This window comes from Bufo bufo, chromosome 2 (genome assembly GCF_905171765.1).
Source record: "Bufo bufo chromosome 2, aBufBuf1.1, whole genome shotgun sequence".
In the NCBI taxonomy this organism is placed as follows: Eukaryota; Metazoa; Chordata; class Amphibia; order Anura; family Bufonidae; genus Bufo; species Bufo bufo.
The window spans coordinates 165,841,675-166,130,032 of NC_053390.1; the positions used below are offsets into that span (position 1 = coordinate 165,841,675).

The window sequence follows — 288,358 nt, forward strand, 5'->3', positions numbered from 1 at the left end:
TTTAGATCAGCAGGTAAGTTTATTCAGCAGGCTTTGGTCTATCAGTACTGGTTCCCTACCATCCATCTAGAAAGGCCTCTGTTTGTGGCTTCAGTAAGGCCTCTTTCACACAAACGATATGGATTAGGTCTGGATGCGTTCAGGAAAACTCGCACCATTTCGCAAGCAAGTTCAGTCAGTTTTGTTTGCGTTCAGTTTTTATTGCGCGGGTGAAATGCGCATTGATGCTTTTTTCACACACATGATAGAAAACTGAATGTTTATAAACATCTCTGAGCAACTATCAGTAAAAAACTCATTGCATCTGCACTTGCTTGCAGATGCGTTGCGTTTTTCACGCAGCCCCATTCACTTCTATGGGGCCAGCGTTGCGTGAAAAACGCAGAATATAGAACATGCTGCGATTTTCATGTAATCCACAAGTGATGCTCATGTACACAGACCTATTGAAATGAATGGGTTCGGATTCAGTGTGGGCGCAATGCGTTCGCATCACGCATTGCACCCGCGCAGAAAACTTGCTCGTCTGAAAGGGGCCTAAATAGGCTGCCACTTCCCAAACCTGTGCTCTTTGTCACTATGCCACTTAAGTTGTAAATATGGGTTCTGCATTCAGAGATGATCTCCTTCTATGTACTGTCAGCTTCTTTGAATCCTGTTATCCTCTCTCTTCCCTGGCTACGTCAGCACTCTCTATTCCTGGACTGGCACTCTGGTCAGGACCTACGTTGGGGATCCTTCTGTCACTCCACCTGCTTATGGGAAGTTCAACCTGCTTCCTCACCTTCAGTATCCGAAGACGTGCCTGGGCTTCCTCTGCAGTATGCCAGTTTTGTGGACATCTTCAGCAAGAAAGAGGCTCAGGCCCTGCCTCCTCATCGTTCTTATGATTGTCCGAATGACCTTCTGCCTGGTGTAACTCGTAGTCAAGTCTACCCTGAGACCCAAGCAATATCTGAATATATCAATGTGCCAAGGTTGAAAAGTGCATCATTGAGAAATTTTCTCTACCATTCCTGGGGTACATCATCTCTGATAGTGGTTTGCAGATACAGAGAAGTTGAATGGAGTATTGAACTGGCCCCCCCTCAGGGTCTTCGAGCCATACAGCAGTTTCTGGGTTTTTCTAATTTGTATTGCTAGTTCATTCCAAATTTTTCATCCCTCACATCCCCAATCTCTGCTCTTACCAAGAAAGGGATGAATGCCTGAACCTGGACTCCTGAGGCCAAAGCTGCCTTCATCCAATTAAAAGAATCCTTCGCCTCTGCCCCTATTCTTCACCACCCTGCTGTATCCAGACAGTTCTTTATGGAGGTGGACGCTTCCTCCACAGAAAAATTCTGTAGGGGTGGTGGTGAATGGAGAAGGGTTTGATCAGGGGATACAATAGGCTAACCTAAAAAGATGTGTTTTTAGGGAGTGCCTAAAACTGTAGATGTTGTGAATTAAGCGAATTGCTTAGGGTAGGGCATTCCAAAGAACTGGTGCAGCTCAAGAGAAGTCTTGGAAACGGGAGCGAGAGGTTCAGATTATGGTAGTTGTTAGTTGAAAGTCATTAAGTGAACAAAGAGCAAAGGATGGTAGAAATGAGGGAGGAGATGCAAGGGCGGTGTGCAGCACTGTGGTGACCTTTGTGGGTTAGAATGAGCAGTGTAAATTGAATCCTGTATTGGGCAACCAGTGCAATGACTGGCACAGGATGGAGGCATCAGAGTAGAGAGATAAATGAGCTTGGCTGCTGTGTTCAGGAAAGATTGGAGAGTCTAGTGAAGGGGAGACCAATTAGTAATGAGTTACAATAGTCGAGACAGCAATGGATCAAGTCAACAATGAGAGTTTTTGTTGTTTCCACAGTAAGAAAGGGGTAGATTTTAGAAATGTGTTTGAGGTGCAAGGTGGCATGGGCAGACAAGAGATCGAATAAAGGGGGTAAAGTAAAGATCAGTGTCAAACAAAACACAGAGACAGTGGGCATGCTGCCTAGACGTGATGATAGTGTAACAAACTGAGATGGAAATATCAGGTTTAGGTAGGTTAGTAAATGAAGAAGACAGTTCCGTTTTTGAAAGACTGAGTTTCAGATAGTTATGTCATATTATTTTACTCTACTTTGCATTTGATACTCTTTATAGCACCGGAATTAGCATTTAAGGGGATTGTCTGGCTCCGAACACTGATTATCAATCCTTAATATCAACATCAATATCAGATCAGTGGGGGTCCGACACCCAGCACCCCCACTGATCAGTTCTACTTAGCAGCCACAGGCGCTAGAAATAACACAGTGGGAGCTAAAGCAGAAAGCTATGTCCACTGCGTAGTGGCTATATGGGTTACTGTAATTCAATTCCCATTGATGTGTTTTTTGTGGCCGATTATCTTTCCTTGATGGGCACATGAAATTACATATATATATGCAGATGTATGTGCTTGCAATATTATGATTGCAAACAATATGTCACTTAAAATCACTGTAGGTGAAAAAACCAAAATCCCCCAATCCAACCATTAGCAGCACAATGCCACTCCAATCCCAAACAGAGGTCGCTCTACATTTTTTCTGGAAGAGTAAAAATACTCCTCTTACTATTTTTGAGGAGTATTTTTAGCCGATGAGGAGTACGAAAGTTACAGTAATTCAAATAGTTAATACGAAGGCCTGTATAACATTAAGGGGTTGCTATTTATGCAGGGAAAGCATTACTAGTGCTTTAGAACTGTTTTCCATGCATAAATAGCAAATTTAGACAATTTTAAATTTAGCTGAGGTCACTGTTGCTCTGAGGGGGTCGTACCACTGAGGTCACTGTTGTACTGAGGAGTCGGTACCACTGAGGTCACTCTTGCTCTGAGGGGGCCGGTACCACTGAGGTCACTGTTGCTCTGAGGGGGTCGGTACCACTGAGGTCACTGTTGCTCTGAGGGGGTCGGTACCACTGAGGTCACTGTTGCTCTGAGGGGGTCGGTACCACTGAAGTCACTGTTGCTCTGAGGGGGTCGGTACCACTGAGGTCACTGTTGCGCTGAAGGGGTTGGTACCACTGAGGTCACTGTTGCACTGAGGGGTCGGTACCACTGAGGTCACTGTTGCTCTGAGGGGGTCGGTACCACTGAGGTCACTGTTGCTCTGAGGGGGTCGGTATCACTGAGGTCACTGTTGCGCTGAAGGGGTTGGTACCACTGAGGTCACTGTTGCGCTGAGGGGTCGGTACCACTGAGGTCACTGTTGCTCTGAGGGGGTCGGTACCACTGAGGTCACTGTTGCTCTGAGGGGGTCGGTACCACTGAGGTCACTGTTGCAGTGATTTTATGAGGTTAAAAGGGTTTGTCCTAAGATCTATATTTATCACCTGTCGTTAAAGAGGACCCCTCACCTCTCCTGATTTGTCTGTTTTGGTAACTACTTGCACCCCCCATGTAATAACAATCATATAACTTCTATTCTTATGACCTTATGTTGAACCATTCCTCTGTTATTCCTGCTATTAGTTATGAATGACTTGCTAGCAGTTTGTAGAAAAGGTCCAGATGGGGGTGTCCCTGCACAGCCTGACATTATTCAATCAGTGCTGTCAACTGATAACACCGAACTGGACCTTTATTGCAGACTACTAGCAATTTGTTCATAAGTTCTAGTAGGAATAATAGAGGAATTGTACAATATAGAGTCACAAGAATTAATTCCCCAGAACTGTTATTGCATGGGAAATGCAAGTCATTACTAAAATATGTTATTACTTAGCGGTAATTTTATTTTATGGAGCCCATGACAGCACCACCAGAGAGAGGAGGATCCGCCCCCACGAGACAGGAAACCTGCAGAACAAAAAGGGCGGACACTCTCCTCCCCTTCAGTGAGTTTTCCAAGTATCGGAGGAAGGCCGCCAACATATATTAGACATGTAAAAACTTATTTTTTTTTTATTTATTTTTTTACAACACCCGTGCAGAAGGAAGGACACATAGGGAGGGAAAGCCGTGGTGCTGTCATGGGCTCCGTAAAATAAAATTACCGGTAAGTAATAACATTTTTTCTTGTCGCCCATGACAGCACCACCAGAGACTTACTAGAGGAAACTCTAAGGGTGGGAAGTAGAAAGAAGGACCCTTTCACCAAAGGAAGAAACCCCCGAAAGGTTTAGGTCCAACCTATAATGTTTAAAAAAGGTAGAGGGTGAAGACCCAGTGGCTGCCTTGCAAATTTTCTCGATTGGAACCGAGGACCTCTCTGCCCAAGATGCTGCAACCGCTCTGGTCGAGTGAGCCCTTAACCCAACAGGAGGGGACAGACCAGAGGACAGATAGGATAAGGAAATAGCAGCAATGATCCATCGGGCGATGGAACCCTTAGAGGCAGCCGAACCCTTATTCACTCCCTGAACTGAAGGAACAGTGAAGAAGACTTCCGCCAGGCAGATGTAGAGGATAGATAAGCTCTTCCGACATCTAGACAATGGAGAGTGCTGACTGCTAGGCCTAGCTCTAGCCCCTTCTGGAGAAATTCCAGGATAGTATGTAAGGGGGGCTACTGCAGGGATGTCCCCTAAATGGATCTGGGCGAAGTCTAGAAATTTATGCCAGATTCTGCTATACTTTCCTACAGTGACCTCATTCTTGCTCTTTAGCAGGGTAGAGACTAGGGCATCAAAAAACCCTTCCTTTTTTAGTAACCACCCCTCAAATTCCAGGCCGTTAAGTGTAGATTTTCCACGGCTGGATGTATCACTGGTCCCTGGCTTAGAAGCCCCCGGACCGAAGGAAGAACCCAAGGATCGGAGACCGACATGGTCCTGAGCCCCGTCGGATTTTTCTATTAATTTTAACACCTCTTTTTCCATGATGGATCTTCCCCGCACGGAACCAGGATCTACGGTGGGTAAGAATCTGGCAGGAGGAGACTGAAAGAATTCCAGCTTTAGGCCTCTGGATATGGTATCGAGCACCCAAGGGCTTAATGAAATTTTTCTCCATTCTAATGCGAAATCCTTCAGTCTGCCTCCTACCGGAGTGCTGGCGTCATTGTTGGTCTGACTTCCTTTTATCTGAGGAGGGCTGACTAATGAAAAAATTCCTGTTCTTTCTTTGACCTCTAAAACGGTCTTCTCTAGGTTTTCTATCTTGTTCCTGGTTTCCTTTAAAGGGACGAAAGGGGCGACTAAATCTGCTTTTACTGGGGAAAGAGCTCTGAAAACCAGGAGACTTTCTCTCTTGTCAGCCGCCTTATCCAGGAGGTCATCTAAACTAGGACCAAAGAGGTACTCCCCCTCACACGGCACTCCGCAGAGCTTCGTCTTGGAGGCAGTATCACCGCTCCAATTTTTTATCCAAAGCGCTCTCTGATCTGAATTGGATAAGGCTGCTGATTTAGTGGCCAGTCTGACCGAGTCAGCAGAAGCATCTGCCAAAAAGTCGGCTGCTTTTTTAATCGGAGGGAGGCCAGTATCTCCTCACGGGGACTCCTGTTTTTTAGCTGAGATTCTAGCTCAGACAGCCAAACAATTAAGGATCGGGCAGTACAGGTGGAGGCTAAACTGGGCCTAAAGGATGAAGTTGATGCCTCCCAAGCTCCTTTAAGAAAAGCGTCTGCCTTTTTATCCAGAGGATCTTTCAATATGCCGGTATCCTCAAATGGCAGGGCCGTTTTCCTAGAGAATTTGGAAATGGCCACATCAATACGGGGAGCCTTATCCCAGGTGGTAGAGTCCTCGTCTTTAAAGGGATATGTGCGTTTGAGATTCTTGGATATAAACACTTTTATATAAGGCTTAATCAAAGCTGCCACATTCTTGTGTACTGGAAAGGTACCATGTTGTCTGGCCTCTAACCCCCCGAACATGATGTCCTGAAAAGAACGGGGCTCCCGGGTCTCCTCTATGCCCATAGTTGAGCGAACGGCCTTTAAAAGCTTCTCAGTATCTTCCACAGGGAAACACGGTCTCCCCCCCCCCACCTTCTTCCTCATCAGAAGGAGATTGGGACGAGACATCAGAAAGCTCAACTACTGAAGAGGGAATATCTTCCTCTCCTTTTCGCAAGGATTCTTTACGAATAGGCTTCTGCTCCCTCTTGGCAGTCATGGAGGAGTTAACCTCTGACCAAACCAACGCCTGTAGACATTTGTAAAAAGAAGGAGACTCTTCTGCTACCGTTCTGTCTATACAGGGCTGGCACATCTTTTTATCCCAGTCAGAAGGTAAACCCACTCTACACAATACACATTCTTTATTCTTCTTTTTGGCCACAACTTTTTTAGGCTTAACCTGCAATTAAACAGTAATGCCTGTCAGTAAAAAGGTATCCAGGTCATAAGAGACCCACACTCACCCCTTCAGAGGTACCGAAGCCGGAGGGACAGCAGGCTCCTCAGAAAGCTTGTCTTCCTCCATGATTGCAGACAGGATCAGCCAGGTCGCAAACAGACGCCGGCTAAAGAAATTCGCGCTCCTCTCATAGGGCGCCTGAAGAGGACGTCATTGCCGACGTTCACGCCGGTCACATGACTGCAGGAGCGCTACCCGGCTTCTCACTGCCAAAGCCTCTCCTCTTCCTCCCCCTGGTGGCCGGCGTTCAATCTTCGCGGCACCTCCATGAAATGTGCGGCTTTCCACTGCTCCAGCACACTGAATACCCCCTCCGGAGCTCAGCTGTGCCTCTGCTCAGCCCTTAGCGCACCTCGATGCCGCCGCCTTACCAGGGACCACAGGTCAGTAGCGGAGCGCCACCAGAGAGGGAACTGTTGATTCCATGCTGCAGGCTTCCCGCCAGAGACAGGAAACCACACTGAAGGGGAGGAGAGTGTCCGCCCTTTTTGTTCTGCAGGTTTCCTGTCTCGTGGGGGCGGATCCTCCTCTCTCTGGTGGTGCTGTCATGGGACATGCCCCCTTCAAGAACATGATCGCTGGGGGTCCCACCTTGGTTACCAGGTTCTAGTGTTCTCTGGGCCAAGTATGGATAGGTAAATAGTGTTGATCTTGGGAAAATCCCTTTAATTTTTGCTGCTGTTTCTGTGCCGCTGGTCACTGGGGTTTGCCATCCATCACGTGGCCATTGCTGCCCACCAAAGTTACATCCTTGTAGATTAGCTCTCAGGTGGGTATGTCGTGCCACTGGGGTTGTTGGTGGACTCTGAAGATACCTGAAGCACTGGCAGAGCAGGACACAGGCACAATGGATGGTGGTGAATGCTTGTGTCAAGGGCACAAGCGAAAGACCCGGGCACATACCTCTGGTGCCAGGTGCTGACACCGCCACAGTCACTTGTTGTGGATCTGGATGATGACATCACGCAGTGATAACCACCAGACTCGCCTGTAGATCTAGGGAGCAGCAACCTTTGGCACTCCAGGTGCTGTGAAACTACAACACCCAGCATGCACACTTGCTCAGTTGTCCTTGTAACTCCCAAAGAAGTGAAAGGAGGATACTGGGAGTTGTAGTTTCAGAACAGCCGCCGGAGGTTGCTGATCCCTGATCTGGAGGCTGTCATTTTGTGTTATACTTGATCTTGCTATAAAGGGGAGCTCGTCTTCCATGACCCATTGCCCTATCTCATGCCACCAGATAATGCCACAAAATTGCCACCACCGCTGTGGTTATTGGATTATACAGTTTTATACCGAAGACTTCATGCTTTTGGCAGAGGGACTGTATGTCCTGGAGGCTGTAAATGGCCACATGCAGTCCTTGTAGCACCACGTGGCGCCGCATTACAGAAGAAATCCTTATAGCAAACAATATCTCTAGTTCAGCGTCTGATGGAACATGCTGCAATGAATCCTTGATGGATTCATAGGAAAGCTGACAGGTGACCTAGGTAGAGGTCTACGGGTGACAGGTCTGTCGTTATGGAGGTCTCTTGTTGGCGTGTCCAGCGCTGAGACCCCCGCTGACTTCTATAAGCAGGAGTCTGAAGCGCTCAGCCACTTTTCCTCACTGCTGAGCGCGGTAGTGAAGACGTCCCCTAGACCTTCTATTGAGGCCGTCTTCAGTACCGCACTCAGCAGCTGAACGCTTCAGACTCATCATTATAGAGAAAAACAAGGTGCTCAGATCCGGGACCCCCACTACAGTGCTCCAGACTAAAAAAAATACCTAGTAGATATTGGCTCCTGAACTGAAAAATTTAGGAGCCAAATTACATTTTTAGTCGCCAAATCGAAACCGAATCAAAATTTTGGTATTGTGACAACGCTACGCGTGCATTTTGCATTTTATGAAACGGTCGGCCCATAATAGAACAGTCCTATCCTATTTTTTAGGATGACAAGGTGACAAAAAAATGGCGAATTGCATGTTTTTTTATTTATTTATTTCTGTTACGGCTCTCACCGCATAGGAGATATTTTTTAATAATTTGATAGTTTGGACTTTTCGGACGCAGCGCTATGTAATATGTTTATTTATTTATTGTTTATATATTTTATATTTAAAATTGGGAAAGGGGGGATTTAAATGTAATATTTTAGGGTACTTTCACACTAGCGTTTTTCTTTTCAGGCATAGAGTTCCGTCACAGGGGCTCTATACTGGAAAAGAACTGATCAGTTTCATCCCCATGCATTCTGAATGGAGAGTAATCCGTTCAGGATGCATCAGGATGTCTTCAGTTCAGTCATTTTGACTGATCAGGCAAAAGAGAAAACCGTAGCATGCTACGGTTTTATCTCCGGCAAAAAAAACTGAAGACTTGCCTGAATGCCGGTTCCGACATTTTTCCCCATAGGAATTTGTTAGTGCCGGATCCGTCCTTCCGGTCTGCGCATTCGCAGACCGGTAAAAATGTGTAAAAAGATACAAGACGGATCCGTCTGTCCGCATGACAAGCGGAGAGACGGATTCGTTCTTGCAATGCATTTGTGAGACGGATCCGCATCCGAATGCGTCTCACAAATGCTTTCAGTCACATCCAGTTCCGATGACGGAACTGCTTGCCGGATTACATTGCCGCAAGTGTGAAAGTAGCCTTAGTGTTTTTTTTTTTTTTTTTTTACTTACTATTAGCCCTTAGGGGCTGGAACCCTTGTCCTATTCACCCTAAGGCTCCAGATGCCGCTGATCTCAGCTCCCTTTCATAGAGGTCGGGTGCCGGCTATTTGATTCCGGCACCCGCCTCCTGTATTTGTATTAACAGGTCAGTTATCTTCATTGGTGACGCAGTGGCCACAGCCCCTCCCCTCCTCCTCTCCTTATTGGCGGCGGTGGCAGCACGGGGGAGAGGGAGAGACTCCTCCACTGCGCTGCTGATAAAAACATCGGCGGCGGGGCAGAGAACTATCAGCTCCTGTGCCCCGCCGCTGTATTCAACGGCAGAGCTGCAGCGGCGGGTCTAGTCGCAAATGGCGACAAGACTAAAAAGTCTTGTCGCCGTTTGTAAATTCTAAGTCGCATTGGCGACCATTTTGGTCGCCATCTGGAGCCCTGCACTATATTTCACAGCAAGGCCACTTTTCCTGCCAGTGAGGATCGTGCGCCTCCTTCCTCACTTCAGAAGCGGTGTGCCATAAGCTCCAGCAGCCTGCTCAAACTGACCAATAACAAAGCTCCTTACTGTAAGGAGCCTTGTTATTGGTTGTTTCAGGCAGCAGCAGAATCGCTGCGCTGCCCATGCCGTTCACAGCGCTCACTGCACTGATGAATGGCAGGGAAAAGTCTAAGGCGTATCGGTACGCCTTAGACTTTTTCCAGGGAGTAAAATGGCCTGAACAGTAGTCTATGATGCTTGTACAGGCTTATTGCGACCTCTGATCCCAAGGATGCCACTCACCCCCTCATGTAACACATTAACCCCCAATAACACTAATCACCCCCTCATGTAACACATTAACCCCCAATAACACTAATCACCCCCTCATGTAACACATTAACCCCCAATAACACTAATCAGCCCTCATGTAACACATTAACCCCCAATAACACTAATCACCCCCTCATGTAACACATTAACCCCCAATAACACTAATCAGCCCTCATGTAACACATTAACCCCCAATAACACCAGCCACCCCTTATATAAAGGCTCATTCACACGTCAGTGTTTGGTCTGTGATTTCCATCAGTGATTGTGAGTAGTGTTGAGCGAACTTGTGTTTTCAAGTTCGGCGTACAAGGTTCAGGTTATCTATGAATCCCGTTATGGATTCTGCTACCACGGACCATAACGGAATTCTATGACAGCATGCACCACGGAAGCCTAGAAAAGGCATCTGTCATAATAGAAGTCTATGGCCAGCATAGACTTCTATTATGACGGAATGCAATATGGAATGCCTAATATAGGCTTCCGTGGAGCATGCTGTCATAAAATTCCGTTATGATCCGTGGTAGCAGAATCCATAACGTAATTCTTAGATAACCCGAACTTGTACGCTGAACTTAAAAACACAAGTTCGCTCAACACTAAGGCTCCATTCACACGTCCACAACGTGTTTTGCGGATCCACGGAGCGCAAAACACGGAAAGCGGCAATGTGCGTTCCGCAATTCCGTTCCGCAAAATGCGGAACGAAATTGCGGACGTGTGAATGGAGCCTAATTGTGAGCCAAAATCAGGATTGGAGGCTCCACACACATAAGGTATAAGGGAAAGATCTGCTCCTGTTCTGTGTTTAGACCTGCACCTGGTTTTGCTTCACAGTCACTGATTTATTATACTCACTTATATAGCGCTTTACAGACATTAGCATCACTTTGTCCCCAATGGGGTTCACAATCTAAACTCCATATAGATATTGTCCTTGGTCAGAATCAAACCCAGGACCCCAGCGCTGCAAGACAACAGTGCTAACCAGTGAAACACTGAGCTGCCCATTGATGGGCTAAAATCTGAGAAAATAAAACACTTGGCATCTGCGCATTGTTTTACTAACTGTGGTATGTGAAGTATGTAAATATCTAGCTGTAAGCGCCAATCTTGTAATGGAGTCTTCACTAACAGCAAAAAAGCATATATGACGTAGCATGGAGGCGTGTTCTGTTTGGTAGCATGGAACCTTCATGCTCCGGAGAAGATAAGGTGTCTGAGAGCCGGAGTATGGGGGAGCTTAGCTGAATCAAAGAATGATGTCCACATCCCTATCAAGATCACTGACCAAAGCATTGACGTGTGAATGAGGCATAACTCATTAACCCCCAATAACACCAGTCACCTCCTCATGTAACATATTAACCCCCAATAACACTATCACCTCCTCATGTAACATATTAACCCCCAATAACACTAATCAGCCCCTCATGTAACATATTAACCCCCAATAACACTAATCACCCCTCATGTAACACATTAACCCCCCAATAATACTAATCACCCCTCATGTAAGATATTAACCCCCAATAACACTAATCAGCCCTCATGTAACACATTAACCCCCCAATAATACTAATCAGCCCCTCATGTAAGATATTAACCCCCAATAACACTAATCAGCCCCTCATGTAACATATTAACCCCCAATAACACTAATCACCCCTCATGTAACACATAAACCCCCCCAATAATACTAATCACCCCTCATGTAAGATATTAACCCCAATAACACTAATCAGCCCTCATGTAACACATAAACCCCCCCAATAACACTAATCACCCCTCATGTAACACATAAACCCCCCAATAACACTAATCACCCCTCATGTAACACATAAACCCCCCAATAACACTAATCACCCCTCACATTAACCCCCCAATAACACTAATCACCCCTCATGTAACACATAAACCCCCCCAATAATACTAATCACCCCTCATGTAAGATATTAACCCCAATAACACTATCACCCCTCATGTAACACATAAACCCCCCCAATAACACTAATCAGCCCTCATGTAACACATAAACCCCCCAATAACACTAATCAGCCCTCACATTAACCCCCCAATAACACTAATCACCCCTCACATTAACACCCCAATAACACTAATCAGCCCTCATGTAACATATTAACCCCTAATAACACTAATCAGCCCTCATGTAACACATAAACAGTAAACTCCTCAATAATAGTAATCACCCAATTTGAGACATTACACAAATACCGCTGGCTTATTGCTATACACCATATTCCCACTATAAATCTTTAAAAAACACAACACACCAACTCTTTCCCAGCGCCTTGTCCCCGATACGAAACATTAACCCTCTCCTCCCCCGCCGTGCAGCAGCTCCTCAGAACGTAAGCTCGCTTGGCATGCCGTAGCACGTGACCGTGCGTGTCACGTGATCTCCCGACGTCAGCAGGTCCTTACTGAGAAAAGAAACTAGCTGCTGCCTAAGGTGAGCGCCGGGTGGGCTCTGTCTGGTACAATTTATGCCATCCACACACTGGTATGGGGGTCACAGGCTCTGAGAGGGGCTAGTGCTCTATGAAGGGGGAACGGAAGCAGGAGCTGTATTACACTTCTGTCGGTATTTATGACAGGAGTTTGTGGCAAGGGACATACCAATATGGTGCCTATTTAGACAGGCGCACTCTGCCATAGATGTATATGTGACAGGCACACTCTGCCATAGATGTATATGTGACAGGCACACTCTGCCATAGATGTATATGTGACAGGCACACTCTGCCATAGATGTATATGTAACAGGCACACTCTGCTATGGATGTATATGTAACAGGCGCACTCTGCCATAGATGTATATGTGACAGGCGCACTCTGCTATGGATGTATATGTGACAGGCACACTCTGCTATGGATGTATATGTGACAGGCACACTCTGCTATGGATGTATATGTGACAGGCACACTCTGCTATGGATGTATATGTGACAGGCACACTCTGCTATGGATGTATATGTGACAGTTACACACTCTGCTATGGATGTATATGTGACAGGCGCACTCTGCTATGGATGTATATGTGACAGGCACACTCTGCCATAGATGTATATGTGACAGGCGCACTCTGCTATGGATGTATATGTGACAGTGGCACACTCTGCTATGGATGTATATGTGACAGGCGCACTCTGCTATGGATGTATATGTGACAGTGGCACACTCTGCTATGGATGTATATGTGACAGGCACACTCTGCCATAGATGTATATGTGACAGGCACACTCTGCTATGGATGTATATGTGACAGGCGCACTCTGCTATGGATGTATATGTGACAGGCACACTCTGCTATGGATGTATATGTGACAGTTACACACTCTGCTATGGATGTATATGTGACAGGCGCACTCTGCTATGGATGTATATGTGACAGTGGCACACTCTGCTATGGATGTATATGTGACAGGCGCACTCTGCTATGGATGTATATGTGACAGTGGCACACTCTGCTATGGATGTATATGTGACAGGCACACTCTGCCATAGATGTATATGTGACAGGCACACTCTGCTATGGATGTATATGTGACAGGCGCACTCTGCTATGGATGTATATGTGACAGGCACACTCTGCTATGGATGTATATGTGACAGTTACACACTCTGCTATGGATGTATATGTGACAGGCGCACTCTGCTATGGATGTATATGTGACAGGCACACTCTGCCATAGATGTATATGTGACAGGCACACTCTGCTATGGATGTATATGTGACAGGCACACTCTGCTATGGATGTATATGTGACAGGCGCACTCTGCCATGGATGTATATGTGACAGGCACACTCTGCTATGGATGTATATGTGACAGTTACACACTCTGCTATGGATGTATATGTGACAGGCGCACTCTGCTATGGATGTATATGTGACAGGCACACTCTGCCATAGATGTATATGTGACAGGCACACTCTGCCATAGATGTATATGTGACAGGCACACTCTGCCATAGATGTATATGTGACAGGCACACTCTGCCATAGATGTATATGTGACAGTTACACACTCTGCTATGGATGTATATGTGACAGGCACACACTGCTATGGATGTATATGTGACAGTGGCACACTCTGCTATGGATGTATATGTGACAGTTACACACTCTGCTATGGATGTATATGTGACAGGCGCACTCTGCTATGGATGTATATGTGACAGGCACACTCTGCTATGGATGTATATGTGACAGGCACACTGCTATGGATGTATATGTGACAGTGGCACACTCTGCTATGGATGTATATGTGACAGGTACACACACTGCTATGGATGTATATGTGACAGGCACACTCTGCTATGGATGTATATGTGACAGTTACACACTCTGCTATGGATGTATATGTGACAGTGGCACACTCTGCTATGGATGTATATGTGACAGTTACACACTCTGCTATGGATGTATATGTGACAGGCACACTCTGCCATAGATGTATATGTGACAGGCACACTCTGCCATAGATGTATATGTAACAGGCACACTCTGCTATGGATGTATATGTAACAGGCGCACTCTGCCATAGATGTATATGTGACAGGCACACTCTGCCATAGATGTATATGTGACAGGCACACTCTGCCATAGATGTATATGTGACAGGCACACTCTGCCATAAATGTATATGTGACAGGCGCACTCTGCTATGGATGTATATGTGACAGGCACACTCTGCTATGGATGTATATGTGACAGGCACACTCTGCTATGGATGTATATGTGACAGGCACACTCTGCTATGGATGTATATGTGACAGGCACACTCTGCTATGGATGTATATGTGACAGTTACACACTCTGCTATGGATGTATATGTGACAGTGGCACACTCTGCTATGGATGTATATGTGACAGTTACACACTCTGCTATGGATGTATATGTGACAGGCACACTCTGCCATAGATGTATATGTGACAGGCACACTCTGCCATAGATGTATATGTAACAGGCACACTCTGCTATGGATGTATATGTAACAGGCGCACTCTGCCATAGATGTATATGTGACAGGCACACTCTGCCATAGATGTATATGTGACAGGCACACTCTGCCATAAATGTATATGTGACAGGCGCACTCTGCTATGGATGTATATGTGACAGGCACACTCTGCTATGGATGTATATGTGACAGGCACACTCTGCTATGGATGTATATGTGACAGGCACACTCTGCTATGGATGTATATGTGACAGGCACACTCTGCTATGGATGTATATGTGACAGGCGCACTCTGCTATGGATGTATATGTGACAGGCACACTCTGCCATAGATGTATATGTGACAGGCACACTCTGCTATGGATGTATATGTGACAGTTACACACTCTGCTATGGATGTATATGTGACAGGCGCACTCTGCTATGGATGTATATGTGACAGGCACACTCTGCCATAGATGTATATGTGACAGGCGCACTCTGCTATGGATGTATATGTGACAGGCGCACTCTGCTATGGATGTATATGTGACAGGCGCACTCTGCTATGGATGTATATGTGACAGGCGCACTCTGCTATGGATGTATATGTGACAGGCACACTCTGCTATGGATGTATATGTGACAGTTACACACTCTGCTATGGATGTATATGTGACAGGCGCACTCTGCTATGGATGTATATGTGACAGGCACACTCTGCCATAGATGTATATGTGACAGGCACACTCTGCTATGGATGTATATGTGACAGGCACACTCTGCTATGGATGTATATGTGACAGGCGCACTCTGCCATGGATGTATATGTGACAGGCACACTCTGCTATGGATGTATATGTGACAGTTACACACTCTGCTATGGATGTATATGTGACAGGCGCACTCTGCTATGGATGTATATGTGACAGGCACACTCTGCCATAGATGTATATGTGACAGGCACACTCTGCCATAGATGTATATGTGACAGGCACACTCTGCCATAGATGTATATGTGACAGGCACACTCTGCCATAGATGTATATGTGACAGTTACACACTCTGCTATAGATGTATATGTGACAGTGGCACACTCTGCTATGGATGTATATGTGACAGTGGCACACTCTGCTATGGATGTATATGTGACAGGCACACACTGCTATGGATGTATATGTGACAGTGGCACACTCTGCTATGGATGTATATGTGACAGTTACACACTCTGCTATGGATGTATATGTGACAGGCGCACTCTGCTATGGATGTATATGTGACAGGCACACTCTGCTATGGATGTATATGTGACAGGCACACTGCTATGGATGTATATGTGACAGTGGCACACTCTGCTATGGATGTATATGTGACAGGTACACACACTGCTATGGATGTATATGTGACAGGCACACTCTGCTATGGATGTATATGTGACAGTTACACACTCTGCTATGGATGTATATGTGACAGTGGCACACTCTGCTATGGATGTATATGTGACAGTTACACACTCTGCTATGGATGTATATGTGACAGGCGCACTCTGCTATGGATGTATATGTGACAGGCGCACTCTGCTGTGGATGTATATGTGACAGGCGCACTCTGCTATGGATGTATATGTGACAGGCGCACTCTGCTATGGATGTATATGTGACAGTTGCACACTCTGCTATGGATGTATATGTGACAGTTGCACACTCTGCTATGGATGTATATGTGACAGGCGCACTCTGCTATGGATGTATATGTGACAGGCACACTCTGCTATGGATGTATATGTGACAGTGGCACACTCTGCTATGGATGTATATGTGACAGTTGCACACTCTGCTATGGATGTATATGTGACAGGCGCACTCTGCTATGGATGTATATGTGACAGGCGCACTCTGCTATGGATGTATATGTGACAGGCGCACTCTGCTATGGATGTATATGTGACAGGCACACTCTGCTATGGATGTATATGTGACAGTGGCACACTCTGCTATGGATGTATATGTGACAGGCACACACTGCTATGGATGTATATGTGACAGTGGCACACTCTGCTATGGATGTATATGTGACAGTGGCACACTCTGCTATGGATGTATATGTGACAGTGGCACACTCTGCTATGGATGTATATGTGACAGGCACACACTGCTATGGATGTATATGTGACAGGCACACACTGCTATGGATGTATATGTGACAGTGGCACACTCTGCTATGGATGTATATGTGACAGGCACACTCTGCTATGGATGTATATGTGACAGGCACACTCTGCTATGGATGTATATGTGACAGGCACACTCTGCTATGGATGTATATGTGACAGTTACACACACTGCTATGGATGTATATGTGACAGGCACACACACTGCTATGGATGTATATGTGATAGGTACACTTTATTATTTATGAATATGTGACAGACACATACATGTTGTGGTAGACAGTCACACACTATTATCAAGCTATTTATGGCAGGCACACATACGGTAATCATCAGGGTATTTGTGGCAAGCACACACTTTGCTCCTCTGTTTTACTACAAATCAGAAGTGCCCTTGTATTTTTTTTTTCATGGCCCAGTGAAAATCCAAATCCATGTGCTTGTGTCTCAGTGAGCAGGACAGAGAAATTAGAAAAAGAGTAAACAGCAGGTGGCGCTATAAAGATAAATTTCAGTAAATAACTCAGTAGCTATAATAAATTTTTAATTACATGCAGTTGTAAAATAATTCAGATCCAGGTGCTGGGTTTGAAAACTAGAATATTTTTCTTGGGACAACCCCTTTCTTTAACCCGTAGAGGACCAGCGCTGTACAGCTATGACGGGCTGATCTGGCGGGTGCTGGAGCTGCGCAGGCCCGATCAGCGGCACGGAGCCGGCAGTCACTGACAGCCGAGTCCCTGCTGCATACGCCAGCATAGATGAATACACTGATGCCACCGTTCACCCTTTGTATTGTCGCGGTCAAAACTGACTGCAGCATGCAGGAGGTTTGCAGACGGTATGGGTTCCTTCCTTGTCCCCGCACTGCAGTGACGGGGACCCGATGGCTGAGAAGGCAGCCTGATGCCTTCCATAGGCATCGGGGTTTGCCTTCTACGGAAGCCTGTGAGATCCAACCCCTGTCAGTATAAAGGCTGACAGGCAATGCATTACAATGCAGATGTATTGTAATGCATTGCAGAGGGGATCAGACCCCCAGAAGTTGAAGTCACAGAGTGGGACAAAAAAAGTTTTTTATAATAAAAAAAATAATATATAGTTTCAAGTCAAAAAAAGCCCCGTTGCCGTATTGCGGACCGCATTTGCGGATCCACAATACACGGGCGCCGTTCCGTGGGCATTCCCCATCATGGATGCGGACCCATTCACTTCAATGATTCCGCAAATCCGGAGATGCGGAACGGAACCACGGAACGGAACCCTACGTAAGCACTACGGAGTGCTTCTGTGGGGTTTCGTCCCGTACTTCCGTTCCGCAAAAAGATGGAACATGTCCTAACGTTTTGCGAAACGGCCGCCTGCCCCACGGACTGTGCTCGTGCATTGGGGCCGCAGCACGACCACGGGGCACACATGCCCGTGCAAAAGAGGCCTAAAACGCATATCAAGTTGTAAAAAAAAAAAAAAGATAAAATAAATAAAAAATACATATTTGGTATTGCCTCATCTTTAACGACCGGCTTTATAAAAATATCACATGATCCACCCCCTCACCTGAACGCCTTAAAAGAAAATAAAAAACTAACAAAAACTGCGCTAAAACAACCATTTTTTGTCAACTTGCATCACAAAAAGTGTAATACTAAGTGATCAAATAGTTATATGTACCCCAAAATAATACCAATCAAACCGTCACCTCAACCCGCAAAAAAAGGATGAATAAAGTTTGTAAAATTGGTTTTTAATACCTTGGGGGGTGTCGTTTCTAAAATTGGGTCATTTGTGGATGGTTTCTACTATTTAAGCCCAACAGTGACTTCATAACTGAAATGAATACTGTGTTATATAGAGCAGCACAACAGTACCTAATGTGGAATTTCAGGAACGTATCAGCCAATCCAAAGCCCCAGATCCATGGGGGGTCAATACGATAATAACCAAAAAGAAAGCGATGGCAGCATCTCCAATCCAACAAGGTTTATTCACACATGGTGCATGAGACAGTACAAATGGTCCAGGTACAGCTTCAAAAAGGCTACTATGTAGCTGAATCGTTGCTGTACCTGGACCGTTTGTACTGTCTCATGCACCATGTGTGAATAAACCTTGTTGGATTGGAGATGCTGCCATCGCTTTCTTTTTGGTTATTTTCATAACTGAACTGGTTCTTAACCACTTCCAGACCGGCCATTTACCCCCTTCCTGACCAGGCCTAATTTTGCAAATCTGACACGTGTCACTTTATCCCTTTTACTTATCCAAGTCGTTCTGAGATTGTTTTCTCGTGACACGTTGTACTTCGTGTTAATGGTAAATTTGAGTCAATATGTTTTACCTTTTATTTATAAAAAAAAATAAATCTAAACGTTATCGAAATTTGAATCTCTCTGCTTTTAAGACAGATAGTGATGGCTGATAAAATATTCATTAATTAACATTCCCCATATGTCTACTTTATGTTGGCATCATTTTGGTAATGTTATTTTATTTATTTAGGACGTTAGAAGGTTTAGAATTTTAGAAGCAATTTATAGAAATTTTTAAGAAAATTTCCAAAGTCAACTTTTTAAGGACCAGTTCAGTTTTGAAATCACTTTGTGAGGCTTACATAATAGAACCAACCCATAAATGACCCCATTTTAGAAATGACACCCCTCAAACTATTCAAAACTGGTTTTAGAAATGTTTTTAACACTTTAGGTATTCCATAGGAATTAAAACAAAATAGAGGTAAAATTTCCCTTTTTTTTTTTTTTTTTTCTGCAGATTTTCCATTTTAATCATTTTTTTTCCCCTGGACTACATCAAGTGTTAACAACAAAACAAACCTCAATATTTATTACCTTGATTCTGCAGTTTACAGAAACACCCCATATGTGGTCGTATACCGCTGTATGTGCACATGTCAGGGCACAAAAGACAAAGAGCGCCATATGGTATTTGGAGGGCAGATTTTGCTAGAATAGTCTACAGCAGGGGTGCACAACCTGCGGCCCGGGGGCCACATGCGGCCCTTGATACCATTCTGTGCGGCCCCCAACCATCTGGTAACAGACATGTATGCCTATGTCTTGTTGCTGCTTACATGTAATTTTCATGTATTTCTCCCATTAGATGGGAGTCCTGGAAGTGTAACTAGACATTAATGGTATATAATGTGTGTTCAATATGCCATAAGTACAAAATTTCAGTTGTTGATACACCTTTAAATTTTAATTTCGGCCCTCGTCATTGGTTCTGTCTGGCAATGTGGCCCCCAACCAGGAAACGTTGTGCACCCCTGGTCTACAGCATAATACAGTGCTGTACAGCCTCATCTATGGAAGACCCGACAACTCCTGCACTCTCCTGGCCCCGGCGATCACATGACCATTGGGCCGGGACAGGAAGCGGCAGATCGCTTCCTCAGCTGTATACACAGTGCTCTAGAAGGCAGGTACACCCTGCTTCTCCCTGGGGTGCCCTGCTGTCACTGACATCGGGTCCCCTGCTCGGCAGCTGCACGATTAGCCTGCAGCTGCCATCTCTGAAAGGACATTCAGAAACGTCCGATCAGAGATAAACCCGACGGTCCGGACGTTTATAGTCAATGGGCGATCGGGAAGTGGTTAAAAAAGTGGGTTTTGGAAATTTTCTCAAAAATGTTAAGATTTGCTTCTAAAATTCTAAGGGCTCTTTCACACGAGCGGATGCCGTGCGGGTAATCTGCTGCGTGAAAGAGTGCCAAGCCCCCTTCCGGACAGCAGAGACACGGAGCATTAACATGATTGATAATTCTCTTTGCCTCTCTGTGATCTTTTTACTACAAAATCACAGTGAGATAAAATTGTCATTGTGATTTTGTAGTAAAAAGGTCACAGAGAGGCAAACAGCATGATCAATCATGGTAATGCTCCGTGTCTCTGCTGTCTGGAACGGGGCTTGGCTCTCTTTCACACAGCAGATTCCACGCACGGGATCGTGTGAAAGAGCCCTTAGCCTTCTAACTAGGGATCGACCGATTATTGATTTTTTTTAGAGCCGATACCGATAATCGGTGAACTTTCAGGCCGATAATTTATACCGATATATTTATATATTATATTAGTTTGTAGTCACTGAGGTGGTGGAAATTAGCATTTGGCACTAGTATATTTATAAATGTACAGTAAATTATAAATTAATAAAGCCCTTAGTTGGTAGTCAATTTATAATTTACATTTATAATATACTAGTACCAAATGCCAATTTCCACACCATCCCCCTCCCTTCTCACTGACTTTATTAACCCCTATCAGACCTCAGATCAGGCTTTAATTAACCAGCCAAAACTAGGTGCAGATTTTTCCATTATACCTGATCTCTGAAGGCTTCGCTACTGGTTTTAGCTCGCGATAAGGCTCCATTCACACATCCGCAATTCCATTCCGCATTATGCGGAACGGAACTGCGGACCCATACATTTCTATGGGGCCGCACGACGTGCGGCCCCGATCCGGAATTGCGCACCCGCACTTCCAGGTCCGCAATTCCGATCCTGAAAAAAATAGAACATGTCCTATTCTTGTCCGCAATATCAGACAAGTATAGGCATATTCTCTTAGTGCCGGCAATGTGCGGTCCGCAAAATGCGGAAAGCACATTGCTGCTGTCCGTGTTTTGCAGATCTGTGGATCCGCAAAACACACACGGATGTGTGAATGGACCCTAACTGATGGAAATAACTGACCAGATCACTGAAGTGTGAACGCAGCCTAATTAATATGTTTTGTTCATATTTATTTACTGTGCCTTTACAAAAATGTGCTTAAATACACTGACAGGACTCCTGAGCTTGCGCTTATAATAGAGAGGACAGTGTATTCTGGTACTTCTTTTTGACATTGCGATGGAATATTAACATATTACCTACAGATCTGAAGTCAGTGCCAGCAATGCTGCAATACTATAGTACTGCAGGTAACGTGTGCCATTTGTCAATTATTGTACCATATTATACATGTTATTATCTGCCGCATTTCCAGGTGACACGTGATCAAATTTGGCTCCTCCCTCTGGGATAACCGGGGAAGTCCCGGCTCTCGCCCTTGTGCAGTTGGAGACAGAAGGCATCAGAAAGTGAGCGGTGAGCTAGAAGCATTCATTAGGTAGTTTTCACTAGCAATGAGTGTGCATGGTAATGTATCCGGGCATGTGCCCAGTACTGCTGACTTCAGGTATGGCCTGAAACCATCAGCTTCCTGTCAAAAAATCTATTAATGTGTTCTGCAATGGGACCTGGGGCTGTTGCCAGTCTGGTGGGGGAGAGAAGCATTTTGATGGGAGGTAGGTCATGATCTGTGTGTAGAGCACTGCTATACTAGCAGGCATTAGATCACCATTCTATGTGTTGGTGACATACATTTATGTTATACCAGCCTCCTCCAGACATGGAAAAAAGTAAAAAATAAAATAAAATGACATAAAATAGGATGCTGCGAGAAGGCCGTGGTGCTACTGCGAGCAGCGCGGTCTTCTCAAGCAGCTGATTGGCGGGGGGTCCCTGGTGTCGGACTCCCGCCAATCAGATTCTGATGACCTATCCAGAGGATAGATCATGAGTAAGAAAACAGTATATGTTGATTGACATGGCCAAACAGTGTTCACATCATCCTGCCTGGCCCTGTCAATCACCATGATGAGGGTGTGGCTAGAGGAGGGACAATGGAGCCTCTAGGGGTAGGGGCAACTCCCCCATTGCTACTAGAGGCTCATTTGCGTAAAAAATTTTCATTTTGTCACAAAAACGGGGGCACATAGAAAGAAGGGACAAGGACTATTAGCTTCAGCTGACATTAGCACATGTCTAAAGACAGCTAGTTTACTAACGATGTTCTTGATGACAGAAGCCCTTTAAGCTTATTGATTGTTTGTTCAAGTTCGAAAATTTTCTAATATAATTCGGGAACCCATGAGCACTGAGTTCAGGCTCTTTTAGAGACATGGAGCTGATTACTGCAATAGTCCGATCCTGCTGATGGCACCCCGTGCCATGGCTTCAAACACAGCATGTAAGTCTACTTTCACACTGCCGTTTTGGCTTTCCGTTTGTGAGATCCGTTCAGGGCTCTCACAAGCGGTCCAAAACGGATCAGTTTGGATTCTAATGCATTCTAAATGGAAAAGGATCCGCTCAGAATGCATCAGTTTGCATCAGTTCAGTCTCCATTCTGCTTTGGAGACTGACACCAAAACGCTGCCTGCAGCTTTTTTGTGTCCGTCTGATGAAACTGAGCCAAACGTATCCGTCCTGGTACACATTGTAAGTCAATGGGGACAGATCCGTTTTAACACTGACACAATCTGGCACAATAGAAAACGGATCCGTCTCCCATTGACTTACAGTGGAGTTCAAGACTGATCCGTCTTGGCTATGGTACAGATAATACAAACGGATCCGTTCTGAACAGATGCAGACGGTTGTATTATCTAAAAGGATCCGTCCATGACGGATCCACACAAAACGCAAGTGTAAAAGTAGCCTTAGAACGTGCCATTGGCCAGGAGCTTTTATAAACTTAACAAACTCTGCACGTATATGGAGGAGTTTTAAGTATTTCTATGTCAAAAACAAGGAGATAAAATGGTGAGGAAATGATCGTCCTGTTTTATCTGGACATTTATAAGAATGCCCCTTCTGACTTGGAGAAAACACATACTGTGGTATTAATACTGTAGAAACGTGTTAACATGGCTGAACAATTGTGGACTATAAATGCAATTGCTTTGTCTGATTTTATAGTACACCGGGTTTTTGCATTTGTGTAGTAAAAATGTCGCATCCAAGCAGTATGTCACCAAGTCCTAGCACGACTATGAAACCAGGCACTCCCAAATCTAGAAAAGCGAAGGGGCTGAAGGACATTCGTATAGATGAGGAGGTGAAGATTGCCGTTAATATTGCACTGGACAGATTTCGGTATAGTGACCAAAAAGGTATATTTTCAGGTCTGCTATTTTTGATAAACAAAATATCTGATGCATTTCACTGTGTGATCTCTATATGTCTATAGCCGTGATGGCTAACCTCCGCCACTCCAGCTGTGGTGAAACTATGACTCCCAGCATGCTCCATTCATTTCTATGCAGTTCTGATAACAGCCAATGAAGTGTGCATCTTGGGAGTTGTAGTTTTACCACAGCTGGAGTGCCGGAGGTTTGCCATCACAGACCTGTAGTTTAGGGTACTTTCACACTAGCGTTGTGAGGATCCGGCAGGCAGTTCCAGTGCCGGAACTGCCTGCGGGATCCAGAAATCCGTATGCAAACGAATATCTTTTTTTTCTGGATACTGATCCGTTAGACAGATCCGGTATTTCAATGAATAAGTCTATCTGGTATCATCCGGAATAATGGATCCGGTATTTAATTTTTTCAATGCTAGAAAGAACTGCGCATTCGCAGACCGGAAAACCGGAATACATTGCAATGGAAATTAATGCTGGATCCGGCAAGTGCGGTAGTGTTCCAGGATTTTGTCCGGAAAAAATACCGCTGCAAGCTATGGTATTTTGTCTGGTCAAATACCATAAAAGGAAAGGAACAGAAGACATCCTGATGCATACTGAACGGATTGCTTTCCATTCAGAATGCATTGGGACAAAACTGATGCGTTTTTTTCCCGGTATTGAGACCCTTTACCGGATTTCAATACCGGAAAAGAATAACTCTAGTGTGAAAGTACCCTTACATTAGTAATTCCTCTGTTTATTTGTTTGCCCTCATTTTGATTGCTGTAGATGCTTTGCTCATAAAGTGAGGGATTCCGGTAATACATACATACTTTAAAGATAATGTACAGTACCAGTGTACATTAACCGGAATGGACCTTGGTAATGGTGGGCTTGGTACATTGGCTGCATGGTTGAGTGTTTGAGAACTGATGACCAGTAACATACCTTGGTTTTCTTAGCAACTGTTAGTATATATGAATGTACATAAATTGAATTATAAATAAATATTCCAAAAATACCGTAGTTTTAATTTAACACAATGCATTGTCCTTTTTTCATGTTTAAGAGATGGAATTTCCTTCATCTCTGACCAGCACTGAGAGAGCCTTTATCCATCGTCTTGCCCAGTCACTTGGACTAATATCGAAGAGCAAAGGGTAAATTACTGGATTTACTCTACATATACATTTTATACATTAGTCCCATTACAAGCACTTATCCCCTAACCATAGGATAAGGGAAAAGTGTCTGATCTTCAGGGTACAACTTTAGAGGCCCCTGCCAATCACGAGAACGGTTGGTTCCCTGTGTTCCCTGTTAAAGTGTGCGATGAGTGGCGGTTACGTATGTGCGCTGTTACACCATTCAACTCTATAGGACTGCCAGAGATAGGCGAATACATATACTGGGCTATCTCCTACAGACCCACAGAGTTGAATGGAGGAACACAGGGTCCCTGTTATGATCGGCAGGGGTCCCATTGATTGAACTCTCAGCCATCAGATATTTATCACCTATCCTGTGGATAGGTGATAATAAATTTTCATGGGATAACTCATTTAACTTGTATGTTCTTCATCAGCTCTATAGATAGTTATCCACGAGGTCCCCATTGCCCAAACAGTTATCACCTCTTCTGGGGACAAATTATAAATCTAGATTCCAAAGGTTGGAGTTCTCAGGCTACTTTCACATATGTGATTTTCTTTCTGGTTTTGAGATCCGGCAGAGGATCTTAAAACCAGAGCAAAACGCTTCAGTTTTGTCCCCATTTATTGTCAATGTGGACAAAAATAAGTAAAGCGAAACGGAGTGCACCAGAATGTTGCATTCCTTGTCTGGACACAAAACCACGGTAAACTATGGTTTTGTGTCCGGTTTGCGAAACTGAACAAGCCGGATCCGGAACTAAAAACAATGTAAGTCAAAGGTGCCGGATCCGTTTTTTTCAGATAGGAAAAAAACAGATCCAGCGCCCATTGACTTTTTAATAGTGTTAGTGCCAGATCCGGTTTGTTAATTTTCGATTTTAATACAACCTCATCCGAACGGAAACGATGCAGCCAGTTGTGTTACATCAAACGGAAGCATTTTCCTCTGGTTTTGAGATCCTCTGCCGGATCTCGAAACCAGAAAGAAAATCGCATATGTGAAAGTAGCCTCAGTCCTAATATAATACAGAGATATATGTTTAGGTTCCTTTTAAACTTTGTCTAATAAAGTCAAGTTGGGTCCGATTATTATTTTATGGTGTTTATTGTAGTAAGTACGCTCATCTGTAAAAATCAAAGTGATGAAATATGCTATTGATGCAGATCTACTTTTATGGTTTATTTTTAGAAAAGGCATTAGTAGATATTTAACAATAAGGAAGAAGGATGGCTCTGAGGCCTGCAGCGTTCGTATGTCCTGCTGCCTGATACAGAACACAAGGCATGCCATGAGGAGCCTCATTCAGCGCTTCCCTTTGACCAATAAGGAAAGAACTGAACTGCTTCCAAAAACAGAGCGAGGAAATGTGTCTGCAATGGAAGCTGGTAAGTAGATCAACCCTCCTCTGGAAGTTGCACTGAGAGGCTTACAATTTTTGTGTTTTAATGTTTGGTGATATACACTGCCCCCTGTTTTAAATTAAGTGTATTTGTTTTTTAAAGAAGTTGTCGTTTTTAACCCTTAGAGGACTGATTGATTTTCCGTTTTTGTTTTTCACTCCCTGCGTGTCATAACTTTTTTATTTTTCCGTTCACATAGCCTTATGAGGGCTTAGTTTTTGCAGAACAAGTTGTACTTTCTATTGGCACCATTTACAGTTGCATACAACGTAGTGGGAAAAAAATTCCAATTGGGGTGATATTGTAAAGAAAATGCAATTCTACTACAGTTTGGGATTACGTATATGGGATTAATATTGTTATATTTTGATTGTATGGGCGTTTTCGCACCTGGCGATGGCCATGATGTTTATTTTTTATTAGTTAAGTATTTTTATTTTTATTTTTGGGAAAGCATCATTTTGTTGTACTTGTACTCTGTCTCATGTATGCTCTCTTCTTTAATCCAAACAGCTGACCATAATACATATTTCTTCTAGAGTTATCCAATGTCAGTGCAGTTATTTTATTTTCGCTTACCTTTTTAAAGTACGGCTTTTTTTTCCAACTATACCAGTAGGTCTGCATCTTTTTAAATTTTTTATTTAGCTGCAGATGCTGCTTGCATTTGGCATGTTTTAAAAAAACTGAAGTTCGGGACTTGTAAGGTGTCAGCTTCTTGACATTTAAAGAGGACCTATCACCACAAAATGCAGCGCAATAGAGCAGGAGAAGCTGAGCAGATTGATATATAGTTTTATTGGAAAAGATTCAGTAAAACTTGTGACTTCTACATTTACAGAGCTTCTATCACCTTTAGGAATGAGCGAATCGACTTTAGATGAAACATCCGAAGTCGATTCGCATAAAACTTGGAACCGAACCCTAGTTCGGGAAATGTTTTTTTACATTTATGAAGTTATTACGCGAAGTTTTGCGAGACTTCGCAAAGTAATAACGTTGGCTCATAAGAGCCAATAGATTCTAATACTGTACGGAGCTTTATGAGAAGTTTTATGCGAAACGACTTCGGATGTTTCATCCGATGTAGATTCGCTTATCCCTAGTCACCATGATCAACCCTATTACACCAGACATACTGCCTGGTAGGGTTGATCATGGTGACTCAAATAGTCCTTTTTCTCTGTAGTCAGTATTACCAATACAGAGATTTTATTATCTTTAGCTATACGCAAATTAGGTGCTCGGTGCAGTGAAGGGCTGGCCTAGAGTCTTGGAGCATCGTTTCACCTACACCTCTCCCTGAACTCCAATGCATGCGCTTTCAGCCGCAGTGTCATTGACTGCTCTGAGATTCTTACTGCATCGGCACGTGTGAGATTTCAGGGCGATGCATCAGAGCAGTGAGGATGCCTGACCCTGTCAATCTCACAGGGAAGCAGAGTGACAACAGGGAGAGGTGGAGGTTAAGTAGTGCTCCAGGTGGCTACATCAGTGGTACTCAGAGCAGCTTTTTTTACATATACCGTATTTTTAGCCCTACAAGACGCACACTTTTCTCGCTCGTATCATTGGGGGACACAGGACCGTGGGTGTAGCTGCAGCTGCCACTAGGAGGCGACACTAGGCTGAAAAGTGTTAGCTCCTCGTCTGACGGCTATATCCCCTCCAGCCAAGAGAGAGCATATCAGTTTTTAGCTTAGTGTCGTAGGAGGCAGACCTCCCTGCTTGCAGGGCGGCTTCCTTTTTGTTATTTTTTTCTTTTTTCTTTTAACTGAAGCAGCGAGGTTTCCCGGACAGGGTCATCCACACCATGATTAAAGCCAGGAAACCAGCGTCGTCCGAGATTTGTTGCAGAACTTGGAGGTCTTTTTTGCATTTCTGTGCGGAACGTAACTTCCCCCGCTACGCTTCTCCCTTCCCACCATCCTTTCATTTCTGCAGTCGGGTCTGGATTTGGGTCTTGCCCTTAGTTCCTTGAAGGGGCAGGTGTCTGTGCTGTCAATTTTTTTCCAGCGTCCTCTGGCACTACAGGCTCCGGTTAAGACCTTACTATCGTCCCCTCTTGCCTTCTTGGGACTTGAACCTGGTTCTGGGTTCCCTCCAATTGTCTCCATTTGAGCCTTTAAACACAGTTCCCCTCCATATTCTCTCCTGGAAGGTTGCATTCCTGGTGGCTATCACTTCCATCAGGCGCATTTCGGAGTTGGCAGCACTTTCCTGTAAGGAACCCTTCCTTATTCTGCACCAAGATAAGGCGGTGCTCCGACCTATACCTTCTTTTAAGCCGAAGGTAGTCTCTGCCTTCCTTGTCAACAAAGACTAGGGAGCTGGCTCTCCATCAGCTGGATGTGGTTAGGGCTCTCAGGATTTACTTATCCATCTCGAGCACTTTCCGCTGTACGGACTCTTTGTTAGGGATGTCCCGATACCAGTATCAGTGTCTGGGCCGATACCGGACATTTACTCGTGCAAATGTCGCCGATACCTCATGGCCCAGATCAGCGGTGGCATATGCCCATTCCCCTCCTTATATGCCAGTGTTTCCCAACCAGTTTGCCTCCAGCTGTTGCAAAACTACATAAAACTGTTATAATTGGTGTCGGTAATTGGTGTCGGTGAGTACTTAAATAAAAGTATGGGTACTCGTACTCTACCTTAAAAAAAATGGTATCGGGACATCCCTACTCTTTGTTCGTTACTCCTGAATGTCCTCACAAAGGTTTGGAGGCCTCCAAGGTGACAATTGCTAGGTGGATTCGTTTGGCAATAGCTAAGGCATACCGCTCCCGGGGCAAGGCGCTGCCCCTCGGTATCACAGATCACTCGACCAGGGCGGTGGGCGCATCTTGGGCTCGCTTCCACCAGGCTTCAGCTTCACAGCTGTGCAAGGCAGCGAATTGGTCGTCCTGGCACACGTTCACTAAGTTTTACTAGGAGCATACTTTTCTTTTGCATCAGCAGACGCTGCGCTGGGCCACAAGGTCTTGCAGGCAGCAGTGTCTTAAGCTTCCGTGAGGCAGTTCTCCATGAGGGTGTGTTCTTCCTGCCCGTGGAATGCTTGGGAAAGTCCCACGGTCCTGTGTCCCCCAATGATACGAGTGAGAAAACAAGATTTTTGTGGACTCACCTGTAAAATCTCTTTCTCGCTTAGTTTATTGGTGGACACAGCTCCCACCCATTATTTTCCATTATTGCTGCAGGTGCTAGCGGTTTGTTTGCCGGTGGGGTCTGGCTCGGCCCTTCCGGCATTAGTTGTGTTCTGGTTTATTTCATGTATGTTTTTTTTTTTTCTCCTACTCCTACTGCTTGGGCACAAACTGATATGCAATCTCATGGCTGGAGGGGGTATAGCCAGCAGAGGAGGAGCTAACAATTTTCAGCCTAGTGTCGCCTCCTAGTGGCAGCAGCAGCTATACCCACGGTCCTGTGTCCGCCAATGAACTAAGCGAGAGAGAGATTTTTACAGGCGAGTCCACAAAAATCTCGTCCCCCCCCCCTCCCAAAAGTGAGGGAAAAAAGTCAGTGTGTCTTATGGGGTGAATACTACTGAGCCTTTCCATTATGGAAGCACTCATTAGTACAATAGGATGGGGAATAGTGAATGCAGCGCTCCCTGTGCTTGCTCAGTAGTCCTGCTCTCTGGTCTTCATTTACAAATACACTGCACCTGCATCTGCGCTTGTCCTGTTAGGAGTTTAGTGCAGGTACAGTGGTCAAATGACCCTCCATCAGCAGCCATTTTATGGACAGGACCTTTGCGTGGACAACACAAAATACTTTGTATATAAGAGAGAATACGTAAGGAAATATAGAAAATGGTGCAGAATTTTAACAAAGACTATATTAGTAAGTGCCATATAATCATCTCACAAACCCATTGGTCAACAGTTGCCAGAAAGTGGCCAACCCCTTTAAACTGATGTACTAATCCTACTGCACAGTTCTGCTTTAGTTTGTCATATTCTCTCAATAGACCTTTGTATGAAATCTTTCATTTTCTTGTATGCTACATACACAATGATATTCTGCAATTTTTCTTGATAAAGCATCCAATCATTGAACCAAAAATTGACCATTAGAATTGCCACTGTACTGCAGATGTTGAGCTTGCAGTCATATGTCTGAAATTAGTAATGTCAGAATGTAATATTTGGTTGGGACCTACTCCTTTTTCTAGTGGTGATCTGTTCTTCCTACTACAGGAGAATCCTTAGTACGTGACAGCCCTCTATGACGTCCATATGGCTAATTTGGAGATAATTGGCTTTGGACCACGTGTGTTGAGAAATGTATAAATAAAAGACTCCTGCACTCCAGCGGATTGCTTAACCCTTTAAGGACCCATGACGTAGCTGTACGTCATGGGTCCGATCCCTAAACATGGTGTCCGTTCGCACGTGCAGCTGGCGCCTTAGCCGCTGGGTTTCTGCTATTTTAAATAGCAGAGACCTGCAGCACATCATAAGGCTGATTGCATACATCTTACCCTTGAGATGCGGTGGTCAAATCTGCGCAGACCGGAACAGGAAGTCGCGCGCTTCCGATCCAGTAACAGCTTTCCCCGGCTGAGATCGGGGAACCTGTTCCCTTGCGCTAATTGACCGAAGCCTCAAGCAGGTTCAGAGTCAATTAGATGTACCGTATATATCAATACAGGCCACTAGGTGGCAGCCTTGTATTGATATAGTGCAAATGAAGTCTTCAATGATGGCTATTTAGCCATCACTGAATACTATGGGCAATCGAACGATTGCCAGTTATTGTCACCCAAGGTGAATAAAAAAAAAAGTAAAAAATAAAGTTTTTACAAATATAAAAAAAAAATGTAAACAAAAGTTCAAATCGCCCACCTTTCCTTAAAATAAAAATAGGTAACCAATAAAAAAAAAAATAAACATCATGGGCATGGCCCATACTATTAAAATATAACAATATTAATGGCATACGGCAAATGCCGCAGCGGGAAAAAAATAAAAACAGCCAATTTGCCATTTTTTGTCACTTAAACTACCCAATTTTTTTTCTACCCAATTTTTTTTTATAAAAAGTGATCAAAAAGTCTCACACACTTAAAATGAGCCCTCACACAGCCATGTACACATAGCTACAAAAAAGTTATAGGGGTCAGAATATGGTTATGAAAAAAAAACACCATTTTTTTCTCAAAGGTTTTTCATTTTTTTCAGTATTAAAACGCAAGAAGTGTGTTATCGTTGGAACCGTACTGACCTGGAGAATGAAGATAACAGGTCAATTTTACCGCATAATGTACAGCGTAAAAAAATAAAATAAAAACCTTTATCAGAATTGCGTTTTTTCTCAATTCTACCCCATTTGGATTTTTTTTCCCCGCTCCCTACTACATGGTATGCAACCGTAAATGGTGCCATTAGAAAGTACAACATGTCCCGCAAAAAATAAGCTATAAGGCTATGTGAATGGAAAAATAAAAAAGTTAGAGCTATGGGAAGGCGGGGAGTGAAAAACAAAAACGCAAAAATTTAAAATCCCAGGTTCCTTAAGGGGTTAAAGTGCCGTATTCATTTATTAGGTGGACATCCAATCATTTATCCAGTCATCAGTGTGTTAAAATACATACAAAGAGCAATCAAGGTTATGGGTTTCAAAGTAAGACATAGTGATCATATAAAACTGTTACTCACTTAAAGTAGTATTGACATATGCTTGACAAGGAACTCATGTGGAACAGAAGGATCAAGCCCCAGAAGTGAGGGATCAAGCTCCTTCTTTTCCATAGCCCCTGTTCTGGCGCTACATAGACATCAACTGCCCGGCACTCCACAGCGCCTTTCATATAGGGCATCAGATTCTCCAGCGCTATGCTTCCACCTATTCCTTGCTGTCTTTATCCCCTCTAGTGCGGCTAATCTAGGTATGCAGGATTATGCATTGTATACACTGTATGTTATTTATTAACATACATTGTATGTTTAGCTCGATTAGGGGATGTTCTGCAATATTCACATTAATGCACTGTTCCGCTATCTACTGGAGATACAATGAAAAAATATAGCTTTGAATAGTCATCTCGGCATAGTTTACTCTTCTACCACTCCAGAGAACAATACCAGGATAAGCAGTATACTTTATAGTATTTTTTTTTTTCCTCCATGTATAATGCAAATGTCTCCTGGAGACTGGATATCAATATCAATTATGATAATAAACGTGTAATTGTTTGTTATGATCACTATGTCTTACTTTGAAAACCATAGCCTTGATTGCTCTTTGGGGCACATTTATTAAGACTGGCGTATTAGACACCGCTCTTTATAACCCCTATACCTGGTGGTGGATCCGCCAGAGTTATGTAGAGGCACTGGCAATCTGACTTTAGACCATTTTCCATGCCTAAAACGGGAGTAGAAAATGGTAAATGAGACCGACCCACCGGCCCGGCCCCCTCCCCGCCCATGCCACGCTCACTTTTTTAGACCTGGCGTGAACAGGGAGAAGTTGCAGATTGCGGTGTAAAGAACCTTTTGGGCCGCAATCCTTGTCAGAAATACACCTAAGGTGTATTTGTGATTTAATAAATACCCCCTTTGTTTGTATTTTAGTACTCTGATGACTAAGTGCCTGGCTATCCACCTAATAACTGAATGCAGCACTGTAAGCAATCCAGTGGACTGCAGGAGTCTTTTATTTACGTTAGTTTGGGAACCGTCTCGTGTCAACCACACTCCTGAATTGGAGTGCCATCAAATCTATCACTGTTGAAAAATTATGACATTTGCCAGATTTAGGTTTATTTATGTTAAAATTTCCTTTGTAGAGAGCCGTGAGATGAACAAAACCAGTGGCCGACTAAACAATGGCATCTCCCAAGTTCCAGTGAAGAGAGGGGAATCGGAGTTTGACTCTTTTCGTCAGTCGTTACCTGTATTTGAAAAGCGAGAGGAAATTGTTCAGGTTATTAAAGATAATAAAGTTGTTCTGATTGTTGGAGAAACAGGCTCAGGAAAAACCACCCAGGTAAGTCCACCTGACATAGTTTTTTGCTGTAATCTGAATGAACTTGATAATCATCTTGTATGTGCACCCCCCGAAATAACACCCAGAAAGTTACACTAAGGGTGCGGCGCTTATAGAGGATTTTTCACTGCTGATTTTGCTGCAGACTTGCCATGGATTTCACCCTGTGCTTGCAAAAAGTATAATCCACAATGGATATCCTCTGCATAAATTCACATGCTGTGGATATCAATTTCCTTTTTTTTTTTTGCAGTGTGGTGTTAAAATTTGTGGCTGCATGGGAGATCCATCACTCAATCCAGTTCCAGGCATTCTTGATGGGGGAGAGATCTAGCAATAAAGCTGGCCAGGGGAGCTGCTGGATACCCTGAAGAGCATATTATGTAGTGTGTGCAGTGTGTGAGCAGTAGGGCTGCAGCTATCGATTATTTTAGTAACCAAGTATTATACTGATTTAGGGCTGCAGCTATCGATTATTTAAGTAATCGAGTATTTTATCGATTATTTTTTACGATTAATCGAGTAATCTAATAACCCTCTCCCCCCCCCCAATAACGTTATACATGCCAAATCACAGGTGCCCCCATTCGCCCATGCCAAATCACAGGTGCCCCCATTCCCCTTCCCCCCCCGCAACTGCTGCCTCTTAACTTTATACTTACTTTTCAGTGCAGAGTGCGCCGACACATGGAGTCCGCAGGAGACGCGTCTTCATCCCAGCTGCACTGGGGACCTGACATCACACACAGCGTTAGCCAGCGCGCTGACTATGTGTGAAAGCAAGGTCCTGCAGCGCGGTGCCGATGGGAGGCCATGGAGCAGTGAGTGAGAAGCTTCATTTCACTCACGCTTCATGTGATTTAAATGAATCCTCGATGCTGAAAGACTGCATCGAGGATTTTTTTGCCTCAATTACATCGATTAAATAGATGAATCGTTTCAGCCCTGTACTGATTATTCAAGTACTCTAATAAGAAAAAAATGATTAAAAGAACATTTTCCTTTATAAAAACTCACCAGCCCCCCATGTCGTCCTCAGTGCCATCAGCCCCCTCCATGACATCAGTCCGCCACCGTGCCATCAGTTCCTCTCCCGTGCCGTCAGCTCTCCCCAATGCCGTCAGCTCCCCCTAGTGCTATCAGTCCCCAGTGCCAGTGAAATCAAATACTTACCTTTCCAGCTAGAAGCGCTGCCTACACTCCACAGCTCTCTTTTCTTCACATGACTCAATGGGACTTGATGTCACACAGCGTCAAGTCATAGTGCACGCGGGAGACCATGGAGCAGTGAGTAATAGCAAGTGCTTCACTCACGCTCCGTGGTCACCTGGTACAAACGAATCTTCGATGCAAAAAATTTGCATCAAGGATTTTTTTTGTGTTGAGTTACTCGATTTGATTTGAGTAATCGTTACAGCCCTAGTGAGCAGGTATTATCTTGTTGGAACACCATGTCTCTTAAAAGGGCAGTAGGATTGGTTCCACAATGTCCTGGACATATCGAAGTGCTACACAATGTGCCCTTCACGGTATTCAGTAGCTCCTCCACCAATCTTGATTGACAGATTTTACCCCCATCAATAATGTCTGGGACTGGATGGGTTGACAGCTCTCTCATGAACAGCAGCCAACAACCACCTTGGTTGAACTATGGGTCCTAGTTGAAAGAATTTGGAATGACCTACTACGGGAAGATATCCAGCATCTGTATGACAGATGCCTCCCACTATTAATGTGACCCTGACTAAACATATACCCTGCTGCAAAACAAAGGGTGCACTAACCTGGTTGTGTGATCATTGACCAATCACCATTAGGAGTTTATACATGAACATACATTATATTTATAGCAAATCTATATTTTGTCTGTAAGATTCCCCAGTTTCTTCTTGATGACTGCTACAAAAATGGAATGGCTTGTCGAATCTTCTGCACTCAGCCGAGGCGATTGGCTGCAATTGCTGTTGCTGAAAGGGTTGCTTCTGAAAGGGGAGAGAAAATTGGTCAAACGGTCGGTTACCAGATTCGCCTAGAGAGCCGGTATGTGCTTTACTTAGTTACTTACGAAGTTATGTCTCAGCCAAAACGCTGTAATCTAGATTATAAATTTTAGTCTTGTAAAACTAATTAATGTCAAAACTTTGTCAACAATTGCAATGTCTACGTAAAGAACTGCAAGTTTCACAGGTGTCTAGGAAGTTGGGATCTGTGGTGTTTTAGGACCCTGCCAAACAATAATTTATCTGTGGTTCTTGGACTCCTGTAGGTTTGAAATGGGTGGCATAAGGTTTTGTGCTTGTGCCAATCCTTTGACTCTTAGATTACCTTTTCAATCACCCCTGTTTTAAACATACTTTTTCTATATATGAAAAAATAAAATCTGCAAGAAATTAAAAGGGTTTTCCAGGACTTTAATACTGATGACCTATCCTAAGGCTAGGTCATCAGTATCTGATCAGTGGGGGTCTGACACAACCTGGATGCACGCCGATCAGCTGTTTGAGAAGGCATCAGCGCTCCTGTGAGCGCCGCGGCCTTCTCGCAGCTTACCAAGCACAGCGCCATACATTTTATAGCGGCTGTGCTTGGTATCGCAGCTCAGACCCATTCACTCAAATCGGGCTGAGCTGCGCCTAGGCCAAGTGACCGATGAACGTGTTGTCACTGACCTAGGAAAAGCTGAGAGAAGGCCATGGCGTTACTACGAGCGCTAGTTTCTTTCTCAAACAGCTGATCGGCAGGGGTCCTGGGTGTTGGACGCCCACCGATCAGATACTGATCCACAGGATAGGTCATCAGTATAAAGGTCTTAGAAAACCCCTTTAATGAGGTCCTGTCACCGCAAAATGGAATGCAATCTGAAAGCACCATGTTATACAGCAGGATAAGTCGAGCAGATAATAATATATACTTATGTAGGAAAAGATTCAGTAAAACTTGTACTTTTATATACATTTATCTTTTGCTTTTTCCACTTCCTGTGAATCAGTAAAGGAGGGAGGGGTTATCAATGACTGACAGCTATCTTTTATGCACACATAGACACAATGCTGTCAGTCACTGATAACTCCTCCTTGTACTGATAGGTATTCACAGGATGTGAAACAAGCAGAGATACTTCATAGATTAATTTTTACTGTAAAAAAAAACATTTCAAGAACTCTGGTTCGGAACCAGAGTTCGGGAAATGTTTTTTTTTTTACAATAAAAATTCATCTATGAAGTTATTACGCAAAGTCACACGAGACTTCACAAAGTAATAACTTCGGCTCATCTGAGCCAATACATTCTAATACTGTACGGAGTATTGGACCGAAGTTTTATGCAAATCCGAAGTCGATTCGCTCATACCTAAACATTCCGCTCTGCTTCTCCCACTCTACAGCAAGCTGCTTTCCGATTGCATTGCATTTTTTGGGGACAAGTCCTCTTTTTAAAGGGGTTCTCCGGGAAATAAGAAAATGAAAATGCGTAAATATTTATCATAAATATATTCCCAAATATATTTCATTAGTTATAATGGCTCGTTACTCATCCGTCTCATTGGGGGACACAGGCTTTGACCATGGGTATAGCTGTTGCCACTAGGAGGCGGACACTAAGCACACAAAGTGTAAGCTCCTCCCTCTTCAGCTATACCCTTCCTACAGGGACTATGCTAAATCAGTTTTAGCTTAGTGTCTGTAGGAGGCAGACCTTCTCTGCGTTGCAGGTCTGCTAGTTTACTAATGTTGTCTCTTTTTTTCCTTCTAGCGGGAAGCTTTAGGCAATCTTTTAAACTGCCTGGACTCCCAACCAGGAGAGCACCTGGGGGCGTTCGCCTTCCAAGGCCAGCATGCAGGGCTGCTCCTGCTGTGTGGCTGCACACCGCAGCGCGTCCTCCTGCGGCTTCCTTGGTCCGGCGGTGTCTTCCTGAATGCCGGGGAGAGGAGGGGGCGGAGTTATCCTCCTCTGTGTTGAGGACATCGCCGCTTCCACTAGGCCGCCGGGGCCATTGTTAATTGAGGCCCCGGCTTCGTTTGGGTCTTCTACTGGGGGCGTCCGTTCCAACGGCGGCGTACTCCTGAACGCACCTGGGAGAGGAGGGGGGCGGAGTTTCCTCCTGAGCGCCACTTCCTGGTTGACACATCGGTTATGGGGCACCCGGGGCCATTGTTAATGGAGGCCCTGGCTTCTGTGTGGCCTGCTCCTGCAGGGCCCCCATGGCTTATTTTTTCCCTGGCCAGTGTCTGAGACGGCCGGGGATGCCGGCCTGGTTCTGGCGAGCATGGGGGTGGGGCCAGAGATGATGGGTGGGCACTGAGAGCCGTAGTCATTTTGGGGGTGGGTTTTGCGTTCGCCCCGCCCCCACGCCTGCAACAGAGCAGAGGGAGAGTGGGCTCCACCCACTTCTGGGATTTAAAGCACCTGGCGGGACGCTGACGGACTGGCTTGCTGCTTGGAGGGACACAGGCTGGGTAAGTGCGGTTTGTCCTTTCTTACAGGGCCTAACCTTCCCTTTTTCCTCATTGGGGTGCCAGGGGTGTCATTATGTCTGAACCCAGGCCCCAGGTCCAGAAGCAGGCGGTCCGTTGGTGCGTCATTTTGCCTGTGCGTCTTGTCGCGCAAAATTTCCATCCCCTCAGTCAGACTCCCTCTGCTTTGCGTGTGCTGCGTCGCCATCAAGTGGCTCGGCTCCGGACCCTCTGCCCAAGCTACGGAAGAACCGGAATGGGTGCTTTCCCTGTCTAGGGTGGTGCAGGATGTCTCCTATACCAACAAAGCTATTGTGGCTATATAGGGGCGTTTGTCGGCAAGGCAGTCCTCTGACCAGTCCGACTCTGGGGATTAGGGGGCGCGTGCCCATTGCAGCCGTCCCACAAAACAGGCCAGAACATATCCCCCCAAAAGGGTGTCTGTGTCTCCCATTTCCTCGGCCTCTCATCTTCCTACTAGAGAGTCTCACTCCAATGTGTCCTCAGCTGAAGAGGCATGTTCTGAGGAGAGAGGGTCAGATGAGGATGTTGTCTCACTGGATAGTCATTCGCTCAAACTATCCTCCATGGTGGACAGTTTAAAGGGGTTCTGCACTTTGTTTAAATTGATGATCTATCCTCTGGATAGATCATCAGCATCTGATCGGCGGGGGTCCGACACCCGGGACCCCCGTCGATCAGCTGTTTGAGATGGCAGTTTACCGCTGGCCGAGTGACGTCACGACTTGTATCAACTGGCCTGAGCTGGGCTAAGCTCCATTCAAGGGAACGGAGCTTAGCCACGCCGAGGCCAGTGATACTAGTCGTGACGTCACTGGGCCTGCGGTAAACAGTGAGAAGGCCTCGACGCTGCTGGAGCGCCGCTTCCTTCTCAAACAGCTGATCGGCGGGGGTCCCAGGTGTCGAACCCCCGCCGATCAGATGCTGATGATCTATCCAGAGGATAGATCATCAGTTTAAACAAAGTGCAGAACCCCTTTAATTACGGCAGTTATTGAGACGTTGCAGGTTGAGGATCCAGCTCCATCATCTGCCAGTGCAGGTGTTTCCTTTATGAAGTCCTGTCATTTGCACAAGTGTTTCCCCAGCCACCAGGAGTTTGATTCCTCTCTCCCCAAGGAGTGGAATTTCCCTGATAAACATTTCATGTTGCCAAAACGCTTGGACGTCCTTTATCCTTTTCCGGAGGATTTGACTAAGAAATGGTCGGCTCCACCTATAGTGGACCCGCCAGTTTCCCGCTTAACTAAACATACTACCTTGCTAGTTGTGGATGGGGCTTCTTTTTCTGATATCAAAGATAAGAAGCTGAAAGCGTTTGCAAAATCTGCCTTTGAAGCAGTGGGCACAGCGCTGCAGCCGGTGTTTGCCTCTACATGGATGAGCAAGGCTACGGGAGAGGGGGCAAGTAATTTTACGTCAGGGTCTTGACCCGGGAGTCCCCTCGAGGGAACTTGCAGATGTGGCCCTGCACCTCTCGCATGCCAGCGCATATATTTGTGAAGCATCTTTGGACGCGGCCAGGTTTATGGCTTGCTCGTCAGCCCTGTTGGTGGCTTTTGGCCTTTACCCTATGGCTCTCCTGCTGGGCGGCAGATAATGCTTCAAAGCGGACGCTAACGGCCCTCCCCTTTACCGGCGGCAGACTTTTTGGTAAGCGCCTGGATGAGATTATTTCGGACATTACAGGTGGTAAGAGCACCCATTTACCACAGAACAGGCGGTCTACTGATCGGAAGCGCAAACCTTCCTTCAAGCCTTCCTGGCATTTCCGTCAACAGGGCTCCATTCCTTTAACCCTAAGAACTCCGCTGCATGACGGGCGGCTCCCGATGCCCTCCGTTCAGGTGGGCGGCCGGCTTCATGTGTTTCAACATGTTTGGCTGGCTCATATCTCAGATGTGTGGGTGAGAGAGGTCATTGCAGAGGGCTGGATTTAAAGTCCTCCCCTCCGTCCCGTTTTTTTCGTTCGTCTCCTCCGGCCTCTCCCCCAGCCACAGATTCTTTTTTTTTTCTGGCAATTCACACGCTGCTGCAGCAAGGTGTGATTGTTCTGGTTCCTGCACAAGACCGTTTTCAGGGGTTTTACTATAATCTCTTTGTGGTTCCCAAAAAAGAGGGAACGGTCCGTCCTGTTCTGGACCTCAAGGCGCGCAACCATTTTCTTTGTGTCCTTTGTAAAGTTCGGGTTATCGAAGAATCGCGTTATGGATTCTAAATTCCGTTATGGTCTGTGGTAGCAGAATCCATAACGCGATTCTTCGTTAACCCTAACCCAAACTTTAGACGCCGAGCTTAGAACAGAAGTTCGCTCAACACTACTCGATAGACATCAGGGACGCTTATCTTCACGTGCCCATATGCGTCGGTCATCAGAGGTTTCTCCGGTTCGATTTTACTACCAGTTTGTGGCCCTCCCGTTCGGCCTGGCCATGGCTCCCAGGGTCTTTTAGGAAGGTTTTGGCAGCAGTCATGGCCCTGCTCCATCATCATGCCAGGGGGATCGTGGCGATTCCTTACTTAGACGATATCCTGGTGAAGGGGACGGCGGACAGCTTGAACATTGTTCTAGACACCCTGGAGCGCTTCGGATGGATCCTGAACAGGCAGAAGTCTTGTATTTATCCATCGCAGCAGTTGACTTATCTGGGTATGGTACTGGACACTTGTCAGGCCAAGGTGTTCTTGCCTCCAGAAAAACGATTTGCTCTTCGTCTGCAGATACTTCCCTATGCTCAATTCCATACCAGAACGCTTTAGCAAGCCATTCTGTCCAGCTGTAATCGCTCCCAGCCTCCTTGGATTGGCCAATGTGTCATTTTGCCCCAGTGAGCCGGGCCCTCAGATGGTGGATGGTCTCTCCGATGTTGACGTCAGGTCACTCGTTCCTCCCTCTCGGTTGGAAGGTGTTAACGACGGACGCAAACCTCAAGGGTTGGGGGGGAGTGTTGGAAAATCTCTCTGTTCAAGGAGCCCCACGCTTCAACAATAAGGTTGAGGACTCCGTCATGTGGTCCAGGGACCCCATGGCCCTGACATGCGACTCGCTGATGAACCCCCGGCGTTAGTTCACGTTTCCTTACGTGTTCCCGCCTCTTCCTCTCATTCCGCGTCTCCTCTTGAAGATCTTGGCCCCGCGCAGGGTGTGGCACGTGTCCCTAGTCGCCCAAGCCGCTGTACTGAAAGCTCGTGGGTTTTCGGATGCGGTGGTCCAGACCATGATTCGGGCCAGGAAGCCGTCGTCTTCCAGAATCTACCACCGGACCTGGAAGTCCTACTTTAGTTGTTGCGATCGGCGACAGCTGTCTCCCGCTTTTCCTTGCCGCGACTTTTAGCTGTCCTGCAGTCGGGCATGTACCTGGGGCTAGCTCTCGGCTTTCTTAAAGGGCAAGTGTCGGCTCTCTCCATTCTTTTTCAGCGAAATTTAGCTTTGCTTTCGGCGGTTCCGAATTTTCTGCAGGGGGTGCCGCATGCAGCAGGTGTCACTGCGCTTCCTATCTTTATGAGGTGGCTTTTTTTGGTTGCAATTACTTCTATCTGTAGAGTGTCGGAACTCGCGGCTCTGTCATGTCGGATAAGGTGGTCCTTCGCCCTGTGCAGTCCTTCCTGCCGAAGGTGGTGTCTGCATTCCATCTAAATGAGGAGATTATTCTCATCCTTGGGATTTTGTACGAGCCGTGCGGGTTTGTCTGTCCCAGATGGCAACTTTCAGGCGGACGGATTCCCTGTTCGTGATTCCAGAGGGGCTGAGACGAGGGCTGGCAGCGTCAAAGACTTCCATTTCCTGAAGGATTTGTTTGGCTATTGTGGAAGTGTACCGTGTTAAGGACCGGGCTCTGCCCTTCCGGATGACTGCTCATTGGGCGGTGCATCACGGGGCTTCGGCCATCCGGGTGTGCAAGGTGGCTACTTGGTCGTCCTTGCATACTTTTTCCAAGTTTTACAGAGTGCACAGCTTTGCATCTTCTGACGCTTCTTTGGGGCGTAGAGTTTTGCAGACAGCGGTTCTCTGATTGGCAGGGGGGTTGAAGTTAAGCCCACCCTCAGGGACTGCTCTGTAACGTCCCATGGTCAAAGCCTGTGTCCCCCAATGAGACGGATGAGAAAACTAGATTTTTGTACTTGCCGTAAAATCTGTTTCTCTTCTGTTCATTGGGGACACAGCTCCCACCTATTCTTTTGTTTATGGGCCTTTTCGGGCCTGTGTGGTTCTGGGTTTGTACATAATGTAATTTCTCGCCCATATTCATTGGGGGACACAGGAACCGTGGGTATAGCTATGTCCTCTAGGAGGCGTTGACACTAGTAAAAGCTGTTAGCTCCTCCCCCGGCAGCTATACCCCCTCCAGCCTGGAGAGAGAGCTTCAGTTTTTTCTAGTGTCAATAGGAGGCAAGACCTCCCTGCTCTGAAGATTTTTTTAGTTTTATTTTTATTTTTTTCCTTTTTCAGATGGGACAACAGTGGACGCCTTGCCTCCCTGTTCTCCCGGGGTCGAGTTGCGCCAGTGCCGGTCACCCGCACTGCTGCCTCCCCCTCAGAAGACAAGGTGGACCAGGGCAGCCTCGCTCCCCTGCATCCCGCCAGCCAAGGGGTCACCCATCCAAGCCCCCCTTTTCCAGCGTCCTGCCACTACGGTGCCAGTAGCTGAAGGGGTGACGCTGCTGGACCAGAGGAGGGGTGAAGATGGCGGTGGACGCTTCTTGGGCTCTGAGGCATCGCGCCTCGGCTGCGCAGTTGTGTAACGCGGCTTCCGGTCCTCCTTACACTCTTTTAAGAAAATTTTCCAGGTGCATTCTTATGCATCTGCCGCCGCTGCTTAGCCCGCAAGGTCTTGCAGGCGGCATTTTCTTAGCTACCAGCAGGTCCGCTTGCTTCCATGGGTCTGTGGTTTTTCCCTCCCCGTGGACTGCTCTTGAACGTCCCACGGTTCCTGTGTCCCCCAATGAATATGGGCGAGAAAAGGAGATTTTTGTATAACTTACCAGTAAAATCTCTTTCTCGCTCTTCATTGGGGGACACAGCACCCACCCAGTATTGTTGTTTGGCCACAGTGTGGCAGTTGCTGGTTAGACCCCTGTTGGGTCTTTTGGCATGGTTGGTGTTCCATGTTTTTCTCTTTGGTTGGCTTGCTTCTCCTACTGCGTATTCACAAACTGAAGCTCTCTCTCCAGGAGGGGATATAGCTGCCAGGAAATGAGCTAACAGCTTTTACTAGTGTCAACGCCTCCTAGAGGACATAGTTATACCCACGGTTCCTGTGTCCCCTAATGAAGAGCGAGAAAGAGAATTTACTGGTAAGTTATACAAAAATCTCCTTTTTCTGGTGTCTGGTTTCTCCTACTGCTTTTGCACTAAACTGATTTAGCTTAGTCCCTGTAGGAAGGGTATAGATGAAGAGGGAGGAGCTTGTACTTTGTGTGCTTAGTGTCCGCCTCTTAGCGGCAACAGCTATACCCATGGTCAAAGCCTGTGTCCCCCAATAAACGGAAAGAAATAGATTTTACGGTAAGTACAAAAATCAAGTTTTTGTCTCGGGAGCAATCATTAGGAGAAATAAAATTTCCAGCATTGAACAATTAAACCCCTAAAAGTTACTTTATTGGTATGCGTTAAAAGGATCCCATAAGGGTCCACTAGATCCAAACTATTTAGTATACAAACAAATAATTAATTAAGTGACCGATAACCACATCCAGGGTAGCAGTATAGGTACGCGGACAGGGGGCCTCCACCATCAGGAGCCCTCCCTGGGCTGAGGTTTTAGGATAGGGGTAGACTTAGGGACATATTTTCCCATACCTCAGGTTAATTTTCATTCTGGATGTGGTTATCGGTCACTTAATTAATTATTTGTTTGTATACTAAATAGTTTGGATCTAGTGGACCCTTATGGGATCCTTTTAACGCATACCAATAAAGTAACTTTTAGGGGTTTAATTGTTCAATGCTGGAAATTTTGTGATATACTTACCCCCATTATATCAATGTTTATTGACTCTGCTGGAAATACATTAGGAGAAATAGCCTGTTGCTTGGCCTGCCCTGTAAGCCTCTTACGTCATCCAGTGTACTGGCCGATATTCCGCCGGCGCATGCGCACTGTGATGACCATTGTGGGCAGCAGCATCATTCCATGCAGTGTGTATGCGCGGGCGGGATATCGGCCAGTACACTGGATGACGTAAGAGGCTTACAGGGCGGGCCAAGCAACAGGCTGGGGAGGGGTTATGTGAGAAGAAGGCAGAGCGACTTGGGCACTTACAGCCCGAACGCCGCCCCTGGGCACTTGCGAGCACTCATTTACATATGAATAAAACTCAGTTTTTTCCCCTAGTGAACATCCAAACAAAAAGACAAAGGTACAGTTTGACTGATCTATAGTTATGCTACAGTGCTATGTAAGTGGTCTATAAGGGCAAATTGTGTTGACAGACTCCCTTTAAGTATTTTCATGTTCTTAATTTCTGGAGAACCCCATTTAAGTAACTTTTTAGAGCTAAAAAAATTAACATGTTTGTATCAGGTTGAGTGGTGTATCCTGAAATCTTTACTACTAGTTAGGGTGGTAATTGCTGGTCCTTAGAATACTACCGTATAATAAAATTCATTAAAAATTGTGCTGTGTTATGCATTTAAATTAAATGCATTCTCTGTGTTTAATAGGGTTTCTCCAAAGACACTCCTCACCTTTTGCACTAATGGAGTCCTCTTGCGGACTCTAATGGCTGGAGATGCTGCACTTTCAACTGTAACTCACGTCATTGTGGTAAGAAATACTATGTATAAAATGCTAAGAAGTATGGAGCAGGTGAAGAATTAAGGTGTATTTGATGGTTGGGATCTCTGTTCTGTGACCCCCAACAGTAGCTAGAAAAAGGGGCTTATCTCCTTTCCCTTTCTTTTTCTTATCTGGCTTATTCAAGAACTGTTGGATGCATTTCCCTAATGTTCCCCACTGTATAATCCATGTATATAATGGTTAAAAGTACATGCAAATATAGCCATGGACAAGGTAGATGGGAGCAGGGAAAGGGAGAGAAAGGTGCCACCCTGGGAGAACACACAGGTCACAACATCAGAAGTACATATTATATTGTATTACATATAGAATAAAGATCATGGGAAAAAAACTTGGTACAATGACCAGCCTATACACCAAAAGTATCGAAAAAATATATATATATAAAAAATGAGAGGGAAAGGTCAGCTGGAGACCAACCACGGCAATAATACATAGTGTGCTGAAGCAAGAAGGTAAAGAATGGTGGATAACCAGCAACTAGAAGTAAAGACCAGGTGTGGAGTTCCAACACCGGTGACAAGAAGCCGTGGAGGAAATGGCTGTGACCTATGCTCACCTGAAATTGACCATATGTGAAAAAAGACCCAGGATGGTGCTTTTTTCACACATGGTCCATTTCAGGTGAGCATAGGTCACAGCCATTTCCTCCACGGCTTCTTGTCACCGGTGTTGGAACTCCACACCTGGTCTTTACTTCTAGTTGCTGGTTATCCACCATTCTTTACCTTCTTGCTTCAGCACACTATGTATTATTGCCGTGGTTGGTCTCCAGCTGACCTTTCTCTCTCATTTTTTATATATATTTTTTAGATACTTTTGGTGTATAGGCTGGTCATTGTACCAAGTTTTTTTCCCATGATCTTTATTCTATATGTGATACAATATAATATGTACTTCTGATGTTGTGACCTGTGTGTTCTCCCAGGGTGGCACCTTTCTCTCCCTTTCCCTGCTCCCATCTACCTTGTCCATGGCTATATTTGCATGTACTTTTAATCATGTTTTTGATATTACTTAATAAAATATTTATTCTTTGGTACTTTGAGCTCCATTTCTCTTTCTTCGCTATTGTACTCGGAGCTTGTACCGAGTTACCTCCTACAGGTGCCCTCTATAGTTACATTGGGTAGGCACTGTCCTCCCTTCTTTTTGGGACACCCGGGGTCTCCTTTTTTGTCTTCATGTATATAATGGCATTATTTTTAAAGATAAAATGTATACTGTGTTTACTTTTCTGTGGAAATTTATACAGGGAAGTATAGAAGACTAGGATTTACTATACAGTAAAAAAAAATATAAAGGTTTGCCGATGTATTTTGGCCTAGAATATGCTTGTTGGTGACAAAACTGATGATTCCCATCATCTTGAATCAGGATTGTCTCAGACTACATTCAGTTTGTTTCCAACTGTGTGGTATTAGTATGTCATTAGTTTTTAATGTCAGTGAAGAATACACATCCAGCGTCTTGTACGACCATTGGTGGTGAAAAATGACCCCCACATGGATAGCTTCTGTGTGCTGTCAGTTTTTTTCAGCGACATATTGATTTCAATGGGCCAGTACACCGTGAAAATGGATGAAGACACAATCGATCTCCATGGAGGGATGGTCTTGTGAAAAAACACCTTACATGTGAAAATACTCATTGATTTTGAATGGCTCAGTATTTAATCCGGGTGCGGTTTTAAAATCGGATGGTACCCAGGTGTGAAAATTGTTCTTGTGAATAAGCCCTTATCTGAGTTTTTCCACGGAAGTTAGTAGCTTGTACTGCCATGATGGTTTCATATTTCCCATTCACTACAGCTATTCTACAGTATATAGGAACAGTTATATACTATAACTGTCCCTATATACTGTAGGATAGCTTCTCCCTGCATTCACAATAGTGAGCGCTTACTGCTTGTGGTCATGTATCTCCAGTTGGCTGGTTAGTTATTAAGCGAGCCGGGGATACGGCAGAATCACTCACTGACAGCGCTGGCCACGCTGATCACTGAGAAATAGGGAGATGAATATGTACTTAGTCTACATATAATAATCTACTGTCCGCTATGTAAGGGAGCACTGAGGGCACATGGGAGACAGATGTGCCTCAGCAACGTTCATTTAAGTGAGCGCTGATAAGGGACATTTTGGGGATGTTTTGTATAAACTGTATTAGAAAAATGTTCCCAATATCTGTCCCTATATATTAGAAAAAACTATGTGAATTACACTTTTAAAAAAATGTATCACTTTTATGTAAATGTTGCCATGCCAATTTTTTATATTCTGTTTCTAACAAAGCCAAAATGGTCAGTTTTACAACTCTCAGACAGTTGCTTATTGAACTCTCTTAGATTCTTGAAGGGTAAACCTGCCTAGTTATACAGTAATATTGTAGCAGTGGGTATATCACTCATGTACCAGGCAGTTTTGCCACTCAGGAAACTGGAAAAGCAGTGTGACCGCAACATTGTATGGTATGAAAGAAAAAAGAAAGAATACAGAAACAGGAGCCGCACATCTAAAATGTAACAAATTTATTCAAGAAAACAGACACGACACAGAAAAAGTTGAAATCGTATTATACAACAGATCAGGGCCATGTGCACCATATATCAGCACATGCCACCCTGGCTCACCACAAAGTCATGAGCATACCCCTACATCAATAAGTATATAACATTATAAAGTGCATGTAATCCATCAACAATGAATAAAAGCTCAAATACTTAACATAGAAGTAGCATGGTGGGGGGTATGCGTGGCGGTCAGGAAAAGAGCCCAACGCGTATCGCCAGGCTTGCTGGCTTCCTCAGGAGTGCCTGTCAACATTGTATGGAGCTTGATTGAAGACCTTTGTATTAAAGGGGTTCTCCTGTTGGGTATATAAAGCGAATGCTATATATATATATATATATATATATATATATATAACGGATCAAAAGGAAAATTGTGCAAATGATATTGATCCACAAGGTGGACATATATACACCTCCAAGAGTTCGATCAAGAACCAAATTATTTTGTGCAATCAGTAAACCAGGGTACAAGCGTCTATGCAAAAATATAAATGGTTTATTATACAATAGTTTAAAATACAATCAAAGATTAATTAATGTAAATTTCAATAATGTAAAATCATATGCAGTACCCAGAATTCTCCACTATATGGTGCCAACAAAACACTACTCAACCAACACAAAAATATTATGCAATACGGCTTTAAAATTATGAGAGATATAAAATCAATGGATTTCGCCGCCCATGTCGTTCTTCTAGCCCGCCCCGCTCCTCTTGATTGACGTCCGATTTGCCTGCATCTGTCTAAATCCTGCCCCTGCGCTTCTGTATTCGGCGCAGTGAGTGAATGCCGCGCTCCTGGTGCTGGCTTCCTCACTGCGCCTGCGCCGACTACGTTACAGTGAGGAAGCCGGCAGCAGGAGCGCGGCATTCACTCACTGCGCCTAGAAGAACGACATGGGCGGCGAAAATGGTTAGTTGACGGAACCTCTGAATTGATGCCCACATAGCACCTCATTAGCATATGGATAAAAGTATGTTTTTTAGGTGAACGGCCGCAGACAGAAGTGAACAAAGCATACTGTTATGTACTGCTGACACTAGCACATCGCTAGTGTCAGTCAGCTACATATGGCAAAATCTGATGGTAGAAACCCTTTAAATGTATAATAGATTGTTACAATAACACTAGCTCTTTGAACTCTTCGGCCTACATAAAGGACTAGCAGAACTAAAATGGCCACCGTCTTATTAGTACACACAAAACCTGTCCTAATCACACAGGAGGACAAGTTACTTCAGAGCACTGAGGTAAAGAGCTGCCCCATCCTCCTCTCTGCTCTGCTTGTCAGGGGTTATGATCCTGAATACAGTATTGATCTTCAGCTGAATCACTGAAGGAACGGAGTTCATGAGGAGATATGAAGTACAGAGAGGAGGTGGGGATGTGGCTGTGTCCTGCTGTGTGATTAGGACAGGTTTTGTGTGTCCTAATAGGCGGCGGCCATTTTTTTTCTCCTAATGATTGCTTCCCAGACAAAATGAGCCATTATAACTAATTAAAGATATTTGGGAATATATTTATAATAAAGTAATATTTAGGTATTTTCATTTTATTAATTCCCAGAGAACCCCTTTAACTTAAGATTTTATTTTCCTATTTTATGGACTACAATTTTCAAACCTAAAAGCCATACGCCTTGCCCCCTGTGTGTATATCCGGCAGAGTGGCAGGACTACCCATCCTGAGTGTTGATTTTTTTTATATATTTTTTTTTTCTTTACAGATCTTTAACCTACTAATCCATACTAACATTATATTGCTCCTGCTTTGTAAATGCCAAAACTTAATGAACCACTCAGCATGGAGGCAGTTCTCAACTTTTCTCATTGGTTATAAAATGAAAAACAAAAAAAAACATTGCAGATAAAAATCCCATCCATACTTACAGCTATAATTAATTGTAAAGTAGATGGGCTGCGGATCTGCTGTAGCTTGAAACGACGCACTTGTAAGTGATGAAGCGACGTGGCTGGGAGCTTGTAATAAACTGGAGATGAAGGCACCTTCAGCTTTATATCTGTTTGTTCCTTGAAGTGATGACTGATGTTCCTGCCACAGTCAAATTGATCACCATCAATCTAATAATTAAAATGTCGCATTCTAGCATCACATGACAGTTTTTATCAGTGTTGTTTACTGCTCTCATTTTACTCTGTGAATTCAGGTGGTAGTGATTTCTGGGTTGTTTTTTAGGCAGCAGTATTATACATCTGACGAATGTCACATGCTTCACAGCTTACATATACAGGGCATGTTCCCATTGACTATAATGGGATCCGGTGGAGATCCGCCCACTACCCGGCAAATATGCCAGGGTTCAGCCAGACAGCATGCAGTGATTGGTAATGTTCTGTTTATGGATCACATATATACCTGTTACCTCTGACTGACCTAGGAGAGCATTATAATTTTTTTATTGCATTTTACTCATCTTGGGATTAAGATTACTTTTCAATTGGTCTTTATTAAAAATATTCAGCAGCTTTGTCATAAAGGGTTAAAGGGGTTGTTTCATCTCAGACAATGGGGGGGCATATCACTAGGATATGCCCCTATTGTCTTAAAAGGTGCAGGTCCCGCACCTATATTGGGAATGGAGTCCTGCAAGGTGGTGGTTGGAGGACTCCGGTCTGGCCACCACCAAGCGTCCTCCCCATGGAAGTGAATGGGACTGCACTGCGCATGACCGGCCACCACTCCCACTCCCATTCACTTTTATGGGCCTGACGGAAATAGCCGAGCTAGTGCTCGGCTATTTTCGGCGGCCCCATACAAAATGAATGGAGGGCAGCTGTGCATGCGCAGTGCGCCCTCCACCACTTTCAGGGCTCCATTCTTAATATGGTGGTGGGACCTGCACCTATAGGACAATGGGGGCATATCCTAGTGATAGGTCCCCATCATCTCTGATTAGACAACCCCTTTAACTTCTGCATGGCTTTGAGAATCGTACTTTTAATTTGTGGGGGTCATCTAATATCCCTTACCTCTAAATTGCTAATAGCTCAAAAACACTTATGGTGGGTTTACACGGGTTTAGGAACAAACTATTATCAGGATGGAAAGTGTTCCTTCCTGACAACTGGCTGCTTATTGAGTGGGGGTGAAGTGCTACATTTACATGCAGCGATCACCTCCACAGTATGAGGACGAGGGATCACTATTGCGATTGCTCATCCTCATACTGCTGCATTGTTTCTGGGAAGCAATGTGCTGTTTAGTTAGCACAATCTGCTACCCAGAAATCATCTGCAGGAATGACAGTGAAGCACTTGTTCATCAGGTGATTGGCTGCACCTTTAGATGGGCAAATTGTCGGGAACGAGCGTTCGCAGGAACGTTTGTACCCAATAGTCTGCCTGAGTATCAGGCCGTGTGAACCCACCATTATTTAAGCCACATTCTTCTCAGTAAAATAAGAATTGAGCTATAACGGGTGTTTATAAGGTCAGAGAGCAGAGATAAGGAGCTCTCAGCTGAGCTGCCTGAAGAAACACAGTAAAAACACAGAGCATGCTACTAGAGAATCTTTTATATGGCTTTTAATAACCTCTTTCCCCACAGGCTTAACACATGTTTTGGATTTTGATCCCATACTTACAGTGCCTTCTACCCATGACCAAACAGACCCTTACTGATTAAATATAAGTTGTACCAACTTCGATGCGATTCCAAGAAGAGGAGTGGTGGTTTCCCCCTCGCTCCCATTAGAACTTTTGGTACTATGTACGGTAATTAATCATCGCCCCCACCAATAGTTAAGACTATGAGAATCTGGAGTTAAATGAGGCTCGGTGCATTGTATACCATGCAGGTCACTGAACTTTATGTTGTTATATGGTTGCTATAAATAAAGGGTTAGGTACATAGCAGGAATTTTGAAAACATGGCACTATGTAGTGATCACAGATCACTGCACAGTAATATTGGTTATTAATGATATATTAAGCCTGATTGTCTGAGCGACTTCCCATTACCTGTTACATGAATCTCATTGCTATACTTTATGGCGATCGGTATATAATTGCCTCTATAAGACCAAGCGCCTCTTTCTTTCTGCCCAATAACTCCCCTGGTTTACACCTGATTGTAATAAATTAAGGCTGAGTGTATGTGTGTAAGTGGAGCTGCGCTGGTGGCCCGCCCCCATCAGGCAATAATCAGATCAGCAGTAGTCCGGTTTGGGCGGACGCCCGTATATATACTGAGCTGTCAGCTTGGTGCTGGCTGATATTGGTCAAACCACCATGATCATCCATAGCTATTGGCCAGACTGCGGTCAGGCCTCCAGTCAGGTCAGGTGAGGTGGGAAAGGAACCAGCTGATTGCATATAGCAGCAATTGGCCTCCTGACAGCCCCCCTCCCATGACATGGGATTGGATCACTTCTTTACTAAGCATGGAGCCATTGGTATAAAATGCAGCAGGGCAGAGTTGGCAGCTGACCGTGCCATAGATGACATGCTGGCAGTCTGCACACAATATCGCCTGTTGGTTTTACTTTTAGAAATCCCCTGATGAATCCTGGTCAGGAGGAAATACTTTGAGATCAGAGGAATATAGGGAAAGGTTCCAGCATTTTGGGCTGTACTTTGTAGGGTGAACACTAGATCAACTATCACAGGGTGGAATAGAGAGAGAGAACCAGTACCCTGTATCTACAGCAGGGGTGCACAACCTTTTTTGGTCCGAGGGCCACATTGTCATATCGCTCTATTTCAAGAGGCCGCAAATAAAAAAAAAATGTTGATCGGCGCTCATTTGCATAGGTGTATTATACAAGCCAATTCAAAGTGACTTGGGAGGAATGATCACTACCACATTCCTTCATTCACTTCTATTGATTATTGGTAGCCCATCCCAGATTACACAGGGAGATGTGCTGACGATAATCGGACATCTTTCATCCTGCTAAAATATGCAAATCAGCTGATCGACTGATCAGCTGCACGATTATACCGGCCAGATAGAAGATATGAGCGCTCCTTTGAACACTTGTTCTCAGTAATTGTCCCGAATATCGTTCTGCAGCATGGCCCCTGAAACCGAAGAGTTATGCTTACCTGCTCCCCGCCACTCTGGTCCACCAAACTGCCCCCACTGCCTCCATCTTCCAGTCCCCGCGCTGTTTACAGATGGCAGTGCATGGACATTGTCATACACCACTCCAGCCAATGACTGGCTTCAGCGGTGATGTGGCCACAAGCAGCATGTCATTGACTGGAGCGGTGTATGTGACCATGGCCATGCACTGCCAGGTGTAAACAGCGCAAGGACCGGAAGATAGAGGCAGTGAAGGCAGCGCAGAGGACCGGAGTGGCATGGAGCAGGTAAGTATGAATCTTTTGTTTCAGGGGCCATGCTGCAGGAACTTGTTAAAAATTATTTTTACCGGAAAAGTGGCGACATTTCCTTCCATCCTGCCTTCTATTCATAAATCTGTGTTTTCCTTCACTGCAGAGTCCTGCGCTCACTGGTTATTACTGTCTCCTACCCCCATTTTATAGGAGCCCTGCAATAACCAGTAAGCGCTTTCCTTCACTGCAGAGTCCTGCGCTCACTGGTTATTACTGTCTCCTACCCCCATTTATAGGGGCCCTGCAATAACCAGTAAGTACTTTAACTTACTAGTGGGTAAGGTGCTCATTGGTTAACCCTTTAATGACCAGGCTTGAAAAGGCCTTAATGACCAGACTTTATTTGTGATTTAGCGCAAGTGGTTCAAACGGATAATTATTGCAACAATTTTTTACGTGACACATAGGGCTTTATGATTTTTTTGTTTGTTTGTTTTATTTGGGGGAAACTGTAGAAAACATTTTTTAATTTTTTTTTTTTTTTTTTAAACTATAGCTCCTTATTCTTTAAATATGCAAACTGACACCAAAATAAATGATTATAATTAGTTCCCTATTTTTTGTAGGTTGTTTTGTTATATATGTATAGTTTTACTTGAATTGTGCAGTAATGGATGGTGACGGTTTTGGTTGGTGTGGATGTTTTTATAAAAAAAAAAAAAAATTATCTTTTTTTGACTTCATTTGTAATATATTTCTGCTACATATGTCCCCCAAGAGATCATAAAAAGACCTTTAGGGGACACTAACATTTTTTTTAAATTTTGCACCTTTTCCTTTTTATTTTTTACTTTTCTTTGTTTTTTATTAATATTTTATAGTATAATTTTTTATAATTGGTTTATTACTTAGTTTTTTAAATATATTTTGCCACATAATAGAGGTCATAAAAAGACTGTTGTGGGATAATGAACACCATTATTTAGCACTTTTTTATTATTATTATTTTTTTCTTTTATTAGTATTATTTTTTTTAAAATATATTTTTGCCACATAATATGTTCTCCAAAGGGTCATAATAAGACTGCTGCGGGACAGTGAACACTTTTATTTTGCGCTTTTTCCTTTTTATTTTTTTCTGTATTTTTTATTTTTATGGCTTTTTTTTGCCATATTTTTTTTCTTTTATTTATATTTTATTATATATTTTATTTAGTTTTCCATTTTTTTTTTAATTTTTTTTTATATTTTTTTATTTTTAACTTTTTTTTTAAATATATTTTTCCTTCATAATTTGTCCCCAAGAGGTCACTGAAAGACCTTTTTGGAGACAATGAGAGACTTTTTTGTACTTTTTCCACTGTAACTGGAGCATCCAAAGGAGTCCCAGTTACAGGGAAAATGAGCCTGCTGTGGGGGCTTTGTGCACAGGCAGAGCTGATCAGGGTTTCCTCTGCCCCAAGCTTCGTACACACTGCACAGCGTGCCACTCACTAATCTGAACAGAAGGCAGAAGCGCCGATAAACCGCTTCTGCTTTCTCCTCGGCAGCCGGGGATCCATCCTGCTCCTGCTACAGTGCAGGAGCTGTCATTTATCGTCCTGCGGCGCTTTAGGCAGAAACACAGCTGATCGCTCGATCAGCTGTGTTTCTGCCCAGAAGGACAGGGGCTGCAAAACTTGGCTCTGGGGGCCGCATGCGGGCCACGGGTTGTGCACCCCTGATCTACAGTCACTAGCCCTAGCCTAGAGATGTATGCCTTCGCAGGTGAAGTAGCGCCCAACTAACGCTAGGTTGACAGGGCGCTTCGCCTGCTACTTCGGAACCAAAGCAGAGCCCATGCCCTTGCTCTGCTAATCAGAGCAGAGGGGCATGCAGGAAACTGTCAGGGTCGGGCTAAATGTCCAGTCCTGTCAATCTAGCCACCGGTGGGTGCTTCTTTACCTACGAGGACAGCCCCTCACAGCTGAAGAAGCCCTGCTGATGAGATAAATCGATTTAATGACAATTGACTTGCTCATCTCTACCCCAGCCTTATACAGAGACGACATGATGCTTTTCTCTGCATTAGACAAAAAACATAATTGGGTTATAATAGAATGAGGGCTTGTTATGACCATTTGCATATGACATTTTTACATTGATAATGTTTCTGATATGTTTTCAATTTAATTTCACATAATAGGATGAAGTTCATGAACGGGATCGGTTCAGTGACTTCCTGGTAACTAAACTCCGAGATTTGATTCAGAAACTTCCAACTCTTAAGCTGATTCTCTCCAGTGCCGCACTGGACGTAACCTTGTTTCTGAAGTACTTTGGAGGGTGTCCCATCTTGTACAGTAAGTGGTCCCAAAGATATCCTGTCCACTCTCTTTTCATTCAGCATTGGTTAGTCCAAAATATTCTGATAATCTGGCATTTGTTTTTGCTATTGAAATGCATCTCCGTGATATCTACAATTACATCCGTTATACCATGTAGGGCATCACTGTATGTAATGTTAGTATTTCCTGGCTGGTTCACAACTCTTAGAAGTTTTCTATTCCTTTCTGTGGCTCTCTAAAAAGGCATAATACATAACACCTTGCATTGTACCTTTTTTTTTAACCACTTAAGGACCACAGGTTTATACCCCCCTAGTGACCAGGCCTTTTTTTACAAATCGGCACTTCACAACTTTAACGGTTTATTGCTCGGTCATGCAACTTGGCACCCAAATGAATTTTACCTCCTTTTCTTCTCACAAATACAGCTTTCTTTTGGTGGTATTTGATTGCTGCTGAGATTTTTCGTTTTTCTGATATTAATCAAAATAAACCGCAATTTTAAAAAAAAAATTGTATTTTTAACTTTCTCTGGTTAAATTGTTCAAATATAATTACATTTCTATACAAGTTTGTGTCAGAATTTATTGTGCTACATGTCTTTGATAAAATCCAATAAGTGTAGATTTATTGGTTTGCGCAAAAGTTATAGCGTTTACAAACTATGGTACAAAAATGTGAATTTCCGCATTTTTAAGCAGCTCTGACTTTCTGAGCACCTGTCATGTTTCTTGAGGTGCTAGAATGCCAGGATAGTATAAATACCCCCCAAATGACCCTATTTTAGAAAGAAGACACCCAAAAGTATTCGCGGAGGGGCATGGTGAGTTTATGTATGATGACACTTTCTAAAGAAAAAATAAATAAAATAAAGTTTCCATTTCTGCTAACTTCTGGCAAAAAAAATAAAAAATCTCCCACGGACTCACTATGCCCCTCAGTGAATACCTTGGGGTGTCTACTTTCCGAAATGGGGTCATTTGTGGGGTGTGTTTACTGTTCTGGCATTTTGGGCGGGGCTAAATTGTGAGCAACCCTGTAAAGCCTAAAGGTACTCGTTGGGTACTCCGTGAGGGGCATGGCGAGTTCATAGAAGATTTTTTTTTTTTTGGCACAAGTTAGCGGAAATTGTTTTCGTCTTCTTTCTAAAATGGGGTCACTTGTGGGGTATTTATACTGCCCTGGCATTTTAGGGGCCCTAAAGCGTGAGAAGTAGTTTGGAATCCAAATGCGTAAAAATGCCCTGTGAAATCCTAAAGGTACTCATTGGAATTTGGGCCCCTTTGCGCACCTAGGCTGCAAAAAAGTGTCACATATGGTATTGCCGTACTCAGAAGAAGTAGGGCAATGTGTTTTGGGGTGTATTTTTACATATACCCATACTGTGTGTGAGAAATATCTCTGTAAATGACAACTTAGTATAAAAAAATTGAAAAAGTTGTCATTTACAGAGATAATTCTCTCACCCAGCATGGGTATATGTAAAAATACACGCCAAAACACATTGCCCTACTTCTTCTGAGTACGGAGATACCAGATGTGTGACACTTTTTTGCAGCCAAGATGCGCAAAGGGGCCGAAAGTCCAACGAGTACCTTTTAGGAGGGCATTTTTACGCATTTGGATTCCAGACTTCTTCTCACGCTTTCAGGCCCCTAAAATGCCAGGGCAGTATAAATACCCCACATGTGACCCCATTTTGGAAAGAAGACACCCCAAGGTGTTCTGTGAGGGGCATGGCGAGTTCATAGATTTTTTTTTTTGGCACAAGTTAGCAGAAATTTTTTTATTTTATTTTTTTCTCGCAAAGTCTCCCTTTCCGCTAACCTGTGACAAAAAGTTCAATCTTTCATGGACTCAATATGCCCCTCAGCGAATACCTTGGGGTGTCTTCTTTCCAAAATGGGGTCATTTGTGGGGTGTTTGTACTGCCCTGGCATTTGAGGGTCTCCGCAATCATTACATGTATGGCCAGCATTAGGAGTTTCTGCTATTCTCCTTAGGCCTCATGCACACGACCGTTGTTTGGGTCCGCATCCGAGTCGCCGTTTTAGCGGCTCAGATGCGGACCCATTCATTTCAATGGGGCCGCAAAAGATGCGGACAGCACTACGTGTGCTGTCCGCATCCGTGGCTCCGTTCCGCGGCCCCGCTAAAAAAATATAACATGTCCAATTCTTGTCCGCGCTTTGAGGACAAGAATAGGCATTTATATTGCCAGCGCCTGTTCCGTTCCGCAAATTGCGGAAGGCAACGCGGGCGCCTTCCGTTTTTTGCGGACCGCAAAAAACGGCACGGTCGTGTGCATGAGGCCTATATTGAACATACGGGTAATGAGATATTTTTTTTCTGTTCAGCCTCTGGGCTGAAAGAAAAAAATGAACGGCACAGATTTCTTCATTCGCATCGATCAATGTGGATGAAAAAATCTCTGCCAAAGAATGTGCAAAAAAAAAAAAGAGGGGAAAGGACATAGGAGTGCTTGCAAAGTAAAGCTGCGATCGGTAATAAAGATCCAAAAAGCTCAAAAGTGATCTTTATAGCGCCGCAGCGATTTTACTGTGTTTTTGCAGTGATCAGAAAAAAATATATTCTGTCACTGCGGTAGGGCGAACTGAACGCAAGTGTGCGCACAAGATCAGGCCTGATCAGGCGAACACTGCGTTTTTTGTAGAGCCTAAGGTGACCTTAATGTACTGATATAGATCTGATTGCGATCAGTCTTGATCACTTACATATACTATATAATACTAGTGCTGATTAGCGACATCGATGACGCTAATCAGTGAGTGCGGTGGCCTGGGCGCGAACTACCTAACAAGTAGCTAACTAACTGGCGGTGATAAGGGACCCTTAGGCCCCATTCACACGTCCGCAATTCTGTTCCGCATTTTGCGGAACGGAATAGCGGACGCATTAATTTCTATAGGGACAGACTTTGTCCCGCTCGGATCCGGAATTGCGGATCTGCACTTCCGGGTCCGCGCTTCCGTTCCGCAAAAATATAGAACATGTCCTATTCTTGTCCGCAATTGCAGACCAGAAAAGGCATTTTCTATATAGTTCTGGCAATGTGCGGATCTGCATAATGCGGAAAGCACATTGCCGGTGTCCGTGTTTTGCGGATCTGCAAAACACATACGGACGTCTGAATGGAGCCTTACAGGGGTGTGATAATGACAGGGGGGTGATCAGGGAGTCTATATGGGGTCATCAGGGGTTAATAAGGGGTTAATAAGTGACCGGGGGGGGTGTAGTGTGGTGCTTGGTGCTACTTACAGAGATGCCTGTGTCCTCTGGTGGTCGATCCAAGCAAAAGGGACCACCAGAGGAGTATATCAGACGCTGTTAACAAAACAGCGTCTAATATACCTTTCTGATGCGTTTTTTTTTTTTTTTTTTTTACATCTACAGCCTGCCAGCGAATGATCAGCGCTAGCAGGCTGTAGATCAACTTGTGAACTGCGCGATCCTGTGAACGCGCGCTCCTGTTCACAGGAAATCTCGGGTCTCACGAGATGACGCCAATAGGCGTCGCTGAGACCTGAGAGTGCCACCGCACTGACGCCAAGCGGTTAATATATACCATTTCATATCAAAACTGGTTTAACAGTCTGAATGGTTACTTGTTTTCATAGTACTTGTTTCATAGCTCAAACATTTCTTGTGTGGGTTGACTAACCCTTTTCATGATGATACTGCAGTTTTATTACTGATTCTAAAGTCTCAGTAAGCCCAATTGTCTTTCTTGTACCCTAACTATTGCCCTTAAAGGGAATGTTTACCTGAGAGCTAAAACCAGACACAGCCACATATATCCTTTTTTCTTATCTGTTTTTATTTTCTGATTTTAGATTTATTTATTAATTTTACTGAGCATGATTATGAGGGCGGCCATCTTGCCTGAGCTGTTCTTAACAGCATTTAGAGATATGCTTTACAGCAGCCACCATGAGCCATAGACACAATGGACTGGAGGTGACCTCATTGGGAGAGTTTTCTAGGCATGCTCTGTAACCTGAGCAGAGGTCAGGAGAGAATAGATAAGCTGTGATGTCACCTACTGTAAATGGTGGATCCTGTGTTATCTATATATAGAGGTGATATCTGTCATTCTAATCCTGCTTGTAATGATAACAAGGTGACTGCAGTAACCTGATCTGTACAGACCAAGAAGTGGTGTCCATAAATAGGCCCAGTGGCCAGAGCAACGAAATGCTGAATTTTATTATTTTATTTTTTTTTTTTAATATACCGCTTTTTTTTTTCCCCCAAAAGGGGGAAGTGCTCATTAGTACCAGAGGACCAGGAAGCGGTGAAGGCTCTGTACTCACCGCTTCCTGGTCCTCGGCTGTCGGCTGTGCAGGGCTGCGCACAGCGTTAGGGCGCTCTATGACCTCATGCTGTGTGCGCCAGTTCACTGCACAGCCGGTGGCAGGATGAAGAGGATTGCTCTGGAGGAGAGGAGCGGCGGCGTCCGGAGTGAGAAAGGTAAGTGCTTTTTTATTTTATTCCAGGTTGATGGGGGCTAATATACGGCTTATGGTGGCTGGTGACAAGCAATGGGGCTGGTGACAAGCAATGGGGCTGGTGACAAGCAATGGGGGCTGACATGAGGCTGGTGACAAGCAATGGGGGCTGACATGAAGCTGGTGACAAGCAATGGGGGCTGACATGAGGCTGGTGACAAGCAATGGGGGCTGACATGAAGCTGGTGACAAGCAGTGGGGGCTGACATGAGGCTGGTGACAAGCAGTGGGGGCTGACATGAGGCTGGTGACAAGCAGTGGGGGCTGACATGAGGCTGGTGACAAGCAGTGGGGGCTGACATGAGGCTGGTGACAAGCAGTGGGGGCTGACATGAGGCTGGTGACAAGCAGTGGGGGCTGACATGAGGCCGGTGACAAGCAGTGGGGGCTGACATGAGGCCGGTGACAAGCAGTGGGGGCTGACATGAGGCTGGTGACAAGCAGTGGGGGCTGACATGAGGCTGGTGACAAGCAGTGGGGGCTGACATATGAGGCTGGTGACTAGCAGTGGGGGCTGACATATGAGGCTGGTGACTAGCAGTGGGGGCTGACATATGAGGCTGGTGACTAGCAGTGGGGGCTGACGTATGAGGCTGGTGACAAGCAGTGGGGGCTGACATATGAGGCTGGTGACAAGCAGTGGGGGCTGACATATGAGGCTGGTGACAAGCAGTGGGGGCTGACATGAGGCTGGTGACAGGCAATGGGGGCTGACATGAGGCTGCTGGAGGCTAATGAGAGGTAATGGGGGCTGAAGAGAGGCTGGTGATAGGCAATGGGGGGCTGATCTGAGGTTTGATTGGGGGTCATTCACATAGGGGTCTGAGCTGAGGTCTGATTGGGGGTCTGATCTGAGTTCTTAACAGTGGGGGTCTTATTGGGACTGTCAGCTGAGGTCTGAATAAACATTGGGGTATGACCAGAGATCTAATGAAAAATATTTTTTTTCTTATTGTCCTCCTCTAAAACCTAGGTGTGTCTTATAAGGCGAAAAATACGGTATATATTGACATGGAAATGTGAAAATATCATGAAAAATTCTTTAAAATATGGTTAACCTAAAAACATGATTTAAGCAATAACTCATTTTCTGATGACACATTCCCTTTAATAGCAATGACAGCTTCATCATAAATGTGGAATTTGCCCCTTCATTTAGAATAGCAGGACTAGGTACTTGAGAGGACCTGCAGCACAATGCAGAACCATTGAGAGCTGGTTGTTTCCAGTGAACTGCCACAGTTGTCATAACCCATCAGTGCAAGGGATAACGGGAAGATGGACGGCAGCTCCAGCAAATACTGTATTGTAGAACTTCTATAATAAGGAATAGTTGTGACAATTGGCTGCATTTCTATCTGGCGTTTGGGCTGTAAGACCGAGGAACTTTTTAGCATGCTTTTCTCCTAAAAACACACTTAGGGTCCATTCACACGTCCGCAATTTCGTTCCGCATTTTGCGGAACGGAATCGCGGACCCATTCATTTCAATGGGGCAGCACGATGCGCTGCCCGGATCCGGAATTGCGGATCCGCACTTCCGGGTCCGCAATTCCGATCCCGAAAAAAATAGAACATGTCCTATCGCAATTGCGGACAAGAAAAGGCATTTTCTATGAGAATGCCGGCGACGTGCGGTCCACAAAATGCGGAACGCACATCGCCGACGTCCGTGTTTTACGGATCCGCAAAACACACGCTGACGTGTGAATGGACCCTTTATAGTCTGGAAAATGCATGTGTGGCTGGTGGTGTATGTTATACAGTCCTGAACCGCAGATTTTCCTAATTATGGGACTGTGCTAGAGAGCATATATAATTTATCAATCTATTAACTAAGCAAATTTGTCATTAAAAGTGTTATCTGGTTTAGACAAACCATTACAATTGCTGTAAGGAATACTAATAGAGGAGTTTTAATAGAGGGGATACCAGTGCATGCGATAGAGCTAAGTTTGGCTACTTAGAGAACCTTGTTCTTTTGGAGGATCCAGCATTTTGGAGGAGGAAGTGCATAATGCTACATTTCCTCTGTGTTGGCAATGCAAGGAGGACATTTGCTTCTGGGTTCCCCACAGAAACAGTGATTGCTGGGGTCCTGCCCTGTAATCAGCCTACTGTCGGAGAAACCTTCTAATAAAAAAATTGAATCATCCAAAGTTGGCAGTCTCTCAAAAATTCAGGTTGACAACTTTGTTGTAGCTATATTTGTGGTCATCTACAGTTAGGTCCATATATATTTGGACACTGACACAAATTTTGTTATTACCTGTTTACTAAAACATATTCAAGTTATAGTTCTATAATGGACATGAAGTCCAGACTTTTAGCTTTCATTTGAGGATATCCACATTAAAATTGGATGAAGGGTTTAGGAGTTTCAGCTCCTTTTACATGTGGCACCCAGTTTTTAAAGCCGCCAAAAGTAATTGGACACTTGACTCAAAGGCTGTTTCATGGGCAGGTGTGGGAAATTGCTTCATTATTTCATTCTCAATTAAGCACATAAAAGGCCTGGAGTTGATTTGAGGTGTGGTGCTTGCATTTTTTAGAATTTGCTGAGAAGTAAGGGTGCTTTCACACTTGCGTTAAAGTTTTCCAGTATTGAGTTCAGTCCTAGGGGCTCAATACCGGGAAAAAACTGATCAGTTTTATCTTAATGCATTCTGAATGGAGAGGAATCCGTTCAGTATGCATCAGGATGTCTTCAGTTCAGTCACTGTACAGTTTTTGGACGGAGAAAATACCGCAGCATGCTGTGGTATTTTCTCCATCCAAAATTTCAGAACACTTGCCGGAATTTCCATTGAAATACATTAATGCCGGCCCCAAGTGTTCCAGAAAAACGCATGCGCAGACCTGTGAAAAAGATAAATACCGGATCCGTTTTTCCAGATGACAACCGGAAAGACTGATCCAGTATTGCAATGCATTTGTGAGCATTGCAATACCGGACAACTGCCTGCCAGAATCCAACATCGCAAGTGTGAAAGTACCCTAAACATGCGGTCAAAGGAGCTCTCCATGCAGGTGAAACAAGCCATTCTTCATCTGCGAAAACAGAAAAAACCCTTCTGAGAAATTGCTACACTATTAGGAGTGGCAAAATCTACAGTGTGGTACATCCTGAGAAAGAAAGAAAGCACTGGTGACCTCAACAATGCAAAAAGACCTGGATGCCCACAGAAAACAGTGGTGGATGATTGCAGAATAATTACCATGGTGAAGAGAAACCCCTTCACAACAGTCAACCAAGTGAACAACACTCTCCAGGAAATAGGCGTATCAATATCCAAATCTACCATATAGAGAAGACCGCATGAAAGTAAATACAGAGGGTTCACTGCACGGTGCAAGGTACTAATCAGCCTCAAGAATAAGAAGGCTAGATTGGACTTTGATAAAAAAAAATCATCTTAAAAAAACCAGCACACTTCTGGAAGAACATTCTTTGGACAGATGAAACCAAGATCAACCTCTACCAGAATGATGGAAAGAAAAAAGTATGGCAAAGGCATGGTACAGCTCATGATCCAAAGCATGCTACATCATCTGTAAAACACGGCGGAGGCAGTGTGATGGCTTGGGCATACATGACTGCCAGTGGCACTGGGTCCCTAGTGTTTATTAATGATGTTACACAGGACAGAAGCAGCCGGATGAATTCTGGGGTTTTCAGAGACATACTGTGTGCTCAAATCCAGCCAAACTGATTGGCCGGCATTTCATAATACAGATGGACAATGACCCAAAACATAAAGCCAAAGCAACCCAGGAGTTTATTAAAGCTAAGAAGTGGAATATTCTTGAATTGCCAAGTCAGTCACCTGATCTGAACCCAATAGAGCATTTCACTTGTTAAAAACTTCAGACAGAAAGGCCCACAAACAAACAGCAACTAAAAACTGCTGCAGTAAAGGCCTTTTAGAGCATTAAAAAGGAGGAAACACAGCGTCTGGTGATGTCCATGAGTTCAAGACTTCAGGCAGTCATTGCCAACAAAGGCTTTTCAACCAAGTATTAGAAATTAATATTTCATTTACAATTATTTAATTTGTCCAATTACTTTTGAGCCCCTGAAATAAAGGGATTGAGTTTAAAAAATGCTTTAGTTCCTCAACATTTCTATGCAATCATTTTGTTCAACCCACTGAATTAATGCTGAAAGTCTGAACTTCAACTGTATCTGAATTGTTTTGTTTAAAATCCATTGTGGTAATGTACAGAACAAAAATTTGAAAAATGTCTGTACAAATATATATGGACCTAAATAGTACTGTAGGTGGTTTTCCTAGAAACAAACTGCTAACTGTAAAGCTTTAATCATGCAGTCATACGATTCAGTCATATATTTGATGATCACGCCGATGCCGGTGGATTAACCCCTCATATGCCGTGGTCAGCGCTGACCGCGGCATGTGGAAGGTTAGCGCTCCCTCTCCCCCTTGCGCTCCATCTCCCCCTTATCCATCAGTTCCCCACGCTGCGGTGGAGGGGACCCGATGTGTTGCCATGGCAGCCCTGATGCCTTACACAGGCATCGGGGCCTGCCAGCTACGGAAGCCCAGGAGATCAAGCTGGGTCTCCTAGGCAACTGTCAGCGTCTTACTGTGTAAGTCCTAGTTCACACGAACGTATAGCTTTTATAGTTTTTTGCGGTCCGTTTTTCACGGATCCGTTGTTCCGTTTTTGAGTTCCGTTGTGTTTCCGTTTCCTTTCCGTTTTTCCGTATGGCATATACAGCATACAGTAATTACATAGAAAAAATTGGGCTGGGCATAACATTTTCAATAGATGGATCAGAAAAAACGGAACGGATACGGAAGACATACGGATGCATTTCCGTATGTGTTCCGTTTTTTTTGCGGACCCATTGACTTTAATGGAGCCACGGAACGTGATTTGCGGCCAAATATAGGACATGTTCTATCTTTCAACGGAACGGAAAAACGGAAATACGGAAACGGAATGCATACGGAACACATTCAGTTTTTTTTGCGGAACCATTGAAATGAATGGTTCCGTACACCCGCAAAAAAAACTTTCGTGTGAACTAGGCCTAAGACGCTGACAGTTCAATTCAGTATAATACAGAATGTATTGTACTGAATTGAAACAGGGATAAAACCCTGAAAAGGTGAATTCCCACAATGAGACAAATATAAAAAAGTGAAAAAAAAAGTGTTTTTTATAATCCAAAAAATTAAGTTTCAAGTTTTTTTGTAAAAAAATAGCGTGAAAAAGAAAAGTAGACAGAGTAGGTATCGCCGCATCCGTATCTATAAAAATATCACATGACCTAACCCCTCAGGTGAACACCGTCAAAAAAATGAAATAAAAATTTTTTGGTCACCTTACATTACTAAAAGTGCAACACCAAGTTATCAAAAAGGCTTCTGCCCCCCCAAATAGTACCAATCTAACTGTCACCTCATCCCGTAAAAAATGAGGCCCTACCTAAGACAATCGCACAAAAATGAAATATTTTGCCACTGTCATGAAGTACAATATGTGACGAGCACACAATCTCAGAATGGCCTGGATAAGTAAAAGCGTTTTAAAGTTATCACCACAAAGTGACATGTCAGAATTGCTAAAAATGGCCTGGTCCCGAAGGTGAAAAATGTCTGTGTCCTTAAGGTGTTAAGGTGAATGTATTAACTTTATTTACAAAAGATAGTGTTTTTTCTTACAGCAGTCACAATCAGAAGTGCTTTGGAGTAAGATGACTCAAATTTGTCAGGATTTTTTTTTTGCCAGTAAAGCAATTCTCCGGCAGATTTGTGCTGTAATTTACACCAGTTTCTAGTTTATGGTCACGGGAAGCTGGCTCCTCACAAACCACAACAAGAGCGGCATAAGAATGTGCAGAGTTGTGACTTTTTTTCAAAGTGCTCCACGCCCAGAACTTGTACCTTTCATGTGCCAGAAAACTGTCGTAGAGACTTTGATAAATTCCTCCAAAAGTGTTAATTAATTTAACATGTGCGCTATTGTTATGTTTCTGTTACTTTAAGTACAAGGACGACCTTTTGAAGTAAAAGAAATGTTTTTAGAAGATATTTTAAGATCCACGGGCTACACAAATAAGGATATGCTGAAATACAAGAAAGAGAAGCAGTGTGGTAAGTACAGTAACTTGAGAGTAGCTTAATACTAATAGTTGTTATGGAATAACTGCATGAAACTTTTTTTTACTAAATATTATATCCAAAATGAGTATATGCCTAGAATCCACTTATAGTCTCTGCCACACACAGAATGTTCTCCCTTATGACTGTGGCTACATTCTCTCTTGGTTGCTACACAGAGTGCTGCAGTGACTGAGAAGTATCATCTCAACAGAACGGTGAAAGAGGTTGAGGAGATTGGTGAGAGGTGGTAGGAAGAAGTGGGCTCTTTAGGAGAGAACAGTCTCACAGAACGTTGTGGTAAATGTCGCACAATATACACTACTCACAAAACGTTAGGGATATTTGGCTTTCGGGTGAAATTTATGAAAATGTAAAAAGTTCACGCTACAGTGATATTATATCATGAAAGTAGGGCATTTAAGTAAAAGCATGCAATGGTGATCTCCTCATCTCAAATAATTTATTGAAACAAAAGCCAACAACAGTGTCAACGTCTCAATAACTTGGTCATGTGGCCTTGAGTATCAATTAAAGGCTGAACAATGACGTCTCATGTTGTTCATAAGTCAATTTATTGTCTGCTGAGGCATGGCATCCCTCAGGTCTGAGGTTCGGAGGTACAGAGTTAAAGGGGTATTCCCATCACAATGATCACTGTTAAATCTGTTAATGATTTGACAGTGATCATTTTTGTAAATACATTTTATTACCCAATTCCCACCCTTTTTGAGAAAATAAGTCCCCTCTTACCTGATTGTTGTCTTTCGTCTCCCCTGGTTACGGCCACCTCTCGCTTGTCGAATCCCGTTGCGCAGAACACTGAATATTTTCTCCTGGCTGGGCCGCGCAATGTCCTGAACGCGCACGCCGTCGCGCATGCGCCATGATGACTTCTTCCTGGCTAGTATAGTACAGAGCCTCGAACGCGCACGCCAGCTCTGTACTATACAGGCCAGGAATAAGTCACCATCGCACATGCGTGGCGGCGTGCACATTGAAGACGGCGCCCGGCCGGGAGAAGATGTCAATCAAGCTGACTGAGCCCGCCCAGCCGAATCCAGGAAGTGAACGTCGCGCTCACCGCAGGTAAGTATGAAAACTGTTGATGAGAATACCCCTTTAAAGAGGACCTTTCACCACTCCTGACATATCTGTTTTAATAGCTACATGCATTCCCCATGTAATAACAATTCTGGAGCATCTATTCTTATGGCTCTATATTGTGCCATTCCTTTATTAAATCTACTAGAAGTTATTAATGAATTGCTAGCAGTCTGCACTAAGAGTACAGGGGGGTTGGTAACCAGTTGGGGGAGTGTACCTGCACAGTCTGAAAATGGCAGCACTGATTGGATAGAGTGAGTCTGTGCAGGTACACCCCCCCAACTGGTTACCACCCCTCTGTACCCTTACTGAAGACTAATAGCAATTTATTCATAACTTCTAGTAGAAATAATAAAGGAAATGGCAGAACATGAAGATGAAATTAGGCCTGTGTTGTTCATTCAGAGGCACAATTACTGCACACATCTGCCCACACTGTAACACCACCACCACCAAAGGCAAACAGTGGCTGATGAATAGCGCTCTTCTTGGTGTCTCCAACATCGTTGGCAGCCATCATTTCTGCTCATCGTGAATCAACTTTCATCAGTGAACAGCACTGAGGCCTACTGGTCCCTCGTCCAGCGTAGATTCTCCCTGGCCCATGCAAGACGATGATGCCTGTGTCTGGTGGTGTGGTCAGGTACCCTTGCAGGTCGTCTAGCACGCAGACCATGCTGATGTAAACAGTTTCGAATGGTCTGTGGGATGTGGCCAAAGGATGTCTACTTCTATGCCTTTCTGTGAGTCTTCCAGTCTCTCTGTATCTCAGTTGCAAACTGCTGATGACACTTTGTGACACTAAGCTCAGTGGCCACTTCCGTCTAAGAACATCCTGCTTGAAGCCTTGCAATGGCGAGGTCCCGTTGATCAATTGTTAGTTATTTTCTTCGTGTCATGATGCCAAAATGTGAACAGCATGATGAGGAGGACTGTTTAAGCACCAATTCTGATTGAACCAGGAAATGTATTGGGCGATTCATGGATCAAACACCTGTTGTGAATTTTGCCTTTTGTGCAAAAAGTTGTGAAACCTTGAATAGTTGGACATGTGCATTCAACAGTTTAGATAAGGTCACATTAAGTTCACCTGTAAAGGTTAGAGTGCATTTTAGGTTCATCCTGAAATTTCACCCACAAGACAAATATCCCTAACTTTTTGTGAGTAGTGCATTTTGCTGTGATGAGACAGTGGCCAACTTAGGGAAAGGATGGTTGGCAGTATTCATTACTGAAAGGGAACACCTCTTGTATCTTATTCCTGAGCCATGGAGCCATTCTGAAAAGTTAGCAATCAGGACAATAAAAAAAACAAAGCCAGTTCTTCTTTTAAAAGTCATGGAACTTATCCAATAAGCATTTTTTGAGTAAAACTAAGTCTTGGCGTGAGGCTAAGACATTTTTGTAAGCTGAACATAGGGTTCATTCATGTGCCAGCATATATGTATTTTCATAGGTCAAGTAAAAGAATATCTAGAACCTGATATTCATATACAATATGCTTTTGTTGTGTTACCAGAGGACAAGCAAAAGACAACCCTGTCTGAATGGCATTCAGCAAAAGAGAACAGCCTAAAGAGTAACACCCAAAGACAAAGAAGCGTCACCAACATCACTGAGGACTATGATTTGCTGGATGATGGAGGGGACACTGTTTTCAGTCAGTTGGTATGGTCTATTTAGCCTATATAAAACTAGATTGTCTTTCATACATTTTCTGTTGTGAAAGTGTATGCTGCTTCAGTACCAAGTACATTGACAAAGGACATTTATTTTGTTTTCAGTGGTAATGGAAGTTTAAAGAAGTATCTGCCCCCTCTCCTTACATGTGTGTTTTAAGGCTGTATTACACTGCACGATGAATGATAATACATCTGTCAGCCCTCATTTGCAGCTGCCTGATCACACAGGCCAATGCAAACGGAATATCGGAGGAACGCTTGCTATCTGTCATTCCTCCCTCATTCAGTTCTATTGACTATCAGCATCCCATGCCTGATTACACAGGGAGATGATCTTTTATCCTGATGAAAGATTGCCATCAGCCGACAAATAAGTGATTGCTCATCATTGGCTGATCATCTACTCAATTCTACAGCCCAATTATCTGGAACTGTTCTTATAAAAGCTTGATCCCAATAATTGTCCTAAAATGGTGTGGTCTAATAGGGTACTTAGTACATAATTCTTTGCCCCATAATATAACAATTGTGCAGCATCTAAGAACTCTGTGTTTTCCATTCCTTTATTGTTCCTACTAAAAATTAATGAATATATTGCTAAATGGCCATTACCAGGTTGGGGTATGTCACTGCACACTCTCACATTGTCCAAAGGATACACCCCTTTGGCAAGGGAAATGGTATCTTACAAAATAATCTGCACATACAGTCATTTAGAACCTGTTAACATTTCATAAAAAAGTGTTCAGGGGCGGTTTTTCCGGATGGTATGCTAATGAATAGCATCGGTACAGGGAGGAGGAGACTGCCCTGTTTCTCAATGGGTGTGTCCTTCTCCCGGGCTGTAGTGTGGTCCAATCACAGCGGAGAGAGTCACAGCCAGAGAGAAAAAAAAACTTGCCTTGTCCCTGGCTGTGACGCTCTCTGCTGTGATTGGACCACGCTACAGCCCGGGAGAAGGACACGCCTATTGAGAAACAGGGCAGTTTCCTCCTCCCTGTAACGATGCTATTCATTAGCATACCAGCTGGGAAAATTGCAGGGGAGCACAGCGGGCGACCGTGAGCGGCGTCCAGACAAACTAGTAAGCCATATTACATCAGTGCTCTATGCCCTACATATCCTGCTAGTTATTTCATAATCTCTGGACCCATGAAAGGTCCTCTTTAAAGTGGCCCTGGAAAAAAACTAAAACTGTCCCCATTTTGTAGGCAGGTTCAGATTAACAGAAGGCAGGGCAACACAAGTAGGTGGCGTCAACAATACCATAGTGCAAAATACCAACCCAGCAGAACCAAATAACACATTGTAGCACAATATACCGCCCCAAAAGCTGGCCCTCTGTGGTGGCTATCAATAGCTACCATCTTCTGTCCTCATCTTCCAGTTGTCTATAAAGCTGTAGGCTTAGGAGGTGAGGTGCGGGCCACAACAGTTGAATTTGGGAGGGTGCGGTCGCTGGCTGGGTACATGAATACCTGATTTTTACAGCATTAATTACTGTTGAGAGCTCATTATGTACCCGGTCAATGGCAGAGAGGATGACTTGGGTGGCCCCCTGGAGCATCGGCCCACCAGGAAATTTCCCTGTAGGGTCTATGGCCAATCTGCCCCGATAATTTCCCTTTAATTCTGATACATAGTATAGTCATAGTTAGTCAATAAAAGTGACTTGATTGCTTTAGTAAAGCCACGATGAAAGGCAAATACTGTATGTAACTGCTTTCTAACTTTAACTGCTTTCTATCTCTATGTTTTAAGACTGAGAAAGATGTGAATTGTCTGGAGCCCTGGCTGATGAAGGAAATGGACTCTTGTCTTTCTGATATTTGGCTTCACCGAGATATAGATGCGTTTGCTCAACTTTTTCAATTGATACTGACAGAGAATGTCAGTGGTAAGTTTACATGTTGTTTAATAAAATGTACTTTTGGTGGTACCATTACATTCTGTCTTGCTACCTGTATGACCAGTTTGTGCTAAAATATAGCAAAATAAGTACATCTTTAGTAAATGGCTTTCTGTTCAAAGATGTATTCCCATCTCTGTATGTGTCCCCTGACCTCGTCCCACCTGGATGTGACGACCAGAGTTGATTGGAGCTATGGAAGCAGGAAAGATCTCTGTGGTATGAATGGGAGTTATGGAAATGGCAAGCTACGCTGTGCTGGCCACATGAGTTGCGGGACATGATTATTCTTATGTACGTCTTTTGCTATGTGGTTTGTTGACATTTTTATGGTTCTATGGAGTGCTGGCCTTTTTGCCACCATGCTGCACTCTTTCCATAATTCCCATTCACTTGAATAGAAGCTATGTAAACAATGCAGCTCAGCCTGTTTGGCTGTTTTCATAGCTCCTACCACCTCTCAATGAGTTAGTAGGGTCCCGCTCTAGAGATGGGAGATGGAACTTTTATTCTTTAGCCTTTTGGGCATATCTTCTGCATATAACATAAGAGTATCAGATTGGATTACCCTTTTGAATCAAGTTTTTATGTTAAACTTTTTTTTCAAGTGTTTTCGATTATTTTATTATCAATGCCACGATCTATATATATATATATATATATATATATATATATATATATATATATATATATATAAAAAAAAACTAGAGCTTCAGCTTTCACACTGGCCTCTGAGCCTTATAATATACTGACATGTCCCATCCCTTAGATATCACTTTTCAGCAGTCATCTTGTTATCACAGGAAGGATTACATTGACAGGTAACAATGTATAGATAACACAGGGTCCACCATTCATTCACAATAAGTGATCACCTACATCCCTGCGCAATGACCTCTGAATAAGTTATAAAGCATATCTGGGAGCCAATGGGTCATCTTCAGACTTCTGGTTGCTATGGTCCATGGCAGCTCCCATAATCATGAAATAAATAAAAAGAGAATAAAGAACATGTCGCTATATCTAGTTTTAATTAGTAACAAATATAGTTGATACATTCCCTTTTAAAAGGAATGTGTAATCATAAAATAACCTATTATTTAAATCACGTTTTTATGTTTGATATCTTTTTACCGATTTTTTTTTAATGTTATTTTCTGTGTCAATATCTGTATTGGAACAAGAGACATGAAATCTTGCAGTTTTTGCACTGGCCCCTAAGGCTACTTTCACACTAGTGTTTTGGCTTTCCGTTTGTGAGATCCATTCAGCGTTTCAGTGTCCGTCTGACGAAACTGAGCCAAACGGATCCATTCTGACACACAATGTAAGTCAATGGGGACGGATCCGTTTTCTCTGACACAATCTGGCACAATAGAAAACGGATCCGTCCTCCATTGACTTTCAGTGGTGTTCAAGACGCATCTGTCTTGGCAATGTTAAAGATAATACAAACGGATCTGTTCTGAACGGATGCAGACGGTTGTATTATCTGAACAGATCCGTTTGTGCAGATACATGAAGGATCCGCACCAAACGCGAGTGTAAAAGTAGCCTAAGCCTAATAATTGGTACCATTTTTTTGTCTGTACTAGAGTTGAGCGAACACCTGGATGTTCGGGTTCGAGAAGTTCGGCCGAACTTCCCGGAAATGTTCAGGTTCGGGATCCGAACCCGAACCGAACTTCGTCCCGGACCCGAACCCCATTGAAGTCAATGGGGACCCGAACTTTTGGGCACTAAAAAGGCTGTAAAACAGCCCAGGAAAGAGCTAGAGGGCTGCAAAAGGCAGCAACATGTAGGTAAATCCCCTGCAAACAAATGTGGAAAGGGAAATGAATTAAAATAAAAATTAAAAAAATTAAAATGAACCAATATCAATTGGACAGAGGTCCCATAGCAGAGAATCTGGCTTCACGTCAGCAGAGAATCAGTCTCTTCATGCCATAGCAAAGAATCTGGCTTCATGTCAGCAGAGAATCAGTCTCTTCATGCCATAGCAGAGAATCTGGCTTCATGTCAGCGCAGAATCAGTCTTCATGTCATAGCAGAGAATCAGGCTTCACGTCACCCACCACTGGAACAGGCCACTGTCACATATTTAGGCCCCGGCACCCAGACAGAGGAGAGAGGTCCCGTAACAGAGAATCTGGCCTTATGTCAGCGCAGAATCAGTCTTCATGTCATAGCAGAGAATCAGGCTTCACGTCACCCACCACTGGAACAGGCCACTGTCACACATTTAGGCCCAGGCAGAGGAGAGAGGTCCCGTAACAGAGAATCTGGCCTTATGTCAGCGCAGAATCAGTCTTCATGTCATAGCAGAGAATCAGGCTTCACGTCACCCACCACTGGAACAGGCCACTGTCACATATTTAGGCCCAGGCACCCAGGCAGAGGAGAGAGGTCCCGTAACAGAGAATCTGGCCTTATGTCAGCACAGAATCTGTCTTCATGTCATAGCAGAGAATCAGGCTTCACGTCACCCACCACTGGAACAGGCCACTGTCACACATTTAGGCCCAGGCACCCAGGCAGAGGAGAGAGGTCCCGTAACAGAGAATCTGGCCTTATGTCAGCGCAGAATCAGTCTTCATGTCATAGCAGAGAATCAGGCTTCACGTCACCCACCACTGGAACAGGCCACTGTCACATATTTAGGCCCAGGCACCCAGGCAGAGGAGAGAGGTCCCGTAACAGAGAATCTGGCCTTATGTCAGCGCAGAATCAGTCTTCATGTCATATCAGAGAATCAGGCTTCTTGTCACCCACCACTGGAACAGGCCACTGTCACACATTTAGGCCCCGGCACCCAGACAGAGGAGAGGTTCATTTAACTTTCGGTTGCCCCGCAATATAATGGTAAAATGAAAATAAAAATAGTATTGAATGAGGAAGTGCCCTGGAGTAGAATAATATATTGTTAAGGGGAGGTAGTTAATATCTAATCTGCACAAGGGATGGACAGGTCCTGTGGGATCCATGCCTTGTTCATTTTTATGAACGTCAGCTTGTCCACATTGGCTGTAGACAGGCGGCTGCGTTTCTCTGTAATGACGCCCCCTGCCGTGCTGAATACACGTTCAGACAAAACGCTGGCCGCCGGGCAGGCCAGCACCTCCAAGGCATAAAAGGCTAGCTCTGGCCACGTGGACAATTTGGAGACCCAGAAGTTGAATGGGGCCGAACCATCAGTCAGTACGTGGAGGGGTGTGCACAGGTACTGTTCCACCATGTTAGTGAAATGTTGCCTCCTGCTAACACGTTCCGTATCAGGTGGTGGTGCAGTTAGCTGTGGCGTGTTGACAAAACTTTTCCACATCTCTGCCATGCTAACCCTGCCCTCAGAGGAGCTGACCGTGACACAGCTGCGTTGGCGACCTCTTGCTCCTCCTCTGCCTTCGCCTTGGGCTTCCACTGGTTCCCCTGTGACATTTGGGAATGCTCTCAGTAGCGCGTCTACCAACGTGCGCTTGTACTCGCGCATCTTCCTATCACGCTCCAGTGTAGGAAGTAAGGTGGGCACATTGTCTTTGTACCGGGGATCCAGCAGGGTGGCAACCCAGTAGTCCGCACACGTTAAAATGTGGGCAACTCTGCTGTCGTTGCGCAGGCACTGCAGCATGTAGTCGCTCATGTGTGCCAGGCTGCCCAGAGGTAAGGACAAGCTGTTCTCTGTGGGAGGCGTATCGTCATCGTCCTGTGTTTCCCCCCAGCCACGCACCAGTGATGGGCCCGAGCTGCTTTGGGTGCCACCCCGCTGTGAACATGCTTCATCCTCATCCTCCTCCACCTCCTCCTCATCCTCGTCCTCCTCGTCCTCCAGTAGTGGGCCCTGTCTGGCCACATTTGTACCTGGCCTCTGGTGTTGCAAAAAACCTCCCTCTGAGTCACTTTGAAGAGACTGGCCTGAAAGTGCTAAAAATGACCCCTCTTCCTCCTCTTCCTCCTGGGCCACCTCCTCTTCCATCATCGCCCTAAGTGTTTTCTCAAGGAGACATAGAAGTGGTATTGTAACGCTGATAACGGCGTCATCGCTACTGGCCATGTTGGTGGAGTACTCGAAACAGCGCAACAGGGCACACAGGTCTCGCATGGAGGCCCAGTCATTGGTGGTGAAGTGTGTCTGATCCGCAGTGCTACTGACCCGTGCGTGCTGCAGCTGAAACTCCACTATGGCCTGCTGCTGCTCGCACAGTCTGTCCAGCATATGCAAGGTGGAGTTCCACCTGGTGGGTACGTCGCATATGAGGCGGTGAGCGGGAAGGCCGAAGTTACGCTGTAGCGCAGACAGGCGAGCAGCGGCAGGGTGTGAACGCCGGAAGCGCGAACAGACGGCCCGCACTTTATGCAGCAGCTCTGACATGTCGGGGTAGTTGCGAATGAACTTCTGCACCACCAAATTCAGCACATGCGCCAGGCAAGGGATGTGCGTCAAACCGGCTAGTCCCAGAGCTGCAACGAGATTTCGCCCATTATCGCACACCACCAGGCCGGGCTTGAGGCTCACCGGCAGCAACCACTCGTCGGTCTGTTGTTCTATACCCCGCCACAACTCCTGTGCGGTGTGGGGCCTGTCCCCCAAACATATGAGTTTCAGAACGGCCTGCTGACGTTTACCCCGGGCTGTGCTGAAGTTGGTGGTGAAGGTGTGTGGCTGACTGGATGAGCAGGTGGAAGAAGAGGAGGAGGAAGCTGAGTAGGAGGAGGAGGAGACAGGAGGCAAAGAATGTTGCCCTGCGATCCTTGGCGGCGGAAGGACGTGCGCCAAACAGCTCTCCGCCTGGGGCCCAGCCGCCACTACATTTACCCAGTGTGCAGTTAGGGAGATATAGCGTCCCTGGCCGTGCTTACTGGTCCACGTATCTGTGGTTAGGTGGACCTTGCCACAGATGGCGTTGCGCAGTGCACACTTGATTTTATCGGACACTTGGTTGTGCAGGGAAGGCACGGCTCTCTTGGAGAAGTAGTGGCGGCTGGTTACAACATACTGTGGGACAGCAAGCGACATGAGCTGTTTGAAGCTGTGTGTGTCCACCAGCCTAAATTACAGCATTTCATAGGCCAGTAGTTTAGAAATGCTGGCATTCAGGGCCAGGGATCGAGGGTGGCTAGGTGGGAATTTACGCTTTCTCTCAAATGTTTGTGAGATGGAGAGCTGAACGCTGCCGTGTGACATGGTTGAGATGCTTGGTGACGCAGGTGGTGGTGTTGGTGGTACATCCCATGTTTGCTGGGCGGCAGGTGCCAACGTTCCTCCAGAGGCGGACGAAGAGGCCGAGGCGGCGGCAGCAGCAGAAGAGGCCGAGGCAGCGGCAGCAGAACAGGTAGCAGGGGGAGCCTGAGTGACTTCCTTGTTTTTAAGGTGTTTACTCCACTGCAGTTCATGCTTTGCATGCAGGTGCCTGGTCATGCAGGTTGTGCTAAGGTTCAGAACGTTAATGCCTCGCTTCAGGCTCTGATGGCACAGCGTGCAAACCACTCGGGTCTTGTCGTCAGCACATTGTTTGAAGAAGTGCCATGCCAGGGAACTCCTTGAAGCTGCCTTTGGGGTGCTCGGTCCCAGATGGCGGCGGTCAGTAGCAGGCGGAGTCTCTTGGCGGCGGGTGTTCTGATTTTGCCCACTGCTCCCTTTTTTGCTACGCTGTTGGCTCGGTCTCACCACTGCCTCTTCCTCCGAACTGTGAAAGTCAGTGGCACGACCTTCATTCCATGTGGGGTCTAGGACCTCATCGTCCCCTGCATCGTCTTCCACCCAGTCTTGATCCCTGACCTCCTGTTCAGTCTGCACACTGCAGAAAGACGCAGCAGCTGGCACCTGTGTTTCGTCATCATCAGAGACGTGCTGAGGTGGTATTCCCATGTCCTCATCATCAGGAAAAATAAGTGGTTGTGCGTTAGTGCATTCTATCTCTTCCACCCCTGGGGAAGGGCTAGGTGGATGCCCTTGGGAAACCCTGGCAGCAGAGTCTTCAAACAGCATAAGAGACTGCTGCATAACTTGAGGCTCAGACAGTTTCCCTGATATGCATGGGGGTGATGTGACAGACCGATGGGCTTGGTTTTCATGCGCCATCTGTGCGCTTTCTGCAGAAGACTGGGTGGGAGATAATGTGAACGTGCTGGATCCACTGTCGGCCACCCAATTGACTAATGCCTGTACCTGCTCAGGCCTTACCATCCTTAGAACGGCATTGGGCCCTACCAAATATCGCTGTAAATTCTGCTGGCTACTGGGACCTGAGGTAGTTGGTTCACTAGGACGTGTGGCTGTGGCAGAACGGCAACGTCCTCTCCCAGCACCAGAGGGTCCACTAACACCACCACGACCATGTCCACGTCCGCGTACGCGTCCCTTATTAGATGTTTTCCTCATTGTTCCCGTTCACCACAATTTTGAGAATGGCAAATTTGGGAATAGTTTTTCAACCCAGAACAAAAAGTGTGCTTTTACGGTCACTACAAATAACTTGACCAGCTAAAACAGTACAGATTTGGTTGAATAGAGATGTGAGGCCTGTTTTTTTTTGCGCTGTGTGACAGGTATAGGTTTAATCACAGAATTAGACTTCTATCTGCACGGTAGCGTGTGTCTTAGGTTTTTCTGAATGACACTATCAGCACCTTCAATGCAAGATATCCTTTTTGGGATAGATTTCAAGTAGGCCTCATATAGCAGAAACTAGTTATTTTGAGAATGGCAAATTTGGGAATAGTTTTTCAACCCAGAACAAAAAATTAGCTTTTACGGTCACTACAAATAACTTGACCAGCTAAAACAGTACAGATTTGGTTGAATAGAAATGTGAGGCCTGTTTTTTTTTTTTGCGCTGTGTGACAGGTATAGGTTTAATCACAGAATTAGACTTCTATCTGCACGGTAGCGTGTGTCTTAGGTTTTTCTGAATGACACTATCAGCACCTTCAATGTAAAATATCCTTTTTGGGATAGATTTCAAGTAGGCCTCATATAGCAGAAACGAGTTATTTTGAGAGTGGCAAATTTGGGAATAGTTTTTCAACCCAGAACAAAAAATGTGCTTTTACGGTCACTACAAATAACTTGACCAGCTAAAACAGTACAGATTTGGTTGAATAGAAATGTGAGGCCTGTTTTTTTTTGCGCTGGGTGACAGGCTCAACTTGCCCCTGATGTAGTATATGGCCAAAAAATAACCACACTATTGATGGTTAAATGCACTTGGGTGACACAGGCTCAGCCTGCACCAGATGTAGTATATGGCCAAAAAATAATCAGACTGTTGATGGTTAAATGGACTTCGGTGACACAGGCTCAGCCTGCAGCTGATGTAGGATATAGCACAAAATAACCACACTATTGATGGTTAAATACACTTGGTGATAGCTTGTGCTGGCGCACCACAAGCCACAAAATGGCCGCCGATCACCCCAGAAAAAAGTGATCTAAAAACGCTCTGGGCAGCCTCAAAAAAGTGAGCAAGTCGATATTAGCACTTCAATGATCCACAGCTGCAGATCGATCACAGAATGAAGTCTTTTGGAGGAGTTAATCTGCCTAATCTCGCCCTAACGTCGCAGCAGCAACCTCTCCCTATGCTTCAATCAGCAGAGTGACGTGCAGCGCTACGTGACCCAAGCTTATATAGAGGCTGGGTCACATGCTGCACTGGCCAATCACAGCCATGCCAATAGTAGGCAAGGCTGTGATGGCCTCTTGGGGCAAGTAGTATAACGCTTGTTGATTGGCTGCTTTGCAGCCTTTCAAAAAGCGCCAAGAAAGCACCGAACCCGAACCCGGACTTTTACGAAAATGTTCGGGTTCGGGTCCGTGTCACGGACACACCAAAATTCGGTACGAACCCGAACTGTACAGTTCGGGTTCGCTCATCCCTAGTCTGTACAGATTACGTTAGGGTACTTTCACACATGTCGTATTTTTTTCCTGCCACCTCTCGGCATGTTTGCCGCGCTGCCGCCGGAACTCCGGCCCGCCCCCACTATAGTTAATGGGGCCGGAGCGGTAGTCCGGGGGCACGCGTGCACTAGCAGCAGCACGGATCAGACAAGCTGTTCACCCGCCGGAACAGCCTGCCGGAGTTCCTTGCCGCTAGTGTGAAACTAGCTTTACTGCAGTTTCCTGCTTATCTATACAAAGTGGTGATATCATTACAGGCAGGATTATGATAGATAAATCTAGGATCCAATGTTCACAGAGCATGCCTACAAAACTCACCCATAGAAGTCAATGAAGTCCCCTCCTGGCCATTGTGTCTATGGCACATAGACGGATAAATCTGTAGATAGAAAATAAAAAGAGGTTAGACAAAAAGGATGTGTGCTGCTACCTGGTTTTAACTGGCAGATAAAAATTTTGGTGACACATTTCCTTTAACCACTTCCTGACCGCCCATAGACTACAAATGTCCATGTGGTCGTGATTTATCTGTGAAAGGTGTAGCTGCTGAGCTGGGGGCCCGCTGTCATTGACCATTCCTCAGTGTTCCTGCCTTCTAGATCGCTGTATACACAGTGCTGAACATGCACTGTGTATTCAGCTAAAGAAGCGATATGCTGCTTCCTGTCCTGGCCCGGCAGTCTTGTGACCATGCGGCCCGGGAGATTGCAGGAGCTTCTTTAGACCTCGATCAGCCCTGCAGTGAGGCTGCACAGCACTCTATAATGCTGTACAGCCCCATGTAACTGGGGCAGCTATGTCAGCCCCAGTTACAATAGAAATCAATAGGAAAAAGTGTAAAATAAAAAAATGAAAAGCATTTTATTAAAGTAAAAAAAAGAAAGTTTTAAATAAAGTCCTGATCAAAAGTTTAAGACCACTTGAAAAATGGCAAAAATTTATATTTGGCCTGGCTGGATCTTAACAAGGTTCCAAGTAGAGCTTCAACATGCAACAAGAAGAAATGGGAGTGAGACAAAACATTTTTTGAGCATTCAATTTAATGAAAACAACGAATAAACTGAAACAGGCTGTTTTTCAGCTGATCAAAAGTTTAGGACCACACCTCCAAAAAAAAAACTAACCCCCCCCCCCCCCCCCAAAAAAAAATACTGAAATCCAACTTCCAAACATGAACTCGGTAATGAGTAGCTCCGCCGTTATTGTTTATCACTTGATGCAAGCGTTCCATGAGGTGAGTGGGAACATTTGTGGTGAAGACGGCCGCATGAAGGCCATCTACTGTCTGGAACTGTTGTCCATTTTTGTAAACTTCCCTTGCCATCCATCCCCAAAGGTTCTCAATTGGATTTAGATCAGAGGAACACGCAGGATGGGCCAAAAGAGTGATGTTATTCTCCTGGAAGAAGTCCCTTGTCATGCGTGTACTGTAGGGTTGTTCTGTGGAAAAACCCAGTCGTTACCACACAGACGAGGGCCCTCAGTCATGCGGAATGCTCTGTGCAACATCTGGACATAGCCAGCGGCCGTTTGACACCCCTGCACTTCCTGAAGCTCCATTGTTCCTCTGAAGGAAAAAAGCACCCCAGACCATTATGGCGCCCCCTCCACTGTGGCGCGTAGAAACATCTCATGTGGGATCTGTTTGTCATGCCAGTAACGTTGGAAACCATCAGGACCATCAAGGTAAAAAAAATTCTCATAAGAGAATAAAACTTTCTTCCACCTTTGAATGTCCCATGTTTGGTGCTCTCTTGCAAAGTCCAAACGAGCAGTTCTGTGGCGTTCAAGGAGACAAGGTCTTTGAAGATGTTTTTTGTTTTTGAAGCCCTTCAGTCTCAGATGCCGTCTGATGGTTATGGGGCTGCAGCCAGCACCAGTAAGGGCCTTAATTTGGGTCGAGGATCGTCCAGTGTCTTGACGGACAGCCAATTGGATCCTCCGGCTCAGTGCTGATGACATTTTTTTGGGTCTTCCACTTGACTTTTTTGTTCCATAACCCTCAGGATCATTTAAGAAATTCCAAATGACTGTCTTACTGCGTCCCACCTCAGCAGTGATGGCGCGCTCTGAGAGACCCTGCTTATGCAGTTCAACAACCCGACCATGTTCAAAAAGGGAGAGTTTTTTTGCCTTTGCCATCACAACGTGTGACTACCTGTCAGAAAATGACAATGAATCCACATCTTTGCACAGATTTGGCCTTTTAAAGGCATGTGGTCCTAAACTTTTGATCAGCTGAAAAACAGCCTGTTTCAGTTTATTCGTTGTTTTCATTAAATTGAATGCTCAAAAAATGTTTTGTCTCACTCCCATTTCTTCTTGTTGCACGTTGAAGCTCTACTTGGAACCTTGTTAAGATCCAGACATGCTAAATGATTTTTTGCCATTTTTCAAGTGGTCTTAAACTTTTGATCAGGACTGTACTATGCCAAAACAGCTATTTTTTTTTGTCACTTCAACTGCAAAAAAAATAAAAATGATGGCTCTTAATAACTATTTCAGCAAATCCCATGTTAAAAAATCCAGATGCCACTCCTTCCCTTCTGAGCCCAAGCGTATCCCCAAACAGCAATATAAGACCACAAATGTGATGTTACTGTATTCAGGAGAAAATGGGTAGCAAATTGTGGGGTGATAGTCTCCTGTTATACCTTGTGAAAAATAAAGTTTGGGCCTAAAGCACCATTTTCTTGTTAAAAAAAAAAGAAGGAATTTTTCACTTTCACAGCCAAGTGGTCACTTTTTGGGGGTTTCCAGGGTCTCTTCAAATGCAACTTGGTGCCCAAAAACAATTCCATGAAAATCTTCCCTCCCAGAACAATGTGGTGCTCCTTGCCTTCTGAGCCCTGCTGTGTGCCGTAAAGCAGTTTGCGATTATTTGTAGGGAATTTGTGTAAACTTCAGAATCGGGGTAATAAATATTGAGGTTTGTTTTGTTGTTAACCCTTGATGTGTTACAAGAAAAAATTGATTAAAATGGAAAATCTGCAAAAAAAATGTGAAATTTTGAAATTTCACCTCAATTTTTCTTTTTATTCCTGTGGAATACCTAAAGGGTAAACATTTCTAAAATCGGTTTTGAATAGTTTGAGGAGTGTAGTTTCTAAAATGGGTTAATTTATGGGTGATTTCTATTATGTCAATTCTAAAAAATTGATTTGGGAAATTTTCTTGAAACTTTCAATAATTGCTTCTAAAATTCTGAACCTTCTGACATACTAAAAAAAATAATAAATTATCAAAATGATGCCAACATAAATTAGACATAATGTGAATGTTAAGAACCATTTTATGAGGTATCGCCAATAATATGAAATAAATATAGTGCCAGACATAGTACCAACAGTACCAGTAGTAGTAACACCAGCCATCTGTACCTCACTGACTCAGAGTGGCAGCAGTACAAGACGTTATGTGGCAGAAACTATCTTACTGATTACATATTCTGCTTCTACCTGTATAAGCAATGTATCCCATTGTACACACACATATAGCATCAGGAGAGCAATGTTTACACAACCAAATGGGGGCTCCTGAAAGGCAAATCTGCTTAATTTTACCATTATAATTTCCGCTTCCTATGTTGCTGCGAAATTAGGCACTTTTGCTTTTCAGGATCATTGGAAAGCTGCATAACACTACAGGGAGTGCAGAATTATTAGGCAAGTTGTATTTTTGAGGATTAATTTTATTATTGAACAACAACCATGTTCTCAATGAACCCAAAAAACTCATTAATATCAAAGCTGAATATTTTTGGAAGTAGTTTTTAGTTTGTTTTTAGTTTTAGCTATTTTAGGGGGATATCTGTGTGTGCAGGTGACTATTACTGTGCATAATTATTAGGCAACTTAACAAAAAACAAATATATACCCATTTCAATTATTTATTTTTACCAGTGAAACCAATATAACATCTCAACATTCACAAATATACATTTCTGACATTCAAAAACAAAACAAACACAAATCAGTGACCAATATAGCCACCTTTCTTTGCAAGGACACTCAAAAGCCTGCCATCCATGGATTCTGTCAGTGTTTTGATCTGTTCACCATCAACATTGCGTGCAGCAGCAACCACAGCCTCCCAGACACTGTTCAGAGAGGTGTACTGTTTTCCCTCTTTGTAAATCTCACATTTGATGATGGACCACAGGTTCTCAATGGGGTTCAGATCAGGTGAACAAGGAGGCCATGTCATTAGATTTTCTTCTTTTATACCCTTTCTTGCCAGCCACGCTGTGGAGTACTTGGACGCGTGTGATGGAGCATTGTCCTGCATGAAAATCATGTTTTTCTTGAAGGATGCAGACTTCTTCCTGTACCACTGCTTGAAGAAGGTGTCTTCCAGAAACTGGCAGTAGGACTGGGAGTTGAGCTTGACTCCATCCTCAACCCGAAAAGGCCCCACAAGCTCATCTTTGATGATACCAGCCCAAACCAGTACTCCACCTCCACCTTGCTGGCGTCTGAGTCGGACTGGAGCTCTCTGCCCTTTACCAATCCAGCCACGGGCCCATCCATCTGGCCCATCAAGACTCACTCTCATTTCATCAGTCCATAAAACCTTAGAAAAATCAGTCTTGAGATATTTCTTGGCCCAGTCTTGACGTTTCAGCTTGTGTGTCTTGTTCAGTGGTGGTCGTCTTTCAGCCTTTCTTACCTTGGCCATGTCTCTGAGTATTGCACACCTTGTGCTTTTGGGCACTCCAGTGATGTTGCAGCTCTGAAATATGGTCAAACTGGTGGCAAGTGGCATCTTGGCAGCTGCACGCTTGACTTTTCTCAGTTCATGGGCAGTTATTTTTGCGCCTTGGTTTTTCCACACGCTTCTTGCGACCCTGTTGACTATTTTGAATGAAACGCTTGATTGTTCGATGATCACGCTTCAGAAGCTTTGCAATTTTAAGAGTGCTGCATCCCTCTGCAAGATATCTCACTATTTTTGACTTTTCTGAGCCTGTCAAGTCCTTCTTTTGACCCATTTTGCCAAAGGAAAGGAAGTTGCCTAATAATTATGCACACCTAATATAGGGTGTTGATGTCATTAGACCACACCCCTTCTCATTACAGAGATGCACATCACCTAATATGCTTAATTGGTAGTAGGCTTTCGAGCCTATACAGCTTGGAGTAAGACAACATGCATAAAGAGGATGATGTGGTCAAAATACTCATTTGCCTAATAATTCTGCACGCAGTGTAATTGTGGAGGTATGCTGGAGACTGAACTGGGCGTGAAGCATACTCATTGTTTCCTTGACACTATACATATTTATAGTCTATATACTAAATAGGGGATCGGTGTGACCTGTGTTACAGTCGTTACCCAGCTTTCCTAGAATGTTACAATCCAAATTTGCCTAGTTATTTAAGGGGGGTTCTCCGAGAATTAAGAAAATGAAAATACGTAAATATTACTTTATTGTCTAGAGATCAATCAGGAGAAATAAAATGGCCACTGTCCTGTTACTTCACAACACTGAGCTAAAGAGCTGTCTCGGCATACTCTCTGCTCTACTTGTCAGGGATTATGATCCTGAATACAGCTGATAAGATTCTTAAGATCAGCTGAATCTCTGTAGGAATGGCACTCATGAGGAGACATGAGAAGACAGGACTGTGGTAATGGAGACTGTATATGATCATTAGCCACATCTAGAGTTGTTGCAATACCAAATTTTAATAATGCCACCAATGATTTTAATAATGGGGGGAGGGGGCACTGTGCCAATGATTTTAAGGGGGGGGGGGGCGCACTGCGCCACGCGCCACCAATGATAATTACCCCTTAATACAGGAGGTGGGTACTGGCAGATCAGCGTCAGTTAACCCCTCAGGAGCCACACCTGAGGGGTTAACTGCCGCTGATCGCAGCTCCCTGTCAGGGGCAGGGTGCCGGCAATGCGATTCTGCTGCCGGCACTCGCCTCCTGTATTATGTGTTAAATACTTCTTCTTTATATGAGTCCAGACTAAGTATTAGGCTACACAGAGTGGCGCCCAGAGATGTCCCAGCACTTACCATTATTCCTGGGCGCCGCTCCGTTCACCCGCAGTGCCCCATTACTGTCCCTCTCCTGGTCCATATGCTAATTACTATCGGAGCAATGGGGAGGAGACATCAGCTTCTCTAGTGGGCGTTCCTTCTCCCTGGCTGTAGCGCTGTCCAATCGCAGCGCAGGGAGAAGGAACGCCCACTAGAGAAGCTGATGTCTCCTCCCCATCTCTCCGATAGTAATTAGCATGTGGAGCAGGAGGAGACAGTAATGGGGCACAGCGGGCGAACGGAGGTGCACTCAGGAATAATGGTAAGTGCTGGGACATCGCTGGGCGCCGCTCTGTGTAGGAAAAGTCGTATCAACGGTGGCGCAGTGCGTCCGCCCCTCTTTCCGTTCATTGGTGGCAGCAGCAGCACAGGGGGGAGGGAGAGACTGCTTCCTTCTCTCCTGTGCTGCTAAGAGAACATGAGCGCGCCGACAGCAGCGCGCTCATGTTCAGAGATACTAGACTGCGCAGCAACGCAGCCCAGTATCGAAAAAATGGAAATCCCGGTATCGTATCGATACCGGGACAAAAGTATCGATTGGGTATCGAAATTTCGATACCCGCAACAACCCTAGCCACATCCCACCCTCCTCTCTGTACTTCGTCTCCTCATGAACTTCATTCCTACAGAGATTCAGATCTTATCGTCTGTATTCAGGATGATAATCCCTCACAAGTAAAGCAGAGAGGAGGATGAGGCAGCTCTTTAGCTCAGTCTTGTGAAGTAACTTATCCTCCTGTGTGATTTAGGACAGGTTTTGTTTGTACTAATAGGACGGCGGCCATTTTATTTTTCATAATAATTGCTCCCTAGAGAAAACAAGCCATTATAACTAATAAAGGTATTTGGGAATATATTTATAATAAAGTGATATTTAACTATTTTCATTTTCTTAATTCCCAGAGAACCCCTTTAATGACAAACCTGGGAAAGCTGGATGACAACACTCAGGAGCGGCAATGCAGACCACAGGCTGCGTCCATTGTCCTGAAGCCATATATGATAGATTGCAGTGCCAGTATTTTGTGTATTTTATATAACCAATATGCCATTAATCACAACCCAGCAGATGTTGTTACTCAGCTTTCCTAGGCTGCAGAAAGGAATACCTGCCTTGTTATGCATTGATAAATTCCTAAGGCCGCATTCAGATGAGTGAGTGTCAAGCTGCGGACTCGCAAGGCAGCACCTGTCCTGAACTTCCAGCACTGCCGGGGTCGTATAGCATTATATAGATTTATGATGCTATGTAACCCTTACAGTTCTTGAATCTATTGTATAACACTGACATAATGCTGTCTGTGTTATCCAATACATTCCAGACCTCTAAGGCTTACATAGCATCATAAATCAGTATAATGCTATGCAACCATCAGTGCTGGAAGTTCAAGACGGGAGCTTTTGCTGCGAGTCCGCAGCGTGACACTTGCTCATCTGAAAACGGCCTAACTCATATGACAGACTAACTAGCCTAATTTGCTATCTAAGGCTAGTTTCACACCTGCTGTGTGAATTCCAGCAGGCGTTTCCTTTTTGCCTCAGACAGCAGAAAGGCTAGGTGCACCTCTGAACACAGAACAACCAATATGATGCTCACACAAAGGATTCCTTCTCCCCAAGTTTAGTCTATATCCTGCTGTAGTATTTTTAGTATTTTATGTTCAGTAGAGGAATATAGGCCCTGCTGCTGGGTTTTATAGAACACCAAATCTGTCTAGATAAATGCTGGCCTAAAGTCTACATCTTATCTCCTCAGTAACCTGCATATTTAGCTTAACCTGGGAAAGAGTGACTGGTTTGCAGATACTCTGTGGATTATTATTGGAGGTTTCCTTCATCCATAAATATCGTATTGTCTTTTTAGATTCTATTGGAAGCACTAATGTTTCTTGCATATTGTAATTAATGTAATATATGCTGTGTTAGCACAGTGTACATTTGCATATCATATATATTGTTTGTAATTATTGTTGCCCATTGTATTTGACTTAGTTGACTACAGACACAGTGAAACAAGTGCATCTCCATTAATGGTGGCTGCAGGACGAGGCTTTTTAAGCCAGGTGGAGCAACTTATTGGCATGGGAGCCAACATCCACAGCAAAGCTTCAAATGGATGGTAACTGCTCTTTCTTTTTTCATTCTTTTCCGACTACTAGATCCCCCAACAGTTTTAATATTTACCATATTTTTGCTTTATAAGACGCACCTTTTAGCAAAAAAAAAATGGGGTCACTTGTGGGGTAGTTATACTGCCCTGGCATAGGAGCCCGAATGCGTGAGAAGTAGTTTGAAATCAAAATCTGTAAAAAATGGCTGGTGAAATCCGAAAGGTGCTCTTTGGAATGTGGGCCCCTTTGCACACCTAGGCTGCAAAAAAGTGTCACACATCTGGTATTGCCGTACTCAGGAGAAGTTGGGGAATGTGTTTTGGGGTGTCATTTTACATATACCCATGCTGGGTGAGATAAATATCTCGGTCAAATGCCAACTTTGTATAAAAAAAAATGGGAAAAGTTGTCTTTTGCCAAGATATTTCTCTCACCCAGCATGGGTATATGTAAAAAGACACCCCAAAACACATTGCCCAACTATTCCTGAGTACGGTGATACCAGATGTGTGACACTTTTTTGCAGCCTAGGTGGGCAAAGGGGCCCACATTCTAAAGAGCACCTTTCGGATTTCACCGGCCATTTTTTACAGATTTTGATTTCAAACCACTTCTCACGCATTCGGGCCCCTAAAATGCCAGGACAGTATAAATACCCCACAAGTGACCCCATTTTGGAAAGAAGACACCCCAAGTTATTTCGTGATGGGCATAGTGAGTTCATGGAAGTTTCTATTTTTTGTCACAAGTTAGTGGAATATGAGACTTTGTAAAAAAAAAAAAATCATCATTTTCCGCTAACTTGTGACAAAAAATAAAAAATTCTAGGAACTCGCCATGCCCCTCACGGAATACCTTGGGGTGTCTTCTTTCCAAAATGGGGTCACTTGTGGGGTAGATATACTGCCCTTGCATTCTAGGGCCCTAATGTGTGGTAAGTAGGTAAATGACCTGTGAAATCCTAAAGGTGCTCTTTGGAATGTGGGCCCCTTTGCCCACCTAGGCTGCAAAAAAGTTGGGCAATGTGTTTTAGGGTGTCTTTTTACATATACTCATGCTGGGTGAGAGAAATATCTCGGCAAAAGACAACTTTTCCCATTTTTTATACAAAGTTGGAATTTGACCAAGATATTTATCTCACCCAGCATGGGTATATGTAAAATGACACCCCAAAACACATTGCCCAACTTCTCCTGAGTACGGAGATACCAGATGTGTGACACTTTTTTGCAGCCTAGATGCGCAAAGGGGCCCACATTCCTTTTATGAGGGCATTTGTAGACATTTGGATCCCAGACTTTTTCTCACGCTTTAGGGCCCCTAAAATGCCAGGGCAGTATAAATACCCCACATGTGACCCCATTTTGGAAAGAAGACACCCCAAGGTATTCAATGAGGGGCATGGCGAGTTCATAGAATTTATTTTTTTTTGGCACAAGTTAGCGGAAATAGATTTTTTATTATTTTTTCTCACAAAGTCTCCCTTTCCGCTAACTTGGGACAAAAATTTCAATCTTTCATGGACTCAATATGCCCCTCACGGAATACCTTGGGGTGTCTTCTTTCCGAAATGGGGTCACATGTGGGGTATTTATACTGCCCTGGCATTCTAGGGGCCCTAAAGCGTGAGAAGAAGTCTGGAATATAAATGTCAAAAATTTTTTACGCATTTGGATTCCGTGAGGGGTATGGTGAGTTCATGTGAGATTTTCTTTTTTGACACAAGTTAGTGGAATATGAGACTTTGTAAGAAAAAATAAATAAATTTCCGCTAACTTGGGCCAAAAAAATGTCTGAATGGAGCCTTCCAGGGGGGTGATCAATGACAGGGGGGTGATCAGGGAGTCTATATGGGGTGATCACCCCCCTGTCATCACCCCCCTATAAGGCTCCATTCAGATGTCCGTATGTGTTTTGCGGATCCGATCCATGTATCCATGGATCCGTAAAAAACATACGGACATCTGAATGCAGCCTTACAGGGGGGTGATCAATGACAGGGGGGTGATCAGGGAGTCTATATGGGGTGATCACCCCCCTGTAAGGCTCCATTCAGACGTCTGTATGTGTTTTGCGGATCAGATCCATGTATCCGTAAAAATCATACGGACGTCTGAATGGAGCCTTACAGATATGGCTTCAGATGTGTTACGCTGCATATGGTTGAGATCCACTTTGCTGCCCCTGTAAAATTCTGTTGATTTTCCGCACTCAATTCCGCTGCAAATAATGTGCAGCATTTTTACCACGTGTGACCATGATCTTATAGTTGTTAAGAGATTTATTTGTCTATGCATTTAAAGAAGTAAATTTTTAATTTACAATTTATTTCTAATGTTACAGGACAGCTCTGGACTGGGCAAGACATTTTGGACAGACTGAAGTTGTTGATCTCTTGGAATCATACAGGTAAACCGCACTAAGGCTAGGTTCACATCACCAGTTTGTTTTCTGTCAGAAGAACAGAAAATAAAGGGATCCTTTATTTTAAGTATCTGTTATGCTCATGTTGCTTTCGTTCAAGCCTTTTCCGCCTCAGATCCTTTATTTTAGATGGAAGAAAACGTCAAAGATGGAGGACTTTTTCTCCTTTCTAAAATAACGGATCTCAGACGGAAATGGCTAAAACGGATGCAAAATGAGCATGATTGATGCTCAAAGTATACTTTTTTTTGTTTTTGTTTTCTGTTCTTCTGACAGATTAGTAGAACGGAAAATGAAATGGTGATGTGAACCTTCCCTTACCAGATCAAAATTCCCTCCATTTCTAAATAATTTTTGCTACACCTGACAAAATGCAGAGAGTAGGAAAAAAAATTTTCACACCTTGCATGCAGTGATTGTCCGCTGTAAACTTGGGCTCCACTTGCAGCATTACTGAAATCTGCGGGCAACTTCAATGTTTTACTATTGGGAAGAAAGTTACAAGTTAATCTTTGAAAATCATCAAAAATCACATATGGTCAAATTTGTTTTCATGGTGGTCTCAAAATCCTTTGCAACTTTTTTCCCATATTAAAACTTTTTTTCTTTCTTTATTTTTTTTATTTTTTCTCTTCACTTTACAGGTCCAGGTTTTATCCTGCAGCAGGGGGTCTTCATCGTGGAAGTCCACTTTAGTAGCACCCCCTGCGGGCTCGTACCTCTCCGGTCACTCAGTCCCCCATTACTGCATCCACAGTGGATTACCGGTAATCCCACTCTAGTGCGAGTATACCGAAGGGTTGACCCCTGCGGCGCCCGAAGACGCCAGATGGTGAGTATGCTCCCTGCCCTAGTTAGGGACTCCTTCCCTCCCATCGATCCATACTCCATCGGGGTCCCTTCCTTGGCCTCCTATTTACTCTTGTCCCCGGCTTGAGCCTGGTTTAGCCTGCACAAGTTCCTGCCCAAGCAATCCCCCCCCAGGGCATTTCTTCCTTCCCTCCCCAGGTCCCGCAGTGCCCGCCCGTTTAGGGTTGTTCATTTTCAGCTGCTGCATCTACTTTAGTCCCCGGCTCCGTCTGTGACAAAGCTGCATCTGTTTTCCGATTTTTCCCTGCCATTCAGGGGTTCTATTGGGTCATTTTTCTCACCAATTGGGTCGATTTGACCCCCTTTCTGTGCATACCCTTTTTTGTAGTTTTTTGGAGCTTTTTTCCGCTTCCCAGCACCCTGCAGCTCCAGTCCAGCGGGGCTGCCTCATTTTCGGCATCACTATCTACTCTAGCCCCGGCTTCTGCCGGGACGAGGCCAAACTCTTTCCCGCCATTGCCTCCCTCATGGCCTTCTAGAGGTCTCTGCAGGGATTTTCCGGTGGGGGGACGGGATGTCCTTCTTCCCAGAGGGTGCTTTCCCCATTTTCATAGTGCCCCCCGCCTGCATGTAGCGTCATTGGTGGGACATATTATCTTGGGCCCCTGTTCGGTGGTTCATGTTGTGGCAAGTCCCCTTGCCCTCCATCTGCTCCTGCGGTGGCTGGGGGTTGCTGTGCTATCGGCCTGGCTGGCCTGCATGCGGTGACTGGATCCTGGGCTCAGTCGGGTTACTCTAAACTCTGTTCAGGGGTCACCTTCTCCCCATGTGGGTCCCTCACCTCCACCGTAGCCTGCCCCCAATCTCTATGATGATATTATGGCGCTCTTCCCTGCCCTCATGCGGCAGAATCGGGCCCCCCTGGGAGTCCTTTGCTTCCTGCCTCGTTCCATATCAGGGGACAGAGTCCAATAGCAACCTAGGGTCTCCCCTCATAGGTCCAGCTCATCCCCTGCATCCTGGTTTCCTCCCAGAATGGGACTAGCACTGAGGAAACGCCTCAGGTTTCTTCTGCCTCATCGGGGACTCCTCTGCACCGATTCTATCTCGAAACAGAGCATCAGGCGGTCTTCCACCCTACAGAATCTCTCTGGGTGGTCAAGAACAAAAGTCCACTGAGGAACCTCTCCTCTCCAGGGTTGGTACCCCCTTTAGTGGATTTTCAGATGGCACTCCCCTGGTTGCACAGGTAATTATCCACATAGGTAAGTCAGTTTGCCCCTCTCCAGTAAGTGGTGCTTTACTCGCCACTGTGTTTAGCACGCAGGCCCACCTATGTGGTGTCCCAGGTAAATACACCTTCCCCTTCACAGGGGGTACTCGTACCACTGCCAAATGCTGTATCTGGCAGACTTTCCTGGTTCTAATGTATCTCCTTTTCAGCTGGAGTAATTTCACTATTACAAGGGGCTATATTCAACACACCCTCCTAGTCAGGAGAGTGTTCCAGGCCAACGTATTACTTCTCCAGATGCTGTAGCCAATACACCATCCTGGTGCTAGTGTGCACCACGCAACCATATTAGGGTACTTTCACACTAGCGTTATTCTTTTCCGGAATTTAGTTCCGTCCTAGGGGCTCAATACCGGAAAAGAACTGATCAGTTTTATCCTAATGCATTCTGAATGCAGAGCAATCCGTTCAGGATGCATCAGGATGTCTTTAGTTCAGTCTTTTTTCCTTTTAAGGACGAAGAGTATACTGCAGCATGCCGCGGTTTTATCTCCATCCAAAATTCAGGAACACTTGCCGATATGCTGGATCAGGCATTTTTTCCAAGCCCCGAGTGTTCCGGCAAAACGGATCAATTTTTGCAGTCTGCTCAGACTTCAAAAAATTTGAAAAGAATGCCAGATCCGTTTTTCCGGATGACACCGGAAAGACAGATCTGGCATTTCAATGTATTTGTCAGACGGATCAGGATCCTGATTTCGTCTGACAAATGCCATCAGTTTGCATACTTTTTGACGGATCCGGCAGGCAGTTTCGGCGACGGAACTGCCTGCCGGAATCCTCTACCGCAAATGTTAAAGTTCCCTTACTGCCTTATCAAGCGGAGTACCTGTACCATCTTTAGATGGTATAGCCATTTCACTTGTCTGGTACTAGTGTGCACCATGCAGCCACATTGCTCCTTTCTTAGGTGGAGTACCTGTACCATCTCCAGATGCTTTAGCCATTCAACCTGTCTGGTTTTAGTCTGCACTACACAGCCGTATTACTCTTTTATTAGGTAGAGTACCTGTACCATCTCCAAATGCTGTAGTCATTACACCGGTCTGGTTCCAGTGTGCATCTCGCAGTCATACTACTCCTTTATCAAACGGAGTACTTATACCATTTCCAGGTGCTGTAGCGATGTTTCCACTCTCATTATAGTGTGCACCATGCAGCCAGATTACTCCCATTCCCAGGCGGAGTATTTGTAGTATCTCCAAGTGTTGTGCCCTATTGGTACAATCTGTGGCCCATACTGCTCCTGCATTACCCTTTCCTGGCTCTAATGTGTGCTAGGCAATCACGTGGCCCCTCTTCATGTGGAGTGATAGTACCATCCCCAGACGCTGTATGGTTCTAGTATGCATCTGGGACCCCATTACCATTGTCCTCGGTGGTGTACTTGTACTATCTCAAGGCGCTGTATCCAGCAAACCATCCTGGTTGTAGTATGTACGTTGTAACCATATGTTCCTCCCCTTCTTAGGTGGAGTAGAGTTGCAATTGTTAGATCCAGTATATGGCTGGCTGTTCAAATCTGACACCGGGTGCAGTACCTCCTGAACCAGGCCCTCTGAGTGCACAAAGTCTTCTCATTGCCCCTGTACTAGGCATGATTTTTACTTTATTGCCTGACGCACTATTTAACAAGACTTCTCAGTCCTGTTATGCAAAGACAACCACACTCCCTTTGCCATGGGCAGGTTGTTGACTATCATGCTAGGTTTGTTCTTTGTCAACCCTATAAAGTGCTACTGTATTCAGCACAGCCGCGTTACCCCATTTCATGGATGGAGTACTCGCGTTGTTGTTACTGCCTCTCTGCTTTGTTTTCACAAAGTTACATGGCCCAGTCCTGGCAGAGTACCTGGATCACCACTGGATGTTCTATCCTGCTGGGATAAGAAGCATTGTGAGCACCAGCCGCTACTGCATTTTTCGGGTCATCGCTGGACGTCCTATCTGATATGGCTGTGACAGGACTAGTGAGCTCCACACACCTACCTGGTGGGTGGAATTTTCCGATGCCCACTCAGGTATTGGACATGGTCCCGTAGTTCTTCCATGGTCCGGGCATTCTTGGTACACCCTTATGTTCTCTGATTAGTTGTGCTACATGACAGAAGTGCCTTTTGCTTGGGACTTGCCGTTGTCTGCACCTGTCAGTTTCTTCCCCCTTCCTTTGTGGTTTCATTGTGCTCTGCTGGTAGCTGGTTTCTACATGTCAGTGTAGTCTCTCCCGGCTTCCCCTGGCGAATTCTGCATCCTTTTCTGACATATGGATGTCTGACGATTCTTTTACAAAATCCAGGGTGCTGTACTTGCCCCTTCCGGGGCAGTCTTATACAGTATGGTATTAATGTTCAAAGCTGACCCATCACTACGTGTTGAGACACAGTACTCTAAGCATATTTACAAATGGTCACATGGACCAATAATTGTCTCTTGATTTACACGTGTAGATATTGACCTGTAAAAAACATAACATTTATTTTCTTTAATAAAATGTTGCTACTCAAAACTAACGTTTAAAATCCTCAGCTGTGTCTGTGAACTTGATGCTACAGTTGTGATCACTAGTAATAGCATTAACTTGTCACGGTGCAAGGCTGGCTAGAGGCTCTCATTAGTTTCCTGCCTAGCTGGGTCTCCTCCTATATATGGTTAATAACGTTGAATTGTGCTGACACTGTTTTTCTCACAGTGTGCTTAAACTAGGAGTCTATGGAGCGTACACTCTAAGCAGGCCTCTCCATCTTAAGTAATCTGCATGTTAGTCACTAGTCGCTGACCACAGGCACACGCTGTCTAAAACACACACACTATCACACGCTGCCCCCCGACATGTTTCGCCAAACACTTGGCGTCCTCAGGGGTTCGAGCAGACTGCCCGGACCCCTGAAGACGCCAAGTGTTTGGCGAAACATGTCGGGGGGCAGCGTGTGATAGTGTGTGTGTTTTAGACAGCGTGTGCCTGTGGTCAGCGACTAGTGACTAACATGCAGATTACTTAAGATGGGGAGGCCTGCTTAGAGTGTACGCTCCATAGACTCCTAGTTTAAGCACACTGTGAGAAAAACAGTGTCAGCACAATTCAACGTTATTAACCATATATAGGAGGAGACCCAGCTAGGCAGGAAACTAATGAGAGCCTCTAGCCAGCCTCTCATGTTTTTGGTCTGAGACAATTTAGAGTTTTTTTTTCCTTGCCGGGTCGTGTTCCTTTGCTTCCAGGCCTTATGGAATTGCCTTCCTTTTGCGGGGGGTGGTCCACAGGGTCTTCCTTTAGCTTGTCTCCAGGAAGTTTTTTCCTTGGTTCAGGACTGCTCCTGTCTTTTTCCCAGGCATTTTCTCTCCTGCCAGGTTCCCTCATGGTCTAATTTTTCTTATTGGGTCTGTTCTATTATAGATCCTCCTCCTGGAGCTTCCTTCTAACAGACGTCTTCGGGTTGTGCTGCTTTCCTGTTTCTTCAGGGGGAGCTTTGGTTCTTCCAGTTCCTTCCTCTGGCTCTCTAGTGCGCACTTGTTCAACTCTTGGTTCTTGCGCAGGACATCTAGCACTGCTCCCTATACTCTAGCTTCTTTTTTTCCCACCTTGGGTGGAGCTGGGTGTTTCCCTTTGTTCCTTTCTTGCATATGGCCTTTTTCCCAGGCACTAGTCCTTGGGATCCTGGCTGTCTCCCACAATTTTTTTCCTGGTCCTGGAGCCTCTCAGCTCACTTCCTTAGTTTTCTATCCACCATTTCATGCTATGGCCCCTCCTGGTCCTGTTGGGTCACATGGTTCTCCTTCATCTGTGCGCCCAACTTTTTGCATGATATTTCCTTCCCACCCTCGGGGACTGCTTTGGGACGTCCCATGGTGCTGTGTCCCCCAATGACATTAACGAGAAAATTGGATTTTTGTACTTACCGTAAAATCTGTTTTCTCGTTCAGTTCATTGGGGAACACAGATCCCACCCTTTGTTTTCATTTCTCTTTGTCACCGGGCTGCTGTTCTTCTTTCCTTCCCCGGTCCAGGACATGTTGGTTCTTTGCTTTTGTTTCTCTCTCCTACTGCTATTGGTACAAACTGATTAGCCTAGTGTCTGTGGAGAGGGTTTAGCCCACCTGGGTGGAGCCAACCTTTTAAATATCTAGTGTCGCCTCTTAGTGGTAGCTGTACTCATGGTGCTGTGTCCCCCAATGAATTGAACAAGAAACAGATTTTACGGTAAGTACAAAAATTCTATTTTTCCTGCAAATTGTGACTAACTTGCAGAGTTATTAGGGCACATAGATTGAGGCTTTAAATTGACCATTTAAATTAGGTAATTTGTTATCAAATCCCACCAGTCTAATGTGTGTAGAGACACCCTGAATGTCCTTCAATGCCTGCAAGGATTGAGTGTATTGGATTTCAAAACATTGATCGTTTGTTCCTTCGGAGAGAACTGGAAACTCCCTCCACCTATGGAAATATGATTGTGAGCTGCAGGTTTATTTGGGTAGATAGCTGTCAACTGAATGAGTGTGCCAGATTTAGAGCCTCCTTAAAGGGATCCTGTCATCAACTTTATGCTGCCCATAGTAACGGCAGAATAAAGTAGATACAGGTCAGTTGATTTCAGTGGTCTGTCATTTATAAGTTAAAAGTAAGTGGTTGCCGAGAACCAACATCACAATCATTGCAGACTGGGCCTGGAAAAGAGTCACGGGCACCTGAGAAGAGTCCTGGTTATTCATGAATTCCCGCCCACCTGCTGATGACTGACAGTCTTCTACCCTACCTAGTTTTCTCCCTTTCTCTCTAGGAGAGAACTGCCAATCATCAGCAGATGGGTAAGAGTGCAGGAGATTATGAATAACCAGGACTCTTCTCAGGTAGATTTGACTCTTTTCAAGGCCTGGGCTGCAATGATTAAAGGGTTTCTATCACTTCGTATGACATATTTAGGTGTCAGACACTAGCGATCCGCTAGTGTCTGCTCTGCCCAACCATCCTAATATGATAGGTTTTGGGGCAGCCGTTTTGCTAAAATAACAACTTATATCTATATGCTAATGAGCCTCTAGGTGCTATGGGGGCGTCATTAGCACCTAGAGGCTCCGTCTACCTTCATAAACTGTCGCCGCCCAGCGCGTCCCTCCAGCCCGCCCATCTCCTGCTGAATGCGATCCTCTCCATGCGCGTCTCTGTTCTGCGCATGCGCAATGAATGTCTGACCGCTTCCCTGCTCAGACATCTCCACTGCGCCTGTTCCTCGGAGCACTATGATGTCATCGGCGCAGGCGCAGTGGAGATGTCTGAGCAGGGAAGCGGTCAGACATTCATTGCGCATGCGCAGAACAGAGACGCGCATGGAGAGGATCGCATTCAGCAGGAGATGGGTGGGCTGGAGGGACGCGCTGGGCGGCGACAGTTTATGAAGGTAGACGGAGCCTCTAGGTGCTAATGACGCCCCCATAGCACCTAGAGGCTCATTAGCATATAGATATAAGTTGTTATTTTAGCAAAACGGCTGCCCCAAAACCTATCATATTAGGATGGTTGGGCAGAGCAGACACTAGCGGATCGCTAGTGCCTGACACCTAAATATGTCATACGAAGTGATAGAAACCCTTTAAGATGCTGGTTATCGGCAACCACTTACTTTTAGCTCATGAGTGACACACCGCTGAAATCAGCATTTCTGTCACTAATTTATGCTGCCTTCAGTGAGGTCAGCAAAAAGTTGATGACAGGTTCCCTTTAAGTGACCATATACATTAGATAAATTTCAGCAGGACCCGCCAACTATTTAATATGTATGGTGGTGCCCCAACTCTCCCTCAAAAACAGATGCCAGGCGGAAGAAGAATTGGGCATGTTGGATTTGAACATGCCAGCACCTTCCTTTGTCATGAGAGATGAGCCGCCACCACAGGTGTCTGCAAAAGTTTTGGTTTGATCCCTATTGAGAATACATGCATGCTCAGCGGAGCCCAGCAATCATGTTTATGAAAGGTCGGAAGGAATAGCTGTTGGCCAAATAGACCCCTATTGAAAGTGTATAGCCTCTTTTAGCCTGGTAGCGGGCTGTTTTGTCAAATTGTCCCTTTGCTCCATGTGCAGTGCTTCCTTGGATCCTGGCAGTCTAGATGAAAGCTCCCTGTTCCTCGGAGCACTATGATGTCATCGGCGCAGGCGCAGTGGAGATGTCTGAGCAGGGAAGCGGTCAGACATTCATTGCGCATGCGCAGAACAGAGACGCGCATGGAGAGGATCGCATTCAGCAGGAGATGGGTGGGCTGGAGGGACGCGCTGGGCGGCGACAGTTTATGAAGGTAGACGGAGCCTCTAGGTGCTAATGACGCCCCCATAGCACCTAGAGGCTCATTAGCATATAGATATAAGTTGTTATTTTAGCAAAACGGCTGCCCCAAAACCTATCATATTAGGATGGTTGGGCAGAGCAGACACTAGCGGATCGCTAGTGCCTGACACCTAAATATGTCATACGAAGTGATAGAAACCCTTTAAGATGCTGGTTATCGGCAACCACTTACTTTTAGCTCATGAGTGACACACCGCTGAAATCAGCATTTCTGTCACTAATTTATGCTGCCTTCAGTGAGGTCAGCAAAAAGTTGATGACAGGTTCCCTTTAAGTGACCATATACATTAGATAAATTTCAGCAGGACCCGCCAACTATTTAATATGTATGGTGGTGCCCCAACTCTCCCTCAAAAACAGATGCCAGGCGGAAGAAGAATTGGGCATGTTGGATTTGAACATGCCAGCACCTTCCTTTGTCATGAGAGATGAGCCGCCACCACAGGTGTCTGCAAAAGTTTTGGTTTGATCCCTATTGAGAATACATGCATGCTCAGCGGAGCCCAGCAATCATGTTTATGAAAGGTCGGAAGGAATAGCTGTTGGCCAAATAGACCCCTATTGAAAGTGTATAGCCTCTTTTAGCCTGGTAGCGGGCTGTTTTGTCAAATTGTCCCTTTGCTCCATGTGCAGTGCTTCCTTGGATCCTGGCAGTCTAGATGAAAGCTCCCTGGTGCAGGCTGAAAGCAGCAGCTTGAGCGTGGAGGAACAAGAGCTTCTTAAAGCCTACCACTACAGTTTTGATGATGAAAAAGTGGACCTTGACCTGATAATGCATATTCTTAATAATATCTGCCAAAATTCAGACACAGGTACAGCAATTTAATTTTCTATCATTTCGAATTGAAATGATCAATATGTATATTAAATCTAGTAGAATTATAAGGCTGCCATGTATAGAGAACTATGTTGCACTTGTATATTTTTTACTTTTTACAGGATTAGTATTCTCTGGATTTGAGGTATCTGAGCTTCAGTTTTTGTGTAATGATGTTCTATCATTAGCAGACATCAGTTGACATATCTGTAAGTTGAATATAGATCAGTGCACACCCACCTCTAGCCTCTTATAGACAACTAGAACCTTTCTCATATCTTAAACGATGGTACAGTATTCCATCATCTTCACAACTCTTTCTAATTTAACAAATATAGGGGTAGCAAGATGTAGTGCCGGATGTAAGGGAGCATCACTGCATATGGCTTGTAATCTGTTACCATTGAGATGCATAGGTCTGCATGGGAACTGTAGCCCAAAAAATATATACATTTATTTACAAGAGTTATTGCAAAGTTTTCATTTTAATGCATTATGATAATAAAAATAGAAATACGGAACTGAGGATGCCTTAGTGTATTTAATACACTAAGGCATCCTCAGTTCCGTATTTCTATTATTGAGACCACTGAGAATACAAATAGGAGGTCCACTAACTATAGATCCCTAATATATACGTTCATGATAATAAAAAGGTTTATTTGAAAGGTGTGCATAGTCTTCAATGTTGCTACAAACACGAGAATTAGGAAATAACATATTGGGGGAAATTTGACTTGCAGCTTTTAAAAGGTGATCGTGAGTAGTGATGAGCGGCAGGGGCAATATTCGAATTTGCGATATTTTGCAAATATTTTGTAGAATATTCGTCGAATATTCGTTATATTCTACATTCTTTTTTTTTTACTCGAAAATCGTCAAGGTAATGATCGCGTAATATGCGAATATTACGCGATCAATACAGGCGTGGGTCAAAAACTAATATATAGCACTATAGAATATAGTGCTGTATATTCGTTTTTTAGAATATTCTGAATTTTTTCCATCTGAACACATGATTGGCCCAAAAGCAATTTAAGCAGGGAGGAATCATGACTTTACATGGAAAAAAAAAGACAAATATTCTAAAAAAAAAAAAAATATATAGCACTATATTCAATATAGTGCTATATATTCGTTTTTTAGAATATTCGTCATTTTCGAAAAACTAATATATAGCACTATATTCGAAATATTCGCGAATTCTCGAAGTTGCGATATTCGAGATAAAAATTAGCTTTTCGAATATTCGCGCTCAACACTAATCGTGAGTGGCATAAAACTTTAAAATTCCCAGGTAACTGCCAAAAATAAGGAGAGCAGGCAAGTCTTGCTCACTGTTCACTCACTAATTGTTAGAGTGCAAAGTACAACATTCCAAACAGTTAAAGGGTAACTGTCAGATTTTTTTTTATATTTGCTAGTTTATTAGAGCTAGGCATGTATACCTGAGTTAGTCTGTCAGTGATTGTCAAAAGATCTGTAATTACCTTATAATAACAGCTTTCATTAATGTCCTCTGTCCCTTTCCACTGCTCCCTTAAAAGACAGTTGCTAGGGATCGTACGTCTTCCTTTTAGTATAAACAGAAGACAGAAGGGCGGTCCTTCACACTGCATGCCTGTATTAGGCTTCAGAGTGAGGAGGCATGTCTCTCAGTAATCCAATCTGATTGGCTGGCAGGGAGCTGCTGGCTACAGCAAGTGTGTATGGGAAGTGAGGGAAAGCAGTTTTGGCCTCAGAGAACTGGCAGAGGAACCATCTTGAGAAGGTCCTCATATTGTAAATATTTAAACAGCCGTAACTAAGGGAAAAACTCAAGGAAAACAGTGGTATGTGAAGAAACTAAAGATTGTTTTATGCGTAATGCAGAACTAACATATGGTAAAATAGATTTTTTTATGAAAACATGACCAGTTACCCTTTAAAAAGAAACTTTTAATAAATATTTTTAATGGGACTCTGTCACCATTATTCTGGACTATTATCATTAAAACACGAGTAGTAGTGCAGATAATGGGGGAATTTATCAAGAGATTAATATTTGGTCAGTTTTCCTTGAGTCTGCATTGGTGTACTACAAGGAATCTAGATCACAAATTTTTATTTTCCTACTGCCCCCCGTTCTCCCTCTGTTAGCACTCAAAGCTGCTCAGAACACAGTTCTACACATTTCTGACTGCTGTGTTAACATAATGGAGAGGACTTGTGCGCATGTCCTAGTCACAAACCCGGAGTGAAACTCATTAATGTATCTAAGCATGCCCACTTTTCCAGCTACATTTCAAAACTGGAGTTATAGGTGTAAAAATGCAAAAAGGTGCAAAAATATTGCGCAAGTGACCTAAAAAATTCACAGTGGCTGTATTTTGCAACTTTTTAGGGTTTTATAAATTTCCTCAAAGGAGTGCAGATGACTATTTTTAATTTATCTACTGCTCTCCATTCCCCCGCTATCAGCATTTAAATCTGCTCAGAAATACATTGTGCAAACTGCTGTGCTAACGTACTGGAAAGGACGCAGTAGTTCTGACAATGTATTTCAGAACAGCTTTAAATGCTGACAGCTGGGGGGGGGGGGGGAGTTGGGAACAATAGAAACATAAAAAATTGTGATCTGGACTACTGATCTGCAGTACTACTCATGTATTACAGCAGATAATAGTCCAAGATCTAGGTGACTTTTTTTGGTGCCATCACCTCCATGGTGTGTTTAGGATGACCATCAATCACCTTATATCAGAAAAGGCAAGAAATCAGCGTGCACGGTGGTACCAAACAACTTCTGGTGTATCTAAAGAACCAGTTTGCTTAGAAAGTCCAAGGGTTAAAAGTATGCTATCTGACCCTGTTGTGCCCTGGGGGGAAATAGTGGTCCTGTTGGACCAAAAATACTATATATTTTATTTTTTCATTGTTGATATGTTTTAATTCTATTTATTAAACTTAATGCTGTAACATAGCTTCACTCTTTGTTGCATGTAAGATGTCTTGGTGAACATCAGCATTTATCTGGAATACAAAGTCACATACAAGTAACCATTTGGGGAAATGGTCTTCCGATGGATCATAAATTCATAGGAGTTCCTGAGTGGAAGTTTCTGTAGAGAATTTATACCCTTTTGCCCTGATGTATCATGCTTTAACTCTGTGTTTTTGCAATTTTTTGGACTCTCACAAAAATGTTGTGACTTTTTGCATTTTTACACCACTCACTCCAGTTTTGAAATATGGGTGGGAAAGTGGGTGTGGTTAGCTATGTTACGGACTTTCTATCCAGATGTATCACGGAGACTGTTTTAACCACCTCAGCCCCCTTAGCTTAAACACCCAGGCCACTTTTTACACTTCTGACCTACACTACTTTAACCGTTTATTGCTCGGTCATGCAACTTACCACCCAAATGAATTTTACCTCCTTTTCTTCTCACTAATAGAGCTTTCATTTGGTGGTATTTCATTGCTGCTGACATTTTAACTTTTTTTGTTATTAATCGAAATTTAACGATTTTTTTGCAAAAAAATGACATTTTTCACTTTCAGTTGTAAAATTTTGCAAAAAAATGACATCCATATATAAATTTTTCTCTAAATTTATTGTTCTACATGTCTTTGATAAAAAAAAAATGTTTGGGTAAAAAAAAAATGGTTTGGGTAAAAGTTATAGCGTTTACAAACTATGGTACAAAAATGTGAATTTCCGCTTTTTGAAGCAGCTCTGACTTTCTGAGCACCTGTCATGTTTCCTGAGGTTCTACAATGGCCAGACAGTACAAACACCCCACAAATGACCCCATTTCGGAAAGTAGACACCCTAAGGTATTCGCTGATGGGCATAGTGAGTTCATAGAACTTTTTATTTTTTGTCACAATTTAGCGGAAAATGATGATTTTTTTTTTTTTTTCCTTACAAAGTCTCATATTCCACTAACTTGTGACAAAAAATAAAAACTTCTATGAACTCACTATGCCCATCAGCGAATACATTGGGGTGTCTTCTTTCCAAAATGGGGTCACTTGTGGGGTAGTTACACTGCCCTGGGATTCTAGGGGCCCTAATGTGTGGTAAGTAGTTTGAAATCAAAATCTGTAAAAAATGGCCGGTGAAATCCGAAAGGTGCTCTTTGAAATGTGGGCCCCTTTGCCCACCTAGGCTGCAAAAAAGTGTCACACATCTGGTATCCCCGTACTCAGGAGAAGTTGGGCAATGTCTTTTGGGGTGTCATTTTACATATACCCATGCTGGGTGAGATAAATATCTCGGTCAAATGCCAACTTTGTATAAAAAAATGGGAAAAGTTGTCTTTTACCAAGATATTTCTCTCACCCAGCATGGGTATATGTAAAAAGACACCCCAAAACACATTGCCCAACTTCTCCTGAGTACGGGGATACCAGATGTGTGACACTTTTTTGCAGCCTAGGTGGGCAAAGGGGCCCACATTCCAAAGAGCACCTTTAGGATTTCACCGGCCATTTTTTACAGATTTTGATTTCAAACCACTTCTCACGCATTCGGCCTCTAAAATGCCAGGGCAGTATAACTACCCCACAAATGACCCCATTTTGGAAAGAAGACACCCCAAGGTATTTCGTGTTGGGCATAGTGAGTTCATGGAAGTTTTTTATTTTTTATCACAAGCTAGTGGAATATGAGACTTTGTAAGGAAAAAAAAAAAATAAATAAATCATAATTTTCCGCTAACTTGTGACAAAAAATATAAAATTCTAGGAACTCGCCATGCCCCTCACGGAATACCTTGGGGTGTCTTCTTTCCAAAATGGGGTCACTTGTGGGGTAGTTATACTGCCCTGGCATTCTAGGGGCCCTAATGTGTGGTAAGTAGGTAAATGACCTGTGAAATCCTAAAGGTGCTCTTTGGAATGTGGTCCCCTTTGCCCACCTAGGCTGCAAAAAAGTGTCACACATGTGGTATCGCCGTATTCAGGAGAAGTTGGGCAATGTGTTTTGGGGTGTCTTTTTACATATACTCATGCTGGGTGAGAGAAATATCTCGGCAAAAGACAACTTTTCCCATTTTTTTTATACAAAGTTGGCATTTGACCAAGATATTTATCTCACCCAGCATGGGTATATGTAAAATGACACCCCAAAACACATTGCCCAACTTCTCCTGAGTACGGCGATACCAGATGTGTGACACTTTTTTGCAGCCTAGATGCGCAAAGGGGCCCAAATTCCTTTTATGAGGGCATTTTTAGACATTTGGATCCCAGACTTCTTCTCACGCTTTAGGGCCCCTAGAATGCCAGGGCAGTATAAATACCCCACATGTGACCCCATTTTGGAAAGAAGACACCCCAAGGTATTCAATGAGGGGCATGGCGAGTTCATAGAATTTTTTTTTTTTTGGCACAAGTTAGCGGAAATTTATATTTTATTTTTTTTCTCACAAAGTCTCCCTTTCCGCTAACTTGGGACAAAAATTTCAATCTTTCATGGACTCAATATGCCCCTCACGGAATACCTTGGGGTGTCTTCTTTCCGAAATGGGGTCACATGTGGGGTATTTATACTGCCCTAGCATTCTAGGGCCCCTAAAGCGTGAGAAGAAGTCTGGAATATAAATGTCTAAAAAATTTCACGCATTTGGATTCCGTGAGGGGTATGGTGAGTTCATGTGAGATTTTATTTTTTGACACAAGTTAGTGGAATATGAGACTTTGTAAGAAAAAAAATAATAATTTCCGCTAACTTGGGCCAAAAAAAAGGTCTGAATGGAGCCTTACAGGGGGGTGATCAATGACAGGGGGGTGATCAGGGAGTCTATATGGGGTGATCACCCCCCTGTCATTGATCACCCCCCTATAAGGCTCCATTCAGATGTCCGTATGTGTTTTGCGGATCCGATCCATGTATCAGTGGATCCGTAAAAATCATACGGACATCTGAATGCAGCCTTACAGGGGGGTGATCAATGACAGGGGGGTGATCAGGGAGTCTATATGGGGTGATCACCCCCCTGTAAGGCTCCATTCAGATGTCCGTATGTGTTTTGCGGATCCGATCCATGTATCAGTGGATCCGTAAAAATCATACGGACATCTGAATGCAGCCTTACAGGGGGGTGATCAATGACAGGGGGGTGATCAGGGAGTCTTTATGGGGTGATCACCCCCCTGTCATTGATCACCCCCCTATAAGGCTCCATTCAGATGTCCGTATGTGTTTTGCGGATCCGATCCATGTATCAGTGGATCCGTAAAAATCATACGGACATCTGAATGCAGCCTTACAGGGGGGTGATCAATGACAGGGGGGTGATCAATGACAGGGGGGTGATCAATGACAGGGGGGTGATCAGGGAGTCTATATGGGGTGATCACCCCCCTGTAAGGCTCCATTCAGATGTCCATATGTGTTTTGCGGATCCGATCCATGTATCAGTGGATCCGTAAAAATCATACGACATCTGAATGCAGCCTTACAGGGGGGTGATCAATGACAGGGGGGTGATCAATGACAGGGGGGTGATCAGGGAGTCTATATGGGGTGATCACCCCCGTCATTGATCACCCCCCTGTAAGGCTCCATTCAGACGTCCGTATGCGTTTTGCGGATCCGATCCATGTATCAGTGGATCCGTAAAAATCATACGGACATCTGAATGGAGCCTTACAGGGGGGTGATCAATGACAGGAGGGTGATCAATGACAGGGGGGTGATCAGGGAGTCTATATGGGGTGATCAGGGGTGATCATTGGTTCATAAGGGGTTAATAAGTGACGGGGGGGGGTGGGTGTAGTGTAGTGTAGTGGTGTTTGGTGCTACTTTACTGAGCTACCTGTGTCCTCTGGTGGTCGATCCAAACAAAAGGGACCACCAGAGGACCAGGTAGCAGGTATATTAGACGCTGTTATCAAAACAGCGTCTAATATACCTATTAGGGGTTAAAAAAATCACATCTCCAGCCTGCCAGCGAACGATCGCCGCTGGCAGGCTGGAGATCCACTCGCTTACCTTCCGTTCCTGTGAGCGCGCGCGCCTGTGTGCGCGCGTTCACAGGAAATCTCGCGTCTCGCGAGATGTTGCACGGATGCGTCCAGGAGGAATGAATCAACCACCTTCCGGACGCATCTGTGCGTTAGGCGGTCCGGAGGTGGTTAAAAAGTCACCAAAAAAGTCACAATCTCAGTCCAGCAGGAGGGTGGAGAAGGAAAACTAGAGTAGATTTTCTAGACAAAGATATTCGGTTTAAGGTCGAGACAAATTTAATAAACAATGTGCTAGGGTTGTTGCGATAACAAAATTTTGATTTGGTTTCGATACCATAAAAAAGTATTGCGATACTCGATACCATTCGATATCACGTGGAAAAAATAAAATACCAAAAAAGCCGCGTGCATTCCGCATTTTATGGAACGTCTGGCCCATAATCGAACAGTCCTATCCTATTTTTTTGGGGTGGGACAAGGTGACTAAAAAAAATGGGGAATCGGGCAGTTTTTATTATTTTTTTTTTCTCTTACAGCGTTCACCGCATAGGAGATTTTTTTTATATTTTAATAGTTTGGACTTTTTGGACATGGCAATATGTGATATGTTTATTTATTGTTTATATATTTTATATGTAAAATTGGGAAAGGGGGTGATTTATTCTTAATATTTTGGTGTTTTTTTTTTTACTTTTTATTTAATAACTATTTCCTCCCTTAGGGGCCAGAACCTGGGATATTTTCATCCCTTGTCCTAATCACCCTGATAGAGCTCTATTAGGGTGAATAGGACTTCACACTCTCTCTGCTGGCCTGTGCATAGTACACACAGCCGCAGGGAGATTACCATTGCAGCCAGAGCTTCAGTAGCGTCGTGGCTGCCATGGTAAACGATCAGAGCCCCAGGATTACACTGCTGGGGCTCCGATCAGAAGCTGCAACTGTACCACCAATGAGGAGGAGGGAAGGGGACCCTGTGGCCACTGCCACCAATGATTTTAATACTGGCGGAGGGGGGCGCCCTGTGCCACCAATTACTCTAATACTAGAGGGGGGGTTGAGAACGCACTGCGCCACCAATGTTTTTAATACTGGGGAGGGTGCACTGCGCCACCAATGATAGTTAACGTCTAATACAGATCCAGGAGGCGGGTGCAGCGGCAGAATCGCATAGCCGGCACCCGACCTCTATGATAGGGCGCTGCGATCTGCTGAAGTTAACCCCTCAGGTGCGGCACCCAGCTCACTGTCAGAGGTCGGGTGCACGCTATGTGATTTTGCCATCGCACCCGCCTCCTGTATCTGTATTAGACGTTAATTTTCATTGGTGGCGCAGTGTGCCTGCTCCTCCTCCGCCCGTCTCTCTCCTCCGCCCGTCTCTCTCCTCATTGGCAGTGGCGGCACAGAGGGAGGGAGAGAGTGACTCCTTCTCCCCTGTGCTGCTAAGGGAATCAGCGCGCTCCATGTTCTCTGCGCGCTCCATGTTCTCTGATACTGGGCTGCGCAGTAGCGCAGCCTGGTATTGATAAAAGGCAAATCCCGGTACCGAACCAATACTGGGACAAAAGTATTGATTGGGTATTGATATTTCGATACCCGCAACAACCCTACAATGTGCGACATTTGATACATGTGGCATAAAGTACTGCAACACAAACTCCTGCAAAACTGACTTCAAATATTCCTCTCATAATAAATTCCCCCTTTTTTTCTGACTCATGTAAATTGTACCCAGAACTATTGTATCTAAGCGATAGTGTGGTCATAGTATTTCAATGCTTATTTATTAAAAATGGCTTAATCATTGAATATTAGTTAGTTAGCTATTAAATATCAAAGTATATAAACTTAATTTGGATCATTTATTTTTCTGTTCCATAGGGGCCATACTAATATTTCTCCCAGGATATGATGAAATAGTAGGGTTAAGAGATCGCATCTTGCATGATGACAAGAGATTTGCTGAAAATTCTCAAAGGTAAGTAATTTTTTCACATTGTCAAGCAGGATACATAAGAATTAATAATGCGAGACAACTAAAGGTCCCTTTACATGGGATGACAGAGCAGCAGATTGTCGGGAAGGAAGAGTTCCTTCCCGACAATCTTCTGCTCACTGGTGATTCACAAACAGGGATCTCCTCCAGAGTATAAGGGGGAGCGATCAATACTGCCATCGCTCTTCCCCATACTGACTCTTTGTTTGACGGCAGCAGATTATGTTTACACAGCACAATCTGCTGCCGGCAAACAACGATTTTTGTGTGTGCACAAATCATCAGATTACCCAATGAATGAATGTTTTGCTCATTCATCAGGTAATCAGCGGTACATTTACACCGCCAGATAATCTTTGGGATTCTTGGCCCATGTAAAGGGCCCTTAAGGGGGGAGATTTATCTTAATATCCTCTGCGTTGTTGGAGGATGCAACTAATTTATGATGAGGCACATGCCTTGTCATAAATTAGGCGCATCCTCCTGCAGTCCCTGTGCCTAAACAGAAATCTATGGCAGCTTGGAGCTGCCATAGATTTCTGGCTTCATTTGCACCTGAAAATTGGTGTATCTGAAGATAAATTTGTCTGGGTGGCTGACCACGCCCCTTCCTGTCATTGCCACGCCCCTTTAGGGAAAAATTTGGCTCAACGGAGATGATAGATCTCCCCTTAGATTTTTAAGGGATAAAACTATCCATGTTATTAGCCACTTCATTGCAGTTTTGAGCACTGACAGCAGGTGATCGGGGGCAAGAGGAAAATAAAAACCTAAATCTGGGCTCCTTATCTGCAGTACCACTTTTGTAGTACTGCAAGTAATAGTCCAAGATCGTGGTGGCAGATTCCCTTTAATCGTGTGTGTATGACCACCACAGATACCAGATTATAAGTAGATCTCAATAAATTGACTTGGATCTGACAGTGGTCGGCAGATAAATATCTCATGTCTATGGCCATCTTAAAGATAGTCTTCCACATAACAATAGTATAGTCCAGATTGCGGCTGGTCAGTCTTGTATCAGATCATTAGTATGAACAGTCTTATCTTCAACATGCCAGATTACTACAGCAGATAAGAGACATAGGACAGATTTATGAAAATTGTCTGAAAGAAAAGCTGTCTTTGTTGCCTTTAGCTTATTAAAAAGATCAGTGGATGGGTTTCTGTAGTTCACTGTTGTCCTGGGATTCGGCATTGATCTTGATTACTCTGCAGTTTTCCGCTTGTCTTCATCTTATGCATATGATAGTATTACTGCTGTGTTCTGGTTCTGGGTGGTACAGTTATGAACCGACTCGGACTCCTACTAAATTTAAGTTGGAATAAAAAAAAAAAAGGCAAGTTTATATGTCCCAATTTACAAAAAGTTGTAATTAATTACTTCTCTACTGTAAGAATAAAGGCCAATGCATGCAGTGCGTCATGTTACCGCAAAATGAACATGTTAAGTGACCGTGAAGAAGCATGCTTTTCATATGCTTCACTATATGGCACGCAACGCACAGTTAAGGAGCGGTAATACTTATACTGTCCATTGTGTTGTGTTCCGCTGTTACAGGGAACGCAACGCCCATGGTTAACCTAGCCTCTCACTGATAAGGGATTAAGTAAATATGTGTTTTGCAGGACTAGAGACACTTGTATAAGTGAAGGGAATGGATAGTCAATAGTTCAAGACTGAAGCTGTAAACCAGGCATCCTCAAACTGCATGCCCGAACAGCCTCCAGGTATCAGCCTACAGCGGGGCATTGTGGGAGTTGTAGTTTTACAACAGCTGGAGAGCCGCAGTTTGAGGATGCCTGCTGTAAACCATTTGAAAAACTGCTGTCATTCAGCTAAGGCTATAAAAACTTGTAAACTCATATTGTTAGCTTAAACTTTAAACATGACTATGGGATTCTACTACGGAAATCAGGTTTTAAAATAAATGCCCCTTCCCTGCCCCGTCCTGGATCCTCCCACTGCCCTATCTTCAGTAGAAGATCAGCACACGAAGGAGAAGGCAGCGGCTTCCTAGCCAGTAGTTCTGTGGTAATGACATGTATGTTGCCTTTCTTTCCTTCAAGGAATGTATAAAATACATTCACATATTAAATACAGAGGAGTTGGAGTCGGGGAGTCGGAAGTACCAAAAACTGAGGAGTCTGAGTCGGAGCATTTGTCTACCGACTCCACAGCCCTGGTTATACCACTGTAATGGAGGGGCTATAATTGGTATAGAGGTGGTGTTGTAAATTAAAAATAGGGTCATGGTCTTATGTGTGTGGTGTGGATGCAGATTTTCCACCATAAAAATTAATAAAGATTAAAAAATGCATTAGTGTTCATTAAGGCATGAAAAAACTCATTGGGTGCTGCATATATGTATCATTTCCCCCCTAAATTGTTGTCGAGGAGGACTGGTTTAGAAGTACAGTACATTACAGTAGGAAATACTTTGAAACTCGTGCAGTACCCATACTGAAAACCATCTGGAACTAAATAGGACTGGGAACTTATATGGTGGCCAGTCCTAACACAATATGGAATTCACTTCACAAGTGCAGATGTTTGTCTAGAATGCATATTGGCACTGATGTGTGTATGGTTGAAGTTGTCCGTTTACTCAAACAGATATTTGTTAGAATTTGGGTAATTTATAAGAGAAAAATAACCTGTTTCACCAAAATAAAACTGACCTATTCCCTAAATTGGTTGGTTTGTCTCATCACAGCTTACAGGGTGCATGTGCTACATTCTAAAACTTAGCAGGTCAAATACATTTTTGGAAGATTAGACAGATTTCAGTCAGATCAATAGACTTAAAGACCAGAACAGTTAGATCAGGAGTTTAGGTTATTGTCAGGGTCAACATCAGTTTACTAACATTTACCACAATAAAATCTGCAGAGTCTCGGGTTTAAAGGGCATCTGTCAGCAGATTTGTACCTACGAAACTGGCTGACCTGTTACATGTGCACTTGGCAGCTGAAGGCATCTGTGTTGGTCCCATGTTCATAAGTGCCGTTACACCGAGAGGCTCTGCTCTCTCTGCAACTGCTGAACCCTCTCCACTTTGATTGACACAGTATACCGTTAAAAAGTATTTTAGCAAATAATGTATTTTTCTTTCGCCCTAATCAATTTGGATTGTTGCCGTTTGAATCCTCAGATCTATGTTTGTTTATTTTTGCGCATAAGAAAAGTGCATATAGCATTTCCTTAGATAACAGTTGCCCATTGAATTTAAGCATTTGTTTCTAAAGGTGGATTAGCTATATTTTAGTTTGGTTTATGCTTTTTACAGATATCAAATCTTCATGCTGCACTCAAACATGCAAACTGCTGACCAGAGGAAGGTCTTAAAGACTCCACCAGCTGGTATTCGCAAAATTGTATGTAGATTTTTTTATGAACAAAACTTCTGGATTTATGTGAAAGTGTGGAACTCTGTTGTAACATTAATGTTTTCTGTATGTTCTGTAGATACTTTCAACAAATATAGCAGAGACCAGTATCACAGTAAATGATGTGGTGTTTGTGATAGACTCTGGCAAAGTGAAAGAGGTAAGCATGGCAGGGAGAAATATATACTGCCAAAGTATCAAAAACCAGCACGGTTTTATGATTGAAAACGATCATCCCTATGAATGTTCATATCCCTGATTGCTGCCCCATGTAAATTTGCTCTCCGTCACCTTTAATGCAGCATTATAACTCTTCGCTTGTTGGCAGCACATCACTTTGTGTAAAAAGGGATGTTCTGCTGCCAATAATATAACTATGTGCCCGAACGATTGCATTAACAATTTTATGTTTGGGCACATACAGTAAGTGGAGCTACAGTAAATGAGTGCCAACCAAGTTCTCCTACTGTACTACTGATACTGCATCTGATTGTTTATTTTATTTGACAGAAATCTTATGATGCTCTGAACCATGTGACGATGCTTAAAATGGTTTGGATTTCTAAAGCCAGTGCCATTCAGAGGAAAGGAAGGTATGTTTTATTATTTAGTATTGTTAAGTGTAGACAAAAGCTTGCATAGGAAGGTTGAAAAAAGACCATGTCACACACAGTAAGGGACATTTATCAAACGTTTTATGTCACTATAGGGACATAAGGAGGCTATAGGGGTCATAAAACGCCGGTCTTAATAACCCCTATATCTGGTGGTGAATCTGTCGACGTTATGAAGAGGCGCTGGCCTGTACATAACTTCGGCGCATCCAGCGCCAGTCTGAATGTAACATAGCTTCCTTGCTGTCTTACATTTAGACCATTTTCTACGCCTAAAACAGGCATAGGAAATGATGAACGAGATGAACCTGCTGGCCAATCCCCTTCCCAGTTCATGCCACGCCCACTTTTTTAGACCCGGGGAAAACGGGGGAAAGTTGCAACACCAAATACACCTAATATAGGCCTATTTCTGTATAATAAATGACCCCCTCTGAGTACTCCCAGCAATCCCTGACAGCCCCTTCTTCATTTTCGTTATGCAGTAGTGCAGATGCGCTGTTTTTCTCCTAATCAACAAGATATTTATTTATTTTATGCACTTATATAGCGCTACTATATTCAGCAGAGCTTTACAGACATTAGCAACCAACTGTCCCCAATTGGGCTCACAATCTAAGTTCCCTATCAGTATGTCTTTGGAGTGTGGGAGAAAACACGGGGAGAACCTACAAACTCCATGCAGATGTTGTCCTTGGTTGGATTCGGGCCTAGGTCCCCAGAGCTGCAAGGCACCAGTGCTAACCACTGAGCCACCTTGTTGCTCAGATCATGATAACGAACAACATCTGGCTAGTTAGAGTATAAAAAGCATGTAAGCTATGCTGTATAAAGAGAAAGGAGGGACTGCCAGTTATAGGTCCTCTTTAACTTTTTTAACTCTATTTATCCAGAGGAATCGAAATTATAACCGCATTTGTGGCTGATGTCCTTCCAGTATATAAATTTTATATTAAACCATAATGGATAATTCTGTATTAATTAAAAATCTCTTCGTTGTCTGGTACTAGCTATATTCTGTCTTTTCAGAATAACATAATGTAAAGAGTTATCTCTCAGGGAAAGAGTACCATCTCACTAATGCCACCTTTTGGAAGTGGCTCCCTATGAATCAAAGTCTGACTTTTTAACAAGCCTTGGGACATGACAAGATAAAATAACCAAGCCAAATATCTATCCACAGACAGCTCATCTATATGGAGTAGGATTCTGGATGGTTGAGTGAGATGCCTTGGAAGCAACTTAGGCAGGTTACTGCCTCTCTTTAAAGTGACCAGTTGTGTACGGAGTAGGGCTGCACGATATATTGAAAAAATAATCGAATCGCGATAATCGCCAAATGCGATATGGCGATTTGGCCGACCCGAAAATGATGCGATTATATATGAAGTGGCCCCGCGCACATAACTGGCTTTGTGTGTAAAGTATTTTACTACTGTCTGAAACAAGCTCTCTCCTATTGATAAAATGGCCAGCCTATGTACTCACTTTCACTATAAATGCACTGCAGCGAGCTGGCCGGCCGGCATGTGACTGACGTCACTTAGTCTTGCTCCTGCTTCCTGAATTAAGTGGGAGGAGCATTCATAGTGAAAGTGAGTACAGAGGCTGGCCATTTTATCAATAGGAGAGAGCTTGTTTCAGACAGTAGTAAAATACTTTACACACAAAGCCAGTTATGTGTGCAGTTTAGGACACATGAGGGGACACATAGGGCCATGAGGGGGACCAGCATAAGATGCTATATGTGTCTTATGCTGGCCCCCCTCATGGCCCTATGTGTCATAGCACACATCCCCTATAACAGTGCCATCCACAGATCCACCCCATAACAGCGTCATCCACAGGTCCCCCATAACAGTGTCCTCCACAGATCCCCCACATAAGTGTCCTCCACAGATCCCCCACATAAGTGTCCTCCACAGATCCCCCACATAAGTGTCCTCCACAGATCCCCCACATAAGTGTCCTCCACAGATCCCCCACATAAGTGTCCTCCACAGATCCCCCACATAACAGCGTCCTCCACAGATCCCCCACATAACAGCGTCCTCCACAGATCCCCCACATAACAGCGTCCTCCACAGATCCCCCACATAACAGCGTCCTTCACAGATCCCCCACATAACAGCGTCCTCCACAGATCCCCCACATAACAGCGTCCTCCACAGATCCCCCACATAACAGTGTCATCCACGGATCCCCCACATAAGTGTCATCCACAGATCCCCCATAACAGTGTCATCCACAGATCCCCCATAACAGTGTCATCCACAGATCCCCCATAACAGTGTCATCCACAGATCCCCCATAACAGTGTCATCCACAGATCCCCCATAACAGTGTCATCCACAGATCCCCCATAACAGTGTCATCCACGGATCCCCCACATAAGTGTCATCCACAGATCCCCCATAACAGTGTCATCCACAGATCCCCCATAACAGTGTCATCCACAGATCCCCCATAACAGTGTCATCCACAGATCCCCCATAACAGTGTCATCCACAGATCCCCCATAACAGTGTCATCCACAGATCCCCCATAACAGTGTCATCCACAGATCCCCCATAACAGTGTCATCCACAGATCCCCCATAACAGTGTCATCCACAGATCCCCCATAACAGTGTCATCCACAGATCCACCATAACAGCGTCATCCACAGATCCCCCACATAACAGCGTCATCCACAGATCCCCCACATAACAGCGTCATCCACAGATCCCCCACATAACAGCGTCATCCACAGATCCCCCACATAACAGCGTCATCCACAGATCCCCCACATAACAGCGTCATCCACAGATCCCCCACATAACAGCGTCATCCACAGATCCCCCACATAACAGCGTCATCCACAGATCCCCCACATAACAGCGTCATCCACAGATCCCCCACATAACAGCGTCATCCACAGATCCCCCACATAACAGCGTCATCCACAGATCCCCCACATAACAGCGTCATCCACAGATCCCCCACATAACAGCGTCATCCACAGATCCCCCACATAACAGCGTCATCCACAGATCCCCCACATAACAGCGTCATCCACAGATCCCCCACATAACAGCGTCATCCACAGATCCCCCACATAACAGTGCGTCATCCACAGATCCCCCATAACAGTGCGTCATCCACAGATCCCCCATAACAGTGCGTCATCCACAGATCCCCCATAACAGTGCATCATCCACAGATCCCCCATAACAGTGCATCATCCACAGATCCCCCATAACAGTGCATCATCCACAGATCCCCCATAACAGTGCATCATCCACAGATCCCCCCATAACAGTGCATCATCCACAGATCCCCCATAACAGTGCATCATCCACAGATACCCCATAACAGTGCATCATCCACAGATCCCCCATAACTATGTCATACCCAGCCGCGTCAGCGGCTCATATGGGAAAATCCAAGCAAATAGACCTTTAGCACAATTCCCTTAAAATATCGCATTGCATATCGTTATCGCAATTTTTAGGGCCCTAATCGCAATCGCACAAAATTCCCATATCGTGCAGCCCTAGTATGGAGACTTAGTGACAGTGCCCCATTGGAAAATAATATGACTCGTAGGGAACCACGTCCAAAGAGCGGCACTGGCGAGATGGTTCTCTCTCCCTGGGAGATACATCCTTGCATATTATTTTCCCATGGAGCATTACCGGCTAAGTCTCCATACGATGAAGCATTGCCAGTAAGTCTCCATAAAAACATTAAAACAGCTTTTAAGTTAAAGGGATATTTTGGGTTCCATTTAATCTAATGTTTGTCCATCTCTCACTTTGCAATGGATTGTAATTACCTGAATCCATACTGTCTGCCGATCCAGAATAAAGTCACATGACTCTATCTGCTCTTCTGACTGCATCTTTCTGTGACGTCACATCCATTCACATGCAGCTTGGTCTGGTCTCTACTGTGTCCTGAGATAGCAAGGATTTGGGAAATTATAATATGTTGCAAAGTTAAAGATGGGCAAACATTAGATTACATGAAAGGGGGGTTGATGGAAACTGGAAAATCCCCTTTAACCACTTGCCGCTAAGCTAACGCCGAAAGGCGTCATCTCTGCGGCTCCCCCAGGCTACGCTAACGCCGATTGGCGTCATCTCTCGTGAGCCGAGATTTCCTTTGAACGCGCGCGCTCACAGGAACGGAAGGTAAGAGAGTGGATCTCCAGCCTGCCAGCGGCGATCGTTCGCTGGCAGGCTGGAGATGCGATTTTTTTAACCCCTAACAGGTATATTAGACGCTGTTTTGATAACAGCGTCTAATATACCTGCTACCTGGTCCTCTGGTGGTCCCCTTTGTTTGGATTGACCACCAGAGGACACAGGTAGCTCAGTAATATGTTGCACCAAGCACCACTACACTACACCCCCCCCCCCCTGTCACTTATTAACCCCTTATTCACCCTTGATCACCCCTGATCACCCCATATAGACTCCCTGATCACCCCCCTGTCATTGATTACCCCCCTGTCATTGATCACCCCCCTGTAAAGCTCCATTCAGATGTCCGCATGATTTTTACGGATCCACTGATAGATGGATCGGATCCGCAAAACGCATACGGACGTCTTAATGGAGCCTTACAGGGGCGTGATCAATGACTGTGGTGATCACCCCATATAGACTCCCTGATCACCCCCCTGTCATTGATTACCCCCCTGTAAAGCTCCATTCAGACGTCCGCATGATTTTTACGGATCCACTGATAGATGGATCGGATCCGCAAAACGCATACGGACGTCTGAATGGAGCCTTACAGGGGCGTGATCAATGACTGTGGTGATCACCCCATATAGACTCCCTGATCACCCCCCTGTCATTGATTACCCCCCTGTAAAGCTCCATTCAGACGTCCGCATGATTTTTCGGATCCACTGATACATGGATCGGATCCGCAAAACGCATACGGACAACTGAATGGAGCCTTACAGGGGCGTGATCAATGACTGTGGTGATCACCCCATATAGACTCCCTGATCACCCCCCCTGTCATTGATCACCCCCCCTGTCATTGATCACCCCCCTGTCATTGATCACCCCCCTGTCATTGATCACCCCCCTGTCATTGATCACCCCCCTGTAAGGCTCCATTCAGACATTTTTTTGGCCCAAGTTAGCGGAAATTTATTTATTTTTTCTTACAAAGTCTCATATTCCACTAACTTGTGTCAAAAAATAAAATCTCACATGAACTCACCATACCCCTCACGGAATCCAAATGCGTAAATTTTTTTAGACATTTATATTACAGACTTCTTCTCACGCTTTAGGGCCCCTAGAATGTCAGGGCAGTATAAAGACCCCACATGTGACCCCATTTCGGAAAGAAGACACCCCAAGGTATTCCGTGAGGGGCATATTGAGTCCATGAAAGATTGAAATTTTTGTCCCAAGTTAGCGGAAAGGGAGACTTTGTGAGAAAAAATAAATAAATATCAATTTCTGCTAACTTGTGCCAAAAAAAAAAAATTTCTATGAACTCGCCATGCCCCTCATTGAATACCTAGGGGTGTCTTCTTTCCAAAATGGGGTCACATGTGGGGTATTTATACTGCCCTGGCATTCTAGGGGTCCTAAAGCGTGAGAAGAAGTCTGGGATCCAAATATCTAAAAATGCCATCATAAAATGAATGTGGGCCCCTTTGCGCATCTAGGCTGCAAAAAAGTGTCACACATGTGGTATCGCCGTACTCAGGAGAAGTTGGGCAATGTGTTTTGAGGTGTCATTTTACATATACCCATGCTGGGTGAGATAAATATCTTGGTCAAATGCCAACTTTGTATAAAAAAATGGGAAAAGTTGTCTTTTGCCGAGATATTTCTCTCACCCAGCATGAGTATATGTAAAAAGACACCCCAAAACACATTGCCCAACTTCTCCTGAATACGGCGATACCACATGTGTGACACTTTTTTGCAGCCTAGGTGGGCAAAGGGGCCCACATTCCAAAGAGCACCTTTAGGATTTCACAGGTCATTTACCTACTTACCACACATTAGGGCCCCTGGAAAATGCCAGGGCAGTATAACTACCCCACAAGTGACCCCATTTTGGAAAGAAGACACCCCAAGGGGCATGGCGAGTTCCTAGACTTTTATATTTTTTGTCACAAGTTAGCGGAAAATGATGATTTTTTTATTTTTATTTTTTTCCCTTACAAAGTCTCATATTCCACTAACTTGTGACAAAAAATAAAAACTTCCATGAACTCACTATGCCCATCAGCGAATACCTTGGGGTGTCTTCTTTCCAAAATGGGGTCACTTGTGGGGTAGTTATACTGCCCTGGCATTCTAGGGGCCCAAATGTGTGGTAAGGAGTTTGAAATCAAATTCTGTAAAAAATGACCAGTGAAATCCGAAAGGTGCTCTTTGGAATATGGGCCCCTTTGCCCACCTAGGCTGCAAAAAAGTGTCACACATGTGGTATCTCCGTATTCAGGAGAAGTTGGGGAATGTGTTTTGGGGTGTCATTTTACATATACCCATGCTGGGTGAGAGAAATATCTTGGCAAAAGACAACTTTTCCCATTTTTTTATACAAAGTTGGCATTTGACCAAGATATTTATCTCACCCAGCATGGGTATATGCAAAATGACACCCCAAAACACATTCCCCAACTTCTCCTGAATACGGAGATACCACATGTGTGACACTTTTTTGCAGCCTAGGTGGGCAAAGGGGCCCACATTCCAAAGAGCACCTTTCGGATTTCACCGGCCATTTTTTACAGAATTTGATTTCAAACTCCTTATCACACATTTGGGCCCCTAGAATGCCAGGGCAGTATAACTACCCCACAAGTGACCCCATTTTGGAAAGAAGACACCCCAAGGTATTCGCTGATGGGCATAGTGAGTTCATGGAAGTTTTTTTATTTTTTGTCACAAGTTAGTGGAATATGAGACTTTGTAAGAAAAAAAAAAAAAAAATCATCATTTTCCGCTAACTTGTGACAAAAAATAAAAAGTTCTATGAACTCACTATGCCCATCAGCGAATACCTTAGGGTGTCTACTTTCCGAAATGGGGTCATTTGTGGGGTGTTTGTACTGTCTGGGCATTGTAGAACCTCAGGAAACATGACAGGTGCTCAGAAAGTCAGAGCTGCTTCAAAAAGCGGAAATTCACATTTTTGTACCATAGTTTGTAAACGCTATAACTTTTACCCGAACCATTTTTTTTTTACCCAAACATTTTTTTTTAATCAAAGACATGTAGAACAATAAATTTAGAGCAAAATTTATATATGGATGTCGTTTTTTTGCAAAATTTTACAACTGAAAGTGAAAAATGTCATTTTTTTGCCCAAAAATCTTTAAATTTTGTCAGCAGCAATGAAATACCACCAAATGAAAGCTCTATTAGGCTCCATTCACACGTCCGCAGAATGGGTCCGCATCCTTTCCGCAATTTTGCGGAAAGGGTGCGGACCCATTCATTCTCTATGGGGACGGAATGGTTGCGGACAGCACACAGTGTGCTGTCTGCAGCCGCAATTGCGGAGCGCGCCCCCGATTTTGGGTCCGCAGCTCCGCAAAAAGATAGAGCATGTCCTATTCTTGTCCGCAGCTTGCGGACAAGAATAGGCATTTCAATGGGGGTGACGGGCTGGTGTGTTGCGGACCCGCAATTTGCGGGTCCGCAACACATCACGGACGTGTGAATAGAGCCTTAGTGAGAAGAAAAGGAGGTAAAATTCATTTGGGTGGTAAGTTGCATGACCGAGCAATAAACCGCTAAAGTTGTGGAGTGCCGATTTGTAAAAAAGGGCCTGGTCTTTAGGGGGGTATAAACCTGTGGTCCTTAAGTGGTTAAATTCTCAACATTTGCGTTGAAACAAATCTGGACTCCTAAGCATAAAGGTCTCTTTACATGGGAAGACAGAGCAGCAGATTATTGGAAAGGAAGTGTTCCATCCCGACACTCTGCTGCTCGCTGGTGTACGCACAGTTGATCAGATTACCCGATGAACAAGCGTTTTACTCGTTCATTGGGTAATCGGCGGTACATTTACACCGCCAAATGATCGCTAACGAGCGTTCCTATGAACACTCATTAGCAATTATCTTTTTAAGATTCTCGGCCTGTGTAAGGGGACTTAAGCCACCAATATAAATGTCCTGGGGTATGTTTAAATTTTAGGAAAACCCTTTAAGATTCATGTGCCTTGCTTTCTAGGGAGTCTGCATGGTCAGTCCATCATAGACAATGGAGACTTTGCAGCCTCTGGAGAAAGTTGGAAGGGGATGTTACGCTTCTTAGAGCCTCTAGGAAGTGATTTTCTACCTGTCAGCTCTTCTCAGCATTTTCCTGAGGGATTATAGATAGCCATTGACCTAGTGATATTGTCTGTATTGAAAGTCCATTCAGGGTACTTTCACACTAGCGGCAGGACGGATCCGACAGGCTGTTCACCCTGTCGGATCCGTCCTGCAGCTATTTTGCCGTGCCGCCAGACCGCCGCTCCGTCCCCATTGACTATAATGGGGACAGGGGCAGAGCTCCGGCGCAGCACAGCAGTTCGCGGTGAGAGGCCACCGGACTAAAAAGTCGGACATGCAGTACTTTTAGTCCGGCGGCCTTTTGCCGTGCTGCGCCGGAGCTCTGCCCCCGTCCTCATTATAGTCAATGGGGACGGAGCGGCGGCACGGCGAAATAGCGGCAGGACGGATCCGACAGGGTGAACCGCCTGTCAGATCCGTCCTGCCGCAAGTGTGAAAGTACCCTAAATTTTATGTTTCTGTGATGTTTGACTTTTGTTCATGCTAATATATGATATGAGGGCAATCACCCCGAAACAGCTGTCTGCAGATGAGGTGCTGGCTTATTTAATATCCAAGTCATGTCTCAAGGCTTACTTTAAGAGCTGAACATTGACTTATAGGATAGCTGCCTTACATCTCTGGTGGCAGAGGCAGAGCTTTTTAAGAGCTCACTTGCATTCCTTCCCACCCAATATGATATAAGGCAACACAAAAAAGAAAATTAAATTAACTTTTGTCATAAGCGCTCTTTCTCTCTCTATATCTCTATCTCTATATCTATCTATCTATCTATATATATATATATATATATATATATATATATATATATATATATATATATATACTGTGTGTATATGTGTGTGTATGTATATGTATGTATATATATATATATATATATATATATATACAGTACAGACCAAAAGTTTGGACACACCTTCTCATTCAAAGAGTTTTCTTTATTTTCATGACTATGAAGGCATCAAAACTATGAATTAACACATGTGGAATTATATACATAACAAACAAGTGTGAAACAACTGAAAATATGTCATATTCTAGGTTCTTCAAAGTAGCCACCTTTTGCTTTGATTACTGCTTTGCACACTCTTGGCATTCTCTTGATGAGCTTCAAGAGGTAGTCCCCTGAAATGGTCTTCCAACAGTCCTGAAGGAGTTTCCAGAGATGCTTAGCACTTGTTGGCCCTTTTGCCTTCACTCTGCGGTCCAGCTCACCCCAAACCATCTCGATTGGGTTCAGGTCCGGTGACTGTGGAGGCCAGGTCATCTGGCGCAGCACCCCATCACTCTCCTTCATGGTCAAATAGCCCTTACTTTCAAAGTTTTCCCAAATTTTCGGCTGACTGACTGACCTTCCTTTCTTAAAGTAATGATGGCCACTCATTTTCTTTACTTAGCTGCTTTTTTCTTGCCATAATACAAATTCTAACAGTCTATTCAGTAGGAATATCAACTGTGTATCCACCTGACATCTCCTCAACGCAACTGATGGTCCCAAACCCATTTATAAGGCAAGAAATCCCACTTATTAAACCTTACAGGGCACACCTGTGAAGTGAAAACCATTTCAGGGGACTACCTCTTGAAGCTCATCAAGAGAATGCCAAGAGTGTGCAAAGCAGTAATCAAAGCAAAAGGTGGCTACTTTGAAGAACCTAGAATATGACATATTTTCAGTTGTTTCACTCTTGTTTGTTATGTATATAATTCCACATGTGTTAATTCATAGTTTTGATGCCTTCAGTGTGAATCTACAATTTTCATAGTCATGAAAATAAAGAAAACTCTTTGAATGAGAAGGTGTGTCCAAACTTTTGGTCTGTACTGTATATATATATAATTATTAGTAGAAAAGACCGGCACTCGCTGTAGATGAATCTTTGTGTATATATATATACACACACATGTCATCTGCTACAAAAAAAAAAATCCCTTTTCAAATTTGCATCTGGCAGAAATACAAATTTGTCCCAAAAAATTCTTAACCACTACTAATGCCAGGGATTGTTTAGGTATAATGTAAAGCTTGGAGCTGTAGTTTGTTATTTTCATTAAGGTACCAGTTGAGTGACGAATATGAGAGATGTAATAGGCCATATAGATGAAGGACTTTGTGTATCTACAGTATGGGATCACGTGTCCTTTAGTCCCTGCTGTTATACATGGAAGCAAATCTTCTCTTGGCCATGCATCTGAGAGTGCATAGAAATCATACCCAAGGGAGTTGTGAAGTGCTATGAATGTCAGGCAGGCCTGCAGAGGTATAGATTTTATGTGTAATATATAGCATTAGAATGTGCTCTATGCTGTCACCTTCAGTATTGATTACGGTTTGACTGGGCTGTAAATCATCAGTCGCCTTTGGAAAATGAGATTTCTAGCAAATGCACTGATCAGTTTTGTGATTCATTCTATTTCAGGGCTGGTCGCTGCCGTCCTGGTGTATGTTTCCGCCTGTTCAGCAGACTTCGTTTTCAGAATATGTTGGAGTTCCAGACTCCTGAACTACTGCGAATGCCTCTGCATGTGAGAATGAACCTGCTATAGATGCTAAGGCTGATCTCTCATCAGACTATGCTTCTCTGTGTAAGGTTTGCTCTCCTTTTAAAATGGCACAAAAAACATTTTTTGTGCCGTCTACTAGGAAAGATGGAAGAGTACACTGGATACATTGGCAGTTAATGGGGCAGATTTACTAATGACAATGGGCCTGTTTTTTTGGCGCAATTTGGGCAAAAAAAATGTGTTTACTTTGCATCACATTTACTGTTTTACACCGTTTTCTAAGCTTTTTGCACCCTTTCTGACAAGGGGGCTTAGCTTTACCAGAAAGGGAACTTGGCCTAAACACATTTTTTGAGTAAAACCACACCAACTTATATGTGGTATACATTTAGACTAGACAGTTTTTTGATGCACAGACAGAATTCCTGGCGCCCTGACAAAATTCTAGCATAAATCCTCTGGATAGCTCATCAATATTAGATCGAGGGGAGGGCGACATCTGGCTGCCCCACCAATCAGCTGCATGAAGAGAAAGCAGTGCTTGTATGAGTGCTGCCTTCTCTTCATTGCTTACCTGTTTGCCATCGCAACAACAGCAGTTTAATTACAACTATGGTGTTTCCGTTCACTTCTATGAAACTGCTCTGTCCTATTTACTTGAACAGATGGGAGCCTTCCCATTGAAGTGAATGTGGATGCCATACTTGTAATTACCCTGCTTGCCGCTGCAGTTGTGTCCGCGAGCAGGTAGACAGAGGAGAGAAGGCAGTGCTTGTACAAGTGCTGCTTTCTGCTTTCAGTTGATCGCCGGGGGTGCCGTGACTCGGCCCCCGCCGATCTGATATTGGTGACCTATACTGAGGAGAGGTCATCAATTGAAAAAAGTGGATAACCCCTTTAAATGCGCCTCCATGTGGCAAAAACAAAATGTATCAAAATTTTGCCATGTTTTTGGAGTAAAACTAAGCCAACTTTTAGGGGGTGTAAACTTAACCCTTCACAGTCTAAAGATGTAACAAGATTTGTTATCCAGCAAAAGCCACTACGATAAATCTGGTGCAGTTTAAAGGGATTGTGCAGCCTGTTTTGTATTGATGACCTATCCTCAGGATAGTCGACGGTCTGACTCCCGGCACCCTCAGCGATCAGCTGTTTGAGAAGAAGGTGACACTCCATGCAAGGGCTGCTTGCTCTTCATTACACACGTCATCTCAGAATTGCAGTGGAATTGACAAGTATTTGCTCCATTCACTTGAGTACTTGTATTTACACAATGCTGCTGCTACAGAGGAGACAACGCATAATAAAGAGGAAGAGCATGCATGGAGTGTTACCTCCTCTTCAAACAGCTGATTGCCATGGGTGCCAGGTGTCGCCCCCCATTTAGATATTGATGACCTTTCCTGAGGATAGGCTGCACAGCCCCTTTTAACACTAAGCGTACACTCTCTCAATTTTAGAAGTACTAGTAAATCTACCCCTATGCGTCCAGTGTATTCTCTAATCATTCCTATTAGCTAAACAGCACATTATTTTTCTGTGTCAGTTTGGATAATAGGAGAGCAGCCCTGTCCCTATACTTTGCTGCCCTTACCTAAGGTAGCGTAATTTGATGATGCTTTAATACATTCTTGACAGTTTGCTATATAAAATGACGGTACAGAAAAATGAAAGTACCTGTAAATATGATGCTTTGCTTTTGTTCCTTATTGACAGCCTGTGTTGCATTGTTGAGAAGACTTCAATGCTTAAAGGGTTTATCCAACCCCTATAATGAACCCCCCCCCCTTCCCCCCCATAGCCCGGGCCCCTCGTAGAGATTATAATTACCTGCTCCCTTGGCACCTGTCTCTCTCCGGATGCCCGCACGGCCGCCGCTGCATCTCTCTGTTGCTTGGATCAAAACATGTGGTGACGTAGGGAGCAGCCAAATGCAGGCTGCGATGGGGACGAGCCTCCCTAGCATCGTAGAGCGACGCGGGTGCAGGGTAGCAGGTAAGTATAATGTATATGAGGGGCCCGGGCATTGGGGGGTCATTATAAGAGTTGGATAACCCATTTAAAATTCCCAGTTTTACCAGCTTGGGTCAGTGTCTGCACAGAGCCTGCTCTGGTGATCCATGCATCCTGGGAAGTGTAGTTTTTACTTCCGACCCTCTTATCTTTATCTGTTGTAGCAAAAGTAAACTCTCCCACTACATTGTAGAGCTTTAGCTAGACTGCTAGGGATATTTGTTTCTACATGCTTGTTGACTGTCTCCAGTGATGACCATCAGAAACAGAAATGCTAATGCTGCTCTGGGTAATAACATGGCGGTAACTCAGAACAGGAAAAGTTACTTTTTATGCAGAACATTTATATTATTCTGTAAATTGTGTTTTTATACTTTAAATTTAGTGTATTACATTATTAAAAGGTCTGCCATGCTATGTGCTTTTTTTATATTGAAGGAGCTTTGCTTGCATACAAAATTGTTGGCACCAATAAACTCTCCGATCGCTGATTTCTTAATGAAAGCTCCAGAGCCACCCCCAGCTTTAATTGTTCGCAACGCCGTACAGATGCTGAAGGTGAGTGAAATGTAAAGAAGCTGTCATTCCGATTGCTTTAGTTTCTCCAATAAACAGTTTGTCTCATATACTGCAAATGTAATAATTGTGATTGGTTTCTGTGAAATGGCAGTACTACAATGAACCAGACTATTCCATTTAGTTAATACAAACTTTCCTGTGATAAACGGCTCATATAGGAATATAAATGTAAGTAAAAAAAAAAACATGAGGCAACTTGGCCATTCTTAATGCGGCTTAAATGGGCTGTCCGTGTCTTTATAGGTGTTTAAACTAGAACATACATTTACTAATGGTCTTGAATTAATTAAAGTGCCCTGATCCTCTGCTGTCAGCTGTAGTCCCGGCACCTCCATTTCCAGCTTGGTTTCCAGACAGAAGACCATTTCCTTTGTCGGCACAGGACTGTATGTGAAGGGAGCTGACTAGTTCATTTCAACCAATAAGCTAGCCTCCCTCTCTGTCACAGTTGATGCTTAGAAGAGAATTGGATCAGCTTTTTGAATGAGCCAGTCAGCCAGTCCCCTTCACACACAGCCAAGTCCTATGCCAACACAGCAAACGCTGTCCTGTGCTGAGCACAAGCCAGAAGTGGAGGTGCTGAGACCTAGGACTGGACCGGCTATCTTCAGGTTGGGACACCTATTCAAGTACATTAGTAATGAATATATTATCTAATTTAAACATATAAAGGGTCATTTTCCATAACACTACACCATTTTTCTGTTGTAGAAAAGTTGCACATTTTGTCGCAAAATATAAATGTTAATATTCATGACAGTTACCATAAGCAATCAATATTTTACTATGAAACGTTTCCCTTTACATGAGTTATACAGTGGTATGCAGGCTTTAGGTTTTTTTTTCTTTGAAAATATATGTGAAATCCAAAAGTTGTCTTTTATATCTGTTAGTTTGAACGGATTTTTGTTTTCAGACTATTGACGCCATGGACACTTGGGAAGATCTGACTGAACTTGGTTATCACTTAGCTGATTTACCAGTGGAACCACACCTTGGCAAAATGGTGCTGTGTGCAGTTGTTCTGAAGTGCTTGGACCCTATACTTACTATAGCTTGCACTTTAGCATATCGTGATCCATTTGTCTTGCCAACTCAGGCTTCCCAAAAACGTGCAGCCATGCTGTGCAGGAAGCGGTTTACAGCAGGGACATACAGCGATCATATGGCTCTGCTCAGGGCTTTTCAGGTATTGAATCATTTTATGCCATTTGTTCCTTTATTGTTACTGTGTTTCACTTAAGTTACAAAGTGGTTTTGTGTATGCTAACCTTTCAAGATGTTCCTATTGCACATTAAAAGCTAACACGCAGTTCCTGGTAATTATGTTTTGCAGGCTTGGCAGAAGGCTCGAAGTGATGGATGGGAAAGAGCCTTCTGTGAGAAGAATTTTCTGTCTCAGGCTACAATGGAAATTATTATTGGCATGAGAACTCAGCTTCTTGGGCAGCTCAGGGCTTCAGGTACAGTAGTTGTCTGACTAAATGTATCATTAAAAAACGTGACTGCAATTCATCTGTTCATGTGTCATATGGTTTCTCGGCAGGGTTCGTTAGGGCTCGTGGAGCTGGGGACATAAGAGATGTGAATGCAAACTCCGAGAACTGGGCTGTAGTAAAAGCTGCCCTTGTTGCGGGCATGTATCCAAACCTCATCCATGTAGACAGAGAAAATATGCAGCTCACCAGCCATAAGGAAAAGAGAGTGCGCTTCCACCCTACTTCAGTTTTAAGCCAACCACAGTATAAAAAGGTAAAGTGGTTCATACAACACACCACACTAGCTCTGAATGTTGCTCATATTTTCCATTACATGGGTTGTCCAGTCGGAGGGCATTGTTATATTATAACATATAGATATTAGTAGACATTTATGCAAATAATAACGGTTTCGGCTCTTCATTATTGTCTCATGTTAAATGCAGTGATTTAATACACAAATATTTTTACATTTCAACATTTTCAACTTTTATCCAAGCAGATCCCACCTGAAAATGGGCAGGCTGCCGCTATCCAAGTTTTGCCTACAGACTGGCTGATGTACGATGAGATGACCCGAGCTCACAGAATTGCTAATATTAGATGCTGCACACTGGTTACACCTGTCACTATTGCAGTCTTCTCAGGACCTGCCAGGCTTCCCAGTAATGCTTTGCAAGAGCCATCTTCGTGTCGAGGTTAGGAATGATCAATTGTGAATCAACAAAGGATGACCATAAAACGTACCCATCATTATGATGTTTTCAGAATGTTTAAATATATAAAACATTTTAATATATTTTATTTGGTGGAGAAGAGAGAAAGCCAAGAAACAGCACCAGACATCACATGCAGTCCCAGTCTCTGTCTCTCTGCCATATTGCCTTTAAATAGCAGAGTACAGTACATATACCGTATATACTCGAGTATAAGACGAGTTTTTTGGCACATATTTTTGTGCTCAAAAAGCCCCCTCGTCTTATACTCGAGTCTAGTCTAGCTCCGGTAATAACAGGCAGTGCGGGGGGCGGCGCTCACTCACTGACGTCACGCGCCTGCGCCGCTTAGTGGGAGCAGGCGCGTGACGTCAGTAAGTGAGTGCCGCCCCCCGCACTGCCTGCTATTACCGGAGCTAAGACAAAGTAAGATATCCAAATAATCAGAGTAAAGAGCTCAGCAATGAGCGATGATTAAAGTTAAAGTACGGTAGTTACTGATTACGGTAGTTTATAAATATACTGCTGTGAGCGTCGGGGAGGGGGATCTGTGGATGGCACTGTAGGGGGATCTGTGGATGGCACTGTTTAGGGGGGAGATCTGTGGATGGCACTGTTTAGGGGGGAGATCTGTGGATGGCTCCCTGTATTTAATGCAGAGTGTGTGTGTATATAATGCACACACTCTGCATTAAATACAGGGAGTCAGACTCCCATCAATCTGAGTCACCCTCTTGCAGATGTGTGTATATAATGTAGAGTGTGTGCATTATATACACATACACTCTGCATTTTAGCTGCATTTCCCACCCTAGTCTTATACTCGAGTCAATAATTTTTCCCATTTTTTTGGGGGTAAAATTAGGGGCCTCGGCTTATACTCGGGTCGGCTTATACTAGAGTATATACGGTACTTGTTCCATGGCAGCATGTTAGGACAGACAGATTGACTGATCACTCAGTTTCTTCTGTTTCCCTTGATTACTTTGTGCTTTTCTATGCGCAGATAATGTGGCCAGGTAAAATAAAAAAGACCTTGTTATAATCAAGCAATGACAATGGGAGAGGCGCACGTGGAAATCCATACACACAACGGGGACACTTCTTCAGCACAACTATACAGTTGTTTTCCTGGTTCTGGCTCTGAAGCTATCTGACTTGAAAAAGGAGCTCTGTTGCTCCGAAATGCGTTGTCACCCTTCAAATAATAAAAAAAAAAAATTAACTCCACATCTGCATGGTCGTATATTTGCGCCGAAGAAGTGTCCCCGCTGTGTGTGTGGATTTCTACGTGCGCCTCTCCCATTGTAATTGCTCCACATTCCTCCCAGGGGCCGGCAACCCCTTTAGTGAGGATTAGACGACACTGGCAGCACCGACCTCTCGCTTCAATCTGTGTACACTAGGGTTGTACCCACGTTTGCACAACCACACAAGGTGAGCCTAATCATCTAAAACATCTACTTCTTATCTATACATATCACCCTATGAGCGCCTCTCCCTTTCTGTTTGCCCTAATTCGCTTGTTATAATCAAAATACACATGAGTAGGGATGTAGGTAATCCACACTGATGTACTAGTGAACATTATGGACCTAATTGACGTATATATATATATCTATGTACTGTATCTGAACATTAGAAACATCCTGGCAAGTAGCAAATGCCAGAGGACCTTTCACTACAATAAAAAATGTAAACTAAGTATACAGACATGGAGAGCGGCGCCCAGGGATCTCCCTGCACTTACTATTATCCCTGGGCGCCGCTCCATTCTCCCGGTATAGGCTGTAGCGCTGGCTGAGCGCTGCGATTGGCCAGCACTCCAGCCTGGGAGAAGGAGACGCCCAGGAGAACAAGAGCAGGCTCCTCCCAGTTGAGCCGAAAATCTGAAGATACCGGAGCCTATACCGGGAGAACGGAGCGGTGCCCAGGGATAATAGTAAGTGCAGGGAGATCCCTGGGCGCCGCTCTCCATGTCTGTATACTTAGTTTAGATTTTTTTATTGTAGTGAAATGTCCTCTTTAGATGGGGGAAGAGGCTATAGATTTAGTAGAAATTTGAAAGCTTCATAGTCATGTCTACAGCATTGCCTATTCCATTTGTATGGTAAGCCTTTCTGTGCTACTTATACAGCACATTTGTTCTCAAACGTGCCAGGTCTATGGCTACTTATATCTTTACATTTTCAAAAATCTTTTGATACGTTATACCAGCCATATTCCTCCGCCACTAGAGTTTTATGGCTGTCCATTTTGACAATTGTTATCACATGTTGAATGGTGTATTCACATTTTTATATATAGGTGTTTTTCTGCTTATGAAAATGGCTATGATCTGATGTAGAAAACAGTTTTTTTTTATCTGTATTTTAGCCACATTGGATGGTAATGAGAGCAGTGACAGTGAGATGGAAGACAGAACCACGTCCATGTTGGCAACATTCAAGTTGGATGAGTGGTTACATTTTAAGCTTGATCCGGAGGTAATAATTTCATTTGCAATTGTATTTGCTTACATCTTCTCACTAAGGCTAGTTTCAAACTGCCGGCAAGAGATCCTTCAGGCTGTTCCGATAAAACTACATGCAGCAATATTTGTCCTGCTGAATCCTGGAATCTCTCGCCAGCAGTGTGAAAGTAGCCTAAACTGAGTAGCTCTTTCATGTGACTAAAAGTATTTAAAAACCCAAGTTGCAGTGATTTTATTCCTAATTAAAAGGAAAAACCTGAATGGGAAAATCTGCATATTCTGAACCATTTTCTTGAACATTAGAACAGTTTTATCTATCTTGTAAAGTGTTGGAGCAAAATGTAAAATGTCTAAGGGTGTTTACCTGTTATTTGTCTTCTAGTCTGCTAATTTGTTGCTACAACTGAGGCAGAAATGGTACAGTTTATTTCTAAGACGGATGAAGGCACCCTCAAAACCTTGGTCTCAGGTGGATGAGGCCACCATCCGGGCGGTCATAACTGTGTTAACTGCTGAAGAGCAGTCAGCAGGTTTACAGCAGCCTTCTGGAATTGGGCAGAGACCAAGACCAATGTCTTCTGAAGAACTTCCAATATCTTCTTCTTGGAAGACCAATCAAAGTCGTAAGAGTTCAGCAGAAACAGATTTCTCTGATGACCTAAGCAATTTAGACAGGTACTCTGTTGTTGTCATTCTTAAAACATGGGATAATCTTCTCCAGGGCTTCAGCCTTTGAGAATTGTGACTACCTGTATTAGGAGTAGAAAATTATTTCTAACAATTTCTTCGGTTTTTACAGTGGCAGAACTATAAAATCTCCATCCTTCACATTTTCTCAACAACTGAAACACAAAGAGAGGGTTTTACAACATCCAAAACGACTTGAGGAGAAAACAGAACAGTTGTCTGCAAGATATCCTGAAAGCAGTAGCTACTCTAGCCCATGTGGAAGCCCATCTCCTCCTGCCTCTATCAAGGTATTATCTGTAATAAACCTTGGCCTAGACTAGATAGCAGCTTTTTCTATGGGAAGGCCATCTTAAAAGTGCACAAACTGACTCTTAAAGGGGTTATAAAAATTGCCCTGCCCCCACACACAAAATGCCCAGGCCCCTTAACCAGAGAATACTTACCTGGTTCATGACGCCTGTGTCCTTTCGGATCCCTCCATGGCCGTCGCTGCATCTCCCCGTTGTGCAGATCACAACATCCGGTAACGGGGGGAGGGGTGCAGCCACTAGCAGGCCGTGACGGTGACCTGCCTCCTTGCATCATGTGTGACGTCACCCATGACACAAGGTGAGCAGGTCAGCGGCATGGCCTGCTATTCGCTGCAAACCCCTCCCAACCACCCCCTGTTGTAGGATGTTTTGATCTGCATGACAGGGAGATGCAGAGACCGCAGTAGGGGGATTTGAAAGGACACAGGGGACCAGGTAAGTATTCTCTGCATCAGGGGCCCGTTATTGTTTGTGTGGAGGAAGGAGGGGGTCAGGTTTGGATAACCCCTTTAAGCTGTTTTCACACTTAAACTCCAGAAAATTTCAGGAATATCAGGTGCCTTTCACGCATGTAGCTCACAGATGTTCCATGTCGGGCACCTTCTCACTACAGATGAAATGTTCAGTGTGCCTAGGCATGGGGTGGGTGCTTCAACATTCCCACTGTGATTTTGAGTAACATTCACTGCGCCCGACTCACACTGACATGCGCTCACTTGGACAAATCCCGTATTTTGTACTAAGGCACTGGGGAAAAAGTCTGGGACAGATATTGTGGATGTTTGCATTCACACATACAGCTGCTCCAGGTAAACTCTAGAAAATAAGTGTGAATGGGGTTTTATTTTCATGATTACATTGGTTTCAGGTGGAGTGTAGTAGTTACTGTACTGCATGACATTTTTGTTGTTTACCATATCCACTAAATAATATTTTGTGCAAGACTCTGTTCACATGAGTATCATAGCTTCTGCTCACAACTACATTAATTTTCCAATAAATCCTGATGGTCCTTATTGACCTATAAGAGTGGATTTATACATTGTGTAATTTTATACCATTCATAAATCCACTGCAAAATCTGCATTTTAATGTGACTTTGGATGTGGATTTGTAGCTGGAAAAATCTGCAGCAATTCTGTGGCAAATCAAGCATGCTGATTTTGTATCAGATTTGTCGGTAACATGAAATAATGCAGCATGTGAATCCACTATAATGTGGTTTCCATTGTAGTATTTTTGACAGCAAGAATAGGGTTGCAGGCTTAAACCATACTGACGTTGGCTCTCAAGAACTGCTTTTTAGCGAATGACGTTACAAGGTCTAAGCAATGTAGTCGATCTTGGTCAAGCAAAGCTATGAAAAAAATGTTTGGACACTCTTCTCAAACCTACTACATGCTGGTGAGAAGAAAATTATATTGTAAGTTATTACCGTATCTTGTTTTTACATGGTAGATCTCTAAATCTTCATCACCCCGACCAAATCTGCCTATGAGATATTTTATAATGAAGAGCAGCAACCTGAGAAACCTTGACATTTCCCAGCAAAAAGGAATATGGTCCACCACCCCAAGTAACGAGCGCAAACTGAACAGAGCATTCTGGGAGAGCAGCTGCGTTTATCTGGTGTTTTCTGTTCAAGGATCTGGTCATTTTCAGGTAAGAATACTTGCTAAAGTCAAGTTATTTAGTGCAAAATGTATGTTGTAATAGATTATCTTTTTACAGAAATGCAGTCTCTTCTGCTATGCCAGAAATGCAGTGTGTATTTAACAAAGTGGCCCTGAAACTGGCGTGGAAAGTGCTGTAGGATTCTGGATAAATTCGGCTGATGTTGCTTTGATTGCAGGTTCTACATATTGGGCAATGGTTGCTGTGCCAGAAGAAGAAAAGATGGTTAGAAAGCTGGAGGAGATGGCGATGGCTGATTGTCTAAAATCAGTCTTTCCACTTCTCATGCTAATTGTATTGCCAATGTCAGACAGTTCCCCGTTTACACAAAGGGATGTGCTGCCAACAAGTGAGCATAAAACATGCGATAAATGACAAATGAGTGAAACACTGTTTCTCATCTGATTGATTCACATGTTTACACTGGCCAATGATTGGGAAGGATCATTGTCGGTATTTATTGCACTATTTAAAAGGCCCTAAAGGGGCTAGACACGCTGGAAACACCAGGAAAGGCCCTCTAAGCCAATCACTAGCAGGTCACCTCTATGGCCAGTGATTGGGAAGGATCATTGTCGGTATTTATTGCACTATTTAAAAGGCCCTAAAGGGGCTAGACACGCTGGAAACACCAGGAAAGGCCCTCTAAGCCAATCACTAGCAGGTCACCTCTATGGCCAGTGATTGGCCAAATGGGCCTTTTTCCACATTTCTGACATTTTCAACCAGGTCTAGGAAGTGAACAGGAACAACATTGGAATGACAGCAGCAGGTGATCAATAAGGATGAGTATGATGTATGGTTTCTGATATTGATGACCTATTGTCAGGATCCTGAGCATGGGTCGTCAATGTCGGAAACCAGACAACCCCTTAGTGACCACCCATACGTGTTTTTACTGACGTAAACAAAGGGGGTTTTAGCTAAACGGCTGGCTTTAATCAATCATTACATGTACTTAAATTGGTGTATTAAAAACTATAACTTGTCCTGCAAAAAATAAGACCTCCTACAAGTAAATTTATGAAAAAACTAAAAAGTTCTATCTCTTGGAATGCAATTTTTTTTAAATGTGCTTGGTCACTAAGGGGTTAAGGAGAGTAATAGGGAAGTTAGTAGTGTTTGGAGCTTTGATTAATACAGTTGTGTTAAAAATAATAGCAGTGTGTTTAAAAAGTGAATAAAGCTCAAAATCCTTCTAATAGCTTCTATTTCCATACACACAAATGGATTGGGAACACTACACATTCTATTCCAAATCAAAACATGAAGAAAATTATATCAAATTTGTGGTGTTCCTCTAAAAAATTTTTAGAAGAAAAGTGAATATTAGACTCTTCAAAAAAAATAGCGGTGTTTGTATTCTTCTTTACAAACTCAAACATTCACTATATAAACTGAAAAATGTTTGAAGATTTAGCTTTCCTTTGAATCACTTAACCAATATTTAGTTGTATAACCACTGTTTCTGAGAACTGCTGTACATCTGTGTTGCATGGAGTCAACCAACTTCTGGCACCTGTGAACAGGTATTCCAGTCCAGGATGATAGGACTACAGTCTACAGTTCTTCTCTATTTTTTGGTTTAGCCTCAGAAAGTGCATTTTTGGTGTCACCCCACAGGTTTTCTATTGGATTATGATCCGGGTATTGGGCTGACCACTCCATAACGTCAATCTTGTTGGTCTGGAACCAAGATGTTCCACATTTACTGGTGTGTTTGGGGTCGTTGTCTTGTTGGAACACCCATTTCAAGGGCATTTCCTCTTCAGCATAAGACAGCATGACCTCTTCAAGTAATCTGATGTATTCAAACTGATCCATGATCCCTGGTATGCTATAAATAGGCCCAACACCGTAGTATGAGAAACATCCCCATATCATGATGCTTCTGCCACCATGCTTCACCGTCTTCACAGTGTACTGTGGCTTGAATTCAGTGATTGGGGGTCGTCTGACAAACTGTCTCCGGCCACTAGACCCAAAAAGAACAATTTTACTTTCATCAGTCCATAAAATGTCTCTTTAGGCCAGTCAATGTGCTCTTTGGCAAATTGTAACCTCTTCAGCACATGTCTTTTTTCAAACAGTGGGACTTTGCAGGGGCTTCTTGCAGAAGCTTGGCTTCACATAGGCGTCTTCTAATTGTAACAGTACTCACAGGTAACTTTGATCTTCCTGGAGCTGATTGTTGGTTTAGTCCTTGCCATTTTGGCTATTCTCCTATTTTTTCGAATGGTAGTTTTTCGCTTTTTTCCACGTCTTTCAGGTTTTGGTTGCCATTTTAAAGCATTTGTGATCATTTTAGCTGAGCAGCCTATCATTTTCTGCACTTCTGTATAGGTTTTCCCCTATCCAATCAACTTTGTAATCAAGGTACGCTGTACTTCTGAACAATATCTAGAACAACCCATTTTCTTCAGAATTTCAGAGAGAAATGCACTGTAACCAGCATGTACAACATTTGCTGCCTTCCTTCCTTAAATAAGGGAAACAATTGCCACCTGTTTTTCAAAGAATGAATGACCTTCCTAATTGAACTCAATGCTGCCATTATTTTGAACATGCCCCTTTTCAATAAGTGATTGAATTACAGAGAATTAGCAGCATGCATGTCATGACTGTTGGGTCTGTTGGATTTCTATTACTCTACTACACCTGCTAGTAAATTATTTGCCATGTAGAAATATCATTTCTACCAAAAACAGTGATTGATCAGGTTAGTGATGTCTGACTGCTATTATTTTGAACACAACTGTAAATGGTGAAAAAATATATCTAATAATCATGAATAAAGAAGATTTAACAAAAGTGTTAAGTGGTACAGAGTACCGCAGATATGAGGTATAATGAAATGGGTTCTTTGGCTTTTGTGAAAGAAAGATTATTAAGATAATACTTACCTGTCTGCAATGCTGCCAATGCCACAGTCTTCGCCGCACTCATCCAGGTTACGGGTTCGTCCGCATGTGTTCCTGATTTTTCCTGTTGAGCTGCAGAATATGAAGAATATGAAGAGAAGGGCACACATTCAGGTCAAGAACAGAGTGGAAGAGCCCAGAGATGGCGTGCGTGCAGTGTAGACGCGGCATTGGTAGCGAGATGGATGGGCAGAAGAAAGAAAAGGTTTTGTGAAAAGCCCAGTAACTCCTTTAATACGATTACAATTATTTAGTCTTGGGAAGAGACATCTAAAAAAAAATTTTGGGGCTTTTCTCAATAAAGACATTGGAGAATTTTAAAAATGACCCAAAGAAAATAACTGACAGAAAGCATGACAAATGAGGGTTTGTTTAAACCTTTCTCTTAGCAATCTTTTCTGAATACAGTGAACTCATGATAGTCAGCTGTATTTTGTGTTAGGATTTATAAGGACATTTTTGTGCTAATAGTTCAATAGACACGTCCCTATTATATGCTGCCCTTAAATAGGGAAGCCTATACAGATGTCTGGTCTTCTTTAAATTATTTATGGAGTTCTCATTAACTTCTGTCACTATCACTTTCTTTTCTTTCTTTTTGTAGGGCTTCGCTAGAATGTGTTCAGAGATTGGGCTGGAGAAGAGTCAGGATTGGGGATCCACTAGTCTTGGGGGAGTGTTTAAGGTGGAATGGATTCGGAAGGAAAGCCTGCCTTTTCAGCAAGCACACCATTTACTGAACCCATGGAACGACAACAAGAAAGTCCAAATAAGTCGTGATGGACAGGTAATGATTACACACAGGCTTTGTGGAGAAATACAGCCTCATTCTAATAAGTACTTTATTGTACTACTGTAGATCACTTATCTTAGCCAGTTTTATAAACCTTCAATGAAGCCATATGTACTTGAGTGTCCTCTGTATGTTGAACTTTTGGGAATAGGTAAAGGGGGTGTGCCAAGTTTTGAAGGTATCCCCTAACTAACTGATAGATGGGGAAGTCCAACCCCTGGGACCACCCAGTGAGCTCAAGAACAGGTTTCCTGTCGCCCCCCCCCCCCCCAATCTGATGGAGCGGCAGGTGCTGTACTCTTGTATGCTAATTCCTGCACTCCCATAGAGAATGAATGGCAAGGCAGCATGCTCAACCTGCCACTCCATTGAAATCGGGGACACAGGAGCCCCATTCTCAGCATTGGGTAGTCCCAGCAGTCAGACCCCCACGGTCAGTTAGTTATCCCGTATCCTGTGGATAGGAGATATCTTCAAAATTTAGCACAATCTGTTTAAAGCTCATTTTACTGTTTTCATACAGTTTCTTTTTATTAGCCCCAGTGACAAGTATTTATTGATGCTAAGAAAACGTTAGAGGTTTTTTTTACCATAGCAAACATTACCCTTTGGTTCGCAAATTATTATTGGTCATTCTTGGTAGTATTTAGCATCAATACCCATGGTGGTTGTATGCCCGTGAAGCATCGATTGTACGTAGTCTGTAGAATCTGAGCATGTCTATATATTCCAGGCATTGTAAGTAGTGGGTTTCCCCTAAAAACAGGCGATGGATACTCTGTGATCTCCGCATGAAATAACCTGAAATTTATACTTCCTGTGAAATGCAGGTCTACTTAACATTTAGGCATCTGATCTCAGCAGTTTAGGTATTTATGTATATATGCTCATATTTGCAAATCTGTATTAGTATCTTAATAAACTGCATAAACAGTAATTTTCTAATACATTTATTTTTGTATGGTGAGGAGTAAATATAAAGTGATGTTTTCACTGGCTCTTGGAAGGTACTGGTACTCCTTGTGGAGATCCAGCAGGTGTAGGAAGTCTTTCTTGTACTAAATAATGGTCTTGGAAGCATCCAAACTTGGCTCTGGTTGTCAGTTGGCATGTGTGGGTTTTCTTGATGACTTCCTACTGCTCTTTTTAACATTTATGTCATCACTTTTTTTTTATTATGCAAAGGGATTGCCCTGGATTTTTATATATCCCCAGGCTTGGCCATCAATATCTAATCGGGATGGGGGGATGGAGGGGCATTCTGACATCCTACAACCCACTGATCAGCTGTTTCTGAAGTAGTTTCCATTTAAATGAATGGGAGCAGCACTGCAGTAGGCAGCTCTGTCCACTACACAATGGTCGGAGCTGTGTAGTCCTGATGCCTGCGGACCCCTGCCCATCAGATTAATGTCTTATCTGAGCATAGGGCATCAATATAAAATCCTTTACAACCTCTTTAATATATGTTGCCGACATTTATTACATGTGGTCTATTTGCAGGGCATATAGTCCTTATCCTCTTCATTGTCATTATAAATAGAGTTACCACAAAGGAAAGCTCTGGCTAAAATGCATAACTTTCTTCTTACTTTAGTTTTTTTTTTTTTTTTACTCGGTTTATTGAACAATTGTATATAACAAATTATAAAATAAAGTAAAATAAAGCAAAACAGAATTTTATACAAAGTATAAAGGTACATTGCTTAGCGTGGCATTTGTTTGATCGTTGTCACATGTTTACATGGTTTTAGTCACGAAGGATATAAATAGAAGGGCACAAGGGAAAGAAAAGAAAAATGAGAATGAAACATCAAGAGTAATTGTATTTATTCGCCCTAATGTGTAGAAGATAATGCCGCACATAGATATTTCACTGGATATTGTGTAAATGGAGACGAACACCACAACCGCCTTACTTTGTTGACTTTAGGGCTCTTTCACACCTGCGTTCTTTTCTTCCGGCATAGAGTTCCGTCGTCGGGGCTCTATGCCGGAAGAATCCTGATCAGTTTTATCCTAATGCATTCTGAATGGAAAGAAATCCGTTCAGGATGCATCAGGATGTCTTCAGTTCCGGACCGGAACATTTTTTTGGCCGGAGAAAATACTGCAACATGCTGCGCTTTTTGCTCCGGCCAAAAATCCTGAACACTTGCCGCAAGGCCGGATCCGGAATTAATGCCAATTGAAAGGCATTAATCCGGATCCGGCCTTAAGCTAAACGTCGTTTCGGCGCATTGCCGAATCCGACGTTTAGCTTTTTCTGAATGGTTACCATGGCTGCCAAGACGCTAAAGTCCTGTTTGCCATGGTAAAGTGTAGTGGGGAGCGGGGGAGCAGTATACTTACCGTCCGTGCGGCTCCCCGGGCGCTCCAGAGTGACGTCAGGGCGCCCCACTCGCATGGATGACGTGATCACATGGACACGTCATCCATGCGCATGGGGCTCTCTGACGTCATTCTGGAGCGCCCCGGGAGCCATAGTAGCACTGAACGCATTTTGAAGACGGATCAGTCTTCAAATGCTTTCAGTTCACTTGCGTTTTTCCGGATCCGGCGTGTAATTCCGGCAAATGGAGTACACGCCGGATCCGGACAACGCAAGTGTGAAAGAGCCCTAAGACTCACATTTATGCTTGTAAACAATATATTCATATGTAATTATGACATTTATCAGTGTCTTCTATTGGGTGAGTGATGGACTTCTCTCTCCCATCCATCGGAAGCCAATGGCTTTTCTTGCCAGAAATAGTGATTCTCGCAAAAATATTCTGATATAATGGGAGTATACGGTGTCATCTAAGATACCAAATAGACATATCTTAGGATGGGCAGCAATTGGTAGATTAGTCAGCTCAGCAAGAAATTGAGTGACCTCCATTCAGAATGTTCTAATATGGGGACAAGTCCACAACAAGTGCCAAAAATCTGCTTCTAATAGAGTGCAGTCTCCGGCCAGCTCATTCTCCTGATGCGCTGAAGCCCGTTTAACATACGATATGGATGATTTCAGGAAGCCTCTGAGATAGGCTTTCAAAGTTTCCCATATTAATAGTGGGTTCTCAAAAGATTCATGATCGGCTAAAAATATAGAGTTGTTCAGGTTTCCGGTCATTGGGTGTCAGGAGTGTCAGCCAAAATGGGTGTACTCTCAAAGAGACATTTGACCGGTCCATTGAAGTAGATATAGTTAGTTGTATGGGTGAGTGGTTTTGAAGAATCTTGATGTTTCCCCGTCAACCACACGTAATCTAGCAAGGTACGCCATAGAGTATGGAATTTTCAGCTCTCTGAGTCGCCGTTTGACCATCGAGAAAGTTGCTCTTCTTTTCTGTAGCTCAGCCGAGAAATCAGGAAACAGCATGATGGTGGTATTTTCAAATCTTATCTCTTGCTTCCGTCTAGCTAGCTGTAAAATATGGTCTCGGTCAGTGGAGTTAAGCAGTCAGGCAAGCATAGGCCAAGGAGGGGCACCTGGAGGAGGAGGTTTAGCTGGGACACGATGCGCCCTTTCAATAGCGAGAGCAGAGGAGAACTTTGCTTCTGGAAAAGTGTCCATAAGCCACTGAGTCATAAATTCACATGGATTAGAGCCTTCAGCTCTTTCGGGTAGGCCAATAATTCTCAGGTTATTCCTCCTTAGGCGGTTTTCATAATCATCTTATTTTTGCTGCCAGAATTCGACCTTTTTCTCAAGGGAGGGAAGTTGTGCAGGAATGAGTGCGTTGCAGTCTTCTAGCTCGAAGACGCGGGTCTCTGCCTCCCTGACCCTGTCTCACAGATTTTGCATATCATGTCACAACAGCCCCAAGTCCACTTTAACCTCCTCCAGTTTGCCCGATAACGATTATCTGCAAGCTGAGATAGCTTGTAGCAATTGGTCTGTGACCTGTGTCAGAGTAGTTTCATTATCTGGTTAAGGTTCTCCTGCCACTTTGTCTGTGGTTTCCGGGGACGGAGGCCTGGATGGTGAGTCAGCGCCATCTTGGTTTTCTGCTGTAAGGGGTTTGTTCCGCGTCATACTGCGTCCCCGGGGGCTTCCTGCCTCTGGATTGGGGAATTGTGACAGCTGTTAATATTCAGGATGATTGGAGTTGAGATGTCATGGAGCGGAGCTCACTCAAGCACGTCTGCACATTCCGGCCTCGCCACCACTTTAGTAGTTTTTATTTGTATTTTCCCAATAAATTGTTTCACAGATTAATTACGTGTAAATAAGGTGTACTGTAATATGTACATATTTTCTGCACTATTAAGAGGCACCAGACCATAAGACACACCCCAGGTTTTGACCAGAAAATAATTAAAGCTTGCCTGGTGGTTTTATGAAGTAGAGGGCCCAATATCAGTAACTTACACATGCAGCACTGCTGCATACACACCTGACAAGCACAACTTTACAACATCAACGAAACAAACAGCTTTGCTACATGCACCAACAAACACAGTTCCTCTGCATGCACACAACACAGACAGCCCTGCCACAAACACACATAGGTTACATCTTTAATAGACATACAGTACATACATACAGCTTCCCATCTGGCCCTGCCCACCTGTGACACCATGGAAGCTCCTTGAGTAGAAAGCTTTAATCTCGCTGTTTGGAGAGACCTTCGGACAGACGTTTTGTTTTTTTGTTTTTTTTACATTCCCGGTTCTGTTGCTGCATGTGCAGAACGATGCTTCAGCTTTCTCCTTCCTGCACTAATGTCACACTGATTGTTGTCGGACAGGGAAAGAGATGCGCACTTCTCTCACTGATCGGGAAAAGCACTGTATGAGCACTCTGCTAGAAAGCAGTCAGGGAGGTCTGGTACTGCTGGACTGTGCTGACTTCAGACTATAAGTCTCAGTCAGACACTTATAGTCTGACTGAGACTTATAGTCTGAAGTCAGCACAGTCCATAAGTCTCAGTCAGACACTTTGCTAAAAAAGTGAATCTTATAGTCCGGAAAATATGGTACATATCTGTACAATATATAAAGTAGTATAAGGGCTCATTCAGATGATCGTATGAATGGGTCTGCATCTAGTTCTGCAATTTTGCGGAATGGGTGCGGACCCATTTATTTCAATGGGGCCGCAATAGATCCATAGTTCTGTTCCACGGCCCCGCAAGAAAGATAGAGCAAGTCCTATTCTTGTCTGCAATTGAAGACAAGAATAGACATTTCTATCATAGTGCCGGCAATTTGCAGTCCGCAAATTGCGGAACGCACCCGGGCCTATATGCGTATTTTGCAGACCCTCAATTTGCGTACCGCAAAACACTATGGTTGTCTGAATGAGCCCTTAACCATGTACAAATTTAACTGTAGTTACCTTCTGCTACTGTATGTTCATCAGAAATTGTGTCTGTTTTAGTCCACTCTGTTATACTGGCATCTTTGACGTTGAAATAAGTTTCTGTGCATCTGTTAATGACTTCTTCACTGTGAATATTTCTAGGAACTGGAGCCTCAGGTTGGGGAACAGCTGTTGCTGCTATGGGACAGAGTTCTTCTGGGAGATAGAAGTATGTCCCACTGATAGGAGCCTAATTCCACGTGCCATTTTATATCCGTGAGTATTTCATATAATGTGCCCTCTCCTGGCCACCAGGATATGATAATTGGGGCTTGTAAACATTTGGCTCAGCTTTAACGCACAGATCCACCTTCTTTTAATTTTGTCATATAAGATAAAAAATTCTGAATTTTTTAGCTCTGCACCCGTCTACTGACAGTCACTCACAAAGAACTCATCAGAGGTGGACTTAAATCGATCACCTTCATTCTGCCTTTAAAAGTAATACCAGCACTGAGTAATTTGCGCATCACATAAAATTTCATTTTCTCTGCAACTGAACCTCCGTCCCTGGATAAATGATGAATGGAGCTGAAAGACTCTCTTTAAACTTCAAAGGCATTTTAGCAACTACAATTTATTTTAGTATAATAAAGCCTTGTCTGTTTTCCAATAAACTGTTTCAATTTCTTATGGTTTTTAGGTTTTCTGCTTTTTGTCATTCTATAGGAACTACAGTTGTTACTTCTAGTGGATAAAAATCTGTCCAGGGCATGTGATGGACACATCATTTCATGACAGAGCTCTGATAACTGTGATAACTCTGATGACCACGACATATATTATTAGATACAGAAAACATACAGAAAAATTGTATAACTTCTCGTAAACAAATTTCAAGTCCAGTGGCTCTTACAGGATATTGACACTCAGTTTCCAATCAACAGGGAAGAGCTGAGGATAGGTAACCAATATCATAACCTTGAAAACCTTTGGTCTATTTAAGGGTACATTCACATGACTGTATTTCTGGGTCTGCATCCGTTCCGCAGTTTTGCAGAATGGGTGCGGACCCATTCATTTCAACGGGACCGCAAAACACTTACGGTCGTGTGAATTCACCCTAAACCACATCTGTGACTTGAATATGTTGCCCTGTGTAACGGCAGCATATTACAGGGACAGGTCTGTCCTCCTATTACCACAAATCACACAGAATATATGTTGTTTGGATTATGGAAGCAGTCAAAGAATTCAGTTGTCACGGCTGTGTCATGGTCTGGTGGTAGTGGACCATGACACTTTAGCCGTGCATGCTTGTTGCCGGTGGCAACGTGTCATTTTTAGCATGTTTACACACTTCCCCTTTAAGGTTGTTGTCCCTTCCCATTCTGGTGGGTATGGGGTTAAAGTGTGAGCAAGGTGGAGCTGGGTGTGGGCTTTTAGTATTTGGGCTTGGAGCCTGAGGTTAGTGGGACTTCAGCTTCTTGTGGAGCTGGAGTTATGCTGCCACCCTGGACCTTACCATCTGTCCATTTTGAGGGCCACCTTGTTGGACATAGATTGTCATTCCTTATGTATCCTCCATGTCCCCTACCTTACATGTGTTGTTGTTTGGTGTGGGTTTATGTTCCCAGTGTGGTGTGCGTATTGTTGTAGTTTCATATCTGGTCTTTTGGTGGTGTTCGTCCAGCATGCATGCTAGGCGTTTTCCTGTGTGTGGTGCCTCCGGTGAGGGGGCTCCTGGGTTCCTCGGAGGGGGAACCGCATTGACCACCTGCCTGCAGAAGAGGGCTCCAGGATTTCCCGGAGGGGGAACCACTAGTCAGTAGCAGTTGCTGTTTCATCCAGTTGTTGTGGCAGGTAAGTGCTGTTGTGTGTTGTTTGCGCTGGGTGTTTACCTGCCAATCTGGTTTATGCTAGTGTCTGCTCCTTTCTTGTTGCTAGGCCTGCTGGAGACTCCGGTTCATCCGTGTTGTGGATAAACTGGTTGTCTCCTAGCTGACATTATTACCAGGGATCTCTAGGGTTAGTAGGGCCCGAGGTTCTGGGTATGAGCCCTCCCACCATTCGGGTTCGCTCATACAGTCAGGGTCAGGGCAAGGATTTAGGGATGTGTTAGAAGGTGACCTGCTCCCTTTATTCCTGTTTCCAGGTCTAGTGGCATATCCCGCCAACCTACATTGTACGATGTGGAGTTTCCCCCCACTCCCGACCGTGACACCAATGGACTGATAGTTATGAGTCCACCATATTCATGCTAGAGCTCCCCCCTCCTTTCCACTCAGCAGCCAGCCATTGATCGCTGCTGAAAATGCAGAAGGAGGGCGGTATATTCAAGCAACATATCTTATTTAAATATTATAATTTTTATCTCATTAACTATGTAACGTAAGGTGGTATGCATGTGATGATAACCCTTTAAGACTGCAGAAAGTTTGACATTATAAGCACATTCCACAAAATAAAGGTGGAGGCTGTCCTGATGGTGTGCTTCTATTCTTATACCAGTGCATACATGGCCCCACCTATTTCTCCTGCTACTGAAGGGTGTAATTCTTTAAAGGGAACCTGTCACCTGCAAAACGCATATTAAACCGACCATAGTACCTTACAGTATCTATCCCCCAGTGTGTTGCTAATCAAGTTTTTCTTTCCTTTTTGTGTTTCTTCATACTTGTTAAAAAAGCTGTTTTAATGTCGGTTGGCGCTGTCTCAGATTTAGGCTTGAAGTCAAGGGGCAGCGGCCTCCTTGCTTCATTTAAAGCTAAGCCCGCCCCTTACCCCTCCTCTCTACAATTAGATGGACATGCTGCCGGGATCGCGATCTTCTAGCGCATGCACGGTACTCTGCCTGTTACAGTGCTATCCTCACTCACCCACCTGCGTTTTGCTGACTGCGGATGCGCCGGACAGTTCGATTGCGTGCTGCCGGCCGTCTCGCTGTAACAGGCAGCGTACCGTCCATGCGCTAGAAGAGCGCGATCACCGCAGCATGTCCATCTAATTGTAGAGAGGAGGGGTAAGGGGCGGGCTTAGCTTTACCTGAAGCAAGGAGGCCTCTGCCCCCTTTACTTCAAGCCTGGCTCGGAGACAGCGCCAACCGACATTAAAACAGCGTTTTTAACAAGTATGAAGAAACACAAAGAGGAAAGAAAAACATGATTAGCAACACAATGGGGGATACTGTAAGGTACTGCGGTCGGTTTAATATGCGTTTTGTAGGCGACAGGTTCCCTTTAAATTATATGTTCCAGTGTTTTTTTTTTTTCTTCATTTTATCGGCATAGGGAGATTAAAGGGGTTATCCCACAAACCTACAACAGTTTTTTACTCACATATCTGCATGACTTGTTTGTGTTTCTGTGGATGGGCAACAGCTCATCAGTCACCTACTTTTCCCAAGGTGCATTGCAATTAGCATGTTAACTCCTTCCTTCCCTGCATAGAAAATAGTCCCACTCATATAGCCTATATATGTTGTCATGCCCTCCCCCCAACTTCTAGAGAGAGATCTAGAGAGAAATTCTGTATTTTTGGACTACAGTATTTTTGGACTCTCCTTTTAGTAGGAAAAAATCTTGCTTAAAAGTGTCTGTCTCTTATAATCTGCATTTAGGATGCTCCAGCAGTGCCTGACCCCCGTAACTGCTTCCTTGATGATCCAACATAGGGGTCATATAGCAGTCTGCTGGATCAATGAGAGAGATGTGTGTCTGCAAGCTTTTCTCTCTCCCTGCTCAATACCGATGCATGTGATTAATGCAGGCAGGGGCTGAAAGATCATTGAGCTCATGGAGAGGACTGTGAGATATGCCTCATTCCCTGTGCTAAAGGCCCACAGGCAGCAGGAAAATACACGAAAGCTCTGAGTTAGTGCAGCTAAAGGACCTTTGATGCTGTCACCAGTGGGAGGGCATCAGACCAGTTAGAAGAGGACTACACAGTGGGTACCCTATTGTACTGTACACTGTACCTTGTGAGATTTATTGTAATGTTGATAGTCCTCGTTTGACCACATACACCATTGCTATTTGTTTTAATGGTCAAAAGGAGACACACTAAGGCAGGGTTCACATCTGCGTTGGTAGATCCGTAATTATGGATCCGTCAAAACAGAAGCGAATTTGCTGTATTTTTATATGGATTTGTCTAACTGATTCGTCAAAACGGAAACTCAGTTTCTATTATTTTAAACAGATCCATCTGACGGATGTGTTATTTACACTTCCAGTTGGATCTTGTTTCAACAGGTCAGTTTTTGTTCTATCTATTGCGCATTCGTGAAAAGAAAAACGGATCTGTTAAACGGAATAACTGACGGATGCCTTTGGAGGTATCCGTCATGCTATTGACTTTAATGTAAAACAAAACGGAACAGTCACTTTCTGTTTTATGCCGTCTTTTTATGCCGGAGAAGAAAAAGGTGCAAGCAGCATTTTTTTGTCCTGCAAAAAAGGCGTTTTTGAACGGAAAGGATGCAAACTGAGGCATCCTGACATACATTTTGTCCTATTCTTTTGAATAGGCATAATACTGCAGAAAAACGGAAATTCAAATGCAGGTGTGAACTCCCCATAAGGTTAACAGGAACTGACTGTAAACTGTTAACCCCCCTCCCTAGACCATTAAAGTTAGTGATCTTGACCCCTCCACTTCATTGAACTAAGTTTTAATATATATTTTCTAATTTGCTGTGGAGCGTCTTATGGTCTGAAAAATGCAGGTATATATTTCAAAGAATTTAGAAGTAGGGATCAATGAATGAAAGGTGCTTTGGTGCTTCATTACGAAATCGCTAGGCCAGCACTAAGCGGATGGGAAGGGATCAGGGAAGCTACTGAGCATTTTAGTCCACCACTGAATACAGAAGCGGACTAGAATGATAAAAAGCAGAGGGTGCTACCAGAAATAAAAATGTGTATAGAATCGTAGCAGTATTTGTATTGCATGTACAGTATATTGTAATATTGCTTTGTTTAAAATGCTCCATACATTGCATAGAAATACCTTTTGGTGGATAACCCCTTTAAGCCCTCATTTTCTGATCTCAGAACAGCGAAAGCCACGGTTTTAAAACAAATAGAGCTTTCTGGCCAGAATATGCAGCTGCTGTATCCAGGATCTGGCACAACGCTTTTGGCACAATGTTTACAGGCTCTCATCAAGTAATTAGGACTCATGTTTTTAGTATTGACATATCATTTATAACAGGAACCTTTATCTGAATAGTCTTGAAAAGGCTTTTTTCCGCAATTATAGCATGCATTGACAGCTGAAATGACAGGAACAGCATTCTTATCAGGAAATGAACAGATTTTTATCCAGTCTGTTCACAGTAATGAAATATATATATAAAAAAAAAAGTGTCAGGAAGGGTAAAAGGGGGAAGAATGTGGCAGAGAAGGCGCCAGGAGGACCCTCAAACCCGTGCAAAAAGTAGATAGATGAAATGTATAGGGTAATCCAGGGAATTTTGAAAGGTGGAGGTATATAACTAGTTCTGCCAGGAGGCTGTGACCCACAAAAAAAACGGGCGGGGGGGGGGGGGGATATTGCGGAGCAATCCAGTGATTGTGGATGAACTGCAGGAAAGATAAATGTAAAAATTGTTCAGAAGAATAGCATTATCTTTGTATAGGGAAGACCAGAAGACACGTAAACAATATGGAAGTCAAATCCGATGAATATATAAAAAAATTATAAAATCCAGTATACATCCGTAAGTAGAGATGAATCAAATATTGCCAGGGTATCGTTAAGAAGTATGGACACAAAGAAAAGCCAATACAGGAAGAATACCATGGAGGTGGGTGTGCAAGATAAACTTAACCACCTCCCGTCCGCACGTTAACTATAAACGTCCGGGAGGTAGATCTCTATCTCTGAATGGACTATTCTGAAAGTCCATTCAGAGATAGCAGCTGCACGCCAATTGTGCAGCTGCAGAGCGGGTTGCCCGCTCTCAGTGACAGCAGGGCAACCCAGAGAGAAGGCAGGGACAGTTCTCAAGGGGTCCCTGCCTTCTAGATCGCTGTATACATGTGACCGCCGGGGTCAGGAGAGTGCAGGAGCTGTCGGGTCTTCTACAGACCTCGATCAGCCCTGCACTGAGGCTGTACAGTGTTGTATAGTGCTGCACAGCCTCTCTGGGGGGTGTATTTCCCTTGTAACTGGGGCTACTATGTCAGCCAGTTACAGGAGAAATCAATAGTGGGGGGGGGGGGGGGGGAATGAAGTTCAATGTCCCCCACAGGTCTTTTATGACCTTATGGGGGACGCAAAGTGTAAAATAAAAATAAATTGTTAAAATAAAAAAAAAAGGAAAGGAATTAAAATAAAATGTTAAAAATAGAAAAAATAAAATAGACATATTTGGTATTGCCGCTTCCGTGGCGGTCAGCTCTATAAATATATCACATGATCAACCCAGTCCGATAAACACCATTAAAAAAATAACTATAAAAAAAAAGCCATTTTTGTCACCTTACATCACAAAAAGTGCAACACCAAGTGATCAAAAAGGCGTATGTCCCACAAAATGGAACCAATAAAACCATCACCTCATCCCGATACATATTAGGTATCGCCGCGTCCGTAACAATCGGCTCTATAAAAATATCGCATGACCTAACCCCTCGGGTGAACACCATAAAAAATAAAAATAAAAACTGTGCCAAAAAAGCCAATCAAATAAATGGTCACCTCATCCCGCAAAAAATCTATGGCTCTCAGACTATGGAAACACTAAAACATCATTATTTTTGTTTCAAAAATGCGATTATTTTGTAAAACTTAAATAAATAAGAAAAAGTATACATATTCGGTATTGCCACGTCCGTAACGATCTACTCTATAAAAATGTCACATGACCTAACCCCTCAGGTGAATGCTGTAAAAATAAATAAATAAAAACTGTTCTAAAACAACCAATTTTTTGGTCACCTTGCCCCATAAAGTATTATAATGAATGATCAAAAAATCATATGTACCCAAAAATGGTACCAATAAAAACGTCAACTCTTCCTACAAAAAACGAGCCCATGCACAAGACGATCGGCAGAAAAATAAAAAATAAATGGCATTCAGAAAATGGAGACACAAAAACATAATTTTTTTTCAAAAATGCTTTATTATTTAAAACTCAAACAAACAAAGAAAAATATATAAAAATAGTACATGATCTACCCTTTTAGATGAATGTTGTAAAAAATAAAAACAGTGCCAAAACAGCCATTTTTTGGTTACCTTGCCTCACAAAAAACGTAATATAGAGCAATTAAAAATCATATGTACCCCAAAATAGTACCAATAAGACTGGCACCTTATCCCCTAGTTTCCAAAATGGGGTCACTTTTTGGGAGTTTCTACTGCAATGGTGCATCGGGGGGCTTCAAATGGGACATGGCATCTAAAAACTAGTTCAGCAAAATCTGCCTTCCAAAAACCATATGGCGCTCCTTTTCTTCTGCGCCCTGCCGTGTGCCCTTACATCAGTTTACGACCACATGTAGGGTGTTTGTGTAAACCACAGAATCAGGGTAATAAATATTGTTTTGATTGGCTGTTAACCCTCGATGTGTTAAAGAAATAAATAATAAGTTGCAGCACTTGTATGTTAGAGGTGGCAGGCAACCTAGGGAGTCTATCTGTGTTTCATTGGTGGAGCGCACAACCTCCATTTATAAACCTATAGAAGTTCATCTGTCTAAAATCCTACATTCTAAAATGAGATGCACAAAGGATCCAGTAAGAGAGTATATATACGGTACATATGATAAATAAAATATATATAAATATATGCTACTAATAAAAATGTTTTTAAAAATTAATTCAAAAATAATTGATACGTAATATATAAATAAAATTACTGATAAAAACCTAGTAATATGAATTAATATGTATCCTTATTATATATTTCCTTTTCAGTGTTACTATAATACAAATATACCAATAAATAAAAAGTAATTCATTACTTAACACAAGCATAATGTTAATAGTTTAAAGGGGAAAAAAACTAATAAATAAATAAATAAATTATAGTAAACTATTATTATTGGATATGTTCCCTAGGATAGGTCGATGAATATATCCATATACAGATCCATACAAAAAACAAGATAATTGATGGAAGATAGAGACTTGTGATTAAAATTAGTGACAAATAGAGACTACGGTAACTGTTTCAATACCTAGTGATCCCAATAAAAATAAACATTGATAATTGTTGCTTTTTCAGATAACCAAATATCTGATAGTTATTAGATTATACCGATGACTGGACCTCTATTGTAGATGGGGCTTATGTTCCAAGAGTAGCATACAAGGGCAACATACAAATCAGTTAATAATTGGTATATTCCAGGGCCTCGTTAATCCCGAATAGGGTCAAAATATTAAAATGGAATATCCAGAACATCTCCCTCCTACATAATTGAGCATAGGATTGAGGGATCCAGTCTATCGGTGTTATTCTAAGGAGACTTGGATCACTATTGTGAATAGTGGTAAAGTGTTTGAAAACACTATTTTTGGCATCGTTCCTATTTATATTTGAGCAGTGTTGGTTTAATCGTTCCCTCAGAGATTGAGTTGCGCGACCGATATATTGAAGGTTACATGGGCACTGCAGCATGTAGATAATATAACTCGAGCTGCAATCCATACGGTGTTTAAGTTGGATAATCTCACTGGTATTAGTGATTTGTACCCCATGTGTCTCATGTGAAATAATGCTGCAACATTTACAACGTTTAGAACCACATCTGTATGAGCCTTTTGTATTAGTGGGAACTATCTCATTGAAGGGGTGTGAGGTAGATGCTGACCCTAGTTGAGTAGTTTGGATTTTTGGATGGGGCTAAAAGGTTTTTCAAGGTGTGGGCTCTACGGAACGTCATGTTGGGTTGATTCGGTAGATCTTTCCCTATGATAGGGTCTTTTTGTAGGATAGTCCAGTGTTTTCTGAAAATCTGACTGATGAGATTGTGTTCAGAATTATATCTCATAATGAAGTTGTAGTCAAAATGTCCAACCTTATTCGTAGGGATTCGTGGTTTTAAACATTCGTATTAACTTTTGCTTCATAGTTCTCTCTAAAGAGGCCTGAATTAGGATAGATGGATAGAGTCTTATCATCTGTATAATTCCTTCTGACCCTCTTCATTTGGCTATAAGGGATGTTGCGTTTCCATTTATGGAAATGTCAAATGTTAAAATCTCGATAACTATATGCATCCACTCTTTTAAAATGAGTGCTGGTTATGATGGAAGTGCCTTGGATGTTTAGTACAAGTACAAGAAAGATTGCCTCTTGTGGGTCAATGTGAGTAGTAAATGTAAGGTTCCATGTGTTGGAATTCAGGTTATGAACAAATTCATTGAGGATGTTGAGGTCTCCCTGCCAAAAAAGATAATATCATCTATGTATTTCTTATAGAACCTTTATATTGGTATGGTTGAGTAGACCTGCATTATTCTCAAAAGCGCCCATAAAGAGATTTGCGAAGGATGGGGAGAATTTTGCCCCCATCGCAGTCCCTCACTTTTGTATGTAAAAAGCTTCTCCATGCTGGAAATAGTTGTGCTGGAGTATGTAATCGATTGATTCTAAGATGAATTCTCTTTGTATGGGTGGGAGGTAGAAGTCTTCTAGAAGGAATCTTTCAAGTGCTCGTATACCCAGATCATGTATGATGTTACTATAAAGTGAGGAAACATCATGGGTTACCCAATACATGTACGGTTCCCAAATGAACCCTTGTAATGAAGTAATCATATGGCTAGAATCTTAGATAGGATGGAAGATGTAGTACATATTTCTGTAAAATATTGTCTATGTAAGCTGAGAGGTTAGAAGTTAAGGAATCTATATAAGAAATAATGGGGCGACCAGGGGGACTGGTGAGAGATTTGTGGATTTTTAAAAGTAAAAATAGGGTAATTATGGAAATTGGATTTTCAGGAACTTAATCTAGTTCTTGGTTAAGATTTTAGAGTCTCTTTCTTTATTAATTAGGTGAAAAAGAGATTTCTTAAACGTTTGTCGGATCTGCTTCAAGTTTGTCATAATTGGCATCTGATAAGATCTGCATATACCAGTGATGGCTAACCCAGATGTGGTAAAACTACAACTCCCAAGATGCCCCCCTTGCTTGGCTGCTCTTACAACTCTATAGAAATAAATGGAGCATGCTGGGAGTCGGAGTTTCACCACAGCTGGAGTGCCAAGGTTAGCCATCACTGGCATATACCGTACTCTTCATTATAGTAGGTAGAGTCCATAATGACTATGCCCACCCCCCCCGCCCCTTTATCTGCATTCTTAATCACAATATTTTGGTTGGAATTTAGAGTTTTGATCACTTTTCGTTGGGTATATGATAAGTTATGTGAAGTACTAAAATCATTGTCTCTTAGGGTAGTTAAGTTACGCAGATCTTCAAGAACCGTATTGTGAAATGTTTCTAAGTGTGGTCTTCTACTTTCTTTTGGATAAAAAGTGGACTTTGGTTTGAATTGTGAAGGGATGGGGCATTTTCCAATGTATCAAGTAGTGTCTCAATATCTTCCATAGAGTCCTCCTGTTGGGATAGTTGAATGCTCAAACCTGGTTCGGGTGCGGATAGACAGAGAGAGAAATGGCATTAATGGATAATCTGCGGACATATTGATTTAAATCAACGAAAAGATCAAAAAGATCAGATTTACTAGTCTGGCAAAATGATAATCCTTTTGAAAGTAACGCAACCTCATCTTTCATGAGGTTATAACCAGATAAGTTAAAGATCCCTCTACTTTTTAGACAGGGAGTATGGGATTCAATAGTGGATTCAGATTTGGGCGGGCCTTTTTGTTGGTTGGCCTTTTTTCCTTTTTCCCCTCTGCACCCTCTTTTCCTTGTGGTGGTCTTTTGTTCTTTCTGGATAGAGGTGTGATTGGGTTGTTAAAATGTGTTATTTTTAGTGTCTGTTGTGAACGTTAGCTGTGAACATATGTTAGGGGGTGAGGGAATGGCTGGGATAAAAAAGGGGACAGTAGTTGAAAGCTGGTTATAACTGATCGTGATGGTGTGGGCCCTGGGGAAGGTGATAATTGATAGCCGATCGTCTGTCTTTATCTATATTGCTTAGATCATCTAAATTATAGATCTATCTGTATTAAGTATATATTCCCAGGAAGGAATTCATACTCCACTGCTTTTTGGCAGTTAGTTATTTTGATGCCCCATCCTGCGCCCCAGAGGTTGAACACACTGAACTTCACAGACATATTGAACTTCAGCACTCATCACGTGATCCTAGTTATAAGTCATGTGACTTACAGCCACATAACCGGCCTACACAGGTGTGTCTTAATTATGATTGTTTAGCTATTTAAATGTCAGTATGTTGCATGTTGTGTATTGTATTGCTACTGAGGAAGGGGAAGATATCAGTTCCCGAAATGCGTCGAGCTTCTTCTAAATAAAAGCACCTTTAATATGGTCCGGTGGTCCATCTTCTATCCGGACGTGGTGTGTACAAACGATAGGCGACCTCGGCGAGGGAGGCTACGGTGGCAACTGTCTTAAAGGGAACCTGTCATCAACTTTATGCTGCCCATACTAATGGCAGAATAAATTAGAGACAGGTGAGTTGATTTCAGCAGTCATTTAAAAGTTAAGTAAGTAGTTGCTGAGAACCAACATCACAATCATTGCAGACTGGGCCTGGAAAAGAGTCACGGCCACCTGAGAAGAGTCCTGGTTATTCATGAATTCCTGCTCTCCTGCCCACCTGCTGCTGATTGACTGTCTTCTACCTAGATTTCTCCTTTCTCTCTAGGAGAGAACTGTCAATCATCAGCAGATGGGCGGGAGAGCAGGAGATTATGAATAACCAGGACTCTTCTCAGGTAGATTTGACTCTTTTCAAGACCTGTGCTGCAATGTTTATAATGCTGTTTCTCAGCAACCACTTACTTTTAGCTCATGAATGAGACACCGCTGAAATCAGTGCGTCTGTCACTATGTTATGCTGCCTTCAGTGAGGTCAGCATAAAGTTGATGACAGGTTCCCTTTAAGTTTATCTTGCACACCCACCTCCATGGTGAAGTAAGTAATTCTTCCTGTATTGGCTTTTCTTTGTGTCCATACTTCGTAACGATAACCTGGCAAGATTTGATCCATCTCTACTTACAGATCTATACTGATTTTATTTTATTTTTTTATTTTCATTCTATCGGACTTGACTTCTGTATGGTTCACGTGGCTTTTGGTCTTCCCTATACAATGATAATGCTATTCTTTTGAACAGTTGGCAATTTTTAAGTTCACAGTAATGATCATCTTCCATGTCCCATGGCATTGATAGGTGTGTAAAATCAATAGGTAGGAATGAGAGGATAGTGTTGTGTCTTTAACCCCTCTGTGGATGGATTTTTTTTACATACATGCTTTATTTACTTTACCAATTGGAATACCGTATATGCAATAATACACTTTAACGTTATATTTTCTGTTTGTGCTGTATGTTTCCATGTAGGGACTTGTGCCTATGTGATGTAGAGATCAATATAGCCCTGTTAACAGGAAAACATTAATATTGAAAGCTGATCCTTTTTTTTTTTTTTTTTTTTTATTCGCACCTTTAGAAATCCATGCAAGCATTTTAGACTCCAGTCTTAATAAAGCCCTGAACAGGCCCTGCCCTCAACATAACTTCGGCGGATCCACCGCCACTTCTAAATCTACTCCAGCTTCCTAGCTGTCTTACATTTAGACCATTTTCTACACCTAAAATAGACATAGAAAATGGTAAATGAGATGGACCTCCCAGCCCTTCCCCACCCATGCAACTCCCACTTTTTTAGACCTGAAGTGAGCAGGGAGAAGTCGCAGATCGTGGTGCAAAGGAGCTTTGCGCCTCAATCTGCGACAGAAATACGCGTAATTAAGGTGAATTCCTGTTTGCTAAATAACCCCCTATGTTTCTAATGTGTGGAGGGTGTAGTGCCGATCTTTGTGCTTTCTTTCTTCTGGATTGGATTATGCAATAGCCATAGAACACTATAGATATAAAAGTTTTCTTGCTTGCATTGCTTTGAGTAACACATTTTCTTTTCATCTTGTGAACAGGTTGTGATATCCAGAAATGGCTGTGAATATTTGGAATGACACTACCTTTAGATAAGATAATCTCTTTGTGGTTTCCGTTACTTGCACGTAATTGTTTACAAGCAGCTCGTTTATGAAAAGCTGACGTCACAAGAATGCCCTAGACCTGGATGGGCAGTCCTTGAATTTCAGCAGTGGTTGGATTATGGAAGCTTGCCCATCCATTGTTTCTGAACACAATACACTGTAATGTCCCTTACTTTTTTTTTTTTTAAGAAAATTGCACTGTTGTAAATGTTCTGGGAAGTCTGGTTTTATTCAACCTTGATTTAAAATGTACACAATTAGTGTTTCATTACACTATACATGTTAACATATTTTAGGTAGGTGATCTTTCAGTATAGAAGACAAATTTTACTGAAATTAGGACCATAGTCTACGTATACATGTTTATCACTGATGTAGAGGGTACACCTTTTAAGTTGTAGATGTAATGTGAAAAAGCCTTGTTTTAAAAGAGAATATAGGAGATTATCTCGGAATTTATCTTGCCACATTTCAAGTACATGCATTATGGGAGACCCTTTGTGGATAGGCAATCCTGTTGTGTAGACTGTCGGCATTATAAACAGTGGGTCACACCATAACACTGGAAAACGGCAGTGACCCATGCTTAGGTGCTCTGTTCTTCAGGAAATTATAAATGTGAATACAGGAAGAGATCTAAATGTTCTGCAAGGTTTTGAAGGGTTTTCTAAGACCTCTAAAATTTAGGTAAAGGCAAGACATGTTCTGAAATAAATGAAGCCTTACTCATCTGTCCATTCTCTCTCCATTTCAGCTGTGCCAGTCTGGTGTTTCTCATTGGGTTTTGTTTGTGGTGCTGCAGTAGTGATGTCCCACTACTACCCTACATGATTACTGCAGCCAGTCACTTACTTTAGCAGTTCCTTTGGTGGTAGGGCATGTCATCACTGCAGAGAGACGAGCAAGGCTGACATCTCTGACTATGCCTTGTGACTGCTGATGTCAGTGATTGGCTGCAGCGATCACATAGGGGAGTTAGGGACATCAGGCGAGGCAGGGAATGGACAGGTTGTAAGGCATCTTTCCTATTTTACAACGTCCTGGTTGCTTTCTTATTTTCTAAACTTTTCCTGCCTTCACCCACACCTATGTGGGTCTCAGAAAACCCCTTAAACAGGGTTCCTTGAGCATTAATATTTGGACCATTGCTGGCATAAGGGACAAGTTATATCAATTTGGAGGGGCATTTGTACTCGTTGTCATAGAGTTTATCAGTGGATTATAGTGTTCACGTGTGAATCAGTTATTAATCAGACAAATTAGTCTAAATTGATTTTGATGTTTAATTGTAGAGAAATACAACTTCTATGTATTTTAGAACACTAAAGCAAGAAAATATTAAAGCAAAGTTTTGTCTCCGTATATGAATGTATAATATACACATATGGCTTTTTCTTCTGCTTGTTATGTTGACAAATATATCATAAATTTAAGACCCAGGATCCAAGTTTTCCAAGATTTTAATACTGATGACCTATCATCTGGATAGATCATCAGTATCTCATTGGTGGGGGACTGACACCTTGGACACCCACAGATCAGCTGTTTGAGAAGGCACCTGCGCTTCTGTGAGCGCCGCAGCCTTCTCCATGCTTACCAAGCACAGCGCCGTACATATTATAGGGGCTATGCTATCGCTTTCAGCTCCATTCACTTCTATGGAGCTGAGCTGCAACTAGGCCATGTGACCGATGAACATGTTGTCACTGGCCTAGGAAAAGCTGAAAGAAGGCCGCAGAACTACTGCAAGCGCGGAAGCTTTCACAAACGGATGATCAGCGGGGGTCACTGAGGAAAGGTCATCAGTATTAAAATCTCGGAAAACCCTTTTAAATTAAAACTCTGGCTACAAGATTAAATGTGCTAAAATACCAAAGGAAGTGATGCACTCCATTTTTCTTCCCTGCCACTTTCAATGCTGTGCCCTAGTCATCAGCAAAGATGTCATCTTCCAGGCTGCAGGGTGACTTTCCATAGACACCATGTCACTGTGTAGCCAATCACTGGCCTCAGCAATGTATGGCATGTGAGTGCTCAGGCCAGCGATTTGCTGCAGCAATGACATGGTGTGTGCAGAATGTCACTGATGCACCCAAGAAAACAAACACTGGTAGGGGGACTGAACCACAGCGCAGGAAGTGGTAGTGGAGAAAAGCGGTGAGTATGACTTCCTTAGTTGTATCAGCACGTTTATTGTTTCTCACTCCCAGTACCGCCCCCCGATCAGCTGTTTGAGGGGGGAGCTTACCAAGCACAGCATCATCCATTGTATAGTGACTGTGCGTGTTATTTGTAGCTCAGTCCCATTCGCTTCAATGGGACTGAGCTGCGTCTAGGCCATGTGACTGATGAACGTGATATCATATGGCCTAGGAAGAGGCCTAAGCGCTTATGAAGTGCCGCGGCCTCTTCGTACAGCTGATCGGCAGGGGTCCCGGGAATTGGAACCTGCCAATCTCGTATTGATGACCTGTCTTAAGGATAGGTCACATCCATATGTAAATCCCTGAGAAATCCTTTAAAGGGAACCTGTCACCTCAAAAATGCATCTACACCCGCCAGCAGTACCTCATAGTAGCCCGCAGCCTGTTAATAATCATATATTTTATCCCATTGTCCGATGCTGCGTAAGTTAAAAAAAACGCTGTTTTATTCTCCATCAGCGCTATAGTGCTGGCCAGCTTGAAGTCAAGGGGGCAGCTGCCTCCTTGCTTCAAGTCAAGGTAACCACGCCCCCTAACCGTCCCCTCTTGCCTGAGAGTGACAGCCTGCAGTGCGGCCGCGATTCCCCAAGTCTCGCGCATGTGCGGTGCGCTCTGTAGTAATGTGCTATCCCATCTGTTGCTGCTGTTAGCCGGGTTTCAGCGGCGCAATGCGCATGCGCGAGACTTGTGGAATTGCGGCCGCACTGCAGGCTGTCACTCTCAGGCAAGAGGGGGCGTGGTTACCTTGACTTGATGCAAGGAGGCAGCTGCCCCCTTGACTTCAAGCTGGCCGGCATTATAGCGCTGATGGAGAATAAAACTGCGTTTTTTGTTACGCAACATCGGACAACAGGATGAAACGTATGATTATTAACAGGCTGCGGGCTACTACGAGGTACTGCTGGCAGGGGTCTGCATTTTTGAGGTGACCAGTTCCCTGGTGTAGTTTCACTTCGGAGCTTTCTTAACTCTTATGTTCCCTTGCCATCTGTAAACTGTAATTGCATTATATAGCAGTGTGTAGTTGGCCTGTAGACCTCTAACTGCAGAATCCTGTGAAATCTCTAAGTCCTGAAGTCAGAGGGATCTTTGCAAATCACCTACTCACTGCAACTGCTGTGTATCTGAAACTGAGCATTTTCAGTAATGAAAGATAAGTAAATTGATTTCAAATCTTTTTCCTAGTACTTTATGTACACTGTCTCTTCTGGTTAAAATGTTTTCTAATGCCAAGACTATTTTTTTTTTTTACTGTCAGTGGTACCATAGCAAAGTAGTGTACCTTGATTTGTGTTACGCCTGAAATGTACTGCCTTAGGTAACTCTGGGCATATGCAGCCTTACTAATGGCATAGTTTTATTTCTGACATTGGACAAAACCTAAAACAAAGGTCCAAAACAGTTTTAAGTTTCATCCACTAGACTTTGAATTGTGGTGAATTTTACATGTGTAGGTATGTTTTGAAGATGACATGTTATAAAGGAAGTACTGTATCGCACCTCTTCTGATATGCAAATGTAGATTCTAAGTGTATATTATCTGGGCATTGGCTGCACTTAAAAGCTGGTTTCTATCTGCAATAAAGTTTGATTTTCAAGGTTTGTCATCCTTTTTCTACAGGTTCTTTTATGTATGGTTTAGGTTATGGTCCCCATCTATCAAAAGTGTGGAAAGCCGTTCTGTCGCCTATAGAACCAATTAGTGTTCAGCTTTTATTTTCAAAGCTGCACTGGTTATAACAAAGGTGAACATTTTCTGTTCTGGGCAAAACTTTAGGTTAGATTCTTAGGGACCAATAACGTTTTAATGCTATTAGATCAATGTAAGTAAGATTAATAACTGGGAGGAAGCTTTTACATGTATGCCCCAGTTATGGAAGCACTGTGTATGGCTCTGTTATGGTGGCACTGTTATGGAAGCACTGTGTATAGCTCTGTTATGGTGGCACTGTTAAAGAAGCACTATGTATAGATCTGTTATGGTGGCACTGTTATTGAAGCACTGTGTATGCTTCGGATCTGGGGCACTGTTATGGAAGCACGGTGTATGGCTCAGTTTTAGCAGCACTGTTGTGGAAACAGTGTGTATGACTCTTATAGTGGCACTGTTATGGAAGCATTGTGCATGACTGTGTTATGGATACACTGTGTATGGCTCTGCTGTGGTGGCACTGTTATGGAAGCACTGTGTATGCCTCTATTATGTTGGCACAGTTATGGAAGCACTATGTATGGCTCTATTATGTTGGCACTATGTATGGCTCTATTATGTTGGCACTGTTATGGAAGCACTGTGTATAGCACTGTTATAGAAGCACTGTGTATGGCTCTGATCTGGGGCATTGTTATGAAAGCACTGTGTATAACTCTGTTATGGTGCCACAGTTATAGAAACACTGTCTATGGCTCTCTCTGATCTGGGGCACTGTTATTGAAGCACTGTGTATGTTTCGGATCTGGGGCACTGTTATGGATGCACGGTGTATGGCTCAGTTTTAGCAGCACTGTTATGGAAACAGTGTGCATGACTCTTATAGTGGCACTGTTCTGGAAGCTGTGAGATAGTGACAGATCTCACAGAGGTGAGAGGCAAGGAAGGGGTAGATAGTGCGGTCCACACCCCTGTTCCACCACAGGTGAGACCAGCTGGAGGTGCTGGGGCTGGCATAAAGCTCCTCCCAGGGTGTCAAAGTAGACAGTCTTTGTGAAACAGAGTCCTGCTGGAGGCTCTGTACAAGTGGTCTGAGCCGGGCTGGCTGAGGGGCCACGGGGCTAGGTGCTAGCGAGGACATTGGGGGATGCCTGGGCGCAAGGGTCACGAGGCCGGAGTCGGGAGGACTACTGGGCCACACTCCACCATAAAGGTACTGGACTTGAGACCGTGTGTGAACGGTACTATGTACAGCCAGGAGGCTGATGGACATTGGGCTGGGAAAGCCGCATGTTATGACCGTGTGTGAACGGTGCTTTAGGTGAGTCAGGTTATGTTATGTTTAGTTAGAGCCCAGCCGGACAGGTGTTTATGTTGTATGATTTATGTTTGTTTTGCTGAGGTGCCAAATAAAGCGATGTTTGGACCTTAAACTTGGTGTCTGGCGAATATACTTGTATGACTGACCCCCGGAGAAGAGCTAACCCCCCACAAAGCTTATGGAAGCATTGTATTACACTGTTATGGAAACAGTGTATGGCTCTGCTGTGGTGGCACAGTTATGGAAGCACTATGTATGGCTTTGTTATGTTGGCACTGTTATGGAAACACTGTGTATGGCTCTGTTATGTTTGCACAGTTATAGAAGCACTATGTATAGCTTTGTCATGTTGGCACTGTTAAGGAAGCACTATGTATGTCTATTATGTTGGCACAGTTATGGAAGCACTGTGTATAGCTCTGTTATGGTGGCACTGTTATAAAAGCATTGTGTATATCTCTGTTATAGTGGCACTGTTATAGAAGCACTGTGTATGGCTCTGATCTGGGGCATTGTTATGGAAGCATTGTGTATGGCTCAGTTTTAGCAGAACTGTTATGGAAACAGTGTGCATAACTCTTATAGTGGCACTGTTCTGGAAGCTTATGGTAGCATTGCATTACACTGTTATGGAAACAGTGTATGGCTCTGCTGTGGTGGCACAGTTATGGAAGCACTATGTATAGCTTTATGGAAGCACTGTGTATGGCTCTGTTATGGTGGCACAGTTATAAAAGCACTGTGTGTGGCTAGTTATGGCGGCACCGTTATACCGTCAGGTCCATAAATATTGGGACATCGACACCATTGTAACATTTTTGGCTCTATACACCACCACAATGGATTTGAAATGAAACGAACAAGATGTGCTTTAACTGCAGACTGTCAGCTTCAATTTGAGGGTATTTACATCCAAATCAGGTGAACGGTGTAGGAATTACAACAGTTTGCATATGTGCCTCCCACTTGTTAAGGAACCTAAAGTAATGGGACATAATAATAATCATAAATCAAACTTTCACTTTTTAATACTTGGTTGCAAATCCTTTGCAGTCAGTTAAAGTCTGAAGTCTGGAATGCATAGGCATCACCAGATGCTGGGTTTCATCCCTTGTGATGCTCTGCCAGGCCTCTACTGCAACTGTCTTCAGTTCCTGCTTGTTCTTCGGGCATTTTCCCTTTAGCTTTGTCTTCAGCAAGTGAAATGCATGCTCAATCGGATTCAGGTCAGGTGATTGACTTGGCCATTGCATAACATTCCACTTCTTTCCCTTAAAAAAAACTCTTTGGTTGCTTTTGCAGTATGCTTTGGGTCATTGTACATCTGCACTGTGAAGCGCCATCCAATGAGTTCTGAAGCATTTGGCTGAATATGAGCAGATAATATTGCCCGAAGCACTTTAGAATTCATCCTGCTGCTTGTGTCAGCAGTCACATCATCAATAAATACAAGAGAACCTGTTCCATTGGCAGCCATAAATGCCCACGCCATGACACTACCACCACCATGCTTCACTGATGAGGTGGTATGCTTAGGATCATGAGCAGTTCCTTTCCTTCTCCATACTCTTCTCTTCCCATCACTCTGGTACAAGTTGATCTTGGTCTCACCTGTCCATAGGATGTTGTTCCAGAACTCTGAAGGCTTTTTTAGATGTCGTTTGGCAAACTCTAATCTGGCCTTCCTGTTTTTGAGGCTAACCAATGGTTTACCTCTTGTGGTGAACCCTCTGTATTCAGTCTGGTGAAGTCTTCTCTTGATTGTTGACTTTGACACACATACACCTACCTCCTGAAGAGTGTTCTTGATCTGGCCAACTGTTGTGAAGGGTGTTTTCTTCACCAGGGAAAGAATTATTCGGTCATCCACCACAGTTGTTTTCTGTGGTCTTCCGGGTCTTTTGGTGTTGCTGAGCTCACCTGTGCGTTCCTTCTTTTTAAGAATGTTCCAAACAGTTGTTTTGGCCACGCCTAATGTTTTTTGCTATCTCTGATATATTTATTTATTATTATTTTTTTGCCTAATGATGGATTGCTTCACTGATAGTGACAGCTCTTTGGATCTCATCTTGAGAGTTGACAGCAACAGATTCCAAATGCAAATAGCACACTTGAAATGAACTCTGGATCTTTTATCTGCTCATTGTAATTGGGATAATGAGAGAATAACACACACCTGGCCATGGAACAGCTGAGAAGCCAATTGTCCCATTACTTTTGCATATGTGCCTCCCACTTGTTAAGGAACCAAACTGTTGTAATTCCTACACCATTCACCTGATTTGGATGTAAATACCCTCAAATTAAAGCTGACAGTCTGCAGTTAAAGCACATCTTGTTCGTTTCATTTCAAATCCATTGTGGTGGTGTATAGAGCCAAAAATGTTACAATTGTGTCCATATCCCAATATTTATGGACCTGACTGTAGAAGCACTGTTTTATAACCTCGGGATAGGTCGTCAATATCAAATCAGTGGTGGTCCAACTCTTGGCACAACCAATGGTCTCTTCCTAGGCCATTGATGTCACATCCATTGGTCTTAGGGCCTAGGCTCAGCTTAGTCCCAATCATGTGAATGGGGCTGAGCTGCAATACCAAGGACAGCGCTATACGATGTATGGCACTGTGCTTGGTAAGCTGCCAGTAGTAACTACCGCCTCCTCAAACAGCTGATCGAAGAGAATCAAAAAAATGGAGTGAAAATGAGGAAGTGGAGAAGGGATAAGGATTGGGGGAGGGAAGAGGGTGGGTGGAGGGGGGTTAGAATATGGCTCCAAAGGTGAAGAAAACCGTGAAGAGAGGCTGCTCCCACTGGATAAACAAAAAGGACCAAGCAAGTCGCAGGAACTAGTGTATAGGAAAAAAAGGGGGGAAGTGGGGCACCAGAGAGTCAAAGAGGCAAGGAGAAATTGTCAACGTGATGGAAGACCAGTGAATTGCTGTGTGGATCCCAGTGAACCCCTATTGAAAATCAATGTAGAACACTAAGAATACCCATCCTAGGGGGAAATACTAACATCAGATGATAAATGATAATAGATTAATAAATAAAAGATGTGGTGAATCCACAAGGCATAGGTGTTACTCACTTCACCATGGAGGAATGCGCAAGATAAGCTCAAGACATTTGCTGCCAAACCCTCCCTCGCCGAAGTTGCCTGTAGAATGGTAAATTCCCTTGCGGTCCCTTCTATAGATGACCCGGTGGACTTCCAAAGAAGAATCAAGAAGACGCATTTCACGGTATTCATAAACCCCTTCTTCAGGAGCACAACATATTGTATAAACAGCTGATCAGCAGGGGTGCCAGGAGTCTGACCCCTGCTGATCTGATATTGGTGACCTATCTTGAAGTTAGGTCATCAATATTAAACACCCAGACAACCTATTTAATGGAGCTGTCCAGGCACATCATTTTGTACAGCTTGCAATGCTACAGAATAAAAAAGTAATATTTGCCTTAACAGGCCTCTGCTGCTCAGATACTGACTGTCTCTGTTTACTACAATGTGTCACTGACTATAGTGGTGATATGCTGGCACTACCATATGTACTGCCATAGGCAATGACCATTTGTTGGGTTGCATATGCATTTTCACATCAGTTTATGTAATTTTTGAAGTGCCATCAAAGTTTCTGCCACTGAAAGGCTTAGGCTTCCATAGGTGAACGATCATGCATTGTGCCTACTAGAATTCCCTTGAGAGTATGCATTGGGTCACATGGAGGATCAAATTTCATGCAATACTTTTGCACTGCGTGTTAATATTACCTTTGCCCAAGTCACCCAGAAGTTTCAAATCAAGAAAATCTATTTTTTTATAAAATGGAGGGAAATAATGAATTATAAATACTATAAGAATGCAACTACTGATGAAGGGTAAACAGTATTGCTATTTTGAAAGTACAACCAAGAAATACACAGTCGAGTCACATTATTATGACCACCAGCTAACATCCAGAGTAGCCGCCGTGTGCAGCACATACAGCAGCTAGACGGGCTGGGAGTGACTCAATAAGGTCCTGGTAGGTTGTCACAGGTATCAGGAGCCATGTGGACTGCAGTGCATCTGACAGCTGCTGGAGGGTGCATGGGGGAGCATCCATAGAGTGAACCCAATGATCGAGGTGGTCCCACAGATGTTCAAGTCTGGGGAATTCAATGTTGGACATTTAGCCATGTGACATGTCGCGTTGTCTTGATGGAAGATCCCACCCCAGGTAAGACAATCGGCATGTATGGGTGTCCAGGATGTGCCTAGATGGAGTTATACCTAAATTGGTTTAGAGATCCTTCCACATGAATGAGTGGACCCAGAGAATGCCACAAAGACATTCTCAAGACCGTAGCTCTGCCACCACCAGCTTGTGTTCTTCCAACAGTGGTTGCAGGGTGTTTGTTCTCTGATGTTTCACACCGGAAATGCCAACCACCATCCGCTTGATGAAGCAGACAACATGACTCATCAGAGAAGGCAACCTTTTGCCAATCAGTGGATGTCAAATTCCAATAGTGCCATGAAAAGTGAAGTTAGTTTTTTCTGCTGATGTAACTTCAGTAGCAGAGGTGCAATGACCATCTGTCTGCTTCGGAGCCCCATATACAGTATGGTTCGCTGAGCTGTTTTAGACACATCTGGTAGCCCCCTAGTTCATTTTGGCAATGAGGTGCTCCACTGTAGAGTGTCACTCCACCCTCATGCATCGTCGTAGCTGATGTTCACCTCTCACATCCATAAGTGCTCGGCAGTTACCACATTACTTTTTTGCAACGGTGCCATTTGTCCACTCGTAATATACTTTCACCACAGCAGCATAAGAACAGTTAACAAACTGCACAGTTTCAGAAATTCTGCCACCCTTGGCCTGAAAACCAATAATCATTCCTTGTTGCATCTCTGATAAATTTCCCTTTTTACTGATGACAGCAACGAGGGATATGTGTGCAAACAGCCTATCGCACACTTTAAATACCCACCAAGCCAGCTCACGTCATGACTGAAGAGGTCAGTTTTACCGCATATGGAACACCATCAAAATGGAACCTATAAAACTATGGCAGAATTATGTTTTTTTTTCCAATTCCAGCACATTCAGAATTTCTTCCAGCTTCCTACTACGTAATATGTAATATTAAGTGGTGATATTAGAAAGTGCAACTTGTCCTGCAAAAAACAAGCTCTCATACGGCTATGTGAACAGAAAAAATAAGTAAGTTATGGCTGTGGGAAGGCAGAGAGTAAAAAACGAAAATGCAAGAATGAAAATTCGCCATGTCCTCAAAGGGCTAAACAATAGGTCATTTTCTGATTACACATTCTCTGTAAGGCGTATAACAATAAAACATGGTCAAAGAATAGAGACCACCAGTAGTAGAATATAACAATAGTATAAAGCAAGCTCTATTGTGAATTCACAATAGCATTCGGCCAAAGCATAAAAATATACAGTATTATAGCATAATTAAAGAACACATCAAAGGAATATGGACTGACACTGTTAGACTACAGCCTCCATAAAGAGAGATTACATTACCTAAAACAGCAGAATACAGTTATGGTGGAACTTGCAGAAATACTAGGATGGGGAATAATCGCAAGAGAACATAGCTAAATAATTAGGATAAACATTGTCATATTATCACAAAAATATTACATGTTTATAAGCAAATACAATAAGTATTGACATCAGAAAGGAACAAATAAGGACAAACGCAACTCATAATTACGGTGAAGCAAGGTCTACAAATAAGGACATACAATATTGTGATATGATCATAACACAATATATATAAGGAAAAAATAGAAATACTGGTCCAGATTTACTAATATGTCTGAATCTGTCTAAAAAGTAGCGCACATTGGTGCAACTAGGGTTTCTAGATTTTTTTTCCAACTTGCTTGGGGGCAAGTTGCTCCAAAACTGTGCCTCAATTCTGGCTAAAATTATGTCACAAACTAAGCCAACCAATAGTTAGAATAGAGTTACAGTAGACAGAAGTGTCTTTCTCTGCACCTCATTTATTATCCAGCAGGAGCCACAGATCTAGACAGCCTGTCTAAGCATTTGTTGATCTACAGGATTAATAAATCTGGGCTACTGGGTCTCGTCATCACAATAGAACAGAGATTGAGAATAAGGTCAAACTTGCGACATCAATATGAAAGAACCTTTCTGTAGCAGCGGTCTGGCACTGCTGCTATCTGGCTCACATACCCCAGCGATTCAGGTCCCAGCAGAACAGACCCTCCATACCCTCCCAGCAGGCCCAGCCACCATGGTAGCTCTTTCCCTCCAAGAAGCCAGAGAGCTTTTTTCCAACCAATCCTCTCTCACTCTTCCTTTAGCGTCAAAGGGACAAAGAATTTTTCTGTACTGTACATACTAACTACAAATTGGCGTGGTATTAAAAAGCAGGAAGTGCTCAACCCCATATGCAGTGGTGCATCTATACTGGGGGGGCAGATCCTGCACTTGTGGCCCGTTGCTAATGGCAATCCCCAGCAAAAATGCATACAATGGAGGATGCCTGCAGCGGACAACAAGTACCACAATGGACATCCTACACAGGATAGCAATTGTGTGGATGTGATAAACAGTCAAAATAACATAACAAAAACAAATACAGGTGCACTCTGCGGTCTTACTAACCCTCGTACTGGTGTAAAATTGAGAATTAGCCAACATATCCTGCTTGGAGGACATGTCTGAGCCCGAGCACCGCGCCAAGGTTTCTCAAGTAGCTCGGGAACCTAACGCTAAACCTACCTGGGCTGTATGGGCAATACCAGGAGCCAGTGGGCAAATTACAGGTGCGCATACTGTACATACTAATCTATATCCCTGCTACTTATATACACATGTGGACACAATTGTTGATATCCTTCTGTTAATAGTAACATAGTACACAAGGCCGAAAAAAGACATTTGTCCATCATGTTCGGCCTGTTATCCTGCAAGGTGATCCAGAGGAAGGCAAAAAAACCCTGTGAGGTAGAAGCCAATTTTCCTCACTTTAGGGGAATTAAAAATTCCTTCCCGACTCCAATCAGGCAATCAGAATAACTCCCTGGATCAACGACCCCTCTCTAGTAGCTATATCCTGTAATATTATTACGCTCCAGAAACACATCCAGGCCCCTCTTGAATTCCTTTATTGTACTCACCATCACCACCTCCTCAGGCAGAGAGTTCCATAGTCTCACTGCTCTTACCGTAAAGAATCCTTTTCTATGTGTACAAACCTTCTTTCCAAACGCAGAGGATGTCCCCTCGTCACAGTCACAGTCCTGGGGATAAATAGATGATGGGATAGATCTCTGTACTGACCCCTGATATATTTATACATAGTAATTAGATCTCCCCTCAGTCGTCTTTTTTCTAACGTGAATAACCCTAATTTTGATCATCTTTCAGGGTACTGTAGTTGCCCCATTCCAGTTATTACTTTAGTTGCCCTCCTCTGGACCCTCTCCAGCTCTGCTATGTCTGCCTTGTTCACTGGAGCCCAGAACTGTACACAGTACTCCATGTGTGGTCTGACTAATGATTTGTAAAGTAGTAGGAATATGTTCTCTCTCATCACGGGCATCTATGCCCCTTTTGATGCAACCCATTATCTTATTGGCCTTGGCAGCAGCTGCCTGACACTGTTTTTTGCAGCTTAATTTTCTGTTTATTTAAATTCCTAGATCCTTTTCCATGTCAGTGTTACTTGCATTATTCCTTCCCATGTGCATAACTTTACATTTGTCAGTGTTAAACCTCATCTGCCACTTATCTGCCCAAGCCTCCAATCTATCCAGATCCCTCTGTAGTAGTATACTGTCTTCTTTAGTGTTAATTACTTTACACAGTTTAGTGTCATCTGCGAAAATTGATATTTTACTATGCAAGCCTTCTACAAGATCATTATTAAATATATTGAAGAGAATAGGGCCCAATACTGACCCCTGAGGTACCCCACTAGTGACAGTGACCCAATCTGAGTGTGTACCATTAATAACCACCCTCTGTTTTCTATCATTGAGCCAGTTACTTACCCACATACAGAGATTTTCTCCCAGTCCGAGCATTCTCATTTTATATACTAACCTTTGATGTGGTACAGTGTCAAATGCTTTGGAGAAGTCCAGATATACGACATCCATTGATTCGCCGCTGTCAAGTCTAGAACTTACCTCCTCATAATGAAAGAAAAACCCACAATGTTCACTGAAATAACTTGAAACTGACAGAAGTAATAATAAATAAAAATTTACTGAAAACCAACTACCGTATTTTTCGCCCTATAAGACGCACCGGCACATAAGACGCACCTAGGTTTTTGAGGAGGAAAATAAGAAAAAAAATATTTTGAACCAAAAGGTGTGCTTTTGGTGGGTTTTGAACTAATTGTGGTCTGTGGATGGCACTGTTATGGGGGATCTGTGGGTGACACTTATGGGGGATCTGTGGGTGACACTTATGGGGGATCTGTGGGTGGCTCTTATTGGGGTCTCTGGATGGCACTGTTATGAGGATCTGTGTATGACAGTTATGGGGGGGATCTGTGGATGACACATATATAGCATCTTATGCTATGTGTCATCCACAGATCCCCTCCATAAGTGTCTCTGTAGTGAATGACCCTCAATACACGCTGGGGGCCGGCATCTGCTTTTATAATGACAGCAGGGCCCGTGCAGTGACTGTATTCTACTACACAGGCCCCGCTCACTGTATATTATTGTATCTCTAATAGTAAATTGTTATGCATATAATCCCATAATGAGCGCTGTGTATTACTTACAACTACAGTACAAGCGCTCGCCGCTCGGTAGGTAGCAGAGAGGAGGGAGGAGGCAGGCCGGGAGGACGGGCGCTGGCAGAGTGAGTCATACGTCACGCGCCTGCGCCGCCTACTTTATGAATGAAGCAGGCGCGTGACGTATGACTCACTCTGCCAGCGCCCGTCCTCCCAGCCTGCCTCCTCCCTCCTCTCTGCTACCTACCGAGCGGCGAGCGCTTGTACTGTAGTTGTAAGTAATACACAGCACTCATTATGGGATTATATGCATAATAATTTACTATTAGAGATACAATAATATACAGTGAGCGGGGCCCGTGTAGTAGAATACAGTCACTGCACGGGCCCCGCTGTCATTATAAATACAGACGCCGGCCCCCAGCCCCTCCTCCCTCACAGCTGATACACCCGCCGCACGGCATCGCGGCGGGTGTATCATTGAAAACTCGGCAAAATAAGCAGCATTCGCCGTATAAGACGCACTGCTATTTCCCCCCCACTTTTGGGGGAAAAAAGTGCGTCTTATACGGCGAAAAATACGGTAATGAAAATCAGACATTGCTTTTAAATTGTGGTTCAACAGAATGATTTAGAAAACAAACTAATGAAACTGGCCTGGCTAAAAATGGTTTGAAGGGTGCCTTCTCCAGACTGCATGTTTCAGCTCCTTCCACAGATGTTCGATAGGATTTAGATCAGGGCTCATAGAAGATGACTTCAAAATAGTCCAATGCTTTGCCCTTATCCATAGAGTCAATGTGACTTGCCAAAAAGCTCCAATTTTGTCTCATCTGTCCAAAGGACTTTCTCCTAGAAGCTTTGTGGCTTGTCAATATGCATATTTGCAAATTTCCAGTCTTGCTTTTTTGTTTCGCTCGTCTTCCATTAAGTCCACTTTGGCTAAGACAGCATTAGATGGTGTGATCTGACACTGATGTACCTTGACCTTGGAACACTAGTCTCTTTGGAAATTGTTCTGGGCTCTTTGGTTACCATTCATCTTGCAGCCATGTCCAGTGTGGTTGGCGACAGTCCAGTAGACCTGAGACTTCTGAATAACATGTATGACTGTAGTAACAGGAACATCCAGCTGTTTGGAGATGGTCTTATAGCCTTTACCTTTAACAATCTTCTTCTCCCTCATTAGCTTTCTTTGGTCCATGTTCAGTGTAGTACAGACCCCGATACCAAACAGCACAATGACTACTAATCACCCTTTAAATAGGCAGACTGATTAATAGTTTTAAGACACCTATGATGATAATTACAGGACACACTTTATGTCCCTATGGTCAAATTATTTTCAACCTTTTCTGGGAGTACCATCAATTATGTCCAGGACTAGTTATGGCCTTGCGGTTTTCCCGGCGGTGGGTTCGCGGCGAACTTTGAGCGTTCGCAATCCGCCGAACATGCGAACATATGGCGATGTCCGCCGGCGCTATATTCTTTTGCGTTGCGACGAACTTTGATCCATGACACATCCATCAGGTGGGACAGGACAGCCAATTGAAACGTTTCAGCACATGGACACACCCCCACCCTATAACAGAACCCGATCTGGCTGCCATTTTACATTCTGTATTTTGTCAGTGTAGGGAGAGGTTGCTTTGTGGAGCAGAGACAGACTAGCTAATAGGGCCACAAAAGTCCTTTTAAGGACTGGTATAGGTGTGCTATCGATAGGTGTGATATACTGAGGGGTGTGATATACTTAAAATATACTTTCTAACATATAAAGTATATTATAGTGCAATTGTATTGTTCAGAAGTTGTGTGCGGTTCTGCTGCGATACCGCAGCTATATAGAGGGACAAACGCTATTGGAACAACTAATTGCAATGGCTGTGATATACCAGTTGCCCCCCAAAAAACCGAGGCAGGGGTGTAATATACCTAGAATATACTTTCTATATAGAACTGTGCAGCACTTGTGTGCGGTTCTGCTGCGATATCGCAGCTATAAAGAGGGACAAATGCTATTGGAACAACTAATTGCAACGGGTGGGATATACCAGTTGCCCCCCAATAAAACTGATTGAGGGGTGTGTTATACCTGCTTCCACAAAAGACTGATTAAGGGGTTAGATATACCTGCTTCCACCAAATATTGATTGAGGCCTGCAATATACCTGCTTCTACAAATACTGCTCTTCTCTAGGGACTTAGGCACAGGGTCATTTTGAAAAAGACAGGCAGAGAAAGAGGCAGGCCGTTCCGCAGGGGTGGTAGGGGTCGGGCAGGTGCACCAGGCCGGAGCCTAAGTTGGAAGTTGGAGAAGGCGCGTGCGATTACTTCAAAGGACGCACCAGAGTTGGTTGAGTGGCACGCTCACCCTTCCGCTTCTGCACCCTCCTCATCCTCTGTATCTGCACCCTCCTCACTTTTAGCTGTGTGCACCCCCAAATCCACCACCACCATATCCCCTCCACACGAGTCAAAGGAATTAATTTCCCATCCATTCCCAGACCTTACCAATGCGCAGCCATTCTTGATATCGGATGCGGAATAGGAGGTAGCAACGGCCTCCACCCAGCGGTCTGACGACAGTACCCAGATCAGCCAAAGGAGGGAGTCCTTGCTGTTGCTACTTACTCCAAGATCTCAAATGTGGTGAAGGTAAAGATGATGACGTGTCGATGGTCATCACGTGGGTGCCCGCAAGAGCGGAAGAGGAGGGGAGTTCAGAGGGAGAGACTGAGCAGCAGGGAGGGAGGAGAAGCAGGCACAGCTCGCAGGGCACAGGAGGCAAAAAGCAGACTGCAAATGTATCTGGAGCTAACCATCCACCATGCATGGTCACTTCTGGCGCTTCCAGGATGCTGGCACATGGCTCAGCAGTGTGGGCATTTTTTTAATGTAAGTCAGCTGCTGACAATAGTGTTGCCATCTGCAGCCTGTGCTGTCAACGCATACGTTGCAGTAAGCCCAACACTCACCTAGGGACGACCGCCTTAAGAAGGAACCTGTCCTCCCATCACCGAGACCAGTGGGAGCAACGCCGTCACAACCCACAAAGCCACACTCCTGGGATCCACGTCCTGCCTCTTCTGCTTTTCCTCTCTCCTCCAATTTGTCCTCCACTCCATCTTCCACCATGCCATTGTCACGTTCATCTGGCATAAGGCAGGCTTCCGTGGCCCAAATGTTCGAGTGTAAAAAGATGATGACACCGGATAACCCTCTTGCCCCGCTGGCTTGTCGGAACTGCTAGCCCGCCAACTACCGCCATATAAAATTGGTGGACTCGGAGGCCTTTAGAAATTTTTTGGCCATTGGCACACTGCAATGGAAGGTCCCTGGAAAGAAATATTTCTCCCAGAAGGGCATCCTAGAGCTATATGGCCACGTTCAGCGGCAAGTGAATATTTCTCTGGTACATAGTGTTGGTGCCAAGATACATCTGACCACAGACACGCAAGAGCAAGAAGAGCAGGCTCTTAGGGGCACTTAAAACTTTTTGGGGATCCACGATGTTGTCTGTAGCTGGGGGGAGGAGACTGAGGACGACATTCTCCTGGGCGATGAGTAGGAGCCAGGGCGCTCCACCACTCCACGGCTGATGTGGATACTCTGAGAAGCGAGGAACCCCTGGACTACTGGGTGTGCAGGCTTGACCTGTGGCCAGAGCTGGCACAATTTGCCATGGAACTCTTGACTTGCCCCTCTTCGAGTGTCCTGTCCAATAGGACGTTCAGCGCAGCAGGGGGGATCGTGACCAATGAGCGCACTTGCCTAGCTCATGACAGTGTGGACTACCTCACATTTCTAAAAATGAATGAGGCATGGATCTCAGAGGAATTTTAAACCTGTGACAACCACGTGTAATTGAATTTCCTCATGCCAGCCCACACATATCAGCCATCAAAGAACAAAGAATGGTCCTTGTCTTATGTATATACAGCGGCATAAAAGGCCTTTTGTGTCAGGTGAATGCCTAATTTTTGGGGCCTCTACTCCAGTGGCCTACAGTTCTATTTTTATCCAGTGACCGCCTAATGCAGGGCTTGACAAATTTCCTTGGAATCTAGGAGCCAGCTAAAAAAGTTAGGAGCCAGGCGGAGCCGCGTCATAAAATCTATATTTTTTTTTTTACTTTATTTAATAACTATTAGCCTCCTTAAGGGCTAGAACCCTTGTCATATTCACCCTAATAGAGCTCTATTAGGGTGAATAGGACTTTACACTCTCCCTGCTGCCCTGTGCTTTGTGCACACAACAGCAGGGAGATGACCATGGCAGCCAGCCTATCATGTGCCCCCCAGCCTCTGATCAGCCCCTCCAGCCTCTGATCAGCCCCTCCAGCCTCTGATCAGACCCCCTCCCTCTGATCAGCCCCCTACAGCCTCTGATCAGACCCCTCCAGCCTCTGATCAGCCCCCTCCAGCCTCTGATCAGCCCCCTCCAGCCTCTGATCAGCCCCCTCCAGCCTCTGATCAGCCCCCTCCAGCCTCTGATCAGCCCCCTCCAGCCTCTGATCAGCCCCCTCCAGCCTCTGATCAGCCCCCTCCAGCCTCTGATTAGCCCCCCCAGCCTCTGATCAGCCCCCCCAGCCTCTGATCAGCCCCCCCCAGCCTCTGATCAGCCCCCCCAGCCTCTGATCAGCCCCTCCCCCCTCCCTCTTATCAGCCCCCTCTGTTAACAAACCCACCCCCCCTCCCTCCCCAGTAATAATCATTGGTGGCAGTGGCCACTGGGTCCCCCTCCTCACCCATCATTGGTGGCAGTGGGCAGTTCCGATCGGAGTCCCAGCAGTGTAATGCTGGGGCTCCGATCGGTTACCATGGCAGCCAGGACGCTACTGAAGTCCTGGCTGCGATGGTATGTTAGTGAGCAGCATTATACTCACGTGCGCCATGGCTGCCGGTCGCTCCTTCTTCTCATAGGTCTGTGCGGCGCATTGCTAATTCTATAAGCATTAGCAATGAGCCGCACAGACAGAAGAAAGAGCGCCCGGCGGCCACGGCGCACGTGAGTATAATGCTGCTCACTAACATACCATCGCAGCCAGGACTTCAGTAGCGTGACTCCTGGCTGCCATGGTAACCGATCGGAGCCCCAGCATTACACTGCTGGGACTCCGATCGGAACTGCCCACTGCCACCAATGCAGAGAGTTGAGACTGAAGAACATTCCCGGCACCCGACCTCTGACAGGACGCTGTGATCCGCGCGAATAACCCCTCAACAGAGGGGTTAATCGCGCGGATCACAGCGTGCAGTTATAGGGGCCGGGATATGGCCGGCACATTCATTGGTGGCGCAGTGGCCACAGTCCCTCCCCTCCTCCTCCTACTCTGTTCTTAGTGGCCAGCGGCAGCCGCGCACAGTGGGGAGGGAGGGACTCCTTTCCTTCTCCACTGTGCCGGCTCAGGAAACCATGGTGCGCGCCGAGAGCGCATCTTTGAAAACGGGCTGACAAATACCCAAGCGCCAGGACCAAATTCCTGCTCGCCATGGCGACCTGGCGCCCGGGATTTGTCGAGCCCTGGCCTAATGTACCTCCAGCCACAGAATCACAAGTTCTTTTCTGTCCAGTGAATGCCACATTTTTGGGGCCAGTACTCCAGTGGCCTACAGTAACATTTTTATCCAGTGAATGCCTAATGTACCTCCAGCCAAATCAGCCAAAGTTCTTTTCTGTTCTGTGAATGCCAAATTTTGGGGGCCTGTAGGCCACAATTTTGGGGGCCTGTACTCCAGTGGCCTACAGTAACATTTGTATCCAGTGACTGCCTAATGTACCTCCAGCCACAGAATCACAAGTTATTTTGTGTCGGGTGAATGCCAAATTTTTGTGCCTCTACTCCAGTGGCCTACAGTAACATTTTTATCCAGTGAATGCCTAATGTACATACCTCCAGCCACAGAATCACAAGTTCTTTTGCGTCAGGTGAATGCCTAATTTTTGGGGCCTATACTCCAGTGGCCTACAGTTCTATTTTTATCCAGTGACCGCCAAATGTACCTCCAGCCACAGCATCACAAGTTATTTTCTGTCCGGTGAATGCCAAATTTTTGGAGCCTGTACTCCAGTGGCCTACAGTAACATTTTTATCCAGTGAACGCCTAATGTATCCCCAGCCACGTCATCCAAAGTTCTTTTCTGTCTGGTGAATGCCACATTTTTGGGGCCTGTACTCCAGTAGCCTACAGTAACATTTTTATCCAGTGACCGCCTAATGTACCTCCAGCCACAGAATCACAAGTTATTTTGTGTCAGGTGAATGCCAAATTTTTGGGCCTCTACTCCAGTAACATTTTTATCCAGTGAACGCCTAATGTACAGTCGTGGCCAAAAGTTTTGAGAATGACACAAATATTAGTTTTCACAAAGTTTGCTGCTAAACTGCTTTTAGATCTTTGTTTCAGTTGTTTCTGTGATGTAGTGAAATATAATTACACGCACTTCATACGTTTCAAAGGCTTTTATCGACAATTACATGACATTTATGCAAAGAGTCAGTATTTGCAGTGTTGGCCCTTCTTTTTCAGGACCACTGCAATTCGACTGGGCATGCTCTCAATCAACTTCTGGGCCAATTCCTGACTGATAGCAACCCATTCTTTCATAATCACTTCTTGGAGTTTGTCAGAATTAGTGGGTTTTTGTTTGTCCACCCGCCTCTTGAGGATTGACCACAAATTCTCAATGGGATTAAGATCTGTGGAGTTTCCAGGCCATGGACCCAAAATGTCAACGTTTTGGTCCCCGAGCCACTTAGTTATCACTTTTGCCTTATGGCACGGTGCTCCATCGTGCTGGAAAATGCATTGTTCTTCACCAAACTGTTGTTGGATTGTTGGAAGAAGTTGCTGTTGGAGGGTGTTTTGGTACCATTCTTTAATCATGGCTGTGTTTTTGGGCAAAATTGTGAGTGAGCCCAGTCCCGTGGATGAGAAGCAACCCCACACATGAATGGTCTCAGGATGCTTTACTGTTGGCATGACACAGGACTGATGGTAGCGCTCAGCTTTTCTTCTCCGGACAAGCCTTTTTCCAGATGCCCCAAACAATCGGAAAGAGGCTTCATCGGAGAATATGACTTTGCCCCAGTCCTCAGCAGTCCATTCACCATACTTTCTGCAGAAGATCAATCTGTCCCTGATGGGTTTTTTTTGAGAGAAGTGGCTTCTTTGCTGGCCTTCTTGATACCAGGCCATCTTCCAAAAGTCTTCGCCTCACTGTGCGTGCAGATGCGCTCACACCTGCCTGCTGCCATTCCTGTGCAAGCTCTGCACTGGTGGCACTCCGATCCCGCAGCTGAATCCTCTTTAGGAGACAATCCTGGCGCTTTCTGGACTTTCTTGGACTCCCTGAAGCCTTCTTAACAAGAATTGAACCTCTTTCCTTGAAGTTCTTGATGATCCTATAAATTGTTGGTTGAGGTGCAATCTTAGTAGCCACAATATCCTTGCCTGTGAAGCCAATTTTATGCAACGCAATGATGGCTGCACGCGTTTCTTTGCAGGTCACCATGGTTAACAATGGAAGAACAATGATTTCAAGCATCACCCTCCTTTTAACATGTCAAGTCTGCCATTTTAACCCAATAAGCCTGACATAATGATCTCCAGCCTTGTGCTCGTCAACATTCTCACCTGAGTTAACAAGACGATTACTGAAATGATCTCAGCAGGTCCTTTAATGACAGCAATGAAATGCAGTGGAAAGATTTTTTTGGGATTAAGTTAATTTTCATGGCAAAGAAGGACTATGCAATTCATCTGATCACTCTTCATAACATTCTGGAGTATATGCAAATTGCTATTGTAAAAACTTAAGCAGCAACTTTTCCAATTTCCAATATTTATCTAATTCTCAAAACTTTTGGCCACGACTGTACATACCTCCAGCCACAGAATCACATGTTTTTTGTCAGGTGAATGCCTAATTTTTGGGGCCTATACTCCAGTTGCCTAGAGTTCCATTTTTATCCAGTGACCGCCTAATGTACCAGCCACAGAGTGGGACTATTTGTGTACTTCTAGTAAGTGTTTGCTGGCTGCAAATATTAGGCCTCTTTCACACTTGCGTTGTCCGGATCCGTCGTGCACTCCATTTGCCGGAAGTGCCCGCCGGATCCGTAACACCGCAAGTGAACTGAAAGCATTTGAAGACGGATCCTGTAACGGAACGCCTAGCACCCCTACCGGGTACCTCCGTCGATAGATGCTCCTAGTGCTTCCAGAGGACTCCAAGCACTCCACTTGACACTGTCAGCGCTGCAGACCCCACGAACCGCCGAAGCTTGGTGGAGGTCTCGCCGTCTCCTACCCACCCTGGACCTACGACAAGGCTCCAGGCTCCAGTGGGTGAACCTCTCCTAAATCCAGAGACAGGAACCAGGAGCAAGCTCTTGCAAGAGCTTATACTCAGGGGAGTATTGTGATATAGCAATCCCCAAGAGTGTAGTTATTCCATCCCCCAAACATGAGCCAAGACTTCATGAAGGTATAAAACAGGAACACTTTATTGAGGGCTACCCGTCCGTATTTATGCAGGTCCCCATCTGGTGGACACGCCCCTAGGGGACCAGAAGGAAGACTGTGACACAGGACAGATACGTAGCACTCAGGATACACAGACACAACACATCCCCACAATGCATCATGGTTTCCTCCTCTCTGTCCTGGAGACACCCGAGGAGCAATTCAATTATCTCTCAGGACAAAGGGAAATCGCCAATACACATGTGGAGACACAGGACAGAAATCACCACCCAAACACCCAATGTCACACCCCCACAGCAAACACAGACATTTAACATAGCCCCAGATCGCTCAAGTCTGAGTGCATATCATTAGGTGAATGGCACTCAGAATACACGAATACAATAAAATTAGCTATCTGGGTACCCTCACATAACAAAATACAATTCCAAAGACAGATTTAAGCTGTACGGCCGGTCTATCTTCTTCTTTAAAGTTAGTATGGGCCATAATCCTGAGGCAAGTGGCTGGTAAACGGGCCTCTCCAAAACCCGGTGGCGAGGTTGGTTTCGCCACACATCTCCCCCTCCCAGGGAAGACTAACCAGATACCTGACCTCATGCCGGTCGGTATCTGAGTTAGGCTGGGTTCACACGAGCGGATGCCGTGCGTGGCATCCGCTCCGTGAAAGAGTGCCAAGACCCGATGCAGACTGCAGAGGCACGGAGCATTAACATGACTGATAATGCTCCGTGCCTCTCTGTGATCTCTTTACTACAAAATCACAGTGACAACTGTGATTTCGTAGTAAAGAGATCACAGAGAGGCACGGAGCATTATCAGTCATGTTAATGCTCCGTGCCTCTGCAGTCTGCATCGGGTCTTGGCACTCTTTCACGGAGCGGATGCCACGCACGGCATCCGCTCGTGTGAACCCAGCCTTAGTCTGGCAGTCCACCCACAACCCAATACTGGACCTGTTGAATTTTGGGGCCTGGCTCTGTTCTGTATGTCCCCAGCTGTTGAGGGGGCATCTGCTACTCCTTGCTTCCTTGTTGCTCTCTAGCTTGGAGCTGTAGGTACTTGGTGGGCAGAGGCCGACTGCGCTCTGCCCAGATGCCAGCTCTTCCGCTGGGGTAGCCTGTGGGAAGTCCGGCTCTGGAGAAGAGGATAGAGGAGGGCAGAGGCCAACTGCGCTCTGCCCAGATGCCAGCTCTTCCGCTGGGGTAGCCTGTGGGGAGTCAGTCTCTGGATAAGAGGATAGGGGAGGCCAGAGGCCGACTGCGCTCTGCCCAGATGCCAGCTCTTCCGCTGGGATGTGGTCAGGGAATCCTATCCCCAGGACCTTGTTGTAGATCGGCTGTGGAGAGGAGGAATCGCTTACCTCCTCCTCCTGGCATTCCTGCAGGGTTGGTGGGGGATCTGAACCGGCCATCCAGCATCCCGGTAGGCCTGGTGCAGAGACCGCGGTCCCATCTGCACCATCGGAGTTAGGGGTGCTGTCCCCCTGTGGTTGGGGAGAGAGATCAGTGGGTATCGCAGGCTCATCCCCTGCCCCCCAGAACTCGGTTGGGAAGTAGCTGGGAAGGGGAGGGCTCGCTTACCTCCTCCTCCTGGTATCCCTGCGGAGATGGCTGGGGATCTGGACCGACCGTCCAGCATCCCTGTAGGACTGGTAGAGAGACCTCGGTCCCATCTCCACCTGCCATCTGTGGGTCCTCCCAGGACCAGTCTGTGAGGTCCCTCAACATTTGCGAGTAAGGACCACCTGCATCCACACCTGGCAACTCCGGCTGCTGTTGAGGGTCTGGGCCAGCTGCCCAGCATCCCGGTGGAGAGACCTCGGTCCCGTCTCCACCTGCCTGCCTGTTGTGGTTCCTCACAGGACCAGTCTATGAGGACCCCTACTTTGGGTTCCTCTGGCCGCCTCAGGGGGAGACTGCTAACCTCCTCGGATGGAGCCTCTGCTCGGCTGCTGTAACACTCCTTCCGCTGGGCAATTTCTCTCTCTTTCGCCAGTCGGAATTCTCGTTCCATCCTTGCGTGTCGCTTGGCTGTGACCTGGTTCCAGATGGCCTGGAATATATCCATGGACACATTATCTCCATACTGGGCCACTCGCTGCCTCACCTCGGCCAGCCAGTCATCTTCAGAGCCTTCCATACTTGTCTGCTCCAAGTCGCTGTATACCTCTGCTCCCAGGGGCGCTGCACGAGTGCTAGCGTTGCCCTCAATTTGTAACTCCACACGTTACCAGTGTCTCTGAGCTGCTTCTCCTCGCACTACGACGCCTTCCCACTGCTGCCACCAATGTAACGGAACGCCTAGCACCCCGACCGGGTACCTCCGTCGATAGATGCTCCTAGTGCTTCCAGAGGACTCCAAGCACTCCACTTGACACTGTCAGCGCTGCAGACCCCACGAACCGCCGAAGCTTGGTGGAGGTCTCGCCGTCTCCTACCCACCCTGGACCTACGACAAGGCTCCAGGCTCCAGTGGGTGAACCTCTCCTAAATCCAGAGACAGGAACCAGGAGCAAGCTCTTGCAAGAGCTTATACTCAGGGGAGTATTGTGATATAGCAATCCCCAAGAGTGTAGTTATTCCATCCCCCAAACATGAGCCAAGACTTCATGAAGGTATAAAACAGGAACACTTTATTGAGGGCTACCCGTCCGTATTTATGCAGGTCCCCATCTGGTGGACACGCCCCTAGGGGACCAGAAGGAAGACTGTGACACAGGACAGATACGTAGCACTCAGGATACACAGACACAACACATCCCCACAATGCATCATGGTTTCCTCCTCTCTGTCCTGGAGACACCCGAGGAGCAATTCAATTATCTCTCAGGACAAAGGGAAATCGCCAATACACATGTGGAGACACAGGACAGAAATCACCACCCAAACACCCAATGTCACACCCCCACAGCAAACACAGACATTTAACATAGCCCCAGATCGCTCAAGTCTGAGTGCATATCATTAGGTGAATGGCACTCAGAATACACGAATACAATAAAATTAGCTATCTGGGTACCCTCACATAACAAAATACAATTCCAAAGACAGATTTAAGCTGTGCGGCCGGTCTGTCTTCTTCTTTAAAGTTAGTATGGGCCATAATCCTGAGGCAAGAGGCTGGTAAACAGGCCTCTCCAAAACCCAGTGGCGAGGTTGGTTTCGCCACAGATCCGTCTTCAAAATGCGTTCAGTGTTACTATGGCACCCAGGACGCTATTAAAGTCCTGGCTGCCATAGTAGTAGTGGGGAGCGGGGGAGCAGTATACTTACAGTCCGTGCGGCTCCCCGGGCGCTCCAGAATGACGTCAGAGCGCCCCATGCGCATGGATCACATGATCCATGCGACACGTCATCCATGTGTGTGGGGCGCCCTGACGTCATTCTGGAGCGCCCCGGGAGCCGCACGGACGGTAAGTATACTGCTCCCCCGCTCCCCACTACTACTATGGCAGCCAGGACTTTAATAGCCTCCTGGGTGCCATAGTAACCATTCAGAAAAAGCTAAACGTCGGATCCGGTAATGCGCCGAAACGACTTTTAGCTTAAGGCTGGATCCGGATTAATGCCTTTCAATGGGCATTAATTCCGGATCCGGCCTTGCGGCAAGTGTTCCGGATTTTTGACCGGAGCAAAAAGCGCAGCATGCTGCGGTATTTTCTCCGGCCAAAAAACGTTCCGGAACTGAAGACATCCTGATGCATCCTGAACGGATTTCTCTCCATTCAGAATGCATGGGGATAATCCTGATCAGGATTCTTCCGGCATAGAGCCCCGGCGACGGAACTCTATGCCGGAACACAACAACGCAAGTGTGAAAGAGCCCTTACCTGAAGTTTTTTTAGGTTTGCCTGCCATTAAAGTAAATGAATATTTGATTGTGAATGTGCGTTCGCGAATCGTCCCGGCCGATGTTCGTCCATCACTATCCAGGACAGCTTCATTAGTTTGTTTTATAAATTATTCTTTTGAACCACAATTCAAAAGCAATGTTTGATTTTCACTAGCTGATTTTCAGTAAAAAAAAATATTTATCATTGCTTGTATCAGTTTCAAATTATTTCAGTGACCATTGTGGGTTTTTCTGTCTGTAATGGAAGGGCACCAACAACTTTGTGTATAGCTATGCTGTGGCCTATATTACATCTTGTGTAAATATGCAGTGTGTATCTATTCTCCCTTTACACTCATGGATCACGGATTTACTATTTGGCATATAAAATCTACTTCCCCACCTAATTTTAAAGTATATGCAGCAGACTGTTATGAGAATCACAATAATTAACCTTCTCGCTGACTTGAGAAATGTGAAAAAAGTCAAGGAATTAATTATTGTAATCACCGTAGGGGCTTTTCAGTTGGCAGAGTGATGGATCAATGAAACATGGAACAATGCTAAAATTATAGGATATTGTATCTTGTGCCTGCAAGACTATTTAATAATGGTGGTAATGTAGCATGAGCCTCAGAAATACTTGATATAAATATTCCCGATGACATCTCTCTATGGGGCACCTAAGCCAAATAATCCAATATTACTTCCGAGCTAAAAGGGTTCTCCGGGAATTAAGAAAATAAAATTACTGAAAATACTTAAATATTACTTTATTATAAATATATTCCCAAATACCTTTCATTAGCTATAGTGGCTTGTTTTGTCTGGGGAGCAATCATCAGGGGAAATAAAATGGCCGCCGTTTTGTACACACAAAACCTCACACAGCAGGACAAGTTACTTCACAACACTGATGTAAAGAGCTGCCTCATCCTCCTCTGTGCTCTGCTTGTCCGGGATTATGCTCCTAAATGCAGATGATAAGATCTTCAGCTGAATCTCTATAGGAATGGAGTTCATGAGGAGACATGAAGTACAGAGAGGAGAGTGGAGGTGTGGCTGATAAACAGTAACACTTGTATGCAGTCTTTATTACCACAGCCCCACATTACCCCAGTCTGTCCTGTCCATTCTCTCTGTACTTCATGTCTTCTCATGAACTCCATTCCTACAGAGATTCAGCTGAAGATCTTATGAGATGTATTCATAATCTATTGCATTTGTGTCTTTTTTCTTTGTATATGTATTTCACCATAGCGATGTTCACCTGCATATAGGGTTGTGCTGACTGTATCACCCACATTTTTTCTTTGTAGTATATATTGGAGGCGTGACGATCTCCATGCAGTCATGCACACCTGACCAGTCAATCTGTCCTGGAGGCTGGTTTTAAAGTCAGTATAAAACTGAGTCTGCTTATATAGCACCTACCAGTAGCCATTTGGCTCCAGGAGAAGTATATAGTGGGCTCAGCATGCATGTTGGTACTTGCATCCCTGGATCCGATGAAAGCTGTAATGGCACCGGACGGGGTTAAAAGCAGAGTGTGCTTGGCGTGTATGCTGCACCTGCATTCCCTGGACTTTGTGTGGCTGTCATGGCCCATAAACAGGTAGGAACTAGTGTTAGGGACCACTCCATAGAGGCGACCTTGACGTGGTGAGTGGCTTATTACGCGTTGGCCAAAATGTACACCAATGCCTCATCCAGCATAGAGGCAGGGCGGAGTGCTGGTTGCAGAGTGCTATTGCGTTTGTGTCTTTTTTATTTGTATATGTATTTCGACATAGCGATGTGCACCTGCATATAGGGATGTGATGACTGTATCACCCACATTTTTTCTTTGTAGTATATATTGGAGGCGTGGCGATCTCCATGCAGTCATGCTCACCTGACCAGTCAATCTGTCCTGGAGGCTGGTTTTAAAGTCAGTATAAAACGGAGTCTGCTTATATAGCACCTACCAGTAGCCATTTGGCTCCAGGAGAAGTATATAGTGGGCTCAGCATGCATGTTGGTACTTGCATCCCTGGATCCGATGAAAGCTGTAATGGCACCGGACGGGGTTAAAAGCAGAGTGTGCTTGGCATGCATGCTGCACCTGCATTCCCTGGACTTTGTGTAGCTGTCATGGCCCATAAACAGGTCGGAACTAGTGTTAGGGACCACTCCATAGAGCGACCTTGACGTGGTGAGTGGCTTATTGCGCTTTGGCCAAAATATACACCAATGCCTCATCCAGCATAGAGGCAGTGCGGAGTGCTGGTTGCAGAGTGCTATTGCATTTGTGTCTTTTTTCTTTGTATATGTATTTCGCCATAGCGATGTGCACCTGCATATAGGGATGTGATGACTGTATCACCCACATTTTTTCTTTGTAGTATATATTGGAGGCGTGGCGATCTCCATGCAGTCATGCACACCTGACCAGTCAATCTGTCCTGGAGGCTGGTTTTAAAGTCAGTATAAAACTGAGTCTGCTTATATAGCACCTACCAGTAGCCTTTTGGCTCCAGGAGAAGTATATAGTGGGCTCAGCATGCATGTTGGTACTTGCATCCCTGGATCCGATGAAAGCTGTAATGGCACCGGACGGGGTTAAAAGCAGAGTGTGCTTGGCGTGCATGCTGCACCTGCATTCCCTGAACTTTGTGTGGCTGTCATGGCCCATAAACAGGTAGGAACTAGTGTTAGGGACCACTCCATAGAGGCGACCTTGACGTGGTGAGTGGCTTATTACGCTTTGGCCAAAATGTACACCAATGCCTCATCCAGCATAGAGGCAGGGCGGAGTGCTGGTTGCAGAGTGCTATTGCATTTGTGTCTTTTTTCTTTGTATATGTATTTCGCCATAGCGATGTGCACCTGCATATAGGGTTGTGCTGACTGTATCACCCACATGTATTCATAATCCATCACAAGTAGAGCAGAGAGGAGGCTGAGGCAGCTCTTCAACTCACTGCTTTGAAGTAACTTGTCCTTCTGTGTGATTAGGACAGGTCGACGGCCATTTTATTTCCCCTATCGATTGCTCCCCAGACAAAATGAGCCATTATAAGTAATAAAAGGAATATATTTATAATGAAGTAATATTTAAGTATTTTCATTTTCTTAATTCCCGAAGGACCCCCTTAAGTTTGTCCTGAGATATCTTAATCCAGCTAAAGATCCTTGCACTGCTCTCACAATAATTGTGGGTACGTTTGGACCTATAGCATGGCAATCTAATCACCACTAAGGGTCATTATTTAATTTGGTCATGCTTAGAAAGAAATGTCCCAAAGCTTTTGACATTTGTCTTTGCATCATGTATATGCAAAGAAATGTTATTACAATAAGGGTACAGCCACACGGTCAGGTTTCTGCATGCAGTTTTGGAGGCCAAAATCAGGAGTGGATAATAAAAGCAGAGAAAATATAAATCTCAGGGCCCAACTGCCGATCATGTTTTCAGAATTTCCTTAGTATTAGGCCTCATGCACACTGCCGTGCCGTTTTTTGCGGTCCGCAAAAAAACGGAAAACGCCCGTGTTGCCTTCCACAATTTGCGGAACGGAACGGGCGTCGGCAATATAAATGCCTATTCTTGTCTGCAAAGCGCAGACAAGAATAGGACATGTTCTATTTTTTTTGCGGAGCCACGGATGCAGACAGCACACAAAGTGCTGTCCGCATCTTTTGCGGCCCCATTGAAGTGAATGGGTCCGCATCCTAGCCGCCAAAACGGCGGCTCGGATGCGGACCCAAACAACGGTCGTGTGCATGAGGCCTTAAGCAGGTGATATAATTGGTGTCAATACATCGGGACCACAAGTACAGATGTAGTAGAGTTAACACACATGCTTTATGAGACGTGTTATCTAAACTAAATGCGTTAAGCAAACCCCTTCATTTGCTTTTCAATGGGTTTTGTTTCAAGATAACGCGATGAGTTAAAAAATGTGAGTTCTATCGCTGTAAATCTGATGGGCAGCAATATATAACTAAGCGAAGCAAGTTTTAGGCAAAAAAAAATTATCTATATTTCCTAATTTTCCTGGTTCTCTTCTGGCCCTTTGTTTACCTGCAATAATAACAACAATCTCTGCCCCTCCCCCTGCTCTGCAAAGGGAGTGAATACAAGTCATGCCCTGAGTGACATGTCTGCCTGCTGGGAGACTCCGCAGCATGTTGTATGTGTAGGACTATAAGTCCCAGCTGTATAATGACACTGCTGATACACACAGGATCTTCCCCCCTACCTGTTCTTGTGCAATGCTCTGCAGAACTCCTGTCTGCTCCTGTGCCCAGCATTTGTCTCCTCACTGCCTGCATCTACTCAGTAAAGCCTTCAGCCCTGAGTCTGTGCAGCTGAAGGGGTTAAGGATCGAGGTAGAGAGTAGACAGCAGTGAAGGGGGGACGTGGCCAGCACAGTGACATCTCCTGTAAGGACTCATATCTGCTCTCTCAGACATCACAGGTCATGTGACCCTCAGTGAAATCTGAGAGGATCAACTACAGATGCAGTGAGTGCATGGTAAAGCTGTTACATTTGCCTAGTTAGAAACATACAAAGAACAAAAAATAACTCAGAGAACCCCTTTAAGAGTTTGTGTGTTAACCCTATGTCTGTATTCATTCTGTGAGATATTCTCATGGCCCTAAGGACTGGAGTTGGGGAAAATTGGTATAAAGGACAGATACTGCGACTCTTCTTTTTTGAGTTCACTCCTATTTTGCTTTCCAAAGCTGTATCAGAAAACCTGATTGTGTGGCCATACCCTAATTGTCCCACACACACCAAGATGAAAGAACTCAGACTGAGTGTTTAGAAAGTGTGTTAAGCAAGTGGTTAGTGGAGTACAAAAGGGGGAGAGGAAGGGGCAGTGGTAGTCAGGGTTATGGTTGAGCGGTAAACCGGTGTCAACGATATGCCGCGATATTAAGAAACAGCTATATTGCTGTTTCCAAATAACCACTGTATTTTGTGATGTCATAGGAGGGGTCATATGCGCGCCGACCACTCCTAAATCTGCGTCAGCCAACCCCCACATCGTACATATGCGTACCATACATAACATATTAGTTCCTGTAGCGGCCGCCCCCGGCTCCTCCTCGCTCCCATATTCAAGTCTCTGCCAACTGGCCAAGCACAGGAGTGAGGCGGGCAAAGTCAGTAAGCAGTCCATGTCCAAGCCAAGATGGGAGAAGAGGAGTGGGAGACCCTAACGGCCCTGGTGTCATAAATACTGTCTGTCTATGTTTTTTACGGCCCTAGCCCTGCTTGCAAGCTGCACTGCACTGCACATCGTGATGGCACTTGATCTCTCATAGCAGGCATTAGGGAATAATATACAGGTCACCATGAGTCCCATCAGTATAATAGCCTTATACAGTATAATGTCTCCCTGTTGCCCCCATACAGGAGCAGAAAAAAGACATTACTGTATGTGGGACACAAGACATTATTATACCGATGGGGGTACTGATGAGGGGGGGGGGTTTACAAACTGTTGTCCCATACATTATAATGTCACCTTATGGCCCCCTTGCAGTATAGTTCCTGAATCCAGACAGTATAATGTTTCCTGGTGGCTCCATGCAGTATAGTGACTCTTGTAGCCCACTGCCTGCCCATACAGTATACTGTATAATGTCTCCTTGTGGCCCACTGCCTGCCCAGCCAGCCCGTACAGTGTGTAATGTCTCCTTGTGGCCCTCTGTCTGCCTAGCCGCCATCCCATACAGTTATTAATGTCTCCTTGTGGCCTGCTGCCTACCCAGCAACCAGCCCACACAGTATATAATATCTCCTTGCGCACTTCCAGATTATTTTCTGTCCGCCGCCACAAAACAATGGTTCTTATAGAACAGACTACACAGTGTAGAGGTATAATGTATATTGAGTGGCACAGTGTATGCTATATGTGTATAACAAACATATTTCACATGAAAACTTACAATTACTTGGCTTGGCCCTTGGGGATCTCGGACACCACTTCAACACTTTGGCTGGATAGCAGAGCAGGGAGAGGCTGGTGCTGCTACTAGGGGGTCATTCCATGGGGGAGTAATAAAGCCCACCATAATGGCCCCCCCAGTAGAAATAATTCTTCTAATAATGTGAAAAATACCCCCTTGTAATGCCCCCAGTTGAGCTAATGTCCCCATAGTGCCCCCCATAATGTGGTAGTATAAAATATCCCTATATAGTGCCCCCATAGTGCTCCTCTCCCCCCTTCCTCCTAGTGCCCCCCATAAGTACCAGTATAAAATGCCCCATATATAGTGCCCCAGTAGACGTCCTCAGTGTCCCCCATAATTTGCAAGTATAAAATACCCTTTTAGTGCCCCCCGTAGATGGTCCCATAGTACTCCTCTCTCCCCTTCCCCATAGTACCCACCATAATGTGTCCCAGTATAAAATGCTACTGTACAGAGCCCCCCATATAAAATACCCCTTCTTTGTGGCCTCAGTAGATGCCCCTATAGTGCCCACCAACAATGTGCCAGTAACAAGAGCCCCCTCATCATGTGCCAGTAACAAGAGCCCCCCCCAAAGTGCCAGTAACAAGAGCCCCCCCAAAGTGCTAGTAACAAGAGCCCCCCCAAAGTGCTAGTAACAAGAGCCCCCCAAAGTGCTAGAAACAAGAGCCCCCCAAAGTGCCAGTAAAAAGAGCCCCCCAATGTGCCAGTAACAAGAGCCCCCCAATGTGCCAGTAACAAGAGCCCCCTAATGTGGCAGTAAAACTATTGTACATATATATAAAAAAAAAAAACCTGTTATACTTAACTCCATTTCAGCGATGCGATGCAGGCCTCTTCCGTCCTGTGTCCCAGGCTGTACGGCTCATCGCGCCGCCTGCGCCTACCTCTGATAGGCTGCCGACTTAGTGCCAGCAGCCTATCAGAGGAAGGGGAAGGGACACGCCTCTCCCTCACCTGCCGCAGCACAGCCATCTGTATCTCTGTCCTGAGGACGGCGATACAGATGACTATGGAGATGAGCCCTTCCACAATGGCGCTCATCTCCCTGTGCCCTGCCGCCGCCGCCCCCAACTTCTGAGCAGCTCGGGTCCCCCCCCCGATCCGCCAGTATATACTGCCCATACAGTATATAATGTGTCCTTGTGGCCCACTGTCTGCCTGGCGGCCAGCCCATACAGTATATACAGGTGAAAGTCGAAAAATTTGAATATTGTGCAAAAGTTCATTTATTTCAGTAATGCAACTTAGGCTACTTTCACACTGGCAGTTTGGTTTCCGTTTCTGAGATCTGTTCAGGGCTCTCACAAGCGGTCCAAAACTGATCAGTTTGGCCCTAATGCATTCTGAATGGAAGAGAATCTGCTCAGGATGCATCAGTTTGCCTCCGTTCCATCTCCATTCTGCTTTGGATGCGGACAATAAAATGCTGCTTGCAGCGTTTTGGTGCCCGTCTGATAAAACTGAGCCAAACAGATCCGTTCTGACACACAATATAAGTCAATGAGGACGGATCCGTTTTCTATGACACAATAGAAAACGGATCCGTCCTCCATTGACTTTCAATGGTGTTCAAGACGGATCCGTTTTGGCTATGTTAGAGATAATACAAACGGATGTGTTCTGAACGGATGCAGACATTTGTATTATCTGAATGGATCCGTCTGTGCAGATCCATGACGGATCCACACCAAATGCGAGTGTGAAAGTAACCTTAAAAGAGTTGCATTAATGCAACTTAAAATTAGAATATTGTGAAAAGGTTCAATATTCTAGGCTCAATGTGTCACACTCTAGTGCGCTAATTAATCCATACCCCCTAAGCAATAGTGATGAGCGGCAGGGGCAATATTCGAATTTGCGATAATTCGCTAATATTTGGTAAAATGTTCGTCATATATTCGCGAATTCGAGATTATTTTCTTGATCGCGAAAAATAGGCAATGTAATATTTGCGCAATGCGTGTGAAATACAGGCGTGGGCCACTATAGCTACATTTTTCAAGCTGCTAGAAGTTTCCTGAGACTGGAGAAAATGGTTGGCACGGCAGAACATTACAATAGCTTTATATGCAGATAGAGTGCTCCAATATTTTTGCGATTGCGAAATCGGCACTAATGATGCGAATATTTTGGCACAATACGTGCAACTTCATATTTTAACAAGTCTGACTACTTATTAGTGATTGGTGCACTAAGTATTGTTGTGAACTTGTGACATCACAGCACTATGTATGTAGTATGTATGTATTGACAGCAGAACCTATCAACTACACTATATCAGGATATAACCTACACTGACTATCTCCCACTAACTATCTGTAATATATATATATATATATATATAAATATATATATATATACACTGCTCAAAAAAATAAAGGGAACACAATAATAACACATCCTAGATCTGAATTAATTAAATATTCTTCTGAAATACTTTGTTCTTTACATAGTTGAATGTGCTGACAACAAAATCACACAAAAAAAAAATTATGGAAATCAAATTTTTCAACCCATGGAGGTCTGGATTTGGAGTCACACTCAAAATTAAAGTGGAAAAACACACTACAGGCTGATCCAATGTCCTTAAAACAAGTCAAAATGAGGCTCATTAGTGTGTGTGGCCTCCACGTGCCTGTATGACCTCCCTACAACGCCTGTGCATGCTCCTGATGAGGTGGTGGACGGTCTCCTGAGGGATCTCCTCCCAGACCTGGACTAAAGCATCTGCCAACTCCTAGACAGTCTGTGGTGCAACGTGACATTGGTGGATAGAGCGAGACATGATGTCCCAGATGTGCTCAATTGGATTCAGGTCTGGGGAACGGGCGGGCCAGTCCATAGCATCAATGCCTTCGTCTTGCAGGAACTGCTGACACACTCCAGCCACATGAGGTCTAGCATTGTCTTGCATTAGGAGGAACCCAGGGCCAACCGCACCAGCATATGGTCTCACAAGGGGTCTGAGGATCTCATCTCGGTACCTAATGGCAGTCAGGCTACCTTTGGCGAGCACGTGGAGGGCTGTGCGGCCCTCCAAAGAAATGCCACCACACACCATTACTGACCCAATGCCAAACCGGTCATGCTGGAGGATGTTGCAGGCAGCAGAACGTTCTCCACGGCATCTCAAGACTCTGTCACGTCTGTCACGTGCTCAGCGTGAACCTGCTTTCATCTGTGAAGAGCACAGGGCGCCAGTGGCGAATTTGCCAATCTTGGTGTTCTCTGGCAAATGCCAAACGTCCTGCACGGTGTTGGGCTGTAAGCTCAACCCCCACCTGTGGACATCGGGCCCTCATATCACCCTCATGGAGTCTATTTCTGACTGTTTGAGCAGACACATGCACATTTGTGGCCTGCTGGAGGTCATTTTGCAGGGCTCTGGCAGTGCTCCTCCTGTTCCTCCTTGCACAAAGGCGGAGGTAGTGGTCCTGCTGCTGGGTTGTTGCCCTCCTACGGCCTCCTCCACGTCTCCTGATGTACTGGCCTGTCTCCTGGTAGCGCCTCCATGCTCTGGACACTACGCTGACAGACACAGCAAACCTTCTTGCCACAGCTCGCATTGATGTGCCATCCTGGATAAGCTGCACTACCTGAGCCACTTGTGTGGGTTGTAGACTCCGTCTCATGCTACCACTAGAGTGAAAGCACCGGCAGCATTCAAAAGTGACCAAAACATCAGCCAGGAAGCATAGGAACTGAGAATTGGTCTGTGGTCACCACCTGCAGAACCACTCCTTTATTCGGGGTGTCTTGCTAATTGCCTATAATTTCCACCTGTTGTCTATCCCATTTGCACAACAGCATGTGAAATTGATTGTCACTCAGTGTTGCTTCCTAAGTGGACAGTTTGATTTCACAGAAGTGTGATTGACTTGGAGTTACATTGTGTTGTTTAAGTGTTCCCTTTATTTTTTTGAGCAGTGTATATATATATATATATATATATACTAACTAACTAACTATCTAATGTAATGGCACAGCAATGACGCTGCTGTCTCTCTCAGAACTACATAAAAGTACAGAAAATGGCTGCTGGGGAGGTTCTTCTATAGTAAGGGGTAGGCAACTTTCCTATTGGGTGCTAGGGATGTTTCTAAGCTCAGACAAAGACATTGCAGCCTTCTCATTGGCCCACAAGCAAGAAGGGGAGGTTACTAATGAAAAAAAATCTAGAATATTTGAAATTATGAATATATATCATTATATTCTAAATATTTGCAAATTCTCAAAGTGGTAATATTCGCGTTAAATATTCGCAATTCAAATATTCGCAATTTGAATATTCGCGCCCAACACTACTGAGCAACGGGTACCTGAGATTATGACTTTGGGGTTTCATATGCTGTAAGCCATAATCATCCAAATTATAACAAATAAAGGCTTTAAATATCTCACTTTGCATGTAATGAGTCTATCTCATACAGTATGTTCGTTTCACCTTTTAAGTTGCATTACTGAAATAAATGAACTTTGCACGATATTCACATTTTTCGCGTTTCGCCTGTAATGTCCTCTTGTGCCCCGCTGCCTGCCCAGAAGCCAGCCCATAAAGTATATAATGTCTCCTTGTGCCCCGCTGCCAGCCCATACAGAATATAATGTCTCCTTGTGCCCCGCTGCCTGCCCATAGAAAATATGTCTCCTTTGCCTTGCTGCCTGCCCATACAAAATATCATGTCTCCTTGTGCCCCGCTGCCTGCCCATACAGTATATAATGTCTCCTTGTGCCCCACTGCCTGCTCATACAGAATATAATGTCTCCTTGTGCCCCGCTGCCTGCCCATAGAGAATATGTATCCTTTGCCCTGCTGCCTGCTCATACAATATATAATGTCTCCTTGTGCCTTGCTGCCTGCCCATACAATATATAATGTCTCCTTGTGCCCCGCTGCCTGCCCATACAGTATATAATGTCTCCTTGTGCCCCACTGCCTGCCCATACAGTATATAATGTCTCCTTGTGCCCCGCTGCCAGCCCATACAGAATATAATGTCTCCTTGTGCCCCGCTGCCTGCCCATAGAAAATATGTCTCCTTTGCCTTGCTGCCTGCCCATACAAAATATCATGTCTCCTTGTGCCCCGCTGCCTGCCCATACAGTATATAATGTCTCCTTGTGCCCCACTGCCTGCTCATACAGAATATAATGTCTCCTTGTGCCCCGCTGCCTGCCCATAGAGAATATGTATCCTTTGCCCTGCTGCCTGCTCATACAATATATTATGTCTCCTTGTGCCCCGCTGCCTGCCCATACAATATATAATGTCTCCTTGTGCCCCGCTGCCTGCCCATACGGTATATAATGTCTCCTTGTGCCCCACTGCCTGCCCATAGAGAATATGTCTCCTTTGCCCTGCTGCCTGCCCATACAGTATATAATGTCTCCTTGTGCCCCGCTGCCTGCCCATACAGTATATAATGTCCCCTTGTGCCCCGCTGCCTGCCCATACAGTATATAATGTCTCCTTGTGCCCCACTGCCTGCCCATGCAGTATATAATGTCTCCTTGTGGCCCATTGCCTGCCCAGCGACCAGCCCATGTAGTATATAATGCCTCCTTGTGGCCCCCATACAGTATAATGTATACTTGTGGCCCCCATACAGTATAATGTCTCCTTGTGGCTGCCCCCATACAGTATAATGTCTCCTTGTGGCCCCCCATACAGTATAATCTCTCCTTGTGGCCCCCATACAGTATAATCTCTCCTTGTAGTGCCCATACTGTATAATATCTCCTTGTTGCCCCCCATACAGTATAATGTCTCCTTGTGGCCCCCCATACAGTATAATGTCTCCTTGTGGCCCCCCATACAGTATAATGATTCATTGTGGCCCCCATACAGTATAATCTCTCCTTGTGACCCCCATAGAGTATAATGTCTCCTTGTAGTCCCCATACAGTATAATCTCTTTTGTGACCCCCATAGAGTATAATGTCTCCTTGTAGTCCCCATACAGTATAATGTCTCCTTGTGGCCCCCCATACAGTATAATGTCTCCTTGTGGCCCCCCATACAGTATCATGTCTCCTTGTAGTGCCCATACTGTATAATATCTCCTTGTGGCCCCAAGTTATTTTTTTTTCTAAATGGGCATTTATCGTGATATATATCGTTATCGCGATGAGATTCTTAATATCGTTATCGTGGGAATATTTTTGATATCGCCCAACCCTGGTCAGGGTTTGCTTTGGAACTTACAGCTCTTGGGATTTGTATCTCAGACCCAGTGATGCATCTTCAAAACCCTAGGTTTGAGCAAACGTAGGCAATTTATCAATCAACTTGGCACATCCACCAAGGCTGTTCTTACAAATCTATGGAAAATGGGTCAAAAATTAAATTCTATACTCCATTTTTTAGGAATATCCACATCAATTATTGAGAAAAGAGAAGTATAAATGGCATAACGAATAGACAGTGCACATGGGCAATTTTAACAGTTTTTACCCAACATGTTATGTAGTTATGCCCCTGGTAGTGGTAGTAGTGTATGCATTGCTCAACTCTGCTGCATGCTGTGTTTTCTGGATGCCAATCACGATCCCAAAGAAAACAATGAGAGTTTTGGCATCAGTTCTCTTCCAGCATTTCATTACCACAGCAGCCCTAAGGCAGTCGCTGACTTGACTGTCACCATTACTCCTATAGAGTACAGCAGAGAGGGCCATTCATTTGTGTGGTCGTATCTCTTATAGGCTGCAATAGGGAGTCAGGCTGGCCCTGAATAAATGTGTTGCTTGGTTTGGGTGTAAAGGAATCCATACCCTTCCCTTTTGATTATAGCCATTTGCAATATTTGTTGGTTTTTGCACGCCCTGGTGATTATAATATAAAAAAGAGGGCAAAGAAAGATCCAGTAAAATGTTACTTTTATTAGTGTTCAGTAATTTGCTGAAGTTGCATTAGCTGAAAGAATCTATGAATCTGCAGTGCACATGTTTGTTGCTAGATGGCAGTGTTGTTGTTTTTTTATACTTACTATGTATTTACCCAGTCCTGATATCTTCAAAATGATCCATCTTTGTGATGAGGGGAAGTGTTCTGTAATCAAAGGTGTCATTCAGTAATAGTACAGTATGCAGAATACGTACAAGAAATTGATGTTGGTGATGAATGATTTTTACCTTCCGTGTATTGATACTGTATAGATAACTTAAAGGGGATTCTAAGGAAAAAAACACTGATCACAAAAGGAACCTGTCACCAGACTGCAACGGACTGCATAATGCCGTATTACCTGTTAGCATTAGGGCTCATGCCGGCCGGGCCCGTATTGAGGCCAGCAAACAGCAGGTCCGCAATATACAGGCCCCGGCCATTTTTGCACCACATCATGGATGCGGACCCATTCAACATGTTTTTTGTTTTTTTTGCGGTGCGGATGGATCATGGATCCATTCAAGAGGAATGGGTCTGCATCTGTCTGTGGCAGCCGCACGGAAGTTGCCTGTTCAATGGGGACCACAAATTGTGGCACCTAGTGCACGGAGTGTCTGGGCAATGGCCATGTGCATGAGTCCTTACTTATTAGTAGCATTCCAAAAATGTTCTTGTTAGAATTGTCAGTGTATCATTGGGCAGACAAATAAGTTTTATATCAGCATACATTATACACATATATGGAGTTATTGTGGCTGTGCCAGAGCCATACAGATTCACTTCAGCTCTCATGACATCCATTCCTTCCTGATTAATTTTCAGTGGGGCATGGTAGCGCTGACATCTGACGCCCAGAGTCAGTGGTGTATCTTGGTTTTGTGCTGCCCTAGGCGACACTAAACTCGGGCACCCCCCCTAATATAAATTTGACCCACCCCTTCCTGTCATGGCCAAACCCCTTCCTTTGTAAACCCCACCCCTTCCTCTTTAGGCTCCACCCTTTCCTGTTTTGCATAACAATATTAAGAAATTTATTGCGATAACGATATATATCGCGATAAATACCCGTTTAAAAGAAAAAAAACACAAGGAGACATTATACTGTATGGGGCAGCCTCAAGGAGACGTTATACTGTATGGTGCAACCTCAAGGAGACGTTATACTGTATGGGGCAGCCTCAAGGAGACGTTATACTGTATGGGGAAGCCTCAGGGAGACGTTATACTGTATAGGGCAGCCTCAAGGAGACGTTATACTGTATGGGGAAGCCTCAGGGAGACGTTATACTGTATAGGGCAGCCTCAAGGAGACGTTATACTGTATGGGGAAGCCTCAGGGAGACGTTATACTGTATAGGGCAGCCTCAAGGAGACGTTATACCGTATGGGGCAGCCTCAAGGAGACGTTATACCGTATGGGGCAGCCTCAAGGAGACGTTATACCGTATGGGGGCAGCCTCAACGAGACGTTATACTGTATGGGGCACTGGGGCAGCCACAAGGAGACGTTATACTGTATGGGGGGCGGGGGCAGCCACAAGGAGACACTAAACTGTATGGGGGATTGGGGGCTGCCCGGCTGCCACAAGCAAATAGTGCACTGTGTCTGTGTCATAAATAAAGGTGGGATGTCACATGTCAGACTGTCTATGGTGACAGTCTGTATGGGGCAGCCTCAAGGAGAGGCCAGGGCCACTATAGACAGTCTGACAAGTGACATCCCACCTTTATTTATGAGTCTCACTCTCACTGTGCACTATTTGCTTTTTAACTCTCTTGTCTCACTCACTCCTGTTTGTTCCTGTGCCTGGACCTGGTCCTGGACACTCCTCGCAGGGTAGGTAGGCCAGGAGTCAGGCAAAGTGGCCAACTGTGTGAGGAGGGAGCCGGTCGACCGTCTGGGCAGACTTTTCCCGGCTGGCTGTTGCTGCCGCTTGTGTTGTGAATATTCTGACCCACTGCGCATGCGCAAATAAGACGACTCGGCGCAGGTGCAGTAGGAGCCGGAATTTTCTGCTACTACGGCTCCTACTGCGCTTCGGGCATGCGCACTGGGCCGGAATATTCTGCTACGGGGCCTGCGCCGACAAACCCCCAGTCAGGAGCGGAGGGAAGAGACGCACCTCCCACGTCACTACTGGAAAGGACGTGGGTAGCAAGGCCGGGTAGGTAAAAATTCCGGAAACACCTGGGGTCGGGAGGAGGAGGGAGGAGGGAGGAGGAGGAGGGAGGAGGGAGGAGGAGGAGGGAGGAGGAAGGAGGAGGTAAGTGGTAAGTCACTCCTTCACTATGCGGCGCCGGCGATGCTGCCGCTCGCAGCGGCATAGTAAAGGATCGGATCGATCGGAAGTATTTGTGTACGTTAACTAACTAGGCAAACAAGGCATTTTGCCGCCCCATTGGCAAGTGCCGCCCCAGGCAAATGCCTTGTTTGCCTCGCGATAGATACGCCTCTGCCCAGAGTGATGTAAATGAACCTGCATCACGGGACCCTACCCTAGCTTCTTCAACAGATTCAATAGGCACACTGGCTATAGAATTTGGGCTTGTGGATGTGGAGGCGAGGAGAAGGAAGGGGTTATTTTCTAGTTTCCAGGGCACCTGTATCAGGAGGGCACATGTGCTTTACTAGAAGTAGACAGCTCTCACATATGCCACTGTCACAGCGGGGTGTGGGGGAAACCCCCCGCCGTGCAATGGCGGTGGCTGCTAGCCAGGTAGCAGGGAACAGGGAGCAAGTCACCTCCTAATGCAACCCTAGGTTCTCCCTAGACTCCTAGCGCATGAGCCGCCTCAGATGGTAAGGGGGCTCATGGTCACCGACCTAGGACCCTGGGAATCCCTGCTGTGCCCTAATCCTGACACTAACTCTCCCTGAGTGCTCGCCCTACTTGACCTAGTCTACTGGGTGTGAATACCTCAGTGGTTGTATTCGGGGCACTCGTCCTTATAAGGACGACCCCAGCCTCAGGAACCTCGGGCCTGTGCTGTAAGGCCCTATGCTCTTACCTCCCTAGTAGATGTCTTATGTACCTTTATCCAACGCGTTTCACCAAGTGTGGACTCGGCTCATCAGGGATATTGGTTAACAGGGCACCGGAAGCAGTGGCTGTGCACCTGTTATCTTCTTGGGGCAGTGGCAATCTATCCATACTCTCGCGTCTCCTTTTAAGCACGCCGCTCCTCCTACATTGTGCGTCAGTAATCACATGCCCTCTTCAGACGGAGACACATATCACGAGTGCGGGCTCGCTGCGCTCCGTCACTACCCGGAAGTGACATGTTATGTGGGCGTGGTAAGTTGCCATGGGGATCTAACTCTGCGTCCCCGTCTAAGCTTCCGTACAGCAAGGCTCTATTAGTGATCGCTATATAGCAATCTTGGTTCAGTCTGGGTTAGAGGAAAGGACATGTGATTTTAGCAGTACTGGTTAAGGAATACAAATAACATTAAGGCCTCATGCACACGACCGTTGTGTGCATCCGTGGCCGTTGTGCCGTTTTCCGTTTTTTTTCGCGGACCTATTGACTTTCAATGGGTCCGTGGAAAAATCGGAAAATGCACCGTTTTGCAGCCGAGACCGTGATCCGTGTATCCTGTCCGTCAAAAAAATATGACCTGTCCTATTTTTTTGACGGACAACGGTTCACGGACCCATTCAAGTCAATGGGTCCGTGAAAAAGAACACGGATGCACACAAGATTGGCATCCGTGTCCGTGATCCGTGGCCGTAGGTTACTTTAATACAGACGGATCCGAAGATCAGTCTGCATAAAAGCTTTTTCAGAGCTGAGTTTTCACTTCGTGAAAACTCAGAACCGACAGTATATTCTAACACAGAGGCGTTCCCATGGTGATGGGGACGCTTCAGGTTAGAATATACTAAAAGAACTGTGTACATGACTGCCCCCTGCTGTAGTTAACACATTGGTGGCCAGTGCGACCGCCCCCCTCCCTCCTCTGTAGTTAACTCGTTGGTGGCCAGTGGGCCCCCCCCTCCCTCCCCTGTAGTTAACTCGTTGGTGGCCAGTGGGCCCCCCTCCCTCCCCTGTAGTTAACTCGTTGGTGGCCAGTGGGCCCCCCCCTCCCTCCCCTGTAGTTAACTCGTTGGTGGCCAGTGGGCCCTCTCCCCTCCCTCCCCCTCCTAATTAAAATCTCCCCCCCCCTATCATTGGTGGCAGCGGAGAGTACCGATCGGAGTCCCAGTTTAATCGCTGGGGCTCTGATCGGTAACCATGGCAACCAGGACGCTACTGCAGTCCCGGTTGCCATGGTTACTTAGCAATTTGTAGAAGCATTATACTTACCTGCGAGCTGCGATGTCTGCGTCCGGCCGGGAGCTCCTCCTACTGGTAAGTGACAGGTCATTAAGCAATGCGCCGCACAGACCTGTCACTTACCAGTAGGAGGAGCTCCCGGCCGGACGCAGACATCGCAGCTCGCAGGTAAGTATAATGCTTCTACAAATTGCTAAGTAACCATGGCAACCGGGACTGCAGTGGCGTCATGGTTACCGATCGGAGCCCCAGCGATTAAACTGGGACTCCGATCGGTACTCTCCGCTGCCACCAATGATGGGGGGGAGATTTTAATTAAGAGGGGGAGGGAGGGGAGATGGCCCACTGGCCACCAACGAGTTAACTACAGGGGAGGGAGGGGGGGCCCACTGGCCACCGACGAGTTAACTACAGGGGAGGGAGGGGGGCCGGCCGCACTGGCCACCAACTAGTTAACTACAGGGGAGGGAGGGGGGCCCACTGGTCACCAACGAGTTAACTACAGGGAGGGAGGGGGGCCCACTGGCCACCAATGAGTTAACTACAGGGGTGGGAGGGGGGGGCGGCCGCACTGGCCACCAATGTGTTAACTACAGGGGGGGGGCTGCCCCCTGCTGCCTGGCAGCACCTGCCAGGCAGCAGGGGGCAGTCATGTACACAGTTCTTTTAGTATATTCTAACCTGAAGCGTCCCCATCACCATGTTAACACCTCTGTGTTAGAATATACTGTCGGATTTGAGTTTCACGATCTAACTCATATCCGACAGTATATTCTAACATAGAGGCGTTCCCATGGTGATGGGGACGCTTCAAGTTAAAATATACCATCGGATTGGAGAAAACTCCGATCCTATGGTATATTAACTCCTGACTTTACATTGAAAGTCAATGGGGGACGGATCAGTTTGAAATTGCACCATATTGTGTCAACGTCAAACGGATCCGTCCCCATTGACTTGCATTGTAATTCAGGACGGATCCGTTTGGCTCTGCACGGCCAGGCGGACACCAAAACGACTTTTTTTTCATGTCCGTGGATCCTCCAAAAATCAAGGAAGACCCACGGACGAAAAAACGGTCACGGATCACGGAAAAACGGAACCCGTTTTTGCGGACCGCAAAAAAATACGGTCGTGTGCATGAGGCCTAAGGCTCCATTCACACGTCCGCAAAATGTGTCCGCAACCGTTCCGCAATTTTGCGGAACGGGTGCGGACCCATTCATTCTCTATGGGGACGGAATGGATGCGGACAGCACACAGTGTGCTGTCTGCAGCCGCAATTGCGGAGCGCGGCCCCGATTTTGGGTTTGCAGCTCCGCAAAAAGATAGAGCATGTCCTATTCTTGTCCGCAGCTTGCGGACAAGAATAGGCATTTCTATGGGGGTGACGGGCTGGTGTGTTGCGGACCCGCAATTTGCGGGTCCGCAACACACCACGGACGTGTGAATGTAGCCTCTCTCTGTCCTGAACAGATAATCTGGACTCAAGAGAGAACATTGGAATCCATTCTACGTAACCATGGGCATTGTTGCCTTAGTGTCTGTATACATAGGTTAGGTTTTATATTCGCTATAGGTGCTAGTCAAATTTTAGGGACTCTATACAGTGCCCAACTACTGTGTATATAGTAAATAGGTATGGCAGTACATATTCATGTTATCATATGGATATATATACACAGAGTAGATATAACTGAGTGGATACATATACATAGAGGTGCCGATCATGACATGGGGACTCTGTATAGTCCCTGTGTACTATATACACAGTGAATAGATGTACCAAAACATCCTCAGTGCTTATTCATATGGTTATATGGATGTATAGATTATCCATTGCTGTTTGCAATATCCTATTCAGGCACATAGAGACGGTGTTTTGGATAGTGGGTAGGTAGGGAGGGGTGGATTAGTGGATTTCTTGGATGTATATAAGTATAGTCTAGTCTACTGTATATATGATTTTTTACAGGAATGGCTTATATGAGAGGTACTCATTGAGACCATTAGGTGTCACTGATTTGAGTTTGTAGATCCATCTCGTTTCTGCCTTTAAGATCATTTTGTCCCAATCTCCACCCCTCTTCGGTTTTGGGACATGTTGGATGCCTATAAATTTAAGGCAGGTGGTATCTCCATTGTGGTACTGATTCATATGTCGTGCCACTGATGTATCCTTTTTGTTTTGGATGTCATTAATGTGGTCTCTGATCCGTCGCCTAAATTCCCTCTTCGTTTTGATGACGCACACCAGCAAGTCAGACAGGTGCTATCCAGACACTGGGACATACTAAAAACAGACCCAGATCTGGAAGACATAATAGGACCCTATCCACTAATAACATATAGGAAGGGTAGAAGCATAAGGGATAGACTGGTCAATAGTCACTACCAGCCCCCTCAGAACCCTGGAAACTGGTTGTCAAGGAGGCCCACTGGTACCTTTAAATGTGGGAGATGTACGGCCTGTAGTCAAGTATCGAAAACTAAGGAGTTTATAGGCTCCTTTACACATATAGAATACACCTTACGTGAACTATATAAACTGTCTCACAATGGGTGTAGTGTATCTGGCACAATGCTCCTGCCCTCTTGACTACATTGGCAAAACGAAGAGGGAATTTAGGCGACAGATCAGAGACCACATTAATGACATCCAAAACAAAAAGGATACATCAGTGGCACGACATATGAATCAGTACCACAATGGAGATACCACCTGCCTTAAATTTATAGGCATCCAACATGTCCCAAAACCGAAGAGGGGTGGAGATTGGGACAAAATGATCTTAAAGGCAGAAATGAGATGGATCTACAAACTCAAATCAGTGACACCTAATGGTCTCAATGAGTACCTCTCATATAAGCCATTCCTGTAAAAAATCATATATACAGTAGACTAGACTATACTTATATACATCCAAGAAATCCACTAATCCACCCCTCCCTACCTACCCACTATCCAAAACACCGTCTCTATGTGTCTGAATAGGATATTGCAAACAGCAATGGATAATCTATACATCCATATAACCATATGAATAAGCACTGAGGATGTTTTGGTACATCTATTAACTGTGTATATAGTACACAGGGACTATACAGAGTCCCCATGTCATGATCGGCACCTCTATGTATATGTATCCACTCAGTTATATCTACTCTGTGTATATATATCCATATGATAACATGAATATGTACTGCCATACCTATTTACTATATACACAGTAGTTGGGCACTGTATAGAGTCCCTAAAATTTGACTAGCACCTATAGTGAATATAAAACCTAACCTATGTACAGTCGTGGCCAAAAGTTTTGAGAATTACATAAATATTAAAAATTGGAAAAGTTGCTGCTTAAGTTTTTATAATAGCAATTTGCATATACTCCAGAATGTTATGAAGAGTGATCGGATGAATTGCATAGTCCTTCTTTGCCATGAAAATTAACTTAATCCCAAAAAAAACTTTCCACTGTATTTCATTGCTGTCATTAAAGGACCTGCTGAGATCATTTCAGTAATCGTCTTGTTAACTCAGGTGAGAATGTTGACGAGCACAAGGCTGGAGATCATTATGTCAGGCTGATTGGGTTAAAATGGCAGACTTGACATGTTAAAAGGAGGGTGATGCTTGAAATCATTGTTCTTTCATTGTTAACCATGGTGACCTGCAAAGAAACGCGTGCAGCCATCATTGCGTTGCATAAAAATGGCTTCACAGGCAAATATATTGTGGCTACTAAGATTGCACCTCAATCAACAATTTATAGGATCATCAAGAACTTCAAGGAAAGAGGTTCAATTCTTGTTAAGAAGGCTTCAGGGCGTCCAAGAAAGTCCAGCAAGCGCCAGGATCGTCTCCTAAAGAGGATTCAGCTGCGGGATCGGAGTGCCACCAGTGCAGAGCATGCTCAGGAATGGCAGCAGGCAGGTGTGAGAGCATCTGCACGCACAGTGAGGCGAAGACTTTTGGAAGATGGCCTGGTGTCAAGAAGGGCAGCAAAGAAGCCACTTCTCTCCAAAAAAAACATCAGGGACAGATTGATCTTCTGCAAAAAGTATGGTGAATGGACTGCTGAGGACTGGGGCAAAGTCATATTCTCCGATGAAGCCTCTTTCCGATTGTTTGGGGCATCTGGAAAAAGGCTTGTCCGGAGAAGAAAAGCTGAGCGCTACCATCAGTCCTGTGTCATGCCAACAGTAAAGCATCCTGAGACCATTCATGTGTGGGGTTGCTTCTCATCCACGGGACTGGGCTCACTCACAATTTTGCCCAAAAACACAGCCATGATTAAAGAATGGTACCAAAACACCCTCCAACAGCAACTTCTTCCAACAATCCAACAACAGTTTGGTGAAGAACAATGCATTTTCCAGCACGATGGAGCACCGTGCCATAATGCAAAAGTGATAACTAAGTGGCTCGGGGACCAAAACGTTGACATTTTGGGTTCCATGGCCTGGAAACTCCCCAGATCTTAATCCCATTGAGAACTTGTGGTCAATCCTCAAGAGGCGGGTGGACAAACAAAAACCCACTAATTCTGACAAACTCCAAGAAGTGATTATGAAAGAATGGGTTGCTATCAGTCAGGAATTGGCCCAGAAGTTGATTGAGAGCAAGCCCAGTCGAATTGCAGAGGTCCTGAAAAAGAAGGGCCAACACTGCAAATACTGACTCTTTGCATAAATGTCATGTAATTGTCGATAAAAGCCTTTGAAATGTATGAAGTGCGTGTAATTATATTTCACTACATCACAGAAACAACTGAAACAAAGATCTAAAAGCAGTTTAGCAGCAAACTTTGTGAAAACTAATATTTTTGTCATTCTCAAAACTTTTGGCCACGACTGTATACAGACACTAAGGCAACAATGCCCATGGTTACGTAGAATGGATTCCAATGTTCTCTCTTGAGTCCAGAGCATCTGTTCAGGACAGAGAGAGTTAATGTTATTTGTATTCCTTAACCAGTACTGCTAAAATCACATGTCCTTTCCTCTAACCCAGACTGAACCAAGATTGCTATATAGTGATCACTAATAGAGCCTTGCTGTACGGAAGCTTAGACGGGGACGCAGAGTTAGATCCCCATGGCAACTTACCACGCCCACATAACATGTCACTTCCAGGTAGTGACGGAGCGCAGCGAGCCCGCACTCGTAATGAGGCGGTACCTCGTGATATGTGTCTCCGTATGAAGAGGGCATGTGATTACTGACGCACAATGTAGGAGGAGTGGCGTGCTTAAAAGGAGACGCGAGAGTATGGATAGATTGCCACTGCCACAAGAAGATAACAGGTTCACAGCCACTGCTTCCGGTGCCCTGTTAACCAATATCCCTGATGAGCCGAGTCCACACTTGGTGAAACGCGTTGGATAAAGGTACATAAGACATCTACTAGGGAGGTAAGAGCATAGGGCCTTACAGCACAGGCCCGAGGTTCCTGAGGCTGGGGGTCGTCCTTATAAGGACGAGTGGCTCGAATACAGCCACTGAGGTATTCACACCCAGTAGACTAGGTCAAGTAGGGCGAGCACTCAGGGAGAGTTAGTGTCCTCACTAGTAGGCTCCTCCCCCAGCATTCCCCCAACAGACTAGGAAACCAGGCCTCATTTGCAACTATAGACCCAGTGTGTCCCCTCCCTTCTATTGTGCAGGTTTCTATTACACCTTATTGTCTCACTTATCTTATAAGACATAAATAAAAGTTATATATTAATTTAAATACATAAAGGCATTCTCAGTTCCGCATATATCTATCTCGTCATTGCCCTCCACATTTACAGCACTATTGACCCGCCTCCAGCAACATTAATTGGAGGCAATGCCATAAAATCACTGAGTTTAAAAATCATTATACATGCTGTCAACATTCATTACTGTGATAAAGAAACAGCTAAAAGCATGTCACACACAAAATAAAACAATGTACCTCCCTGAAGACCCACCACCATACAAATTCACGAGATACACTAATGCTTGGCAGGGCACAGTAATAAAATCTGACAATTAAATGCTGTTTGTAAACATGAGCAACATTAAATGACTGTGAACTATTTGTAATTTGTAAGGTGATACAGTTAACAACCTTTTCTTGTCACAGGGCTACCGAATGGTGGTTTAATCTCAAAAATATTTCATTGAAAATGCCATTAGCAGTTGAATCAAGACTGAAAAGCATGCAATACCTCTCGTTTGCCTGACACCCAGGTGCATTAACATTCAGAGAGACAGGATATGCAGGAATTAGTGGCTCAAGCTATCCCATTAGTTCTGCTGGCGCAGAATTCACGTTATGTAATGTAACTGTTCAAATGAAAGCATTCTTCCCTGTAATGAGTCATAAACAATATGCATTACTGACCTACTGACAACAGAATATGGAACGTTACATTGTCCAGTCATGCGGTGGTAATAGCAAATACCATTCTTTAACAAGCTCCCCAAAGTACCATAAAAAGAGTAAGTTGTGAAGTTCTAAGAATAAGAAAATATTGCAATATGGAGTAGTAAATGCCAAAATAGAGAACCATTAAATTAAGCCCTTCAGGACACAGCCTTATTTCACCTTAAAGGGAACCTGTCATGTGGATATTTGATTATAATCTAACTAATTATATACAATCATTAACTACTAAAAAGTACCTTAGATGTATTAACTTACTGGTGTGACAGATGGTTACCTCATAATATACACACAAAGATGCCGCATGCTAATGAGCTGATTGGAGTCCGGCGTGATGTCATTGAGTCCAGCGTATATTTAATTCAGAGCTATAGCCACTCCCCTGCCCACCTGCTGCTGATTCCTATGGAAACACACTGTCACTCAGCAGCAGGTGGGCGGGGAGAGTCAGGAGCTCATGAATATTCATGACTCATCATTATCAGCTGGAGCTTTTCAATACAAGATGTTGGCAGATTGACTGGGTCAATTAAAGAAAGTGACCCAGCATTGTGCTAAGAGAATCAATCACTTATTTATGTTGCCCTTAGTTAGGACACCATAAAACTGGTGACAGGTTCCCTTTAAGGACCAGGCCATTTTTTTGCAAATCTGACCAGTGTCACTTTACGTGGTGATAACTTTGAAACGCTTTTACGTAGCCAGGCCATTCTGAGATAGATTTTTCGTCACATATTGTACTTCATGACACTGGTAAAATTGAGTAAAAAAAATTCATTTTTATTTATAAAAAAATACCAAATTTACCAAAATTTTGGAAAAATTAGCAAATTTCTAACTTTCAATTTCTCTACTTCTACAATACATAGTAATAACTCAAAAAATAGTTATTAATTTACATTCCCCATATGTCTACTTCATGTTTGGATCATTTTGGGAATGATATTTTATTTTTTGGGGATGTTACAAGGCTTAGAAGTTTAGAAGCAAATCTTGACATTTTTCAGAAATTTTAAAAAACCAAATTTTTAGGCACCAGTTCAGGTCTGAAGTCACTTTGAAAGGCTTATATAATAGAAACCACCCAAAAATGACCCCATTCTATAAACTACACCCCTCAAGGTATTCAAAACTGATTTTACAAACTTTGTTAACCCTTTAGGTGTTCCACAAGAATTATTGGAAAATAGAGATACAATTTCAAAATTTCACTTTTTTGCCAGATTTTCCATTTTAATAATATTTTTCCAGTTACAAAGCAAGGGTTAACAGCCATACCAAACTCAATATTTATGGCCCTGATTCTGTACTTTACAGAAACACCCCATATGTGGTCGTAAACTGCTGTACGGGCACATGGCAGGGGGCGCAGAAGGAAAGGAATGCCATACGGTTTTTGGAAGGCAGATTTTGCTGGATTGGTTTTTTTGACACCATGTCCCATTTGAAGCCCCCCTGATGCACCCCTAGAGTAGAAACTCAATAAAAGTGACCCCATCTTAGAAACTACACCCCTCAAGGTATTCAAAACGGATCTTACAAACGTCATTAACCCTTTAGGTGTTCCACAAGAGTTATTGGCAAATGGAGATGAAATTTTAGAATTAAAATTTTTTGGCAAATTTTCCATTTTAATCCATTTTTCCCAGTAACAAAGCAAGGGTTAACAGCCAAACAAAACTCAATATTTATGGCCCTGATTCTGTAGTTTACAGAAACACCCCATATGTGGTTGTAAAATGCTGTACGGGCACACGGCAGGGCGCAGAAGGAAAGGAATGCCATACGGTTTTTGGAAGGCAGATTTTGCTGGACTTTTTTTTTTTACACCATGTCCCATTTGAAGCCCCCCTGATGCACCCCTAGAGTAGAAACTCCAAAAAAGTGACCCCATTTTAGAAACTATGGAATAGCGTGGCAGTATTGTTGGTACTAGTTTAAGGTACATATGATTTTTGGTTGCGCTATATTACACTTTTTGTGAAGCAAGGTAACAAGAAATAGCTGTTTTGGCACCGTTTTTATTTTTTGTTATTTACAACATTCATCTGACAGGTTAGATCATGTGATATTTTTATAGACCAGGTTGTCACGGATGCGGCGATACCTAATATGTATACTTTTTTTTTATTTATGTAAGTTTTATACAATGATTTCATTTTTAAAGCAAAAAAAAATCATGTTTTAGTGTTTCCATAGTCTGAGAGCCATAATCTTTTTCAGTTTTCGACGATTACCTTGGGTAGGGTACGTTTTTTGCGGGATGAGATGACGGTTTTATTGCCACTATTTTGGGGTGCGTGTGACTTTTTGATCGCTTGCTATTACACTTTTTGTGATGTAAGGTGACAAAAAATGGTTTATTTAGCACAGTATTTATTTAAAAAATTTTACGGTGTTCATCTGAGGGGTTAGGATACACTAAAACATGATTTTTTTTGCTTTAAAAATGAAATCATTGTATAAAACTTACATAAATAAAAAAAAGTATACATATTAGGTATCGCCGCATCCGTGACAACCTGGTCTATAAAAATATCACATGATCTAACCTGTCAGATGAATGTTGTAAATAACAAAAAATAAAAACTGTGCCAAAACAGCTATTTCTTGTTACCTTGCCTCACAAAAAGTGTAATATAGCACAACCATGTGATATTTTTATAGAGCCGGTCGATACGGACGCGGAGATACCTAATATGCATACTTTTTTTTATTTGTGTACGTTTTACACAATAATATCATTTTTGAAACAAAAAAAATCATGTTTTAGTGTCTCCATATTTTGAGAGCCATCGTTTTTTCAGTTTTTGGGCGATTATCTTAGATAGGGTCTCATTTTTTGTGGGATGATATGATGGTTCGATTGGCACTATTTTGGGGTGCATATGACTTTTTGATCGCTTGCTATTACACTTTTTGTGATGTAAGGTGACAAAAAATGATTTATTTAGCACAGTTTTTTTTTTTTTTTTTTACGGTGTTCATCTGAGGGATTAGGTCATGTGATATTTTTATAGAGCCGGTCGATACGGACGTGGCGATACCTAATACTTTTTTTTATTTATGTAAGTATTACACAATAACAGCTTTTTTAAAACAAAAAAAAATGTTTTAGTGTCTCCATTTTCTGAGCCATAGTTTTTTTTATTTTTTGGGCAATTGTCTCAGGTAGGGGCTCATTTTTTGCGGGATGAGGTGACGGTTAGAATAGTACTATTTTGGTGGGCAAACGCCTTTTTCATTGCTTACTGTTGTACTTTTTGTGATGTAATGTGACAAAAAATTGTTTATTTAGCACAGTTTTTATTTTTTATTTTTTACGGTGTTCATCTGAGGGGTTAGGTCATGTGATATGTTTATAGAGCCGGTCAATACGGACGTGACGATACCTAATATGTATACTCTCCCCCCCTCCTATTTTTTACCAATTTTTTTTAACTTTATTTGGGGAAAATTACATTTTTGTTTATTTTTATTTGAAACTTTTAATTTTTGGGGGGGAAAACGTCATTTTTTTTTAACTTTTTTTTTCACTTTATTTTTTGTCCCACTTTGGGACTTGAACTTTTGGGGGTCTAATCCTTTACAATGCATTCCAATACTTCTGTATTGGAATGCATTGGCTGTATGAGTAATACTGTGTGTATTACTCATACAGCTTCCGGCCTGTGAGATCCAGGGGGCCTTAGGCATCGTGCTGCCTTCCATGGCATCGGGTCCCCCCTACAGCCGCAGGGGGACCCGATGGCACCGTCGCCAGCAGCCGAAAACCGCAGGTAAAGCCGCAAACCGCAGGTCTGAATTGCGGCGATCGCTGACACGGGGGGGGGGGGGGGGGTCCCGCGCATTTAGGCATCGGGTTCCGATCACCGCCCGCCGGGCGGCGGTGATCGTAAATACACAGCACGTACCCGTACGCCCTGTGTCCTTAAGTACCAGGACACCAGGGCGTACCGGTACGCCCTGTGTCCTGAAGAGGTTAAAGGGAATCTTCACCGGGAAATTCACTATTACGATGCCTTGTAGGGCTAGTGCAGTGGCAGCCTCTGAGGAACAATTGGAGGACATGAGTGGTGGTTCTGGCAATGATATTTGTGCACATGGAACACAGTGGCAATCCTCACACCGTACAGTGATTGGAGGGCACACCCTCTCTTCTCTTAGGTTACACACTGGGGTTGGGGCTCCTGCCTGGTGGTTGTTGGAATTCACTTGGTGTTTTGTTAGGGTTAAAGGCAGGAGTGTGGATGCAGGATGCAGTGCATCCAGGTAATGGAGTCAGTAATCAGGCTAGCTGAAGTCAGTAAATGAGTCTCTCTTTACTAAAGTGCAGAATAGGAGTAGTAGTTCAACCAATAGTATGAAGGCACAGTTCCAAGCAAATCACAGTACAATTCATCCTCAAAAGTAATGTATGGAGAGCAGCAATGATGGGGTTTGTGGTACTCCTTCTCTCTGTCTTTCAAAAGTCTCTCTGCAGAACCTTAGGCATGCAATGAGGTTCTTGGTAGATGTTCTGTAATTCCTGGACTGAGGGGTACAGAAGATATAGCCAGACAAACTGTCTCAAAGTGTGGAAGGGTGTGTTGACAATATTCCCTCTCACAGCGGCAAAGTCTCACAATGCATGGCCTTGCAGATTCTAAACATTTTAATCTAACTTATTTCTCTCTGTCTCTGAAGCACTTTGGGATAAATCTGCTGTTGCTGTCTCAGATGATGGTTCCTTGGGATTCAGGCCTAGTCCTAAGGAGCACGCACTTGTATGTCCTCTCTCTTTCTAGGGGCGGAACAAGGTCCATCTCCTAGCAACCTAAAGGAGCTGAGTCAAGGTTGTTAACTCTGACTTATCCATACAATATTATTGAGTATGCAAATACAATTAAATTAGAACACTTCAATTAACCTAGTAATAGTATAACAATCATCTCTTTTCAGTTACCCTATTCTGGGGTACTGTACTAGCTCAGATCAATGTAATGATACTTTTCAGGTAGCAATCCATTTCTTTATTCTGCACTATGAATCTCTTACTCACATTATCATAAAAACTAAAATGTAAAATGTCATGTAGGGGTTGTGGCAAGTACATGAAAGAAAGTGGTTTGAAACACAATGACAGGACTTCATGATATGGTGATTAGGCTAAAACTAGTAATCGGAAATATAGTTCATTCAACATGGGACACATGAGGTTCTCAGATCTATCTATCAGTAATATATGGTGCGTTGAACTTTCATTCATGCTTAGATCTTGAGTATCGGAACTAATGTGCATGCGCCACAAGTATGGGTGCAGCAGCACAGCTCTAAGATTGTCAGGCCCGGGCAAGGTGTCTGGCTGTGTCAAGCAAGCAGTAGGAGGGAGCTTCCTGTGCAGAGGGGCAGAGTTCCTTTATGTTCAAGAACAGTGGCATAGCTATAGGGGTCACAGCAGTCGCAGTGCATCTGTCACGGTGCGGTTTGGGGGGGAAACTCCACACCAAACACCGATAGAAAGCGGGAACAGAAACTAGGCCAGGACACTTGGGAAAGGGAGCAGGGCACTTCCTAATGCAACCCTCATCCTAGCCCTGACTCCTATCCATATGAGCGCACCTAGATGGTAGGAAGGCTCATACACCGGAACCTCAGACCCTGAGTCACTCCTATCCCTATGAGTGCACCTAGATGGTAGGACGGCTCATACACCGGAACCTCGGACCCTGAGTCGCCCTGATGATCCCTGGAAATAATGTCAGAAACTAGAGACGACCTGTTCCTCCAAGATACAGTTGAACAGGAGTCTCCCACCGGCCTAGATGCAAGGAAAGGTAAGAACCCAGTACAACTAGCACTTACCTGTCGCAGCAACAGGAAGGAAAACCAACACAGCAGTAACTGCCTGGAACCCCATGCGGACAGGGTGCATGGTGGCCCCAGGCAGAGCTGCTCACTGACTAGTTGGTCCCCCTCCGGGGAACCCAGGAGCCCTCTCACCGAAGGCACAGACAGACAGACAGGGGAGTGTCTTGCATCCATGCAGGATCGTACACAACAAAACAGACCAGACATGGAACAACACCTAGACATACAACACAAACCCTGAACATAAACCACACCATACATAGAAACAGGTAAAGTAGGAAGACATGGTAACAATGGGATGACATTGTTGTCTCACAAGATGGCCGTCAATAACTGGGTAGATGGAATACCCAGGACAGGAGCATAGCTCCAGCACCAAGAAAGGCTGGAGGACAACTAAACTCCAAGCTACCAGCCACAGGAAATATTAGCACCTAGTGACCACACCAAGCCAGGTAGCCAGGTAGACAGGGAAGGGAAACAAACCTTAAATGAGAAGTGTATACACATGCTGCATAAACTACATGTTGCCCCGGGCAACCAGCATGCACGGCAAACGTGTCATGGCAAACAACACAGAAACCGAGACACAGCCGTGGCAGCTTCTTATAAAGCGAATACTAGTCTGCAGGAGGAGCAGATAGTGAAGCGCTGCACTATGACCTAACTTTGCAGGAGAGGACACCAGATATGGAGAGCAGCGGCGGAGCAGAAGAGGTACGTTTATTTATTTATTTTTGGTCTGATATGGGGGTCTGACTCTAATCTAGGGTCTGATATGCAGGTCTTACTCTGATCTGAGGTCTGATATGGCGATCTCCCATTGGAGTCTGATCTGAGGTCTGATATGAGGGTTTGAGGATCTAATATGGGGGCTGTCTGAGGATCTAGTATGGGATTCTGAGAACCTGATATGGGGGTCTGAGGATATGATATGGGGGTTTGATCTAAGGATTGATATAGGGGTCTGAGGATCTGATATGGATGTCTGATCTGAGGTCTGATATGGGGGTCTGAGGATCTGATAAGGGGGCCTGAGGATATGATATGGGGGTCTGATTTGAGGATCTGATATGGGGGTCTGATTTGAGGATCTGATATGGGGTCTGATCTGAAAGGTAAGGGGGTATTTTTTTTACTGTCCCACATTATAATGGGGTATTTTATTGTATTGGCACATTATAAGGTGCTATTTTTTGTACTGGAGCACATTGTAAAGGGGTATTTTTTGTACTGGCATACATTAGGGGGCATTTTTTACTGGCACACATTACATAGTAACATAATATTACTATTGGGGCACTACGAGGAACATGATTACTAATATGGGAACAGTGGGGGCATCATTACTATTGGGGGCACTGTTAACACTATGCACTCCGGCAGATAATTATTTCTATTGGTGGGACTTTGAGGAGCACTATTACTGTGTGTGTGGGAGGGGGGCACCCCGGCACAGAATTAGCTTAGCATAATTATTTTTGGGGTACATTATCTTAATACTATTAGTGTCATGGACACTATTTGGTGGGAGCAGTTTATTTATAGGGCACCATCTACTAGTATTTTCAGGGGGACTGTTTAAGCAGTACAGTATTGGGCAGCACAGTGACCACAGTATTGAGTGTGGCAGGATGGGTGTTCAGAAGGTGGGAGGATTATGGAAAAGTAGGAAACTAAGATGTCTGTTTGTCGAGCTCTGCAGAGACGAGGGATGGCTGAAAGAAATCATCATGATGGTCTGGTCTGAAAGGAGAGGATGAGGAAAGAAAACATCTACATTAGTGGAGACTGCTGTCATTACAAACTAAGAAGACAGGTTGGCATTAGCAGGAGGTGCTTGAACCCACATGCAGTTGTGCATATATACAGGGGAGCAAATCCTGCACTTGTGGCCCGTTGCTAATGGCAATCCCCAGCAAAATGCATACGGTGGAGGATGCCCGCGGCGAACCACAAGTACCACAATAGACATCCTACACAAGGTAACAAGTGCGGATGTGATAATTAATATAACAATATAACAAAACAATAACAAACACAGGTGCACTCTGTAGTCTCACTAAACCCTCAAACTGATTTTAAAATTGAGAGATTAGTCAACATGTTCTACGGTGTAGAACATGTCTAAGCCCGGGCACCACGCCAAGGTTTCTCAAGTAGCCCGGGACCTAACACTCTCCTACCTGAGCCGTATGGGCGATACCAGGAGCCAGTGGGCAAATTACAGGAGCATAAGGCCGACTCACAAACAGCTCACCAGTTACCTCCAGCATGTAGCCATGCTTGCAATGGGAGGAGGGAGGAGTCTGCGAGTCCTACTCAAGACTGGCTGATATGTCCCAGGCCTCACAGGTGCACCTAAATGTGGCCTGTAGATGGAAAACAGGCACATTTAAATTGGAGTTTATACACCTCCAGGAATCTATATATACAAACTAAGAAGACAGGTTGGCATTAGCAGGAGGTGCTCGAACCCACATGCAGTTGTGCATATATACAGGGGAGCAAATCCTGCACTTGTGGCCCGTTGCTAATGGCAATCCCCAGCAAAATGCATACGGTGGAGGATGCCCGCGGCGAACCACAAGTACCACAATAGACATCCTACACAAGGTAACAAGTGCGGATGTGATAATTAATATAACAATATAACAAAACAATAACAAACACAGGTGCACTCTGTAGTCTCACTAAACCCTCAAACTGATTTTAAAATTGAGAGATTTAGGTGCACCTGTGAGGCCTGTGACATATCAGCCAGTCTTGAGTGGGACTCACAGACTCCTCCCTCCTCCCATTGCAAGCATGGCTACATGCTGGAGGTAACTGGTGAGCTGTTTGTGAGTCGGCCTTATGCTCCTGTAATTTGCCCACTGGCTCCTGGTATCGCCCATACGGCTCAGGTAGGAGAGTGTTAGGTCCCGGGCTACTTGAGAAACCTTGGCGTGGTGCCCGGGCTTAGACATGTTCTACACCGTAGAACATGTTGACTAATCTCTCAATTTTAAAATCAGTTTGAGGGTTTAGTGAGACTACAGAGTGCACCTGTGTTTGTTATTGTTTTGTTATATTGAGACTGCTGTCATTGCTGTATTACCGTGTGTGTTTTGTAGAGCTGTATGTAATGTTTTCCAAGTATGTCTTTTACAGTAGGGCTGGAGGAAAGGGGTAAGCCTGAGAATTAAGTATAGCGGGGTGCCGTTTCAACTTTTGCCTCAGACAGCAGAAAAGCTAGGTGCCCCCCTGCCCCTTGCCACAAAGCACTGAGGGAAGGGGGCCCCAAGCTGAACACTTACACCAAGGCCCATGGGCCTTTAGCTACACCCCTGCTCAAGAACTCTGTTTGATGAACAAATCAATTTGCTCATCTCTAATGAATTGCTTTTTCATTTTGGCAGAACTTTGCAGGGTGGGTCTGTGGCTGTAAGGTGGTGAAGTTTAGGTCATGTGACACTAAGACCACTGAGGTGGTGGTGAACAGTAGTGTTTTCTAAACGGCTGTGTTTTCAGGGGATGTGATGCTCTTTTTAAAGTAGTTCTGTGTGGTGTCTGGTGTGTGTTAGGGTTTGAGTTAGTTTTAGGTTATTATTGTTGTTGACATCGTTTCTGAGGATTATTTGGGGATGGATTGGATTCTCCTAGGAACCTTTACATTTTAGGCAGAACCATGTATTCACTGCAACTATTATTGCAGTTGGAGGCTTTCTTTAAGCAGGTGTTGTACATATTTGTTGCTTGATTCCATTGATGCCATATGTCTGTGAAGGTTCTCATTTATCCAGGTCATGGTATATCTGTAAAGAATAAATCAAGGCAACTGGACTTACTGTAGATTTCTTGAAAATGTTTCACTCGTTCTTCCAACGAGCTTTCTCAATTCTGAGAGAAAGCTCGTTGGAAGAACGAGTCAAACATTTTCAAGAAATCTACAGTAAGTCCAGTTGCCTTGATTTATTCTTTACAGATATTGATGCCATAGCATCAGGGAGTTGCAGCCCGAGGCACCTTGTTGTGGGAGGCCCAAACTCTTGAGCATCCACAGTGAGAAGAAAATGACGATGGGGAACATCAATTAGTGTTTCACAAGGTGGATGATGATGATGAGACACAGTTGCCAATAAGTCAACGGCAATTAGTGTCTCAAGAGGTTGATGATGAGGATGAGACACGGTTGTCAATAAAAATCACTGAATAAAGTGGCCTAAATGGGAGGAAATGCTCAACCCCAAACACTGTAGCATGTTTATAATCGGGGGAGCAATTCCTCCGCAAGTGATCCGTTGCTAACGGCAATCCCCAGCAAAAATGCATACAATGGAGGATGCCGGCAGCGGACCACATGCACCACAAAAACATCCTACACAAGATGAAATAATGTGTGGATAAAAATATAAAAATACATAAATCACTGAAAAAAGGTGCACCACAATAATATGCCACTGACCATACTGGCTATACCCTCACGCTGATGTTAAAAGCTGAGACTTTAGCCAATATCTTAACAGTCAGGAACATATCAGAGCCCTGCACCCTGTCAAGATATCCCAGTGTGGCGTAGCCAGTATGGTCAGTTACATATTATTGTGGTGCACCATTTTTCAGTGATTTATGTATTTTTATATTTTAATCCACACATTATTTCATCTTGTGTAGGATGTTTTTGCCCGCAACTGTTCCCCGGAGCACCCCCTTGCAGCAATCTCTTTTTTGAGGAAAGTGCAGACGATAAAAGAATTGTCATTTGCAACCTGTGCCGTAACAAAATGAGCAGGGGCGTGAACACTAGCAACCTCACCACCACCAGCATGATCCGCCACATGGCATCAAAGCACCCTAATAGGTGGCCGAACGCCTGGGTCCACAATCAGTGTCTGCGGGTCACACTACTGCCTCCTCTTCCCCTGTGTTACGTGCTGGCCAATACCCTGTCGAAGGCGCAGGCCTGGATGCCTCCCGCAATGCACTGGGACGTCCGCAAGCACCATCAGCGACCACATCCACTTCCGTGTCCCAGCGCATCGTCCAAATGTCCTTATGCCAGCTATTTGAACACAAGCGCAAATACCCAGACACCCACAGGCCATAGCACTAAATGTGCAGCTTTCCAAATTGCTGGCCCTGGAAATGTTGCCATTTAGGCTTCTGGACACTGAGGCTTTCCGCAACCTGATGGCGGCGGCCATCCCTCGTTACTCGGTCTCCACCCGCCACTATTTTTTCGCAGTGTGCCGTCCCCGCCCCAGCATGTGTCCCGTAACATCACCCGTGCCCTGAATAAACCCAGTTATTGGGAAGGTCCACTTAACGACTGACACATGGACAAGTGCTTTTGGCCAGGGACGCCACATTTCCCTGATGACACACTGGGTGAATGTTGTGGAGGCCGGGAGCGAGTCGTACCCTGGGATGGCACAGGTGCTACCGACGCCAAGGATTGCGGGCCCTACTTCCATCAGGATTTCCGCCACCACCTACATTAGTGGCTGCAACCCCCCCTTCTCCTCCTCTACCTCCTCTCCACTTCCACTTCTGAATTCTCGTCTTGCAGCACCAGTCAGCCATCAGTCAGTAGCTGGAAGCAGTGCAGCACTGCAGTGGGGAAGTGGCAACAGGCCTTGCTGAAACTAATTTGCTTAGGTGACAAACAGCACACCACCGTAGAGCTGTGGCAGGGTATAAGGGGCCAGACTGAGCTGTGGCTCTCACCACTCAACCTACAACCAGGCATGGTTGTGTCTGTTAATGGCCGTAATGTGCTTAGCTCATGTGTTCAACTTAGTGGTTCAGTGGTTTCTCAAAACCTACCCCCATTTGCCTGAGCAACTGGTAAAGGTGCACGGCGTATGTGCCCATTTCCGAAAATCATCTACAGCTGCCGCCAATCTGGCAACGCTGCAGCAGCGCTGGAAATTGCCAGCTCACAGACTGTTGTGCGACGTGAGCACATGCTGGAACTCCACGTTCCACATGTTGGCCAGGCTTTGTGAGCAGCAGAGGGCAGTAGTGGAATACCAGCTGCAACATGGTCGTAGCTTTTCCAGTCAGCTTCGGCTCTTCATAAGCAAGGAGTGAGCAAGGATGGCTGACCTCTGTGAGGTTTTAAGAAACTTTGCGGAATCAACACAGATGGTGAGCGGCGATGCCGCTATTATCAGTGTAACCATCCCACTTCTGTGTCTACTGAAACGCTCGCTGCTCACAATGAAGGCGGGCGCTTTGCATGTGGAAGAGGTGAAAATGGGGGAAGACAGTACAAGGGGTAATAACCAGACCACCCTCAGTTCGTCTCCTCAGCGCAAATTTGATGATGATGAGGAGGAGGACCAGGAGACGGTTGCCTCCGCTACAGAGGATAGTACCCATATCAGGCTTATTCCATCTGTTCAGGTGGGTGGGCCAAAGAGGAGGAAGAGGATGAGGAGATTGAAAGTCATCCTCCTGATGAGGAAGACTCTGGCACACATGGCTGACTTTATGTTATGCTGCCTTTCCCGTGACCATCGAGTCATACACATTTTTACTGGTTGTTCACCCTTCTAGACCCCCGCTACAAAGAGAACCGCTCATGTCTCATTCCTGTGATGGAGAGGACTAGCAAAATGGTGCAATACCAGAAGGTTCTTGTGGAAAAATTGCTCCAAAAATTTTCAGTTGACAACGCTGGCGGAAGAGTACGTAGTTCCTTGGGCAACAGAGGAGGGGAGACGAGGGGAACACACAGCAGTTCCAACAGAGGCAGGGCAACACTTTCCAAGGCCTGGGACAGTTTAATGACACCCCGCCAGCACCCTCAGCCTGATGCGCGGCCTAGTGTCACAATATGGGAAAAGTTTTGGAAGATGGTGTAGGAGTACATAGCAGACCGTGTCAGCGTCCTCAGTGATCCCTCTGTGCCTTACAACTATTGGGTGTCCAAGCTGGACACGTGGCACGAACTGGCACTCTACACCTTGGAGGTGCTGGCCTGCCCTGTCACCAGCCTTTTGTCAGAGCGGGTATTTTGTGAGGCTGGGGGCATAATAACTGAAAACCGCACCTGCCTGTCAACTGAAAATGCTGACAGGTTGACTCTTATCAAAATGAACAAAAAGGCCTGGATTGCCCCTGACTTCTCTACTCCACCAGAGGAAAGCGGCTGAACATAAAGGCACTTTAAATGTGGCTTTTATGGTGTATTGAATTCTTCCAATTCTGGTGATGCCAATCGAGATGCATGATGTTGGACTGTGAACACAGGTCCCACTGCAGGTTGTGCATCTCTCATTGAGTCTATTTTAGAAATATGCAGGTGCCCGCTGGAGGTCATTTTGTAGGGCTCTGGCTGTGCTCCTCCTGTTCCTCTTTGGACAAAGGAGCAGATACCAATCCCGATGCTGGGTTGATGCCCATCCGCAGCCCTGTCCAGCTTTCCTTGTTTAATGGTCTGTGTCCTGGTATTGTCTCCATGCACTTAAGACTGTGCTAGGAGACATAGCAAACTGGCAGGCCTACATGTGCAACCTGGGCTTTAAATACCCCCTCCTGCTACCAGTAATGACAAGGGCACTAGCAAAACACCAAACTAGAGAAGAATCAGAATTGAAGGTTCACAGATCCAGCAGAAGAACAGGCCAGTCGATTTCACGGTGTCCGGCATAGGCGGATACTGCTGTCCACCGTCGAAACCCCTTGACTACTGAGTTTCAGCCAAATACTTCTGCATGCAGTGGTTTGGTGCAGCCGACAGCTGGCATTTAGTCATCAACAATTTTCTTGTGACACATCATACATCATGTTAGTGGAAAATCAGAGTCGATAGATTTTACCTTTTATTTATTAAAAAAATCCCAAATTTACAGAAAATTGGAAAAATGTACAATTTTCTAAATTTTTATTTTTCTCCTTTTAAGATGGTGATATCTCATAAAATAGTCATTACTTTACATTCACCTTCTGTTTACTTTATATTGGCATCATTTTGTAAATGTCAGTTTAAGGGTCCATTCATACATCCGCATGAATGGGTCTGCATCCATTCCATTCATTTCAATAGAGCCGCAAAAGATGCGGACAGCACACCATGTGCTGTCCGCATCTGCACTTCCCTTCCGCAGCCCCGCAAAAAAGATAGAGCATGTCCTATTCTTGTCCGCAGCCACGGACAAGACAAGGCATTTCTATCATAGCGCCGGCCATGAGCAGTCCACAAAATGCGGAATGCACATGGCTGGTGTCCGTGTTTTGCGGATCCGCAATTTGCAACGTGTGAATGGACCCTAATTTTAAGGACATTGGAGGGCTTACAATTTTCAAGAAAATTTCAAAACCGACTTTTACCAATTCAGTTATGAATTCACTTTGTGGGGCTTACACAATAGAAACCACCCATAAATTACCTAACTTTAGAAACTGCACCCCTCAAATTCTTTGCTGATTTTTGAAACGTTGTTAACCCTTTAGGTGTTCCACAGGAATTAAAGCAAAATGGAGGTGAAATATAAAAATGTAATTTTTTTGTGCAGATTTTCCTTTTTAATCCATTTTTCCTGTAACACAGCAAGGGATAACAGCAAACAAACCTGAATATTTATTACCCTGATTCTGCACTTTACAGAAACATCCCATATATGGTCGCAAACTGCTATATTGGCACACTGTAGCTTAATGTACCATAATGTGCCTAAACCTTAATCAATTGCCTTGAAACTTTGCACAACCTAAGTTCCCAGCTTCCCAAACCTATCCTGGAAGTTTCATAGATTTTGGCTACCCACAAGGCAAATGAGTGACATTAAGCTTGTTTTTTGGGGAGCTTAATGTGGCTTAACATACAAAAAAACAACTCAGATGTTAACCAATTTCCCCCAAATTTCCCATCCTACTAGACTCTCTCTATGACAACATATTCTGAAGATTTTATTCACATTAAACTATTTTATTCCCATCCTAAAACATTTAATGTGAACAGCTTAATGTAAAAAGAGCTTAATGTACCATAATGTACATAACCTCAATTGATTGCCTTCAAAATTTGCACAACCTAAGTTCTCTTATTGAGTGACGTTAGGCTCGCATAGCCCCTACTACCTTTGTGTGCAGCGGCTATAAGAAATGTAAAGGATTATTCGCAGGATCAGCCATAGCTCCGGCTCAGGTCTTAGTCTATCTTGGATGTGGTGACGCATTAGGGATCCCAGCATGCATCTGTAGTTGCTGGGCCTCCAATGAGTCCCTGCACGTTGTGAGGAGGAGTAGGCTACCTCCAGGTACACCTGCATTTAATTTATCGACTGAATAAATATGCTCCCATTTGGAGACTCATATAAGTAAAGCTAGGACCACACTTTACAGAGGTGCTTTGATGGTGGCAGTGTGGCTTCTCCATATTTTTGCCCAAAGGTTTGTGCAACTAAAACCTCAGCTTTTAATGTATACTGTTAGACAGGGTAATTTGTTTTGTTGCAGGCCAGAGGGCAGGTGTGCTGGGGATTTTTAGTGTTTTCTATTGTTGTAAGCCTTCCCATGTGCACCCTGCAACCAAGGCTGGTTATAAATTTATGCGGTTACCATCTTTTTCCAGGTCTTAGTTCAGTCTCTCTCCAGATTTGGTCTGAGGGTGGGAATGCTCAAGTGTAGGAAAAGTTTGACTAGGACTGAAGCCTTCAGGAGGCCTCACATTGTCGGGGGGTAATAATTCAATTAAGAATTATTAATTATGGCCATAAAAATAATTAACCATAAAAATAATTCATAAATTCTTAAAATCATGACCTAGTGAATTGTAGACAACCTAATTGATACAATTCACATCTGAGTCCGACTATTTCCTCAGATAAATAAGTTATTTTTGACGTGAGATGACGTTAATGATAAAATGTAGTTCTGCATTATACAATAATACACAGATATTATAAAAAATATGCTGATTTATTGGTTACAAGGTTATAAGCATATATAAGTAAATAAACACAATGATACATGCAAATGAATATATATATATATAGCGTTAATATAAAGCATTACAAGCTTAACAATACATGTGAGTGGAAATAACTTGTGACATTATAACCAAGCTATTATAAGGTTAGGATATCAAAATAGGAACATAAGTTATATACATTACTTCTGTTCAGAGAAAACATCATGATATCAGGATGGGCATGTCTAATCCTAGACATCAATATAGAATGCTAAATACATTCTGCCCCCCTAACCAACTACACATCACATGACTTCAGGCATGGGCAAATCCATCCAAGGATATAACTTAGAAGAGATAACTGTATCCTTCCGCCCCATCCTGGACTATTTTCACATATATAACTTTGGTAAGACTATTAAGACAAATAACAGGGATCTAGGATCTTAAATGGGAAGGACTTGACGTCTTTCCGGTGGGAATCCATCACTTAGCTTGTCGAAGAATGTTCTATCAATATCAATATATATATAAGCAATCATTTAATGCTTTGCTAGATTATGAGTCTAGATTCTTCTGCAGGTAGAATGAAGCCTCACAATATCCTAAGACTACATCTCAATATGGAGATGATCAATTAATTTAATCATTTATTTATTCGCCAATCTAGATGGTATAATTTCACCCACACTATCAAATTAGTCTTAATAAAATGAAATATCATTTTCTGTGTCTCTTACCAAGTCCTAGCAGGAATCTCACTTCTGCTCCTAGGAAAGCTGGGTGGTCCATCATAGCGCATCTCATTATGGCTTCCATCTTGATACACCTCAACTTCTCCTCTACTAGCTAGCTTTCTTTTCTCTTGAACCCCTCCCATGCTACTCCGCACACGAATAATTATTCCCCCCCTTATCTAAGAATCATCCCCTTTAGATTATGGATTCCCAATCAGGTAGGGTGGGCGTATTCGCATGCTAATAACCTCATGACGTTATCTCAACTCCTAAAATGGTATAGGACAAATAATGAAATAATATAATGTTGCCCATCTGCCTCCAGATGGCACTGCGGTACTGTAGGTGAATATAACAACTTTTTAAGCATTAAAATTAAATATCTAATAATACTTTCACAAGACCTCATTGACCTTTCTACCATAAATCACTGAGGAAGGTCTTTTCCTTACACTTTTAATTACCTATATCCTGGACTTGTTGGAGTTGACTGTCTTCTCCTATCTTTTTGAAATATGGGTTGACTTGATGAAAATTTTATGTAGCGGCTTTGATGCTGGGCATCGGAACTTGTAGATTTCATTTATGTACTCCCATGAATAACTATTGTTTTGAAATCCAATTAACTTAAACTTACTGAGTTGTTTCTGTACCTTCTAAATGGTAAATACATGGTATAACATATATATAAATCGATACATTGTTACACATAGATAACAACACATTATATGAATTATTGATTAACATATGTTGTAAACTAAATATACCATACAGAGATATATATATAATATAATTATGTATATATAAATTGAACCTCTTATAGCAGGTGTGCTCCAAGGACATGAGTCCTTATCAGGTAACCATGTTCCCTCCAGACAGACATGTTTCAGGGAGTTGGCATACTCCTTACCAGATGGTCTCATATCTTTAGTAATAACTTTTAAATACAATGTCCATCTATGTTCACAATTATTATATATTTTTTTTTATATAGACTTGCCATGAACTCATCTTGGCCTCCTCAGCCACATAATATAATTTTGGTTCAGGCTGGTCTTATTCTTAAAGGCAATGAGATGAGCGTTCATTTTGATTATAATGTCATTAGATAATATTGTATACGTATGAAAATGCCCAACAACATGCTGATTGAGGAGAAGGACCAGAGAACCTGGATGTCTACCAAAGGTACATGGTACTGAAATGGACCTCAGGAGCAAGTCTGGTGTTTCTCCTACTGAAGATCTCATGCCTATCACTATTCAGCTGTTGCTCTAATACCCAGTGTCAGCCTGTGCTCCTATACAACTGAGTTGTGAGTACGTTAAGCCACATTTAGCTCCCCAAAAACAAGTTTAATGTCACTCATTTGCCTTGTGGGTAGCCAAAATTCATAAAACTTCCAGGATAGGTTTGGGAAGCTGGGAACTTAGGTTGTGCAAAGTTTCATGGCAATTGATTGAGGTTTAGGTACATTATGGTACATTAAGCTCTTTTTACATTAAGCTAAATGTTTTCAAAAATGAAAAAAATAGTTTCATGTGAAAAACTTTTGGTATGTTTTATCAAATGACCCCAAATCTTCAGAATATGTTGGCATAGAGAGAGTCTAGTAGGATGGGAAGTTTGGGTGAAATTGGTTAACATATGAGTTGTTTTTTGTATGTTAAGCCATATTAAGCTCCCCAAAAAACAAGCTTAATATCACTCATTTGCCTTGTGGGTAGCCAAAATCCATGAAACTTCCAGGATAGGTTTGGGAACCTGGGAACTTAGGTTTTGCAAAGTTTCAAGGCAATTGATTGAGGTTTAGGCACATTATGGTACATTAAGCTACATTAAGCCGTTTTCACATTAAATGTTTTAGGATGTCCCGTCCAGTAGGGTTTAATAACCAGGCATGATCATAGACAGTGGAATAGATTTGCAGCAGGAGTCTGACATTGAAACCACAAAAAAATGCGTAGAACCCTAGTATGCAACTTTTTGGTGGGCTACGGTATGACCTGTGACAGATTGTCAGTCCCATTTACAAGAAACATAGCAAATTTACAGCAGAAAAAGACTGTATGGTCCATCTACTCTGCCTTTATATACTTATCATAGGATAAGGGGAGAACTAACTCTCCTTAGGGAGAGAGCACCCTAATCAGTGTGAGGAGACTTATAGGCCATACATGCTCCTCTGGAATTCTGGGAGGGAAGGGATGCCAGAGGAGCATGTATATAAGTCTCCTCACACTGATTAAGGTGCTCTCTCCCTAAGGAGAGTTAGTTCCCCCCTTGCCAGGGGCGGATTAAGTGCATGATAGGCCCGGGGCTGTCTACCCAACTTGGGCCCCTCCCTCTATTTTAGTTTAGATTTTTTTTGTATGAAGAGGCTGCAGTGCTTCATGAGCGCCACAGTCTCTTCCTAGGCCATATGACATCTTCAGACTAAAAAAAATACCCCAAATTGGGTCCTAAACTGAAAAATTTGGTCTCCAAATTTAAAATACATATAATTATAATAAAAAAGACATGGAGGAGAATACAGCACCACATACCTCTTACATCCAGTGACATCTCCTGTCATGTAGACCTTCTCTTTCCTCTTCTCCTCCATTTGACCCAGACCACCATGGCAAGTTCTTTCAGGTGCATCTCATCTCTACAGTTTGTAACACAGACACGTTAGATTTCAAAATTTTTCCATCAACCTCCTCATCCTGGTGTCCCCACAGTGTCATCCTGCTGCCACCCCCAATACTGTGCCCGTTTTGCTCCCCAATGTCCAAGGTACTATACTGCTGAAAAAATTGTGACCCTAATAGACATAATTAGAGTCATTTATCAAACTGGTGTAAAGTAGAACTGGATTTCCAAAAGAGCTGTCAAATATGAAAGGTGAGATCTGATTGGTTGCTATGGGCAACTAAGCCAGTTCTGCTTTACACCAGTTTGATAAATTACCCCAAATGTTCCTATAGTGTCCACAGCAGCTATAATGTCCCCCTAGAGTGCCCCCAGTAATAATACCACCCTCTATTGTGCTCCAGGCAATAATCCCTCTATAGTGTCCCCAAAAATAATAGAATTTCCCCTACAGTGCCTCCCCAATAGCAACACCCCCATATAGTAATTTCCACCACACTGCCCCATATAGTAATCCCCCCATAGTAATTTGCCCCCACATAGTAATTTGCCCCAAACTGCCCCTATATAGTAGTTTGCCCCCACACAGTAATTTCCCCTACATAGTAATTTCCACCACACTGCCCCTACATGGTAATTTCCACCACACTGCCCCCACATAGTAATTTCCACTACACTGCCCCCACATAGTAATTTCCACCACACTGCCCCCACATAGTAATTTGCCCCCACATAGCAATTACCCCACACTGTCTCACATAGCAATTACCCCACACTGTCCCCACATAGCAATTACCCCACACTGTCCCCACATAGCAATTACCCCACACTGTCCCCACATAGCAATTTCCCCCCACTGTCCCCACATAGCAATTTCCCCACACTGTCCCCACATAGCAATTTCCCCACACTGACCCCACATAGCAATTTCCCCACACTGTCCCCACATAGCAATTTCCCCACACTGTCCCCACATAGCTAATACCCCACACTGTCCCCACATAGAAATTACCCCACACTGTCCCCACATAGCAATTACCCCACACTGTCCCCACATAGCAATTACCCCACACTGTCCCCACATAGCAATTACCCCACACTGTCCCCACATAGAAATTTCCCCACACTGTCCCCACATAGAAATTTCCCCACACTGTCCCCACATAGAAATTTCCCCACACTGTCCCCACATAGCAATTTCCCCCACACTGTCCCTACACAATAGTTTCCCCCACACTGCCCCCACATAGTAATTTGCCCCCACACTGCCCCATATAGTAATTTGCCCCTACACTGCCCCATATAGTAATTTCCCCCCACATAGTAGTACCTCCTATAATAATTTGCCCCCACACTGCCCCATATGGTAATTTTCCCCCACAGTCCTCACATTCTCCCCCTCCCCATGTACTTGATGTCTCTTAATATGTCCTACTGTTTGTCCCCCAAAGTAGGCACATGAAATAAAAAAATTTAAAATAAAAAAAAATTAAAAGCTAAATACTCACCTAAGCTATGTCCAGGGCCAGGATCGCAGAGGAAGGCGGGATGAGGCAGTGCTGTGTCCCGGCACAGGCGCGTGATGACGTCATCATGCACGCCTGCGCCGGAGTTCTGCCACTTTTCTATACCCGGACAAAAGTCTATACCCGGAAGTGATGTAGCTGCACCGGAAGTCACGTGGACGCGTTGGAATCAGCTGAAGCCTGGAGGAGGGGGTGTGAGCGCTGCGCAAGCGCATTCGGCTAAAGTATGTTAATCTGGCAGAACGCCCCTGTATTTTCCCAGCCCTCCATTTCTTTACTATCCATCTCTTTCCGGGTATAGAAAAGTAGCAGAACACCGGGATTTCACTACCGCATAGGCCTCAGGCCTATGTGCGGCCTGAAGCCTATGGCGGTGATCGGCGACGGGACAGGGAGTTATGTGCTCCCGTGCCCCGCCGCAGTATGTGGGCGTTCGGGTCGGCGTTGGGCCCCACAGCGGTGCTGGGCCTGGGGCTGCCGACCCGAATGTCCCTATTGTAATCCGCCACTGCCCCTTGCCCGGACACAGGCCTCTCACCCAGTTAAGCCAGTACTCTCTGCTCTGCACTGATGAGGGGCAATCACCCCGAAACAGCTGTCTGCAGATGAGGTGCTGGCTTATTTAATATCCAAGTCATGTCTCAAGGCTTATTTTAAGAGCTGAACATTGACTTATAGGATAGCTGCCTTACATCTGGTGGCATTAGAGGCAGAGCCTATAATAGGATAGACATGTTTGTTTATCCTAGGCAGGTTTAAATTCACTTACTGAAGGAAAGAATTGATAGATTTGATCTAGGATATTTGTATAGCATACAAGGGTCATCTACTTTCCATTTTATGCTACTAATTATAATAATATAATGATAATCATGATAAGTGTTCTGAAGAATACAGTAAGTACAACTTTGTCAGTTGATGAATGGCACGACAATTTCATGTGTCTCCACTAGATGGCAGAATGTATCTGGAGGATAGTGTATATTGGGTTTGCATATTCTCAGCACTTGTAAAAAGAAAAATGAGAATCCAGTTTGACCACCGATCACATAATAAAGGAAACCTGTCATCAACTTTATGCTACCCATACTAACGGCAGCATAAAGTAGAGACAGGCGAGTTGATTTCAGAGGTCTGTCATTTAAAAGTTAAAAGTAAGTGGTTGCCGAGAACCAACATCACAATCATTGCAGACTGGGCCTGGAAAAAGAGTCACGGCCACCTGAGAAGAGTCCTGGTTATTCATGAATTCCTGCTCTCCTGCCCACCTGCTGATGATTGACAGTCTTCTACCTAGTTTTCTCCCTTGTTTTCTCCCTTTCTCTCTAGGAGAGAACTGCCAATCATCAGCAGATGGGCGGGAGAGCAGGAGATTATGAATAACCATGACTCTTCTCAGGTAGATTTGACTCTTTTCAAGGCCTGGGCTGCAATGATTATGATGCTGGTTCTCAGCAACCACTTACTTTTATCTCATGGGTGACACAATGCTGAAATTGGCATTCCTCTCACTATTTTATGCTACCCTCAGTGAGGTTAGCCTAAAGTTGATGACAGGTTCCCTTTAAGTATTCATTTCATCATTGTGTAGATTTTAGTCAGCTCTACTGACTAGTAGCATGTTTTGACCCCTCTTTTTAATTCAGACCCATACAATTAGTGCACATATTATCTTTTAGACCTAAGGATAATAAATACTAATTGTACTAAAAGCGTAGTATGGCAGTGATGGCTTTATAATCAATTCTATGCTCCTCCGGGCTGACCTATGTCTTGGGTAATTCATAAACAAAGGAGCACTTTCTATTTTTACATTTGTTCTGCTGCCAAGTACAAAGGGTCAGATAGACATATTAAATATCTCTATAAAACTATGTTTAACCCCTTAAGGACCCTCCCATTTTTCACCTTAAGGACCAGGTCATTTTTAGCAAATCTGACATGTGTCACTTTATGTGAAATAACTTTAAAATGCTTTTACTTATCCAGGCCATTCTGAGATAGTTTTCCCGTCAAATATTGTACTTCATGAAAGTAGTAAAATTGAGTCAAAAAATTTCATTTTTATTTATAAAAAATACCAAATTAGCAATTTTTTTAATAATAGATAGTAATACTTCCAAAAATAGTTATTACTTTACATTCCCCATATGTCTACTTCATGTTTGAATCATTTTGTGAATGCCATTTTATTTTTTGGGGACGTTAGAAGGCTTGGGCCCCTTTCATACTGGCGAGAATTCCGCGTGGGTGCAATGCGTGCGCTGAACGCATTGCCCCGGCACTGAATCCGGACCTATTCACTTCAATGGGGCTGTTCAGATTAGCAGTGATTTTAACACATCACTTTTGGGTTGCGTGAAAATCGCAGCATGTTCTATATTCTGCGTTTTTCACACAACGCAGGCCCCATATAAATTAATGGGTCTGCGTGAAAATCGCAAGCAAGTGCGGATGCGGTGTGATTTTCACTCATGGTTGCTAGGAGATAGTAGGGATGAGCAATCCCATTAAAGTCTAATCACTGTATTATTTTCCCTTATAACATGGTTATAAGGAAAAATAATAGCATTCTTAATACAGAATGCTTACTAAAATGTGGCTTGAGGGGTTAAAAATAATAATAATTATTAACTCACCTCATCCTCTTGTTCTCGCAGCCAGCATAGTCTTCTTTCTTCTTCTTTCAAGGATCTTTTATCTTTCTGACGTCACTGCGCTCACCACGTTGTCCTTTTGCAGGTCCTGAAAGAAGAAGAAAGAAGATGATGCGAACAAGAGGATGAGGTGAGTTAATTTTTTTTTTTTTTTTTAACCCCTCAAGACACATTTTAGTAAGCATTCTGTATTAAGAATGCTATTATTTTCCTTTATAACCATGTTATAATGGAAAATAATAAAATGAATAGAACACCTAACCCAAATCCAAACTTCAGTGAAGAAGTCTGGGTTCGTGTCTGGGTACCACATTCAGTTTTTTCTCACGTGTGTGCAAAACGCATTGCACTCGTGCGGAAAAAACTGAACATCGGCCCACAATGCACACACGACGCATTTGGAGCAAATCCGGGACGCCCGTGTGAAAGAGGCCTTAGAAGTTTAGAAGCGAAAAAGAAAATTTCCAAAACCAACTTTTTAAGGACCAGTTCAGGTCTGAAGTCACTTTGTGAGGCTTACATAATAGAAACCACCAAAAAATGACCCCATTTTAGAAACTACACCCCTCAAGGTATTCAAAACAGATTTTTTAAACTTTTTTAACCCTTTAGGTGTTCCACAAGAATTAATGGAAATGGAGATGAAATTTCAGAATTTCACTTTTTTGGCAGATTTTCTATTTTAATCAATTTTTTTTCCCGCTAACAAAGCAAGGGTTAACAGCCAAACAGAACTCAATATTTATTGCCCTGATTCTGTAGTTTACAAAAACACCCCATATGTGGTCGTAAACTTCTGTACAGGCACACAGCAGGGCGCAGAAGGAAAGGAGCGCCATATGGTTTTTGGAGGGCAGATTTCACTGGGATAATTTTAAGCTGCCATGTCACATTTGAAGACCACCCTGATGCACCCCTAAAGTAGAAACTCCAAAACGTGTCCCCATTTTGGAAACTATGGGATAAGGTGGCAGTTTTGTTGGTACTATTTTAGGGTAAATATGATTTTTGGTTGCTCTATATAACACTTTTTGTGAGGCAAGATAACAAAAAATAGCTTTTTATAGCGTTTTTATTTTTTGTTATTTACAATGTTCATCTGACAGGTTAGATCATGTGGTATTTTTATAGATTTTTGGATGCGACAATACCAAATATGACTACTTTTTTGGGATGTTTGTTTCAGTTTTACATAATAAAGCATTTTTGAAAAAAAATATTTTTTAGTGTCCCCATATTATGAAAGCCATAGTTTTTTTTATTTTTTGGGCGACTTATGTAGGGGCTCATTCTTTTCGGTATGAGTTAATGGGTTTTATTGGTACTATTTTATGGTGCATATGACTTTTTGATAGTTTGGTATTACGCTTTTGTGATGTAAGGAGAAAAAATAGCTTTTTTGACCACTTTTTTTTTTTTTTTTGGTGTTCATGTGATATTTTTATACAGCAGGTTATTACAGACTCGGCGATACCTAATATGTATCCTTTTTTTATTTATTTAAGTTTTACACAATAACAGCATTTTTTTTATTTCCAGGGGGCTGTATCTCACAGGCTCTCCCGGAAGGAAGCCACGATGCTTAAGGAAGGCATCGGGCTTCCTTCCCTGCCATCGGGTCCCCGTCACGGCAGCGCGGGGACCCGATGGCCACCCCGCACATGTCTGAAGCCCGCACGTGCCGCGGTCAACGATGACCGCGTCCGTGCTGGGGTTAATGTTAATGTGATTTCACTGATGCCAGTGCATACAGCAGGAGTCCGGCTTTCAAAGACTGCCGGACCCCTGCAGCTGATCGGGCGGGCGCAGCTCCTGCACCCGCCCGATCACCATGACGTTCATGTACTTCTCTGATCCTTAAGTCACATCCAGAGGACTTAAATGCCAAAATAGGAAAATAAAATCGTTAGGCTCGTAAAAGTGTAAGACTACTCTATGTCAGATGAACAGTTTTAGCTTCAGGTAGCTTTAGAGAAATGTACTATGAAACTTGAAGTTTCTGGGCCCCAAGGCAATATCTGTAATAGAGCCCCCGCTTAGTTACGATGTGCCATTTACAATCCTGATGTTTTCTTATGTGGCAGCAGTGCATTGGGGCTCCTCAGGCACCAGAGCCTATATGCATCTTCTATCTTTGCACTGCCTAAGGGCTTGTTCACACGACCGTTGCCCCTCCGTTGCCGTATTGAGGCCCGCATACGGCGGGTCCGCAATACACAGGGCACCGGCCGTGTGCATTCTGCATCACGGATCCGGACCCATTCACTTGAATGGGTCCGCAAATCTGGAGATGCGGTGCGGAAGGGAACCACGGAACGGAACCCTACGAAAGCACTACGGAGTGCTTTCGTGGGTTCCGTTCCATGCCCCCACACCGCAAAAAGATAGAACTTGCTCTATCTTTTTGCGGAACGGACGGATCGCGGACCCCATTCAAGTGAATGGGGTCGCAATCTGCATGTGACAGCCCCCACGACCGGTGCCAATGCATTGCGGACCGCAATTTGCGGTCCACAGCATGGGCATGGATGGGCAACGGTTGTGTGAACAAGCCCTAAAGCTATGACTCTTCTGCTTCTTATACAGAGTGATTACTGATACTTGCCAAGTCCTCACAGACTCCCAGAAGAGTTGGCTAATCTCCCTATTATCAAACGAGCCTCCTGGCACCTCTTGGTAATCAGCCATAACTGTGCATGGCACCAGGATAGGGGCAGACTGGGAACTTAAAGTGGACCTGGAAAAAAAAAAATCATAAAAGTGACCCCAAGTTGAAGTGAGTCCAAATTGACAGAAGGCAGGGCAACACAAGTAGGTAAGACCAACATAAGCTACAAGGAGACAGGGACAACATAAGTGGGTGGGGCCATTAATACCATAATACAGCACAAAATTCTGCCCCAGCAAAACCAAATACCACAGTGCAGCATAAAATATTTCCCTATCACCATACTGAGGATGGTGATACAGTTGAGTTCAGGAGGGCACCTGCGGATGCTGGCCAGATTCATAAGTACCTGATGCTCCTAGCATTAATTAATGCTGAAAGCACTAGATTGTTATTTATCTGGCCAGTGGCCATGTGGAGGGCTTGGGTGCTCCACTGGGCATCTGCCCACCAACAAATGTCCCTGCCAGTCTGCCCCTCATCAGACACAGCACTGGCATCCAAATATACTGTGATGGGGTGGCAATACCTCATGTAAAGGGACACAGTCTGCCTTCAAATGGGAGTGGCTTGTAAAAAGGGGTGTGTCTATCCTGGTCTCCAAGGACCCAGATAGAAAAATTTGCCAAGTAAGTAAGTACATACAGGGCTGGGACTAGGTATTTTGGTGCCCTAGGCGGAGCAGGCAAATTGTGCACCCCCATTCACCTCCCCCCCCCCCCAAAAAAAAACTATTTAAAGTGATCTACTGTAACTTACTAATAAACACATTTGAAAAGAAGCAGTTAAGGGCAAATCCAGTGATTTTACAGGTGACGTCTCCATGGATTTGAGTTCTTCACTTTCCTTTTCTTCTCCATTTGGTCCAGACCATTACAGGCAGACATCTTTGGTCAGGGGTGTGCAGCCCCTCTGCCACATAAGCAGACACCAGTATTACTATATGGCAAACGGTGGATGGGGACTGTTACAGGTTCTGCAAACTAGCCACCAAATGTTTACAGGCCACTATCATCCTGCTGCTCTTCCCAATACTGCACCCACTGTATTCTTCCATGCCTACAAACACTACACTGTCAGAAATAACAGTGACATACAGATAGTCCCCCCACAGTAATAGTGCTCCCAGGCTGCCCTCATTAGTAACAGTGCCCTCAATAGTGATAATAGCCCCCAACAGTACCCACATAATGTGCCCAATAATAATGCCCCTACAGTAAGTACCCCCAGTAGTAATAATATAACCAAGGTGCCACAGTATTTATAAAGCCCCTCCTGCAGTGCCCCATGTAGTTTTAATGCTCCCCTGTAGTTATAAATCCCTGTAGTGTCCCCTGTATTATAATGCCCCCTTGTAGTTTCAGTACATATTTATATTTATAATGCTTCCCTCATAGTTCCAGTAAAAAAAAAGAAATGCTCCTTCGTCTTCCCCTGCCCACAGTACCAGTATATAACCCCATAATGGCAGGTATGTATGTATATATGTATGTATATATATATATATATATATATATATATATATATATATGTATGTATATAATATGCATATAATATATATATATACACTGCTCAAAAAAATAAAGGGAACACTTAAACAACACAATGTAACTCCAAGTCAATCACACTTCTGTGAAATCAAACCGTCCACTTAGGAAGCAACACTGAGTGACAATCAATTTCACATGCTGTTGTGCAAATGGGATAGACAACAGGTGGAAATTATAGGCAATTAGCAAGACACCCCCAATAAAGGAGTGGTTCTGCAGGTGGTAACCACAGACCACTTCTCAGTTCCTATGCTTCCTGCCTGATGTTTTGGTCACTTCTGAATGCTGGCGGTGCTTTCACTCTAGTGGTAGCATGAGACGGAGTCTACAACCCACACAAGTGGCTCAGGTAGTGCAGCTTATCCAGGATGGCACATCAATGCGAGCTGTGGCAAGAAGGTTTGCTGTGTCTGTCAGCGTAGTGTCCAGAGCATGGAGGCGCTACCAGGAGACAGGCCAGTACATCAGGAGACGTGGAGGAGGCCGTAGGAGGGCAACAACCCAGCAGCAGGACCGCTACCTCCGCCTTTGTGCAAGGAGGAACAGGAGGAGCACTACCAGAGCCCGGCAAAATGACCTCCAGCAGGCCACAAATGTCCATGTGTCTGCTCAAACGGTCAGAAACAGACTCCATGAGGGTGATATGAGGGCCCGACGTCCACAGGTGGGGGTTGTGCTAACAGCCCAACACCGTGCAGGACGTTTGGCATTTGCCAGAGAACACCAAGATTGGCAAATTCGCCACTGGCGCCCTGTGCTCTTCACAGATGAAAGCAGGTTCACACTGAGCACATGTGACAGACGTGACAGAGTCTTGAGACGCCGTGGAGAACGTTCTGCTGCCTGCAACATCCTCCAGCATGACCGGTTTGGCATTGGGTCAGTAATGGTGTGGGGTGCATTTCTTTGGAGGGCCGCACAGCCCTCCATGTGCTCGCCAGAGGTAGCCTGACTGCCATTAGGTACCGAGATGAGATCCTCAGACCCCTTGTGAGACCATATGCTGGTGCGGTTGGCCCTGGGTTCCTCCTAATGCAAGACAATGCTAGACCTCATGTGGCTGGAGTGTGTCAGCAGTTCCTGCAAGACGAAGGCATTGATGCTATGGACTGGCCCGCCCGTTCCCCAGACCTGAATCCAATTGAGCACATCTGGGACATCATGTCTCGCTCTATCCACCAACGTCACGTTGCACCACAGACTGTCCAGGAGTTGGCAGATGCTTTAGTCCAGGTCTGGGAAGAGATCCCTCAGGAGACCGTCCGCCACCTCATCAGGAGCATGCACAGGCGTTGTAGGGAGGTCATACAGGCACGTGGAGGCCACACACACTACTGAGCCTCATTTTGACTTGTTTTAAGGACATTACATCAAAGTTGGATCAGCCTGTAGTGTGTTTTTCCACTTTAATTTTGAGGGTGACTCCAAATCCAGACCTCCATGGGTTGAAAAATTTGATTTCCATTTTTTAATTTTTGTGTGATTTTGTTGTCAGCACATTCAACTATGTAAAGTACAAAGTATTTCAGAAGAATATTTAATTAATTCAGATCTAGGATGTGTTATTTTTGTGTTCCCTTTATTTTTTTGAGCAGTGTATATATATATACATACACACTCACCTAAAGAATTATTAGGAACACCTGTTCTATTTCTCATTAATGCAATTATCTAGTCAACCAATCACATGGAAGTTGCTTCAATGCATTTAGGGGTGTGCTCCTGGTCAAGACAATCTCCTGAACTCCAAACTGAATGTCAGAATGGGAAAGAAAGGTGATTTAAGCAATTTTGAGCGTGGCATGGTTGTTGGTGCCAGACGGGCCGGTCTGAGTATTTCACAATCTGCTCAGTTACTGGGATTTTCACGCACAACCATTTCTAGGGTTTACAAAGAATGGTGTGAAAGGGGAAAAACATCCAGTATGCGGCAGTCCTGTGGGCAAAAATGCCTTGTGGATGCTAGAGGTCAGAGGAGAATGGGCCGACTGATTCAAGCTGATAGAAGAGCAACGTTGACTGAAATAACCACTCGTTACAACCGAGGTATGCAGCAAAGCATTTGTGAAGCCACAACACGCATAACCTTGAGGCGGATGGGCTACAACAGCAGAAGACCCCACCGGGTACCACCCATCTCCACTACAACTTGGAAAAAGAAGCTACAATTTGCACGAGCTCACCAAAATTGGACTGTTGAAGACTGGAAAAATGTTGCCTGGTCTGATGAGTCTCGATTTCTGTTGAGACATTCAAATGGTAGAGTCCGAATTTGGCGTAAACAGAATGAGAACATGTATCCGTCCTCTGATGGCTACTTCCAGCAGGATAATGCACCATGTCACAAAGCTCGAATCATTTCAAATTGGTTTCTTGAACATGACAATGAGTTCACTGTACTAAAATGGCCCCCACAGTCACCAGATCTCAACCCAATAGAGCATCTTTGGGATGTGGTAGAACAGGAGCTTCGTGCCCTGGATGTGCATCCCTCAAATCTCCACCAACTGCAAGATGCTATCCTATCAATATGGGCCAACATTTCTAAAGAATGCTATCTGCACCTTGTTGAATCAATGCCACGTAGAATTAAGGCAGTTCTGAAGGCAAAAGGGGGTCCAACACCGTATTAGTATGGTGTTCCTAATAATTCTTTAGGTGAGTGTGTGTGTATATATACAGGGAGTGCAGAATTATTAGGCAAGTTGTATTCTTGAGGATTCATTTTATTATTGAACAACAACCATGTTCTCAATGAACCCAAAAAACTCATTAATAGCAAAGCTGAATATTTTTGGAAGTAGTTTTTAGTTTGTTTTTAGTTTTAGCTATTTTAGGGGGATATCTGTGTGTGCAGGTGACTATTACTGTGCATAATTATTAGGCAACTTAACAAAAAACAAATATATACCCATTTCAATTATTTATTTTTACCAGTGAAACCAATATAACATCTCAACATTCACAAATATACATTTCTGACATTCAAAAACAAAACAAAAACAAATCAGTGACCAATATAGCCACCTTTCTTTGCAAGGACACTCAAAAGCCTGCCATCCATGGATTCTGTCAGTGTTTTGATCTGTTCACCATCAACATTGCGTGCAGCAGCAACCACAGCCTCCCAGACACTGTTCAGAGAGGTGTACTGTTTTCCCTCCTTGTAAATCTCACATTTGATGATGGACCACAGGTTCTCAATGGGGTTCAGATCAGGTGAACAAGGAGGCCATGTCATTACATTTTCTTCTTTTATACCCTTTCTAGCCAGCCACGCTGTGGAGTACTTGGACGCGTGTGATGGAGCATTGTCCTGCATGAAAATCATGTTTTTCTTGAAGGATGCAGACTTATTCCTGTACCACTGCTTGAAGAAGGTGTCTTCCAGAAACTGGCAGTAGGACTGGGAGTTGAGCTTGACTCCATCCTCAACCCGAAAAGGCCCCACAAGCTCATCTTTGATGATACCAGCCCAAACCAGTACTCCACCTCCACCTTGCTGGCGTCTGAGTCGGACTGGAGCTCTCTGCCCTTTACCAATCCAGCCACGGGCCCATCCATCTGGCCCATCAAGACTCACTCTCATTTCATCAGTCCATAAAACCTTAGAAAAATCAGTCTTGAGATATTTCTTGGCCCAGTCTTGACGTTTCAGCTTGTGTGTCTTGTTCAGTGGTGGTCGTCTTTCAGCCTTTCTTACCTTGGCCATGTCTCTGAGTATTGCACACCTTGTGCTTTTGGGCACTCCAGTGATGTTGCAGCTCTGAAATATGGCCAAACTGGTGGCAAGTGGCATCTTGGCAGCTGCACGCTTGACTTTTCTCAGTTCATGGGCAGTTATTTTGCGCCTTGGTTTTTCCACACGCTTCTTGCGACCCTGTTGACTATTTTGAATGAAACGCTTGATTGTTCGATGATCACGCTTCAGAAGCTTTGCAATTTTAAGAGTGCTGCATCCCTCTGCAAGATATCTCACTATTTTTGACTTTTCTGAGCCTGTCAAGTCCTTCTTTTGACCCATTTTGCCAAAGGAAAGGAAGTTGCCTAATAATTATGCACACCTAATATAGGGTGTTGATGTCATTAGACCACACCCCTTCTCATTACAGAGATGCACATCACCTAATATGCTTAATTGGTAGTAGGCTTTCGAGCCTATACAGCTTGGAGTAAGACAACATGCATAAAGAGGATGATGTGGTCAAAATACTCATTTGCCTAATAATTCTGCACGCAGTGTATATATATATATATATACAGTACAGACAAAAAGTTTGGACACACCTTCTCATTCAAAGAGTTTTCTTTATTTTCATGACTATGAAGGCATCAAAACTATGAATTAACACATGTGGAATTATATACATAACAAACAAGTGTGAAACAACTGAAAATATGTAATATTCTAAGTTCTTCAAAGTAGCCACCTTTTACTTCGATTACTGCTTTGCACACTCTTGGCATTCTCTTGATGAGCTTCAAGAGGTAGTCCCCTGAAATGGTCTTCCAACAGTCTTGAAGGAGTTCCCAGAGATGCTTAGCACTTGTTGGTCCTTTTGCCTTCACTCTGCGGTCCAGCTCACCCCAAACCATCTCGATTGGGTTCAGGTCCGGTGACTGTGGAGGCCAGGTCATCTGGCGCAGCACCCCATCACTCTCCTTCATTGTCAAATAGCCCTTACTTTCAAAGTTTTCCCAATTTTTCGGCTGACTGACTGACCTTCATTTCTTAAAGTAATGATGGCCACTCGTTTTTCTTTACTTAGCTGCTTTTTTCTTGCCATAATACAAATTCTAACAGTCTATTCAGTAGGACTATCAGCTGTGTGTCCACCTGACTTCTCCTCAACGCAACTGATGGTCCCAACCCCATTTATAAGGCAAGAAATCCCACTTATTAAACCTGACAGGGCACACCTGTGAAGTGAAAACCATTTCAGGGGACTACCTCTTGAAGCTCATCAAGAGAATGCCAAGAGTGTGCAAAGCAGTAATCAAAGCAAAAGGTGGCTACTTTGAAGAACCTAGAATATGACATATTTTCAGTTGTTTCACACTTGTTTGTTATGTATATAATTCCACATGTGTTAATTCATAGTTTTGATGCCTTCAGTGTGAATCTACAATTTTCATAGTCATGAAAATAAAGAAAACTCTTTGAATGTGAAGGTGTGTCCAAACTTTTGGTCTGTACTGTATATATAATCAAACAAAAAACAGTAGCAGCACACCACTATATGCGCTAAGACTAAGTGAACAAGTAAATGTGTGAACAGGGTCAAATACATGACGCCATATAGTTACTGCAAAGCAGTGGAGAAGCTCTTAGCGCATATTATTGATCAAAAATATGTCGGGCCCACCTACCAGACGGCAAGGTCACTTCTCATCAGGTGGGACCTACTCTAACACGGAATGTCCAGCTCCATTGTTTCTCTGATTAAAAGCACCAAGGGGTGGGGGATGGGCGGGGAGTGCTAAGTTCCACAGAGGATGCCTAGTCCTCTATACTATATACATATCAAAAAACGGAACAGCACCTCCTGAGACAAATCGCGGGTGCAAGCTACCCGGCATAATACAGCAAACAAAAAACAGTAGCAGCACACCACTATATGCGCTAAGACTAAGTGAACAAGTAAAAATATGTCGGGCCCACCTACCAGACGGCAAGGTCGATCAGAGAAACAATGGAGCTGGACATTCCGTGTTAGAGTAGGTCCCACCTGATGAGAAGCGACCTTGCCGTCTGGTAGGTGGGCCTGACATATTTTTGATCAATAATATGCGCTAAGAGCTTCTCCACTGCTTTGCAGTAACTATATGGCGTCATGTATTTGACCCTGTTCACACATTTACTTGTTCACTTAGTCTTAGCGCATATAGTGGTGTGCTGCTACTGTTTTTTGTTTGAGATATATATATATATAACACTGGGCAGCACCGCAATCAAGACTGAGGAATAGGAGTGCCAGCGGCCATAGGTGCGATCCACCAACCAAAAATATAAAGAAAGAAAACTCCATGGCACTTCCAAAAATTACGTGCGTATTTTATTCCACCAGACGTTTCGGTCCTCTCAATGGAACCTTTCTCAAGCAATAATGGTGCATAATACATGTATAAATACCACCCACATGGTGACTAGACAATTGAGATAATAAACCAAAAAAGTGCAATAGTGCTCACAACATTGTATAATAATTCATTCATGTGCAAAATAAATATTCATCTTACAATAAGGCCTCTTTCACACTACCATTTTTTTTTCTGTTTTGCGGGCCGTTTTTTTGCGTTCCGTATACGGTCCATATACGGAACCATTAATTTCAATGGTTCCGCAAAAAAAACTGAATGCATACGGAGTACATTTCAGTATTTCCGTTTTTCCGTTCCGTTGAAAGATAGAACATGTCCTATTATTATTATACGTTCCGTGGCTCCATTAAAGTCAATGGGTCCGCAAAAAAACGGAACACATACAGAAATGCATCCGTATGCCTTCTGTATCCGTTCCGTTTTTGCGGAACCATCTATTGAAAATGTTATGCCCAGCCCAATTTTTTCTATGTAATCACTGTATACTGTATATGCCATACGGAAAAACGGAATGGAAAAAACGGAACAGAAACGGAAACACAACCGAAACAAAAAACGGAACAACGGACCCGTGAAAAACGGTTCGCAAAACACTGAAATAGCCATACGGTAGCGTGAAAGAGGCCTAATATAGTGAATTCATCCATAAGGCCTCTTTCACACTACAGTATGTCGATTTCAGTGTTTTGCGTTCCGTTTTTCACAGATCCGTTCCGTTTTTCCGTTCCGTTTTTCCGTATGGCATATACAGTATACAGTAATTACATAGAGAAAATTGGGCTGGGCATAACATTTTCAATAGATGGTTCCGCAAAAATGGAACGGATACGGAAGACATACGGATGCATTTTTCCGTATGGCATATACAGTATACAGTAATTACATAGAAAAAATTGGGCTGGGCATAACATTTTCAATAGATGGTTCCGCAAAAAACGGAACGGATACGGAAGACATACGGATGCATTTCCATATGTGTTCTGTATTTTTTGCGGACCCATTGACTTGAATGGAGCCACGGAACGTATAATAATAATAGGACATGTTCTATCTTTTGACGGAACGGAAAAACGGAAATACTGAAATGTACTCCGTATGCATTCAGTTTTTTTTGCGGAACCATTGAAATGAATGGTTCCGTATATGGATCACCAGGGAGCGATCACATGCTCCAACTGAGCCACATGACCGCGATCGCCATAGAGGCGCTGTATAGGAAGTAACCGCATCACCGGCGAGCGATCACATGCTCCAACTAAATCACATGACCGCAATCACCATGGAGACGCTATATACAATCTTAGGTTTCATAATCTACAGAGAAAGAGATCGCGGGACATAATCGAATCACACGATCACACTCTCCAGAAAAACGTATGAACATATATGTATTAATGACATGTGATATTCAAGCGTCAAGTCCCAGTGCCAAGAAAAGCACACATGGGCGCCTAGAGTGAAAGGACAGACCCCAATATCCATGGGCGTCCAATCACCACAGCGTCCGAGCGTTATCTCAGCATCACAAAAGGAAAAACAACATGAAAGCAACTTAGAGTAAATCTTTTTTATTAGTGTTTTCAATGGTTGGCAAGTTGAGCCATAGTTTGCAAAATTAGAAAACATAACAATATACGCCTATACAATAGGCTTGCTGATAAAAAAAACATTTGTATACATCACTGGTTTGCAGTTTGCATAGTAGTATAAGAGTAGGGTCCTCAACATTTGGACCTTAATATCAAAATATAAAAGGGTAAAGAGGGGGGAGGGAAGACCAGGAGGGAAAGAGGGGGAAGTGAGGAAGTCTAATCTCAGTTTGTCTTGATTCACAGGGCCCTTCTATCTTGTTCATATTGCTATGCTCTAGTTTCAATTCAGGCCTAGGAATCTTCTGTGGTTCAGGTTGAGTAGTTAGAGTTCTTGAGCCATGGGCTCCAGGTGAGTAGCCTAGATTTTAGGGGTATAATCGTATAGGGTACTAGACTTTCATACCTACAGGATTTGTTAATCTCTAGAATAACCTCTGCTATATTTGGCGAAACTGTTTGCTTCCAATAACGTGTGATAACCAATTTAGCACTAAGTAGGATGTGTCCAACTAGGTTCCTGCTTTCAGGAGGGATATTGTGTATGCCTAAAAATAAGAGAGCCAATTCAGGACAGGGGTCAACAACCTGGGAGGTTATCTCCGTGATCAGATCAAAAACACTGCGCCAGTATGGGGTAAGTGTGGGGCATGTCCATAATATATGGAGTAATGAGCCTTTCATGAAAGCAACTTAAAGGAGACACTGCAAAGAATGCTTTAATGAGACAATATGCAATGTCATATATAATTGTCCTGTCCTCCGACTCCTGTCAGCACAAACATGCTATGAATATTACACCTAAAGGATACTATTATGAACCTCATTTTAATGTGGGCAACGCTTGGCAGATACCGTACCGATTCCGCAATACAATATCACCGCGAAAAAAACACCCTTTGCTGACATCATGATCATAGATGCCAGACTTAAAGGTGTTCCCTATGCACCAAATAAAATAAAAATAAAATGAAATAAAATAAAAAAGGATTTTTGCCATCGGTAACCAATACCAGCAATAATTAAACTGGGGTCAACACCACCTCAATGGCACGAAGACCCCCATTGGGTATGTAACCAATAATAAAAAAAATAATCATAAATGTGCAAAGAGGTCCAAAATGATATTCCAAATTAATCAATAACAATGAAAATAACAATAATTATTAGAAACCAATGAGAGGACAATATCCCTATCACAAGCTGTACAATGTATCCAAAAAACTATTTTCAGTTGTTATAGTAAGTAATTGTAGTGAATTGTTGTAGTAAATCAATTTTCAATTATTGTAGTAAGTCTATGCTAGTTCGGCAACCCCTCCATCATTCTTCCATCCAGTAAAAACTAAAAACCAAAAAAAGAAGAAAAAGGTCATTAGTATAATTAGCACCATATTAAAGGAAAGACAGAACATGAACATCCATGCGTCTAACTGGGGACTATGAGTTTAAAATCTCGGTTCTAAAATCTACATTTAATCCATATGTAGAGTTGAGCGGACACCTGGATGTTCGGGTTTGACCGATTCAGCCGAAGTTCACAAAAAAGATAGAGTTCGGGATCCGAACTTGACCTGAACTTGACCCCGAACCCCATTGAAGTCAATGGGAACCCGAACATTTGAGCACTAAAATGGCTGTAAAAAAGTCATGGAAAGGGCTAGAGGGCAGCAAAATGTGGTTAAGAGCAAGGCAAGTGATCTGCAAACAAATGTGGATAGGGAAATGACTTAAATAACATAAAATATGTTAAAAAATAATAATAATAATCTTGATCTTGGAGGACGAAGTCCATATGTAGTAGGAGGTTGAGGAGGCGGTGGATGTGGCTGTGTAGGTGGAAGTGGCGGTGGAGGTTGAGGAGGTAGCCTACACTTCTTTTTGGTTTTATTTTTTATTTTTTTTATTTTTTTCTGTTTAAATTAGGGCACACCCCAAAACATTGGGAAATATAACCTGTTATAACCCCCTCCAGCCCTGCTAAACAAACGTTCAGACAATACACTGGCTGCAGGGCAGGCCAGCACCTCCAAGGCATAAAGGGCAAGCTCAGGCCATGTGCCCAATTTGTAGACCCAGAAGTTGAAGGGGGCAGACCCATCAGTAAGTACGTGTAGGCGTGTGCACACATACTGCTCCACCATGTCACACGTCCCCGTGATGTCCACAATCCAATTAAATATTTGCTCTATCAACTTTCGATGTTCTTTTCTGCGCCTACCATGTTGATCACGGTTAGCGGCGAATCAGGGTTCCAAGCCGGAGAAGGAGCGTGAGAAAGGGAGACCACATCCAAGGGAGGTCAATGGCTGCAATGTAGTCAAGCTGAAATGTGGGGCAAATTATTAAAGCAGAAGGATCGAATGAAAGGGCCAATTAAAGACTAATTTTAGAAATTTAAGTCCCTGTCACCTATGCAGAGCAGGGGTTTTTCATCGCCAGAAATGGGTTAATGTCACCCACCAATGGAACAAATGATTTTTTAACATTTCGGTCCCTGTCACCTATGCAGAGCAGGGGTTTATTCACGGCAAAAATGGTAAAATGTCACCCAAGAATGTAACAGAAAAATTTGTGAAATTTATGAACCTGTCTACTAGGTAGAGCAGGGGTATATCACAGCCAAAAATTGGTGAATTTCACCCGAAAATGTAACGGAAAAATTAGTGAAATTTGTTTACCTGTCTACTAGGTAGAGCAGGGGTATATCACAGCAAAAAATTGGTGAATTTTACCCAAAAATGTAACAGACAAATTAGTGACATGACATAAAATAAAATACGTACAAATAAAAAAAAAAAAATCTTGATGTATGAGGTGGAGGTCCATATGGAGTAGGAGGTTGAGGAGGTGGTGGACGTAGCGGTGTAGGTGGAAGCGGTGGTGCAGGAGGACGAGGTAGCCAACACTGGTTTAAATTTTATTTTTTTAAATTAGGGTACACCCCAAAAGAGTGGGAAATATCAAAAATACAACAATGAGCATTTGAGCTGTAGAATAACAATGGCTGGGTAAGGCCAGTATACATATCTATTCTGCACAAGGTACAGACAAGTCCTGTGGGATCCATGCCTGGTTCATTTTAATGAACGTGAGCTTGTCCACATTGGCTGTGGACAGGCGGCTGCGCTTGTCTGTGATAAAGCCCCCTGCCATGCTAAACACACGTTCAGATAATACACTGGCTGCAGGGCAGGCCAGCACCTCCAAGGGCAAGCTCAGGCCATGTGCCCAATTTGGAAACCCAGAAGTTGAAGAGGGCAGACCCGCCATTCAGTATGTGTAGGCGTGTGCACACATACTGCTCCACCATGTTGCTGAAATGCTGCCTCCTGCTAAGACGTTCCATATCAGCTGGTGGTGCTGGTTGTGGTGGCGTGCTGACAAAGCTTTTCCACATTTAGGCCATGATAACCCTGTCTTCTGAGGTGCTGGTGGTGCCCCAGCTGCGATGGCGACCTCTTCCTCCTCCTCTGCCTTCGCCTTGTGCTTCCACTGTGCCCCCGCTGTCAGATGGGATTGCCACCAGCAGCGCGTCTTACCATCGCGCTCCAGTGACGGAATTTAGGACGGTACGTTGTCCTTGTAACGGGGACCCAGCAGCGTGGCCACCCAGTAATCAGCACAAGTTAGAATGTGGGAAACTCGGCGGTCGTTGCGGAGACACTGCAGCATGTAATCACTCATGTGTGCCAGGCTGCACAGAGGCAACGACAAGCTGTCATCTGTGGGAGGTGTATCGTCTGTGTCCTCTGTATCCCCCCAGCCACGCACCAGTGATGGCCATGATCTGGTTTGGGTGCCACCCTGCTGTGAACACGGTTCCTCCTCCTCCATCTCATCCTCCTCATCCTGCACCTCATCATTCTCCAGAACTGTGCCCTGACTGGACAATTGTGTACCTGGCATTTGTGGGTGCATGAACTCACCCTCGTAGCCACTTAAGAATGGCTGGCCAGAAACCCTATGAAATGATCCTTCTTCCTCCTCCTCCTCCTGTGCCACATCCTCTTCCATCTCCGCCAGAAGCTTTTTTTCAAGGAGGCATAGAAGTGGGATAGTAAGGCTGAGAACGGCGTTATCGGCATTGGCCATGTTGATGGAGTACTCAAAACAGCACAACAAGGAACACAGGTCTCGCATGGAGGCCCAGTCATTGGTGGTGAAGTGGTGATATTCCGCAGAGCGACTCACCCGTGTGTGCTGCAGCTGAAACTCCACTATCGCCTGCTGCTGCTCGCACAGTCTGGCCAGCATGTGCAAGGTGGAGTTCCACCTTGTGGGCACATTGCATATGAGGCGGTGAGCGGGAAGGCTGAAGTTACGCTGCAGAGCTGAAGGACAAGCAGCAGCGGAGGGAGAACGCCGAAAGCACACACAGACGGCCCACACTTTCTGCAGCAACTCTGACATATCGGGGTAATTTTTAAGGAACCTCTGCACCACCAAATTCAGCACATGCGCCAGTCAAGGGATGTGCGTCAAACCGGCTAGTCCCAGAGCTGCTACGAGATTTCGCCCATTATCGCACACCACCAGGCCGGGCTTGAGGCTCACTGGCACAAACCACTCATCGGTCTGTTGTTCAAGGCCTGTCCACAGCTCCTGCGCGGTGTGGGGTTTGTACCCCAAACAGATAAGTTTTAAAACTGCCTGCTGTCGTTTACTACTGGCTGTGCTGAAGTTGGTGGTGAAGTTGTTACGCTGATCGGATGAGGAGGCGGTAGAGGATGAGGAAGCGGAGGAGGAAGCAACAGGAGGCAAACTGAAGTGCCCTGCAATCCTCAGTGGTGGAAGGACATGCGACAAACTGCTATCCGCCTCAGGCCCATCCACCACTGCATTTACCCAGTGTGCTATTAGGGAGATATAACGTCCCTGACCGTGCTTACTGGTCCACGTATCCGTAGTTAGGTGAACCTTGCCACAGATGGCGTTGCGCAGTACACGCCTGATTTTGTCCCCCACTTGGTTGTGCAGGGAAGGGATGGCTCGCCTGGAAAAGTAGTGGCAACTGGGCACGACGTACTGTGGGACAGCCACCGCCATAGAATGTGCCCAAAATGTGCATTTTTTTTTATAACAGAATATAAAAGCAGTATCTAACGCGTGTATTTCACACTGACAGATGCCGCATAGACACCAGATGTAGGGTATTGCCAAATATGGGTGCTTTTTTAAACCCAGAAAATTATTGCAGTATTTCAAGATTATATTTCAAACTGAGAAATGCAGCATAGGCCCCAGATGTAGGGTATTGCCAAAAAGGGGTGCTTTTTTAAACCCAGAAAATTATTGCAGTATTTCAAGCTTGTATTTAACAGTGACAGATGCAGCAAAGCTGCAAATTTAGTATTTTGGCCAGAAATGGATGTTTTTTTAATAGCAGAATATAATAGAGGTATTTAACGCTTGTATTTCACACTGACAGATGCAGCAAGGGCTGTAAAATTTTGTATTTTGACCAAAAAGGGTGTTTTTTAAAACCCAGAAAATTATTGCAGTCTTTCAAGCTTGTATTTAACAATAACAGATGCAGCAAACGCCGCACAATTAGGATTTTGCCCAAAATCAGTTTTTTTTTTTTAAATATCAGAATATGACAGCAGTATCTAACACTTGTATTTCACACTGACAGATGCAGCAAGGGCTGTAAAATTTTGTATTCTGTGCAAATAGGATGTTTTTTAAAACCCAGAAAATTATTGCAGTATTTCAAGCTTAAATTTCACACTGACAAATGCTGCATAGGCCCTAGTTGGAGGGTATTGCCAAAAAGGGGTGCTTTTTTAAACCCAGAAAATTATTTCAGTCTTTCAAGCTTGTATTTAACAATGACAGATGCAGCAACTGCTGCAAAATTAGGATTTTGACCAAAATGGGTGTTTTTTTAATAGCTGATTATGACTGCAGTATCTAACTGCAGTATCTAGCGCTTGCATTTTACACTGACAGATGCAGCAAGGGGTGTAAAATTTAGTATTTTGCCAAAAAAGGGTGTTTTTTAAAACCCAGAAAATTATTGCAGTATTCCAAGCTTCTATTTGACTATGACAAATGCACATATGCTGTGCTGGTGCACTGAACTTCCATAAAATGGCTGCCGCCACCCACCTAACTAACAGACGGATAAAAGTTATTTTTTTCGGTCACTGGGCTCAGGGCAGGGTAAAAAGATTGTGCCCTGCAATCACACAACTAAATGTATGTAGATCGCTGAGTTAGATTCAAGTTCTGAACAAAGATCCTCTCCCTACACTAGAAACAGCAAAGTGACATGCAGCGCTACGTGACTCCAGCTTATATAGAGGCTGGGTCACATGCTGCACTGGCCAATCACAGCCATGCCATTAGTAGGCATGGCTGTGATGGCTTCTAAGGTCAGACAGTTAAACACTTGTTGATTGGCTGCTCTGCAGCCTTTCAAAAAGCTCCAAGAAAACGCCGAACACCAAACCCGAACCTGAACTTTTACTAAAATGTTCGGGTTCGGGGTCCAAAAATCCTAAAGTTCGCTCAATCCTACTGACAAGTCCAATAAAGGCACATGGAGCCCGTGAAGTACTTAGCAGGGGGTGCTGCTGTATAGCAGTAACCCTCTCAGATGTAAGGTGTTTAGTACCTGGAGAAATACAGTGACCTAGGAAAATCACAGTAGATTTACAAAGTTGCAGCTTTTCTTTGGAAGCTTTACAACCATTTTCAGCAAGGAAAATAAACAAGGATAGTTTCCTCTGTACACTGTTCAGGACTGTGGCAACAAAGTAACAGATCATCAATATATTGTAAAATAAAAGTGTCCAGATAGGCCGGCTGCCAGGACTGCAACACAGAATGTAGAGCAGTAGAGGAAATATCAGGAGAATTGGCAGCCCCTTGTGGTAAAACTACCCATGCATATTGCTTGTGACAGAAAGTGAAATCAAAATTGGGCCAGCATTCTTCATGTAAAGGGGCAGAGAAGAAAGCATTAAGATCAATGACAGTAAAAGATGTGGCATTTATAGGTACCTGGTTTAACAGTGTGTGTAGGTTGGGCACTTGTGGTATATTTACGACAGGTACAGCATTTACTGCCCTTAAATCATATACCATACGATAGACTGGAGGTTGACCCTTCACAGTCTGTCTTCTTCACAGGATATAGGGGTGTATTGAAGGGGATTTTTATAGGGATTATTAACCCTTTCCCCAACAGATCTTTTAGATCATTTGCAATAGCATCTTCCTGTGAAGAATTTAGTGGGTACTGACTTACACATGGCGGCTTAGTGCCAGGTGCCAGGTTTCAGCTGCACAACTACGGGAGTTACTGGTAGTCTACCCACGTCTGTCTTGGAAGTCACCCACAAACGTGATGGCACTTCAGACAGCCAATCTGGGGGTGTAAATTTAGAGGTAGAGGAGGCACTAAATGTCATTAAGGACATAAGTGCACACAAAGTCTCTTCAGGCACAGGGATTGTAATTTGGGGATTTCCTGAAGAGAAATCCACAGATGCTTTCATAGTACTAAGCACGTCAGTCCCCAGTGAATTGTATGGACTATCTGAGCTTACCAACACATGCGTGACAATAGATGTAGCATCATGAATCTTAAACTTAACAGGCTTTGTTAGTGGGAGTTTAACAGACGTTCCCTCAACCCCTTGACAATAGATATAATCTGAGGAGATAAGCTCCTCAGGCACATATTTTTCTTGTATTAGGGTATGGGCTGCTCCTGTGTCTACCAAAAAGTCAATTGATTTCCCAGTGTCCTCCCCAGTGGATGTAATGATTAGTTGTGGACCTGGGGTTGTGTCAAGGGGGTAGTTACCGTTGAGGGAACTCACAGGATTGCCATCACTTCATTGATTTTTCTGTGTCACTGGACTCAGGGCAGGGTAAAAAGATTGCGCACTGCACCCACAAAACAAAATCTAGGTAGATCGCTGAGTTAACAAGCACTTCAGATTAAAGATTATTTCCTATTCTCTCCCTCACAGCAGCAGCATCCTATCCGTACACTAATCAGAGCAGAGTGATCTGCAGCGCTATGTGACTCCAGCTTATATAAAGGCTGGGTCACATGCTGCACTGGCCAATCACAGCCATGCCATTAGTAGGCATGGCTGTGATGGCTTCTAAGGGCACACAAGTTAAACGCTTGTTGATTGGCTGCTCTGCAGTCTTTCAAAAAGCGCCATTTAGGCTACTTTCACACTTGCGTTAGGAGCGGATCCGTCTGGTGTCTGTACAGACGGATCCGCTCCTATAATGCAAACGCTTGCATCCGTTCAGAACGGATCCATCTGCATAACCAGATCTGATTTTTCACTTTGTGAAAACTCAGATCCGACAGTATATTCTAACACAGAGGCGTTCCCATGGTGATGGGGACGCTTCAAGTTAGAATATACTAAAAGAACTGTGTACATGACTGCCCCCTGCTGCCTGGCAGGTGCTGCCAGGCAGCAGGGGGAAGACACCCCCCCTATATTTAACTCATTGGTGGCCAGTGCGGCGGCCCCCCCCTGTTTTTAACTCATTGGTGGCCAGTGCGGCCGGCCCTCCCTCCCCCCTGTTTTTAACTCATTGGTGGCCAGTGCGGCTGGCCCCACCTCCCTCCCCCCCTGTTTTTAACTCATTGGTGGCCAGTGCGGCCCCCCTCCCTCCCCCCTGTTTTTAACTCATTGGTGGCCAGTGCGGCTGGCCCCACCTCCCTCCCCCCCTGTTTTTAACTCATTGGTGGCCAGTGCGGCCCCCCTCCCTCCCTCCCCTGTTTTTAACTCATTGGTGGCCAGTGCGGCCGGCCCCCCCCCTCCCCCCCTGTTTTTAACTCATTGGTGGCCAGTGCGGCCGGCCCCCCTCCCCCCCTGTTTTTAACTCATTGGTGGCCAGTGTGGCCGGCCCCCCCTCCCTACCCCCTAATTAAAATGACTGACCCCCCATCATTGGTGGCAGCGGAGAGTTCCGATCGGAGTTCCAGTTTAATCGCTGGGACTCCAGTCGGTAACCATGGCAACCAGGATGCTACTGCATTCCTGGCTGCCATGGTTACTTAGCAATTTTAGAAGCATTATACTTACCTGCGATGTCTGTGACCGGCCGGGCGCTCCTCCTACTGGTAAGTGAAAGGTCTGTGCTATAGGCAATGCGCCGCACTGGCCACCAATGAGTTAAAAATAGGGGGGGAGGGAGGGGGGGCCGGCTGCACTGGCCACCAATGAGTTAAAAACAGGGGGGGGGGAGGGCCGGCCGCACTGGCCACCAATGAGTTAAAAACAGGGGGGGGGGGGCGGCCGCACTGGCCACCAATAAGTTAAATATAAGGGGGGCAGTCATGTACACAGTTCCTTTAGTATATTCTAACTTGAAGCGTCCCCATCACCATGGGAACGCCTCTGTGTTAGAATATGCTGTCGGATCTGAGTTTCACGATCTAACTCAAATCTGATGGTATATTCTAACATAGAGGCGTTCCCATGGTGATGGGGACGCTTCAAGTTAAAATATACCATCGGATTGGAGAAAACTCAGATCCGATGGTATATTAATAGGGACTCCTGACTTTACATTGAAAGTCAATGGGGGACGGATCCGTTTGCAATTGCACCATATTGTGTCAACGTCAAACGGATCCGGCCCCATTGACTTGCATTGTAAGTCTGGACGGATCAGTTTGGCTCCGCACGGCCAGGCGGACATGAAAACGCTGCAAGCTGCGTTCGGGTGTCCGCCTGCTGAGCGGAACGGAGGCCAAACAGTGCCAAACTGATGCATTCTGAGCGGATCCGCATCCACTCAGAATGCATTGGGCAGTACGGATCCGTTCGGGGCCGCTTGTGAGAGCCTTCAAACGGAGCTGAACGCAAGTGTGAAAGTAGCCTAACTCGCCGAACACCGAACCCGAGCCCGAACTTTTACTGAAAAGTTCGGGTTCGGGTCCACGGTCCAAAAATCCTAAAGTTCGGTACAAACCCGAACTTTACAGTTCGCGTTCGCTCAACCCTTTCCATACGGTCTCAAGGAATTCAGGGTAGCAATCCAATGAAGTTCACGTTTCTTAAGGGATAAGTCCCTATTCCCTCCTTTGCGGGAAACAGGGATATGATCCATCAAGAAACATCTCAAATCACTCTCCTTATGATTCAACTCAGTGAAATGTTTGGATACTGGAAGATCCATCCATTTCTTCCAGATGGTATACCGATGTTGGTTTAACCGTGTTTCGAAGTCAAGTGATGTCTCCCATTTATACAGCAGATTACAAGGACACCAAAGAATATATACAACAAAAGAGGATTCACAGGTTAGAAAATACTTGACGGAAAATTGTTTGTGTCAAAGGGTAAGTAAAAACATTCCTCTTTTGCATGTAACGACAATTGATGCAATTTAAGCATGGAAAACATCCCAATTTTTGAGGACGTAAAAACTCTGCCCAGTTTTTTTTTCTGTGGGCCTACATATGTCTGTACTAATTTGTCCCTCAGATTTTGTGGTCTCCTATATGATATTAATGGAGACAATTTAAATGCCTCAACATTGTTTTGTCCACTGTTTAGAACGGACCAATGTCTATTTACAATCTTGTTGATTAAATAGCTATCCTCTGTATAAATGGCAACCAAAGAATTCTTTGTAGGGATCTTGTGTCTCGTTTTTTATTAAACAAATCTGTTCTGTCTACTGTTTGTATGGTCCTCAATTGTGGTTTCAATACCGTATCGGGAAAGCCTCTTTCCTTGAATGACGTAGTGTCCGGTCAAAATGATGTGTATCACTCAGAATCCGTTTAGAACGCATGTAGGGACTATATGGGAGGGACTTGATCATGGCACTGGGATGGGCACTATCATATCTTACCAAAGTATTTATTATCAGTAGGCTTAGTGTACACTTCAGTCCTAAATTATCTATCATTTAAGGTTATTAATACATCAAGAAAGTTGATCTGTTCCCTTGAATAACTTAGTGTGAATTTGATGTCACTGTCAATGGTATTTAAAAAATAAAAAAATGATAATTGTTCTTCAGTCCCCGTCCAAATAAAAAAAAATTTCATCTATGTATCGCCACCACCTCAAAACATGTTCGAAGTGGGGCAACACATAGATGAAAGTATCTTCCAAGAAGGAGACCGCCACGTTGGCATAGGTCGGCACCACATTAGACCCCATGGCGGTCCCCTTCAATTGGAGATAAAAATAATCACCAAACAAAAAATAATTGTGTGTAAGTACTGCGTGGAGTATTGTTAAGACAAAGTCCTGACAACCTAATGAAAGGTCAGATTGTGTGAGTGCCAATTTAACAGCATTGATACCAAAATCATGCCTCATCAATGTGTAGAGGCTTACTATATCAAAAGAGACCATAATCATGTCTGAGGTAACAGCAACATCCGACAACTTATTCAAAAAATCTGTTGTGTCCTGTGTGTAAGATTTAGCCGACATGGCAAAGATGCGCAATATTTTGTCCAAGAAGACAGAAACATTGCTTAACATTGAACCCCTACCCGACACAATGGGCCTGCCTGGAGGGTCATTCAGATCTTTGTGAATTTTGGGTAATAAATATAACATAGGTGTAATGGGATGTTGAACTAAAAGATATTCCTTTAATTTAATATCAATGAAGCCTGCCTGTACTCCATCATTTATGATTTGGTCAATTTTCCTCCGATAATCCTATTTGGGGTCATTTGTTAATCTACAGTAAACAGACTGGTCTGACAGTTGACAATGAGCTTCAGCAATATATTTATGTGTGTCCATGACCACAACCGCACCCTCTTTATCTGCGGATTTAATAGTGAGGCTGTGGTCATGGACTAACTCGTTTATAGTCGCCACTCCACTGAATATTGGTGTCTGTCCTTTTCCCTAGGCGCCCATGTATGTTTTTCTTGGCACTGGGACTTGACACTTGAATAACACATGTCATTAATACATATATGTTTATACGTTCTTTTTGGAGAGTGTAATCGTGTGATTCGATTATGTCCCGCGATCGCTTTCTCTGTAGATTACGAAACCTAAGATTGTATACAGCGTCTCCATGGTGATTGCGGTCATGTGATTTAGTTGGAGTATGTTATCGCTCGCCGGTAATGCGATTACTTCCTATACAGCATCTCCATGGCGATCGCGGTCATGTGACTCAGTTGGAGCATGTGATCGCTTCCCGGTGATGCGGTCACTTCCTCACATGCGCAGTCTGGACTTGGAGATGCCAAGTTACATTCAAGACTCCATGCTGGCCAGGTACAACCCCTCCCTCCTTCATTCATCAATCAGGTTTTTAATTTAGCACATTTGGTATGTCACAAATGTTTGCACTTTATCAATCATGTGTCATTATCTATTTTGATACTTTTTTTTATATTTTTAACATATTTATAATGTAATTTATGGATGAATTTGCTATATTATTGTATGATGAATGTTTATTTTGCACATGAATGACTTATTATACAATGTTGTGAGCACTATTGCACTTTATTGGTTTATTATCTTAATTGTTTTGTCACCATGTGGGTGGTATTTATACATGTATTATGCACCATTATTGTTATTGCTTGAGAAAGGTTCCATTGAGACAACTGAAATGTTGCATCTGGTGGAATAAACTACGCACGTTATTTTAGGAAGTGCAGTGGAGTTTTTCTTTCTTTATATATTTGGTTGGTGGATTGCACCTATAGCCGCTGGCACTCCTATTTCTCAGTCTTGATTGCGGTGCTGCCCAGTGTTATATTTTTTTATATTTTGGATCTAGTGGAACACGCATGCCATTTTCCACATGAATGCACAAGGGAACTCTGGTCTCAGTCGGGACTTGTTCACACCTTTTTATATTCTCAAGAAGAGACAGACAGGATCTTAAATGCGTTTAAGGGGGACCCTGTTTTTTTATCTACACCTGCGCTTTTGGATACCAAAAGAAATTGGGAAAGACTTACCAAACATATTAAATCAGTGGAGCTTCATCTCATCACATTGTGTGAGTTCCATAAAGTGCAACACATTCCAAGAGGTGTGCGGACACATTCTCAGCCTACAATGTTCATGAATGACAATGATTTTCAATCCAAGTATGAATCAATTGCCAATAAGTTTTCTTTTGACCTTATTTTACTTAATATTGAATTCCTACAAAAGGACCTATCTGAGATGTTGGATAAAAAAACTGAATTGGAAACCATTTTAACTTCCTTGATTTCAGGTGATGAATTTCAGGAATATGTCTCTAAATCTATATCCTTATTGGAGAAAATGAGGAAAGATATACAAGATACCAAACGACACACTTTGGATTATGAGAACGGTACTGTTTACAATTGGAAAACTAACAATCAGCCAATTGGTCCAACTTTTTCCAAGCCCATGGGAAGGGATAAAGTATCATCTGAAACCAACAGTTATACAGGAGCAGATTCTTCGTTTTTAAGGGTTGTGACAAATACAGGAACATGGAGAAAAAAAACAACCAGAAGAGATGGGAGGAGAAGACACAGACAACAAAAGAACCAGGAGCTAGAAGGCTCAAAAACAGAAGAATTGAGTGTGGACACTGTGGTAAATATCTCCTCACATGTTTTAACCTTATTACAACATAAAGTACTAGCTAAGGGCTTAAGTTTTTGCCCCAATGTGAGTACTGATTGGTTACGTGTAGAAGCAGATTTACATGAGTTTTTTAGACGTCTGAAGTTAAAAGTTTGGTTTTCAATGCATCCTTGTGGTAGTAATGTAAAAACATCTGAATTATGTTTATCTGATATGGATCTCTTTGTGAAGAGCAAATTTAATCCTTCGGTCTCTTCCCCTGCTTTAGAATTGTTTATGGATTCAGTGTCTCAAGATGTACATGCATTAACCCCTTAAGGACTCAGCCCTATTTCACCTTAAGGACTTGGCCATTTTTTGCAAATCTGACCAGTGTCACTTTAAGTGCTGATAACTTTAAAACGCTTTGACTTACCCAGGCCGTTCTGAGATAGTTTTTTTGTCACATATTGTACTTCATGACACTGCTAAAATTGGGTCAAAAAAGAAAATTTTTTTTGCATAAAAAAATACAAAATTTACCCAAAATTTTGAAAAATTAGCAAATTTCAAAGTTTCAGTTTCTCTACTTCTGTAATACATAGTAATACCCCCAAAAATTGTGATGACTTTACATTCCCCATATGTCTACTTCATGTTTGTAGCATTTTGGGAATGATATTTGATTTTTTGGGGATGTTACATAGCTTTGAAGTTTAGAAGCAAATTTTTTAATTTTTCCGAAATTTTCCAAATCCCACTTTTTATGGACCAGTTCAGGTTTGAAGTGACTTTGTGAGGCTTACATAATAGAAACCATCCAAAAATGACCCCATTCTAGAAACTACACCCCTCAAGGTATTCAAAACTGTTTTTACAAACTTTGGTAACCCTTTAGGTCTTCCACAAGACTTCATGGCAAATGGACATAAAATTTAAGAATTTTTCCAATATAATCAATTTTTTCCAGGAAAAAAACAAGGTTTAACTGCCAAACAAAACTCAAAATGGGTTGCCTGATTCTGTAGTTTGCGGAAACACCCCATATGTGGTCGTAAACTATTGTTTGGCCAAACGGGAGGACATAGAAGGAGGGGAACACCATATGGGTTTTGCAAGGCAGATTTTGCAGGACTGGTTTTGCTTATACCATGTCCCATTTCAAGCCCCCCTTGCACCCCTAGAATAGAAATTTCAAAAAAGTGACTCCATCTAAGAAAATACACCCCTCAAGGTATTCAAAACTGGGTTTACAAACTTTGTTAACCCTTGAGGTGTTCCACAAGAGTTAATGGGAGATGGAGAAACAATTTTGAAATTTCCATTTTTTGGAAAATGTTCCAATATAATATTTTTTTTCCCAGTAATAAAGTAAGGGTTAACTGCCAAACAAAACTCAATATGGGTTGCCCTGATTCTGTAGTTTGCAAAAACACCCCATATGTGGTCCTAAACAAGAGTTAATGGCAGATGGAGAAACAATTTAGAAATTTCAATTATTTGGAAATTTTTCCATTTTAACCCTTACTTTATTACTGGAAAAAATGGGTTAACAGCCAAACAAAACTCAAAATGGGTTGCCCTGATTCTGTAGTTTGCAGAAACACCCCATATGTGGTCGTAAACTACTATTTGGCTAAACGGCAGGACATAGAAGAAGGGGAACGCCATATGGTTTTTGGAAGGCAGATTTTGCTGGACTGGTTTATTTACACCATGTACCCTTTCAAGCCCCCTGATGCACCCCTAGAGTAGAAACTCCATAAAAGTGACCCCATCTAGGAAACTACGGGATACGGTGGTTGTTGTTTTGGGACTATTTTAGGGTAAATATGATTTTTGGTTGCTCTTTATTACACTTTTTTGAGGCAAGGTAACAAAAAATTTAAATTCTAAAATTGTTTCTACATTCGCTATTTAGTTTTGTGGAACACCTAAAGGGTTAACAAAGTTTGTAAAGTAACTTTTGAATACCTTGAGGGGTGTAGTTTCTTAGATGGGATCACTTTTTTGGAGTTTCTAGTCTAGGCTACATCAGGGGGGGCTTCTAATGGGACATGGTGTAAATAATGGAGTTCCCTTCGTTCTATGCCATGCCGTGTGGCTATATAGCCATTTACGACCACATATGGGGTGTTTCTGCAAACTACAGAATCAGGGCAATAAATATTTAGTTTTGTTTGGCTGTTAACCCTTGCTTTATTACCGGAAAAAAGGATTCAAATGAAAATTTTCCCCAAAAATGGGTGTTTTGGAACCGTTTTTATTTCATATTTTTAATGATGTTCATCCGACGGGTTTGGTCCAATGTTATTTTTATAGGGCAGATTCTTACGGACGCAGCGATAACTAATATGTCTACATTTTAAAATTTATTTAGATTTTACACTATATTATCATTTTAGGAACCCAAAAAAATATTTTAGTATCTCCATAGCCTGGGAGCTACAGTTTTGTTTTTTTTGTTGGGCGACTATCTAATGTAGGGGCTCATTTTTTGCGGGATGAGATGGCGGTTTTATAGGCACTAATTGGGGGTGCATATCATATTTTGATCGCTCGCTATTACACTTTTTCTGATGTTATGTGACAAAAAAATTGCTTTTTTTTTACACTTTTTTTTTTTTTTTTAACACTGTTCATCCGGGGGGGTTGGGTTAAATGTTATTTTTATAGAGACGATTTTTACGGATGTGACGATGCCCAATATGTATGGCTCTCAGACTTTGGAGACACTAAGCAGGCATCCTAAAACTGCGGCCCTTCAGATGTAAAACTACAATTCCCACCATGCACTGCTGATGGCTGTAGGTTGTCTGGGCATGCTGGGAGTTATAGTTTTACAACATCTGGAGGGCCGCAGTTTGAGGATGCCTGCACTAAAACTAATATTTTTTGGGGGAAATTTTGTTTTTCCGTGTCTCCAAAGTCTGAGAGCCATGGTTTTTTATGTTCTCTAGGGGACTGTTGGGGATTCTAAAAATTTAGTACTCCATGGAAGTGTGATACTCCCTGAAGCAATCGATAACGCAGAGGCCCGGATGATCGGGGCAAGTGTCACACTGAGTGGTGGTGTCCTTCCGTATCCCCCTCTTGTGACACACTCTGCATCTTTTTTGGGTTCGTCCCTTCTTTCCAGTATGGGGGACCACACCTGGAAAATGTTGGCCAGGGACGATCCGGGCGCCTCCAATTCCCAAGGTACTCCAGCCTGCTCTTTCCCGGTCCGAAAAGATCAGGTCTTTGAGGACTGCCTCATAGAATTGGAGGAATGTCCCTGTGCTGCCAGCGCTTCGGTATAGTACAAAATAGTTGTACAAGGCAACCTGTACCAAGTAGACCGCAACTTTTTTGTACCATGCCCGGGTTTTGCGCATGGCATTATATGGTTTGAGGACTTGATCAGAGAGATCAACTCCTCCCATATACCGATTGTAGTCGATGATACAATCGGGCTTGAGGACCGTTGCCGCGGTACCTCGCACAGAGACGGGGGTGGTGCTGTTACCGTGGATTGTGGACAGCATAAGGACATCCCTCTTGTCCTTATATCTGACCAGCAACAGGTAAGGGCACGGGTCTCACCCCTGGGGATAGGTACCTGGAGGGGGTGGGCAGGGAGGCCCCGTTGATTTTTCTGCAAGGTCCCACAAGCGAACGTGGATCTGGCGGCAAGGGACCTGAACAAAGGAATGCTAGTATAAAAGTTATCCACGTAAAGGTGGTAACCCTTATCTAGCAGTGGGTACATAAGGTCCCACACGAGTTTCCCGCTAACACCCAGAGTGGGGGGACATTCTGGGGGTTGAATACGGGAATCTTGCCCCTCGTACACATAAAATTTGTAAGTGTACCCTGAGGTACTCTCACAAATTTTGTATAGCTTCACGCCATACCTCGCCCGCTTTGTGGGAATGTATTGGCAGAAACTGAGTCTCCCCTTGAACGCAACGAGAGACTCATCAACCGCGACCTCCCTTCCAGGTACGTAGGCCTGCTCAAATTTGGCCCCGAAGTGATCGATGACCGGCCGTATCTTATACAGACGGTCATGGGCAGGATCACCTCGGGGGGGACATGCTGCATTATCGGAATAATGCAGACATTTCCGGATGGCCTCAAACCAGGGACGTGTCATGACCATACTGTAGAGTGGGGTCTGGTAGAGGATGTCCCCACTCCAGTATTGCCTGACACTGGGTTTTTGCACTAGACCCATGTGCAGCACGAGGCCCCAAAATGTCCTCATCTCGGCTGCACTGACTGGCGTCCAGCCACCGGGTCTAGCCAAAAATGAGCCCGGGTGCTGAGCAACGAACTGTTGGGCGTACAGGTTAGTCTGCTCCACCATCGGATACACAAATGGACTACTGAAAAAAAACTAAAAAAGTCAATTTCAGTAAACCCCACTGTGGGAATCTGGATTCTTGGATTGCCAGCAAAATCCGGAATCTCGGGCTCAAAGTCCACTGGGGGACACCAGCTAAGTTCATCGGCAGGGGGCTCCGGTGGGCTTATTTGGTGGGCCGGGAAACCAGTATGAACCCCAGGGCGGCTCGTACTAGGGTGGGCCACAGGATCCCTAGAATGTGGGGCCCCTTGCTCCGCCTTGGGGGCTCATCGTCATCAGATGATGATGAGGAGGATGCGGATGACAAAAGGAACGTGGGGTCATCCTCATCCTTTACTGGGGCTCTCGGAGTTGGAGGCAATCTGGGCGTATGCCTCCTCCACCGAGAACATCTGGAGGGCCATGGGTATGTGTGTGCGTGTGTATGTGCGTGTGTGTAAACCTTTATTGTATGTGCGTGTGTGGGGGGGCACGGGTGTTCGCGTACTAAAAAGTCCAAGCAAAAAAATGGGCAAGTGTTAGAAAAAAAAAAAAAAGTTCAAACTTGCTGATCGGCGGTGGGGCTGGCAATGCGCTAACAGTGGCCGGACGCTAAGAGTGCCGGCCAGTCAGCGCACGCAGAAAAAAATGAAAGTGGTGGTGGGGGGGGGCTAGTGGTGGGGAGGTGGGGGGGCTGGTGGTGAGGGGGAGGCTGGTGGTGCGGAGGTGGGGGGGCTGGTGGTGAGGGGGGGCTGGTGGTGGGGGGAGGCTGGTGGTGGGGGGGATGGGGGGCAAGTGGCAGGGGGGGTCTAGGGTCTGAAAGCTGAAACAAAAAAGTTTAGATAAAAGTGCTTTTTTTTTTCCTAACTAACTTTTCCCTTCTATCCCTGCCTAACGGCGCCTAGGGAAAAGGACAGACACCAATATTCAGTGGAGTGGCGGCTATAAATGAGTTAGTCCATGACCACAGCCTCACTATTAAACCCGCAGATAAAGAGGGTGTGGTTGTGGTCATGGACACACATAAATATATTGCTGAAGCTCATCGTCAACTGTCAGACCAGTCTGTTTACTGTAGATTAACAAATGACCCCAAATAGGATTATCGGAGGAAAATTGACCAAATCATAAATGATGGAGTACAGGCAGGCTTCATTGATATTAAATTAAAGGAATATCTTTTAGTTCAACATCCCATTACACCTATGTTATATTTATTACCCAAAATTCACAAAGATCTGAATGACCCTCCAGGCAGGCCCATTGTGTCGGGTAGGGGTTCATTGTTAAGCAATGTTTCTGTCTTCTTGGACAAAATATTGCGCATCTTTGCCATGTCGGCTAAATCTTACATACAGGACACAACAGATTTTTTGAATAAGTTGTCGGATGTTGCTATTACCTCAGATGTGATTATGGTCTCTTTTTATATAGTAAGCCTCTACACATCGATAATGCATGATTTTGGTATAAATGCTGTTAAATTGGCACACACAATCTGACCTTTCATTAGGTTGTTAGGACTTTGTCTTAAAGGGAGTCTGTCACCAGCATTTCACTTTTTTAACTGTTCCCACAGCTCCCTAGCATGCTTACAGTTAATAAAAACGTTGCCTCTGGCATCAATCCTGGACTTATAGAACCCTCAAAAACGATCTTTATAAGATATGCAAATGAGGGCTCGCAAGTGCCCAGGGGCGGCGTTACTCTCTTAGGTGCCCTGCTTGCTCAGCCTTCTCATTGCGTTCCCCTGCCCCTTCCTACCCTCTGCCCGCCCATCCTTTCCCTCTGACCGCCTTTGTAATAACTTGTTATGCTGCCGATATCCCGCGCCTGCGCACTCATTCCTGTCACTATTGCGCATGCGCCGGGTAACGACGCGAAAATCGGCGTCGTTAGCCGGCGCATGCGCAATAGTTACTGTGATGCCATACAAGGAATGGGCATCGCAGTGCGCATGCGCCAGCCAAAGTAATGAGTGTGCAGGCGCGGGATATCGGCAGCATAACAAGTTAGTACAAAGGCGGTCAGAGGGAAAGGATGGGCGGGCAGAGGGTAGGAAGGGGCGGGGAGACGCAATGAGAAGGTTGAGCAAGCAGGGCACCTAAGAGAGTAGGTACTTGCGAGCCCTCATTTGCATATCTTATTAAGATCGTTTTTGAGGGTTCTATAAGTCCAGGATTGATGCCAGAGGTAAAGTTTTTATTAACTGTAAGCATGCTAGGGAGCTGTGGGAAGGGTTAAAAAAGTGAAATGCTGGTGACAGACTCCCTTTAACAACACTCCATGCAGTACTTACACACAATAATTTTTTGTTTGGTGATTATTTTTATCTCCAATTGATGGCGGTCCCCGCCATGGGGTCTAATGTGGTGCCGACCTATGCCAACAAGGCGGTCTCCTTCTTGGAAGATACTTTAATCTATGTGTCGAGCATGTTTTGAGGTGGTGGCGATACATAGATGAAATTTCTTTGATTTGGACGGGGACTGAACAACAATTGTTATCATTTTTTTTCTTTTTTAAATACCATTGACAGTGACATCAAATTCACACTAAGTTATTCAAGGGAACAGATCAACTTTCTTGATGTATTAATAACCTTAAATGATAGACAATTCAGGACTGAAGTGTACACTAAGCCTACTGATAAAAATACGTTGGTAAGATACGATATTGCCTATCCCAGGGCCATGATCAAGTCCCTCCCATATAGTCAGTACATGCGTGCTAAATGGATTGTGAGTGATACACATCATCTTGACGGGACACTTACAACCAATACAGTATTGAAACCACATTTGAGGACCATACAAACAGTAGACAGAACAGATTTGCTTAATAAAAAACGAGACACAAGATCCCTACAAAGAATTCTTTGGTTACCATTTATACAGAGGACAGCTATTTAATCAACAAGATTGTAAATAGACATTGGTCCGTTCTAAACAGTGGACACAACAATGTTGAGGCATTTAAATTGCCTCCATTAATATCATATAGGAGACCACAAAATCAATTAGTACAGACAGATGTAGGCCCACAGAAAAAAACTGGGCAGAGTTTTTTATGTCCTCAAAAATTGGGATGTTTTCCATGCTTAAATTGCATCAATTGCCATTACATGCAAAAGGGGAATGTTTTTACTCACCCTTTGACAAATAAACAATTTTCCGTCAAGTATTTTCTAACCTGTGAATCCTCTTTTGTTGTATATATTCTTTGGTGTCCTTGTAATCTATTGTATAAATGGGAGACATCACTTGACTTGAAAACACGGTTAAACAAACATTGGTATACCATCCGGAAGAAACGGATGGATCTTCCAGTATCCAAACATTTCACTGAGTTGAATCATAAGGAGAGTGATTTGAGATGTTTCTTGATGGATCATGTCCCTGTTTCCCGCAAAGGGGGGAATAGGGGCTTGTCCCTTAAGAAACATGAACTTCATTGGATTGCTACCCTGAATACCTTGAGAATGTATGGATTAAATGTAGATTTTAGATCCGGGATTTTAAACTCATAGTCCACAGTTAGACACATAGATGTTCATGTTCTGTCTTTCCTTGAATATGGGGCTAATTATACTAATGACCATTTATTTCAGTAATGCAAATTAAAAGGAATTGCATTATACAGCTTAAATTGAAATTTTGTGAAAGGGTTCAATATTCTAGGCTAAAAGTGTCTCACTCTAGTCAGCTAATTAAGCCATACCCCCTGAGCAACGTGTACCTCAAAATTGTGACTTTGGGGTTTCATAAGCTATAAGCCATAATCATCAAAATTATAACAAATAAATGCTTGAAATATCTCGCTTTGCATGTAATGAGTCTATGTCATATTAGTTCCACCTTTTAAGTTGCATTACTGAAATAAATGAAATTTGCACGATATTAAAAAATTTTGAGTTTCACCTGTATATACGGTATGACAGAGTGGTTACCGATGGGAAAAATCCTTTTTTATTTCATTTTATTTTATTTTATTTGGTGCATAGGGAATGCATTTAAGTCTAGCATCTATGATCATGGTGTCAGCAAAGGGTGTTTTTTTCACGGTGATATTGTATTGCAGAAGCTGTACGGTATCTGCTAAGCGTTGCCCACATTAAAATGAGGTTCATGATGGTGTCCTTTAGGTGTAATATTCATAGCATATTTGTGCTGACAGGAGTATTGTCTCATTATAGCATTCTGTGCTTAAGTTGCTTTCATGTTGTTTTTCCCTTTGTGGTGCTGAGATAACGCTCGAACAATGTGTTGATTGTACGCCCGTGGACATTGGGGTCTGTCCTTTCACCTAGGCGCCCATGTGTGTTTTTCTTGGCACTGGGACTTGACACTTGAATATCACATGTCATTAATACATATATGTTCATACATTCTTTCTGGAGAGTGTGATCGTGTGATTCGATTATGTCCCGCGATCTCTTTCTCTGTAGATAATGAAACTTAAGATTGTATACAGCGTCTCCATGGTGATTGCAGTCATGTGATTTAGTTGTAGCATGTTATCGCTCGCCGATGATGCGGTTACTTCCTATACATGCGCAGTCTGGACTTGGAGGCGCCAAGTTACATTCAAGACTCTATGCTGGCCAGGTACAATCCCTCCCTCCTCCATTCATCAATCAGGTTTTTAATTTAGCACATATGGTATGTCACAAATGATTGCACTTTATCAGTCATGTGTCATGTCATTAGCTATTTTGATACTTTTTTTTGATACAGTTGCAAGAAAAAGTATGTGATCCCTTTGGAATGATATGGATTTCTGCACAAATTGGTCATAAAATGTGATCTGATCTTCATCTAAGTCACAACAATAGACAATCACAGTCTGCTTAAACTAATAACACACAAAGAATTAAATGTTACCATGTTTTTATTGAACACACCATGTAAACATTCACAGTGCAGGTGGAAAAGGTATGTGAACCATTGGATTTAATAACTGGTTGAACCTCCTTTGGCACCAATAACTGCAACCAAACGTTTCCTGTAGTTGCAGATCAGACATGCACAACGGTCAGGAGCAATTCTTGACCATTCCTCTTTACAGAACTGTTTCAGTTCAGCAATATTCTTGGGATGTCTGATGTGAATCACTTTCTTGAGGTCATGCCACAGCATCTCAATTGGGTTGAGGTCAGGACTCTGACTGGGCCACTCCAGAAGGCGTATTTTCTTCTGTTTAAGCCATTCTGTTTATTTACTTCTATGCTTTGGGTCGTTGTCCTGTTGCAACACCCATCTTCTGTTGAGCTTTAGCTGGTGGACAGATGGCCTTAAGTTCTCCTGCAAAATGTCTTGATAAACTTGGGAATTCATTTTTCCTTCGATGATAGCAATCCGTCCAGGCCCTGACGCAGCAAAGAAGCCCCAAACCATGATGCCCCCACCACCATACTTCACATTTGGGATGAGGTTTTCATGTTGGTGTGCTGTGCCTCTTTTCCTCCACTCATAGTGTTGTGTGTTTCTTCCAAACAACTCAACTTTGGTTTCATATTTTGTCAGTACTGCTGTGGAACATCCAGATGCTCTTGTGCAAACTGTAAACATGCAGGAATGTTTTTTTTGGACAGCAGTGCCTTCCTCTGTGGTATCCTCCCATGAAATCCATTCTTGTTTAGTGTTGTAGATTCGCTAACAGGGATGTTAGCATATGCCAGAGACTTTTGTAAGTCTTTAGCTGACACTCTAGGATTCTTCTTCACCTCATTAAGCAGTCTGCGCTGTGCTCTTGCAGTCATCTTTACAGGCACGGCCACTCCTAGGGAGAGTAGCAGCAGTGCTGAACTTTCTCCATTTATAGACAATTTGTCTTACCGTGGACTGAAGAACAGCAAGGCTTTTGGAGCTACTTTTATAACCCTTTCCAGCTTTATGCAAGTCAACAATTCTTAATCGTAGGTCTTCTGAGAGCTCTTTTGTGCGAGGCATCATTCACATCAGGCAATGCTTCTTGTGAAAAGCAAACCCAGAACTGGTGTGTGTATTTTATAGGGCAAGGCAGCTGTAACCAACACCTCCAATCTCATCTCATTGATTGGACTCCATTTAGCTGACACCTCACTCCAATTAGCTCTTGGAGATGTCATTAGTCTAGGGGTTCACATACTTTTTCCACCTGCACTGTGAATGTTTACATGGTGTGTTCAATAAAAACATGAATTCACAGTAGTGTCATCATTCTAAAATATAACTTTTAATGTTAATATATAATAAGATCAGTACACCCTTCATATATAATAGATAATAAATGATGAAAAAGAAAAGAAAAACAATAACCTCTGGGCAAGTAGGATGTTAACTAATGCAATGTTAGTAATCTGGTTAGTAGATGTAAATAAACCTGCTAGGGACAGTAGCCCTAGTTCTAGCCCTGATTGTAGTAGCCCTGCCTAATTACGGAATAGCCGCCCCGATAGGGGCGATCCCGTCTCTCGTGCCTCCTGGTGTCCCTAATAGACCCTGTAACGGGAATAGCTATCTAATAGGGAACCCTAGGTGAAAGTCTGGGCTATTCTACAATAAAGAAAATAATAAATGTATAAAGATACCAAAAATAGGTGACAGTGACACCCAGTTACCAAATGTGAAAAAATAATAAATCAAAACAGTCAATTGTCCAATAGCGTCCCTACGCGTTTCGCCTGGTTGGTATCAGGCTCATCAGGGGACATATTTGACAGACAGTACCAATCACCGTGAGATACTACAATTATTATTAAACATATATAAATTTATTTTCCTTTTGATATATTTTATATATTTCTCTGTAGATATTCAGAGAAATCTAGAAACATATAATGAACAGGCCAATAGCTATAAAAAATGCTGGTCAATCAATATAATATAATGATCCAGATAATTAGTATTAGCAGGAAAGTAATGAATAGATAAATGAATGGAGTAGGTCACAATATTATTCTAAGAGACCAAAACACCCCTCACGTCTCCTGCTGATATATTATGGCCAATGCTGAAGTATACCACATCAAATATTCAGGTATATAACCTACAATCAAATTTTAGTGCAACAATGTCTCAATAATTAAACCAGGCCAAGTAAATGACATATAAATTTTAGTGCAACAATGTCTCAATAATTAAACCAGGCCAAGTAAATGACATATAAAAAGCACAGGTCCATATTAATGATATAGCAATATGGACTATTATAACTATCACTCCACATCACTCAGATATAGCATCACTGATGAATGTGTGATACTGTGTAGTATCAGATAGTTACTACTTGCATGCCCCTTTGAAATGAAAACGGCTGGTAGTGGTCCCCATGGGTAAAGATGTTTGTGGCAAGCAGCGTCCTCTGTGACCGGCATTCGGTGGTGAAGCGGCGAGATATTGCCGGCATTCCTGCCTTTTAAAGCGCCACTTCCGGGTTCGGGTCACATGGGTAGATCACATGATGATGACGCGTATGACGTCACACGCTCACACACCGTCCACAGTGAAGGATGAAGCGACCAGCGTCAGTCTTGCGACGCACAGACGTGACCACTATGCCGGTCATGTGGTTGATTACGTCAGTCCGGTCACATGATTCAGTAGGTGACAGGACATTTCAACCATCAAGAGGGGGCAAGGTATATGCGAGCAAGATGTTTGGCTATAAGAATTTAATCTAAATGTCCAACTCTATATTTGTATGTATATATGCCGCCAATTATGCAGAGTACATACAATAATCACCGGCCTGAATATTTAAATAGGTATTTGTTGAACTATATTAAATACTTGAATTAATGTTTCCATAACTAATTTTAACAATTGAAGGGTGATTCATAATAATGTATATGCGGGGTAAAATCAGATGCAATTAATCCCCTGTTTGATATTAATTATGATATAATATATGGAATATGATAATCCAAAAAAATATAGATAGCACGTCCTAAATGAAGCACGCAAAATCTATGCATTCATTTAAACCAGCTGGTGTGACAGTATTCAACCTGAAAATCCATCTGGATTCTTTCTGTTTAAGCAATTTGTCCAAATCACCACCTCTTTTAGACATTTTGACTACCTCAATCATCAAAAAATGTATGATTTTAACAGACCCAGCATGTCTGTTCCACACGTGTCTAGAGATAGGCTTATCCCGTTTGTTACGGATATCACCAATATGTTCAAGGATTCGTTTTTTAAAAGTCCTTTTGGTCTTACCTATGTATTTTAGTCCGCAGTCACATTGAGCCATATAAATTACCCCCAAGGTGTTACAGTTGGCAAAATTACGGGAGTGAAATATCTGATTACCCGCACTGTTGGAAAAGACATTACCCTGAGCAATAAATGTACAGGCTTTACATTTTCCACATTTAAACGTGCCCATCTGTCTATTAGATAACCATGTCTTCTTTTCTGGAGGCTCAAAGTGACTGTGGACCAACGTGTCGCCAACATTGCGCCCACGTCTATAGGTAATAGCCGGATTCTCAGATAATACTTGGGCTAAATCAGGATCTGTTTTCAACAGAGACCAGTACCGGTCCAAAATATCTCTGACCTGTCGGGACTCTGAATCAAAAGTGCCAACAATTCTTATTGGGTCCGGAGATTTTTTGGTCTTAATTTGTGGATGTAATAAAGCGGTACGGTTCTTTGATTTAGCCCAATCCCAAGCTTGATACAAACACGGACTTGGATAGCCCCTTTGTTTGAAGCGATCAAAAAGTTTAAATGCTTCATGTGAGAAATTGGTATTGTCCGAGCAGTTTCTGCGGATTCTTAAAAACTGTCCCTTTGGGATACCCCTTTTGAGGGGGGTAGGGTGAAAACTCTCCCAACGCAAAAGACTGTTAGTTGAAGTCTTTTTTCTAAAAAGGGTCGTCTTAATACAATTCTGTTCATCTCTTTCTAGACAGACGTCCAGAAAGTTGATGGTATTATGATGAATTTCAGAGGTAAAAAATAATCCAATATGGTTGGAATTAAGTGTATCCATAAACTGCTGGAACTCGCCAGCTGTACCAGACCATATAAGAAAAATATCATCTATGAATCTGGACCAGATTGTGATAAACCTGGTCCAAGATATCATAGATTCAGAGAAGACGACCGTGTCCTCCCACCAGCCCAGGAGCAAGTTGGCATACGTAGGTGCACAAGGGCTACCCATCGCAGTACCCCTGAGCTGGTGGTAGAAGCGGTCCTCAAAAATAAAATAGTTATGTGTCAAAATGAAATTCAGAAGTTGAAGGATAAATTGATTATGTTGGTGTAAGTCCACAGATCTGGAATCCAGAAAATATTTAACTGCTGATAGACCTTTGTTGTGAGGGATAGAGGTGTAAAGGGCTTCTACGTCTATGGAAGCAAACCAATTATCAGGTTCTATAGTGATACCCTCAACTCTTTGCAGTAAATCAGTCGTGTCTCGTAAATATGAGGGAAGTGTGGATACAAAGGGACGTAGGACTTTATCAATATATACACCGGCATGATGAGTAAGACTTTCAATCCCCGACACTATGGGCCGTCCTTTTAACGGACTAGTGCCCTTATGTATTTTTGGCAATCCATAAAATGTTGCTATTTTTGGGGTAGTAGAAAAAAGATATTCAAATTCTTTCCGATCAATACATCTGTTTTCCAGACCATCTTGTAATATCTGGACCAATTCTCTCTGGAATCTATCAGTAGGGTCACCCCTCAGGATTGTGTAGTTGTTCTTATCTAAGACAAGGGAGAGGCACATGTCTCTGTATTGTTGTATTGAGAGAACAACAATGTTCCCCCCCTTATCTGATGATTTAATTATAATATCCCTGTTTATACTCAGATTTTGTAGTGCGGTCATCTCTGCTGAAGTATAATTTTTAGTCGGGATGGTACAGACAATTTTTTCTAGGTCCCGTGTCACTGATTTTAAAAAAATGTCAATGTTAGCATCATTGAATGACTTGGGTGGCATCTTGGTGCTTTTGTTTCTCAGGGTGGTGAAAGGCCCCTGACCCTTAGGTCGTTCACCTTCCTCTAGCAGTTGTACAAGGGTGTCAATACCCTCCAAATCCCCCATTTCCACACCTAACTCCTGGCATCTCTTTTTGTCGGATGATACAAAGATTTTGTGCCAGCGCAATTTCCTGGTGAATAGTTGTATATCTTTAATCCAATCGAAGCAGTTAAATCTCGTGGTTGGTACGTAAGTCAGTCCCTTTCTTAGTATAGATAACTCATCAGCAGACAGACTTTTCCCTGACAGGTTTATAATTAGACTATCATCAGTGGGTGCCCATTCTATTTTTTGTTGTTGACATGCGGTTGAACGGGTTGGCGGTCCCTGAGTAGATACGTGTTCGATTGAGTTTGGCCTAAAAAAGCTGCAGTTGTAGTCATGGGAGAGGGTGATGGAACAGGTGTGGTATAGGAGGAGGATGGTCCAGATGTATATCCCTCCTGTTCTATATGTTCCTGGTTTGTCCTCTCCCTGTCTCCTGTCCCTCCTCTGTTTCGGGGTCCCCATGATCGAGATGGATAACTACCCGTGAAGGATTCGTTCCTCCAATTCGATCTGGGGGCTGAATACCTGTTACGTCCCCTATATCGACCTCTACCTCTCCAATTAGATCTTGGATTGGGGTATTGTGGTCGGTAAGTGGAGGACTCAGGATCCGAGCTTTCTGGTTCCGAAGCTGATGTATCGGTATTGGAACCCCTTTGGCCCGCCCCTGTTGTGATATAGGCTGTATTATTTCTAAATTCACTTAGATCATTGGTGAATTGTCTGTGTTTTCTTTCCACTAGACTAGTTCTGAATTTTTCAATGTTGTTCTGTAATTCAAGTTCTTTCTTGGAGAAGTCAGTATGATCTTTGAATTTCAATGCTGTCTCTATTAGAGTGATTTTTTTCTTTTCTAGTTGTTCAATATTAATTTTTTCTTGTTCCAGCAATAGTTTCATAAATCTGACTGAGCTTGCTGTTGCCTCACTTTCCCATTTAATCAGTAGATCAGGGGTACTAATCCGTGCCGCTGGTCGTATATAAATTCTAAGGCCACTGGGTACAATTGAGTTTTTTATGTAATTGTCAAGAGATTGAATCTCCCACCACGTCTTTATATATTCCTTATGCACATCATAAAGATCTTTAAAAATAGATTTAATTGAGGGGCTTGTAATGCTAGAAAGGGTAAATTCTTTGTCTGAAAATATTTCACTTGCTTCTGTTAGCCATCTGTCTTCATTCGTTTGCGTGCTCAAAAAGCCGGCCATCACAAAGATATAGTAATAATTAAATAATTGATATATATATTATTCTTATTTATTTAAACAAAATTATTCACAGATTGAACATAATCCTGTTCAGGGAATTCTATAGTAGAATGTGATCAGGGCACAAGAATTCACAGTAGTGTCATCATTCTAAAATATAACTTTTAATGTTAATATATAATAAGATCAGTACACCCTTCATATATAATAGATAATAAATGATGAAAAAGAAAAGAAAAACAATAACCTCTGGGCAAGTAGGATGTTAACTAATGCAATGTTAGTAATCTGGTTAGTAGATGTAAATAAACCTGCTAGGGACAGTAGCCCTAGTTCTAGCCCTGATTGTAGTAGCCCTGCCTAATTACGGAATAGCCGCCCCGATAGGGGCGATCCCGTCTCTCGTGCCTCCTGGTGTCCCTAATAGACCCTGTAACGGGAATAGCTATCTAATAGGGAACCCTAGGTGAAAGTCTGGGCTATTCTACAATAAAGAAAATAATAAATGTATAAAGATACCAAAAATAGGTGACAGTGACACCCAGTTACCAAATGTGAAAAAATAATAAATCAAAACAGTCAATTGTCCAATAGCGTCCCTACGCGTTTCGCCTGGTTGGTATCAGGCTCATCAGGGGACATATTTGACAGACAGTACCAATCACCGTGAGATACTACAATTATTATTAAACATATATAAATTTATTTTCCTTTTGATATATTTTATATATTTCTCTGTAGATATTCAGAGAAATCTAGAAACATATAATGAACAGGCCAATAGCTATAAAAAATGCTGGTCAATCAATATAATATAATGATCCAGATAATTAGTATTAGCAGGAAAGTAATGAATAGATAAATGAATGGAGTAGGTCACAATATTATTCTAAGAGACCAAAACACCCCTCACGTCTCCTGCTGATATATTATGGCCAATGCTGAAGTATACCACATCAAATATTCAGGTATATAACCTACAATCAAATTTTAGTGCAACAATGTCTCAATAATTAAACCAGGCCAAGTAAATGACATATAAATTTTAGTGCAACAATGTCTCAATAATTAAACCAGGCCAAGTAAATGACATATAAAAAGCACAGGTCCATATTAATGATATAGCAATATGGACTATTATAACTATCACTCCACATCACTCAGATATAGCATCACTGATGAATGTGTGATACTGTGTAGTATCAGATAGTTACTACTTGCATGCCCCTTTGAAATGAAAACGGCTGGTAGTGGTCCCCATGGGTAAAGATGTTTGTGGCAAGCAGCGTCCTCTGTGACCGGCATTCGGTGGTGAAGCGGCGAGATATTGCCGGCATTCCTGCCTTTTAAAGCGCCACTTCCGGGTTCGGGTCACATGGGTAGATCACATGATGATGACGCGTATGACGTCACACGCTCACACACCGTCCACAGTGAAGGATGAAGCGACCAGCGTCAGTCTTGCGACGCACAGACGTGACCACTATGCCGGTCATGTGGTTGATTACGTCAGTCCGGTCACATGATTCAGTAGGTGACAGGACATTTCAACCATCAAGAGGGGGCAAGGTATATGCGAGCAAGATGTTTGGCTATAAGAATTTAATCTAAATGTCCAACTCTATATTTGTATGTATATATGCCGCCAATTATGCAGAGTACATACAATAATCACCGGCCTGAATATTTAAATAGGTATTTGTTGAACTATATTAAATACTTGAATTAATGTTTCCATAACTAATTTTAACAATTGAAGGGTGATTCATAATAATGTATATGCGGGGTAAAATCAGATGCAATTAATCCCCTGTTTGATATTAATTATGATATAATATATGGAATATGATAATCCAAAAAAATATAGATAGCACGTCCTAAATGAAGCACGCAAAATCTATGCATTCATTTAAACCAGCTGGTGTGACAGTATTCAACCTGAAAATCCATCTGGATTCTTTCTGTTTAAGCAATTTGTCCAAATCACCACCTCTTTTAGACATTTTGACTACCTCAATCATCAAAAAATGTATGATTTTAACAGACCCAGCATGTCTGTTCCACACGTGTCTAGAGATAGGCTTATCCCGTTTGTTACGGATATCACCAATATGTTCAAGGATTCGTTTTTTAAAAGTCCTTTTGGTCTTACCTATGTATTTTAGTCCGCAGTCACATTGAGCCATATAAATTACCCCCAAGGTGTTACAGTTGGCAAAATTACGGGAGTGAAATATCTGATTACCCGCACTGTTGGAAAAGACATTACCCTGAGCAATAAATGTACAGGCTTTACATTTTCCACATTTAAACGTGCCCATCTGTCTATTAGATAACCATGTCTTCTTTTCTGGAGGCTCAAAGTGACTGTGGACCAACGTGTCGCCAACATTGCGCCCACGTCTATAGGTAATAGCCGGATTCTCAGATAATACTTGGGCTAAATCAGGATCTGTTTTCAACAGAGACCAGTACCGGTCCAAAATATCTCTGACCTGTCGGGACTCTGAATCAAAAGTGCCAACAATTCTTATTGGGTCCGGAGAGTTTTTGGTCTTAATTTGTGGATGTAATAAAGCGGTACGGTTCTTTGATTTAGCCCAATCCCAAGCTTGATACAAACACGGACTTGGATAGCCCCTTTGTTTGAAGCGATCAAAAAGTTTAAATGCTTCATGTGAGAAATTGGTATTGTCCGAGCAGTTTCTGCGGATTCTTAAAAACTGTCCCTTTGGGATACCCCTTTTGAGGGGGGTAGGGTGAAAACTCTCCCAACGCAAAAGACTGTTAGTTGAAGTCTTTTTTCTAAAAAGGGTCGTCTTAATACAATTCTGTTCATCTCTTTCTAGACAGACGTCCAGAAAGTTGATGGTATTATGATGAATTTCAGAGGTAAAAAATAATCCAATATGGTTGGAATTAAGTGTATCCATAAACTGCTGGAACTCGCCAGCTGTACCAGACCATATAAGAAAAATATCATCTATGAATCTGGACCAGATTGTGATAAACCTGGTCCAAGATATCATAGATTCAGAGAAGACGACCGTGTCCTCCCACCAGCCCAGGAGCAAGTTGGCATACGTAGGTGCACAAGGGCTACCCATCGCAGTACCCCTGAGCTGGTGGTAGAAGCGGTCCTCAAAAATAAAATAGTTATGTGTCAAAATGAAATTCAGAAGTTGAAGGATAAATTGATTATGTTGGTGTAAGTCCACAGATCTGGAATCCAGAAAATATTTAACTGCTGATAGACCTTTGTTGTAAGGGATAGAGGTGTAAAGGGCTTCTACGTCTATGGAAGCAAACCAATTATCAGGTTCTATAGTGATACCCTCAACTCTTTGCAGTAAATCAGTCGTGTCTCGTAAATATGAGGGAAGTGTGGATACAAAGGGACGTAGGACTTTATCAATATATACACCGGCATGATGAGTAAGACTTTCAATCCCCGACACTATGGGCCGTCCTTTTAACGGACTAGTGCCCTTATGTATTTTTGGCAATCCATAAAATGTTGCTATTTTTGGGGTAGTAGAAAAAAGATATTCAAATTCTTTCCGATCAATACATCTGTTTTCCAGACCATCTTGTAATATCTGGACCAATTCTCTCTGGAATCTATCAGTAGGGTCACCCCTCAGGATTGTGTAGTTGTTCTTATCTAAGACAATGGTAACATTTAATTATTTGTGTGTTATTAGTTTAAGCAGACTGTGATTGTCTATTGTTGTGACTTAGATGAAGATCAGATCACATTTTATGACCAAATTGTGCAGAAATCCATATCATTCCAAAGGGTTCACATACTTTTTCTTGCAACTGTATTTTTAACATATTTATAATGTAATTTATGGATGAATTCACTATATTGTAAGCTGAATGTTTATTTTGCACATGAATTAATTATTATACAATGTTGTGAGCACTATTGCTCTTTATTGGTTTATTATCTTAATTGTCTTGTCACCATGTGGGTGGTATTTATACATGTATTATGCACTATTATTGTTATTGCTTGAGAAAGGTTCCATTGAGAGGACCAAAACGTTGCATCTGGTGGAATAAAATACGCACGTTATTTTAGGAAGTGCTGTGGAGTTTTTCTTTCTTTATATATACACTCACCTAAAGAATTATTAGGAACACCATACTAATACGGTGTTGGACCCCCTTTTGCCTTCAGAACTGCCTTAATTCTACGTGGCATTGATTTAACAAGGTGCTGATAGCATTCTTTAGAAATGTTGGCCCATATTGATAGGATAGCATCTTGCAGTTGATGGAGATTTGAGGGATGCACATCCAGGGCACGAAGCTCCCGTTCCACCACATCCCAAAGATGCTCTATTGGGTTGAGATCTGGTGACTGTGGGGGCCATTTTAGTACAGTGAACTCATTGTCATGTTCAAGAAACCAATTACAATTGATTCGAGCTTTGTGACATGGTGCATTATCCTGCTGGAAGTAGCCATCAGAGGATGGATACATGTTCTCATTCTGTTTACGCCAAATTCGGACTCTACCATTTGAATGTCTCAACAGAAATCGAGACTCATCAGACCAGGCAACATTTTCCAGTCTTCAACAGTCCAATTTTGGTGAGCTCGTGCAAATTGTAGCCTCTTTTTCCTATTTGTAGTGGAGATGAGTGGTACCCGGTGGGGTCTTCTGCTGTTGTAGCCCATCCGCCTCAAGGTTGTGCGTGTTGTGGTTTCACAAATGCTTTGCTGCATACTTCGGTTGTAACGAGTGGTTATTTCAGTCAACGTTGCTCTTCTATCAGCTTGAATCAGTCGGCCCATTCTCCTCTGACCTCTAGCATCCACAAGGCATTTTTGCCCACAGGACTGCCGCATACTGGATGTTTTTCCCTTTTCACACCATTCTTTGTAAACCCTAGAAATGGTTGTGCGTGAAAATCCCAGTAACTGAGCAGATTGTGAAATACTCAGACCGGCCCGTCTGGCACCAACAACCATGCCACGCTCAAAATTGCTTAAATCACCTTTCTTTCCCATTCTGACATTCAGTTTGGAGTTCAGGAGATTATCTTGACCAGGACCACCCCCCTAAATGCATTGAAGCAACTGCCATGTGATTGGTTGACTAGATAATTGCATTAATGAGAAATAGAACAGGTGTTCCTAATAATTCTTTAGGTGAGTGTATATATATATCACCCCCTGTAATACCAGCAGATAATGATTCCCCGGTAGAACCAGTATTTAATGCTCCCTCATGCCCCCTGTAGTGCCAGTTATATATAATGCTCCCCCTCCTTTGCGCCCCAGTAGATGATGCCCCATTTTTAGTGACACTTATATTTAATGCTCCCCCACCTCGTGCCCTTTATTGAAGTGGCAGTTATAAACGGTATAATGCTTCTCCCCAGTAGATGATGACCCCCTCAGTGCCAGTAATATATAATGCTTCCTCCAGTAGATGATGACACCCTCAGTGCCAGTTAAACATAATTGTTCCCCCAGTAGATGATGACCCCCTTAGTGCAAGTAATATATAATGTTTCCTTCAATAGATGATGATCACCTCAGTGCCAGTTATATATAATGCTTCCTCCAGTAGATGATGATGTCCCTCAGTGCCAGTAATATATAATGCTTCCTCCTCTCAGTGCCCCCAGTAGCAGTGACCTTTTGTGTAAAAAAAAATAAAAAAAAATAACACTTACCTCACTACCATTCCTCTGACGCTGTCTGTGATGTGTGGCTCGTGTTGCCACATCCTGACACAGGCATTCCTGATGACATCACCACAACCTTCTGTGCCTGGCCTTGTGCCATGTGATCATGCAAGAGCAGGTGGTCATGGTGATATTATCGCGACCTCTTTTTACCACTACCATTTCTTCACTCTGCTACAGTCTCTAATGGTTAACATAAATGTCATCCTGTGTATTTTTTTCCAGGTCCTTCATATTGTGCTTTCATAATTCTGCTATAAAACCGTTATGCTCATGTAATGTGCCTGGTTCACCAGCAGATGGCAGTAAGATGGATCTTTAGATTGAATGGAACTTACCATTCCATTCTCCTCCTTTTGGACAGAAGTGGGCTGCAGGAAGTCTAGGCAGTCTAAATTGAGTTTGCGATTGAGGCAGATATATGGAAGATGCAGCAGCAGAAAGTTCTCCGGCTGCAGCAGGAGTCTCTCAAAAGGGAAGCAGCTCATAGAGCACCATGACTCCTTGCTAATTTAATTACTTAGGCCTCTTGCACACGACCATATGGGTTTTTCAGTATTTTGCAGTCCGTAAAAAACGGATCCGCAAAAAATACGGATGACATCCATGTGCATTCCGTATTTTGTGGAACGGAACAGCTGGCCTCTGTTAGAACAGTACTATCCTTGTCCGTTATGCGGACAATAATAGGACATGTTCTATCTTTGAACGGAATGGAAATACGGAAACGGAAGGCATATGGAGTACCTTCCGTTTTTTTTTTTTTGCGGATGCATTGAAATAAATGGTTCTTTATACGGTCCGTATACGGAACGCAAAAAAACTGAACGTAAATGGAAAAAAAAAACATTTGTGTGCAAGAGGCCTTACTCTGAGACACCCCAATCTAGGGATACCAGAACCGACCGAAAGTCCAGTAACCAGACCCAAGCTGAGTTTAGCACAGCAGAGAGAGAAAGCAGAATATTTAAGTTTGCCTGCCAGTTTATGCCTGCTGGAACCAAGAGAAAGCCTGAATATTTTCTGGATGCTTGTTGATGCAAGTAAAGCTGTTGAACTTTTAAAAGTCTGGACTCGACTTATCTCCACCTCCTACCTCAACTATTCCCCTTTATTGCTTTGGAGCCTAACCCTGGGGAGCGACGGTATCTAGGTAGGAGCAATGTGACTATTAGAGACTATTAAGGCCATACCATACCACTTGGCATTCCGTTAAACCTGAGACACGATCGGCCCTAGGGGGTGGCACGTTGCAGTACTACCCCATAGGCTTCATTCCTAGAATCCTGCAGCCTATCAGGCTGAGCAGCCGTGATTGTGCCCCCCATCATTAGTAGGGAGGTGGAGTCCTAGGTGGGCGCCTACCCATCGTCCAGGCCCTGGATACATATATACAGAGTAATCTGTGTAGAGCGCGGGCAGCCATGGGAGGGTAAATTATCCTTAACTGTGTCTAGAGACTGCTAATAAACTATAGACTACTGCTTCTGGTCTGTAATTTTATAGGGCCATAGGATAATAGTGCATGGAATATTGATGAGTTTGATGGGATCCATGAAATCTAATTTCTTTATGACTGTCTTGCTCTGCATTCTACAGGAAGTAATTCTGATGTATAGGGGAGTGGTAATTTAAATGATGGGACAGTTGATAAAAGACTTCTTGGCAGAAACCAACGTCTCTGTTTATCAAGCAGCCTTCCCACAAAATCCCTAGGTCCCTTCTCTACTTCAATCACTACGAATAATGATATTGGCATTATAGAGTATTCCTGATACCATCTGGTAAGTAACTTATATATACAGTATGCAAAGCTGAGATAATTCAGGTACCCCTTTTACATTGTATGATCTGCTAGCATACAAAGAGTAAGGTAACCATGACAGGAACTACTATAGCTCTAAGATCTCCATGTCCTGTGCATGTATTATTAATTGGAGAGGATCCTTGAGGAGCATATGTCACAGTTGTATGAGCTGGAATCAATGCTAGCTCATTAAATATGCTCTCTTGAGATTATTCAATGAAATGATGTCTCATTTTCAGCCTCACGTTGTTATTATTAATTAGTTTGAAAAAAGTTGAAGGAGTTTGGTCATTATGAAGAGATCTATGAAGACTTGTTCATAGAGGTGTTTGAGCAAACATACATTATTGGATCACACATGAGATTACACTCACCTGTCAGCATAATGAGGATACTATAATAGTGAGCACTAGATGAATTTCATCGGTCACTATTTTTTACTAAGATAAACGGCTGAAATGTATTTATTGTATTGTTTTAAATTGTTGGTATACCAAGTACCCCGTACCTAAATAAATTATCCATATTTTTAAGAAGTAAGAATGCAAGAATTGAAAAAAAAAAACTAGCATTTCCCCTGCAAGGAGATCCCATGCATTACCATACCCAAATAACACCAACACACTCAAATGTAAGTCAAGTGGGTTGGTCACAGCTTTATTACAGAAAATATATAAAACCAACTTTTTTGCATATCCAAACATTTCTTTTTTCTGATTTTGATTTTCAGCTCTTTGCCTGAATTCCGATCCACTGAGAGGCAGCGGTCATGTGGATGAAAACTTCCTTTATATTCCGTGCCTCAAACCACCAAAGCTTTGACATCTGGAAAGCAGAAAATTCAGCGAAAAGATCTGAAGAAAGGGGGAAAAAAGGGGTCTGAGAGGGTGGGTGATCTCACCAAACGGCAGAATGTAAGACCGACCACCACTCCCCCCCCCCTTTATTTTGTATCCTTAAGCCACACCTCTTAATACCCCGCCTTAATGTCCTGCATTCTTAAATAAACTGCCAGGTCATTGTAATCCCTTGAAGTCTTTGTCCCTTTCACTAGTTGCTTTAGGGTCTGCTACACACCTTACTATAGGACACACCCAGGTTCAAATAACAGAAAATTGAAGAAAAAATATCATGCTAACAAAATTTGGTCTAAGGAACAGTAGATTTCTACCTTTGGTTATTTCACTGTAGTAATAATAATAATAATATTAAAGGGGTTGTCTCATCTCAGACAATAGGGGCATATAGCTAGGAGACAGTGGCGTAGCGTGTGGGGCAGGGAGGCCGTTGCCTCTGGTGAAAAATTGCAGGGAGTGCCAGCAGGGCCGCACCGCCAATTTGGTGAGGTGAGCACGGCCCTGGTGACAAGTGGGGGGTGACAGCAGGGCACAGGGAGATGAGCGCTTCCATCCATAGTCATCTGTATCGCTGTCCTCAGGACAGCAATACAGATGGATGTTCTGCGGCGGGGCAGGGGAGGGAGAGGCGTCTCCCTTCCCCGTTCCTCTGATAGGCTGTAGGCACTAGGCCTGAAGCCTATCAGAGGCCAGGCCAGGCGCGGTGACGTCATTGTGCCGCCTGAGCCGTACAGCGCAGGACACAGTCTGGAAGAGACCTGCAACGCATCGCGGCCAGCCTTATGGAGGTAAGTATAAGTGTTTATTTTTGTATATGGTACAATATAGTAGAGGAGCCCTATGGGGGCACTTGTTACTGGCACATGATTGGGGGGGCATCTATGGGGGGCACATTATTGGGGGCACTGGGCTCATCTATGGGGACACTTCTTACTAGCACATTATTGGGGCACTATGGGGGCACTTTTTACTGGCACATTATTGGGTGGCACTATGGGGGCATCTATAGGGGCACTTCTTACTGACACATTATTGGGTGGCACTATGGGGGCATCTACTGAGGCCACAAAGAAGGGGTATTTTATATGGGGGCTCTGTATAGGGGCATTTTATACTGGGACACATTATGGTGGGTACTATGGGGAAGGGGGGAGAAGAGTACTATGGGGTCATCTACGGGGGGCACTAAGAAGGGGTATTTTATACTTGCAAATTATGGAGGACACTGAGGGCATCTACTGGGGCACTATATATTGGGCATTTTATACTGGTACATTATGGGGCACAGTGGGGACATGTTGGGGGCACTGTAGGAGCACTATTACTGCCATGTGTGCTCTAGCAGAGAATTATTCCTATTGGTGGGACTTTTGGGAGCAGTTTTACTGTGGGGGCACCTTGGCACAGTATCAGCTTATTAGTGTCTGGGGCACTCTTTGCTGGGCGCAGTTATTTTAGGGCAGTGTGTGCCAATAATTATTGAAGGGGGCATTATCTGTGTGGCACTAGTATTATCAGGAGGTGTATCTGTTTCTGCAGTATAGTATTGGGGAGCACAGTGGCACAGTACAAACTAAGATTTCTTTTGTCAAACTGTAGAGACGAGAAATGGCTGAAAAATTGTGGTCTGGTCTGAAGGTCTGAAAGGACAAGATGAGGAAAGAGAACATCTACATCAAAGGAGACTTCACTGGATGTAAGAGGTATGGGGCGCTGTATTACCCTGTATGTTTTGTAGTGATGGGATGGTGGATATAGAATTTGGTCCACAATGTAGCAGCCTGGCCCCAGACTTCAGGTCACACTGTGTGTGTTATGAATTCTGGGGGCTCACACCCATCTACGACATTATCTGTACTCAGAGAGTTATCACTGTGTTATCTGTGGTGTTACATATGACTGCAAGTAATATCTACTACATTATTTGTAAAAAAAAGGGGCGTGGTCACAGGTTGGGGGGGCACAATACAGGATGGCCTTAGACATCTGTGAAGCAAGCTCGCCTACAGAGCGGCAGCCCTGGATAAGGAGGCTGGGGAAGCTTCCTGGGTGGCAGTGACTGGGTGACTCCTAAGAAAATACCTTATTCTAGGCTCATTTGTGATGTACTAAAATACATTTAATTGCGCACATATTTATAGAAGGAAAATTGCAATAGGTTTTTAGAAAGATAAAGGGACAATTATGCAGCATATGCTGCTGGGGATGGTGAAGAAATATGACTATTGCACAGAAAAAAAAAAGACCAGCTAATACACAGAAAAAGTAGTACTGTACTGTCTCATTAAAAGTTCATCTGTCCTGTCTTGTACAGTGTAACACATGAACTTATTGCAGTATCCCAGAACAGGTTACTGCATAGGGTTAATTGATCTAATGTTGTATTGCCAAGTTAAATGTTGTGAATTACTATATTTATGTACCTAATGGGCACTGTATGGATATTTAAGGGTTAAACCTGTTTTTACAGGTTTGGATTGCTGGGGAGATAGACCCTGGGTGCCCTCCCCCCACAGAGGAGTTTAATCGTAATGGAGGAAGAGGATAGATGTGTGTGAGAAAGCTCTGCAGAAATGGCCTCAAGTCCCATAGAATTACCTTCTCTGAGACTTCTACAGCTAAAATCTACAAGGCTGTGCATTGGAGTCAGTGAGCAGGGTACTGTGCACATTTATGGCAGAGAGACCTTACTGCTGTGAGAGGGAACATTGCCAGCACACCCTTCCACACTTAGAGATGGTTTAGCCATCCATATCTCAAATCACTATGGGAATTTGCAGAAGCATTTAACAAAAATCTCATTGCATGCCTAAGGTTCTGCAGAGAGACTTTAGAGGGAAAAGTAGTACTACAACCTCCATCATTGCAGCTGTCCATATGCTGCTATTAAGGGAAGGATTGCACTGTGTTGTATGCCTCAGAACTGTCCATTGTTATTGTTAGATGTACTACTACTCCTATTCTGAACTTTAGTAAAGAAACTTAATTATTGATACCAACTGGCCTGATTACTGACTTCACTATTCGCCGACTACTACACCTGCTCTCCTGCCTTACACCCAGACCATCACCTAACATTAAAGGGAACCTGTCACCAGTTTTATGGTGTCCTAACTAAGGGCAACATAAATAAGTGACTGATTCTCTTAGCAAAATGCTGGGTCACTTTCTTTAATTGACCCAGTCAATCTGCCAACATCTTGTATTGAAAAGCTCCAGCTGATAATGATGAGTCCTGAATATTCATGAGCTTCTGACTCTCCCCGCCTACCTGCTGCTGATTGACAGTTTTTTTTCCATATGAATCAGCAGCAGGTGGGCAGGGGAGTGGCTATAGCTCTGAATTACATATACGCTGGACTCAATGACATCACGCTGGACTCAAATCAGCTCATTAGCATGCGGCATCTTTGTGTGTATATTATGAGGTAACCATCTGTCACACAAGTAAGTGAATACATCTAAGGTACTTTTTAGTAGTTAATGATTGTATATAATTAGTTAGATTATAATCAAATATCCACATGACAGGTTTCCTTTAAGGACACCCGAACTACCACCAAGCAGGAGCGCCGACATGAAGGTGTGCCCTGATGGAAGAAAGGGTGTACCCTCCAGTAACTGCACTGCCCCAGAAAATGCCAGAGGAACAGATTACCACTGTGAACTGTGAGTATAACTACTACTTGCAAAGCCAAAACTACTACTGCCATTCTCCTTTGTTTCCTTTCCTGAACTCACTGCATTATGAACGGCAACAGCTGCCCTGTCTGTAAGACACACAGTACACTAACTGCCCCTATCCTGTCCCTAATGATAAAACCTGGCTTTCTACCTAGTAATTCAATCTACCTAACTAAATGTATCTTCTTCACAATCACCACAATATCCCTGCAAGAAGCTAAAATGTGTCTAATTGTTACACAAGACCAACTACAACCTACAAGAACTTATTTTATACTGTATATTGAACTCTCAGTCTCATGTGTGCTTCCATAGCACACTGCAGTCGAAGCAGACCACTGTATAGAAATATGTTTAAAGGAAACTATTGCTTCATCTTCATTTACTTTATTTTGCAGTTACTGATTGACACTTTTTGGAGCTAATGCCTCTGGGTGTAGAAATCTTTTGATTCATTAATTGTTTTCTTGGCACCAATGGACTGACAAGCAAACATTGCCAAGTATGTTGAGAAGTCTGAGCACTGAACCCTGAAGTATTGGCAGGGAATCTGTTTTGCAAAGTTGTCCATTAGGCCACTCAATATCCGTTTTAATAGGCATTAATTTGTAGAATTAAATATTGTCCTCTTTGTTTTACTTAGGTTGTACAATGATATAATCACTAGTGTTGATCGAGCATGCTCGGCCGAACACCAGTTCGGCTCGAGCATCTCGATGCACGGCACATGGCGGTATTCTCCTCCCGGAACGGCTGCCCTCACCGTAATGCCGTAGCCATGTTGGTTACTGGCATTACAGTGATTGGCTGACGCGTGTTTGGCTCAGTCTTAGTCAGGGAGAGTTGTGCTGAGGAAGGGACAGACAGTGTAGGGTGTGACATAGGAATAAATCTGAATAATTTTATTAGAAAAACTTGTCAGAGACCCAAAAGTCCTTTTAAGGACTATTGTTGTGTGTGTCAGCAGCAATATATATTTTTAGCGCAACCTGCGCTAAATTGCTAAAACTTAACAGACCCAAAAGTCCTTTTAACGACTATTATGTGTGGCAGCAATATTTTTTTTTTTAGTGCATCCTGCACTAAATAGTGTGCAACAGTTAGGCCGCTGCAGACAGCAACATTAGCTGCGCTACATCTCCTGTGTAAAGTGTGCACATCCAAAAAATATCTGTGATATCCAGTGTCCTTTTTTGGCAGACGGTGTCCTCTGTGTACAGTGACATTAGCTGCGCCACATCTCCAGTGTAAAGTGTGCACATTCAAAAAATATCTGTGACATACAGTGTACTTTTTCCATAGATGGTGTCCGCTGCGGACAGTGACATTAGCTGTGCCACATCTTTAGTGTAAAGTGTGCTGTAGGAAGGAACAAGGGGCCATAATTGATGGTCGGTACGTGTCACCGAGGTTCCTGGCCTCGGTGAGGTAATGTCATGCCCTGCTCAGGTTATGTGCGGAGGTCTGCCGGGTTAGCAGCACGTGTGTAGCCTTTTGTTTTTGTTTTGGAGTTGAGCTGTATACGCCTCCCTTCAGGTGCACTGGGTGGGGTCGTTGGTTTGAGTTTAAATTACGCCCACTCCCAGTGTCCAGTGCGGGTTATAGCTTCTGTCCGGCTTAGAGGAAGGAAGGATTTGCTGTTCCTGCTCAGTAACCAGATAAGTTGGTTTTGCTTTCTTGCGGTTGTCTGTCCAGGCTGTTAAAAAGACGCCTGCCCCCTCCAGGTCCTGAGGGAGCAGGCTGCCTCTTTCCCCCTTTCACCATCTTAGGCATTTTAGGGAATCTTCAGCCTAGGCACGGGGACACGATTATTCCCACCTTCAGGGTCTGAACGTGGGCATAGAAGTCTAGAGAGAGCTGGTAGGGATTTGTCAGGAGGTGACCTTTATCCCCAGCTTCTTGCCTAGACACTTGCTTGGTGGTATTCTGTGTATCCTGTCCACCGTGACATTATAACCCGCCAATACTTTGACAGTTGTTTTGAGATGGAGTCAATTGATGCGCTAGTTGATCGAATTCAGGGATTATCCCTAGAGGTTGCTGATCTGCGTAATTCGGTCACACGGTGGCAGAATGTTCTGGCATCAGGTGCAACAGGAGGAAGTCAAATTTATGGGGAGCCTAAAGTCGCTCTCCCTGATAGATTTGCAGGGGGTGTGGATGACTTTATCCGCTTTAAAGAGTCATGCAAGCTGTATTTTCGGCTGTGTCCTTCTTCGTCTGGTGATGAGAGTCAGAGGGTAGGGATAATCATATCCCTGCTTAAAGGGGAAGCGCAATCCTGGGCCTTTTCTCTGCCGTCCGGTTCTCTGGCCCTCCGGTCGGTGGAAGAATTTTTTAAAGCCTTGGGAATAATTTATGATGATCCAGATCGGGTCTCGATGGCGGAATCTAAATTGCGTAATTTATTACATGGTGAACATACTGCAGAGGCTTACTGCGTTGAGTTTAGGAGATGGGCTACCGAGTCAGAGTGGAATGACCACGCGTTACGTAGTCAGTTTTGTCAGGGGTTATCTGAGAGATTGAAAGATGCCCTTACTTTTCATGAGTACCCGGATACATTGGAGAATGCTATGTCTTTGGCAGTACGGTTAGATAGACGTATTAGAGAGAGGTGTAAGGTTCCCTCTGCGCAAGGGATCCCTTCTGTGAGTGGTTTCGTCTTACCTGCTCCCCAGGGTGATATGACATGTAACTCTGGGGAAGGGGAGGAACCCATGCAGCTGGGTCAGGTGTCTATCCGTTCTGGTAGTAGGAACTTTAGAAGGTTGCATAAACTATGTTATTACTGTGGAAAAAGTGGTCATTTTATTTTTGCTTGTCCTTTTGTTAAACCGCATGTTGATGAGAAAGAATCACAAAGAGTTTTACTTAAAGAAAAAAAAACATCCCTGACTCTTCGTAGTGTGAATGGGGTGGTGGAGCAAGCAGGTATGCAAGCTCCCTGTAATACTCGTTTTCTCCTTCCAGCTATGGTGGCGCTAGACTCAAGAAAATTTATTGTTGAAGTATTTATTGACTGTGGTGCTGGGGTAAACCTTATTGATTTTATTTTTCTTCAAAATCTGGGTCTAAGTACTTGCACTTTAGAAAGAGAGATTCTGATTTTCGCAATTGATTCTTCCCCTCTTTCTCAAAGGAGTCTCACTCATATTGCTCATGGTATTCAGTTAAGGGTGGGTGATTCACATGTTGAGATCATGTCTTGTTTTGTCATGAAGGACTTGCCCGCTCCTATAGTCTTAGGTTTACCGTGGTTGACAAAATATAACCCAATTATAGATTGGCAAGCAAGACAGATCATTGGTTGGAGTGAATTTTGTTCGGACAATTGTCTTGGCACATCTATCTCTGGTGTGTCTACTATGGCTTTACCTCAGTATCTCTCAGATTTTGTGGATGTCTTTTCGGAGGGTGGGGCTCAGGAATTGCCCCCTCATCGTGACTATGATTGTCCAGTTAATCTCATCCCAGGGGCTAAGTTGCCAAAGTCTCGGCTTTACAATCTTTCTCAACCTGAAAGAGAGGTCATGCGGAAGTATATTGCCGAGAGTTTGGCAAAAGGTCATATTAGGCCATCTAAGTCTCCAGTTGCAGTTGGTTTATTCTTTGTAAAGATAAAGGATGGATCGCTGAGACCATGTTTGGATTTCCAGGAATTGAACCGTATTACGGTCCGTGATCCGTATCCCCTTCCTTTGATCTCAGATCTTTTTGATCAAATTGTTGGAGCCAAGGTGTTCTCCAAGTTGGATTTAAGAGGGGCCTACAATCTGATCAGAATCAAGGAAGGGGATGAGTGGAAAACGGCCTTCAACACGCACGAGGGTCATTTCGAGAATCTGGTTATGCCTTTTGGGTTAACTAACGCGCCAACAGTATTTCAGCGATTCGTCAATGACATTTTCCATAATTTTGTGGGGAGGTTCGTGGTAGTTTACTTGGATGACATTTTAATTTACTCTCCTGATCTGAAGACCCATCAGGATCACGAGAGACAGGTTTTGTCGATCCTTCGGGAGAATAAATTATATGCCAAATTGGAAAAATGTGTGTTTTCTGTGCAGGAACTTCAGTTTCTGGGATATCTGCTTTCTGACTCTGGTTTTCGTATGGACCCCGAAAAGGTCCGGGTGGTCCTGTAATGGGACCGACTGGAGAAACAGAAACCTTTGGGGGTTTACTAATTATTATAGAAAATTTATCTTGAACTATTCTACCATTGTAAAACCTCTGACCGATATGACTAAGAAGGGCGTCAACGTCTCTGTCTGGTCGGATGAGGCATTGCAGGCCTTTTCGGCTATTAAGGAATGTTTTGCGTCTGCTCCCATTCTGGTGCAGCCCGATGTGTCTCAGCCATTCGTGGTGGAGGTTGATGCATCAGAAGTGAGGGTTGGAGCAGTGCTGTCGCAGGGTTCATCTCCTGGCAAATGGGTTCCGTGTGCTTTTTTTCCCAAGAAGCTCTCGGTCGCCGAGAGGAATTATGATGTAGGACAGGCATCCTCAAACTGCGGCCCTCCAGCTGTTGCAAAACTACAACTCCCAGCATGCCCGAACAGCCTACAGGTATCAGCCTACAGCAGGGCATTGTGGGAGTTGTAGTTTTGCAACAGCTGGAGGGCCGCAGTTTGAGGATGCCTGATGTAGGAGATAGGGAATTGCTGGCCATCAAATTGGTCTTTGAGGAATGGTGTCACTGGTTGGAGGGGGCGTCTCATCCCGTTACGGTATATACCGATCATAAGAATTTGGCTTACCTGCAATCTGCCAAGCGTCTGAATCCTTGACAGGCTAGATGGTCACTGTTCTTTACCAGGTTCAATTTTGTGGTTACTTTTTGCCCGGGGGTTAAAAACGTCAAGGCAGATGCGTTGTCTCGCAGTTTTCCTGGGGGATGTGATTCAGAGGATCCTGCTCCGATTTTGGCTGATGGGGTGGTGGTCTCCGCTCTGTACCCCGAATTGGAGATGGAGGTGTTGGGAGCCCAGGAGGGGGCTCCTGGTTCTTGTCACACAGGGAGGTTGTTTGTTCCTGATGGACTGCGATACAAGGTATTTAAGGAACATCACGATGCTGTCCTTGCTGGACATCCTGGTGGTAAGTCCACCTTTGATCTTGTGTCCCGTAGGTTCTGGTGGCCCGGGTTACGTAAGAGTGTTGAGGATTTCGTAGCAGCTTGTGAAACCTGTGCACGGTCAAAGGTTGCTCACACTTGACCTTCTGGTTCACGTCTTCCTTTGTCTATTCCGTCTCGTCCTTGGATCCACTTGTCTATGGACTTTATTACGGATCTATGCCGAGTTCCTCCGGGAAAACAGTAATTTTGGTTGTTGTTGACCGTTTTAGTAAAATGACTCACTTTGTATCGTTAGCTAGTCTGCCCAATGCCAAGACTCTTGCTCAGATTTTTGTTGATAATATAGTGAAATTACATGGCATTCCCTCGGATGTGGTTTCTGATAGGGGCACGCAGTTTGTCTCCAGGTTTTGGAGGGCGTTCTGCTCTCAGCTTGGCATTCAACTTTCGTTCTCTTCGGCTTTTCATCCGCAGTCGAATGGGCAGACAGAGCGTACTAATCAAAACCTGGAGACCTACTTAAGGTGCTTTGTGGCTGGGAATCAGGAGGACTGGTCCTCATTCTTATCCCTAGCAGAGTTTGCTTTGAATAACCGTAGGCAGGAGTCATGGGGTAAGTCACCATTTTTTGGCGCATACGGTTTTCATCCTCAGTTTGGTACCTTTTCTGGGACTAGTTCATCTGGGATGCCAGAGGAGGAGAGATTTTCTTCTGCCTTGTCTTCTATCTGGCGGAGGATCCAAGTGAATTTGGAGAAGATGGGTGAGAGGTTTAAGCGAATGGCTGATAAGAGACGTATGACTGGTCCGGACCTGTGTGTGGGTGATCTGGTGTGGTTATCTACTAAAAATATTAAACTGAGACTACCATCTTGGAAACTGGGTCCAAGATTTATTGGACCTGACAAAATATCTGCGGTGGTCAATCCAGTAGCGTTTCGTCTGGATCTTCCGCAGACTTGGAGGATCCATGATGTGTTCCACAGGTCTTTACTGAAGAAATATGTGAAACCGGTGGAACCATCGCCATTGCCTCCTCCCCCTGTTCTGGTTGATTGAAATTTAGAGTTCGAGATCTCTAGGGTTCTAGACTCAAGAGTTCTTCGGGGTTCCCTTCAGTATCTGGTACACTGGAGGGGATACGGCCCTGAGGAGAGGATGTAGTGCCAGCCGACTGGTGAGGGCTTTTCACAGATCCCACCCGGATAAAGTTGGGCCGGGGTGTCCGGAGGTCCCCCGTAGAAGGTGGGGTACTGTCATGCCCTGCTCAGATTATGTTCGGAGGTCTGCCAGGTTAGCAGCACGTGTGTAGACTTTTGTTTTTGTTTTGGAGTTGACCTGTATCCGTCTCCCTTCAGGTGCACTGGGTGGGGTCGTTGGTTTGCGTTTAAATTACGCCTACTCCCAGTGTCCTGTGCGGGTTATAGCTTCTGTCTGGCTCAGAGGAAGGAAGGAATGATTTGCAGCTCCTGCTCAGTAACAAGATAAGTTGGTTTTGCTTTCTTGCGGTTGAAAAAAATTAAATGTTATTATTACATTTATTAAACATTATAAAATTCTGTGTCTCCATGATCAATCTGCAGCATGGGGGTCCCACATGGGTTCTACACACTTCCAAAATAAAGTGGGGCGAATAGATGACGGATGATCGGGACGCTCCATGATCTTCCCAGGAGCTGCTTTTGGGAGCCGCGGTTCATTTCTGAGACGTCTGTGTGGGAATCCGAAAACCATCTCCATCTCCATGTACCACAGGATGTCCTCCTCCTCCTGTGTTAGGAAAAATTTAATTTTTATTATAAAATGTATTAAATTATTGTCTGTCGCTAGTAGAGGCCTAAGCTTGCCAGGCAGGTTCCCCCAGAAGTATCTTGCTGGATGAGCAGCCAATACCGCACTTGCATCAATCTTGACAGGATTCGGCTCCAGGTGGAGAGTAATTTTTTTTTTTTTTTATACTTTCTCCATCGCAACACCACGTAATTGAATAAACAGAAGACTGGCCGATTCTCTCCTGTCTTATGCAACATTAAATTTTTATTATTACATTTATTAAATATTTTAACATTAATTTTATTAAACCAAAACTTGATTAAAATTATAAGTTATATAAGTGCATAATAGGGTTAGAAGAGACCAAGTACCTAAGGTATGTAATTGGGCGCAGAGTTATCAAACCCCATTTGAACAAAATTGAGGCAATTCGGAATTGGCCCCGACCTGTCACTACTTGGCAAGTAAAGTCGTTCCTGGGAATGGTGCGATATTATATGAGGTTTGTCCCCCATTTTGCCACAATGGCCGCACCATTGACAGGCCTTATGAAAGGACGCAAGTCAGTGACGGTCCACTGAAATGAGCAGGCGGAAAAGGCTTTCTCCGCTTTGAAGTCTGCCCAGTGTGGGTCCCCGGGTTTTGGTAACGCCCGACTTCAAAAGGGAGTTTATCGTACAGACCAATGCCTCCAAGGTGGGTGTCGGTGCTGTACTGTCTCAGGAAGTCAACTGGGAGGAGCATCCCGTTGTCTTCCTCAGCCGGACGCTTACCCCAGCCGAGACCAGGTATAGTATAGTGGAGAGAGAGTGCCTGGCTATCAAGTGGGCACTCGAGTCTCTCCGCTATTATTTGTTGGGGAGAAAGTTTCGTCTGGTGTCTGACCGCTCCCCTCTCAAATGGATGAGCCAGGCCAAGGACAGAAATACCCGGGTCACCCAGTGGTTTCTGTCTTTGCAAAATTTCTAATTTTCGGTGGAACACAGGGAAGGCCGATTACTAGGAAATGCGGATCCCCTGTCCCGGGTACACTGTCTAATGTGTGTCCACCCCCTCAGGGTAGTACAAAGGGGGGAAGGTATGTAGGAAGGAACAAGGGGCCATCATTGATGGTCAATACGTGTCACCAAGGTTCCTGGCCTCGGTGAGGTAAGAGCCATTTTTTTCCCCTGAAGTGTCATTATTGCTTTGCAGTCTGACACTTCAGATGTTTAGTATGGCTGTAAAGCTGATCCGGGACGGCTCTTACTAGGAGTAGCCAAAGTGCTGGGTGGGTGGCTACTCCCCACGTTCCAGGCCGAGTCTTGGGAGGCTTATGAAAAGCAGTCAGCTTTATCAGGTAGGGTGGATTATCCTCCATCTGACAG

The 288,358-nt window shown here is 43.9% G+C and overlaps 1 protein-coding gene across 4 annotated transcripts; it reads left to right on the plus strand.

The window, feature by feature from the left end:
- The first annotated feature begins 12,219 nt into the window (after positions 1-12,219).
- Positions 12,220-155,612, plus strand: YTHDC2 (YTH domain containing 2). 4 transcript variants are annotated; one of them, XM_040421635.1, is made up of 32 exons: positions 12,220-12,323; positions 21,942-22,042; positions 23,725-23,892; positions 24,976-25,066; positions 26,250-26,446; positions 33,261-33,460; positions 35,334-35,500; positions 44,600-44,702; positions 54,795-54,951; positions 65,483-65,590; positions 68,223-68,371; positions 70,147-70,282; positions 86,237-86,363; positions 88,699-88,764; positions 97,858-98,036; positions 106,880-106,976; positions 110,285-110,372; positions 110,464-110,544; positions 110,895-110,977; positions 121,729-121,834; positions 124,265-124,384; positions 125,322-125,594; positions 125,742-125,868; positions 125,952-126,157; positions 126,386-126,581; positions 128,976-129,085; positions 129,455-129,747; positions 129,872-130,049; positions 131,532-131,735; positions 135,273-135,455; positions 140,917-141,030; positions 153,873-155,612. In XM_040421635.1, the coding sequence occupies exons 3-31, from the start codon at positions 23,730-23,732 to the stop codon at positions 140,995-140,997; spliced, it is 4,269 nt and encodes a 1,422-aa protein (XP_040277569.1). In that variant the 5' UTR covers positions 12,220-12,323; positions 21,942-22,042; positions 23,725-23,729; the 3' UTR covers positions 140,998-141,030; positions 153,873-155,612. The 4 variants fall into 4 exon arrangements, with proteins under 4 accessions (XP_040277569.1, XP_040277573.1, XP_040277572.1 ...); XM_040421639.1 differs by having other exon boundaries at positions 129,878-130,049; positions 153,873-155,610; XM_040421638.1 differs by having other exon boundaries at positions 12,237-12,272; positions 21,940-22,035.
- The last annotated feature ends 132,746 nt before the right edge of the window (positions 155,613-288,358 follow it).

Coding starts and splice junctions, on each gene's coding strand:
- YTHDC2 (XM_040421635.1), top strand. CDS start 23,730: ATGTCGCATCCAAGCAGTATGTCACCAAGTCCTAGCACGACTATGAAA. Junction 125,595..125,741: donor CTCTGCTCAGGGCTTTTCAG/GTATTGAATCAT, acceptor TATGTTTTGCAG/GCTTGGCAGAAGGCTCGAAG. Junction 130,050..131,531: donor CTCCTCCTGCCTCTATCAAG/GTATTATCTGTA, acceptor TTTACATGGTAG/ATCTCTAAATCTTCATCACC.